At 39.5% G+C, this 288,358-nt stretch overlaps 5 protein-coding genes and 2 pseudogenes across 22 annotated transcripts; 3 read left to right on the forward strand and 4 right to left on the reverse strand.

The window, feature by feature from the left end:
• Nucleotides 1–2,406: 2,406 nt before the first annotated feature.
• Nucleotides 2,407–68,049, forward strand: FAM3C (FAM3 metabolism regulating signaling molecule C). 10 transcript variants are annotated; one of them, XM_060777724.2, is made up of 10 exons: nt 2,407–2,526; nt 39,514–39,576; nt 43,553–43,660; nt 52,146–52,175; nt 53,671–53,794; nt 59,602–59,660; nt 60,146–60,196; nt 61,829–61,913; nt 62,446–62,572; nt 65,130–68,049. In XM_060777724.2, exons 2-10 carry the CDS (start codon nt 39,564–39,566, stop codon nt 65,217–65,219), a joined length of 687 nt encoding a protein of 228 aa, XP_060633707.1. In that variant the 5' UTR covers nt 2,407–2,526; nt 39,514–39,563; the 3' UTR covers nt 65,220–68,049. The 10 variants fall into 10 exon arrangements, with proteins under 10 accessions (XP_060633707.1, XP_067325143.1, XP_060633710.1 ...); XM_067469042.1 differs by having other exon boundaries at nt 39,518–39,576; XM_060777727.2 differs by having other exon boundaries at nt 2,408–2,526; nt 43,556–43,660.
• Nucleotides 68,050–73,383: 5,334 nt separating this feature from the next.
• On the reverse strand, nt 73,384–84,325 carry WNT16 (Wnt family member 16). 2 transcript variants are annotated; one of them, XM_060777721.2, is made up of 4 exons: nt 84,063–84,325; nt 76,698–76,975; nt 75,503–75,789; nt 73,384–74,904 (listed from the first exon to the last, which is right to left on the reverse strand). In XM_060777721.2, the coding sequence occupies exons 1-4, from the start codon at nt 84,308–84,310 to the stop codon at nt 74,440–74,442; spliced, it is 1,278 nt and encodes a 425-aa protein (XP_060633704.2). In that variant the 5' UTR covers nt 84,311–84,325; the 3' UTR covers nt 73,384–74,439. The 2 variants fall into 2 exon arrangements, with proteins under 2 accessions (XP_060633704.2, XP_060633703.2); XM_060777720.2 differs by having other exon boundaries at nt 76,698–76,990.
• Nucleotides 84,326–99,117: 14,792 nt separating this feature from the next.
• On the reverse strand, nt 99,118–229,749 carry CPED1 (cadherin like and PC-esterase domain containing 1). Of its 6 annotated transcripts, none has more exons than XM_060777716.2 (24): nt 229,437–229,746; nt 228,543–229,002; nt 208,695–208,872; nt 197,810–197,913; nt 193,652–193,727; nt 174,717–174,849; nt 174,194–174,362; nt 169,766–169,908; nt 168,555–168,627; nt 166,954–167,121; nt 164,789–164,893; nt 164,497–164,666; nt 163,141–163,197; nt 162,220–162,287; nt 161,758–161,802; nt 160,351–160,537; nt 154,995–155,145; nt 120,085–120,202; nt 118,281–118,417; nt 113,067–113,287; nt 111,668–111,769; nt 109,583–109,670; nt 107,452–107,598; nt 99,118–102,294 (listed from the first exon to the last, which is right to left on the reverse strand). In XM_060777716.2, exons 2-24 carry the CDS (start codon nt 228,801–228,803, stop codon nt 102,067–102,069), a joined length of 3,129 nt encoding a protein of 1,042 aa, XP_060633699.2. In that variant the 5' UTR covers nt 228,804–229,002; nt 229,437–229,746; the 3' UTR covers nt 99,118–102,066. The 6 variants fall into 6 exon arrangements, 5 of the variants coding, with proteins under 5 accessions (XP_060633699.2, XP_060633697.2, XP_060633698.2 ...); XM_060777714.2 differs by having other exon boundaries at nt 154,977–155,145; nt 229,437–229,745; XM_060777715.2 differs by lacking the exon at nt 229,437–229,746 and adding an exon at nt 229,132–229,397 and having other exon boundaries at nt 154,977–155,145.
• Nucleotides 229,750–237,155: 7,406 nt separating this feature from the next.
• Nucleotides 237,156–257,515, reverse strand: ING3 (inhibitor of growth family member 3). Of its 3 annotated transcripts, none has more exons than XM_060777712.2 (12): nt 257,296–257,515; nt 257,062–257,133; nt 253,191–253,291; nt 250,651–250,716; nt 249,597–249,693; nt 248,063–248,134; nt 247,688–247,807; nt 245,640–245,698; nt 244,030–244,220; nt 242,003–242,195; nt 239,093–239,131; nt 237,156–238,191 (listed from the first exon to the last, which is right to left on the reverse strand). In XM_060777712.2, exons 1-12 carry the CDS (start codon nt 257,321–257,323, stop codon nt 238,075–238,077), a joined length of 1,155 nt encoding a protein of 384 aa, XP_060633695.2. In that variant the 5' UTR covers nt 257,324–257,515; the 3' UTR covers nt 237,156–238,074. The 3 variants fall into 3 exon arrangements, with proteins under 3 accessions (XP_060633695.2, XP_060633694.2, XP_060633696.2); XM_060777711.2 differs by having other exon boundaries at nt 245,640–245,797; XM_060777713.2 differs by lacking the exon at nt 257,296–257,515 and having other exon boundaries at nt 245,640–245,797; nt 257,069–257,133.
• A 2,449-nt stretch (nt 257,516–259,964) lies between these two features.
• On the forward strand, nt 259,965–262,510 carry LOC137094765 (tigger transposable element-derived protein 1-like; annotated as a pseudogene).
• Nucleotides 262,511–262,921: 411 nt separating this feature from the next.
• Nucleotides 262,922–263,731, forward strand: LOC132775391 (tigger transposable element-derived protein 1-like; annotated as a pseudogene).
• A 7,331-nt stretch (nt 263,732–271,062) lies between these two features.
• FKBP6 (FKBP prolyl isomerase family member 6 (inactive)) lies at nt 271,063–287,328 on the reverse strand. Its single transcript, XM_067468391.1, has 9 exons — nt 287,228–287,328; nt 284,872–284,955; nt 282,660–282,862; nt 279,189–279,308; nt 277,501–277,695; nt 275,993–276,102; nt 274,295–274,385; nt 271,982–272,041; nt 271,063–271,352 (listed from the first exon to the last, which is right to left on the reverse strand). The coding sequence occupies exons 1-9, from the start codon at nt 287,316–287,318 to the stop codon at nt 271,317–271,319; spliced, it is 990 nt and encodes a 329-aa protein (XP_067324492.1). The 5' UTR covers nt 287,319–287,328; the 3' UTR covers nt 271,063–271,316.
• Between the last annotated feature and the right edge of the window lie 1,030 nt (nt 287,329–288,358).

The following is a 288,358-nucleotide window of genomic DNA, read 5'->3' on the forward strand; positions in this document are numbered from 1 at the left end:
TTCATGCTGGTTACATTGGTGCACAGGATGGCAAGGAGCTTGCATGGAGCTCCATGCCTGGCTACGAATAGATGCAGCAGCAAATGCATTCTCCAGCTATTTGCACAATAGACTCATATTAAACTCGAACAGGGTGGATCCAGGGCTGCTCCTTGGCATATTTACACCAGACTAAACTGCCTGGCATTGACATGCCATCTTTTTTTGTTTCCCCAACCACCTGCTCTGAAAACAGAACCTCACAAAGGGGGAAAGAAAGAAGCAAAACAGTGGCTCCATCTGAAGTGGTCAACCACATGGCAAGGTTTTTACTGAATCTCGGTCCACCTCAGCCAACCTCTTTGATAACCTGTTTAATTTCTCCACAAAGAATTTCCTTCTATTTTACTTCATGCCATTGTCTTCTTCCTACCATGAATTTGTGTTTCTGCTGTTCAGAGAAAATGATATGATGTTTTTGTGCATGTATTATTGCTCTTGGGTCCTATGACACTAGCTTAAATATTTCATACACATCGAGCCAGATGGAGAGCTCATAACACGCTACGTTTGCATCCTGAAGCTATTTCTTCTCCTTGTCATAGTGCGTCCTCTCATCAGAATGCATCAAGGATAAAAATAAAAACAATACAGGTGTTATTGGTCAAATAAACACTTTTGAAAATTATTTCCTTTCCTCCTGGAGAGTTAAATATAATTTGGTTGGTTGTCACACACAGCTTTAAGGCCACATTATCCTAAGGCAAGAAATGGAGAGAGGGAAAAGGACAAGGGAGCAAAATATATAGAAGATGTCTTTAAACAATGCTATTTTCAGACCATGCAGCAAATCTTCTCACAAGGATTTCAGCTTTTGGACAAATTTTGGTGACGCAGAGTTCTTTGCGTGATAGTCCCATTCATATCACATGTACTGAGAAGTCAGTCCCAACTGACTTCTAGTGCATTTAGGACTCATATACTTGTCAGCTGCATACCTGATCATGTTTTAAAATCAGAAGTGACAAACCTTCACTTCTTCCTATAGTGTTGGTTGTTGTTGTTGTGTGCCTTCAAATAATTTCCAACTTATGGCTACCCTGAGGTGAACCTATCACATGTTTTTCCTAGGGATGAGAGTCAGTGACTCATCCAAATCACCCAATGGGTCGAACATTCACACCTCTAACCATATTGGCTCTAACATATATTTGAGCCTATCAGTTTAGCCCAATGGTGAAGGATGATAGGAACTGAAGTCCAACATATGCACATCCCACATTTTAAGACTAGGGAGGAGTACAACATCAGTTTCCAACATCTATTTCCACATGTTCAGATATGATCTTGAAGAGTTGTAATAATTATTGCCCAGTGAGAAATGCAGTGATGGTTGGTGGGTCCTATGCAGGCATGTAGCCGGGGGTGGGGGTGGGGGGCTTGAGGGGCTTCAGCCCCCCCTGAAATTCTCATGGTGGTTCGCGAAAAGGCCTTACTGGTGCATTATTTAAACTGTTATGTTTATTCATATCATGATCTGATCACCATGCTCAATATATCCCATATGCATGGGGGTATTGGGGTAATGATACAAAAGGTTTGCTAGGCTAGACCCTCTTTCACTCAGACTCAGCCCCCCCCCCCAAAAAAACTCAGTCCCCCCGAAACCCCCCTGAAAAAAATTCAGCCCCCCCCCCCCCAAACAAAATTCTGGCTACGGGCCTGGTCCTATGTAATAGCTCCAGGTTTGGATAGCTCTTAAGGGTGTCAAATCTGTTTAGAATAGTGTTTGTTTGTTTGTTTACAGCATTTATATTCCACCCTTCTCACCCTGAAGGGGACTCAGGGTGGATCAGAGAACACATACACAGCAAACATTCAATGCTGTTAAACAGGCAGGACAGTTGTGCTGTTATGAAGTCTAATAATTTATAATACAGAGGCATTTTTGTAGTGTCTTATCACTTTAGTTTTATTTATTGTAAACTGCAATTGGATATTTAAAATGAGAAGTGATATATTATCATTTTAATAAATAATGTTCTGTAATCAAACTCCTAGCTTTTGGTGTTCAAAATTCTCTTTGTTTTTCGATCTAGACAAATGGCAGTGATAAAAACTTGTTGTTGCATTTATCTATGAAACATGAAATGTCCTCCCTCTTTTGTTTTGTTAAATTCTGTTGTAGTGCCTAGTACATGTCATTATAAGATGAAAGAAGTTTACCATCTTAAAAAATCATTGTTATATTCTGAAACAATTGCTATTTGAAGTTGTTTCTGACAATTTTGCCGAATCTGGACACAAGCCAAATTTTCATTGGCTGCCTCCCAGACTCAGGAACAAAGATTGTGTTTACACAGTGATTTGGTCCATGTAAATAGAAGCAAAGTTAATGACTTGAATATCTCAGCTTTCCTGTCTCACTAGTTTTCTTTTTATTCTTTCAGAAGGAATGTCTTGAAAAGCTCCCATCAGCTACCACATACCTGCATCTGTCTTCTTCATAACGCAGTTCCTAGAAAACCTGGTATCAACTACACACAGGTCTGTGTCTATCTTCTTTTTCTTCTTCTTAATGATGATGATAATGATGATGATGATGGCTGGACAGAGTTGGCAATTTATGGATTGACAAGAGGTTACATATTATGGAGAAAGGCAAAGGGTGTAATATGTTTCCATGGTCAAGAATATTGGCATTCAGAGAGAAACCTCTTAAGCTACTTTAGGTATAATATTGGGAAGAAGTTGAAATATAAATTAAATAATGAAATAAATAAGAAATAATTTAAAGCAAGAGAACTGGTGATACCGAAGACGGCCTTTTAAATATCAAAAGCTTCCACACACACATTAAGAACTTCTGGTTGGTTAGAAATGTTTGACAGTAGAAAATGCTGCCTCAGAGTGTGGTGAAGTTTCCTACTCTTAAACAGTAGGATGACCATCCTTCATGGCAGGTGACTGGATTAGATGGCCTTTGGATCTCTTCCAGTTCTATGATCCCATAACTCTAATTATGTCGAGCATAATTTCTAGGGAGGCAGATCTATTCAGCCAAGAACCTCCTTTGATGGTTCAAGGACCAGAGACAACAGGTGCCTCTCAGTGCCCTTGCAGGAGGCCTGTAGCAAATCAACAGAGGCTCTTAATGTTCCTTCTTTTAGAGCAGTGGTTCTCAACCTGGGGTTCACAGATGTTTTTGGCCTATAACTCCCAGAAATCCCAGCCAGTTTACCACCTGTTAGGATTTCTGCGAGTTGAAGGCCAAAAACATCTGAGGACCTCTGGGTGAGAACCACTGTGTTAGAGGATAAAAAGTTACTTGTTTGAACAACTCAGAATCCCAGAAAAAAGTGCCGGTCACATAGCAATCCCCTTTCAGATGGTGTTTCCCAGCATATATAACCCAACACATAAGAACACTTCTCTATCTATGGCTAGGTCCAGCCTTCAGAGAAGAAAAGCTCTGCACTCTTTTGTCTATCAAATCTGGTAGATGCTTAAACAGTTTGTTGTTGTGTGCTTTTTCAACAGAGGCTGAATGGTCATCTGTCGGGGGGATACTTTGTGCTTTTCCTGCATGGCAGGGGATTGGACTAGATTTATTTATTTTGTGTCAAAAGCATTGCATACATAAGTATAAAACTGATAAAAATAGGAGCACAAGTGGCTAAATAATTTTTGACCAAAACCAGGTGACAGCGACCTCATTGTCTATTTTTCTTTTGTACATGAGGCAGGGCATTGTGGCCAAGTATACAGATATGGAGTTGTTTGTTCTGCTCCACAGTCACACAAGTTTGAGGATACTTTTAGATAGTTCCACCTTCCACGTTGTCTTTCAATCTGCCTGCTACACTTCTGAGTCTGTTCAAGGACTTCCAAGTTCCCCATTCTTGGTTTGCCCCTGGAGGAACCACATTGGGGGGGGGGGGGCATCCATTTGGGATTTAGTGGTTTAGGTGCCCAGAGGGATACACTTGCTGTTGCTGGGGGAGAGTTAAGAGGAGTGGTGGTTCTCATAAAACTTTTCTTTGATTTGAGTCTTTTGGGAGGAGGCCTACAAGCCATGCAGCAGATGGCTTTTACACTGTTCAACCATATTTCTCTCACAGTTAACAGCAACTCCCCATTGCACATCGGGGGGCAAGGCCAGCTAGCTTATAGAGTCTATCAACAGGTGTAGGTTGGAGACATCCTGTGATTATTCTGCATGTTTTGTTCAGTGCCATGTTCATCTGCTTTGCATGAACAGACTTATGCCAAACAGGGCAGACATACTCAGCAATTGAGTAAGAAAAGGCCAGGACTGGACTGTCTCTTCCAACTGTTTGATTCTATGATTTCTGACTTACAGCAACCCTAAGGGGAATCAGTCACCAGATTTTCTGGGATGGAGGGTTTGTGACTAGCACATTTTCATGGCTAAATTGGGATTTTAATCCTGGTCTTCAGAGTTGTAGGCCAACACTCAAACCATTACACCAGCAACAAAAATATGTGGAATGCAAAATATGGGCAATTAGAATAAGCCAAAGAGTGCCCTAGCATTAAAAATATGCTGACAACTGAATTTCTGTGTACAGCTTATAAGGAAAGTGATGTGTGTGTTATTTATAGTTCCAAAAAGAGATACTTGTGATTCACCTCCAGATTCAAAGCAGGCTATGCTTCACTAAGTTCACTGGACACAATTAGTCACTTGAAAGAAATATGTTAAAAGGGCTGCTGTGCTGGCATTTTTTGTGTGTGGTTATTTATTAATTTCAAAGTCAGTTATTGAATTTCACAGTTAAATAGAGAAAAGCAGTTAACAAACCCCTTCCATCCCATTTTTGATAATGCTATGTCCTATTAAGAAAATAATCTAAAATGTCATGCCCAACAAAGATTTCCAGATGTAATTCCTCTGATTAAAAAATGTGTGAAAAATCATGATTTGGTTGGTTGAGCACTTGGGTCCAATCCTATGCCAATTTCAAAAACATGTTCCAAAAAAGCCAGCTGGTCAGTTGGAGATTTGCAACACAGCCCCGTAGAAAGAGCCAATACTTTTTTCTAAGTTCTCTAAATTCATAGATATAGCCAAATGCCAGTCTTTTTTACTATAAATAGCACTTTTGTAGGAAGGGCATCAGGGGCTATGACATTGTTTGGAGCACAAATGTCATAAACATTCAACAAGATTCTGCATTGCTTCGGGAGTGAGCGCAATAGCGGTCATAGCGTTTTTACACAAAAATCCATCAGCCTTGCTACTACGAAATGCCTTAATTTTGGTTGTAGGACAGTGAGGGCTTGTGTGTCATTCTGAGCCTTTTTAATAGAGAAAATGCAAGAAATAATAATAATAATAATAATAATAATAATAATGTTATGCTTGTTAAACAAATACATGTTACAAGTTCTATATATTTCTAACCCTCAAGATTTCAGTGGCACATATGACCTATATCCAAATAGTGAACATTTTGTAAGTGCCACTCTTATTTCAAATTTATACTGATAATGTGGGTCCTTCTTATGACATGCAAAGCACACTTTCTAAATGTTACTTTCTGATTCTCAAACTTTATACACTCACAAAAAAATTATTTGCTTTTCACTGTGTTCTGCCAACTGTGAAGTTAAATAAGTGACCATGACCAAGCCCTTCCCCAATGCTCAAAGAAAGGGAAGGTTATGTTCTGGGAAGAAGGTTAAAGATGGTTGTTTTTACTTCACTTTCCTATCATTAATGATTCATTAGGGCAAACACTGTAACACTGCTACGCCCTTTCACGTTCTCCAAACAAGGTAAGACTGCCAGGCCTACTTTCTTTTGAACAAGAGACATTATAGATGTATGACATCTTTGCAATATTTGCTTTATTTAATATTCGATTTACGCAACTCCTGAACGGACAAAGGAAAATAAGCATTCCTAAAACAGAGAGCAGTTTAGGCAAGGCCAGATTTGGCCTGCATGCCCAGATCCAGCAAATTCCAGACATAGTGTCATTTCTCCATGATGATTTTATTTATTTATCGTGTCAGAAGCGAATTGAGGGTACAGTTATAATGTATTTTAAAACACAATGTTAAAAACTTGGCATTATGTTAAACGTCCTTTGATCAGAAGCTAGTCACTTGGAGTGCCTCTGGTGTCGCTGTGAGAAGGTCCTCCATTGTGCATGTGGCAGGGCTCAGGTTGCATTGTAGTAGGTGGTCTGTGGTTTGCTCTTCTCTGCACTTGCATGTCATGAACTCCATTTTGTAGCCCCATTTCTTAAGGTTAGTTCTGCATCTTGTGGTGCCAGAGCATATTCTCTTCAGCACCTTCCAGGTTGCTCAAAAGGAAGTCTGGTATCAGCCACTGATAGAGGTTCAAGGTTTTCGCCTGCCACTTTTGGACTCTCACTTGCTGCGAGTGTTCATGCGAGTGTCTCTGTAAATCTTAGGAAGCTATTTCTTGATTTAAGACGTTGGCATGCTGGCTGATATCTGAACAGAGGATGGCCTGGAGATGTCACTGCCTTGGTCCTTTCATTTTAGGCTGCTACAGATGGTGGTGAAATATATGCTAAACAGTATTATTTCTCCAGTGGTATAGGCCGTAGGCATCCTGTGATAATGCAGCATGTCTCATTAAGGGCCACATCCACTGTATTAATGTGCTGGGATGCATTCCACACTGGGCATGCGTATTCAGCTGTAGCAAAGCACAAGGGCAAATGTCTTCACTGTCTGAAGTCCATGCTGATCTCTCCATCTCTTTCTAAAACTGTCAATATGATGGGTACACACTATAGTATCCACCAATAAAGTCTCCTGGGGCGTTTGATACACTTTAATTGCCATGGTTTCGTTCTTTAGGATGCTAGGATGTTTGGTGCACTATATCTCACTTTCTCTGACAAACAATTTTAAATACTGTACTTCATGAAACCCCACTTTTCCCTCTCATCAGCCTAGAGATCCTACAGAGCCTTGCAACAAAATTTTATGTAGCATGGTTTTTTCCTATAGAATCTTGAGACTGGCTGTTTGGAAATGTTAGAATTCTCCATCAGGGAGCTCTAATATCTCCCCCCAAGCACAAACCCATGGTCTTTAAAGGGGCAACAATTGCACAGTATGAATGGACTCTAAGAGAGGCTTGCTGTCCAATAGTAAGTAGCCTTTGGAAGCCACTTTATCTGAAAAAAAGTAATACAGGATAAATGTGTGAAGTACAATAAGCCTTGTTCCCAGTTCAAACAATTATATACTAGTATTGAGGCATCGTTTCTTTTCCAAGCTAAAAAAACACTGACAGAACTAAGTCAGGGTCTAGTATAAATTATTATAAGCTGCTCTGAGTCCCCTTTGAAGTGAGAAGGGAGGGGTATAAATATAGTATGTAAGTAAATAAGTTAGCATGCAACTTATTTTCAGGTTCTTATTTGGAATATCTCAGTAGTATGAGTCTTGTGTGCCTTCAAATCGTTTCAAGTTTATGGTCTATGGTCTATTGCCTCCTTGAGGCCGATACAGTGTGACCTGCCCAGGATCATCCAGTGGGTTTGCATCTCCAGATGGGGATTTTAAACCCTGGCCTCCTGAGTCCTAGTCCTACACTCAAACTACTATGCCGCGCTGGATTTTTTAGTTACTTAAGATCACACTGCCTTCATAGTCTACATAACACTGCCACCGCCCTTTGCACGAACTGTAAAATAAATTGGCTCATTCTGTTGTTTGCACAATCGCAGCAAACTCTGTCCGTTGGAAAAATTCTCTCCTCAAAATCAATATTTAATCAGAAGTTTATCTCCTACAGTATCAGCCTCTATAAATATGTACTTTAGAACTCATCCAAAGTTAACGTTGGCCACCTTGGAAGGGCAACAGATTTTTAAAATCTGGTAACAGTGTAAATGTGTAAACTATGGGTGAACTGTTAATTCACTGTGTGTGTACATGCATGTGTGTGCATGCCTTCAAATCAACTTGGTGACTCCATTAATTCACTGGTTTTTCGTAGACAAGGGATGCTCAAATGTGGCTTTGCCAGGTCCTTCATTTGAAATATAGCCTACAGTGCTTGGTATTCATTGACAGCTTGTTATTCAAGCACTAACCAGCACAGACCCTGTTCAGCTTCCATGTTCAGACAGGATCTTTCAAGATCCCAATGTTGCACATTCCAAATGTTTTTTATTATAACTGCCCCTAATGTTCATGGGTGACAGAACTAGAAGGTATTTGTTGCTGTTTTTCTGTGCCTTCAAGGCATTCCCCAGCAATGGCAACTCTGAGGCAAACTGGGTTTTCTGTTTCAAGGGAATGTGACTCACCCAAGGGCACAGGGATTTAGACTCTGCCCTCCTGGGTCACGGGATGCATCCGGCAGTTGAATTATTGCAGCTGGAAACACTATTATCTGCCATCACTCAATGCTGTGGAATCATGGGGATTGTAGATTTTGGGGTCTTCAGCCTTCTCTGCCAAACAGGACTAATGCCATGCCAGGCTACAAATCTCAGTATTCCCTAGCAATGGTCTGTGACAGTTAAAGTGGTGTTGGCTTTAACTCTACAGTGTTGATGCACCCAAGTCAACTCACTGAGCTGGCAGCAGGGCCATACCGTTTTCTATCAAGAGGAGACAACATGGTAACAACAACAACAACAACAGAAGAAGAAGAAGAGGGAAAAGAGGAAGAAGAGCATAGATGCACCCAAAGCCCAGCCCTCAAACATCTGTGCTGACATGGAAATAATAATAATAATAATAATAATAATAATAATAATAATAATAATAGAAGAGGAGGAAGAAGAGCATAGATGCATCCATAGAGCAGCCCTCAAACCACTGCATTGGCATGGTAATAATAAAAGGAGGAGGAAGAGCATAAGTGCACCCAAAGCCACAGCCCTCAAACCACTGCACTAGCATGGTAATAATAACAATAATAATAAAAATAGAAGAAGAGTAAAAAGGACATAGACGCACCCAAAGCCCAGCTCACTGTGCTGGCATGGTAATAATAAAAGAAAAAGAGAAGAAAAAAGAACATAGATGCACCCAAAGCGCAGCCCTCAAACCACTGCAATGGCTTGGTGGTAACAATAATAACAAGAACAACAAGAACAATAGAAGAAGAGCATAGGTGCCCTTGTAGCCCAGCTCTCAAACCATTGCACTGGAATGGTAATAATGCCACAAATACCTGCGACAAAGAACTGCTGGGATCACAAACCTGAAAAACCAGAAAATGAACATGTCAAACTACTCTGGGACTTCCGAATTCAGATTGACAGTGCTTTGGAGCACAATACTCCTGATCTCATGATTGTGTTAAAAAACGAAGTATGGATTGTCGATGTTGCAATCCCAGGCGACAGCAAGACTGAAGAGAAACAACTGGAAAAGCTGACATGATATGAGAATTTAAAGACTGAACCGCATAGACTTTGGCACAAGCCAGTAAAGGAGGTCCCAGTGGTGATTGGCACATTGGGTGCAGTGTCTAAAGACCTTGGCCTGTACTTAAACACACTCAGTGCTGACAAAATTACCATCTGTCAGCTGCAAAAGACCACCTTACTGGGATCTGCATGCATTATTCGCCGATACATCACACAGTCCTAGACACTTGGGAAGTGTCCAACGTGTGATCCAATACAACAGTCAGCAGAGTGATCTTTTTTGCTGTGGACTTACCTTGTTGTGTTTCAAATAACAGAAAAAGAGCATAGTGGTAACCAAAGCCCAGCCCTCAAACCACTGCATTGGCATGGTGGTAATAATAATAATAATAAGACGCTGACAAAATTACCATCTGCCAGCTGCAGAAGGCCACCTTACTGGGATCTGCATGTATTATTCACTGATACATTACACAGTCCTAGATACTTGCGAAGTGTCAGACGTGTGTGATCCAATTCAACAGCCAGCATAGTGTCTGCTGTGGACTCATCTTGTTGTGTTTCAAATAATAATAGAAGAAGAACATAGATGCAACCAAAGCCCAGTCCTCAAACCACTGCATTGGCATGGTGGCAATAATAATGATAATAATAATAATAATAGAAGAAGAAGAAAAGCACAGATGCAAGCATAGCACAGTCCTAAAAACCACTGCATTGGCATGGTGATAATAATAATAGAAGAAGAGGAAGAAGAGCATAGATGCAAGCAAAGCCCAGCCATCAAACCACTGCATTGGCATGGTAATAATAATAATAATAATAATAATAATAATAATGGAAGAGGAAGAAGAAAAGGAAGAAGAGCATAGATGCAAGCAAAGCCCAGCTCTCAAATCACTGCATTGACATGGTAATAATAATAATAATGGAAGAGGAAGAAGAAAAGGAAGAAGAGCATAGATGCAAGCAAAGTCCAGCCCTCAAATCACTGCACTGGCATGTAATAATAATAGTAATAATAATAATAATAATAATAATAGAAGAAGAAGAGCATAGCTGCAGAGCCCAGTCCTCAAACCACTGTACTGGCAGTAAGGCCATACAGTTTTCTATCAAGAGACAACAGCAGGGTAATACAAGGAGGAGGAGGAGGAGGAGGAGGAGGAGGAGGAGATCCTAGATGCCCCCAAAGTCCAGCACTCCAGCCGCTGCCCTGCCAGTAAGGACATACAGTTTTCTACCCATTAGAGCAAAACACCACTCAAGCCGCGAAGAACTTTTAATCAAACGAGGCCAAGAGCCAAGGAAGTGCCGGATAGCCGAGGAGCGTCTTCTCTTTGTGACGCAGCTGCACTCCAGGGGTCGCCCACTCTGCACGTGGGCGGAAGCGGCTTCCTTCGGCCTGGCTGCGTGCGTGCACGCCTGCGCGCCCGAGGGGTTTCGCCCGGACTCTTGCTCTGTGCCTCCCTCTCTCTCTCTGGCGCGCGCGCTCCCTCCCGGGCGAAGGGAGTCCGGGTCCTCCACCGCTAGGAGGCGCGCGAGCCAGTGAGGGAGGGACTGGGCGGACTCTCCCTTCCTGGGCTCCAGAGTTGCAGCCGGACCGAGCGCCTCCTCCGCCGCCAGAGCCGGGCGAGGGCCAGGCCGACGAGAAGGAGCCGAGCGAGGCAGGAGGGCGCCAGAGAGAGCCGGTAAGCGAGGCAGCCCTTCCCTTTCCCCTCGCCATCTCAAGTGCAGCCACACTGTAGCGTTAATGCGGTTCGACATTACCCCAGTACTATGGCATCCTAGGAGTGGTCGTCTTACAAGCCTTCTCGGCCAAAGAGTGCGCAAAAGGTACACTCTGGGATCCTAGAGCATTGAGCACTTCAAGTGGTATTGAATTGCATTAAGTCTAGAACGCAGATGCACCCCTGACAGCTGTAGTGATCTCCCCTTTCTTTCCTTTCCTCCCTCTCTTTTTCCCTCCTTCCTTCCCTCATAGAATCAAAGAGTTGGAAGAGACCTCATGGGCCATCCAGTCCAACGCCCTGCCAAGAAGCAGGAATATTGCATTCAAATCACCCCTGACAGATGGCCATCCAGCCTCTGTTTAAAAGCTTCCAAAGAAGGAAGCTTGCTCTCTCTTTCCTTCCTTCCTTCCTTCCTTCCTTCCTTCTCTCTCTCTCTCTCCTTCCTTCTTTCCCCCTCTTCCTTTCCTTCCTTCCCTCTTGCTCTCTCTCTCCCCTTCCCTCTCTTTCTTTCCTTCTCGCTCTCTTTCCCTTTTTTTCCTTCTTTCCTTCCTTCATTCCTTCCTCTCTCCCTCTCTCTTTCCTTCTTCCCTTCCCTCTTTCTCTTTCTCTTTTTCCTTCCCCTTCCCTTTTTCCTTCCTTCTCGCTCTCTTTCCTTCCTTCCTTTTTCCCTTCCCCCCTCTCTCTCCTTCCTTCCCTCCTTCCTTCCTTCCCCCTCTCTTTCTTTCCTTCCTTCTCACGCTCTCTCTTTCCTTCCTTCTTTCCTTCCTTCTCTCCCTCTCTCTCTTCCTTTTCTTCCTTCTCACTCTCTCTCTTTCCTTCCTTCCTTCTTCCTTTCCTCTTTCTCTCTCCTCTCTCTTTCCTTCCTTCCTCCCTTCCCTATCTAATCTATCTGTCTCATCTGTTCTATTTATATATGTATACACACATGCTGTACACATCTGCCCACTCTGCCTCTTTGCATATACAAACTGGGCCCATCACTTTGAAACACCCTATATATGTATGTACAGTATCTATCTATTCTATCTGTCTTTCCACATCTGCCCACTCTCCTTCAGTCTCTGGCGCCCTTCTCCAAGTGCAGCAGTTCAGAAGGAGTTCACAGTCCTTAGTTCAGGTCAAGTCTTAAGCCCTGCACTTAGGTAACATCTCCACTGTGGAATGACTGCAGTTTGGCATCACTGGAACTGCCCTGGCTCAATGCTGTGGGAGTTGTAGATTTACAAAGCTTTCTCTGCCAAAGAGTCCCGGGGACCTTGCCAAACTACAACACCCATGATATACTGAAGTTTTCAGAAAGTCCTTGTTCAATGCAGTAGGACCCCTGTATCATTATTTTATCTATACCCCCATTTTTTGGGGGGGGGCATGACTTTTTAGAGACCATAGCCTTTTGGAAGTGTGACCCTTTTGGAGATTAGTTGGTATTCACACTATTTGGAGTAAGCAACCTTTTGTAAGTATGATCTTCCTGAGAAAAGTTTAATACTGGTTTGGGTGAATCTTCTCCTTAGTTGTAAGCATCCATGCAGGGCAAATTACGCTTCTCAGTTGTTAGACTGATATACCTGGTTATCTCGCTGAACTGTTAGGAACAAAGATTTGCCAATGTACAGAATATATAGCAGACATTCAGAAGTGTTATTTCAGTTGCCCAGAAACATCTACTCTCCCATAAAATATATTTGGTTGTAAATCATGCTCTCAAGAGACCAAAAATAGGTAGTCTTTGTTAAAAGTAACATAGTTGATTTACTTACAGACTTCATGTATTCAACATACAGGTACATTTCTTATTGTTTGATAGTTTAAACTAGGAGTCCTCAAACTATGCGGCCCTCCAAGGTAATTTACCTTGGAGGCCCTCGCTCACGGTCAGCCTAAGTCTGAAGCGACTTGAAAGCAAACAACAACAATTCTATTTCATCAGCCAACAGCAGGCCCACACTTCTCATTGAAATACTAATTTTTTATTTGTTAAAATTGTTCTTCATTTTAATTGTATTGTTTTAAAGTGGTTTTTTGCACTACAGATAAGATGTGTGCAGTGTGCATAGGAATTCATTCATTTTTTTCAAATTATAATCCGGCCCTCCAACAGTCTGAGGGACTGTGACCTGGCCCTCTGTTTAAAAGGTTTGAGGACCCCTGGTTTAAACAATCTATTCTCTAACCTTCCTAATGCCACAGCCCCTTAATACAGTTCCTCATGTTTTGGTGACCCCCAACCATAAAATTATTTTTGTTGCTACTTCATAACTGTGATTTTTCTACTGTTATGAATTGTAATGTAGATATGCAGGATGCATTGATATGCAGGATGTATTCTCATTCATTGAACCAAATTTGGCACAAATACCCAATATGCCCAAATTTGAATACTGATGGAGTTGGGCGGATTGAGTTTGTCATTTGGAAGTTGTAGTTGCTGGAATTTAGAGTTCATCTAGAATCAAAGAGCATTCTGAACTCCACCAACGATGGAATTGAACTAAACTTGGCAGACAGAACTCCCATGACCAACAGAAAATGCTGGAAGGGTTTGGTGGACATTGACCTTGAGTTTTAGAGCTGTAGTTCACCTACATCCAGAGAGCACTGTGGACTCAAACAATGATGGAGCTGGACCAAACTTGACACAAATACTCAATATGCCCAAATGTGAACACTGGTCGAATTTAGGGAAAATAGACTTGACATTGGGGACTTGTAGTTGCTGAGATTTTTAGTTTACCTACAGTCAAAGAGCATTCTGAACCCCACCAGTGATAGAATGGGGCCAAACTTCTCACACAGAACCCCCATGACCAGCAGAAAATATCATGTTTTCTGATAGTCTTTGGCAACTCCTCTAACACACCCTCAGAACACCCCCTCCAGGGGTCCCGACCCCCAGATTGAGAAACACTGAACATTACTGAACATTGACTCAATAGACTGACTACACACTGCAGCATACTGACTAACTTCTAAACTGTACTGCTTCTGATGCAAACTGTACTGACTTCTGATGCAAAATCTAACACTCACTGTACTGTACTGTACTGTCTTCTGAAATGGAATCTCAGTCTGAATAGTCCCAGATGTGGTCACGCGGTCTGCAGTCCCTCCCACAACCTCAAACGACATAGAGTTAAGGGGAAACTGCATATCAATATATACATGCAATATAGTAAGCAATTACAATTATATACATAACAAATAACTGGTATAGGAGGGTTGTAGATAGTTGCTATTTCCAACAGCTTTATCTCTCCTGAAGGAAACTCGGAACAGATACATTCCAAAACACGCACACATCCCCTGTGGATCCTTGAAACTGTGGGCAATGACAAAACCTTATATTTTGGCTATACTTGGGTGTGAAGCATACCACGGAATCACACTGGAGGGTTTAGAGAGGCTCAAAATACTTCAGGGAGTGTGAATAAGTGAAACCGTGGATGTCGAATATAATTTCTCTCTTTCTCTCCAATATACAGGCAGTCTCCAAGTTACGAACAAGATGGGTTCTGTAGGCTTGTTCTTAACTTAAGTTTGTAAGTTGGAACAGGTACATTTTTGAAGTTCAATTCCAGTCACACACACCTACAGACACACACACATATATGGCTTTGGATAGCATTAGGAATGGTTAACATCTCCATAGCATTTGTTTTGCTGTCTGCCCTGTTCAGAATTTTGAAAAAAATGGCTTGTTGTGGAAACAAGGATTGGTGATAAAGCTTCAGTGGAGACACCTTTGCCCCATGGTAATAACTCTTTCAGGGGTGAATTTCCCTTCCTAGGGATAGATTTCTCTCACTTCCTGCTGTCTCACCCCGTTCTTAACTATGAGTCATTTGTAAGTTGGATGTTTGTAACTCTGAGACCTATAGTTTACATTTAATTTTTCTCTGACCCTCACAGTCAGAAATGTGAACTCTGCTCACATATGTGTAAATTACGTGTATGCTTTAAATTGTGTTAATACTTGATATAACAGACTGTAGTTTGCCAAAGTTTCTTCATTGATAAACTACTGTAGTCCTTAATGGATAACAGGAGTCTGTGTTTTTTGTTGCAGCAGTCCAGTGCAGCCACCCCTCTGGAAACCCAATACAGAAGCCTCATTTACGCAGACCATTTAATGCACTTTGAAGCTAACTTCAAATTGTGTTGGCCAGACAAGAAGCTCTCACAAAAGCGGGCAAAAGAAAGTCCTTAATGTACATCAGTTCTATGTGGTTTGTGTAATGACCATCTTGGTGCCAAACTGGTTCCAGGATTTCCTATGTAATCATCTACACTGCACAACCGCTTTCTTCAATACCGGTTAGAAATTGCATTAAATGGTCAGTGTAGATGGGGCAAGAGAGACCTTTGGTATGCTTAAAAATGCTGTATTAGTGTACCCATGTACAGAACATGGGTAAGTGAGACCATGGATATCTAATCCATAGATGAGGGTTAACTTTCCACTCTCCTTCTGAAATTATATTTATATCCAATGCAGTGGGGTGTAGTTTGCAAAGCTTCTTCCATAATAAATTGGTTTTTACTGCAACTATCTAAAACAGTCCCCTCTCCGGTAAAACAGAGAGGCCTTTGAAGGCGTGAAAATGCCTTCTTTTTTAAGAGCGAAAAAGTGGGATATAAATAAATATAATACATAATACTAAAATGCTGTATAAATGTAAAGCATTTTAAAGTGCTTCTTGTTCTTCATGAGAAAATAGTATCTTTATATCCCACAGTATTTCCATAGCTTGGAAAACTAAGATTGGTTTATGTGACATGTGCCTGGTAGGAAGTATGGATACGGTAGCTTTTTGTCACTGTGCCCAAAGAGCATTGTGTTTGTGTGCAGAAGACATGTTTGGACAGAAAATATCACTGTGGCTGAAGTATTGAGACGCCTCATACTAGTGCTCAGCCCTAAAATGTCAAATATATTAATAGTGGTTCTTTTTCTTCATGTACAAGAATGCATTTCCTACATCTCAAGTAGCCACAACCGGTTTTCTATGTGTCTAAAAGGAGTTGCTGGGTGTTGCAATTCAAAGGATGTTGCCTCTAGGAAGTTTCTACTGTAGAAAGTTTAAATGCTACTTAAAGCATTTTAATCTACGTGTCCACTGTCACACGGCTGATAGAGTGGGATCTTTTTTTTTCTTCCTAAGCGCCTGTTTAGTACTTACTGATGGGTTGAAGTGGAGCCTCTGATTCACCTCCATGATTATAAGTGGAATGAGTGCAGCAGCAATGACAATTTGAGCTAAATTACGCGTGGGTTTAGAGCTTGCTTCCTTTTGTTTTTGCTACTGTATTGTTGCAGCTACATGCTATATAACTTAGTTCGATTTCTGGTTCATTTCTGGTGATTTTTTTAAATAATAGTGAATTCAGGACTCTTGATTGTTGTAAGTAAAGGTACAGTATTTTGTGTTAAAAGCATGAACAGGTGCAAGTGAGTTCTTGTGAATGGTTTGGTCTGAATCCAACTTTTCAACCATTATTGCCCTTTTTCCTTCTCTTCCCGGACGAAGTCTCTTTTCTTTAACTTCCTAAAATCTGTGGTTTATCATCTCTACCCTTGCTTTCTTATCAATCTTGGACTATTCATTGGGAGGCGTGTTTTGTACACGTTGCAAGGTTACTGGGCAGCTCTATCACACATCACTGTTGCATCTGTCATCATAGGAAAAGGCGACTAGGCTGGGTGGCGTGGAAGGTAGTAAGGAAAAAGTTAGTCCAAAGTTCAGAAAGAATGATTAAGTCAAGGGAATCATATTCCTCAGCTGATAAGGTTTGTTCAAGGCAGGACATGACTAGGACTCTTGAAGGTCCCTCATTCAAAGTGTCATAATTAGATGAAGCTAACCTGGCAGTAAGCAATAATAATAACAAATTGTCATTAAAATTTAAAGACTTGCCAAAGTAGAAGTACTCCTGGTATTCAATTGGCTCTTCATGTTTGTGTGTTTTAACTTTTTCAGACTTGAATAATGTGATCTCGTTGGGACTCTCTTAGACTATCTGATTAATATAGTCCTCCAGTGTGACTTCATGGTCAACTTCCACCAAAGGTTGACCATAACATTGTGTTGGGAAACTGAAAGATTTTTAAGGCCCTTTCATCAGGCCTATATCCCAAGAGAAACCAGCATTTTGAGTTAGGGGCCAGATTGCGATTTTATTGGAAAGGAGCGAGATACCCTCCTGGGTCAATCCCAAATTGATCCGAGGGGGATTGCCCCCAGCCTTCCATTTATATTTAGTTAGAGGCCAGGCTACCTCCCAAACCCCTATAATTTGCTGGAGAGGTAGCAAGAAACCATCCCAGATCAAGTTCAGATCAACCCAAGGGGTATCACCCCCAAACTTCAGGTTTTTTTTCTAAGAAATTACTAGAAAGGTCTGCAAGTGGAGGCAGGCCTCTTCTGCAGAGCTGCTGTTGGATCAAAAATTGGAGTTTCAGAGAGGTGAGGGGGAAATCCTTCTCTTCTCTCCAAAGCTGTTGTTTTTTTGGCACTACATATAAGATATGTGCATAGGAATTTGTTCATGTATTTTTTTTTAAAAAAAACTATCATCCTGTCCCCCAACAGTCTGGGTATCATGAACTGCCCTCGTCTTTAAAAGTTTGAGGACCCCTATATTAGACAAACACTTTTCTGTAGTATATGTGTGTTTACCTGAATATCTAATTGTTGTGTGTCTTCAAGGAATAACCAAGTAATCTCCAACTTATAGTGATTCTAAAGCAAATTTGTTGTGTATTTCTATGGGGTGGGGATTTGCTGGGGGGGGGGGCGTACATTAGCTTTCACCTGACGTTGAGAAACTGTGACTTATCCAAGGTCATCCAATGAGTTTCCATGGCTGAGCAAGGATTCTTCACACCCTGGTTTCGAGAATTAATAGCCCAGCACTCAAATCACTGCATGACACTGGTTCCATCTATCCAACATTGTCAACTCAAAGTTTGGAGGGTTTCATTATTTCCATCTCTGCTCCAAGCCCTTCTTGACTTTATGGTACAAAAATGGATCTCTCCCACACTTTAGTGCTTATTGTGATATGTCTAGGACTAGATTTTCTGATATCACTTCTATATATTTTTTTTATTCTTAACTTGCTTTTTATTCTTGACCTGAGCTGTCATTAGGATTAGATCTTTTCTGAAGTTGCCTGGTATATGTAAATTTATATTGGGTCCACCAGTTCCTTGGTCCACCAGTTCTTTTGTTTCTTCAAGCAGCTTTCTTCACATCCTTGGCGTAATGGTAAAGAACTCAACTGAACATATGGGTGTGTGTCGTTCTGCAGGATTGCTTTGTGTGATCTGGCATTGGAAAAGAACAAAAGTAGTAGAGTTGAGCCCAAATCACTGTTAAGGAAAAGATTTGTAGTTTTCAGAGGGCCATTTTCTTGTAATTTCCAAAAACAGAAAGGGAAAGAGAGAGACAAAAAGACCAGTGAAACAAATTCAGAGAGACAATATTTTCGGAAAGAGTTAAGTCCATAAAATATCTGAGGCAGGGGATCTGTGGTGTTTTTTTTTTCTCCCTGGAAGAAGACTCCTACATTATTATTATTTTTTAAGTTACCACCTCCTCCAGAGAGGGCTCTTAGGACTCACTTTCCCAGTGGCACTAGCATAGGGTGACCATTGAAAGTTCCCATAATGGGAGTTGAAGTTTTTCTCTCTGTGTATCTCTCAGCCAATAAAAAGCCTGGTGGTGTCCAATCTCTGACTGATTGAGAATGGACATAACCGGCAACTACAATTCCCAGAACCCTCTCTTGCGGGTTGTCTTATTTTTTTAAAATGTTATGTTTAAAACTTCAAATAATTCTTTAAAAAGTCAGTGGATTCGTGAATTGTTTTGAAACTTGGCAAGCCTGCAGTTGTAAATGGATTTCATGCAGATGGGCCTTAAAATGGTTGAGGATTGAGCCTTCAAAGTTTCCCATTGTAGCCAACGGGCCGAACCTCTGCCAAATGAAATGGAAAACACCCCTCCCCTTTTGGGTAACTTTCTGGTAAACAAAATGAGGGATCAGACGAAAACTGTATGCCTTTTGGCCCGGATGCACATGACTCAAAAGCAGTGCTCAAGGGAAAGCACATGTTTGAATTTAGACTATATCGGGCCATCATAATGGCAAGTAATTTTGTGAGCGAGCAAATTTACAAACTTGCTAGCCTGCACATTTCTTTAGTAGCCATGGGAGAAAAATAGCCATTTTGGGCAGAATAGGTAATTGGATTGTTAGGAAACACATTTCTTTAAAAACCCAGTGGTTCTGCAATTATGAAACGGCAAAGCAGAAGTAAGAATGAACAGATATATTTGAAGATATAAATAAATTTGTAATTATGTAACTTTCACACACAGGAAAATTACAGATATAGTTGGTATGATCTTTTTAGTGCTAGTTTTCTTACACAGAATTTAACTGACAGAGGACACCTCCCAAAAAAACCTGCCAGCTATTGGCAAAGTCATATGGAGTACTTTGCAGTAATGTCTATAATTTTTCCATCTGTCGCTGCAGACTATCATTTTCATGCTGGTTTAGTCCTGTCACATTTTTAAGAAATAGGCACTAAAATTACTTTTCTCCAAACACTAGGAACCTTACTAGATTTGTTAATAAAAATGAAGAGAACTGAGATCAGAGGGTAACCAACAATCAGGCTGAAATTTAAACATATCAGGTGCTATAGAATTTGGACCAGGAGTCTACAGAAGGTGTGTCTGTACTGTAGAATTAATGCAGTTTGATAACACTTGAACTGCCATGGTTCAATGTTATGGGTTCCTGGGAATTGTAGTTTTACAAGGTCTTTAGCCTTATTTCCCAAAGAATACTCATTCCTCACCAAACTACATGATTTCATAGCATTGAGCCATGGCAGTTCAAGTGGTGTCAAACTGCATTAACTCTACAGTGTAGATGCACCCCAAGTTTAAGCTGAACTACTATGTCAATAGTAATTACTCCCAAGAGTTATAGGCTCCTATTCTGAAGTGTCAGGAGGCAGTTGAATGGTGAATTGAAGACTTGTTGAGATCTTGAAGAACATCCAAAAAAATATCTTCCCATTCTATGTAGAAATATAATAAATGGGATTATAATCATTAGACAGAACCTCTGTTACATTCCACCAAAGAATTTTACCATTCTTTCTTCCCGGGACAGAGATAAATAAATGCCTTTCCTTTCAGCGCAGCTCTTATCTTTTGCTTGATAAGTGTTTAAGTGTTTAATATATTTCCACTTAAGCACATAATAAAATATACCTTCCATGTTTCTTGAGTGTGACACAATTGCAATCAAACCATTTTGTGTTCCTAGGATGAGTATAGCTATCTGATGAATTAACCCCACCAAAATACCTTTGAATTTGAGAAATGAATATAGTATAATAATACATCTCGCCTTTATCAGGAGAAACCAGAAGCTTCTGAGATATTATAAAACGGGATAAATTTGACCTCAGTCCTATGAGCATTGTACATTTAATTCTGTCCCCGAGGAGGAATCCAGTAATGGAAATCCAATAGCAAGACAGTTTTAATGCCAAGGCTATGTTTATAAATATGCGACAAAAGTCATTTCTGAATATGAGTGAAATGCTCTTTCTGATCATGAAGTTAAAACCCAATACAGTCTTGTGGATTCCTAATAAAGCCTATATTAAAAGCATTTTCAGAGTGTTTTCTCTTGAAGCAAGTGTGGTGTCTACAGTAAATGGAAATAAATAGCTAGAATTCACTCCAAGCTGCTTTCTTTGAAGATAAGACCTCCTTCCAAAGATGGACCATATTTTATCTTGATCTGTGTTTTACAAAAAGGATGACAGCAAAGGATAGTTTGGGTGGAAACTTATTATTTTGGTCATTGGTAGAGTTCAGCTGAACTGAACATGTCTACTGGGTGTGTTTTGATAAGATTATTTTTAGAAAGAAGGTGCTGCAAATAAGGGACTCTTGAGTCACTATCTTAGTACATGTTCTTGGTGACTAGATGACAGGATGACAAATGTAAGAAAAAAATCACATAGAAATTCTATCAGAGACTATTGAAAAACAAGCTGCAATAAGAGGTTTAATTGTGAAGGATTTGCGTATTTTTGTCTAATGCGTTTCAGAATGATTTGTCACTTGAACTTGTCTGTGGGGAATGTGACGCTTGCTCAACCTGCACATAAAAATAAAGGATCGTGAAGGAATGTTGCAAATCTGCTAAACTAAATAAATGCCCTATAGTTGAACCATAGGCTATTTTTCTTTCTATAAACCTTGTTAATGTGTCCCTCTTCTACATGGGGCAATGACTATTAATGTTGTAGTTTTAAACAAACCTATTAGGAGTAGTGTCACACTTAACTTTTGAATATGTTGGCTTAGAGCAGTGGTTCTCAACCTGTGGATCCCCAGGTGTTTTGGCCTACAACTCCCAGAAATCCCAGTCAGTTTACCATTTCATGGAGTTGAAGACCAAAAAAATCTGGGGACCCACAGGTTGGGAACCACTGGCTTAGACTGAAGCCTGATGTACAAAACATATACTAATCTTATATAGGTAATCTTAATTCAACTGTTCATAAGTCTACCTAGAACGCAAGAGATTATAGCTCGATTTATAGCTCAGTAATATATTTTCATCAGCCTATTAGTTCTGTTATTTTACATGAAAAGTGAGCCCATGTTGTCTGTAGTTCACTTCCAGGACTGCTGATCAATGCTAAAAACCATGCATAGTGTCCCATATAAATTGAGGGTGAGGAATAAAAGTTTGTTTTTGGAATGGAGGGATGGCTGGTGTATGTGTATCCTATACAAAGAAGAAGAAGAAGAAAGAATTAACCTGAGTAGTGAGAAGCTGGGTACTATTTATTTATTGTGTCAGGCAACCAAACAGTTGTATTACATTTTTGACAGAACAAACAAACAAACATACAAAAGACACAGAGTTCGCAAGCTTGGTAGTTGATTAAATGTCCTTTGACCAGTATCTGGCTACTTGGAGTGCTTCTGGTGTTGCCGCAAGAAGGTCCTCCATTGTGCATGTAGCAGGGCTCAGGTTGCATTGTAGCAGGTGATCTGTAGTTTGCTCTTCTTCACACTCGCATGTCGTGGATTCCACTTCGTAGCCCTATTTCTGAAGGTTGGCTCTGCATCTTGTGGTGCCAGAGCGCAGTCTGTTCAGCACCTTCCATGTCGCCCAGTCTTCTTAAACTTAACTTAAAAATACAAGTTTCAGTACCCATTTTCAAATGGGAATTTCCATAAAATCGTAAAGCTAACAATTAGTATTTCTAATAGATAGCATTACAAAATGCATAACCCGGGCAGCACTAGATTTATATGCCCATTTAAAATATTTTATTTCCTTGTGGGCAGTTTACAAAATAGGATTTAATGAAACATAAAATGTGACGGACAATTAATTTTCTTCCTACCTTCTTCCCATTATTTCCATCCTTCACATTTGGCCAGCTATTCTGTTCATTTGCAGTCCATTTTCTTACTTCCCTTTTCTTTGTCCCATGAAACTTTTTATGCTGCAACCTCAGTCTTTAACCTGTTCCTTTTCATTATGAACACAGGATGCTACCGTTAGCTCCAATCTGGCCAAAAGACAACCGTAGCACTTATTGAACCTCTGTTCATTTCAGCAGTATAACTTAGAGGACATTTTGTTGGCAATGCTGTTGTTAAGAAAGTATATCCGTACCAACTTATTTGCAAATTACCTAGAGATCTAATAATACACCCAGTTCTATCTTCTGCTCACTGTTGCTGCAAAGCATGGTTTTAAAAACAGTTTTGTGAAAGTTTCAGTGGGATCAGTAAAGATGCTGATTCCAAGTAAATGTACTTTATCTTGGTATTGAAGAATTAGTGTATTCCAGAGAGAAGAACAAAAGTAATGATATACATGGATTTAAAAATTTACTACTCTTGTGGGGAGAGGTTTTTGTCTGCTCCTCCCCACGTTCTTTTCCAAGAAGTTGGCTCTAAAATATTAGACCTTCCACTGTGTATGAATTAAGATTCCCTGCTGAATAATTTCTCTGTGCCCAGGAGGGTAATTCTCAAGGCATATATCAAGGCAAAAAGTGAATGGTAAATCCTCTTAACATTAAAGGTTGTTGGAGTTTGGCATAATTCCTTCCCTTTGAAATATTTAATTGGGAGCAAATGTGTTTTGCGGTGTTGCTTGGTTGTAATGGTTGCTTATTACTAAATAAAGAATGAATAAGTGTGGCTGATATTATTTAATAATTGTACACCTGCTGCAGTAATTGTCAACTACTGTATGTAAGAGTTCTCCATAAAGGTTTGGTGAATTATTTTTCACCTCATAGCTAACAGTGTTTGGACAAGTTCATGTTATGCAGACTCAAATGCGCCTAACCCCAAGGTATTTTAAAGCATTCTCCTGTTGACTGCGCAAAAGAGCTACGCCAGAAACTACCCTTGATTTTTTAAATCGACCTCCATTAACAGTATTAAAAAGACCGAATGTGAAGTGGTTATCCTCTATTTTTAGCCTGTGCTCATTGGCAGGTTTGGGAAGCTGAAGGTACGATATAAAACTTGTCTAAGTTCTGGCCATTGAGCCAGAAAACATAATGAATGACCTCAGGCCAGACTTGCTTCCTCCCTGCATGACTTACCTCACTACGATGCTATGAGGAAAAAGTGAGAGGAAAGACTTTAAGTTTGTTAAACTGGTGGTGTAATAGGAGTACAATTGATAAAATTGAAAATAGGTACATTAGAGTTTACAAGTGAGGCCCTAGGCACACATACTTGTCTCTGTTTATTGCTCTGTGCTCTGAAGTCATTTCTGACTTACGGCAATCTAAGGTGAGCCTATTATGAGTTTTCTTTGCAGAATCAGATGGATCTACCATTGGCTTCTTCTGAGGTGGAGAGGCTGATTTCTTTATGAGCAGGAATTAAAATTCTGGTCTTCCAGAGTCCTAATCCAACACTCAAACTATTATACTACATAGGTTCTGTGAAGCTCAGTAAACTGTGGCTATGATCAATCTTTAAAATTTTTTCTTAATAAGGGCTTTTTAAAAAGTTGGTTCCCCGGTTTTGGAATAGTGCATTAAATGGCAAAAAATGATTTTTGATTGATAAGACTATCATCGGGTTCTGGACATTTCACATCAAGGCAGCTATCAGTCCCTTCCATCCTGAAACTGAAGAAGAATATGTTTCTGGAAGATTAGAATGTCAATTCAATGCCGTACTGTCTAAAAACCGTTTTGCCCAGTATCGGTTAGAATTTGTTAGCCTTGCAAAATATTTTTTTTTTCCATCAAAAAGAGTTTTCCACTTCAATATTTATTATTGCTCCAAATCTGTTTCCTCTATAAAAGTAGTACACTTTGTGATGTGTCCCAGGCCAAGATAACATCTTACCAGAATTTCTTAGCGGTGCTTCTGTTTCACAACCAAAGCCAGTTTGTCCAGTTTTCAGAAAGTGAACAACCCTCGCTGAATGTTGGTTTACGTCACTGCTGCTTCAATTGTCAGATTAAAATTATGAAGACTTAGGTTGAAACTGGGCTGAATCCGAAAATGTTAGGTTAAAATTATGGAGACTTAGGTTCAAACTGGGCCGAATCCAAAGGTGTCAGGTTAAAATTATGGAGATTTACGTTCATATCCCCTTCAGTGAGGGGATGTGAAACATCGCAGGTTGCTGTGACAATATATGGGCTTGGGGACTACCACAAATGCTGTCTTGAACTTTGCATCCTATAAATAATCCATGTACTTCCTTTTCTTAGAGGTATCGGGAGCAGTAATTCCCAATACAGTGACTTATATGACATTCAAGTATTGAGTGTTGCAGATGTAACAGAATGAACATGTGCAGTATGACTCCAATTTCTGCTGAAGAGACATTCCAAGTAACAACCCCCCCCCCCCCATGGATACCTGAAACTGTGGATACTAGTGAACCCTGTATTTTGACTACCAAGTTACAAACATTCAACTTACAAACAACTCATAGTTAAGAATGGGAGTGAAACAACAGGAAGTGAGAAAAATCTCCTCTTTGGAAGGGACATTCATTTCTAGAAGAGTAATCATGGCTGGGTAAGGTGTCTCCACTGAAGTGTTATTACCAATCCTTGTTTCCACAACAGCCCAACATTTTCATAATCCAGTTATCACAGAAAGAAGCAAAATCGTCTGAACAGGGGTACAGACAGCAAAACAAACACCACAGGGGTATTAACTCTTCCCTATGCTATCCCAAGCTAAAAGATATATATTTTTGTCTGGAGTTACATTTAAAAATTTACCTCTTCATATAAATTCAGCTTAAGAGCAAACCTACAGAACCTATCTTGTTCATAACTTGGGGACTGCCTATACTTGTACCAGAGGTATACCATAGAATATCACTGGATGATCTAGAGAGGCTGTCATGACTATAAAATGAGTCCTTTTTGGTCATGTCATGGGGGGCATTATTATTCATGATTAATCATTAATGATTCTGGGGACAATTGATATGTAAGCCTTTATATAGGTAAATCATAGGGAGACCTTGTAGTCTTGACAAAATTGTCTTGCAGTGGTATCACTTCTGTTTGTTAGTGATACAGTACTCTGGAAATAATGTGACTCTTCATGGAATGACAATTAGTAAACCAGGAATCCTGACATAGATCCACAAACATTTCCCAGAAGATTTTTTTTTTTTTTTTTTTTGTGGAACATGGGTAAGTGAAACTAGATATTGAGTCCCTGGATAAGGGGGTCATACTTTCTGTATAATAGCAATGTGCAAATTTTTTTTCCTATATAGTAGTTACTTGGAACTCTGGAAAATTCAAATGGTCATCTATATACAATGAACTGTGGCATATCAGCATGTAGACCAGTGGTTCTCAACCTGTGGGTCTCCAGATGATTTTGCCTTTAACTCCCAGAAATCTGAACAGCTGGTAAACTGGCTGGGATTTCTGGGAGTTGTGAGCCCAAAACCTGGGGACCCACAGATGGAGAACCACTGATATAGACAACTGATTTTAAGAACTGATGGACTATGTGGCATCCTCTGATCATAAGTTCTTCTCTTTCTGTGCTGCTACTTGAAATGTATCAGCCAGGTATGAAACTGTGTGCCATCCATGCCTTCATATCCACTATCTCTCTGTTCAGAGGTCGTTGGAATGGTATAAAAATGGGATGATGATGCCACTGAGATTGTGTTAATAATAAGAGGTTTCATGATTCCCTACATGGAAGTATCTGATAAATGGATCTGCCAGTAGAGGAGAGAAATATGTGTTTTGGTGATGTAATGGTCTAAACTCTGTGTTAGAAATTTAGTTCAGTGGTTTCTGTGGTGCTATACAGTAGAGTAACGTGTTTGTAAATACTTTCCAATCTATTTAAAATGGTAATACAATGAATAGAAAAACTGAAAGTTAGATGACCTGTTTCTTTGTTTATTCATTCATTCTATATCCTACCTTTCCCCAGGGATGTGACTTGTATGTTCCTCTCCTTTTCTCAATTATGGATGTACATCAGTAGGTATTGTGTGTGATAAAAGTAGTCTTGGTGTGAGAGCTCAATTTGACGTGCTTCTTCTCCTTCAACAAAAGGAGGAGGAGAATGTATGAATTGACCATCTGCTTAATTTAATTCTGTCTCCGATTCTTATGCTATTCATGTGGCCTAGCTGTGTTCTGATTCCTAGGATCTTCCCACACATATCTAATTATAAACTGGAACCTTTCTTCTCCATATTGCCTAATCCTGTTAAATTCTACTTTTCAATTTAATTTCTCATTTCATGTTCTCTGTGGCTAATGGGAAATTAAATGAGTTTATCCATAGGGCAGTAGAGCTGCAGGCTAATGTTTTAAGAACAACAATGGTTTGCGAATGGGAAATAATGCTACCAAAGGAGCAAAGGGGGATCTGTTTGGTTATGAGTTGTGGGTCAATTTGCTGAAGACTGCAGGATGGAATGTATCATTTATATGATGGCAAGCAGAACTACCTATAAGCAGGATTCATTTTGGCCACATATCGCAGCCACGACACAAAGCATTGCTCCCTTTCCTCAACAATATGAATGCGCTGCCACATGCAGGTTTAATTATTAAGGGAGCACATTCTCTAGAGGTGCCCCTATTAAGTAGTAGGGAACCTTTCCTTTCCAGATCTTTTATCTTACAATCCCCAAAAGGCTGTGCAAGGTCAGCTCTAATGAATTTATAGTTTAAAATCAGGAAAATGAAAAGTTCCGCACTCCCAATCTAGGAGTTCAGTTGAAAGAAAAAAAACCCTGCTGTTTAAGATTGCCTAATGAAAATTGCTGTACTTGTTTGTTTTTAGATTATAAGTTTAGCCATTGTGCCAAACCATAACTCATTCCAACCCAGCAACAGTTTGAGTATTCAGTTGTGCATAATTGGTAAACTACAGTTTAGAGATGGATGCTTGCTTTCATTTTCAATATTAGTATTGAACATTCAATTGTTCACTGATATTGCCATGAAGTATAGTCTCTGGAGCTAGAGTGGTAGCAAACTGTCTATTCGGATATTATATCAAACTGCAACTAAGCTAGTTTAGTCAACGGTCACATTCACCCACTCTTACAATAAACCATTGTTTGTTACAAGATCACACTGAATTGGGATTTGAGTTTGTGAGGGAGGGAAGAAATGTGGAGCTTCCTTTCATCACTTGAAAGATTCTGCTCTTTCTCACTTGTCTGGATTGAGAGAGTAGATTGTGGAGCCTCCAGGTGTTGACTCCCAGAAGGGCTGTGGGAACGCTTGGATACTCATCCTTATTTTGATCAATTAATTTGTGTGTCCTTCTCTCAAGATGTGCAAATTGCCTGCGTACTTCCTTCTACCTGCACCTTTAATTAAGCTATCTGTTTTCCTGGGGGAGAGACCAAGTTGTATGATGTAATTGATCCTATATAGTACTTATTAGTGTGATCCCAAACTAGAGAAAAGCTAGCTATAAGTATTTGTGCCTAATAAACTACATATCTGATTGCTGCAGCACACTGTACATGAGGCTGATCATGAAGGCTTTTCAGAGTTCCCGACTAAATACTATTTGCCTTTCCGTTTTCCCTAACTGGATACATTTGCATTTATGTTTTTTTCCAGTGGTTATTATTTACTATAGAGGATTTGTCTTCTTACTGTAATGGTTCAGTCTTCTACTAGTCGGGTGCCCAAGTCACTGGCCATAAGGCATAAATCACCAACTCAATTTCACAGTGCTTTGATGAACAAGCATCTCATGTTCACCTAATTCCATAAGAACATTTTGAATCAATTTAACCAACCTAGCATTTTCTGTTTTGTTTTTCTCTATCCTCTATAATCCCTAGCATTTTTGCGCGAATCATATTGTTCTACTGAATCAGCATGCTATAAGTACCTAATACCGCATTTGAGCCAGTTGGATAGCTAACTAAAAAGAATTAACTTTTGTTTCCTGGTCAGAAGATAGTAATTGTATTGCTGCATAAACCATTGTCATTAATGATGGCATTTAGTAATCCCACCATCTCTTGCAGAGTCCAGTCCTGCATTAATCAATACCATTGTATTTTAATGACTGCCTTCTTTCACCTGTGGCTACCTCTCTGCTGTGACATTCTTTAAAATCCTGATTTTTATATTTCACTTTTACGTTTGGGAGTTCTGGTATGCTGGGGCATAAGGCAAGGCTTTTTCCATTGCAGCCCCAAGATTGTGAAACTCCTACTTCCAAAGGACAAGATATTTTCTTCATTGACATGGTAGAATATTGCAGCATTATAGTTGGACTGGAAATTCAGATTGGAGTCTCTACAGTCCTGTGATTCACTGTGTGGTATTGGGTCAGTTTCAGCCAGATGTGTCATTAGGGTGGTTCTGTTCATTGCTATTCTCTCATTAGAGGAAAGGATATATTCGCTAGTGTTAAAAAACTATACTTCCCCAACCTTGTGTCCCAACCCCGACAATTCTAATTGGATTTGCCCCTGCCTTCTCCCATCCGCTACTGTGAGTTCGGTGTGGAGCTACTAATTTCATTGTTGTTCTTTAGGGTTTACATACCGAATGGCAGATGTTAGAGGGTCAGTGTGGAAGGCCTGTGTGAGTTAATCCAGTGTAGATCTTCAAATTTTATTTTTGGGACTAAATTTTCTACAGTGGTAACACTGTGTAACACTATTTTTGTTCTTGGGTTATAAATGTCATTTCCTAATTGGTTATATTATAAAAAAACATAGAAAACATTTATTAACTGCAAAAATTTAGTTTTTGCAGGACACCTTGCATCACATTTTGCTATAGTTTTTCAATGAATATCACATCGAGTCTCAAGCAATTCAACATAATTTGTGGCAGCCACAAAAACAAAGTTTCTGGAGTATAACAACTATTTTCAAAGTAAGTACCGCACACTGAAACAGGAAATAATATTTCAAACCAGGAACAGAACATTTTCAAATTTTGTTACATGGTGTAATGATAGGCAGGCTTCCTTATATGTGGTTGAATTGCATAACTTCTGTTGAAGGCAGCAATTTTAGATATAAATCAAGATAATGACAGAAAGATTGTTGTTGGTTAAGCTCAAATAATCTCCATATGGCTGGAAGAAACCAGGAGATCAGATCAAAGTTTGTTCTCTGAACTAAATCATGATTATTTTCAATCCTATAAGAGCTTTGAAAAGTTTCTTTTTGGACTACAGAGCAACCCCTATATCCGCAGAACATACTGTACATTCCTGAACGTACTCCGGATACAGGAAATGGTGGATAATAAGGAAAACTTTGGAAATGAATGAATTCTACTGGAAACGATTGTATAGCCATCCTAGAGGATCTAGAAAGTTCCAACATGGGAATCCTCTCTAGGAATTTGCTAGATCCTTCAGTGTGACATTGTGGTAACTTTTGGCAGAAATGTGCCATAGAATTGCCTGGAGAAGCAGAAGAGGTCATAGTTTGCTGGATGTTGCTAAGTGAAACTACAAATACTGGTGCCACAGGTATAAGAAGGTCAGTCCACTAAATTCTGCAAACTACAGATAAAAAAGTAACATTTCTACTCTCTGGTGCCATCCTGGATAGGCTGTGGATACCACAAATGATCCCATAATCCTTGCTTCCCAGGTTAAAGGGCTCCCATGTGGATGGGAACATACCTTGAAGTAGACATATCTGCAAAAAAACAATAGTAGGAAGCTGTGAGTTGTCTACTGTGCCAAGAGAACAAATGGGCTATAGTTTATAGAAGCTTTTTAATATATTGTTTATGAATACATGTCAGATTAACAGCATCAGTCATTTGGGCTCCAAGGCAGGAGATGAGTGTAAACCCCAGAAGCTTCTGTTGTTGCAAAATAAAGCAGTGTGACTCTTTAGAATGGTACTTTAGCAACGTTATTGGATTTCTGCCCCCCCCCCCCCCAATTGCAAAGCAAGGCAGTCTCAGAGATTAGACTTATTTGGTGTCAGTTGAACCTCTGCTCTGTTCACCTGTGTCTTCCTTCCTTCACTCTTGTTTTAATATTAGGGCCAGATGCAACAACTTCCTGTGTTATTTCCTTTCTCAAGGGGGGGGGGGGGGGGTTAAATGTTACCAGTAGTTTTGGCCTCAGCAGAAAATTGTTTTGGTGACTGAAGCCAGGTCATAGTGTGGGAAACATTTACGTTATGTGTCCCCCGGTTTCTGCAGCTCTTAATCCTTCTTACTTTCCCCCCATTTTTTTTCAAAGTTTTCTTTTGAGTCAGAGCATTCTTTGCATCCGGAAGTGGCAAAGTGGGTTAAACCCTTGTGCTGGCAGGACTGAAGACCGACAGGTCATAGGTTTGAATCCAGGGAGACTGTTGATGAGCTCCCTCTGTCAGCTCTGTCTCCCCATGTGGGGGACATGAGAGAACCCTCCCACAGGATGGTCAAACGTCAAAAACATCAGGGCGTTCCCTGGGCAATGTCTTTGCAGATGGACAATTCTCCCAAACAACAAGCTACTTGCAGTTTCCCAAGTTGCTCCTGACATGGAAAAAAAATCCCAAAGTGGATGAGTGAAGGCAAACTTTGCCATTTTGTCCCTCTGGATTGTGTAAGGTCTTGGGGGGGGGGTCTTAATTCCAGTTAAATAAAGGCCTTTTGGGGTTTATGACATCATAGAAGCAGTCCAAAACATAGTGAAGCTACTTATGTGGTATATGCAACTGCCATAATAGCATGTGCTTGGTATTTGCTATTTATCTATAAGAAGTGCTGTTCTTCCAAGTCAATCAGTGAGACATCCTTGGATCTTTCCCTTCTCCATCCCCAATTTTATGTTCATATTAACTTTGTGGGGTAGCTTAAAACATGAGAGTTATGTCTGTTCCTCGGTCTTTTTAGTCTTTACGCAATACTGTAACCACTTTATATGTATTTATGTAATTTCAAGTCTCCAGTTGACCTATGGCAAACCCAAATATAAGCTTGTTGCCTATATTTAATCACTTTCCCTGTATTCAGTGCCTTTCTCAGTAAGAGAAATATGGGAATGCAGTCTCTGTGGCCAGTCCACAGAGTTGGATCATCTGTTTTTGGAAATAGAGTTAAGTATAGGTTTGCAATTCAAGTTAAACAGGAGAGGCTGAGATTGTAACAGCATAATAGCAAATTCTTTTCAAGTATTAATATTTCCAGAGTGGCTTTTGCATGAAGACGAGCATGAAATTTACCCTCCTTCCCCACTTTCTTTATATGCATACATATGGAACAACAATAACATATTTCATTTTCTGTTTATTGTTTCTGTTTTTTATTAAAAAAAAAAAAAGAAACCCTCCAGCTTTTTAAACTAACGCTAAGGGATATCAAGTTTATAATCTTTCCCTTCCTTTACTGAGTCCAGAAAAAAAATACTTTTGGAACTTGGAATTAAATTCTTCTTAAAAAGCGAACTGTTTGATGAAAAGAAATATCCCCCTCCCCTTCTAGTGGGTGTTATCTATGAAGTGTATATCCTTTTAACAGATGAAAGAACATTGCTTGTGTGGGTGTAGTGATCTATTAGGGTTGTTTTTTTTTTTTTTAAGGAAACATATCTCAAAAGAAAGTGGAGAAATTGTATTATTATTATTATTATTATTAACTTTATTTGTACCCCGCGAGCATCTCCCGAAGGACTCGATGCGGCTTACACAGGCCGAAGCCACAACACAATACAATAGAAACAAACAAAGCAAATTAAAAACAAAAACAAATCAAATCAAAATTAGCAATACAACAGAACTATACATCGGGACAATATAAAAACTGGTTCGGCCGGTGAGAGGTACAAGGTTAAAAGTGCTGAAAATGGTAGGAGGGGCGTCGGGATTAAAGTACGGTGTGCAGCAATATTAACTGTGCTAAAGTGCTATTAGGACTTGGGATGGGGGTTCCTAATCCGGGAAGGCACAGCGGAACAGCCAAGTTTTCAGGTTCCTTCTGAAAGCTGTTAGTGTAGGGGCCTGTCGGAGATCTTTTGGGAGGGCGTTCCAGAGTCGGGGGGCCGCTACGGAGAAGGCCCTGTCCCGCGTCCCCACCAAACGCGCTTGCGACGCAGGCGGGATCACGAGCAGGGCCTCCCCAGATGATCGAAGCGAGCGTGTAGGTTCGTAGATGGAGATACGGTCACGCAGGTAGGGTGGTCCCAAACCGTTTAGGGCTTTATAGGTAAGCACCTGCACCTTGAATAGTATTGTCAGCTATTATAAGGATTCTGGGTGTCTCTAGGGTTGAGAAGTTTTAGTGAGAAAGGGGGATAGATAATTTTACAAAAATGAACAAGTTTGTTTGTTTTTCTTTTAAAATTTTTAAAAGATTTTAGTAATAGGACCCCCGGTGGCGCAATGGGTTAAATTCTTGTGCCATCAGGAATGAAGTCCAACAGGTTCGGGGAGAGCGCGGATGAGAGAAGCCTCCCACAAGGATGGCAAACCATCAAAACAGCTGGGCATCGTCTGGGTAATGTCCTTGCAGATGGCCAATTCTCTCACACTAGAAGCGACTTGCAGTTTCTCAAGTCGCTCCTGACACGAAAAAAACAAACAAATCAAAATGTAGAATTAGAATATCAAAGACATCATATAAGTCTTGTCCCATACAGACAGAAGAGCTATAAATAGCACAGGATGTTTTCTGTTTGGAGGGTGGTAGCATTTACATAGTATTAATGAGACTTGCTTGACTTAAAGAATATAATTTCTCCTTTTAGCATAAAAAAATACCACAGACAGCTATTCCCCCTTTTATCTTTTTTTAGTAACGGATAAATCAGCCTCTACCACTCAATCACCCCAAATTAACAATATAATAGAACAGTTTATGAAGTTCAGTGAAGTACGTACATTATCAAGAGACTGATAAATTACCCCTTTATGATCTAGAATGCATAATGTCTGTCATTATTATTTTTGCAATATAATGTAATATAATGTCTTCTATGCCAAAAAGCCAATTAATTTGTAAGCTTCTACATTTGAGTTTTTGAAAGTGCATTAAATGGTAGCTGAGTTGTATTTCTTGGCCAATTTTTTAAAATTAATGAACAATTGGGAATGCTGCAAATCCCACTCGGTAGCTGATTTATTTTAATTTTATTAAAATAGTATTATGCTTCCTTTCACCTACCAAATGCATAATGTAATAATACTTTGAGGGAATTCTCCTTGCAGGGATCGAGTCATACTACTTTTTCTAGGAGCACACTTTGCTGGTGGTATATTTTAGAGAACTCTAGATGTTCAAATCCAAGTCAATGGGCAGCAAAACAGTTTGCCTGAAGCTTTGTTACAGAGAGCAGATTCACAGTCTTTAGCTTGAAGAAAATCTGTCTTTGGTCCAGTTTCTGTGTTACGTTACTTTCATTGTAGATGGTATCTCACATGCCACATTATCACAGGATACCTATGCCCAACAGCACTGGAGAAATTATACTGTTTAGCCAGTATTGCACCACCTGACATCCGCCAGGAAGTAGCAGCCTGTAAGGAAAGGACCAAGGTATTGATATCTCTGACCCATCCTCTGTTTAGATATCAGCCAGTATGCCAAGGCCTTAAATCAAGAAAGCTTCCTAAAATCTATAGAGACACTTGCAAGAATACCTCAGCAAGCAAGAGTCCAAAAGTGGCAGATTAAAACTCAGAACCTCAATCAGTAGCTGATACCAGATTAGAGACTCCCTTCTGGACACACAGAGGATTGGGTGACCTGGAAGGCACTGAACAGGGTGTGCTCCTGCACCACAATTCAGAGCTAACCTTAAGAAATGGTGCTACAAAGTGGAGTCCACAACATGCAAGTGCAGAGAAGAGCAAACCACGACCACCTACTACAATGCAACCTGAGCCCTGCCAAATTCAACAATGGAGAACCTTCGCACAGTGACACCAGAGGCACTCCCAAGTAGCCAGCTTCTGGTCAAAGGACATTTAGCATAATGCCAAGTTTTAAAACTTTATTTGTGTTTTTAAATACATTATAATTGCATCCTCAATTCGCTTCTGACACGATAAATAGAAAAAAATCTCACTTCCTGTAAAATTTTGTACTGACGACAATTCATTTCTAACTCCCAACTAAATTTTCACTTACCAATATATGTATTATACTCAGAGTTTGGAAATGTTACTTTTTGGATTACACTTGCTAAAATCCCCTAGATTAGTTTGTGGGAGTTGCATCCAAAAAAGGAATTTATCGAAATCTTGATGTTAACAACAAGAACATATCCGGTCGTAAGGCAAGATACAGCAATTTTAAAAGTTTGAAGTGCTGGGACATGCTGTTGGTGACTCTTAAAATACACGTGCATATTGCCTCTTAGCCAGTATCTGTCAAAAGTGTTCTGTAATGCAAGCAGACTTTAACATGGTGACCTTAAAAACGAGTTCCACTTCAGCAATTCTGAACAACATGGGTATGCTGCCAGAGAGAAGGCGCTGTTCATGTTCCCACCAGTCTACCTTGTCTTGATAGTTGGATATACTTCAAACAGGACCTTAAATATTTTTTTGCCAACAGATATTTGTTCTATGCAACAATGATGTGAGATGTAAGCCAGGGTTGGAGAACCGGTGGCCATTTGTCTGGCAATCTTCCATGAGCCCCCGGCAGTAAACTGGTAATAGTCAAGGATATGAAATGTAGTTCAACAACAGGGGAAGGGATTCTAGTTCTTTGGTTCTTAATGACTGGAAGTGTGAATCCATATTGTTGAGACACTCCATTGTGCCCCTTTGAAAGGCAACCCCAAAACCTTAGGGTCTCTATCCAGTTAGACACTATGAGGAGAGGTGATCCGTTACAGATTTATTTGATCACATCCTTTTGTTGGGTAGGCAAGGAGAAAGTGCCACACCAAAACTAAGGTGCAACCTTGAGTATCTTGAGCCTGCGCATGTAAGCTATTTCATTCACACTTCTCTTTCCCTTTGTTCTCTTCTGGTGCCTCCTTACCAGCAATTTACATCAGCAATTCATAACAACAGCTTCCTCTCTTCCCGGCTTGGAGATCATCAAAGTACTTTGAACTTTCTCCCCTTTTATCTAACTGGTTCCCTTGTTGCTTTGACTAGAGTTTTTTTTTGTCTGAACCTTTTGCTGGCTTGGTAATTTTCCATCTTTTTTCATTTTCATTCCCCAGTCCCATCAATATGTGAGTACATCGTAAATGATGATAATATGGAGACCTTGTAGAAATTGGGTGGATGAAGTATATTCCTTAGACTACATGCTTTTTTGTTTTGTTTTTGTAAACCTTGACCCCTCCAGGGACTTTCAAGACCACCTTTTTGCAAAACATAATGAGTGGTAGATCCTCATCAGAGGCTCTTTTTGAACACAAAAAAATTGCTTTTCAAAATTAGAAGTGAACTTTCAGCTACTTCTGCGGGATATTTGTGGGAATTTGGGGTAGTGCGTAGCCTCTGGATATCTGGGGGGGATGAAGGAATTTGCAAAAATCTTAATTCATCTGTTTAAATGGAATTATTCAGATAGTGTTGCTGGTATGATTTTCAAAATGACTGAGATTATTTGGTAAAATGAACTAACTATACTGTAATGCAAGTTCTGAACATAGTTTTAGTTTCCAGGTATGACTAAGCTAATGAAGTAGATGTGTCCCTGAGCATTATTTATTTAATAGAAAATTGGGTATGTGATACAGACATAATACAAAAATCATAGGAACAAGTTTCTATACCACACACAAAAAATAGCAATTTAACATGTTTCAGAAAATTTCATTCAAATTAACAATATGCACAAATAAAAACCAGATCAGGTAATCCTTGCAGAAATAACTAAAACATCTTCAAGAGATGACTTGAAAGCTTCTTCTGTATGTATCCAAGAATGGTTTAAAAACATTATTCAGCCTTCACTTGTCTAGCTTCATAAATTTATACGTCTTTAATAGGGGGAAGGGGGTAGTGGGTGAGGCAGCTTATCTGTTTTCTCCTTTCCTCTATTTTTACTTGTTCACACATGCTCAATAGTGGAGTACAGAAGCAGCTGTTCATTTTGCGTGTTATAAGCAGCCACACTCAACAACGATAAGATTGGCTAGAGCAGAATCCCATTCTTCCCAACTCATGCATTGCATTGTTTGCTGTAGGTACACTCTTGCTGACTGTACAGAAAGTCTTGTGTTTCTCCACTCTTCCTTTATCATTCTCCAAGTAGTGATGTTGCTTTAAAAAACATTCAAGCTACAAAGATGTAGGAGGAAAACACGATCTGAGAGCATAAAATAATTTTGTATAAAGAGCTCTTTATCTTTTTTACAAAGTTATCTTTATGAAAAGATCCTCTTGGTGATGGTTGCCAGTCAGGTTCAGGCTGGTTGGAATAAGAGGAAGTGTTCAGAGTCCTAAGGAACAGATTGTGTGGAAGAAGGCGATCCTGTAGGTAATCGGACCCAAACCACTTAGAGCGGTGGTTCTCAACCTGTGGTGTTTTGGCCTACAACTCCCAGAAATCCCAGCCAGTTTACCAGCTGTTAGGGTTTCTGGGAGTTGAAAGCCAAAACATCTGGGAACCTGCAAGTTGAGAACCACTGACTGAGGGCTTTAAAGGTCAAAACCATCACTTCGTACTTTGCCTGAAAACTAGTAGCCAGCAGAGTTACTTGAATTGAAGGTAATATGCTCACTCCTTGATGTTCCTGTGACCAATCTGGCTGCCATATTTTGAATCAACTGGAGTTTCTGTACTTGGTACAAAGGTAGCCCAATGTACATAGCATTGCAGAAGTCCAACCTTGAGGTTACCAGTGCGTGCACTGTATTTCTTTTAATTTAATTAGCAAACCACCTTTGCTTATTGTGTGCTGAAGAAAACTTTGACATTTGTGTTAGAGAAAGAGAATATGAAAATCTCTTGAAAGGTTCCTTGGACACCAAAATTGTATGTATTTGCAGGAATGTATTTTGCCCGAAGCTGAGTTACTGTTGGCAGGTCCTGTTGAGCCAGGTCTCTTATCTCAGAAGTTATCTGCATAATATGTTGCACCTTTCCATATTTATTTGGACGATATCTTTAGGAAATAATGAGGAGGGATCTGTGTCTTTGCAGATAAGCTGTGTTTCAGTTTAGAGAATTTGGAAGAATCCTGAAACTGTCTTTTCCAAAATACATATGAATTAATGCTTATCCAGCTGTGCTGTAGTGCTGACTTGGAAACTAGTGTCCTGCATTCAAGGGCAGGAAAGAAACGTCTGTCTTCTCCATCCCCAGCACTGTTTATTTTGGGATATTAATTTAGAAGCACGAGCATCTAGTAATAGGTAGTAATTGAATAGCGATCAAAATGAGATAGATGTGAAATTGGGTCTATTGCTTTAAATTGTGTACCTCTCATCTTAGGGGATATTCACCAATGTTGCATCCGAGTGGTTGCTGTGGGTTCATTCAGAAATTTCATTCTGCTTTGAAATGGTGAAAAAGTTGCAAAATAATGAAAGCTGCAAAATAATGAAATAATATTGTGCCTTGTCACAATATTCTTTCAGAACATTCTAAAGATTTCAGATGCATATAAGGCAAGTTGTTTAAGTATGAATTTTCTTGGCTTGGGCACTGTTAGGAATCTTGTTGTTATCCTTCCTGTGCCAAATTTTACCCTAGTGTAACTCTCTCAGTCTCAGAGGAAGGTCACGGCAAACCTCTTCTAAACAATTTTTTCTAAATTAAACTTGCAAGAAAAGCCTGTGATAGATCAGTCTTAGGTTGAAAATGATTTGAAGGTACATAATGACAACAAAAGCAGAAAGAGCACAAGCAGGTTTCTTTCTACTGTTTTTAATGCTTATTAACACACACACCTGTTGATACCCATTGTTTTCATCCCATTTTCTTTCTTTTCTTCCCTCCCCACACACATTTCCCTCCTCCCTCCCCTCCCCTCCCCTCTCCTCCCCTCTCCTCTCTTCTCCTTTCCTTCCTTCCCCTTCCCCTTCCCTCCACCTCTTTCCTGTCCTCCTCCTTCCTTCTCCACCTCTGCTTCCATGGGAACATGTGTCTCTTTGTGGTTCTTTCCTCCCTTTCTCTCTTACACATGTCACCTTTCATTCTTAGCGATGTCACAGAGGGCCACCTCACCTAGCCTTTGTGGGACAGATGGACTTTGACTTTTACATAGATTTTTAATACATTAAATATATGTTCAACACTCATACGTACAGATGGCTGACAAAATGTGCTTCATATTTTTTTGTCCACTGGGATAGAAAAGATAGTGCATAAAATATACTGCTTCCAATGAACAACATTTTCTGGCATGTTTACTAAACCATGAATCCTGATTTGTTGTATGTGTAATAAAGATGTGCAGCAAAATTATTCTGGGCCAGTGGGATGATGTCACATGTGGACACTAAAGCCCCCAGTGGCACAATTGGTTAAATCCTTGTGCCAGCAGGACTGCTGACCAATAGTTCAGAGGTTTGAATCCAGGGAGAATGGGTTGAGCTCCCGTCTGTCAACTCCACCTCCCCATGCAGGGACGTGAGAGAAGTCTCCTACAAGGATGGTAAAACATCAAAATATCCGGGCGTCCCCTGGGCAACGTCCTTGCAGACGGCCAATTCTCTCACCAGAAGCGACATGTAGTTTCTCAAGTTGCTCCTGACATAGAAAAAAATGTGGACACTAATCCATGCAAGAATGATGGCTTGCTGAATTATATATTGGTTTGGGATCGTGATGTCATTGTCTTCATGACTGTTGCTTGGAGGAATGTGAAGCTTAGAGTGAGATAGGTGTTTTTGTTTGTTCCGTTGCAACTGGATATGCTTTCTCATACTCTGGCTTTCTTCTCCTTTTCTCCTAGGCAGCTGGTTAAATGCAATTAATTGTATCAGTAACAGAAGAAAACTAAACATGAGAATAGCAGGTAAGAATGACAACAACAGTAAGTTCTGACTTGTAAAACAAATAGTTTATTTTAGTAATAGCAGGCAATTCAAATTTTCCAGCAGTATTGTAATCTTAAATAATCACATAGAAAGCTATGGCAAGAAGTCACTAAATCAAAGGTGGATGTAAGAAATTAAAATGATTCTACTTTTAAAAAAAGCATAGCTATTATTGCAATTAGTATGTAAAGCTGTATAAATTGGGATAAAATGAAAGATGCATATTCTTGCTAATACTGAAGGTTTCCTTCCAAACACAGAGTCCTTTGAACATTTATCCCACTTGCTATTAAATGTCGGGGGTGCTTTGAATGCGATTTTCCTGCTTCTTGGCAGGGTGTTGGACTTGATGGTCTCTTCCAACTCTATGATTCTGTGATTTTGTGATCCTATAAGTCCCAATATTCTACTTCAGTATTTACATATTAAACCCTCATGTCAGTAAAGGTGTATCACATCAGAATTCTGCTCGAACCAATAGCATGTAAATACAATTCTCCATGAATAAAGAATAAGCTCATTTTGAAAACATTTAACACGGTTTAGTGGGATAGTTTAATTTCTGTTCCTTCTTAAAATTCCAATTAAAATAGTTTATGAAGGGAAAATTAAAAATGTGAAATGTATCTCAATATGTTTACATTTAATTGGCAAATTATTGCATAGATAAACGGTAAACTTATATTTCATTTTTATTAGAAAAGCAATAATGTGAACTCCTGAAGAAGACCTTAAGATTATCCACACACCAAAGAAGTTCAGGTTTTGCAGCTAATAAAAGACCATGCTTCTGGCATCTTCAGATGTACCTTGTTTTTCTCTTGTACTTGGGACTCTCAGATTTGTACATCTCTGGTATAAATCAACTTAAAATACTAACAAAGGTGTAGGAACTGTAACATGGAAAAGGACATCCAAAAATATCTAGAGGACCAAAGGTTCCTAATTATTATCCAAGTGGAGGCTCCTTCTTTGGAAGCTTTTAAACAGAGGCTGGATGGCCATCTGTCGGGGGTTATTTGAATGCGATGTTCCTGCTTCTTGGCAGGGGGTTGGACTGGATGGCCCATGAGGTCTCTTCCAACTCTTTGATTCTATGATTCTATGATTCTATAAGCTGGGTTGATCAGTAAATATTGTAGTGACCACCTTAATAATGTTCAGTTCATAATAAAGGGGTCTCTGGTGGTGCAATGGGTTAAACCCTTGTGCCGGCAGGACAGAAGATCAACAGGTCAGAGGTTTGAATCCGAGGAGAGCGTGAATGAGCTCCCTCTCTGAGTTCCAGCTTCCCATGCGGGGACATGAGAGACACCTCCCACAAGGATGGTAAAAAACATCAAAACATTCTGGCGTCCCCTGGGCAACATCCTTGCAGACAGCCAATTCTCTCACACCAGAAGCGTTTCTCGGGAATGGTGAGGTTGTGATAGTGGCATACACGGTTGTAATAAAAGCAGCAAAAATTATTTATATCTACAGGTTCATATATATGTGTATGTAGGGTGCTTTCTCATCTAGTGCATATTGCTTCAGGGGCTATTAAGATTTTTCAGATTTAATAATATCTATGCATTTTGAATTACAAACGACAACCATGATATTCAATATGTAGCAAAAACATTAATCCTGTGTTATTCCAAAATGTGTCTAAATGCTGATAGACATTTCTCAGTGGTAGATGGGAATCTATTACCCACTTGCTGATTGTAACTTCTACAGGACTTCTTTGTGCTTTTCAAAATCATGTTGAGCTCCTGATAACTTTTCAAGAAATGAAATTCTCGTCCTAGTGATGGAGAAGTGCTTTTGTAAATGTACAGTCAGAAAAATGAAAGGACTAGGTAAAATATTCTAACCTTCCCCTTGCTCTGGTAGTTTCAAGGATTAACTCAGATTTTTTTTACACTGAATTTGCACAGAGCTTAGGCCATGTTCTACTGGGCACAGTAAGACTTGATTCTGAGTAGACACACATAAAATAACAGTATCACAAAGAGATGGCATTGTGTCATTTGGGCATCGGCTATATTCAGAAAGATAGAAAAAGATAGCAATCTGCGACTCTGATAGACAAAGTAGTAGGAGATGCTGCTAATTATAATTAACTAGCATATATATCTACCCAGCATTGCCCATGTGTAGGAGGGGCTACTACCCCCCATGTTTTCATCCCCCCCATACCTTTACCCCTTTCCTTTCCCTACTTCCCTCCATCCCCTCCTTTTTCTTTTCTTTCTTCCCCACTTCCCCCTTTCCTCCCTTCTTCTTTTCCCTCTTTTTCTTTCTTTCCTTCTTTTCAATCCCCTCCCCTTTCTGCCTTCTCCAATTCTGCAAGGACTTAATTTGAGAGTGTGGTTAGCACAATTGGTTAAACCCTTGCGCTGCTGAACTGCTGACCATAAGGTCGGCATTTCGAAGCCTCGAGTTGGAGTGAACTCCCATTGTTAGTCCTAGCTCCTGCCAACCTAGCCGTTCGAAAACATGCAAATGTGAATAGATCAATAGGTACCACTTCAGCAGGAAGGTAATAAAAGTGCCTATGCAGCCATGCCAGCAAACGGACAACAGACTCCTCGGCTTGGAAATGGAAAAAGAGCACCTCCCTATAGCCAGAGTTGAGCACCACTCCAGAAGCCAGAGATGAAAGGGGGAGCCTTTACCTTTGTTCTGTGTATCTGTGTGTAATTGTTATTCCACTGTATTAAAGGCATTGAATATTTGCCTATCTGTGTATGTTGTAGTCTGCTCTTAAGTCCCCTTGAGGAGATAGATAAAGTGTTATTTATCTATCTCCTCAAGGGGACTTAGGGAATATAAATAAAGTGTTATGTTGTTGTTGTTATTATTATTATTATTATTATTAGTAGTAGTAGTATATTACTTTGCAGTTTCTCCATGGCCACATGGTTCTCTTTGCGACTCTTTACTTCTTTCTTTCCTTCCCCTCATTCATAGTTCACCTTTCTTTCCCAATGACATCACAGAGAGGACCACTTCACCTTACATCAACCTTTTATATAGCCTCTTATTCATAAAATAGTTGTAAAGAATCTCATCTAGCTGTAACTACCAGTAGTTTTCTCAATTTTGTGACATATGCAAGCATCATTTCTTTAGAAGCTGTGGGATGCTATATTTTTAAGATAATGATAGATAACAAGAGGAGATTAACTGATGTGATGTCTTTATCTTTACTGTTTTTCTCTCTCTCTCACTTTCTTCCTTTCCTATTACCTGGTTTCCAATGTGTGTTTTTATCCCAGGCAAAGTGTATCCACAAAAATAATTTTACAGGCCCAAGGTAGCAGGTAGATTGTGCTCAGAATAGGTGATAGGCTATTTTTTATACCCCACTATCAGGGTTAGGAAAGTTAGTAGAAAAACTGCCTCTATGCTACATTTCTATTAGAAAGTAGAGAAAACTAAACTTTAATATTAATTATGCTTGTTGAAAAGGGCACTAATTCTTTTGACTCAGAGATTATATTTACATTTTCAATATTTTCTGCATTAAATGGAATTCAGGTGAAAAATCCTATCCATTTCCTGTTTTGAGCTTGGCAGAGGAGGAAATGGGTGCATGAATTGTAGCAGGGGAAAACATTTCTCACCCATCAAATGAAAGGGAATGAGCAAGAAAGAAAGACACAGGTAGAGGAATGATGTGGAAGAAAAAAATTGAAACACAACGTGAAGTAAAAGCATACACTATAAGAAACATGATAAGACATTACAATAAAAATCTGAATTTCACATCCATGCCTGATGGAATGGCTTCAATAAAATCATTTTACAACCAGCAAGAAGAATTCTGTTATATGAAAACATAACCATCATGATTTGTATGACCTGGATTCCAGTGCCTAGTTTTAATCAGATAGTGCAGAAATTTTTTTGCTACATTGAAATTTCAACAATTGGTGAGAGACTTTTTATTTCTGTATTCCGGAGTAGGAGCTGCAAAATTGGTGGTAGCAGTTGCTGTGTTCTTGCTGACGTTTTATGTCATCTCTCAAGTATTTGAAATAAAAATGGATGCTAACCTAGGAAGCCTATTTGGTAAGTTTTCCTTATACAATTTTGGTCAGAATTATGTCACTTACCTGGGAAGTTCTGTACACATCTACACAGAATAAAGTCCTATTGACACCAGTGCCCTTATTTACATTTCTTTAATGACAGCACAATGAGTGAGCTATACGTGTAAATAGCTATGCTTTGGGAGAATTATCTGAGGCTCCATACTTTCTTACATACAGTGATGTCATAGTTATCAAAACAAATAGAATTCTCCCTCCATAGCCACAGGACCTCCAAAAAAAGTGGAAGAATCTCTAGGCTTTTCAAACTGTATCTAGCATACACAAAAAAGTACAGCCTATGGATTCTGCCATCATGGATTTAAATGTATGGTACACAATATACCATATTCATTGGTTGTAAGAAACCACTGATTGTAAGACACAGTCCAATTTTTGAGATCCACTTTTGGGGAAAATGTATTTTTGATTCTAAGAAGCACCCCTTTTATTTGAGCCTTCATTTTTGTAAAATAAATAAATAAGTTCCCACCCTAACTTGTTTGTCTCGCTGTCCAACTGTCCAGCCCAAACTCTTAGAAAGCTTCCCTGACCCCATGCCTGATGCTGCAGCCACCTCCTAACCTTTTGTGCCACTACCTCTTTTCTGTTTGCTGCCATTTGTGAGTCTTGCCTGGTTGGCCTTGAAGGGAGATGGTTTTGAAGAGAGCTTGAAACAATTTTCCTCTCTCCCTTCCTCTATCTCCAGCTGCCTCCACTCCTGATGGCACCAAGCACCAGAGAGAGGGGGGGGGGGGGGGAGAGAGAGAGAGAGAGAGAAGTCCAGGTCCATCGGGAGGTGGTAACACACAGGAGAGGGGAAGAAGAAGTTTCCTGTCGTAGTCACTGTGAATCTGCACCAATGGTATTCCTGCGCCTGCGCAGTAAAGCTTCGGAACCTTCCAGAATAAAATAAATATTTCAAAGTCAAAGCCTGGCCCCGCCCTCCCTCCCCCCTCCCCTCTCGAGTATATATAGCCCAACGCGGGGCCAGGCCACTCAGTTCTCTTAATCCGCCTTGCGCTGGCTAGAGAACCTTCCTCGTGCTCTGACTCGTTGGCTTACTGCTCACTTGACTTTAAAAATTTTTTGACTCGGACTGGCTCACTATTCTCCTCTCCGGACTCCTGACACTGGACTGCACCCCGACTACGCTTTGCTCAATCCCTCGGCCTGACGATTTTGATTATCGTGCACTGAGAGCTTAAGTCGTCTTCCACGATCGAGTTTATGGCGACCACATCTTTTAAAAAATGCTCTCAATGCCCGAATACCCTTCCGGACACGGACGGGCATTCGCTATGTCTTACTTGCCTGGGAGAGGCCCACCTTTCTCAACCCTGCAAGGTCTGTCAGGCCTTTACGCCCCAGACCCGCAAGAATAGGGTATCCAGGTTGAAAGCCGCTCTCTATGAGAAGGCCCTTCTCCCGCCAGTCGGGGCGACCAAGTCCGTGAAAACGGCTGACTTACCTGGGTCCAAATCGGCTCAACATGGCGTGCCCTCCAAAAAGAAGGCCAAAAAGCCCAAAGAAGTTGTGCTCCAAGATGGCCGCCGGGTCCCCGCACGACCAGTTAGCCCTGCTAAAAGGGCGGGAAGCTCGTCGGCGATTCTCTCTCCTCCTACGCGCCTTCCAGCGGCGCAACAGCTTGGAGAACGTGCGGCACCGCTGGCGACGATGGAGCTTCAGCCTCTACCTGCGGGCCCTATGCTGACTCCTCCTCCGACGCTTACGGCTCTGCCAAATGCGACGCGGGGCTGCGAGGCTCCTCCCCCGATGTCGACGCAGGCGCTCCCGGCCGTGGGAACGCAGGTGTCGGCGCCCTCGCTTTCGGTGCACGCCGTGGACGCGCAGGGCGAGTCGCTGCTGTCCCTAATGCCGTCCCTCACTCCTCCCATGCCGGGAGAACTGATAGAGCAGGCGGCGGAAGTGACCCATCGGGACCTTGATGCTACTGAACAGCTGTCCCTGCCGGCATCGGGCTCACCTCCTGCCGAGGGCGGAGCCTCGGCCCCTCAACAGATGGCGGGCCCCGCCTCTTCGGTTTTTGGAGAGGCGTCCCTTCAGCCTGTAGCCCCTTCATCGACACCGGGGCTTGGATATGCTCCCATTCCTAGGGAGGCATCTCATCTCTCGATACCGGAGCAGCGCGGTTCGGGGAGAGCCAGGCACGCACGGTCCCCGTCTCGATCTTCTAGGAGCTCCAGACGCCGCCGTCGTCGCTCATCTTCATCATCATCCTCTTCTTCCTCGTCGGGTTCCTCCAGGAGGCGGCGCAGATCGAGATGGTCCCGATCCTCCTCCCGTCGGGGTCCACGCAGGCCCGTTCCACCCCCCGCAGCCATGCCATATCAAGGATTTTGGCAGGTTTCTCCAGCGGGGCAGTATATGTTTGTGCCCACACCTGGGCCCCTTCAACCCTCCTTCCCGATATCTTCCACTCCGATGGGGCCTCCTCCGATGCAGGTGAACAGTCTACCGATGGCCCCTCACCCTTCCCAGGGGCATCTCCCAACTCATCCGGTGGACCGTTCTCTGTCTCAACCTGTGGCAGGGCCGACTACACTGCAAGGTATGGGAGGTGTTAACTTACCTCTACCTTCTGCCCAGATCTCCTCACTGATACCTACAAGACCCAATGGAGAGTTGCAACACCTCACCGACCCCGACCCTGTTGATGCTGATGAGCATGGGGAGACTGATCAAAGGGTCATAGAGGCCGAGGCCTCTGATTCCGCCTCTGATTTACCTGACTCTGCCCAGGCGGCGGGAACAACTGATGAGCCCATAGAAAGGTCCCCTGATTTTAATAAGTTTGCCTCGCTTGTAGGCAGGATGGTTAAAGCGCTGGAGTTACCTGACCCTAAACCATCCGAGCATGTGGAGGACCCGATGTTCCCTTCGGATGAACAGAATGTCGTGTCCTCCACATCTCTACCCCCCCTACCATATTTGCTCAAATTGGCTAGAATCTCTGATGTCCCTCCCCCTATGGTACCTGCAGTGCCTAGGAGAGTGGATATTATGTACAAGATTGACCTGTCCACTGCAAAATGGGTGGCCAATCCCCCTAGGCCTAACACGGTGGTAGCCGAAGTGGCTAAGACCAAGCGCCAAAAAGGGTCCCTGACGACACCCCCTGATAGGGAGGGAAGGAAGATTGATTCGCTCGGTAGGAAAGCCCATCTCTCTGCAGGTTTGATCACAAGGATGGCCCACTTTGCAACATACTTGAGCGGGTATCAGAATTTTTTGTGGTCAAAGATTCGCCCTTACCTCGATTTGTTGCCAGCTGAAGAGCAACGTTGGCCTAAGGCACTGCAGGAAGAGGCCATTATCTTGTCTAGGCTTCAGAAAGATTTTGCCAAGCATTTGGCAGAAACAGCCGGTAATCTTTTTGCCACCGCTACTTCGGTAAGGCGGCATGCGTGGCTCCGGGCTGCTAATCTTTCAGATGAGGGCAAAGCCTTGGCCGAAGACCTCCCACTTCACGTGGAAGGTCTCTTCAATCCAGAGACCGATGAAAAATTGAAAAGCAAACAGGAAGTTCGCCAAGCGGCGAGTAAGTTTGGCTATACCTGGCAGTCCAACTACCAGGCAAAACCTAGATGGCAACAGCAGTCGCCCGGTTTCCGCAGAAATTATTCCAACAGTTTTGCTGGGCCTTATAGAAATCGTAATTCAACCTCTTCTAGATTCCAGACGGGAAGAAAATCCCCCTATGTTCCAAAATCTAGATACCAAGCTTTTCAGAACAAGCCCAGGTCGCAACCTGCCTCTAAGAAGCGTGTTTGACATTTGTTTTGATGCTTCTGATAATCGGTCTGCCACTGTTGATCCATTGGGGTCGTCGTTGTGTGGTCTGGCAGCCGAGGTTCCTAGTGCTCCTTGCACATTATCGTTTTATGAGAGGCTGTCCCCATATTATGAGGCCTGGGCTCGCATCACGTCTGATACGTGGGTCCTATCTATAGTAGGGAACGGCTATAGGATTGAGTTCGAAGACACCCCTCCCACGGGTCGGACAGTATCCACACCACTATCATTACCATTGTTGCAAGAAGTTCAAACTCTATTGTGTAAAGGGGCCATTTCTGTTGTTAGCCCCACGATGTTTAGCTACTGTTTCTTCTCTCGCTACTTTCTCGTTAATAAAAGAGGTGGAGGTTTTCGGGCTATCATGGATCTCAGAGCCCTCAATAAATACATTTCTCCAAAAAGATTTCGCATGGTCACTTTGTCCACCATCATGCCACTGTTATTCCACGGCGCTTGGTTCGCCACGGTAGATTTGAAAGACGCTTACTTTCATATCTCTATTGTCCCACACCACCGTAGGTTTCTGACCTTCATGGTGGGACAGCTAGCCTATTGCTATAATGTCTTACCTTTTGGTCTATCAACGGCCCCCAGGGTCTTCACCAAATGTATGTCGGTGGTTGCGGCGCACCTCCGCACTATGGGAATAACGGTCTATCCTTATATAGACGACTGGCTTATTGTCGCCAATTCGCCCGATCTCCTTAAAAGGCACGTCTCTGTCATTCTCTCTTTACTCCAGTCTCTAGGTCTAGTCGTCAACCTGGAGAAGTCCTCCCTCACCCCTTCTCGTCGGATCCAGTTTATCGGGGCGCTACTGGACTCCATTGCCCAGAAGGCCTACCTACCTCCAGATTGATTCGCCAAGCTGTCGGACCTGGTCAACCAAGTTATTTCGGCTCCCAAGATCCCGGCGAGGCAAATCCAAGTTCTGTTGGGGCATATGGCGTCAACCACGGCGGTTACCCCCTATGCCAGACTGAGAATGCGGCCCCTTCAATTTTGGTTTCTCTCAGTGTTCAATCCCCTCAGGGACAGACCCACCATCAAATTAATTGTCCCTGCAGACATCAGGCATTCCCTTTCGGGATGGAGGGACGAACACTGGGTTTGTGCGGGCCTTCCATTCCAATCTCCGTCCCCTGTCAGGTCTATAACCACGGATTCCTCTCTTACGGGATGGGGGGCACACTCTCAGGGTCTGCTGATCCAGGGCGTGTGGACAGAAAGAGAAGCCGCCATGCACATAAACATGCTCGAACTTCTGGCGGTAGACAGGGCCCTAAAGGCTTTCGAAAGAGTGGTGTCCGGAAAGGTCATTCAAGTACTCACCGACAACACCACGGTGATGTACTACTTGAACAAGCAGGGAGGCACTCACTCGGGGCCCCTGCTAGACTTGTGTCTGCAGATATGGGATTGGTGCATCTCCAGGGGAATCCACCTCCTAGTCACTCACCTTCCAGGGATCGACAACGGTCTCGCAGACACGCTCAGCAGGAACCCCATGGCCCACCACGAGTGGTCGTTGAATTGGGAAGTAGTCCACGAGTTGTTCAATCATTGGGGGGTTCCGGAAGTGGACCTATTTGCAACGCACCTGAACAACAAGTGCAGGATCTATTGTGCCCGTTGCCATCCGAACCCATCGATAGGCTGTCTGGGGGACGCATTTCTGCACAGCTGGGGAGGCAGATTAGTTTATGCCTTCCCTCCATTTCCGTTGTTAGTGAGGGTGATCGCAAAAATCAGGAGGGACAACGCATGTTGTATACTAATAGCCCCGTGGTGGCCCCGCCAACCTTGGTTTGCCCCCCTCCTACAAATGGTGGGGGACAGGTTCTTTCATCTTCCACACAGACCCGACCTATTACTGTCCCAACGGGACCAAGTGGTGTATCCGGAGGTCAGGTTACTGAACCTCACGGCGTGGTACATTCTACCTGCCCTGTAAATGCATTATCGGAGCTATCGCGGCCGGTCTTAGCTATCATCGAGGCCGCGCATAGACCGTCTACCAAGAGGTCCTACTTGTATAAATGGGGAAAATTTAGTAAATTTGTGGCATCGAAGGGTGTCACCCCAGAATTAGCCCCCATTTCTTTGGTGTTAGACTTCTTAGTTTCGTTGTTAGATGCAGGACTCTCAAGCTCCTCGGTGAAATGTTATTTAGCCGCTATTTCGTGGTTTAAAAGAAAAGCCGGGTTACCGTCTTGTTTTTTGGATCCCTTGGTGAAGTCTTTTCTGCGGGGCCTCGCAAACACTAAACCTTGTGTAGCTCCTGTTGCCCCTTCCTGGAGCCTCGAACTTGTGTTGACGGCTCTAATGAGACCTCCATTTGAACCTATGGCAACAGTAGATCTTCCTTATCTATCATGGAAGGTGGCATTTTTGATGGCCATAACATCTGCACGGCGGGCCAGTGAATTATGTGCACTCAGGGTGGATCCTCCTTACCTGAGGTTTCATAAAGACAAAGTTGTATTGCGTACAGATGTTGCTTTCTTACCTAAAGTTTCCACCAAGTTCCACATGTCTCAGGAAATTGTTCTTCCTGCGTTTTTTCAGAACCCGACTTCCCAGTTAGAAAAGAGTTTACACCTTTTGGACGTAAGGAGAGCTGTAGCGTTTTATATAGATAGGACGGCTGGGATTAGGAAAACCCCTAGGTTTTTTATTAAGTATCGTAGTGACTCCAGGGGCTTGCCGTTGTCCTCGCAACGTTTTTCTTCTTGGGTGGTGTCCCTCATTCGTTTGTGTTATCAGTTATCGGGCAAGGACTTGCCTTTACAAGTCAAGGGTCATTCGACCAGGTCAGTTTCCACGTCTGTCGCCTTCTTACGTGGCGTTCCTCTGGATGTCATCTGTAAAGCTGCAATATGGTCAACCCCACTTACCTTTGTCTCACACTATAAGTTGGATGTCGTTTCCAGAAGGGCAGCTGATTTTGGGAGAGCAGTTTTGTTTTCGGCGGTGGCATGATCCCCGCCAGCCAGGGTCAGAAGCTTGTTAGTCTACCATTGGTGCAGATTCACAGTGACTACGACAGGAAATTATAAGTTGCTTACCTGTAACTGTAGTTTCCTGAGTAGTCACCTGTGAATCTGCACAGCCCCGCCCGTCCTCCCCTCGAGTATCATGCCCCGCCTTCTTGCTGCTGTGCGGCGGAAGAGAACTGAGTGGCCTGGCCCCGCGTTGGGCTATATATACTCGAGAGGGGAGGGGGGAGGGAGGGCGGGGCCAGGCTTTGACTTTGAAATATTTATTTTATTCTGGAAGGTTCCGAAGCTTTACTGCGCAGGCGCAGGAATACCATTGGTGCAGATTCACAGGTGACTACTCAGGAAACTACAGTTACAGGTAAGCAACTTATAATTCTGTGTGCCATAGACCCACTGCTGCCTCACACTCCTGGCACAAAGGGTTTCTTCCTCCAATCTCCTACCCTCTCACCAGTGATACCTCAATGGGAAGGGGCTTCCACTTTCTTCACCCTCCAGACGTTCTCCCAGCCAGGCAACACCGTGGGACAGTAGTGACCTAGGCCAGCAGCAGGTTGGAGGCAGTGGCATGAAAGCTGTAGATTGGGAGTCAGTAGCAGCATTGGACATGTGGTTGGGGAGGCTTTCTGGGGGTGGCTAGACATCTGGCTTCCCTCCTGCTCTCACAGCCATCACTCCTGGTCATCTTTTATTTTCATTTATTTTTTAAAAAACAATGTGATTCTAAGACACCATCAATTTTAAGGTGCATTCCTTTTTCAACCTCAGTTTTTGGAAAATAACTGTGTCTTAGACCTGATGGAATATGATATTTGAATCTGCCACAGAGAGCATGCCAGCCCCACAGCTCTGCCTTTTAGGCAGAGTGATTCTTTTGCAAATACAGAAGTGGACACCTGGCAGGTCTTGGCAGAACCCCAGCTGCTGCCCAGCATCATTTTTAATAGGAAATTGCTATGTGTTTGCATTCTCTCTATGAGACTCATCAGGTTTGCAGAGACTGGCAATGTGAGGCAAGGCTTTTAAGTCCCTATAAAAATAGTGTTGGGCAGCAGTGGAAGGGGTGACAAATTACGTGTAAACAAATGCATGGAAGTTAGGCTCATGAAGGTTTAGGGCTGACTGTATAGCCCCCCCCCCCCCCCCCCGGCTCCAAAAGATATATGGCTTTTGAATTGGTTTGTAACTAAATATTTACATTTCTTTATCTTGTTATTTTTTAAAAAAATGATTTCTCTGTTTGTTGGTCTTTACTTATACTCCATGCAACCTGTAGACCTTAATCCTGTTGTTAGTTGCCACTTGACTAATGGAACTCAACTCGAGTCGAATCAGTGGAACATTCAGAAGAGTTGACTGACCAAGCTAAAAAGCTGACACCAACAACTACAATGACTCATACTTGAGTGGGCCAATAACTATATCACACTTTGAAATAGGATCATAGTAATTTCTGAGCAGTTATTTCATGCAGCAAAAATACCAGCCTAAAACACTGTGTTTTGCACACTATATTTTATTTTACGGCTCTTAGGTGCCAGGATTGTGCGATCTCAGAGAAAAACTATAATTTGAAAATTAGGGTTTGACATTTTATAAATTATATGAGGAACCTAATGAAAGAATAATAATTATCTCTTTCAGCACGATCACCGCTAGACCTACCTGCACGTTGTAAGTAATATATGACAAGTTTTACTTGTTTTATCCATATTTATTATTTGTATAAACCAAGGGTAGCCACCAAGGATTTATTGCCTTCTTCATGCATATAATATTTTCCCATAAACACTAGCCCAGTGATGAGTTGCTTCACCTGAGCAGTCCAGAGCTGACTAGTATTTCTAAAATCTCTTGTTGAATGGTTCAGAATTGTGATCCTCAGAGTGCATATACTTCCAAGAAATCCTTCAAACTAATAGTAAGAAAAGCACTGAGTCCATCATCTGAAGTGTAAGGAGATAGAGATAGGGATTTTATAAGTCCCTGCCATTTTTTCTCTCTTTTTTAAAATAAAGATGCCCATTAAATCAAATTGGAATGAAATAATTTAATCTTTCTATGGATTTTTTTTAAAATATGTTTTCCCAAGAGTTAGAGAGAAGGCAGACCTGAAGCAGCACTATTCCTCCAATCTGATATTTTTAAATAATGTGGCCATTGAGAATCAAATCTCCAATGTCTCCTGCTTGAGTAGTTTGAGTAGTTTGTTTAAAATTAAAGTTTGAGTAGTTTGTTTAAAATTTACAGTCTGCTCTGCCTTTCTCCTTTTTCTTTATTTTTTTTCCTTCTTAATACCCTTGAATCTTGCTTAGGTCCTTGTTCGCATGTTGTCAAATGCTCAGGTTTATATAGTCTGAAATGAAGCGGTTAAACTCCAATAAAAATTATTGTAGTTTATTGTTATGCATTGATGATAGCAAGCAAGACAGTCCTGGAATCAGAATAGTCATCAAAAGGATTATGACACAAATGGAATATCAAAAATGGGGAGGGAGGAAAAGAAAAAAGGCAAATTTGAACATGTTGCTTAACCTCAGTTAAGTCTTGGTTTTCTGCTGCTTGTTTTCCCTTGGAGAACACTTCTTCAGAAGATATTTAATATTTTTTCTCATATTACCAGCCAATGTGTTTTATCTTGCTTTCATTTATATCTATAAATGTATAAATGTTGATTTGATGGCATTGAATGTTTGCCAGTTTTATGTTTTATGTTTGGAAGCCACCCTTAGTCCCTTCGATTAAAAATAAATTATTATTATTATTATTATTATTAGGCAATCTGCATATCACATGAAATTAAAAATGGCTATAGAAGAAATGTGTAAGCTCATCAATGCTTACAGGGGGGCACAATGGGTTAAAAAACCCTTTTGCCGGCAGGACTGCTGACTGAAAGGTTGGTGGTCTGAATCCAGGGAGCAGGTTGAGCACCTGTCTGTCAGCTCCAGCTTCTCATGTGGGGACATGAAAGAAGCCTCCCACAGGATCATGAAACATCCGGGTGTCCCCTGGGCAACATCCTTGCAGACAGCCAATTCTCTCACACTAGAACCGACTTACAATTTCTCAAGTTGCTCATGACATGAAAAAAGTGCTTATATTTTTCTTTTAAATATCTTATAAAATGATTTTTTAAAAATTAATGAAAATTATTTTCCCTCCAAAGCTACAAAACCTCCAAGATATAAGTGCGGAACTTCAAAAGCCTGTCCAGAGAATCACTTCGCTTTCAAAATGGCAAGTGGAGCCGCCAACGTTGTCGGACCCAAAATTTGTGTAGAAGATAATGTGTACGTATGAGCTGATTTCTTTTGTATTCATTCTGTTGGGGTTTTTTTTCATTCAGTATTGTTTTAACATGAAAACAAAGGCTGCATTCTTCCAGTGCTAGTAATTGCTCTTGTTGCTAGTGCTCTACGTCAAGCTAATTGTGGAGAATATATTACCAAACAATATGTTACGTTAAACATGGAAGTCATTCTTTACTCTTTAGTATTTTTGCATCACTCTTTTTGTGAATGTTAGGACTATGCAAATTGACTATAATTAAACCTGTAACTAGTTTAGCTTCTCTGCACATAGAAAGGTTCCAACCACTCATGGAAAGGATTGAGATGCAGTGGAATTTTCCACTTGAGAAAAGTTGGGTTTTGCATCAATTTCCCTTACAGACTTCCCACACTACTTTGGAAGTCCCCTAAATCCTCTGGAACACTTTTTCAAGGAGCTACTAGGGTCATGCGGAATACTTTTAAAACCACATCTTCTCCTGGCTTCACATCTTCCAGTTGAAACAGTCCACTACTAATACTCTTTATCCAATCAAGAAGTGATTAATAAGCATTTTTAAAGTTTCATATAAACATAAATGCCAAGATCTAGAGATGTACTTCAGTGGTTTGCCCATCCCTTCTGCAGAACTCTGTGCACTATGAGAAATCTGCTCTGGAAATTGTATTTTCTCCTTTTAGAGTTAGATTTGCAGCTTGAAGGTTCTTTTATGGACAGGTATATTTGTGGAGTTTGTTTCCAAAAAAACTCAAATCTGAAAGAAAAGAAAAAAAAGAAAAAAATGAGTCATGGGTGGCAGCACATTGTTGGCTAGGTGTAGATCAAAACTATCAAAATCTATCAAATCACATCTGTAGAAGATTTGGAAAATCACATTTTATAGCAAAGGAATGCACATCCTCACATCCACATTTTTTCCATTCCTGACAATTTTTTTCAGATGGATTTGGTAACTTTTGGAAACAAACTCCACATTTGCGTCACAAAGAGAATCGTTATTCTGTGCGTCAGTTGTTGAGCCACCTGCTTTCAGAGAAAAGACCTCATCATAGTTATTTAAGGATAAAATGTTGACAATATTCAGAAGCCTTTGAATGAAATTTTACTGTTTGTTAAATTGGACTGTGTAGTCTGCACAGAGACTGTTTTGTCCTCTGCTGACCAACGGAGGAACAAGAAACCTAAAAATAATGTGCTGCTACCTCCTTGTGGCAAACCATAAACATTGCTTTAGCCTCCATAAGAGTAGTGACAAGGAATGTCTGTTTTCACAAAAGCAGAATGCTTATTCATATTGTCCTTCTACCAAAACATTATGGCAATTAATGATGTGTGATTGACACCATGTTGGGTCCAAACTTTGTTTGGTAATGGTGTCTGCTCATAATCAGTTTGAACCCTGATTTAGTTACTTTAAAAATGATTCGGTTTGGATGAGTTCAGAGGCCACTGGCTTGGGTTGATTTGTGGTGGTTTTATTGACTATAATTGGAAATAAGAAGAAAACCTATACTACGTCCTTGTTTATTGGACTTGCTTGAAAATTGTAGACATCATCGCCTCTTGCAAGGACATTTTACATGCCATATTTCAGATCGATGGGTATGTGCTGCACATGTTTGGAAATTGTCTACGGAGATATTGTTATTTGCTGTAGAGAAATGCTGCTGATAATTTTTAATTTCTTGTCACAGCAATATAATTCTTTTTTTTTAAGAAATGATTTTATCTAAACACAGGAAAAACTTACTGATAAAATATAACAACAGCACAAAACAAAATTAAGAGTATAAAGAAAAATGAAGCAAAACCACTGCCATAGAAAACAAAGACATTTTTTCTCTATATACAAAAGTAACCATAAATAGGAGATGAGTACGGAATTATATGGAAAAGTAACCAACACACCAATATATGCAACATATAATTTATATACATTCTAAACCAGGGGTGTCATACTCATTTTCGCTGATGCTATATCAACCTTATGATTGTCTTCGAAGAGCCATTTGTAATCCTAAGACTTTATACATGTAACTGTGTTGCCTTGGCGTTGAAAGCCTCGTGGGCTACATAAAATGCTGTGGCCCAAGGACCTTGTGTTTAACATGTATGTTCTCGAATTTAGTCAAGGATTTCTCCTTAATCAACATTGTCAATTTGTGTATCTCATCTAATTCACTCAAATAGACATGATAATAGAATATACTGTAGTTGAGGGAGAGAGACAAATGGTTTGAAAATTCTATAATAAGAAATCAGCAAAAATGGGCAAGTTATTTGGGGGGAATGATAAGTGTATAGAATTTGTGGAGGTGTGGTTTACTTCCCTTTTCCTTCTTGATTTTTTGGGGTGTGTGGCTGGGGCAATTTGTATCAGGATAGTGTATGGCATGATGTTTCAGAATGGTATGTGCAGAGACTGCTGTGATGTTTTGACTGCTGTGATTGCTGTTAGAAATGTTTTTAATTGGACATTTTATAACTTATTTTTTAATTAATGTCAAATTTGTGCTATGTTGTTCGTTGTATATATTGGCATCAAATTGCTGCCGGATGTAAGCCGCCCTGAGTCCCCCCTCGGGGATTGAGAAGGACGGGATACAAATGTTTGAAATAAGTAAATAAATGATGTAACATAAGCTACGAATCAGAATAATGTGGATTTGTATCTATGCTGTCATGGAGTGTGGTGGAGTCTGCTTTTCTAGAGGTTTTTAATCAGAGACTGAGTGCCATCTGTTGTGAGTGCTTTGATTGTATTTCCCCACATGGCAGGAGGTTGGAATGGATGGCCCAGCAACTGTGGTCTCTTCCAGTCCTAGGATTCTATTAATAAGGCAAATAGTTCGTGGTTGATCAATGTTAGAATGATAGTATGCGTGTGTTTGCAAGTGCATAGAGATTGATTGAGAAAAAGAAGAGTAGAAAATACAGTTCGGAATTGTGTCTTGTGGTGTGATGTGAGGGCCATATAGAACTGCTGGATTGGAGAACAAGACCAAAAGATGACGGAAAGGTTATGTCATGAGTTGAAAGAAAAGCCTGTCTGAGCGTGATAGCAGTGAATGATAGGATTAGATTATTTTGCATGCAGTAGACTATTGTTTACCTAGTATAGTCTGGTATTTACATGTTGGAGAGTGGTGATGAGTTAGGGCATTAATTATATAGCAACCTGAGATTCTAAGTAATGAAATATTTTTTGTTTCCTTTGATAACCTAGCCCTACTGTTTGGTAACTATGGCAAGGTATGTGGGTATGGCCTAAGAGTCAATTGAACCACAATGTTACACATTCCTAGCTGTTGGTTCTGTTGAAAAATCCAGTGGCAGCAAAATGCAAACAAGACTTGATGTTGTTCATTTGCCTGAGCTAGTTACTTGAAACTTATTTGCTTTCTCTGAAGGGAAAGGGGAATTGGTAGGCATAGTAGCTGATGGAAAGGGCAAGGGAACACTACAAGTAGGGAGTTAGATGAACAGGAAACAGTTATGCCTTCTCTGCTCAGTTAGCACCAAAGTGATAGAAACTGTAGTAGAACAATGATGGTTGTGGAATATGCAGTGGCAGAGACAGAAGATCCTCTTTATTCAACATTTTTTTTCTTCAAATAATTTGTATTAATTATACAATACATAGATTTATGAGTAAACAATCTACACCCAATCAATATAAACACATCATACATAGTAAGTACTGATATTCTTCCAACATCTTCAACTTAGTCTTCTCAGTTCACTCCATCTTCATTGTCTACTCATATTATTCTTAGCCACATATATTTAAATTACTTTCAACATGAAATAAGTACACATTCTATATTTGTCTGAATGTCCTATATCCTTCAGTATTATCTGCTTGTATACAACTACTGGTAAATGTATTTGATTGCTTCTAGACTCTGTCCCAGGTTAACAAATAATAAGTTGCATTTCCATCAAATTTCCCAATTCATATTTCTCTCTCATATATTCACACACACACACACACACACACACACACACACGAAACATATCCACCTAATAGTTCTATTCAATGTTGTTTGTCTCATAATGTTCATCTTTCTGCTATTCCTAATCATATATAGCAGTGTGGACTCAGATAGCCCAGTTCATAAAGATATTGTGGAATTATCTGCCTTGATTTTCTGGTTTATATGGCTGCAAAGAAGAGCCCTAATAAGGATTTCACTCTGTTTTTAATGATATATGTTTAATGTTTACACACCCTAGTTTATTGTCTAATTGATAATATTAGACAATTAATATTAACTCAATGTTTAATTTTTTCCATTATAGGCTTATTGCTATTATTTTGTATTATTCCTGATGTTGTTAGTTACTTTGTAAGGCATTGAATGTTTGCCTGTTTTTGTACTGTAAACCTCCCTGAGTCCCTTTTGGGGCTAGAAATAAAGTTTTATATTATTATTACTAATCATAAAAATTGTTAATGGCCAATCTTCCCAAACTTTCTTTAAATATTTTTAATTGACATTTTTGAAATATCCAGTGTTTTCCATGCAAGCATCCAAACTATATAGGCATCCAATACAGGCTTGTCCAGGTCCCACAAATTCCTACAAAACATGTGTGCTTTGTGGGGGGAGAGACATCAAAGTGCACTGAACGTTGGATCAGACCCATCTTGTATTATTTCATCCTTTTCCTAAAAGCACTGAGATTGGTCTCAGTTAAAATAAGTAAAAAAGAAACTAAACAAACCCCAAAACCTTTTCCTTGTATGCAAAACTAGAACAGAAATACTTCAGTGTTGTTGAAGGTACGCTGACCTCCAGGTTCTTATGCTGTTTTTAGGACCATCACAATTTGTGTCTGTTCTTCTCCAGAGTAGACTTCTTTTGGTTTTCACATCCCCTAAATGTGTTTGAATTCAATCTATTTCAGTTCTAGATTTTACCTAATTCCAAACACACCCTAGAACAGCGGTTCTCATCCTGTGGGTCCCCAAGTGTTTTGGCCTACAACTCCTAGAAATCCCAGCCTGTTTAGCAGCTGTTAGGATTTCTGGGAGTTGAAGGTCAAAACATCTGGGGACCCACAGGTTGAGAATCACTGCCATAGAGCAACTTTTCTGAACCCATTGCCCTTAAAATGTTTTGAATTAACTCTTATAGTTGCCATTGACCATGTTGCTGTCGAATACACCTGGAGGGCCCCATGTTGGGAAACACTTGTTGCAGTATTGACTGTGCCTATTCAGTTGAAAATTGATCAATGAAATGTGACTTACTTTAATAATAGTATCCTAGATTCTGATCAGTGGGCATGGGCTCAGTTAATAAACCAGGCGGCGCCTATTTGTAATTCATGTTGTAATAGGTCTGTTTTCAATTGATTAGACCCATCTAGGGTAGTAAACCTATTGATCCAACTTTTGAATAGTGTGTCAGTGTCTAGGTAGAACCCAAATTAGGTTTCTGCTCTGGCTTTGACTGACAGTAGAATTCAGGTCAATTGACAGCAGCAAGAAAAGTCTTACTGGTCTCCGAACTAGCTTGTCTGCATAGATTCTCGCTTTGCAGAGCTCTTTCTATCACAGTCAATTACTCTAATATGTTGAGTTGCTTTCACATGCTTGCCAACTGACAATTAAAAGTGACAGTGATGGAAGCAATTGACATGTCCTGTCACTTACGTTACGTGATTAGCCAAATCAAAATAGCTAAAGAGGATCTGGCCAGGTTTCCTCTAAAATATGGTTGGCCTCACTTTGGCTTCCTATCAGGGAAGGGAATGAAGTGTGGGAGGAAACCTGGCAAAATTTTCTGTCTCGTTCCAGGTTGATGAGTGGAGTTAAAAACAATGTTGGGAGAGGCATCAATATAGCTTTGGTAAATGGTAAGTGATTTTCTTTATTAAATGAATGCTGTAACACTAAATGTAGATTTGAGGTTTTCCCCTGCAGTTCAGTAATAAAACCTCGATATTGAAGAGGGGAATAATTAACACAGGACCAGTTTGTATCTGAAATATCTTTGTTTATCCAGAAAAAGACAAATAATGTGGGTTCTGCATGAAGTTGTTGCCAGCTGGACTATGACTCTTTGGTGTTTTCTCAAGATATTTTTCTTCATCCTACACCCATCTCTTCTATTTTGTTTTGTGTTTTCAGCTCTGAACAGTCTCTCCTGTTGTGTCTTCAATGGGCAATGTTCACATTGCTTGTTTGTGAATGATGACATTAGTTAAGGCTGCAACCCTAATTGCTAAAGTCTGTTATGTTGCATATTCTTCAGCAATATTATAGCAAGTCACCGAATTTTTACATCTGAGTAAACACCCGCAGTATTATAGTGCATATCATGTGTTTATCCCTTTTCTAGGCAAAACCGGTGAAACTGTGGACACAAAGTACTTTGATATGTGGGGCGGAGGTAAGCACAGAAACATTAAGTTTTGAATGTGAATCCTTTTGACCTCAAAAGCTGAATGTTTTAGATATCTCTGGGTTGTTTGCAAACCCCATCTATGACATTTTCATAAGCTGTCAGATATCAAGTACCTCTCAGAGAATATGTTTTTCTTTATGCTTTAAAATGTATGCCGTTGTACTGCATTTCATTAAGCTTTGTTTTCATTGGCATATTTTAAAATGATCTAAATTTGAGGTGGTCCTATAATTTGATACTGAATATTGTTTTCTAGTGTAAGGCTCCTTTGAAATATTAGTCTTGAAAAGCAACTAAGGCCCAACCTACACTTTAAAATTTACTTAAACTGCACATGAGTCTACATTGATCATATAATGCAGTTCAATCTGTATTATAATGGCAGTGTAGATGGGGCCAAAGAAGTATATTATTTTAAGTGTATTCTTTTATGTTGTTACATGCTTCCTTTCCGTTAGCAAAAACAATTCTGCAATGCAGAAATAGTGGTAACGTTGGGTTCCTTATGGCTGCAGACTTGCCATAAAATTGTCACTAAAAGACATAGCAACATCTTCATTTAATGTATACATGCTCCAGTACACAAACAACTTGTAATAGACGTAGTCTGTGCATTTGAAAAGCATTCCTTTTGATGGAAAGATGCTTGTAAACATTAAGAGCTTACTGCTGGGACTTGACTACCAATATTGTCAAATATACCGTAAGTGTTTTACATGTCACAGCTCAAATGTCAAATGTCACGTACGACAGATTTTAATGTTTTCCAGCATTCATTTTAGAGATCATCTTGGGATATTTGATAAATGGAATTTAAGAAATGATTTTAAAATACTTTTTGAAAATCAATCATTTTGGCTGCCAACCTAAACAAATAGTATTGCAAAGTGTTCTTTATTTTTTTTAAAAAAGTTTATTATTAGGTTGCTGTGATTTTTCTGGGCTGTATGGCAATGTTATAGAAGCATTCTCTCCTGGTGTTTCACCTACATCTATGGCAGGCATCCCCAAAGGTTGTTAGGTCTGTTGAAAGCTAGGCAAGTGAAGTTTATATATCTGCGGGATGTCCAGGGTAGGAGAAAGAACTCTTGTCTGTTTGAGGCAAATGTGAATGTTGCAATTGGCCACCTTGATTAGAATTGAATGGCCTTGTAGCTTCAAAGCCTGGCTCCAACAGACAAGAGTTCTTTCCCCCACTCTGGACATTCCACAGATATATAACCTCCCTTGTCTAGTTTCTAATATACCTCACAATCTTTGAGGATGCCTTCCATAGATGTGGGCAAAAAGTCAGGAGAGAATGCTTCTGGAACAAATGGCCATAAAGCCTGAAAAACTCACAACAATCCAGCTATTCCGGCCTTCGCCAACACCTTTGCCAACACAAAGTTTATTATGTTCAGTTTACTAAGAGAATTGGGTGTGGTTTTAAAGGAACAAGAATTCCTATTTTGAGACTGAGATAAAGAATTCATTTCAAAGGTGCTTTGGGAGTCCTTTATGTCTTTGTGCTGGAATGGATCAACTCAGCCATGCCTGTATATGCATAATGCTGTATATCCATAATGATGTCTGTCTGTGTACTGCTATAGTAACGCATATTTCTGTTTGGTTTAGATGTAGCCCCATTTATTGACTTCCTGAAGACAATTCAAGATGGGACTATTGTATTAATGGCAACCTATGATGATGGTGCCACTAAGTAAGTCTGTAGGAAATGTATTTTTACTTGATATGGCTTCTGGATTTCTTCTTGTGTATGATTAGTGCAGGGTATTGAGCCAAATTGGGACCACAGCATCCCAAACTCTCACTATAAAGTCTTAGTTCAGTTCCTGTTATATATTATAATAAGCTGCTCTCAATCACAAAGGCAGAATATAAAGCAGGATTTACATTATAGTTAATTTTAAACAATTTTTCAGGATACAGAATTCCATAAAGTCTAGGAAAATGTCTGGTAAGTTTGATGCATTTGTCTTTAGTGCATTCAAAAATAGACTGATTTGAAGAGCTCATAACCATAGGAAAGATGTCTGGGAGCAAGGATAGTTGTATTATTAGGAACAAAAATGCCTTTTTACTTTCAAGGGTGTGGAAATTCTTCTAAGAAATTGGCATCAAATAGGGGAACTCAAAGGATAACAAGATACAAAATGTAACAGAATTGTCATTTTGATCAGTTAAAAAAAGTAATTACAATATTATATTAACTTGCCTGAATTTCTTTCAAGGCTTAATGAAGAGTCACGGAAACTAGTAGCTGAGTTGGGCAGCTCCTCCATCACAAACCTTGGCTTCAGAGACAATTGGGTTTTCTGTGGTGGGAAAGGGATCAAGACTAAAAGCCCATTTGAACAGGTTTGTATTCAGGATAATATATACTTACTTACTTAAGTGATCCCTCTTTGTCTGAGTATGATAGCCTTCCAAGTGTAGTGTCTTGGCGGTGGATACATAGGTGACTGTAGAGCTCTATTCTTGACCTGCATGTTCTTCCGCAGTGAGGACATTGGTTTCCAGGTGGAAGGCGGTCCTGGTCAGCGTTGGCTTGATGTACCTTCCTCTTGGCATATTTCTCCCTTACATCCTCCATTCGTGCCTCTTCAAATTCCATAGCATTGCTGATCACAGCTGACCTCCAGTTAGGGTGCTCAAGGGCTAGGGCTTCCCAGTTCTCGGTGTCTATGCCCCAGTTTTTAAGGTTGGTTTTAAGCCCATCCTTAAATCTCTTTTCCTGTTCAACAGCATTCCATTTTCCATTCTTGAGTTGAGAGTAGAGTAAATCCTTTAGGATACGTTGATCGGACATTTGGACAACGTAGCCAGTTCAGCAGAGTTGATGGCATAGGAGCATCGCTTCAGTGCTGGTGGTCTTTGCTTCTTCCAGTACGCTGACATTCCCAAGAGATTTTCAGGATTTTTCGGAAGCGACACTGATGGAATCATTCCAGGAGTTGATTGTGACATATGTAGACAGTCCATGTTTTGCAGACATATAACAGGGTTGGGAGGACAATAGCTTTATAAACAACCACCTTGGTATCCCTACGGATGTCCCGATCCTCAAACACTCTCTGCTTTATTCAGAAAAATGCTGCACTTGCAGAGCTCAGGCAGTGTTGTATTTCAGTGTTAATGTTGACTTTTGTGGAGAGGTGGCTGCCCCACAGTAGAGGAAATGGTCAACTTTTTCTAACATTACACCATTAAGCTGTTTTTCTAGCATTGCAGAGGGATTGGCTGGTGACTGCTAAAAGAGCACTTTGGTTTTCTCTATGTTCAATGAGGGGCCGAGCTTCTCATATGCTTGTGCAAAGGTGTTTAGAGTGGCTTGTAGGTCTTCTTCTGAATGCGCACAAACTACTTTGTCATCGGCACAGTGGAGTTCTATAACAGATGTTGTTGTGACCTTGGTTTTGGCTTTCAGTCTGCTGAGGTTGATGTTTAGAGATGGCTGCTTTAACCTAGTCTACAAGTCCAACAAGATGAAATGTAAATACGGTGGCTGAATCGTAAGATGGCAGAATGATCTGAGATTGTTAAGTAGGACATATCTTCACATAAAAAGTATCAACCACTTTCCTGCAGGTTGAAAACTAGGACACCAAGAAGAAAAGTTCTGACTGCTCTTTCTTTGCTGGACCAGTGTTCTACTTGCAGGGCGATTCTAACATAGTGAAGCATTAATAAATGGTGTCTCCCACCTTTGTTCTCATGGGTTTTTTTAGTCCATTGTGCCATCTCAGCATTCATTCTACTTTATGAGATCCAAGTTTAATATGTATTGCTGAGAAATAATCAAAGCTATTCAGGCTCTTTGGTTTTACATTGCTCACTCTAGGAGGGAAGTTTAGCTCTCTTTTTATGACAGACCCTTGAATTTTATGTGATATTCTCAGTTTGCTTGACTGGATCATAACCAGATTGTTGAAGAGGTTAATATTTCTCTTGTTTTTTATCAACTTGTACCAAACGTCTTAAGTTAAAATTTAAATTAAGCATGCATGAAGGAGGCAGTGTCAGTTGATTTTGTTTTCCACAATCTGTTTGGTGGAAAATTTGTTTCCTTTGGTGACCTATTCCAGGATATGACAGAAGGTGTACATATCTGTTCATTCTTCTGGAGCTCTCAATAGCTATTAATATTACACTGTGTAACAATATTTGAAAGAAACTCTGTTCCTGGTTTGAAAGTGTTTCCTGTTTAAGTGTAATACTTACTTCAGAAGTAGTTGTTATACTCTAGAAACCTTGTTTTTGTGGCTGCCTACATTGAATAGGTTGAGACTCACAGAGATATTCATTGAAAAACTTTAGCAAAATGTGTTGCAGGATTTCCTGAAAAAAATGTTTTTGCAATTTAATAATTTTTTTCCATGTTTTTATGATAGAACCAATTAGGAAATATCATTTATAACCAGGAACAAAAATTGTGTTACATAATGTTATCTGTCATGGTATCATGAAATGGGGTGAGGACTTGAAAATGAAAACTCGTGTACTCCTTAGTACTAAAAGTGCCGAATTCCCCAAAACCAAAAACAGACTATTGGTCAGTTCTGTTTGGTATGGTCAGTTTTGGCAGCCTACGAGTCCCAGGGTTGGAAAAGTAGCCCAGACCTGCTGTATTTCCCTATTTGTGCTTCAGATGGTGCTTAAGAACCCGTGTTCAAGAATTTCTCCATTTTACTCTGGTTGTCTTGTTTACGCACCATTTCTTATGTATTTAAATATTTGATAGATGCACAATTGTTTTTAGTTTTCTCTTCGCAAAAAGCACGAGCTGCCTTGAACCCTCAGGAGTAAAAGCTAAGGAATCATGTAGCCAATTTATTTTCAAAGGTCTGAGTAAACATTTATATTCAATTGTCATTGATATTGCTGTATCACAACTGCTATTTTTTCTGCTTTATAGCATATTAGAAACAACAAGGACACAAACAAGTATGAAGGATGGCCAGAAGTTGTGGAGATGGAGGGCTGCATCCCACAGAAACTTGACTGAAGGAGTCTACAAATGGACATGTACAACGCAAAGAACAATGGAGGGGAAAATGCACTTTCTGCTGCTGCTCGGTAGACAGCTCTGAAGGGAGAATACATTGGGTGGGCATGTCCATCCAGGATGGATTCTTGCTCAGGGCCCATAAAAATGAATGGGATCTGTACAAGAGCACCATGATTGCACCAGTTTATTTAAATGGAGTGTGAGCAGGAACGTGTCCTGCTGGATGAGCCCCCATGTAAATATTTTTTTCAAGCATGTTTCCACCTTAGAATGTGCATGAACATTGACTTAACACAAAATCTGGCTTATTTATTGCTAAAACAGAGATCCACACCCTTTTTTGTAAATAGATTCCCCTGAAAAGAAAAAAGACTATTTGTAAACATCTTACTCCTTTTTCTTTATTCCCCACTTTTTCTTCTTTGTTTCTGAAGGACAGAGTTCAGGTAATTTTACGATAGATGTCTTTTGTAGCTACCACCATAGGCAAATAAATATATCCGACGAATAGCTGAGTTGATCCTGAGCTACTTTGTATTCTGCTCAAACAATGACGATATTGCTGTGAGTCCATATCTTTAGAGAGATTTGCAAATTTTAACACTCCAGAATAGATAATGAATTGTTTTTACACTCTGTCACTTTGAAAGCAGCATTCTGTGACCCCCTTCAAACTCTGAACTAGGTAAAGGTTGCGTGTTTGATACAAAAATGTAGTCCTATTATAAAAAAGCACAAATTAAATCCTTTTCCTTAAAAACAAATGTATAACATTGTGTTTGTTGCTATAGCTAGATTCTCTGTACTCTCCGCTTCTCACTAGCCATGCAGACTGTTAATAGAGTAGGATAATGTGATTGCTTCTTGTGTGTTTATATGTTCAACTTAGATGTCTTTCAAGTTCTGTAACTCACCAGCCACATAAGATGGTTTAGTAGTATTGGAGTCAGGGAAAGGGTCTATTTTGACCATTAGTGTGCTTTCCTGGAAGTCATCACTCATTTAGAAGTTGGCTGCTTACTAATAGAAAACAATTTGGCATGTGCCACTCAGTTTGAGCAGGTTTGAATTTAGTGGGTTAGAGAGGAAGTTCTCAGAAGCTCCAGATTATGTCTAAGAGTAGAAATATTGCTAATGAAGTAGTCTACTTTATAGATTCTTTTAAGCAGCCCAAGGTAAAATACATTTCCATTGGTGTCTAGTGTTTCCATGTAATGCACCCCATCTCTTCACATTCGTCCTACATGCATTTCATCTCACATCGGTCCCACAGTGATGTACAATACAGAACCATGGGTTGCTTTCCATTGGTATCAATGCTATGGAAAATCAGTGAGTCCCATTTTGTGGTCAGTAGGGCTGATGTAAGATTTTGGGAAGAGTGGGATGTCTGGACTGTGTTGTCAGGTTTCCCTAGAAGCAGGTCTATATTGTGCAATGGTGAGCCATCTGCCCTTGTAATTACCAGCAGGACCCATAGCAAGATTACATCAGGGCCACCATGGGTGATGAAAACTAGTTGCTTTGCAGACCTAGCTACCTACTTTGGGCGACCAAGGTTTGGAGACAGCAGTCAGTCCTAACAGAATTCAGTAAGACTCAGTAGCAGGAATGATGAAACCTGTAGTACTCCACATCTTTTGCCGCAGGTCCCATTATCCCTAAATCCTAGCCAAACTTAACTGTTGTAGTGAAAATTGAAATCTAATTAACAGTGAGTGTCTTCTGCACCTTCAGTACCAATGGTCTTTATTCACAATTCTGTATTGCCTACAAATGTGACTCTCTTTCTCTCCATTTCTGGAAGCAAACTGACTAGCGCCACCCACAAATACAACTTTGTGAGATTAATGGTGCATAAAAAGTATTTAAATTTGACTCAGGCTCTTTGAGCTATGATTAGTAGGGGTTCTTCCCCTTCTTGTAAGAAGGAAATATTAATTTCCAGTGATATAGGTCGGCTATAATCTTCAGAAATACCTCCGCTCTTCAGCTTTCATGACAGCATTCCTCCATGATATCGTCCTGAGTCTTATTTTTCAGAGGCAATGGGGAATATGGAAATAGGAAGGAAAGGACGGATGGGATGGAAGGCTGCTCCAGTCATGCCACACTAACTGATTTACATCATTTAGTTTTATCTCTTTTAGTTATTTTTCTCTCTTTTTTCTGTTTTTGGAAACAACTTTGAGGAAAATAAGTTGTTAAAACTTTGTATAGTAAAACTAGAGGATGTCGACTGTCAGTGTGTAGAGCAGTGGTTCTCAACGTGTGGGTCCCCAGATGTTTTGGCCTTCGACTCCCTAATAGCTGGTAAACTGGCTGGGATTTCTGAGAGTTGTAGGCCAAAACACCTGGGGGCCCACAGGTTGAGAAACACTGGGAACCTCTATCTTTGATGAGAAGTTTTGGAGGCCTATACACATGGAGGTGCTGTTAAAGAAAACTTAACAAGGAGTGAAAGTGTTTTCTATATATTGCTGCAGGGGATCAAGCCAAGAATTCTTTTTTGATCTGCACTCTGTTGAATTATAGGGATGCCCATTTTTTTTTAAAAAAAGGACAATTTAAAACCAAGAGTTTGGCTTCGCTGCAAAGACTGTTGGATTGAAGAAATGCTGTTTGCACTAAAGCTATAAAGCAATACCAGGAACAATGACTTAAATAGTTCAGAAGAACCATCCAACTTTCACATACCAAGAACTGATGACCGGAATCAAAGTTCTTTTACTGTGTTAACCTTTTAGTGTCATTTTTTTTCTTCCCATGATACTGTAGCATAGCAATAAATACACCTTTAACGATTAAACCAATTATCTGTAAAATACCATATGGTGTCATCATTCATGTTTGGAAGGGAAAAAATACATTTCCATGTATTATATTTTTTCATTAAATAAAGTTTTTTAAAACCAGTCAAACAAACCTGTATTTGCTCAAATAGAACCCATACTTGTACATGTGTGAGATTTAAAGCCACTTTACATATGTCAGTTATAAACCTAGATGCCAGTCCTCCAATCCCTTCCTTATAGGAGGCTTTTATTTCCTTTCATCCTTGATCATGTTGGGAATGGGTTTGATGTGCAATACATTGGAAGGGTATTGCTTTTGGAAAAGTGATTACTTAAACCTGTGGGTTTGGGGTTTTTGTTTGTTTGCTTTTTGGGATTTTTTGTTTTGGTTTTGTTTTGACTTTTTTTGCCTAATGTGGATGCTAGCATTGTTTTATTATTTGTAAAAACCATGGGAAGTTAATATTGATTTAATAGGCTGGATCCAGATTTATACTTAATGAGCAGATAAAAGTGAATTTTCCTGCATTTTCCTCCCTAGCCTTTTGAAAATGCTACACAGAGCTTAGGCATCCAGTTGAATAAGCTGGGGGAAAGATACTTTCTGTGAACTAAGTCTTCCCTTCCATGGAAGGCAGATCCTAGTTGTAATCCCGCTTAATGTTACAACACCATGTCTCAAACAGAAACAGCTTGACAGGTACTTGACTCAGCAGTCCACCTCTCAAATGGTGATTGATGTCAGCAAACTCTGAAGGTTAAATCCAGTGTTATTAGGATGCATAACAAGCACAGTAACAGAAATGAACAGGCCATGAGTTGCTGTCTCTCTCCCCAATCCGTAGCTTCTGTCTAGAAAACCTGTGTATCTCTTAAAATGTATTCACTAAGTCTGCAAATGTCTAGTGCCAGTTCAGCTCTGCAAAAGGGATATGGGCTTTCTATTACATAAGAGGAGAAAGTTTTCCTCGACTTAGTGGACCAGCAAATTTCAGTGATCCTTTGTCAAACAGTAGGACCCTCCATTAATATCTAGTGAATAAAAAGCTCACATAATTACACAATTGAGATTATGCCAAAGGTTCTTATCAGTGTATTAACTGAGTACATTGCAAATGCTTATTTTTCTTTTCGTTCACAATATATTCTTGTCTAGTGGTTTGAACATTGAACTATGACTATGGAAACTTGGCCTAGACCAGGTATCCTCAAACTGTGGCCCTCCAGCTGTTTGGGCCTTCAACTCCCAGAATGCCTGACAATTGAACAAGTTCGTTAGGGCTTCTGGGAATTGGAGGCCCAAACAGCTGGAAGACTGCAGTTTGAGGATGTCTAGCTTAGACTATCCCTCTCTCCCCTTGGCCTTGCATCACTTGGGTCAATATGCCAAATATGCTGTAATGCCATGAAAAATCAACATAATTTCCTTCCTGGGGATTCAATAGTAATAATCAAAATATGGATTTGCTGTGCACAACTTAAATACATCACCCCTCTCCATTTGTGTGTTTCACTTTTGCAGATTTGATTAATAGGTCCTCTCTAGGAATCTCTAGGTTGCCTAGCCTGACTTTATAATTTCTTCCATTGAGTTGCACTGGAGGACCCAGAGATTCTTAAACACTTTTGTAGGCATTTGTAGGTCCTCCAGCTTTTTCCACTCTTGCAGGAGTTCTGTACTCCTAACGTACAGTCTTTGTGCTTAGACACTTTCTTTAAACATCTCCTGCAATAGATTTTGTATGTATAAACTGTCATCAGCTCAAAGGGGCAGGAGCTCCCGATGGCGCAAGGGGTTAAACTCTTGTGTCAGCAGGACTGGTCGACCGAAAGGTAGATGGTTCTTGTCCTGGGAGCGGGGTAAGCTCCTGTCTGTCGAGCTCTAGCTTCTCATGCGGGGACATGACAGAAGCCTCCCACAAGATGGTAAAACATCAATCATCTGGGTGTCCCCTAGGCAATGTCCTTGCAGACTGCCAATTCTCTCACACCAGAAGAGACTTGCAGTTTCTCAAGTTACTTCTGACATGAAAAAAAGCTCAAAGGGGCAAGGAACTTAATCTGCAGCTTATGAACACTTAAGAATAACAAAGGAGCCATCTGCATAAGCAACAGCTCTTATGCATATGTTGTTTTTCAACGCTTGCAGGCAGCCAACCCACATGCACATTGCAGTTGAGGTTTTATGTACAACAGTGGCTGGAACGTGAGATCTGTTGGAAGCCAATAAAAGTTCTGTTTTTTAGCTGAAACCTGAAGCTTTTCTAATTTCACCACAGTTCATTCCCATAAAGAGTGCTGATGTCAAGAAAATCCTTAATAAGTAGCTATAAGCCGAGCTGTTAGGAAAAAGCATATGTACCAATATGGCACAATCACAACCAGATGGAAATTGGTTCCGTGAAAAGCACTGGGATGCTACTGTGAAAGAGCCACAATTCAACTTATCAGTCTTATGTGTAAAGGTATAAAATTATTTCTGTGGGGTACAAAACAGGAGACTCTTGCACAGAGTGTTTCTACACTGTGGAACCAATGCAGTTTGTCACCACTTTTATTGCCATAGCACAGTGCTATGGCATCCTGGGAGTTGTCTTTAGGCTTTTTCGTCAAAGACTGCTGGTGTTTCATCAAACTACGCCAGCACTCTTTGACAAAAGAATGACGCAATGGGTTAAACCCTTCTGCCAACTGGACTGCTGAGCTGAAGGTTGGGTTGCTGACCTTAAGGTCACCAGTTTGAATCTAAGAAGACGGAGTGAGCTCCTGTCTGTTAGCTCTAGCTTGTGGAGACATGAGAGAAGCCTCCCAGCAGGATGGTAACACAGCCACGCGTCCCCTAAACAATGTCTCTGTAGACAGCCAATTCTCTCACACCAGAAGCAACTTGCACAAGTCGTTTCTGCCACGATTAAAAAAAATTAAACTACAACTCCATGGTAGTTAAAGTCAGTTTCAAGCATCTCATGTTTTGCTGTTGCCTCCACCAAAATTGAAGGCTGGTAGAGAGTTTCTTCTCTGTGCAATGTAATCTATTCTATCTCTCAAATCTTTGGATTGCAAACAATTGGCTAACCAGTAAAATGTGAATATTGTCTTTGGCCGAAGAAAGTTGAGGATGATAGTCCAACATCTGGATAGCTGTTTGATTCTCACCCAGTTTAGATCATTCCCCAAAATGTCTCATTTAAATGAAAGCATTAACAGTGCAAGCCCATTCACTCAGAAGCACTCCTTCACCAAGTTCAGTGGGACTTGCTGTGAGCCAACTATGAGCATAAGACTGGTGTTTTATTTCATTTTAACAAACATTTCTGTGGTTGCCTTTGCAAGTTTAGAACATATTCAGAGCCTTAGTTCTGAACTCTTTTGGGTTTATGGTAAATATATGAATAAACCTGCTTGCAAACTAAACTATAATTTGATGTTGCAAAACAGCATGGAGTTTATTTTGCTTACCATATTTATGTCACTCTATTGTTAGTAAAATGAAACCAATACAAAACAAAAAGAAACAGAGAACATGTGGATCGCTAGAAATTGCTGAGCAATGATTCCCATGCTTCCTCATCTTTGGCTATACTGGCTAGGCCTGGAAAAATGTGTGTCCTATGCCAGTGCAGACTCATTTCCCAGTGCAGATGTAGAGCAGGTAAGGTAAAGATTTTCCCTTGACATTAAGTCCAGTCGAGTCAGACTCGGGGTTGGTGCTCATCTCCATTTCTAAGTCAAAGAGCCAGCGTTGTCCGTAGACACCTCCAAGGTCATGTGGCCAGCATGACTTCATGGAGCACTGTTACCTTGCCGCAGAAGTAGTACTTATTGATCTACTCACATTTGCATGTTTTCGAACTGCTAGGTTGGCAGAAGTTGGGGCTAACAGTGGGAGTTCACGCTGCTCCCCGGATTCAAACCTGCAACCTTTTGGTCAGCAAGTTCAGCAGCTCATCGCTTTAACCCACTGCTTCACCGGGGGCTTCTTGATGTAGAGTAGTAATGTCAATTAACCCAATTGGAATCCATACATCTCAGGGGTGTATACCATGTGGCCCACCAGACACTACTGGAATGCAGGTCCTGTTGTTTTGTTGTTTTTTTTTACCACTGGATATGTTAGTCAACACCATTTGGAGATTCATATGATTTCTACCCCAACTTATAGACTATTTGGGGAGGGGAATTGGAAAAGACTGCAAGGACCATCCAGTCCAACTCCCTGCCATATAGGAATCAAAGCACTCCCAAAAGGTGGTCACCCAATCTCTGTTTTAAAACCTTCAGAGAAGGAGACTTCACCACACTCTGAGACAGTATACTTTACTATCAAACAGCTCTTACCATTAGGAAGTTGTTCCAAATGTTGGAATCCATTGTTTTATGTCCTTGTCTCTGGAACGACAGAAAGCATGCTTGCTCCATCTTCAGTATGACACCCTTTCAAATATTTAAAGACGGCTATCAGGTCCACTCTTAACCTTTTCTTCTCAATGTTAAACATATCCAGATTCCTGGGGCTCCTTCCACACAGCTAAATAAAATCTCACATTTTCTGCTTTGAAATGGAATATATGACAGTGTGGACTCGGAGAACCCAGTTCAAAGCAGATATTGTGCAATTTTCTGCCTTGATATTCTGGGTTATATGGCTGTGTGGAAGGACCCTGAGTCATTCCTCACAGGCTGTGGTTTCCAGAACTTTTACTATATATGTCCCAGCTTGTCAATATATTTATGGAGTTGCCATGCTCAGAATTGGACACACTACTCCAGACAAAGTCTGACCAAAGCAGAATAGAATGGCACTATTACATCTCTCGATCTGGATATTATGCTCCTATTGATGCAGCATTGGCTTTTTAAAGCTAATATACTCTTGATTCATGTTCAGTTTGTGGTCTACTATGAGCCCTTCCACACAGCCATATAACCCAGAATACCAAGGCTGATGATCCACAATATCTGCTTTGAATGGGATTATCTGAGTCCACACTGCTATATAATCCAGTTCAATGTGGATTTTGTACAGCTGTGTGGAAGGGGCCTAAGACTCCTAGATCCGTTTCTCATGTGCAGTGCTTGTATCAGGGCCCTTCCACACAGCCATATAACTCAGAATATCAAGGCAGATAATCCATAACTGGATTATCTGAGTCCGCACTGCCATATAATCCAGTTCGATGTGGATTTTATGCAGCTGTGTGGAAGGAGCCTAAGTTTCATCTAGCACACTGCAGGAGGTGGCTCTGCAGCAATGGCCATTTTACATAGATAAATTGTTTCACAAAAATCTACTCATGGATCTCTGCCCCAGATATTTACATCCCAGTTCACATGGGACGTGCTGTGTTACATTCCAAAAAAGAAAATATTAGCAATAGCATATTTATTCTTAAAAATAAAGAATATGGAGACATTGTCAGTTGAACATGACAAAATCATAAAATAAAATAAATAAAATCAGCACACCTCCATAGGAAAAAATGAGCTTGTCTCAGGTAATGATTGCTCTGAAGGATACTATGGCATACAGGTCCATCTTTGTCCTAAATGAGGCATGTGGAATATTTTGTGCTCCAGATTGTCAGCTCCCACATTTCTTTACCACTGGACATGCTGCTGCAAAGGAAGTTGCAGACCAAAGTATCTGGAGGGCCAAACATTTCATCCCTGTCCAAAATGAACTCTTAGAGAAAACTGGAACAGGGGTACATGGAAGAAAGAAGACACTACTAAACTATACATCATATACACCCAAAGTTTAGCCCTTTATCTCTTTAACTTCCAGTCTTCCACATCATTGTCTAGGCTGGCTAGAGTTTCTAAGAGCTCCAGCTCAACATTTGTAGAAGCACACTTCACTCACTCTAGCTGTAGACCATTTGCTTTAACTTATATGTATTCCAACACAATTTTGTTAAATGACTTATAATTCCCACATTAAAATGTCCATTGGAATTATCTATGCCTTTCCTTCTTTAACCATAGCTGAGGTGTGCTGCCAAGCTTAGTTTTTTTTTCCTCCAAATTCCAGCTGCTGGTCAAATAGCTGTAAACCCACTGGCAGTGTTTTGCTTACATAGGTCTCCCTAAACAGAGTCTCCTAAATACAGAAGAGTGATGAATTTCATATGGCGCATCATTTCAGCATCTGAACTATTACACCAGGCCTTTCCAGCTTTGCTCTGCCATTGTGTTGATTAAGGCAACTTATCAAAACAATGACAATCTCCAGCCATGCTAGACAGAGTTATTTAAAGATATCATCTCATGATACAATGTCCTCAAGCAATCCAGATCTCCACTTGTGATCAAGATTGCCCTCTCCATAAGAACCAATCTTTGTCTTGGCACATTGCTCCAGTGTACTCCTAGGAAGAGTACTACAGAGGGTGTTTTGTCATTTATTTTTGGAGCAGGAAGTTTCATTTGCAAGTGTGAACATCAGTCAAGGTCTCACATCTTCGGCAACGGACGTAGCAACACCAGATAAACTTGCACTCGCATCTTTCCACATGTCTGACGACATGCGTATTGTATCCACGGCCACAGCAGAGGAGGTTGCAGCCATCTGGTCCTTCTGAAGTACGATTGCACACCCTGCCTTGGGTTCCAGGTATTCCCAGCTTACGATCTTCTACACAGTAGTTGGGTGACTTGTAGACATACAACAGATCTTCTTTGTGGATGGGGATCTTCCGCTGGCTTTTTTCTTTCCTGCGTATCTTCTTTTTCAGTTTATCTGAAATCTGGACACTGTTTTCATACTTCTCTTTTAGAAAACTGCCAACCTTTGTAAAGGACGACATTGTCTTCCAGCATGTTTTCAGGGCACATGAGCCAGATACTCCATGACAACGACAATCCACTGACATCAGTTTTGCTACAGCCTGGGGAAAAATTAAATAAGCCAATCCAAAATCAGACAACAGCCATTTCTTCCTTGATCTTCCATTAACAACAGTACTTTGTGTGTGCATCTTCAAGCTGCCTGTTAACTTATGGCAACCTATGGATTTCATAGGATGTTCTTAGGCAAGGAATACTCAGAGGTGGTACTGCTATTTCCACTTAGTTGTTGTTGTGAAGGCACAGAACAATAACAATTGCCTACAACTGTGATGGGCATCTAATATGGTGGATTGGTGGACTTGCTGGGCTGCTATGAGACTTGGAGAGTATCAACCTTCCCATGTTCTCCTCCCCTGCCCACATCTCTTAGGGCAGTGGTTCTCAATCTGTGGGTCCCCAGGTGGTGTGGCCTACAACTCCCAGAAATCCCAGCCTGTTTACCAGTTGGTGGGATTTCTGGGAGTTGAAGGCCAAAACATCTGTGGACCTACAAAATTCCAATGAATACTGAGGCTTCTATAGGATAGTCAAATGATGCCTGAAACCATGTAAAAAAGCTGGAGTATTTCTCTACCTTGGTGGAATTCAAAATAAATAGAAGGAAAAGAAAATTCAGGGGGAAATTCAGCTCCTTACCAGTCTTCCTGCTTCGTTATTGTGTAGGTTCATTGCTATCAATCCACGCCCAGCTTTTCCAGTGATGTTTCCAGTGGGACCATCTAAGAACTTTCTACTCAACCACATACCATAGTGGATGTCATCTGAGCAACCACCCCAGTGCCACCCCTCACTGGCAGAGCCACCACTCTGCAGCTTGAGGTCACAGGAGCATTCTGTAATATTCCCTGCACTGCAAGACTGAGTCACTGAGTGCACCAGGCCAGCTGCAGTCACTGCATAGATAAATGCGGTTTCTTTGGTACCTGCAAGAGAATGGAAGAAATATTGCTCAGAAGATCTGTAGCACATGTCTCTGGCCAGATAAAAGTTAAGAATGCTTATTTATCAGAGCATGGAAAGTGTTATGTTTGTTTGGAATACAAAGGCAATATCCATTGGGGATTCTAGAATTTGCTGTTTTCATCCAGCCCCCCAACACTAACTTTTCTAACTTCTGCAATTTACAGCTGTCAGGATGGTTCTCTAAAAGTATATTTGCCCTTTTCAAATGAAGTCCACTTAAAATCATTGGGATAATTGAGTTACAACTGTTTCCAAATGAGACTGAAATTGGGCCAAATTGATTTGGGTTGGGTTCAAAATGCTAAAATCTCGTATATCCAGGACTGCAGCACATAGTGAAATTTCCAAAGGGCTCTAATGAATTCACCCAGCCTTCTTCCAAAATTAACAAATTAACTACTAAAGCATTTCTAAAATGGTTGGACCAGGTTCAGAAATAGAATCACTATTTTCTTTGGGCAGTTGCTACATCTTGCCCACTTGCCAGCCATTTTGCAGGATTTCAACAACACTGGAAGATTTTTTCAACATTGTGTCTAGAAATCCCTGAAATGGAAATGTTGAACACTGATTTTAATCCAGGAGTTGTGAGCTGTTGTCTATCCAGATGTTTCAGACTTCAAGGGTCTAAGGACTGTGCCCCAAAATATTTGGTGGGGCAATGATTACCCACCATTGCTAATATAATGGGCACCACTGTGGCTATTCATATATTTTCAGACTGCAGTTCCCAATATATTGGCTAGGGCTGATGGGAAAATGAGCTGCTTTTCATTAATGCAAACTGTTTGCTTCTTCATACCCCTCAGAGGTAGGAAAATTGTGGATTAAAATTTCCAGCATGATTAAATTATTTTTGAATACCTACCACTGCTCAGCTCATAGCCAAAGATGGGGGAACGAGGCTCTCCCGTGATGGCTGAAGGGTTGGTAGAAAGTGAACTAGTTGACTCTGGGGAGAAGACGCAGTTCCACCGCTCATGTTTGAATTGGCTCTGGCATTCCTGTATGCCTAGTCGGGCTCCTTCCTGGATGGTGGGCAAGAGGTATGGTTTCTTCTTGCATAGGTCTTTCTGGCGGCCATTCAGAGGCAGGCTGGTGCAACCCAGTTTCTCTGGGACACCAAAGGAAACAATGCCTAGCCACCTGCAAAAGCAGTCCCTGGGGTGAGACCCAAAGCACCAAACATTTCATTTTACATAGATGAATGTCACACAACGTAGGCACGACAGATAAGCAGATGGGGTGGGGACTAGGTCAAAAGACTGGATTCCTGGAAAGCATAAACAAGTATATCATGCACAGAATCCTGTTAGTGGCATTCTCATATTCATGTGTAAGTGTGACTTATGTATTTTCTAACCCTTTGCATAACCCTCCACAAATTATCCAGTTCCAGGAGGGGCCTATTGCTTAACAGTGGTGAGGAGAGAAAGACAATTGAGACAATGCACTTTTCTGGGCTCTATGGAGAAGAAAGAGGAGGACACCTTCGGGGAGGAGGAAGGATTTTAGGTAATGTGCATATGGCAGTTCCGTTCCCCCCTTTCCAATTCCTCTGCACCAGCAGAAGCCCAACCTGGAATATGATAGCTGCCTGGGTGGTGGCGGGAGAACTCAAAATAGCCCAGGTGGGGCTTTATGTTAGGACATTGAGATCATCTGGGGAGGCCCTGCTCTCGATCCCACTGGCTTCACAAGCACGCCTGGCGGGGACGAGAGACAGGGCCTTCTCAGTGGTGGCCCCTCGGCTGTGGAACGCCCTTCCTGCAGATATTAGATCGGCCCCCTCCTTGCTGACATTCCGGAGAAAAGTAAAGACCTGGATGTTTGAACAGGCATTTGACTAAGCAGTGTGATTGATTGACTAATTATTGGAAAACGGAATAATGGATAACGAGTTTTGGATTCTGATTTCACTGACAAGACCAGATGGATTTGTTATATTGGTGTATTGATGTTTTTGATGCTGATGTTAGTGATGTTAATGATGTTAATGACTTGTGATGCTTTTGTTTTTAAATGCATAATGATTTTGTATCCTGTATATCTAAACTGTTGTAAACCGCTCTGAGTCGCCCAAGGGCTGAGAAGAGCGGTATACAAATAAAGGAAATAAATAAATAAATAAATAAATTTATGTACTACCCGTTCTATGTAGAATCTTTGCCATTAGAAGACCCTGCCAGCCATTGACCAAGCCATTGTAGAAGGGGTGAAGAACCTTTGGTCCTCCATATGTTTTGAATCACAACTCCCATTGGATTCAGAGGCAACTGGAGGTTTCCTTGTCAGAGGGATGTTAATCCACTCTAAGTTTTAGGAGCTATCCAATGTGCTGAATGCTACCTCCAAAATAGGTTCAGCCCCTTGGACAACTGTTTCAAAGCCTAGACTAATACACAGGGTGGATTCTCCACCTCACTGACATGGAATCCACCAACTGCTGCCCATTAGTCTGCCAAGCATGGCTAATGATATAGGACAATGGGAGTTTTAATCCAAAATACCTGGAGGACAAAAGGTTTCCCAGTCTTGAAATACAAGCCAATAAATAGCACATTCCGGGAGCTGGGAGTATCCCATAAACAATCCTTTCTCATTTTCACTGGATTACGTCCGGAGTTTGTTAGTGAAAACAGAGTGCTTCCAAAATGCTGCTTCCCCAGCAAGCAGCAGTTTGTCCACAAGAGATCTGGAATGATAAGTACTTGAAATAAGACAAATCAGCAAGGATTGAAATTTTGTGGCTGAATCACTGCTGTGCTGTGCTTGCTTTGTGGCAGAGCAGGTCAGCTATCAAAGCTGACTCAGTGAGTCAGCCTCAATTAACCACAGCCAAAAAAAAAAAAGAGGGACTGATACAATCATCATGAGGATTGCTGCTACCAAGCTTTGCAGCGGATGTGCCTGACAACTTCAAAGCCCTTTTTGGTGGGAACTGCCCATTGTCAGCGGAAGATGGTTTTAAAAAGTAATTGTGGATTCAAAACAGTGTCACTTTCCATTTGATCGACAGATGTGGGAAAGTCAAACACTGACACTAGATAGGTTGACCCAGTTTTTAGTGTTGATTTTCTTGACCAACATTTCAAGACTTAGACATGTGTATGAGGGTAGACCAGGCCTGGACAAACTTTGGCCTTCTAGGTGTTTTGGACTTTGACTTCCACAATTCCTAGCAGCTGGGAGGCTGTTAGATATTGTGGGAGCTGAAATCCAAAAACACCTTGAGGGCCAAAGTTTGCCCAGGCCTGGGGTAGATACTTTGATTTGGAGGGTGTGAGATATCATTTTATGATTCTCCCTGAACAGTAAATTGTCTTGGATCAATTCTGAACCATCTGGTGTTAAGGTTTGTCTTTTTTTTTTTTTAATGATCCCCATATATTCATAGAATTATAGACATGGAAGAGAGCACATGGGCCATCCAGTCCAACCCCCTGCCAGGCAGGAAAAGGACAATCAAAGTAACCCCAACAAATGGCCATCCAGCTAACGTTTAAAAGCTTCCAAGGATGAAGCTTCCACGACACTTCAAGGCAGGGAGTTCCACCATTGAACAGCTATCACAGTCAGGAGGTTTTTCCTAATGGCCAATTGGAATTTCCTTCCCTGTAATTTGAATCCATTGCTCTGGGTCCTAGGACATGCAGAAAAAAGCCTGCTTCCTCTTCCTTATGGCATCCTTTCACATGCCTATCATATCTCCACTCAACCTTCTCTTCTGCAGGCTAAATATCCCCAGCTCTTTAAGATGCTCCTCATGGGGAATGATTTCCAGACTTCAATCCTTTTAGTTGCCTCCTCTGGACATGTTCCAGCTTGTCAATATCTCTGTTAATTCTTAAATAATTTCTAGGAAGGATTCTCTGAGCTGGATTGTAAGTACTGGACCATGATCACAGAATTCCTTCTGGAAATACTGCAAGGAACAGTATTCTCAAATTCTTGTCAAAACATATTCTGTAGCCACCAAATATTAAAAAGACCAGCCTGCTGTATCATTACAGACAGAACTCCCTTCATTGCATGATAATCTTGAAATCAAAAGCAGAGTTTGGAAAACCTACTTTTAGTAAACTACAATACCCCAAATCACCCTGCCAGCATGGCTGAGCTCCAGGCCAAAGAGGTCAGGGACAGATTGTTCAGTTCTTGATAAAAGGAGTGTGGGTCAGGCAGCTGTTCTGACATTAAGAATTTGGAATCCACATATGCCCCCATCTACATTGACCATTTGATGCTGAATAAAATGGTTTCACTATGCAGACGATTATATAGAAAATCCTGGAACTAGTTGAGGCCCAGATGGTAATTAAATAAATCACAGAGCACATTAAGGGCTTTCTTCTGCATGGTTTTCTGCGTATTTGAGGTCTGGCAAATACAGATAGCTTTGAACTTCATTAAATAGTCACTGTAGGTGGGGACACAGTTGATGTTGAAAAGGACTGTATCTACACAAGAAACATTCCTTCCTCTAAGAAAAGCATGTTGATTTCACTTTCCTTCATCCAGAAGATTGTACAATAATAGTTATATGATTCCATTTAAACTGCATTGGCCATATCCTATGAGATACTTGAATTCTCAGCCAGAAAGTACTAGAGCAATGGTTCTCAACCTGTGGGTCCCCAGGTGTTTTGGCCTACAATTCCCAGAAATCCCAGCCAATTTACCAGGGGAGTTGAAGGCCAAAACATCTGGGGACCTACAGATTGAGAATCTGTAGTGCTCCATCATCATTACAAATCCCAGAATTCCACAGTATGCAGCTATGATAGTTAAAGTGTAATCATAATACTACAATATACTATGATTTATTTATTTGTTTCATGTCAAATTCATTCACGGTTTATGGGGACAAGGGAGAGGGCTGTATTTTCATTCACTGGATGAAATTTGGCACAAATACCCGATATGCCCAAATTTGAACACTGCTGGGGTTGGGGAGGTTGATTTTGTCATTTGGGAGCTGTAGTTGCTGGGATTCATAGTTCACCCACAATGAAAGAGCATTCTGAACTGCACCAATGATGGAATTGAACTAAACTTGGCACACAGAACCCACATGACTATCAGAAAATACTGGAAGCGTTTGGTGGGCATTGACCTTGAGTTTGGAAGTTGTAGTTTACCTCCATCCAGAGAGCATTGTGGACTCAAACAATGATGGATCTGGACCAAACTTGGCACAGATACTCAATATGCCCAAATATGAACACTGGTGGAGTTTAGGGAATATAGATGTAGAATTTGGGAGTTGTAATTGCTGAGATTTATAGTTCACCTACAGTCAAAAAGCATTCTGAATCTCACCAATGATAGAATTGGGCCAAACTTTCCACACATAACACCCATCACCAACAGAAAATACTGTGTTTTCTGATGGTCTTCGGTGACCCCTCTTTTTTCTATTTTAAAAGATGCAAAGTAGAATTAACCCCTGGTGAAAAATATGAATCTAGGACAGTAAAGAGGTATGAAAGTTTTACAGTTTTTCAGCATTTTGACATGTGCATTTTCAGATGGTCTTCTATCTCTGGAATAGAAAAGTCCCTTGGACTTTCAGAAGAATTCTTTTCTTCTGACTTAAAAAATGATTCTTCTTCTTTCAAAAAAGCTTGTTTTCGAAGGAAGTGACCTGGGTTTTAAATCATCCCATAATCCAGAGATTCACACTTGCCTCAAAAAGCCAAGAGTTATTTCTCCCACCCTGGACATTCCACAGATATATAAACCTCACCTGTCTAGTTTCCAACAGACCTCACAACCTCTTAAGAAACCTGCCATAGGTGTGGGCAAAACATCAGGAGATAATGCTTCTGGAACATGGCCATACAAAAATCACAGCAACCCAGTGATTCTGGCCATAAAAGCCTTTAACAACACAAATCTAGAAAGTGTTGCTAACGGGTCAACATGAGAACACCTCACCTCCAAATGAAAATTCTGTATTTGGATTAAAATTTCCTTCAGTACCCAAATACCTAACATTGTAGAGACGGGCACTGAAAATAGTTCACTCCCTAAAGTCTTTTGCTTTGTTTGCATTCCCTTGGCGACTGTGCCAGCCCCTTTTTCTTTGGATGCCTAAACTACATTTCTCCATGTTCAAGTGAAGAGAGTGCAATGCTTGAGATCTGGGAACAGAAGGGAAATGTTATGGGGAAGGCAACATTCTAATTTAAGGCAGGGGAATGGCACAACATTTGGTGCCACCTGTAAGCTACACCCCAAATGTGATCGTGTGGCAAAAAACAATGTTTGCAACCCACTCCTCACTTCACCATGAAAATAAAGTAAAATCAATCTGTGGGCAGCATCCATTCTGTAAACTACTTTGGATCCTACTCCTGGGGAAAAGCTGAAATAGAAATAAAGGGATTTATGCAAAAAGGAATGGTTCCTACTATGGGCAAAACATCCCTTAGCCAAAAAGAATGGGGCCACCAGTACTTTGAGTTTAGAATTTTTCTACATAACAGAATATTTGCATATACATAATAGCATAATAGCATAATAGCATATCTTGGAGATTCATTTATATTTCATATCACCTGAAGGTAATTCTACATTGTCAGCCCTCCATATCCACAGATTCTGTATCCATGGCTTGAAAGCATTTGCAGCACCCTATGCTTATAATGGTACTTGAGCATCCACGGAATTTGGTTAAAAAAAAAAAGCAGGTTGTCAGGAGACTTAAACATATTAGATACCAAGGCACCAGTAGACAAGTTTTGTAATAATATTGCTTAAGAAATAAAGTGTAGTATACATAAATGCACCAGGAAGTTTAAGGTGTCACTCATCCACCCATGTGGACCATTTTAAGTTTGGGAATGTTGCGGATTTTCAGATTAGAGTTTTCCAGTGGGATGTCGGTTCCTGCTGGGGTTTGCTTCCAGGGCCCCTGTGGATACCAAAATCCATGGATACTCCAGTCCCATTATATATAGAAAACAGTGTCCCTTTTATATGAAATGGCAAGTGCAAGGTTTGCTTTTGGTAAGTTGAGGGGAGAATGTTTTAAAGCTGTGGATGGTTGAATGCATGGATGACAGGATCTGTGCATAGAGAGGGTTGACTCTGTATTGTAGACCAGGGAGATTTTTTTTAATCCTGCACACATGAAAAGACCCCTTGCTCATCTCCAATGCTATAACTTCTGGGTGCAAGGTGCTAGGCACTTACTGAAGGGAAGGAAGGAAGGAAGGAAGGAAGAGGGAGGGAAAGAAGGAAGGAAAGGGGGAATGAAAAGGAGAAGGGAAAAAGGGAGGGAAGGAAGGAGGTTGGGTAAGAAGGAAGGAAGGAAGGAAGGCAGGAAGGAAGGAAGGAAGGAAGGAAGGAAGGAAGGCAGGCAGGCAGGCAGGAAAAGGAACGAGGGAGGGAAGTTAGGAAGGAAGAATAGAAGAGGAAGGAGAGAAGGTAAGAAAAAAGGGAAAAGGGAAAGAAGGAGGGAGGAAAGGAAGGAAGAAAAGGAAGGAGGGGAGGGATGGAGGGAGGGAGAGTAAGAAGAAAGGAAAAAGACAGGAAGGCAGGAAGGAAGGAAGGAAGGAAGGAAGGAAGGAAGGAAGGGAAGGGAGAGAAAGAAGGAAGGAAACGAGAGAATGAAAAAGGGAAAGATGTAGGGAGGGAAGGAAAGAATAAAAGGAAGGAGGAGGGGGGAGAGAAGAAAGAAATGAAGGAAGGAAAGAAAGAGGGAGGGAGGAAGAAGGGCAGGTAAGAAGGCAGGAGAGAAGGAAGGAAGAAAAGAAGGAAGGAGGGAGAGAAGGTAAGAAAGATGGAAAGGAGGGAGGGAGGGAGGGAGGGAGGGAGGGAGGGGAGGAAGGAAGGAAGGAAGGAAGGAAGGAAGGAAGGGATATTGAGGGAGAGAAGGTAAGAAAGAAGGGAAGGAAGGAAAGAAGGAGAAAGGCATGAAAGAAAGAGGAAGGGGTGAGAGAGAGTCAAGGAAGGGGGAGGCAAAGAAACAAGGATAAAAAGAAGGAGAGAGGGAGGGAAAGGATGGAAAGGAAGGGAGGGAAGGAAAGAAAGAAGGAAACAGAGGGAAGAAGGGAGGGAAAGAAGGAAAGAAGAAGGGAGGGAGGAGAGAAAATAAGGGAGGGAGAGAGAAAAGGAGGGAAGGTAGTAGGGAGGAAGGGAGGGAGGGAGGAAAGGAAGGAGGGAAGGTAGACGGGCTGACCCCCTGCGCGGCTCTGGGCTTCTTTCCTGGGCTGCTCCTACTCACCTCCAGTGTCCTCGGGCGCCTCCGGGGCAGAGCTCGAGGAGCAGGAGCACCGCCGCCCAGAGGAGGCCCAGCCTGGCCGCTCCCCGGGGCGCCCCTTCCTTTCCCCAGAGGCCACGCATGGAGAGGGACGAGGGAGAGGCAGCCTCCACCTGCTGCCCGGCGGAGAGGCAGCGCTCCTGGGCGGCCCGAGGAAACTTCTGCCCACTTTCGCCCCGACTTCTTTCAACTTCTTTGGCCCGCCGCTTCATTGGCTCAGGTTGGCTCATAAATAGGAACGATGGCTCTTATTGGCGGGGGCGGGGCCTCGGGGATCTCCAAGGGACCCGGCGCTCCTGCCTCTCCTCCAGGCGTTCAGAGCCATCAAAAAAGGAATCCAGGGGATGGATTGGGTGGATAGATACTTAGATTCACACGGTTATTCTCCAGAGTCTTTGGAAACGTCAAAGGGACTTAGCCTTGTTCTCTTTCTTTTGATTTTTATTTATCGTATCAGGATGCAATTCTTTTCTTGTATTGTCGAAGGCTTTCATGGCTGGAATCACTGGGTTTTTTCGGGCTATAGGGCCATGTTCTAGCGGCATTTCTCCTGACGTTTCGCCTGCATCTATGGCAAGCATCCTCAGAGGTAGTGAGGTCTGTTGGAATTAGGACAATGGGTTTATATATCTGTGGAATGGCTGGGGTGGGGCAAAGAGCTCTTCTCTGCTAGAGCTAGGTGTGAATGTTTCAACTGACCACCTTCATTAGCATTTGAAGGCCTGCCTGAGCCTGGGAAAATCTTTTGTTGAGAAAAGGGAAATTCTTTTCTTGTTTATTCGTTCAGTCTCTTCCGACTTTTCATGACCTCATGGACCAGCCCACCCCAGAGCTCCCTGTCAACCGTCCCCACCCCCAGCTCCTTCAGAGTCAAGCCAGTCAATTCAAGGATACCATCCATCCATCTTGCCCTTGGTCAGCCCTCTTCCATTTTCCTTCAATTTTCCCAAGCATCATTGTGATTTCCAAGCTTTCCTGTCTTCTCATGATGTGGCCAAAGTACTTCAACTTTGTCTCTACTATCCTTCCCTCCAATGAGCAGTCAGGCTTTATTTCCTGAAGTATGGATTGGTTGGATCTTCTTGCGGTCCAAGGCACTCTCAGAATTTTCCTTCAACAGGATACAGTTGCAATGTATTTAAAAGAAAACTCAAAGTTTAAAAAACTTGGCAATTATATTAAATGTCCTTTGACCAGTAAAGCAAAGCAAAGTTTATTGAATAGTCTATTGACCGCATCAACATTAAAAACAAAAACAGACATGTGCACAAACAGACAACAATCACCATCCCAAGACCCCCACAACAGTGAACAAACACACATTAGGTTAAAAGATGACTAAAAATATTATCATTAAAATGTCAAGATAAAATTTCATACCACAGAAATTAAAAACGAAGATTAAAATGAAGGTTAAAATAGGCCAGCTATTACAAAATCCCAAGCCACTTCAGATATCTGCGTCACCCCTACAGTTGACCCCAATCGCCTCCAGATACGCAGTTCTCAGCTGCGTTGCTTTATAAAGGAAAAGGGCTGTTTGGTGTGCTATCTTAGCATTCTGGCCAGCCATCCTTTGACCAGTGGCTGGCCACCTGGAGTGCCTCTGGGGTTGCTATAAGAAGATCCTCCACTGTGCATGTGGCAGGGCTCCGGCTGCATTGTAATATTTGGTCTGTGGTTTGCTCTTGTCCACACTCGCATGTCGTGGACTCCACTTTGTGGCCCCATTTCTTAAGCTTGGCTCTGCATCTCGTGGTGCCAGAACACAGTCTGTGCAGCGCCTTCCAAGTCACCCAGTTTTCTGTGTGCCCAGGAGGGAGTCTCTCATCTGATATCAGCCATAGATTGAGGTTCTGGGTTTTAGCCTGCCACTTTTGGACTCTCACTTACTGAGGTGTTCATGCAAGTATCTCTGTAAATCTTAGGAAGCTCTTTCTTGATTTAAGGCAGGATGGGCCAGAGATATCACTACCTTGGTCCTTTCATTATTGGCTGCTACTTCCCGGAGGATGTCAGGTGGTGCAATACTGGCTAAACAGTGTAATTCCTCCAGTGGTGTGGGGCATAGACATCCTGTGATAATATGTAATGTCTCATTAAGAGCCACATCCACTGTTTTAGCATGGTGAGATGTGTTCCACACTGGGCATGCGTACTCCGCAAACTGCATTAGCAGATGTCTTCACTGTGTCTGGTTGTGATCCCCAGGTTTTGCCAGTCAGCCTTTGTATGATAATTGTTTCTAGCGCCACTTTTGCTTGATATTCAAGCAGTGCTTCTTGTAGGTCTTCTTCCTGGAGATGACGCCATGAGTTACCACACTGGGGTGACTAACCCTAGTGACACCATTGTCTAAATTAAGTAGGGCATAAACCTTGAACCAGCTCCAGCCTTCACTCCACACCAGGCATGGGCAAACTTGGGCCCTCCAGGTGTTTTGAACCTCAACTCCCATTATTCCTAATAGCCTCAGGCCCCTTCCTTTCCCCCCTTAGCTGTTTAAGCCCATGCCTGCTCCACACCATTGTGTCATTGTCTAAACCTTATTGTGGCAATTTTATCTAGTTCTCTCATTCTGATCTTTTTTTTGCAGCCAAAACAAAAAGAGACACTTTATATGTTGCATAATTATTGGAGTCAACTCAGCACATAATTAGAATCACCAAATTAACAAGCAGGACTAATGATGCAGCAATGTTCTTCAGGATTACAGCCACTCCTGGTTCGGCATGGAAATGCACTGCATGACTTTGGATGAATCCCACACTCGCAACTCTGGAAAGGGTGAAGGGTTGCCTTAGGTTACCATAAAGTGAATGTTGGAAATAACAACTTTCTACATGTATATAATTTGGATTGCTTATTATATTGTATAAGTGTGTATTGGTATACAGTTTTCCTTAACTCTATGTTGTGGGAGGGACTGCAGACCATGTGACCAGATCTGGAACTTTTCAGATCTCAGACTCCATTTTAGAAAGACAGGTGCTATCAGACTATTCAGACTGTACAGACTCTATTCGACTCCCAGAACACAGAGATACTTTAGACTTTGGACAGTTGATCACAAGAAAGCTGGCCTGTGTTATCTGTACAGAGAAGCTACTTCAAATGCTGGTCTTGAAACTCTGCTTTTTTGTGCATTGGCATATCTTTGTTCCTGACAGTTCAAAGAGATATCCAGGGATTTCAATCTTAATGGCTGAGAAACCTAAATTGCCTTGCATGAATGGATATTTAGGTGAAGGCTAACTCAAGTGAGTTTTTAACTCTTCTCAGGAAGATCATACTTTACAAAAGGTTACGATCTCTAACAAGGTCATGCCTTTCCAATAGGTTATGATTATTCCAAATAGTGTGAATGCCAACTAATCTCCAAAAGGGCCACACTTCCAAAAGCTTGTGGAGATTCCTGGTTTTCCCAAAATGTCATTTGTAAATGCCATTTTCCAAAAAAGTGGAAACATGTTGAAGGCACACAATGACAACAATGTGTTTAAAGTTGCCTATTTAAATTTGATAACGGCCGACAGGGAGCTCTGGCGTGGGCTGGTCCATGAGGTCACGAAGAGTCGGAGACGACTGAACGAATGAACAACAATTTAAATTTGAACGTAAATTATCCCATTTATTTCAGTTGACTTGTTTGATGTATTACACCAGGGGTCCTCAAACTTTTTAAACAGAGGGCCAGGTCACAGTCCCTCAAACTGTTGGAAGGCCGGATTATAATTTGAAAAAAAAAAACATGAATGAATGCACACTGCACATATCTTATTTGTAGTACAAATAACACTTTAAAACAATACAATAATTGAAATGAAGAACAATTTTAACAAATATGAACTTAATAGTATTTCATTGGGAAGTGTGGGCCTCCTTTTGGCTGATGAGATAGGGTTGTTGTTGTTGTTGTGTGCTTTTAAGTAGTTTCAGACTTAGGCTGACCCTGAGCAAGTGCTGGGTAAATGACCTTGGAGGGCCGTATCTGGCCCCCGGGCCTTAGTTTGAGGACCCCTGTATTACACTATGTAACCCAATTTTTGTTCCTGAGTTATAAATGTCATTTTGTAATTGGTTCTATCATTTAAAAATAACATTGACAATGTATTAAACTACAAAAACTTTTGTTTTTGCAGGACATCCTGCAGCACATTTTGCTATAGTTTTTCAATGAATCTCGCATTGAGTCTCAGCCAATTCAACATATTTTGTGCCAGCCATACAAATGAAGTTTTGGGAATATAACAACTACTTTCAAAGTAAGGATTGCACATTTAAACAGGAATAACACTTTCAAACCAGGGACAGATTTTTTCCAGATCTTGTTACATAGTATTATTGAGTTTAGATCCATTTGTGTTGAGTAAATGGGACATGTTTTCATTAATCCGAGACCAGTTTTGTTGGATCATTCCAAGTCTATTAGTAGTGGTGGGGATTTTTCCCCAATCTCTCTCTTTCTACTATATACCCAATTTTATAAACCTTGGAAATGTGCAACAGCTTGATTTCTTCCTACCATGTTGGCACTTATGGCTGTTCTGTCATGCATATGTACTCCAAGATGTGTACACCTTGAGGATCTCCGTGTCTTCCATGCAGTGAAATTACAGAATGTTCTTCAGGATTCCTGACAGGCAGTATTTTCATCAACTCGCAGTAAGCAACATCTGGCTTTGCAGAACACCAAGCAATTCCTGTAGGTCATGGTAATGTCCTTGGATTATGTGGTCAGGAGAAATGCCAGGTATTTGAGGTCTTGGTTCTGATATCTGACACTTTCTTTTTATACACATACAATGATATCACAACCAAACACAGAGCTAACTCCATGTAGGACTTTCAAATGTTTTTTCTCTCTCTCACTTCCACCTCCCTCCCTCCCTTGGATTTTAACTATTTGTGTCTCATGCTTCCTTTAATAGTCTCTTTTAATGTGGTGATGGCCATTGGCTTTTTTTTTAAAGGAAAGATGTTTGCTTGTCAACAACTAGTCATACTTACTGGACATTCTGGGCATTGTTCTCCAAAGAAGAGCAATTTTCCAGAGCTCTGCTATGATCTATAATGTGTCAATGGGTCCTTTGTGCACTTCCGTTGTCCACTGTTGGATGCAGGATGGCAACAAAATCACTTTGTGTGATCCAGCGAGACTCTTTTTGTGGTCCTGTGTTCTTAATCAAGAGATGAATCAATAATAAGGAAGACTGCCTGTGCTGTCACACCCTAGCCGCTTTAAATGTCTTTAGTGTTAATGTGTCCTAAATTTCTATCAGCTTGGAGGATGCTGGATTGCCTTCCTGTTTGAGCAAGGAACCCCACAGAATCAATGTCCACGCTATTGCTTTCAAGAAATGATAACTATTTATTAATTGGTCTTGGGCCTATCTCCACTCAGGCACTATCTTAAGTCCATACTTAAAGTTTGAAGGTAAGTGGTTGTTCTAGAAGTCACTGATCGTGAATGATTCCTGAGACAAAGGACAGATGAAAGTTTCCCTTGCTCACTTTCTCTGGTGGAGGGGCCTCTATCCTTTTAGGTAGTTTCCACAGTGGTTCTCACATGAACAATTTATTTATGTTAATTGTAGGAAACCCCACCTGTATTGCATGTATGGAGTCATGGTCTTGTTCTTCCTAACTGCTATTAAATCTAGTTTGGTTTTTAGTGTAACATATATGTTCATTCCACTTAAGGTATACTATTTAATTTTGAGTGACGTTGTTAATGAGGTGCAGATGTTTATTTGAACCTACAGCCTGCAGGAGTGAGACAAACTATCAACAAAAATTAGCTTGTGGCAACATTATAATGACATGACTAATGCAATTCTGTAACTAAATTTTCCTTTGCCTTCAACGTTTTCCTGTGTTTTTACCTGCTAATATATATGTGAAAGGAAAAAAAGGCAGTTTTAGGATGTGCCAAATATGAGGGGGAAACGAATATTTTTTTTCCTGAACTGTTTCAAGTGATGTTAGTTTATATTTCTGTTGAAATAGTTTTGTGAAGTTAATTATTCAGATCAAAACATATGGATGGGAGAATTTTAGCATATTTTCATTTTAAGAGAATGACACTTCCAAGGTTTTAAATCAGCTTCCTTTCTGTCACGGAGTGAAAGCAATGCAATGCCATGAATTACACACTGAAGTTATAGCAAGCTTTTCTGTTCTTTCTTTTTTCTTTTTTGCTGCTCTGGAGACTAGAACATGGAGCAATGGATCCATATTATAGGATGAAAGATTCCACCTAAACAAAAGGCACAATACATGGCACAATCTGGTTAAACTGGGTATCCTTTCTAGAGGAAGATTTCCTCTCACATTCTGTTGCATCACACCCTTTTGGTAAGTCATATATGTGTAACTCAGGAACTGGCAGTATCAATCTCTCTATATCCCACTGTGATAGATGCTCTATCCAAATTGACTCCACAGTCCTAAGCCTTGGTGTTCTGGGTTGTTGTAGGTTTTTCAGGCTGTATGGCCATGTTCTAGAAGCATTCTCTCCTGATGTTTCACCTGTGGCAAGCATCCTCAGAGGTTGTGAGGTCAGCTGGAAACTAGGAAAATGGGCTTTATATATCTGTGGAGAGTCCAGAATGGGAGAAGGAACTCTTGTCTGTTGGGTCAAAGCAGAAAATCTGGATTTTATATGGCAGTGCAGAAGGGCCAGAGGAAGGGGCAAGGAGTGATTTCGACACATCATTTCTATGCACCAGGAAAATGGAAGAACCATTGTAATGGTGGCCTGGTAAGTTTTTAAAGATTTTGGGAATTCTTTGGGGGGGGGGGGTTGGTGGCTGGATCCTATCCTGGTAGTTACCAAGATGGCATCTAGACAACCCACTGGGAAAGCCTGGGTTTTTTTGGGGGGTAGGGGTGGGGAGAACAGGCTTAAACTTTTGCAGAAACGGGGGTTTTTCAGCCCACTTTGACATGGGTTTAACTTATGTCTAGAAGTGCCCTGAGTCCTAGCAAGGATTTAACTGAGCAAGGATTCTTCAGAAAATACAACAATTTTATTTTTATACCCTACCTCCATCTCCCCAAAGGGACTTGGGGCGGCTTACAAAGGGAAGTGCCCAACAAGTTCAGGATAAAACATGCACAGAAAATACAAACAACAACAAAAATCAATAAAACATCACTGATTTTCTGTAATTTAGAAAAGATGGAGAAATTAACCCTCTTAAAGTGTTCCTAAAAGAAGTATTCAGACCTGGGCATAAATGTCTGTCAGATCACTTGTTCTAATTCGTTGTCACATTTTAAGGACACTCAATTATCAAAGATTTCAATAAGCTAACACTTTCTTTTAATGGAAGCCCTGGAAGAACAAACCCTTCTGTTATTTTAAAAGCAGTTGAGTAATAATTTAGCTTTCCACTTTTGCCCAACAAATAGTTTTCCCAGTAATATTCTGAAAACTCTTATAAGTGGCTTTGTGTAAATTCAGTAGTTTTGTGGTTTAAAATGCTAACAGTAATTTCAGATTCAGGAGTATAACTTTTCTCTTTACTGCCTCGTGATTCACTATAGCCATTTCAGGGAACTTGGCCTCCAAGGGAGTTCTTCTCAGGTCTCTTCTTGAGATGGTATGAGCTTCTTGTAAAATTTGAACTAGATATGCTGCAGTAACTATCCTGAGGCTTCTTTAGGTTGCTCCGTTTGGCAACAGATTCGATGTGGTGAGCTGCTTGTGTGCAACACTCTACCACAGGATCTGTCTAAATTTTAGCCTATAATCACCACAAACACCCCGAATGGAAATCCACAGCCTGCATGTGATAAGTTCCTCATCTGGTAACGATCATACGGAGCAATTGCTGTCAGTTGGCATGATCATGTTGGTAAGGAGATCTTATGAAGCACTACTAGCTGCTCTGTCTTCATATAATGTTCAAAAAACAAATTACAATAAATATATTTCACTTTGAAGAGACTGGGGGTGCCCCTACACCCTGATGCAGTTTGATATCACCTTAACTGTCATGACTTATTATAGTTTTACTTATAGTTTTACTGAACTCAAAAGCAATCATGTCCAAGGACAAGGTGGGCAATAGAACACCAAGGCTTAGGACTGTGGAGTTATAGTTTTACAAGATTGTTAGTCTTCTCTGCCAAAGAATCTTAAGTATCCCAATGTGATAAGGTCCTAATACTACAATGTAGTTCCACCTTTGTACAGTGCCAGCTTTCTCCTTTGAATGTTCCGGTGATTCCTTTGGCTCACAGATCTAAGTAACTATCCTTAAAATGTAATAGAGTTTAATGTATTGTCAAAGGCTTTCATGGCCGGAATCACTGGGTTGTTGTAGGTTTTTTTGGGCTATATGGCCATGTTCTAGAGGCATTCTCTCCTGACATTTCGCCTGCATCTAGAAGGCGAAACGTCAGGAGAGAATGCCTCTAGAACATGGCCATATAGCCCGAAAAAACCTACAACAACCCTATAATAGAGTTGTCTCCAAATCCTAGACCACAAGAATCACCCAGTCCAATTTACTCATTTTGACCTTCTTTTACATCACCAACTAATATGGCTGCTATTTGCAAAATAGACAGATGTTCTGGCTATGATCTTACATTGCCAACCATAGAGGAAGATTTCTGCATGTGGAACACATTCCCTAACACCACCCTGAGGAATCACCATTGTATTGCAGCTTGACTCCTCACAGCCAGTCCTGGTTAAAAGGACATTTAATATAATGCCAAGTTTTTCAACGTTGTGTTTTGTAAATACATTACAACTGTACCCTTGGTTTGCTTCTGATTCGATAAATAAAAAGCCAATCTATTGCTGTTGGAGAGCAGGGGAAGTCGGAGATGTATACAGCTATGCCCCATAAAAGGACAGAGGCAAAGGTATCTTCTATCAAGATCCACTGGGGTTCCTCATCAGCAAATAATGTTTTCAGATGATGTCACCCATGATCAGGGTGAAGTCTATTGCAGTTCAGTGGTGAATTCTTAGGAGGGAGGGAGGCAGAAAATAGCAGCCTATTAAAGGACCAGAAAATACATACTCAAGCATAAAGTGGACTTATGCTTGTGTATTTCAGTAACAGAATACTAGTCTCCACCTGAAGAAGTCAAACAGATGAGCAGTTGATATGTACTTCAGCACCATAACAAGAAAGCATTCCTATCACAGTGTTTTTCAACTTGGGGGTAAAAACCCCTGGGGGAAGCCACCAGGGAGTGTCAGAGGGGTCACCAAAGACCATCAGAAAACACAATATTTTCTGTTGGTCATGGGGGTTCTGTGTGGGAAGTTTGGACCAATTCTATCATTGGTAGGGTTCAGAATGCTCTTTGATTGTAGGTGAACGATATATCCTGGCAACTCCAACTCAAATGTCAAGGTCTATTTTCTCCAAACTCCACCAGTGTTCACATTTGGGTGTATTGGGTATTTGTGCCAAATTTGGTCCAGTGAATGAAAATAAATCCTGCATATCAGATATTTACATTACGATTCATAACAGTAGCAAAATTACAGTTATGAAGTAGCAACAAAAATAATTTTATGGTTGGAGGTCACCACAACATGAGTAACTATATTAAGGGGTTGCGGCATTAGGAAGGTTGAGTACCACAGTCCTATCATATCTGTGGGCAGTTGGCAACCTTGGGGACCACTAGGTAGATTATAGGATGCACACAGCTTTTGTGTCTTCTTCCCCTCCGTCAACATCTGCTGTTTCATTCTAGATAATTACAGTACAAAATCTGCCAACAAAATGAACAATATGTGTTTCAAAAATAACTCCTAAATCATGTCCTGTAGTGACTTTGCAATATTATCACAGTTTTGAATGCAGATGAATTTTAATATCTGCATATATTCAGTCCATGTGCTTGGTAAGGCTTAGAACTGACATCCTGTTGAGCTTCTGGTTCTTTATAGTGAGAATAATTTTTGACATTTTCCTGCTTAAGAATGTAAATGTGGAAGTGGAAAAATGCTTCAATCTATCATGGGTTTATTTCTTAGGCACTCCAAAACATATGTATTTTATGATGAGGCTTATCAATGATGCAATGTTACAATGCCCTGCTGTTATAGATTTGTTGTGCTTATTATTGTATTTTGCAACTGTTAGGTTCAGCAGTTATTTCTGTTTTGCACTGCCTCATACTTTTCAACAAATGCTATGTGTGTGTGTGTGTGTGTATACACACACAAACACACACACACATACAGGAAACCTAGGGAGAAGTCTCTATGATGGTTTTAATACATTGAATTTTCCAGTTTTGTAAATGCTACAACTGTGTAAGCTCAGACAGTGATTGGCTGAATGAGAAAAGGATTAATCAGAGTCTTTAGAAAAAAATTAAACCAAGGAGCTTCTTTAACTGTCAGAAATCTGAATTTACATAACAACAAGTAGTGGTTATTGTAGAAGGATCAGTTATATTGATATCAAAAATAGTGATAATCTTTATGTCTATGCTTCCTGAAAGAACACTTGGTCTTGAGCAAGTAGTTATACCAATAACGAGAAAACCAAAGTACTCCTCCAGCAGTCACCAGCCAATCCCTCTGCAATGCCAGAAATACAGCTTAATGGTGCAACGTTAGAAAATGTTGACAATTTCCACTACCTTGGCAGCCACTTGTCCACAAAAGTCAACATTGACACTGAAAAACAACACCGCCTGAGTTCTGCAAGTGCAGCATTTTCCCGAATGAAGCAGAGAATGTTTGAGAATTGGGACATCCAGAGGGAGACACCAAGATGCTTGCTTATAAAGCTATTGTCCTCCCAACCCTGCTATATGCCTGCAAAACGTGGACTGTCTCCAGACGTCACACTCAACTCCTGGAATGATTCCATCAGTGTTGCCTCCAAAAAAAATCTTGCAAATCTCTTGGGAAGACTGGTGGACAAATGTCAATGTACTGAAAGAAGCAAAGACCACCAGCATTGAAGCAATGCTCCTATGCCATCAACTCGGCTGAACTGGCCACATTGTCCAAATGCCCAATTACTATCTCCCGAAGCAGTGACTATGCTCCCAATTCATGCACAGAAAACAGAATATTGGTGGATAGGAAGGGAGATTTAAAGATAGGCTTAAAGCTAATCTTAAAAACTGTGGCATAGATATCAAAAACAGGGAAGCCTTGACCCTTGAGGGATCTAACTGGAGGTCAGCTGTGACCAACAGTGCTGTGGAAATTGAAGAGTCTCGAATGGAGGGCAAAAGGGAGAAATATGCCAAGAGGAAGGTGCATCAAACCAATCCAAGAATAGGGCTCCACAGTCACCTACGTATTCACCACCAAGGCACTACACTTGGAAAGCCATCATATTCGGTCAATGAGATATAATCTAAGAAAAAGAAGGATAATCTTTGGTGGCAGACAAAATCAAGTTACACACATGTGAAGTCTAAGCACATTATTAAAAAGGGGGAAATTATAATCACAACTAATCATGGCAACAAATAATTTCTATATAATAACTTTCAATGGAATAACCCTGTAAACTCTACATCAAAAACAGGTAATATTTTGTCCATCGCATCAGCCTCGGGGCATATATGTTTTGAAGGGTAAACAATTTCTCATACCTGGTCCACAAATAAATTTATTAAATCAATAGCTTGCATATTTTTTCAATATCAAAAGGAATTACCTCCTTGCCTTTTCATTTTTATTTCTGAGCTGAGTTTAGTGTTCGAAATACAAACTAGGGCTTGACCTTGAAATCAAGGGCAATAGAGGCTATAATATTATATTAAAAGTACTTAATGGAGCCTCAAACATTGGCAGTATCTCCCAAAAATATATATATTTCTGAAAATGTGGATGACATTTGATCAACTGTGATCTTTTCAGAGTGACTTCTGCTTTGCCAAAACACTTCAAAATGGGGTTCCTGATATTTCATGTATTTCATAGCACACTATAATATATGGGGCAAACATTTCCATTAAGGATAACACCAGCAGCATTAGTGGGCTTTAAAATACTATTATCATTTCAAAACCAGATGTGTTCCAAGATAATCTGGGAGAATCACTAAGAGGATAATACAGTGGTATCATCTAATTAAATTCAAAGAAAGAGTTATCACTTGTCAATGAATCATCTTTCCATTACTATCTACCAACAATAATCTGTAGCCTTTGAGTTATTGGCCATATTGTAATATCTACTACAAGACAGTTTCTATTTTAACATTCAAGGAAATTCCTGTCCTCTATAAACTGTCAATCAAGGGTTTTTTGTGGTCATATCAGGAAAATGCAGTTTTGCACAAGGAAATGTACTCGGGAGAAGACATTCCACACACAGCTATTTTGAGCTAAAGCTTATATTATAAGCAAAGTGATCATTCATTTGAGAGAACATGGTGAAATAAAGTGAGAAACGCTTCCTTTTCCTCAGATAGATTAATCAAATTAAATCCTTGGTGGGTTGTTAAAATTGTTGTACATTATATATCGCAAAAAACTTCCCCAAAACCCATAGATAGTACACCTTTATTAGCAGGTTCAAGATGTTTTTCTCTCTACCGTGTTCTACACTAATAGTAAATCTCACTTTTTCTGTGCACATATAAAAATGGAATGAGGCAGAAAATGAGGTCATTGAAAGTATTACTCGGAAGCCATAACACAAATAAATGCGTGGAATAGCAGCTAGGATAAACAACTCGCTGCAGGATATGGTTGTGGCGTTAATTTCTCTGTGCTTTCTTGGACTTGTCTAAGACATGAATTCATGTACCTGAGGGACTGCCTCACCCCCTACCAACCCCAGAGATCCCTCCGTTCTGAGGACCAAGATCTATTGGAAATTCCCAGTGTCAAGACCTTGCGTCTAACAGCAACCAGACGCAGAGCCTTTACAGCAGTGGCACCATCACTGGAATACTCTGCCACCTGAAGTCCGTGCCTTGCGGGACTTATCAGCTTTCCGCAGGGCATGTAAGACATATCTGTTTCAACGGGACTTTGATCTCTGATATTGCTGTTTTTAAATTGTTTTAAATTGTTTTTAAATTGTGTTCGATTTGAACCTGTTCTTGTAAGCTGCTCCGAGCCCCAGGGGAGTGGCGGTATAGAGGTTGGAATAATAAATAAATAAATAAATAAACACTTTCCTGTCACCTTCAATACTGCTCTCCTGTCTTCAATGACATAGAACAACAGTCGTGAACCACTAGTGTTTGGAGATTAAAAATAATGAATGCCAAGGATAAATTTGCTTTAATAACAATGCAGAGAATATTATTGCACTAGTTCATAGTGTGGAATGCATGGCTCATTTGGACCCATTTCCATTTTATATGATAGATAGTTCAATATGCCAACAATAGGCCTTGTGCAGAGATAGATTATCTCATATTTCCACTTTCTTTGCAGAATGTCTTTAAAGCCTACCTCACAGCAGTTTGCCAGGCTTAGCTGACTAGTGCCTTCCACAGCAAGGTACTGATGAATCCTCTCTGGGTTTTAGCTCAAACTGTAAAGGGCTACTGAGAACCATTATGGTGTGGTGACATAACTGATCTAGGGTTCTAGGAGACCAAGCTTTAAACCAGTACTTGGCCACGGAGACCCACTAGGTGACCTTGAACAAGTTATATTCTCTCAGGACCCTTCCATACAGCCCTATGTCCCAGACTATAAAAGCAGAAAATCCCACATTATCTGAGTGTGGACTCAGATAACCCAGTTCAAAGCAGATATTGTGGGATTTCTTTGTGTCAGGAATGACTTGAGAAACTGCAAGTCACTTCTGATGTGAGAGAACTGGCTGGCTGCAAGGACTTTGCCCAGGAGATGCCACGATGTTTAGATGTTTTACCTTTCTTGTGGGAGGTTTCTCTCATATCCCCACATGGGGAGCTGAAGCTGACAGAGGGAGCGCATCCGTGCTTACCCTAGATTCGAATCTCTGACCTGCTGGTCTCCATTCCTGCCGGCACAAGGGTTTAACCCATTGCCGGGGGCTCTATTGTGGGATATTCCGCCTTGATTTAACAAGGAGGTGCTGATGAGAGTGATGTTGGTTTTTGTTATTTTTATTGCTTCTATTGTGGTTTTATACTGTTTTAATGTTTAATTTGTATTTTGTTATGTGTACTAACTTGTTGTAAACCACCTTGAGTCACTGATAAGGCTGAGAAAGGCGGTGTACAAGTATAGTAAATAAATAAATAAACAAACAAACAAACAAATAAATGATATTTTGAGATATAGGGCTGTGTGGAAGGGCCCTCAGCCTCAAAGGAAGTGTTATGGTTTCCTAGAGAAGGGCAAACATGTCCTGAACAAATCTTGGAGTCATCATAAATTGGAGACAACTTGAAGGATCAGAACTAAAATCATAGGATCTATCCAAGATGCTGAAGTTTATCCTCAAAATAGGTTTGGGATCTTGGGTACCACTTATGAAGTTCAGATTAAAACTCCACTAACATAGTTGACTGCGCAAGAAAATGTCCAAGGCTGGATCTACACTATCATATAATTCAGGTTATCAAATCAGATCACCCATATTATCTGCTTTGAACTGAATTATATGAGCCTACACTACAGTACAATCCAGATTTTATGTGGCAGTGTAGATAGGGTCCTAGTGGAACATATGAATGACTTTGCAGAGCTGTTGAGTTTATGTTATATCTTCTCTGGGACTCTTATAATATCACACCCCCGTTGCAATGTTGGTTCCATTGTAATCAATGGATTCTACTACCCATATGTAAGAAATAATTCTAAAATTTTAAAATGAAACAAGACTATTACAGTGTTTTTTAACTGATACTGAAGAAAACCTCCTCTGAAAAATGAAATATATACCATAAAATGATTTTCAACAGATCAGTCCCAAATTGTTCACATACCAGTGTGTGAAAGAAATAATAACCATCTTAAGTTCTGGAAATGTTCTTTTCCTTCCCTATAAATTTACCCGAAGATCCTCTCACTCTGAGACTCTATTGATGGAAGTCTTATTAAATTAAACAGATACTGCTTTACATGTTCCAATGATAACTTTATATAAAAATATATATGTGTAAGATATAGCATTGGAAGATTGCTTTCAGAATAGCAACATCTGAAAAATATTATACACAGTGAACAACAGCAAAAGAAAACCATGTTGTGGTGAATACGCAGAAAATGCAATAAACATTTGCCAGCATGAAGTTTAACTTGACCAGAATTCCTTCTACATTTCTTAGTTTTTGATTTCCTTTCTTAAACGTAGGAATCAAATTTTAAACCAACTTTCAGTATAAACATATTTATACAGCCACCCTTCTTTTCCATTTCTGCCGCTGTTGCAAGAAAATTTGGCACAAAAAAGTAAATGACACATAAACTGTACAGTCAAAATTAAAACAGAATTATAACAACACAAGAAAAGCTAGTGATTTTTAAGACTGTGCAATAAAGCAGGCATGCCTTCCTTTCAAGCATTTCCTCTGCACCATTACTGGATCTGTTTGGAATTTATTTCTGGGATGATCACATACAATCAGTTTGGTACAGTCACTTTAAACATATTAGGACACAGGCAGAAACTTGCCTTCTAGTTTAGTAACCATATGAAGGGTGTTAGGGACATACACATTATTCATATGGTGTCACTTAGCACCCGTAGCACAAGAGATGTATTCAATTGACAGTGATGGAAGTGGAGTTGGCATGTAGATGTGTTGTTCACTGTGGCTGTGCATTGTGGTTGTACATAGCACGACACCCAACTATTTTCATGTGTTATACAATAGTGCAATTCTGCCTGAGAACTTTGTAATGCTGTTGTAGTGTATCTATATATGATGTATTGCATGTGCTGGTATTTCTAAGCACTTGTGTAAAATTTGAGGCAAGGATATGAAGAAATAGCTTCATTTTTGTGGACACAATTGATAGTTGTACACATTTATTATTATTATTATTATTATTATTATTATTATTATTATTATTATTAATGCCTTACTTTATCTCCCCATGAGAAACTCTCCATTTAGCCCCTTAGTCGCTGCTGAGACATGAGGGCATCTCAGTAAGTTCTCCCTATGCCTTCTAGATTTCCATTATATGCTTCATTATGCTTCTTTGATCTTTGTTTGTGGCATCTTTCTAAAGTTTGGAAAAGTTACATTTTGAGCCACAGTTTTTATGTCAGTGGGCTGGTAAATTCATTGCAGACTTTAGCCTGAATGTTAAGGGAGATATCCAAAATGTTGGTCATGACTTTGGAGAGCTTCTTTTAAGTTCAGATGAAAACCAGGACTAGCTGTGTTTATAATATTCCATGTAGTATGCGGGATTCTGAGTGTTGTAGTACTTACCCAGCAAACTTTTCCAACCTCTACTCCTCACATAGCATTAGATGCCATTGTCAGAAAGGAAAAAAGAGCTGACTAATTCTAATAGGTAAGTGCATAACCTGACTAGTCTCCATTTCAAACCATGCTCTAGCCACAAGCTCAGATAACTTTTTAATTGACCACTATCTGCAAATACAAAAACATCTCATTCCCTTAGATATTTCTTGATGTTGTTGGTCTGTCTTTAAGTAGTTTCTGGGTTACGGTGGCCCTAAGATGAGCCTATCATGGGGTTTTCTAGGAGTGAGATAGTGACTTGCCTAAGGTCACCCTGTGAGTTGGAGCCATGGTGTGGCAATGTGTTAAACCCTTGTGCTGGCTGAACTTCTGGCCTGAAGGTCAGCAGTTTGAATCCATGAGATGGGGTGAGCTCTCATCTGTCAGCCCAACTTCCCATTCAGGGACATGCAAGAAGTCTTCCACAAGATGGTAACACATCCAGGTGTCCCTTGGGCAACATCTCTGTAGATGGCTGATTCTCTCACAGCAGAAACGACTTGCAGTATATTCTCAATTTCACTTCTGTCACAATTTTAAAAAATCCCTGTGAGTTTCTATGACTAAGTGGAGAATTGTACCCTGGCCTCCAGAGTTTTTTTTTTTTACTGCACACTACAAAATATTGTTTCATGTACAAAATCATAACCTGATTTCCAAAGGTCCAAGGATAGTTCTAGAACTAGTAGTAGGAAGTTTGCAAACAGGGCCAATAATGCCTCATATGAAATACAAAGAACAACAAAGTAAGGAAACATTTTAAGAGCTGAATTACATATTGCAGGATTGGAGCTACTAGTGCAGGCATGGGCAAACTTCAGCCCTCCAGGTGTTTTGGGCATCAACTCCCACAATTCCTAACAGCCTACCGGCTGTTAGGAATTGTGGGAGTTGAAGTCCAAACATCTGGAGGGCCAAAGTTTGCCCGTGCCTGCACTAGTCCCTTTTTTCATGTTCATGACGAAATCATGATGATTAAGTCAAGTAGGGATGTTGTGCAGAGAAAAGGGATTAACCTGAAATCCAAATTTATCTATTCAGAAAGTTGTCACTGTAGAACTCTAGAGTGAAGGATATCTGGCACCATCATTCTCTAAGTGCAAATGTAAGAAATACAAATCTGGTACTGTCGGTAAAAATGTGATACTTGCTTTTAAGTGCACATTCGTATATTGCTGATTTGTTATGCCATAAAACCTTTTGAAATGGAATGGTTCTTTCACTGTACCTATATTTAAGCAGTCTTTAAAAAATATATAAAATATATCTCTATATAGATATAAAAGTTCTTTCTTTTCCATCATATGATATTGTATTTACTTAGCTCAAAACCAATTCCATTTTTTGGGCAAGATTTCAAGTAATTCCTCCCCTTCTCATCTTCTCTGTCTCTTATTCTGAAACCACAGATGCATAGGGATGCATCTTGATTTTATAAGACTTTGTGGAAATGTGTCACATGTCTTGTGTTACGCTGGTGGTCTGTTCAGCTACGCAGAGAAGTGTGTAATAAGTCTGGTATGGCTTGTGGAACACCACATGGGCAAAGCACCGAGTCTGGAGCTTGACAGTTCAGCCATACAAAATTACAATCCAGCAACCTTCCCGTCATTTGCACAGATCCTGCTGAGGAGTATTTCTGAATAAACTTGGTTGATTGGACCTCTCACATGATAAGGGGATTGAGAATTGGATGCATAGGCTTGGAGTTTCACCAGGTTGCTTTGCTTGTTGAAATATTTGCCCAGAGTATAGGGCTTTGAAAATGGCATTGCCATGGGAAAGCTTCCCTCAGATGTTTTGGATTTCACCACCTGAAAATGAAAAAAAAACAAAAAAAACAAATGCTTGTGATGCTTTTATGTTGATGCTACAAGGTAAAAGGCTGAACAGCCCATTTAAGCTACAGGTACATAACAAAAGGATGATTTAATACAATTGCTGTTATGTTCTTTAGGCCATGGTGGCACAATGTGTTAAATCCTTGTGCTGCTGAACTGCTGACCTGAAGGTTGGCAGTTCAAATTCGCAAGACAGGGTGAGTTCCTGTCCAGCTCCTGTCAACCTCGCAGTTCGAAAACATGCAAATTCTGTTATTTATTTATTTTTAAAAAAGAAAACAGACTTATCCTGGAAAATAAATGAAAATCTGTTACAAGACTCACAAATAGTTAAGAAAGCAAAATAAATTCTAACACTGTATTTTTCAGAAAACAAACCAGGAGAAGTAAAAAAGGAGACCATCTGGGACGCAAGCAAAACTGTCATAATAAGGTACTTTATATAACAAAACACAATTAGCAACAAAATAAATAGGGAAAGAAGCCTCTACCTTTGTTTGTGTTTGTGTGTCTCATTGTATTGTAACAAGGCATTGAATGTTTGCCGGTATCTGTTTACATTGTAATCTGCTCTGAGTCCCCACAGGGAGAAGGGCAGAATACCGTATAAATATATTATTATTATTATTATTATTAGGGGAGTAAGTGTGACATGCAAGTCACATGTGGCCTCCAGCTCCTCTACAATACTTTCATCCTTAACACACAATTTTGTCCCCCCAAGTTGCAAATACCACTTACAGAAGCCTCACAGTATAAAATATATCATTTAAAAATAATTTCTTCCCACACTAAGGCTAGTCTAGACATTAAAGACCTTGAAAGGAACAAGAAGTGACTGACTTCATCTAAGGCCCTTTCTACACTGCCATATAATCCAGATTATTAAAGCAGATAATCTACATGATCTGGTTTGAACTGGATTATATGAGTCTATGCTGTCATATAATCCAGTTCAAAATGTATATCTGAATTTTATATGCCAGTGTAGAAGGGGCCTGTGTGTGTGATTTCCAATTATGGGACAAAATACGTGATCCATCAGTGGAGGTGTAATCTTTCAAATTCTAGGGAAGGGTAAAAGTCTACCCAGGCGCTTAAATGCTGCCAAATCCAGTTTCAAACTCATGAAGAACATTCTCAAGTTAGACTGGCTTGCTAAGGATTGTTTTGCAGCTACAGTGAGGTGGCTGTAAGCTCACAGGCAGTTTAACTTGGTGCTTTAAAGCAGAAAATGGACAGCATTGAGTGTAGGATATTGGAAAACCGTAAAAGTTCAATTCCTTACTTCATCTCCTGTTCCCTTCCAGGTTCAGATCTCATCTCCCAAAGCAATCTAAGGCCAGATCCAGACAGGTCTTTATCCCAGAAGCATCCACGTTAAAAAAAATACTGATGTTTCTGGGGGCCTGTCCACACTCACTCCAGAAAGCGTGCACTTTCTGGGGTGGGTGTCCAGATGTTTTCTCAGGACTAGCCCAAAAGAATGTGTGGAGGCCCTCCCCCCTCCCCCCAAGCCCCCAGACCCCTTAGAAAAATAATAAAAACTTGCGTGGCTTCCATTAGAAGCCTCAGCAGGCTCTCCCGGAATGTAGAAATGATGCACCAGGAGAGCAGGGGGCAAGGGGTGATTTTCCTCCTCCACCCTCCCTGCTCTCCTGCCACATAATTTCTACATGCCAGAAGAGCCTGCCAAGGCTTCTAATGGAGGTCACATAAGTTTTTATTACTTTTCTAAGGGGTCTGAGGGTTTGGGGGAGGGGGTGGTTATTCCCACCATTTAGCGGGCTTATTTAGCTCAGTAAACTGTGGGAATATTGTACTCTGCAGTCCAGACCCAGAAATAGTGGATTAATCCCATGCCTTCCAAGAAAGCACAGAATAAATCCATTATCACATTAATTCTCTACAAACCAGGTTGTAGCAAATTAATTCAGGACTGTCCAGAATGTTGTCTGGATAGCCCCTCCTTTATTGTGGGAGTTCCCACAACAAAGGTCCTGTCTTGACGGGCCCTCAGGTATATACACATGAATGCCTATAGCTTCAGAGAGTAATCCAAATATAAATACCAAGTGCCTTTTCCTTTGACAGCTGCTGAATGCTGGCAAGCAAATTAGCTTTGACTTGACAAACTGGCCACTATCACATTCTCCCCTATTTGAATCTATGTGCTGCTCTGGGGTGTTGGAAGTCAAGAGGTTCATCTGGAGCATACCTAGGAATAATAGACTTCCTTTTCAAGTCTTATTAGAAATGAATTCAAAACCACAAATGTGGTTTTTGTTATTGATGGGTTTGATTAAAAATGTTCTCTCTAGGACTCTCTTGGTCCTTCAGTGTGATTTTATTGTCAGTTTCCTCCAGTCATGCTGGAATCTTTAGGAATCTCTAGTTTCTCCATATGCAGTTCTATGGTCAGCTTCTAGTGGAAATTTACTATATAGAGTCATGTTACAAGACCTAAACTTTCCTGGAGAGGTATTTTTTCAGATTAAAAATTAGTAATTTCTTTATTTACATTTTTCCAGGAATTACTAGGTCTTTCATGTGGGATTTGTGCCCCTAACACCAGCAGATATGGAAGATTGACTGTACACAATTTGCTATCTTTCTCACTGAGAAATGTCTCTAAGAGGACTCATGGGGATTTTGTGTCAACAAACATCACTCTTGTCAAGTAGCTTCCCAGCCTCAAGGTACAGAGGCCTGTGGTTACGATGAGTCCTTTTCACTTGTGAAGAACTCAAGCATTTTGACATAGTTGCAGACTGACCTGTCTCCTCTAATTCTGTGCGGGTTTTCATTTTGAAATGGCTCACAACTGATCATCCCTGAGTGCACCATTCTGCTTATCACAGTAGGGCTCGTGCTGGTTTCAGAGTCAGACACCTGAAACCAAACCAGCTGCTGCAGCTGCCTTTCCTCTTCATTTCATTGCCTCGCATCAGGCTGGAGTCAAAACAATGTGTTGAAATACTTTGAAGTCCCTCCGCCCCATGTTTTATTGGGGCTCCTTGAGATGCATAGTGTTCCTACAAAGTGGTCATTACAAATGTAAAAAGCATATTCATTTATCCAATGTTGTGATTTAAATTAAGTGACTGGGTTGAATTTATGGACTGGGTTAAAGGCCCTATCACACTACAGATTTATAGCACTATAATTCGCCTTTGATTACCATGGCATTTTGGGGTGTGCAGTCTGCTGAGGTACTAAAAATTCTAAATAGCTCTCCTTAAACTGTAAATTCCGGGACTCCATGAGATTGAACTACCACAGTTACAGTAGAAGTAGAGCCCCCACCAGAGAGGATTGTATTGTATTTAGGGATTGGATTAAGAGATTGGGAAAGAACAGAAAGTAAAGTTGCTTTTAACTCAAGGAAGTTATGACCAATCACTATCTCATTTAATAGAGAACTTAGTGGGATTTTACTCTTTCTTGTTTGATGATGATGATAATGGCTCTGGAATATGATTTGGATTTTGTGATTTTAACTGATGTTTTAATGTTTATGTTTTTAATGGGGTTGATTTTAATGCAGTTGTTTATTTACCGATATGTATATGTTTACAGGCATTGAATTTTGCCTTTGTGAGGCTACACTGAGTCTCCTTCAGAGTGAGAACAGAGGGGTTCAAGTGTGGTAAATAAATAAATTAATGATAATGATGAAAATGATCATCATTATGATCATCATCCCAAAATAATAACAACAACAACAACAACAACAACAACAAAATACCATCTGCCTGCGACAAAGAACTGGTGGGATCACAAGCCTGAAAAAGTTACAGAAAATGAACATGTCAAACTACTCAGGGACTTCCGAATTCAGACAGACAGAGTTTTGGAGCACAATACTCCTGACCTCACAATTGTGTTAAAAAAGAAAGTATGGATTGTCAATGTGCAGTACCAGGCGATAGCAGGATTGAAGAGAAACAACTGGAAAAGCTGACACAATAGGAGGATTTAAAGATCAAACTGCAAAGGTGGTCCCAGTGGTGATCGGCATACTGGGTGCAGTACCTAAAGACCTTGGCCTGCACTCCACAGTTACAGTTACAAGTGTCAGCACACAATCAGTGCTGACAAAATTACCATCTGCCAGCTGCAGAAGGCCACCTTACTGGGATCTGCACACATTATTCGCTGATACATCACACAGTCCTAGACACTTGGGAAGTGCCTGGTGTGTGATCCAATACAACAGCCAGCAGAGTGATCTTGTCTGCTGTGGACTCATCTTGTTGTGTTTCAAATAATAATAATAATAACAATAATAAAAAAAATTCATCCGGGCATCCCCTGGGCAACGTCCTTGCAGACGGCCAATTCTCTCACACCAGAAGCAATAATAATAATAATAATAATAATAATAATAATAATAATGATTCACTGGAACTTATGTCACAAGTACCACCTACAAGCAGTAAAGAATTGATGGGATCATAAACCAGCAAAGGTAGTGGAAAATGAACATGCAAAAATACTGTGGGACTTTCGAATCCACACTGACAAAGTTTTGGAACACAATATACCAGACATCACAATGAAAATAGTTTGGATTATTGATGCTGCCATACCAAGTGACAGTCACATTGAGGAAAAACAACAGGAAAATAAATCAGCCATTATCAGGACCTCAAAATCGAATTGCAAAGGCTCTGGCATAACTCAGTACAGGTGGTCCTAGTGGTTATTGGCACACTGGGTGCCATGCCAAAAGATCCCAGCTGGCATTTGGAAACAATAAGCATTGACAAAATCATGATCTGTCAACTGCAAAAGGCCACCTTACTTGGATCTGCACGCATCATTTGAAAGTACAAATGCATTACAACTGAAACATACAAATGTTAACATTGAAATATAATTAAACTGTCAAGACCATTAATAACAGTTGAAAAGATACAGTCAAAAAGATTAAAAGTAGTTTAAAACCAGTAGAGATGAAAAAATTTTCTTCAAAAACATTCAGTTTCTCATAGTCTAGGCAGTACAATGGTTAGCCACAACTAATCAACTGCTGAATGCTGTTTAGTGCAAATATCCCCATTAAAATGTGACAACATAAAGTATCAACATTGTTCATCAAAATGAGAATTCGAACCACATAGTTACCTCATGGAAATGGCATCCACATTTCCCTTGCAAAAATTCCTTGTACCGTCCCATAGTAATAATAAAAGTATCAACCACTTCATAGCCATATTGTTTGGCTGTGGTCAAAATAGCTTGATTTTCCTTCCACAAATTCTGCACTTCCATCTGTAATTGAAATTGAAATTATTCTTATCAATTTCATGCATATGCAGATGTCAGCTATATTCAAGGCCCTTCCATACTGCCCTTTATCACAGGATCTGATCCCAGATTATCTGCTTTTAACTGGAATGTATGAGTCCCCACTGCCAGGTAATCTGGGATAAACAGATAATCTGGGATCAGATCCTGGCATAAAGGGGCAGTGTGGAAGGGCCTCCAGATATGTTGGATATTGGTGGTGTCCCACTTCATATTAACAGGACTAACCCTACTGAGCTTCCAAGATCAGATGGGATCTGGTATCTTTAGGGTCCTTCGGCCCACATCTAGTCTTAATCACATTTGAAATCACAAATTTCAATACAAATCCCATGATCTCAATTAGCCTACTCTAAGTATGGTTCGCCTAGATCCAAACCGGCTGATCAAACAAGCTTTTGAAAATGCCTAGTCCCTAGTTGTTGTATACAATAGTTATGCAGCCTTGCACTTCATCCCATGCCCTCATCCCATGATTACAGCTCTGCACTTATCCTATTCCCTTGTCCTGTTGTTTACAGCCTGGTCATGTTTACAGTAGCTTAATACCAGTGGTTGATAAGCACTGTTTTAATTGAGTCTTAAGTTGTTGTTTTATATGCCTATATGTTTCATTCAATTTTATATTGCGTTTTATTTTATGTTCTGTTTTTAGGCACCTTGTGCCATGTGTAAACTGCCCTAAGTCCCTTTGTGGTGAGATACAAGAATAAAGTTGCTGCTGCTGTTGTTATTTTCTTCTCTGGTCTCCTCTCTCTTCATTCTTCCTCCTCTTCCTCTTCTTCTGTTCCTTTCTCTGTCTCCAACTTTGGTCTGTAAACCTCTGGAGGCAGAGATGTGTCCTTTTGTGGTTGCTTTGGCAAGTCCCAACCATATTGTTGGCATTATATCAACAATCATAATTCTGTGCTACTTGCTTTTAATGTAGTAGTTCATGGAACAAACAGCACGGTTTTATTTATACCAGGACTCAGTCCTGGCATATGGTTTTAATCTCATGCCTCAGGCCTGGAACATATGAACTAAGAACAGATGAAAAGACCCCCGGGTGGGGGCAGCATATATTTCATCCATCACCAAATTGGAGAGAATTCTCTACATAAAGAATCCGGAAAAGGGGCTTCTGAAACAAAGGAAGGTGTTTCCAGATTATTCTTAGTCTCACAGGTAGAAAGATTAAGATACAACACAGCCTCTCTGGGAACTCCCAGTAAAACTTTGGATGATTTACAGCAGACCAGCAGGGTTTTCTGACCATTAGTGGATTCACAATATAGTGCTTGAGAACATGGTCTGTCTGTCCCCCCCCCCCCCCCCCGGCCCCCTTTCCTCTGGCTGAGATTCTTTGTCAGCAGCAATAACTTTACAATGGTGGAGCTGTTGCTGATATAGTCTTTATTATTTATGTATTTATTTACTGTATTTTAGTGTATTTCTACCCTGCTCTATATCACCCTGGAGGGGACTCAGAGCAACTTCCTGTTTTGACAATTATTCAATGCTACACTGAACGTAAAAGTATACAAATACACAACACATTAAACTTAAAATCAAAATAAAGCATATAGATATGATTTTAAAAACTGTTAAAAACATTGCACCTAATATTTCAACATGATAATGATAGTATAGCAGTAAAGGAAGTTTATTCATCTCTTTGTGCTCCTTTAAGAAGTGCCAAAGTCCTTTTTTGAGAAGCATCAAGGTGCAGTACTTACATTGACCTGTGAATAGGTGATATTGTTTTTTGGGTTGATTTTTTTACTCAATGTTTTTGACTCATACATGCATATATACACAGTAATATTGGGATAAATATAGCAGAAGTATTCCATTCAGATACATACCATATTATTTATTTATTTATTACATGCTGCCAAATAAAATGAAGCTTCAGTTTAAAGGCAAAAGAGTGTGTTTACTGGAAGAGAGACAAAAGGTGACTTACTGGAGATAGATAATGCACTCCATCGACTGGCAGATGGAAGCCCATTCCCAACGATTTTATCACTACCTGGATATTTGATAGATTTGCTCTATGGATGAAATGAATTAAAATAGGCATACTTTATTTGTAGTTATCCAAGGCTGACATACTATAAATATTTCTTATTGGTGTTTTTATCTTATACAATCTCCTAAGTAAGCATATAAAAATTACTTATTCCAAATTAAATATTGTATCTTTTCTGAACAATTACTTTAAATCACCACAAGAATCTGTGGTATTAGAGGTTGTAACTTTCCCACATGGATCACATGGGTATTAATTGACCATGCAAAACCAAGGCACCTTCGATTGCTTTGTTCTACAATAGGGAAAGTTCATTACAATGTATTATTGGTGGGAAAAATCATCCTCCCCAACTACTGAGAAGGAAGGACATAATTACTGAATGTCTATAGAAGCTCCAGAAACTAAATAGTGAGTCTGGCATGATGGTGAGAGGAGAGATATAGGACTTCATCATATGGGCTTTCAGACCCATTGTAGGACACTGAGAACACAGTTCCTGGACAGAGCCCGCAGGATCACTACATATGACACAAAGCTACTTCTGGTAGGACTCCGTCCAGGAATTGTGTTCTCAGCACCCTATGAAGGAGCATCGAGAGCATGGGAAGCTTCTCATGTTCTTGTTGCCAGCAATGGGGACAGTGTGGTGGGAAGCTTTCACATGCGATGAGGAAGGTGGTACTGCGGGCACTGCAGGGTGAGGGATTCCCCTGCTGCCCCACAGATTTGCCACAAAACCCAGTGAATCCCCCCACTGTTGCCCACATTATCAAACTAAATGTGGTGAGGTCCATAGTGCAGTTCCTACTGTGGGACAATTACAAAACATTGTAACATACAAGACCTCAGCCAAAGAATATCTGCCAGTTTTCTCATCTTCAGTGAGAAAAGATATCTTGAACTATTACAAGTGTTCTTGTGTTTCTTTCAATGCATTTGGGACTTTCAATGCATTTTTGGAGGTTTTTTTGGCTAAAATTTCTCATATATACATACATACATACACACACATATATATATAGAGAGAGAGAGAGATCGCAAAATACAATGTTCTGGTGCAAAACCCTCATAGTTTCAAGAAATAGGTTTCCCCTGCATATGAAATTGACTACAAAGTCCCCAAGCTGAAAACATTCACTCAATGGGGGAAAAAATTGTAAGAACATCTGGTATGGACCAGCCAGTACACCAGTAGCATGCCTGGTCTGTTTCTTGAACTCTGCTGGAAGTATGAAACATCAAAACCGGGGCCAGATACTTGTACGTATTATGGAATTCTTCTGGATGATGAGTTTATTGTACTCATTTCATTCACCCAGGTCTCAGTGATACCTAATAGATTAGCACCTTCATAAATAAATGAAGTAATAGATACAGAATTATGATTGAGTATTGTCATGGCATAATCAGTGACAGAATTCATAAACTGGAAACCAAGCTGGTAAGGCAACACAAGGAAAAAACAGCTTTCCAATATCTATATCATCCTTCCATCATCTAGTAGCCACCATCGTCCTTTTTTCTGCTCTCAAAAGAATAGAGATCACTCACAGTGATATGTAGATTGGCTGAAGAAGGAATGGGAAAGTAGGAAGAAATAGCATTATCTTTGGCATTGCATTGCATATTGGCAGGAAGGGCTGGTCACATCGTCCTGTGGTGCTCCGCTTGGCTGCAGGACAAACCTCCATTGCTCCAGATGGCTAATTGGCTTTTAAGGTGGGTTTCAGGGTCATTTGCAGTCATGGCAAGAGTGCTGCCATGATCACAGATGGGAATCGCAAACACTTAGAATTCCTATGTCTAATTAACAGCATCATAACCAACTAATAGAATGAGAGTCTATATTTAATTTATAGGTGCTGAAAGTACCCTATAAAAGAAGGAATATACTGTGCAAACATTTTTGTAGGCATTGAATAAATGAAAACTAAAGATTCTGAGAATGATATTGGAAATTAATTTTAGCACCATTAGTGTTTATTTCATACAAAAGAAAAGAAAAATAGCACATACCGCTTCAGTACTCTTTGAATAATATGTAAGTGATTGAAATTAAGCCATTGGACACCACCAACAACTAATATAGTCTGGCCTGTGTTCCGTAGTGGTTGCGATCTGTAATAAAACAAACAAAACAGAACCACAAAAGCACACTATGGCTCAGAATTCAGAACATATGGCAATGTTTTTAGCAGCTTTGCATTAAACTTTAGCCAAGCGTACTGGCCACCCCTGACCATGAAAAACTGATGTCATTATGGGTTATATAAGAGAGTTCTGCATATTTTAAGATTAAGTCACTATTTTATCTCATTTTCATTGGACAAATCTGTCAGAATAATTGGAAAAGAGCAAATTCTTTTCCAATGAATTATATATTGCTTGTTAATTGGCTTTGACAATTGCAGACGGTGAGATATCTATATGACTTAAAGAACTTCTACACAGACAATGCAATGTACACTCAGAGAGAGTTATTCCAATTTTGGATTGAATGATAGAATCATAGAGTTGGAAGAGACTGCAAGAGCCATCAAATTCAATTGTAGTAGTTCTTCTTCAGGATATGGAAAAATAGCATTTTTGGATTATAATTCCCACAATCTCCAAACAGTATGGTCATTGTGACCTGTTGTCTTAGAGCAGACATGGGTAAACTAAGGCCCGGGACCCATATGTGGCCCCTGGGCACTTACTTGAGGCCCTCCTCATTTTCCCTGTCCCCTTGGCATAAGGACATGGTGGCCTGCTGCATCCTTTTGCCAAAAATATGGAGGAGGAGGGCACATAGCAGCTGAGAGCCTTCTGGCGTGCTTTCGGCCACTGTGTGTCTCACCCTCCTCGCATAAGGTTGGTATGAGCAACCCCTATCCTTGTGCCAAGAGGACGGCTCGAGGAAAGCATGTGTCTCACCCTTTTCCCAGCATAATGCCAAGAAGACAGCCTGAGAATTGGGGGAGGAGGATGGGAAAGAGGATCGGGGAAGTTGCCGCATGTCCCACTTTCCTCCCAGCATAAGGATGGGATGAGCAGCCTTGTCCTTATGCTGGGAGGACAACGTGAGGATGACCCGTGCCCTGAACTGCCCCCTCCTGGCCCTGTCCTTTCCCAGGCCCTCTCCACCTAGCATGTTCCCAGCCTCCCTCCCTCTTGGCTTAGCCCTCCCAGCTGGGCCCACAATGCGGCCTCGAGAGATTTAGGAAGCTGTAATCCATAAAGTAAGTTTTCCAAGGTCTGTTTCTACTTTTTCTAAACATTACAATGCACATGTAAAATGTCTCCCAGAGACTCTGAGTCATACAAAATCCTTTCCATTTTAACTGAAACACTAGGACATTGACAGATAGGACTAGGGAAATCAGCAAAGATTAGTAAAAGTGCCAGTTCCTTAGCATCCTGAGCTCTAACTTACCTGAGCAGCAGCTCCTCCAGAGCTTTTTCAAATGTTGGTCTTTGAGTTACACTGATCCAAAACTGGGGATAATATGAGTAACTAATAAAAGTCCTCCGATCATTTACATTGTCATAGAACTTCACGTCATGAGCTTTTTGCCACTCTTGCAGGGTCTTGTTCATTCTCTCTATCAGATAATACATCATTCCTCTGTTGGTTGAATCACCAATAAAAAGGACCTTCAAAGGGAAAAGATAACCACAGAGCACTGAGAACTGTTTGATAACTGTTCTGTTAAACTAGAGTAAACCTATTTGCACTTGGGTACTCTGGTTGTGGAATGAGATTCTCCCTCCCTTCCACTATCTCTCTCTATAATTTATATCCTGCTGTCCCCCAAAATGTGACCAAAGCATCTTAATTTCCACAATTATATTGACTACTTAGTAGAGGCATAACTATGTAACTTATCCTGACCCCATGACTTAAACTACTAGCCAACCTAAACTACTAGCACTTGCATCCAGCAAAAGAGAGCAAGCTGCCAATTGAGCACAAGGAGAGGGATGTTTCTCGCTTTCTCCTACCAGTGAGAAGAGCCACAACAAGGAACTGTGTAGAATTGTGGGTTCCTGCTTCTGGTTGTTGCAGCCTTGCTTCCTGGTCAGAGAAGGGCTGATAATAACATAGAATCATAGGATCATAGAGTTGGAAGAAACCCCAAAGGCCATCTAGCTGAACTGCCTGTCATGCAGAAACATATAATCAAAGACTCGTGATAGATAGCTATCCAATTTCTGTTTGAAAACTTCTCAAGAAGGAAACTCAATTACATTACAAGGCAGCGTATCCCCCTGCTGAACAGCCCCTTATGTCAGCAAGTACTTAACATTTCAGTGGAATCTCTTCTGCTGCAGTCTGAATGTGTTGCAACACATCCTAGTTTCTGGAACAGCAGAAAAGTGCTTGCTCCATCTTCATGACATCCTTTCAAACATGTTATAATGAAGATAGAACAAGCCTTTCAAATATTTAAACTTGACTATCAAGATATTCTTATTTGGACATGTTCAAGTGTGTCAGTATCCTTGAACTACACTGCCCAGAATTTGACACAGTAGTCCAGGTGAAGTTTGGCCAAAATGGAATTCAGCAGTACTATTATTTTTCCTTTTAACATTATCCTCATATTTATGCAGCCTAGAATTACATTGGTTTTTATACTTGATGCATCACATGGATTCATCTTCAGCTTATGGTGTACTGAGATCTCCTAGATTTCTGTCGCATGTACAGTTTTCAATCCAGGTGTCAACCATCCAATATTTGGGCATTTAATTTTTTCTGCCTAAGTGTAGCAGTGTACATTTTCCCCTGTTGAAATGCATTTTCTTAGTTTTAGCCAAATCTCAAATCTGTGAAGGTAATTTTGAATTCTGATCCTGTCCTTTGGGCAATTAGCATCCCTACCTAATTTTGTCTCATCTGCAAATTTGACAAGCATGTCCTCTATTATCTTGACAAAGGCCTGATGGAAATCAAGATATTATACAAGCACATCATTCCCTTCATCTATCAAGCTTGTAACTTTATCAAAAAGGACTAAGATTTGTCTGGCATGGTTTGTTTTTGGGGAACCCATATTGACCTTTAATAATCATACAATTCATTCCTAAGTACCTGACCTGAGTCAGCAGATTAAACTGCTGAGCTGCTGAATTTCCCGACTGAAAGATCAGTATTTCGAATCTGGGGAGCGGGGTGAGCTCCCGCTGTTAGACCCAGCTTCTGCCAACCTAACAGTTCAAAAACCTGCAAATGTGAGTAGATCAATAAGTATCACTTCAGCAGGAAGGTAATGGCACTCCATGCATTCATGCCGGCCACATGACCTTGGAGGTGTCTACAGGCAACGCTGGCTCCTTGGTTTAGAAATGGAGATGAGGACCACCCCTCAGAGTTGGACACGACTAGACTTAATGTCAAGGAGAAACCTTTACCTTTTATATATACACAGAGAGAGAGAGAGAGAGACACATAGGTATGTATATGTGTGTGTGTTCCTATTTAAACAAGTGGATTTTAAGTACTTCAACAAATATTGTCTTTTCATATTTCCATCTCTTAATGATACATTGCTGAGAGCATTTTCTTACAAAATTTAAATTTAAATTGCTTTTTTAGCGAGATAAATAAAATATATGCTTCATCACCGATCACTTACAATTTAAGTATACAATTATGTATACCTAGTTATTTGAATAACTTCTTATTATTCATGAGCTATTTTAACTTTTATCTGAGAGGTGACCATGTACCCTAATTAGAGTGTTATGCTTCGGCAGATCATAGAACTATAACAGTAAAAGTTAATCAACTGTAAATTTATATGGTTTTTGTCACACTGGTGTAAAAGAAATTCAAGCATTTTTCTGTTTGGATTTCACTCCCCAACCCCAGTCCTTAAAACCCATGTCAGTTCCCAAGTGGATACATCTAACAGATGGAATATAGCCTTCATACAGTTTGCATTAATAGGGAGTTCAAAGAAAAATACTGACATACAATATGAAACAAAATGAGTTTTTTATAAACCCGAAACCCACCTTCCCGAGCACAAATCTCTTTCATTCTTTGCAAATGACTGATTAACTTGGCTAACACCCCATTAATCTACATAGGTTCTCTTATAAAATTGCTTATGGGAATTTATAGCCTCTTTTCATGTCCCAGCCAATCTGTGTCTATTCTGTCTCCACAGGTGGTCCTGAGTTAGTGCTGACAGAAAGAACTCGAGCGCAATGTCACATGCAGGAAAAGTGAAAAAGCAGTCCAGATAAAGGCAATTACAGCTATTAGTAGAAAATGATGCGACAGTGAGCTAACAGTCAATTCCTTTATACACTGGTTCCTTCCTACAGAAACTGTACTCATTGGTAGCCACATCTACATGCTCCTCAGTAAGTGCAGCAAATGTATTACTTTTCCAAGCATCAGTATATTTCTTCTTGACTTCACGGAAATAATTTGCTGACATAACTTTGAGGTGGTTTTTGTTTGTTTTGGCCAAGTCAGATATTTCAAAATGGTCAGAATGCTTGGGATGAATTACTTGCTGATAGTTTAGCTGTTTGTCTCTTCCCAAACATTTATTATGATTCCACTATGCAACCATTTATAATACGCACACTACACAGAGAATTGGGGCTTTTAGTCCGAAAACTGGAAAGAGTTCCTGTAACTTTAATAGTTGTGTGTGTTATTTATCCATTTAGTTGCTTCCGACTCTTTGTGACCTCATAGACGAGCCCACACCAGAGTTTCTTGTCGACTGTAGTCACCCCCAGCTCCTTCAAGGTCAAGCCAGTCTCTTCAAGGATAGCATACATTCACCTTGCCCTTAGTTGGCCCCTCTTCCTTTTTCCTTCCATTTTCCCCAATATCATTATCTTCTCCAATGGTTGTGTAGAAATGAAAAATTCAGTAGTATTACTTGTCAAACAATCAATTAACAAGCAACGCCTGCTGAAATTCTCTCTTTTACACAGCCATTAAAAGCTCCTCCAGTTTGACATCCTAAAGAATATACACATCCATATGAACAAGATGAAGATCCTTCAACTAGAATTCCAAAATCCAAAATATTACAGAATCCAAAATCGTTCATCTTGGTGACTGAGGCCATATTATCCAGTTATAGAATTCATATTAAAAGCTTTGAACTGGATTATATGGCAGTGTAGACTCAAATAATTCAGTTCAATGCAGTTAATCTACATTCTGAAACTGGATTACATGGCAGCAGAGATCCAGCCTATGATAATGATGATATACACGTTTTGTTTCATGCATAAAATGATTAAAAATACTATGTATAAGATTACCTTTCAATTATATATAGATGAAACATACATGCATTTTGTGTTTAGACTTGGATCCCATCTCCAAGGTACCTTATTATGTACAAATATGTGAATAAAAGTATCCCAATTTAAAAAGATATCTGAAATCCAAAGCTATTTTGGTCCCAAAATTTTCTGATCAGGGATAATCAACCTTTATCTAATTAGTGCAGAATTTGTATAGTCCACATATTTGCAATATTTTCAGCATCTCGCAGTGGTACTGGTGAGGGAAGGCATATAAAAGCTGTCAATTCTGAGCAACTAATTTGTCTTATACTTCTCATGGCCATTTCCTTCTGCTATTTGCACTGGCGTATAGTGCCAACAGAATTCCAGCCATGTGTAGTTCTTTACCACCTCAAAAGACTTGCTCTTAAGTGTACTTCCATTAATAATTTCTTAATTTAGATAACATATAGTGTTTTTCTTACTTACATCACCAGATAATTGTACCTGAGCCACAGATTGCTTTCAAATGTTAGACAGTCACACCATGCTTATTAAGACGACACTGCATTTCCAAGCAACCATCACAGAATCTTCACTATAAGAAAAGTCAGCCTAGTGCGGTCCCCATCTGAGACCTACACAGGAATGTGAAAAAAGATTAGTAGCCAGAGACAATGCCATGCATTAGGTAACTGGCAAAGGATACAGTGTCCATGCAAGGGTATTCATCCTGAATGAAAACACATAGCACTGGTTCATCTGGAAAATGTCATCCTATACAGAAATGACAACTGGGCTAATTGTATTTGTTGTTTAGATGCTGCCAATGAAAGGTTATTAAAAATTGTAATGCTATATAATCGCTTTGCATACACACAAAAATACAAAAAAATCTCCAGTTTTGTTCCTGCATTAACGTTTTATTTTGAAGATGAACATGATGGTTTCTCTGAGCTCCGTCCCTCTGTGCTGCCAGCATGCTGCCGATATGGAGCCTAATGGAGCCCTGCCAGAAGTAGCCCTGCATCATTTGAGGGGCTCTGGTGGACTCCTATTCAAAAGAATAGGCAAACCTTCCATGTGATGAGGTCATGGATATAACACATAAGGGAAGAAGGAAGAACGTAAGTAAGGGAGGGACAAGCGAAACCAAAGGATAATAGAAAGAAGTGGGAGGTCTCCATACCTCCAGGGACTTCTCTTCTTTCTGGAAAATCTCATAGTTAAAAGGGGTAGGATTTAGGTATTTCCACTGTACTATAAATCTTATACAAATATAGCATGTGTCCATATAGATATATGTAAGGCAATTATGTCAGTGAAAAGTTGGATGTTTTTCATAAAGCCAGCCTATTCCATATTTATGACATAGACATACCTTTTTGTTCTCTACACATTGTTGCAGTTCTGGTTTGCTGAGAACAGGATATTGACAATTGTGTGGCTGCCATGTTATTTGTCTCCAGTCACAGGTTCTGTTGTCAGAACAACTAAGACAAGGCACAATCCATTGCCCTAGAAAACAAATTGTCATTTGGATTTTGAGTATTTTTTTCTTGTTAAGAAGAGGGCATGGCAAGCAGTGGATATATTACTAATTGTTGATTATGATGGTTATGTTTTAATGATGTTTTTATATGCATTTTATTGTTTTATTGTGTCATGTTTTTAATTGTGCTTGACTGGGCTTGGTCCCCATGTAAGTCCCTTCAGGGGGATGGTGGCAGGATATAAAAATAAAGTTATTAATATTATTTATTTGGGAAGCAAATCTACTTTATGGATCCAAGTTGAATAGGAGATCTCTTTGTGCTGTACCATTTTATAGAAAAGGTTCTGCAGGATGAAAATCACATTAGACACAGAATAGCTGAAGGAGGCAAAGAAAAAAAGTAATACTCTGAGTTAATTTGTCACCCTGATGGCTATGGATTTACCAGATATCCTAGGAGAAGGGAGGCCCAGGTAGCTGCAGTGCGCCAACCACACCCATGACTTTCACTGACATTTTTACGAGACCCCCAAATGCCACCCTTCTCCATGTCAAAAGGTTTGCCTCAAAATGTTCCCAAACACCCTGTAGGGACATTACAACCATATTTTACACCTAAAAAATAAGGAAGTGTTTTCAAGATATTATGTGCCTAGAATGGCCCAGGGAGGCAAAAATGCTTTCATGTCAACTGCAGGGCCTTAGAGGGATATGGAAGCAAAATAATTTTGATTATTGTTTTTCTTCTGCAAGAGGTCCAGAAATCGTATGGCTCTCCAGGTTCTCCCTGGGAGTATCTCAAAGCTTTCCAAACTGTGTGTCATGAGATGTGGGTGTGCAAACTGTAGTATATAGGCTTGTCATATAAATGTAACAAAAAACTTCTGCATCTATTTAAAATAAGCAATAAATCAAATATTTTTAAATATATAAAAGAAAGATTTTCATGAGATATGTTATGTCTCCATACATTTCATTATTACAATTTATTTTTGTCTGTTATCTCTTAGAAAGATTCAGTTTAACCTCCGATTTGCTAGAAAATTAGGGCTGGATCTACACTCCCCTATATCCCAGGATCTGATCCCAAATTATATGAAGTTACACTGCCAAATAATCTGGAATATAGGGCAGCGCAGAAAGCGGTCTTAATTACTGTGTTGCAAAATGATGCATGTCTAAAACATGTATCACCATCATGAAAATGTTTGGCAAGCTCAGCCCTAGCTTCTGACAATTATTGATGTCTTACATATGTATGAAAAATAAACAAGCAAAACCCTTAAAGCCAATTAAAATTTATTCATAGCTGAAACCACAGAACTCCCTGACTTGATCTTAAAAACCTTAAACATCCCAGACAAGGTGGGGAAGGGGCAGAAATATATCTTGTTATCTTTCTTCATGCTGATTAAGGCTCAGATCCAATTTTTCAGGCACCATTCATGCATTTCTGATAAAGTCATTAACTGTTGAATAGCCAAATGAGATACTAGTATGTGTGATACTTTCCTTTAAGTGTCCCTCAGCAGTAAGTTGTAAGCATTTATGTAAATTTATGTTCAACCAGGGGTGCCTCAGCTTTTCTCTCTCTCTCATTTGGCTTCCTGTGAGAGACTAAAAAGACCATCTATTCCGATGGGACTATGGATTTATTTCTGTACAGGTAGAAAATATATTAGAAACCCACCTTTTATGTCTCCCGCTTCACATGCTTTTAACTGTGGCTGTGAAATGGTTGATAGATAATCAGCAGAGATAGGCTTCAAACCACAGGGTTCCTCAGGATGGATTATCAAACCACAATCCTGAATTAAAATATGAACACATGGTTGGTTAATGTATGGAAATAACTCAGTTGTGTGACATCTGAATTACAATACAAGGATGGGTTCTTCTCTTCTAGTTTTTCCCATTCAACACCCATTTGTTAGAGTCAGGACAGATTTACACTGGTGTATATCCTAATGGAGCCAGCACACTTCTATGCCAGTCAGGCAACGCTTCCCCCATGTGATTACAAAAGAAAATTTTGAAAAGTTTGATATATATTAACTGAGATATATGAATTTGCAATTATGTTTGGAACTATATCTGTATTTGTAATCGAAACCAAACAAGAAAAAACATGAAGAAATAGCACAACTGGTTTTGTAACTGTAATGATTTAGAAAATGTAAATGTTGCAATCATTTGCAAGCAAAACTAAGTATGTCTCATTTGATTGTAATTGTTAGCAAATGTGTTTGTAGTACATATTTATAATAATATATTTGCTTATATAAAAATTACTTATACCCATGTGATGAGGGAAGCATTGCTGTGTGCACGGGGGGGGGGGGGGGGTCCCCATATGATAAGGTCATGAATGCAAATCTATGGATTTTGTAGGATGGTATCAAACGAATTATTGTTGTAGATAAACATGGAGCAAACAGTCCTGTCATTGTACTTTTGAAACATATTAACTAATGGACTAGAACTATTCCAGACAAAACAAATAAATCTACTGAAACTATATACAGAAATGATAACAAGCAGCAGAAGAAGAGTGGCCTTTTAGAGGACAGACAGATAATTTTGAAGTTTTCACTATAGCAAAAAAAGAATATTTGTAAAGGAATGTAGATAATTTTGAATTATGGAATAGAACTTCAAGGACTTCAACAAGCATTATCTTGTGTTGTTGCTCCAAATGGAATAAGCCCTGAGTTTTAAAAAAATCCCTGTATTATGATATGAAAATTTTCTGATACACAGAAGATATTGTGGTCACCACTGGAGTCTCAAACCAGTTCCTGGGGTATTTGTGTAAGTGCTCTACATTAGAATCGGTTCAGTTTAATTTACTTATTTAAATTGAATTTAGTGTCTGGGTAGAACTGCCCAGATCATTGGCAAGTTAAAATTTGTATAGGTTCCAATATTGCAAATTTGTTTTATTGGAAACTTATAATAAAAATACTACAAAAATTATGTTGGTTCCATTAATCAGTGGGTTTACTCTATCTAGGTCTATTCTGCCTAGATTAGCAGTTACATTTAGCTCCTTTTTGTGATAAAGATTGGGGGGCTCTGAGCAACCCATACGTCCAGAATTAAGTCAAGGCTAGAACAGCACCACCAACACTCCCATCAAAGGTTTTATTCATCTTTGGAAAAGTCTTCATGGGGAAATTCTAAATTCCTGAACAAACTGTGACTGTTGTCAACAAGGTGTCATGAGAAAACTGTACAAGGATTTTCTTGTTGCTTTTGAACATTTCAGATGTTGAGCTAATGTACAATAATCTTTGCTTTCAACTGCTTCATGGGTTGATTAAGAGCATATTTATCATGAAGTTTTCAGCTCAGCTGGTTTTAAAAATTACAAAACTTATATTTAAAGGAATATCTAACTCCTAATCTCTTACAGAAGTCTTGGGCAGGAAGTATGCAATGTGCAAAGGGGAGCCTATGCATTATGATCAAAGGCAGTTTTAATATTTTCTTGTAAAATGGATGGGCCAAAGGTCAGACATTCACATTCACTTTAGCTTCATATTCTGTTACCCTAAGGATTTTATTAAGAGTATGTGGGTAGGTCAAGTTCCTTACAAGTACTGTAACATCGCTAATGCTTTATCCCAAGATGAAAGTTGACAAAACCTTCAAGACTGTCAAACATATGAGTCACTGCAAGGATGAGAGGCAAGCAAAGGAAAGATTATCTTTTTCTAGACACTTTCATTTTTAAAAGGTAGGCAGGCAGAAGGACTACCATTAAAATGTCTGGGCTGATTTCAAAGAAAGCTAGGCTGACATAGTGTGATTATATGGTCATAACTCAGAAGGGTTGATATAGGACAGGAAACGAGCATCTAGTTAAACGGACATAGTAGGATTTGGGCTCACTTACAGTGTATTCATAGCTGTATCTTCTCAGGAATAAACTCTGCTTTGTCCACTGGTTTTATTCATAGGTAAATGGATATAGAATTGAAGTCTGAATCACATTGGCAGTACTCGAAAAGACCAAACACTTTAAAGGTTTCCCCAAAGGTTTTCCCTCGATGATTCCACATTAAAGCATTTTGTAGACTGACTGTCATAAAAGGTTTTAAAAGGTAATTTTTAAAAAGGAATACTCTCAATTAGATTATTATAAATTCTTTTAGCCAGGTCGTATTAGATCAAATCCATGTAATCTATTGAAGAAAGCCAGTGTGTTGGATTAGAGCTCTGGAAACCAGGGTCTACATCCCCACTCAGTCATGGAATCCCACTGGGCGACTTGGGCAAATCACACTCTCTCAGGAAAGCAATGGAAACTCTCGCTGAACAAATGTTGTCAGGAAAATCCCATGGAATGTTTGCTGAAGGACTGTGATATGTGAGAAATTACTTGAAGTCGAACAAGCTAATTTAATAAGGATTGAGAAGAATCATAATTTAAATGTCTTTAAAAGCCATATTCATGGATATATGGAAGAAGGATATCTGGCCATGTTGATCAATTTCTAATGGCATCATTCCACTAGAACAAACATGTTACACTTCTGGACACCTAATTCTAGATTATGCCAAAGGAATACCTCTGATGGAGTTTGTGCCTGGGAACCACAAGAACAAGAAAGCCAACACTTGTTCAACTAGAAAAACAACAGAACTCCTCTAGCATTCTCCATCAACAATGGCCAGAATCCTGTATGGGTATTACATCTTCATAATTAGACTTAGGTAGAAATTAAAACTGGCCAGTTTTGTAACATCCATATACGGTAGAAGGCACGGAGCCCCCAGTGACGCAGTAGGTTAAACCGCTGAGCTGCTGAATTTGATGATCAAAAGGTCACAGGTTTGAATCCAAGGAGCTGTGTGAGCTCCCGGTGTTAGCCCCAGCTTCTGCCAACCTAGCAGTTCAAAAAAAATGTAAATGTGAGTAGATCAGTACGTACCACTCTGGCAGGAAGGTAAAGGCACTCCATGTAGTCATGCCAGCCACATGACCTTGGAGGTGTCTATGGACAACGCCAGCTCTTCAGCTTAGAAATGGAGATGAGCACCAACCTCCAGAGTCGGACATGACTGGACTTAATGTCACGGGACTGGACTTAATGTCTTACTACACTAGAAGGCTGCTGTATCTTTCTATGTAGCAGAGCTGGCAAAGTGTTCAATGCAAATCACACACCAATGCACATCTGCACAGATGTTCATTCATCCGAATGTACATCAGATATTCTTGCTGGTGTCCTAATACTCACTCTCACAATTCAGTAACAAAATTTCTTAGTGCCTCTGCTATTTAGCTAGTTATACATAAAGATACATGAAATAAATTTTGAGATGGGGTTCTGGTAAATGATGGTCTCTATCTGTTGCCTGTCAAACGAGCTGCCTAGCTTTCCATCCATTCACCCATAACAGTGACATAGTTCAATATATTAAAGTGGTTTACATTTCAATATCATGTTTCCACAGTCAGTATTTATCTGAGTCCAATTTCTAAGTGAAATAATGGGATCATGTTATCCAGAGAAACTATGGTATGCAGAAGCGTGCCAATATATTTTGGGTGCTTAATAACGATATGCTGACATAATTAAAACCACATTTTCTAACATGTAATTTAAAATGGGAAATATTCAGATGTACTCATTTTGGTGCCAACAGTCTTCATAATACTGCTCTGAAGCTACGTAGTCTCTGAATGACATGAGTTCCTTGGGATGTATCCAGTGCAACTTCTGTATTCATCAACCTTAGTAGCATCATTTAAAGAAGGTACCATGAGAATGCACTTAAACAATTTGCATATTTATATGTTACCTTTGGCCTTATTTTTCTGTAAGACAGCCATTAAAAATATACACACACGTGTTCATACAAACATGTACACTATTCAATCCAAAAGAGTTAAAAAGTGTTTTTGTGTGCCTGCCATGCCATTCTCTCTAATTCAGACTATTGCCAACTATTATTAGCATTCATTGATGGCAAGGCTGAATATCTACAAGTACAATCTGAAAAAAATATGAAACAGAAAAAATATGTGTATATCACACATGAAACATATACTCTGTAGTTACCTTATATAACATTCACTTCTCTAAGGCAAAAAATCTATATGCAACTTCAAAGTGATGGTGGTCCATCTCAAGGGAAAGTCATGCCAAGCCTCAGTTGAATCTGGTAACATGGCAGTCATATTTGAAGATTAGAGGAACTGTAATATTTTTGCTATATTCATTTGCGAGTGTACCGTGCTATCTCATTTTAATCAGGTCACAATGAAATTATCTTCTGAAACCAATTGTATTATTTCAAAAAGAGAAAGAGATGAATTCCTCATAAAGTCATTTCAACTCTGTTTAGTCAGTTTATGTCCATTTTCCTTCAAGACCAAGGTATGATGAAAAATGATTAAAATTCACCATGAAAAGTATACTAATAAGATTAGACAGAGTGAGCCATAAAAAGTGAAATAGGATCTCGTTACAAAGAAATAAATTGTGAGCAGATGGATTAACTCCAATATATTGAAATGATTAATGTAACAAAGCAAATGAGAAGTAGATGCCACCATAATTTGTATGGTAGTTTATAACTCTATTGAGTTAGGCTGTCTCCAGTTTTATCGGAATGCCTTACACGGGTACATTTTGGCCTTTCTTCAATAACATTACAAATCCACCCAATGACAGCAGAATGAGATCCTTCCCTCTCCTTTACTGCACCACTATTTTGAAAAACATTCAATGTTGACACTGGAGCCATGTACACATGCCACAGTTAGTATAATAGGTCATAAATGGTATAATCATGTACCCTTAGTTTTTATCTTGGTCTTTTCATGTAACTGTTCTATACTGAAACAATTGTGTACAAATTTACAATGTAAAAAGTTGAAACAGGAATGTAATTCTTTGCTAATTTTCTTCTCAATGAACCAATGAATACCATAATTTTAGTAATTTTTTTCCAAAACTAAACTTTTCAAAGTCTACTCCCATTTTGGCATCTATTCTGTGAAAAACAAATTTCACATGGTTGTTTTGCAAATAAAAAAATCTACACAGAGAAGCTATTTGTGAATAGACAATAATGTGTCTGTGGAGAAATATATATTTTTTGTGTGTAAAGAAAAAGCTTTATCCTGTACCCCACAAAGAAAAAGATATGCTAGTTTCCATACGAATCAACCATGTGTAAACTTTGTACACGGTAAGTCTCCAATTATAGCATTTTTAAAATTATTTTTAGAAAGCAATATTTCTACATAGAAATAGAACTTCCTGTACAGAAAATGAGGTTTTCTGTGCAAAGCAACCACATGCCAATTTTGTGCAAAATTAGTCTTAAACTGTGTTGATTGCCAACAATCCAGAATTCTTCCCTTCAGGATTTCTCAGCAGAGAGGGAAAATGTTTGATCATTTTTGAACATTTTCCAATATTATTTCCATCCCTAGTTTGTACATGTTTTTGATCGGTCAAGTAGCTGGTCCCAATAACATACCATGAATACAAGGTTATAAAAATGGAAAAAGAACAGTTGTCGTTTTAATTTTCTAATTATTTCTATTTTTCATGACTTTATTTTAAGAAATAACCTTGTTTTTGATCAAAGACCAAATGGTTAACTACAAAAAGTCTTGTTCCCTACTGTTGTACCTCAGAGTAGATTCATCTTGCTGAAGACACCAAACTACACATAGCCAGAAGTCTTTATAGTTTATTGAAAATAAAAGGTTAAAAGTTCATCAAAGCAAAGGCTAATGTTCCAACAGATCAATATCCTAAAGCATTTGAAGCTTAATCCAAAAAGGCATCAGCAAAGCAAAAACCCAAGAGAACATGACAAGGCCCTGAAATCATGAACAGAAAACTGCAAGCTAAATCCAGACAAGCATAGGCAAACTTCTTAGTAGAATGCAAAGTTGCTTTGACAAAGATTTGGTCTCTCACACATGCCTTAATATCCTTTGCAAAACATGAAGGCATTTCTTTGGCCCCTGGCCTCCCTGGCCTCCCTCTTGTTAGCTATCCTTTCACTCCTTCGGACTTGGAATTCTAAATGGTCAGCCCGATCTAAGGTTCCCATTTCGTCAAGGTCAGTCTGGTTGTTAGTGTCAGCCTGCTTGCTCATTATCAGGCTGAGAATTATCTTCCTTCTCTGAATCAATCTGCACCTGGATATTTTCATTGTCAACACTCTCATGCCTTGCTGTGGGAAACTGTACTTCTTCATCATCTATAACAGGGACATCTTGAACCAAACTGTGAACCTGAGTCCCATCATCCTCATCAGAGACAGTCTGTGATTCCAGCTGAGTCACAATACCTACTGTACATCTTATTTGCTTACTGAACAAAATGTGACATATTTCACATTAGAATAATGCTTATTGTACAGCGCTATTTGCCCTCTTTGGGGAAGCAAGCAGACACAGGTTGAGCATACCTTATCCAGAATTTGGAATTCCAAACTGTTCCAAAATTGTCCATATGGGTACCAAAAACACTTTGGCTTTCTGATGGTTGAATAAACACAACCTTTGTCTGATGCACAGAATTAATAAAAATGTTGCATATAAAATTACCTTCAGCCAATGTGTTTAAAGTGTGTATGAAACACTGAATTTCATGTTTAGACTTGAATCCTGTCTCCAAAATATCTTGTTATGTACATATAATCAAACGCAGATATTCCAAAATTTAAAAAGCTCTGATATTCCAATCACCCCAGGTGCCAAGCATTTTGGATAAGGGGTACTCAACCTGTATTTGCTTCACCACTGGAAAATGTTAGAACATATCTCCAAATCAAAGATAGCCTAATGTGGCCTTCCAGATGTTAGACTGCAACTCCCCGTTTTCCTAAGGTAAAGGTTTTCTCTTGATATTAAGTCTAGTCATATCCATTTCTAAGCCGAAGAACTGGCATTGTCTGCAGATGCCTCCAAATTCATGTGGCCGGCATAACTGCATGAAGTGCCAGTGTTCCTAGCATTAGCTATACTGAGTATTTCTGGGAAGAGCAATCCACCAACCTCTTGAGGCCAAATTTTCTTAGGCCTTTCACTACAAGAATTTTTTTTTTTGAAGTGACATAAATGTGAAGATGCATTCCAAATAGATGAGAGAAGCAGTAGTTTTACTCACATTTTACCACAATGTACTTTCCCATAGCCAAATATATTATTGTAAGATTATTTCTTACACTATTTTCTTTGTCAATGATCTCTATTAAATCAACCCAGTCTAATAGGATCAACAAGTATAGAATATAATTGCAAACCAAACTGATCTCTGTTGGGTGTGTACATGTGCGTTCTTAAATGACTACTGCAAATCATTAAAAATATTGTGTAAATCAGTTCCTGTTGAGCTAGTTCTCTGGATCTTTGAATTAGTCCTCTGGGTGTGTAAGCATCTGGAAGAGTCCTTTGAACTAAATATATTCTGATAAAAGTTGGAAAGGAGGCAGAGACAGCATCAGGCACACGAATAGCATTAGCCTACTCCGGGAGGTTGTTCTCCCACATAATGCCATGGGCCCAATTAGTTCCTGCCCTCCACGGAAATGTAGCAGGGGTTTACATATGTGTTGTGGGAGAAGGCTAATGAAAAGCATACTTGACTCGTTAGTCAATAGCAGGCATTTCTCTTTGTTCATGTTTACAGTCTATTCTCAAATATGCTTCAAGCAAATCTAAGCCAGAATGCTTTGAAGTTTTACATTTTATTTATATTATAAAAGTCCCGCATCACTCATAACAGTTATACTTGAAAAAAAGTTAAGATGCATGCTTTGGCAAATTAAGAAGGCACATATTGATAGCTGGTTGAGGAGGAGAAGATCTCTGTTGGATTGTTGCAAATGGAGACCTCTCACCAAGAGATGTCCAAAATAAAGTAAGGAAGTATCCTCCTCAATCTATTTCCTCCCCTCCTTTCTTCTTCCTACTCTCTGTCTCCATCTTCTCTCTTCAAGGAGAGAAAATACATAAGCATGTATGCACAAATTTGGCATGGAGGAATTGTGGCCCATTTCCAGATTTTATTATACTGAAATTCCCATCACTTCTTACTATAGGAGCCAGAGAACCAGAGCATTGGGTAGAGGCATGGTGCCTCACAGGCTGCCACATAGATTTTTTTTTAAAAAAAATCTTTCAAGGCAGGATTGATATAGTCTAATGAAACTTCTGTTTGATTCTAGTAACTCACAGAATCAGGGCAGTGCAAGTAAATGAAAGCACTGGCAACTATTTAAGGACTATATGAACTTAGAGAAAAGAATGATAATACTATAACTTTATTAGATAAGTACAAGGAATATACTCCCAATGAAGAAGTAAGAAAAGGAGAAGCACATGTTGAAAAGAAAAAAGAGGTTAGAGTTTATTAGACAACCATGAAGAATAAGATTGGAAGACTACAAACTTTTACCTCCCTTATCTTCTCCTCCCCTTCTCTACTTTTCCGAGATTCAAACCTAGTAATCTCCAATCCCAACCCTATCTACTCTACCCTACTCAAAACCTACCAAAACCCATTTCCTATCATACTGCTTCCCTTTTCTTAATTTTATCTTTATGTATACAAAGAAAAACCCTATGTCTGTGTGTGTGTGTAGAATAAAAAGCATTTCCTGAAATTCAGTATGATATTTTACATCACATAATTTTGCATAATGACTACAGATTATTTACATGACCTTAACCTAGATGATAAAGGATTTCATATAGTTTAAGATTTTCCATATTACTCAATGTGTAGACTGCTGTAAAAAAATATCAGATGACTAGTACTTAGAAGGGCAGCTCTGGATACGATCCTGAAGTATGATTATATGTTTTAATATATGTATTTTAAAGAATGTTTTTAGGTGATTTAGCAATGTTGTAACCTACCTCAAGCTGTGAGGAGAGGTGGCCAAGAAATAAAAAATATTATTAATATTATTATTTTCCTGAATACCAAAGTTAGGATGGCACATACCCAAACTCTCTATTTCTATTTATGGTTATGAAAGCTGGACAGTAAAAGAAGTTGATAGGAAGAAATATAGTGCTAGAGAAGAATTCCATAGATAGTGCAGACTGCTGAAAAGACAAATAAATGGGTTATACAATAAATCAGATCTGAAATCTCTCCAGAAGCCAAGATGACTAAACTGAGTTTGATGTACGGTATTTTGGCTATGGCATAAGACACTCACCAGAAATATTTTAATGTTTGGTAAAGTGGACCACAGTAGGAAAAGAAGAAGACTACATTTTAGACTGAATTAGAGAAGCAACAGTATTGTGTCTGAAAGAGCTTAGCCGGGCAGTGGGGGATGGGGTGAATTGAAGGTCTCTCATTCCTAGAGTCACATCTATTCATTTATCATAAGCACAGCAGCTCAAAACCACTGAAAAACGTTCCATCAAGTTCTCCATATACCCTAGAACATGTCAACCCCCCCCCTCCCCAAATCAGCTGGAAATCAGCTAAAATCAATAGTTAAGATGTTATCACTCCAGATGTTTCCTTATGATGTTGAGAAAGTAGTGAATGATGGAGGAAGTGGTGAAGGATCATGAAAGCTATGGAACTGGATCATCACTTGATTTACCTCCATAATGACTCTGATCCCCACCCCACCCCCCCTCGACCTGCTACTTTTTTTGAAAGACATTCAAAAAATATCTAAAAGGGCTGAGTATCTGAAGTTGGGTTCCCCCCACCCCCTCCAAAGTAGAAGCTGCATCTCCAGAATCAGAAGGGGAGATAAATTGTTGTCTCATTGTTTGATAACTGACCAGAAAAATAAGCACTCAGTTTCAATATTAGGTTCAAAGTTGATGATAAATTATTTCTAGGGTATATGTTAGGACATTAAGATCATCCGGGGAGGCCTTGCTCTCGATCCCGCCTGCGTCACAAACACGTTTGGTGGGGATGTGAGACAGGGCCTTCTCAGTGGTGGCCCCTTGGCTATGGAAGGCCCTTCCTGGAGACATTAGATCAGTCCCCTCCCTCTTGACATTTCAGAAAAGAGTCAAGACTTGGTTGTTTGAGCAAGCGTTTGAAAATGCAAGGTAAAAGACATAGGAATTGGAACGACTGGATGATGAGATGGGACAATGTTTTTTATTAAGAGACGCAAATGATCTATGTTTTAATAATCTTGTTATGGTTTTATATTATGTGTTAATGTTTTAAAATGTTTTATGGTGTTTTTGGGCATCAAATCATTGCCAATGTAAACCACCCTGAGGGCTGAGAAGGGTGGTATACAAATAAATACAGTAAATAAATAAATAAATGTTGTCAAATGATAGTTATTAACATAATCAGAAAGCAAGGAGAGGTGAATCAACCCCACAAAAGAAGACTGGCAAAGGATGTTTGGCTTTTGAAAACCAATTAAGTACTGCTGTTTTAAGGTTAGAATTCCTGATAATTTACTTAGTTAAATATTTTTCCACACTTATATTTAATGCACATTTGGGGGGGGGGGGGGGTTGAGGGACAAAAGGAAAGGAAGGTAAATTTGCTTTTTTTAAACTACTTAACAATCCAGTCTCTCTGAAAATCCTAAGGGAAGCTAAATTGACTTCAATATAATTTCAGCACATTTGTTGCTCTAATTTCAGAAGTGAATTTAATGTTGGGTCTCCTTTTCTTATTAATCACTACATCTTTCAAAAGCTGATTAAGGGATGCCTTCTGGCAGATGGCAGATAGAAAACATAATTTTCTGGTAGTTTGATGGTTGATGGCATAGAGGTAGCTTTCACATATAAACTGAAAATCAGTTGGGAGCTGGTAAAGCCAAATGAGTAGATTCCAGATCGAACTGGTCCCAGCAGATTATCCAAAGCAATCTATTACACCATTTCCTTTCCCACAATGAGTAACAATTAAGAAACAGTAGTGAAAAGTCACTCAACATATCACAGGGGCAATGAACTAATCCTGAGTATTGAATAAATCACTTTGCTCAAACACTTCCTTCTACAGCACATGACTATGATAAATGAGGTAACACAGAAGCTTGGCAGGTCAGTAAAACATTAGGAAAGATTACCCCTGAAGAAAGGGGAATGATGGAAAACACAATTATCAAAGCTAGCACCTGCACACCATAAGAGAAAGAAAGAGGGAAATGTGGCATGACAGCTGATGATGGAAAGGACTGTTCTATAATAAAAATGGTCTCTGTAATCAAAGGGAACAAGACTTTGTGACCTCCTAACTACTTTTCTGCTTACTTCCTCTATTTCAGGAATATAGAGTCTTCTGAATGTTGTTGGACCCCAACTCTCCAAAAAAACCTAGATAGCAAGGCCAATCATGGCCAATGAATATCAAGAAAGTTATTAGTTCCCTAACCGTCACATGTTGTTATATACCGTTGATTCCATGGCATGGGTTTTTATGAGGCACAACAATTGAACAGTTGCTGGCATCTTGTTTGTGGCATATGCTAAAGCTGACATTTCCCCCCTTTTGCTAATACAAAGAGAGGAATTTCTATGTGAAATGACCCCCAACCTCTTCAAAAGTCACTTTGCTTCTATGCGTTCCTTTCACGGACATTTAGTGGTTGGCAGGGAATGGAAGTTGGAGAGAAGCATCCTGCGATGTGCCTATAATTGGGCAAACAATGACAATGACATACTGTGTGACCTCCATCAAAGTTACTGGAAAATCACCTTTTGGGGGTGTCTAGGTGCATTGCTGGACACTTCTTTGCCACCTCCTGCCCGCCATGATGTGGGGTTGTGAGTAAACAAGATGACACCAAACAAGAGAGTTGAGGGGCAATGGTGCATATCACCATGTGGGCTTTTTATGTTATGCTTCTTCAGCTGTGATCCTGACTATTGTTTTTGTGTTCCAAAAAGTATCCTCTTTTATGTTAATAAAATCTATCTTTTGATATACAGACCATAGAACAGGCAGAACTTGTGAATAAATCTCTTTGAACACAATAAAATCTATATAAATAAAATGTAATGTTCATTTGTGGGATTAACATAACTCAAAAGCCACTGAGCGGATTGACACCAAATTCGGACACAATGCACCTATCAGGCCAAGGAGTGACCATCACACCTAAAAACACTGAAAAATACAATGGAAGAGACTTAAAAAGCAATATATATATATATATATATATATATATACACACACACACACACACACACACACACACATTACAACGCATGCACAAGACCACATATACACAAATATATGCACACACATGTATACACACATAAAACACATATACACAGACTGGGCCACAGCAACATATGGCAGGGGATGGCTAGTATGTAATAAAGGCAAATAAAATGTACCAGTTTCACTGTCAATAAAGCATTTGAAGTTTTTTGTGTGTACAAAATATAAAATTTATTCTAAGATAGAAACCAGTGGCCTATTAGAGCACTTTATTAGAAGGAGCACTTTATTCGATGGATAACACAATTTTGCAAAACTAGTAGAAGAAAGTTGGCTTAAGCTCACAACCGAAAACATAATATTTTAAAATTTCATTCATAAAAGGATAATCAGATTCATCTGTGATTCCAGACTTTATTTTATTGTTGAGCAAAGTCAAATAGCCACAAAATCATGCTCTCACATAATGCAGTCAAAAAATTCTTCTGCTTCCATATTCTCTTTCTTAAACTATTTTAACCACTATCAGTGAGAAGGCATCACTCTGAAACTATGTACTCTTGGTGACCATAATGAAAACAAAACTGGCTTGCTTAATGACACATGATATTAAATATGTGATGGCCACCATGCTGTTAGCTTTAAAAAATAAATCACATACTAGAAGTAAGAAATGGGTTGTCATTGCCACTCATTGTCAAGTCTTATGTCCCCTACTTGACCAAGATCTTCATCTTTATAAACAGATGAGAATATCCTCTTTGTGTATAGAGGGATCTCTCTTTTGAATGTTACACTCACCAGCCACACTTTGAGAACAATGGAAATGTGAAATGAATGAGCAGAACTACAGGGGACTCTCCCAACTCATAAATTTGATTGTAGCTTATGGTACTTCTACCATATATATTTTCTTATTATGTACATTCTAGCTGACTTCAGCTTATGGCAACCTTATCATAGAGTTTTCTTGACCAGATGTATTCATGGGAGGCTTATCAATTACATCTTTGGTTGAGATAGTGTGATGCCCATGGTTATCCAATTAGTTCTTTATGGCCAAGCAAGGATTTAAACTGGTCTCCCAGAATCCTAGTCCATGGTTCCTCCTAGATATTATAAGCTATGCATGCCCACTGAAATATCAATTTATATCTTATGTGCCTCCTAGACAAGGCCTTTCCCTATGTATATTTAAGACATACATTCACGTGCAAACAGGAGGAATTCCAAAACAGAACAGGCAAACCTTTACCAGAATGATTGGCCTATCTGGATAGCCAACTTTTCTCTGTTCTTTTCAGGTTCTTCTCCACTGGAAAAAAATAGTGTATATCTTGGGATGAAATATCTAACTGTTGCTATGACCATCCTACAAGGATGAGGAGGTTTTTGTGCCAGGGGATGTCACCGTTTAAAAAGCTAGATTTTTTTTTTGAGCCATGATCATTTCCTTTAGGGTTTATAAGGTACAAACATTATGTATTACAGCAGATCCTAACTATGTCAACATATGGCACAGCTGATTCTGTTAAACAAAAATACCTGTATAATAGCATTGACTCAAACTTTCAGGAAAATACATATTCCTTATGATTAATTTGCTTTTCCTTCATCAAGGGGGTTTCCTTAGAACAATGTGTATCAGAAATGTTGTTGGAAAATTAAATATTTCCAGTGATCAATCACAAAAAACATACTACACGCAAAACACATAGATGAGGAAAAAATTTCATGACAAAGAGGTATCTTTCAATGGGAGGAGAGATTCTCCTCTGCAAAATGAACGGATAAATATATAATCTAGGGCCCCTTCCACGCAGCTGCAGAAAAACCACATTGAACTGGATTATATGGCACTGTGGACTCAGATAATCCAGGGCCCTTCCACACAGCCTATAACCCAGAATATCAAAACAAGAAGTCCCACAATATCTTCTTTGAACTGGGCTATCTGAGTCCACACTGACATATATTCCAGTTCAAAGCAGAAATGTGGATTTTATTCAGCTGTGTGGAAAGGGGCCCCAGTTCAAAGCAGATACTGTGGATTATCCGCCTTGATATTCTGGGTTATATGGATGTATGGAAAGACCCTAGTTTGACCAGATCTTCATTTTTTATAGTTCAGAACTAAATTCCATCTCGAGTATCTGGACACAAGCCACCTCCTTAGGAATCCATCCTAAAACTGTAACAAGTGAATAGCTTAAGTATATTTTGTTTTTATAATAAAAATATTTCTTATTGGCAAGTCCTGCCATTCAAAACATTTTGTTTGAAACAGTGTTTCAAATCTATAAGCATAATTCAGAAAAGAAATATGCTCAATGTTAAACATTTCCAATAAAAAAACAATGACATTTGCACTGAGCAAACTATACTACTCAACAATGGCACTGCCTTTTTGTGATAGTGGGATTAATCACAACCAGAAGCAGACCTAAGGTTACTTCTATTTTTGAAGAAGCACTATTTTGGTAGCTTGAGGTCCCAAAGGTAGAAAATTGACCCCAGGAACTATAAGAGCTTTGCACCCATTTCACATCCTACCTAAAGAAGACCTCCTCAGATGATGCAGAAGACAAACAAAATAACAAGCTCCGTTTGGAGTCAGGGAAAGCTAGCCGTCCTGTCATGGCACTGGGAGAAACAGTCTCGCACTATCCCATGCCGCTCCTGCAGGTCATGAGGAAGATTCACAGGCACTTCATCAGGTAAACACATCACAGATCCAAAACATCAATTGCAAAGGGGCAAGAAAGATCATGAACCACTTTGAAAGGAAAATATTGAGTGAAGAGCCGATTTACCATTGGTTATAAATTATCTCAGCCATTTCATTACTGTAAACAATTCCCAGGACTTGCTTTGCAACCAAGTTTGATGTGAAGGATCTCTAAAGCTGAAAATCTATCTTGGATTATTCATGGTGATAATTTCCTTATGGGCACTGAACTCTGCTCAGGACTATGCTTTCCTTTTTGGACTTCAGATGCTGGACCACTCTTCTATTTTCTCTGATATTTGCGTTAGTTTCTCCACTCTCTATCCTAAAGGATAATAGGTACAGTTTCCTGGGTGCTTGTCTGCACTAACAAAGATGACTTGGTGTCGGAAAATGAAGCTTTTTCATAACACCTATATTCCCAAATAGAAATACATATTTTAAAGAATAGTACATCAAGGCAAATGGTGACTCAGTAGCTTTATGTGCTTTTATGAAATATAGTACACATTTCTTTCAGAAATAATCCTTTTCCTGAGAGTCATATGGCAAAAAACACATTTCAAGTCACTACTTAAGATTATACCTGCCTTTTTGACTTGAATCAAAGCATAGCAGTAATATCTTTTCACTGATTTGCTAATCAACTGTTGAAGCATTTATACTCAAGCTTTTTCTACTTCTACTTAACTTACATCATTGTTACAGGTTAAGAAATGTTCCTATCATTGGTAGCCTATCACCTTCTGAGTGTTTTGATACCTTTTCCCTATGTATGAAGATGGATATTTTGAGGCATAAAACGTTCTTTTCTGATCCAATCTAACATTTATTACCATGTTGGCCAAAGAAGCATTGCTTATATATCCTAAGGCAAATGTGATAGTAGGCTATGAGTATTTGAGAATGGAGATCTTTGAGATACTGATATGACGTGGTGTAGGGAGTAGACACCCCGTGATAATGCAGCATGTCTCATTAAGAGCCACATCCACTGTTTTAGTGTGGTGAGATGTGTTCCACACTGGGCATGCATACTCAGCAGCAGAGTAGCACAGCGCAAGGGCAGATGTCTTCACTGTATCTGGTTGTGATCCCCAGGTTGTGCCAGTCAGCTTTCGTATGATATTGTTTCTAGCACCCACTTTTTGCTTAATGTTCAGGCAGTGCTTCTTGTAGGTAAGAGCACGGTTCAGAGTGACTCCCAGGTATTTGGGTGTGCTGCAATGCTCCAGTGGGATTCCTTCCCAGGTGATCTTCAGAGCTCAGGATGCTTCTCTGTTCTTGAGATGAAAGGCACATGTCTGTGTTTTAGATGGGTTGGGGATCAGCTGGTTTTCCCTGTAATAGGCAGTAAGAGCACCTAGAGCTTCGGAAAGCTTCTGTTCTACCATCTCAAAGCTCCCTGCTTGAGCAGTGATGGCACGATCATCAGCATAGATGAAACTCTCTGTCCCTTCTGGCAGTAGCTGGTCATTTGTATAGATGTTGAACATGGATGGAGCAAGCACGCAGGTAGTTCTTCTGTTTCCGCCATCTGCTTCTCTGGCCCTGGAACTCAACAAAAAAGCTCCTGTTTTGTAGCAGGTTTCCTATGAGGCGGGTGAGGTGGTAGTCCTTTGTGATATTATACATTTTTCTCAGGAGGAGGCAGTGGTTCACAGTATCATAGGCTGCTGACATCTCTATGAAGACAGCTCCTGTGATCTGCTGCCTTTCGAAGCCATCTTCTATGTGCTGAGTCAGGTTCAACACTTGCGATGTGCAGCTTTTGCCTTTTCTGAAGCCAGCTTGCTGTGGGAATCACAGCAATAATTGAGTGCTGAATCCTTTAGCCCTTGGAATTAAATTTGCATGAGTGGAAAGAAACTAAGGACAAAGGAGGAGGGGGAGAGAAAATGGGAACATTTTAAAAGCTACTGAAAAAGTTAGATTGTGAAAGAGAAACCATGAGTCATGTGCCAAATTTGGATAGTTGTGGTGCGTGAGAGAGTGTCCCAGTGGGTTTTTATAGCTCAGTAGGCATTTGAACTCTGGTCTCCCATAGTCCAAAGACTTCAATTCCAGAGTGGGGGGAAGCATTATGTCCCACGGTGTTATAAAGGACATCCTTCTATTTTGTATTCCTCTTTGCACACTGTCTTTTCTTGCCAGCTTTACAGAAATTCAGTTTTCAGATTTACCCCATGAGCCCGTGTAGTCCCCGCCTATTCCAGTTTAAAAGAAAAGACCTCTGGGGAAAAAGCTTATGGGATACTTGAGTTTCCCTTCAGATTTTGCTACTCTAGAGTAGACCCAAGCAGTTGAGGGAAACCTGAAATTACCATGCCAGGCTCATGAAGCAGGAATTTGGGAGATAAATATCAATGTTTGGTCGCAGACTGCCCATAGGCAAGCCCTTTACTCAACATCACTGAAGCAATTCAGGCAAATTTGACAGCTCCTATCCTATGTGTTTTTGGGTGTTTTCTCCAGTTATATCCCGGTTCCTGAGTCCAGAAGACGGTCTCTGATTGTCTTTTCCCTGCTCCCTTTCCTGGGACTGTTTCAGACCTATTCCTAATGAAGAATGACGGATACTGTCAGTATGGCTTGAATTCTAATGGGCCACTATACTGACAGAAATATAGTTGCAGAAGTTGTACCCTTCCAGAGTTGTGTAAATGTGGTCTCTAATGCAACAAGACATTTCACAAGCAGAGCTCACCCCCTATTTCACATGTTTGGCTTGGTAGGTGAGGAGTCAACCTCTAGAGAAGATCCCTGGTACCTCAGAAAGCTGGAGCAGGAAGGAGAGAGGAATAAAATTCCACTGGCATTGGTTATTGAAAAATGTTATGGGATTTTGCTGAAAGTATCTTTACTGTGGCACTAAAGTTTGGAGACAGACAATTTCATACAGGTCTAAGAGATGTGATAGGGAAAAGATGATTGCCAGGAATTTATTGGCTGAATTGGAAAGAGTCTTGATCTGGTCCAACACATTTTACTGCCTGAGGAGAAGAAGAAGATAGCACACGTTCTTGATACAGCAGGAGACCAGACTGGCAGCAGAATCTTATTTCAAAACCAGTAATGAGAGAACAGCATTTTCTACCACAACTGACATAGCAGGGTAGGACACGGGACAGACCGTGTGACACACTGAGATCTGGTTTCAGTAAAAACTGGAATGAATTTAGCAAGGTATATGCTCCAGGAAAATTCATTCAGTGTGCTTCCATAAACTTATATCACAAAGTTCTTAGTTGATGGTCTGATTTAATGTTAAGAGCCGTATCCAGAGATTGGAAAGTAACATTTTAAAAAAGTAATCAGTTAGAAGAGGCTTGGAACTATAATTCTAGGTAAAGGTAAAGATTTCCCCCTGACATTAAGTCCAGTCATGTCTGACTCTGTGGGTTGGTGCTCATCTCAATTTCTAAGCCAAAGAGCTGGTGTTGTTCATAGACACCTCCAAGATCATGTGGCTGGCATGACTGCATGGAGTGTCGTTACCTTTCTGTCGGAGAGGTACCTATTGATCTACTCACATTTGCATGTTTTTGAACTGCTAGATTGGTGGAAGCTGGGGCTAACAGTGGGAGCTCACCCCGCTGCCTGTATTTGAACCAGCAACCTTTTGATCAGCAAGTTCAGCAGCTTAGTGCTTTAACCCACTGTGCCACCGGGGGCAGTTGATAGAGTTCTATGAACTAATTATGTCTGTCATAGTTACAATGCTTTAGAAGGGAATTCCTTCCGTTCCCATTTACTAAACATAACAACTGTGATTCCAATTTTACTCATTAAAAATTAAGAATGTTACAAGACATTTCCCCATGTCCTCAAAGACACTTTCCTCTTCCCATCCATCTCATTCTCTCTGGAATGGATGTGAAGTAAGAGTGTGAGCAAACTCATGAACTATGTGACATCGATCCAATATCAATGAGTGTGAAGCCACAGCCTCAAAACTCTAAAAACAACTAAACAGTATCTGCAGAATAGCTATACTGACTGTAAAACAAAATACAAAATACCCATTGCAGCGATATCATTAAGTCAAGCAGAAGGTGCAAAAATAATTATGGCTTTTTAATGAGGGAAAGAAGATTTTTATAAAATATATGTGGAAAGAAAAAGATAACCTTCAGACCAAGAAAGATTTAAACCTGGGCTCCAACACCATCATTTTTCTTCCCCTTACACGATTTTGTACCATCTTGATCATATAAAAAGCTTGCATGCTTTGAAAACTAGCACAATAAACGTTGTGCTTTTAATTGGGTAATTAAAAATCCCCACAAACTGTATCTGGATTTTAATTTTTTTCATCACTTTTGCCATCTGAAGTGAAATTATTTCTTTATGTTGAAAGCATAATGCTGTACACTACAGGCAGTCCCTGAGTTACAAAAATCCGACTTACAAATGATGCATAGTTAAGAATTGGGGTGAGATGAGAAAACAGGAAGTGAGAGAAATCTGCCTCTTGGAAGGGAAATTCACTCCTGAAAGAGTTATCATGGGGGAAAGGTGTCTCCAGGGAAGCTTTATCACCAATCCTTGCTTTCACAACAAGCCATTTTTTTTTCAAAATCCAATTATCACAGGAACTGAAAGTGAGGTGAAATTTTCTGAAAAAGGGGCACGAAAAGCAAAACAAACACCACAGATGTGTTAACCTTTCCCAATGCTATCCAAAGCATTAAAATATAATTTTTTGGTTGGAGTAACACTTCAGGAATGTACCTGCTCCAATTTGCATACAAATTCAGCTTAAGAACAAACCTACAGAACTTATCTTGTTCATAACTTAGGGACTGCCTGTATAAACCTTATTTATTGGGCGTGGGAGGAGGATTAAATACAAGTACCTTGGTATTTGTAATAAATCACTTCCAAGTTTTGGCTGCATCGGATTGCCTGATATCTCTATCAATGTACAGGTTTTCATCTTGTCATTCCATTCATACTGAGCATGATTATATCACAGTCTCTGGAGTAAGTGTAAATTTCCTTCAAAGACTGTTAGCCCTCACAAGTCTGTCAGTCTCAAGGTTACAGAAAGATAAAAGCATTTTTCTAATGATATCCTTGCATATTGCTGCACAATGCAATCTATATGCAGAGCAATTTCTGCGTAAATATGCCTCTGTTCATGGCCTCTGGCTTAACATTGCATTCAGTTAACAAAGAAAAAATTCAACACATGATTCAAGGAAGATAAAACAGTCTCTGTCAGCAACATATTTTTATTTCTGCCCTTCTACCCAAAGGGGTTTAATGTAAAATTCAAGCTAGAGCTTCGTGATATGCAAAAGCATGCCTACTGCATTGTGGTTTTTAATTAGTTTTGAAAATTGTCCACCCAAATTGCTGATGAATGCTGCTTTAAAAGAGCTTAGTAACATTATAGGGAGTTTCAAAATGATGAACCCAATTTCAAAGCAGTATATTTCATGATAGCAGTGTGTTACAATTACACAAAACTTACAAATTGTTCAGTGAGTTATCCAGTTTTACTAGCCATTCTGAGACAGAAACAAGTATATAAAATAACCCCACAAATGGAGAAATATCTCATCAGGTCTTACGTTGTGGATGTGCCATCTTTTGAATGACTGAGACTGGGGGATGTTTGTGCACTGGGAGAAGCATCTAATGGCAATCCTTTGAAACTTTATGCCTCACCCTTTCAAGTGGTAAGAGTTTCATTTATGGTTGAAGAGATATAGCGATTTCAAATTGGGTTCATCCTTTTAAAACGCCCTATGTTTTAAACCCCGCAAATTCTTCAACTACCACAGTTGTCAACTATGCTGACAGAGGGATTATGGAATACTCAAAAAAGAATCTTTTCCAAGTTGAATACAATAACAAAAATCTTTGCTGTTAACTGCCTTCAAATTGACTGTCTTCAAGTCAACAAGAGACCTCCAGTCACTCTATCCTCAATAACACTGTTCAGGTCTTACACACTCAAAGTCGAGGCTTCCTTCATTGAGTCTATCCATCTGGAATGCAGTCTTCTTCTTTTCCTACTGCCTTTCACTTTACTAAGCTTTATTGTCATCTCTTCTCATGATAGTTATCCTGGGGCCCTTCCACACAGTCATATAATTCAGAATATCAACACAAACAGCCCACAATATCTTCTTTGAACTGGGTTATCTGAGTTCACACTGCCATATATTCCAGTTCAAAGCAGAAAATGGGTTTTTTTTATTTAGCTGTGTGGAAGGAGCCTTGATTTCTAGGGAACTTTGAGGGTTGATTTGTTCTAGGACCCTCTTATTTCCATTTTAACAGTCTACTGTATCTACAGAACTCTAAGATCTTCCGGGGAGGCCCTTCTCTTGCTCCCACTATTGTCACAAGTGCGGTTTGGTGGGGACGAGAGAGAAGGCCTTCTCGGTGGTGCCCCCCCCCCCCCGCCTCTGGAACGCCCTTCCAAGGTAAATAAGAAAGGCTCCATCCCTCACCCCTTTTTGCAAGAGCTTGAAGACTTGGTGGTTTCACCAGGCCTTTGAGAACGACTAGTACTACTCCTAGCTCCTAGTCACTGTTACAATCTGGCCAGCCCCCCTCCCCCCATGACCCCAGATAGTTTCTCAATAGGCCCTGGAAATCACCAGCCACAGGCCCCATTTGCACTTTACCCATTCCCTTGGCCTTCCCATGCCCCACCTTGCACTAGCCTTAGTCCGGCCTTTTTAATTAGTTCAGGTCCTTCCTGAAACATTGGCCCTAACAGCAACTTATACATGAAGAATAGGGAAGAACTGCTTTTTAACGTATATGTCTTGTTTGATAATTTTATGTTTCTGTTTCTTTGCTCACTTTGTATAGTTTGGTGTTTTGTTATATGGAAACCGCCTCGAATCCTTTAGGGGAGATAGAGCAGTATATAAATAAAGTTTTATTTGATTATAACTCTTCTCCAGCACCATATGTCAAAATATTTGATTTTCTTTCTATTAGTTTTCTTCACTGTCCAAACTTTCACAAGCACAATCATACATAGAAATGGGGAATATGACGGCCTGGAGTATCCCAATTTTACTATTCAGTGATATATGTGTACACTTCAGGATTTGGTCTAGTTCGTTTACAGATGTCCTTCCAAATCCTATTCCTCTTTCGTAGATCTACAGTGCCTCAATACAAAACCATAGATTTACTGTTATTAATTTCATTTTGTCAATGACAAATAATTACATTGATTTGAAGGAAAAAAACAGGATCTTTAACAAAAGGTTCAGTGTTATATCTTTATATGTTTTCACATATTCTCTGCATGCTTCCTTTATCTCTCAGATTCCCAGAAACTTTTTTATTGTAACATTTATTACTCTTAAGTATCAGATGGGTTCCTAATAAGAATGCATCTATTCATGAATCATTATAATGTGAGAACCAATCAAGGATATATTATGGGAATTTAGCTGTGTGAGCTGAATTAAGTTGGCCTGACCCAGTTTAATCCACCTCACTATTCAATGTAGTACCAAGATAAGCCAAAGGGTGGAAAAGAGATCACCATGAGTCACCATGGTTCATGGATCTTCCCTCTCCTTCAGATAGAGATGTCTTGAGGCTGATTTCAAGGGTTATCATCTGGGGCTGGACCAGTAAAGGATTCATTATAGCTCCAAATATTGCTGTTACCTGACAAGCAAAGTGTGGCCATGACATTTCAGTGCAGCTAGCTGCTTTGGTACCAAGTGTGTTGAATATGCTTCACATTATAAGCAAACAAGAGTTATTCTATAATATTAGTTCTGAACACACTGTTCTTTTCATCCTTTTAAAGCCATGTCACTGTGAGGTGAAAATTAAAAGCTTGTTATGGAACTCTAAAATACACTTATACCAAAGATATCGAACTTAAGCTGTGCTGAATGGCACATTAAGCCTCAGTAGCTTTTCAAATCTCTGTTGCCTTGTACATCACTGTGTGCATGAGGTTTTCCGTTTCTCCAAAATGGTCTGTGTACATAGATAATGTAGAATATGGATTAGTGCTGGGCCCAATAAAATCTGTTTCACAGCTTGCACATTTGGACTACTGAATTCTAGAAGCTGTGGTCCATAAAATTACTTGTCCAAATTCTGATCCATGGCATATGTATTTTTCAGGAAGAAGAGGTATTAGGGAAAGGAGACAAAATGGAGCCACAGAACTTGAAGTGAAAAAAGAATAAGGAATAAGAAAAGAAAAGACAATCTACTGTAAAAACTGTGCAAAACTGTGCAAAGAAACCACTGGTTTGTTGCTTAGATACAGAAGCTTCTACACAAATTGTATCCCCCACAATATAGTCCACTTTACATGCTATGAGTGTTGGTATGGGACTTCCATTTCAGTGAGGCAGGGAACCTGCTTTAGGTTATAGTCAAAACTTTAAATGAATTATCCAAGATGTTGAGCCTTAGCCACGAAACAGCTTAAGCACCTTAGATTTTTCCTTTCATAATGGAAGTAAAATTCATTGACCACCTCCACACCTTGATATGGAAATCACCATTATTACTAACCAATAAACACATAAAGTATTATTTTCTGCCTGTACAGAAAAAAAACAACAACAACATTGTGCCTATGTTACAATGCTTGACAGTTTGGTAGCATGGTAGAAAAAAAAGCTCTGAGACATACAATTAATTAATGAAAATCTTATTTAAAATGTCCTAGGTCTGTTCTAGCAACAGCTATGAAATATCAGAATGGGAAAAATAATAAATCAGAGGCACAAGTATTACATGTGGCAAATATATATCCCAAGGAAATGAAACAATTGTGGCAATGTTGTTCATTGCCATGCTGTCATCACTCCCGTAGATTTATTTTACTCCAGGTAACCTATGGGTCTCATACAGGAAAAGCATTTCCACATGAAAAACATATGGTGCTAGAAGAACAAAATGTATGTGTATTTTAATGATAATTAACACAATGTCAGGAAAGTCATGGCAAAATGATTTGAGGTGTATGCCTTCTTTATTGCAGGTCTACAGTTGGTGACCTATACATTTAAATCCTGTTTTTTAAGCTTCACCAGTCTTTGAAGGAGGTAGAGAGATGACTAGGAAATAATTCAATTCAATTCAATTCAGGCTTGTAACTGTGGGTTGGAAAGCTACATGAATCTATACAACTGAAAATCCTTGAAGAGATCAAGCTGCTTTCTGTCCTGTGGTGCTTTGCATATGTCTAGATTTATGCATTCCTTCCCATTAATTTTTGTTGTTTGTCAATGTTTTAACCCTCTCATGATAAATATAATTAAAATTGGTAACTTCAGGCACAAGTTACAAACATCCAGCACTTTATTAGAACTAAGATTGCTGCACACCGCACACTGCACTTACCCTATAATCCTTACACATCACCTGTCACATCAGCACTTTTAATCCTGTACCCATTACTCTGGCCCGGCCCAGTTTTATAGTGCCTTGATGTATTGCTTATTGCTTGTTGTTTAATATTGCTTTAATTGTTTTTAATTTGCTTTAGGTGTTGTATTGTTATGTTGTGTTTTGAGGCTTGGCCTTTGTAAGCCGCATCAAGTCCTTCGGGAGATGCTAGCAGGGTACAAATAAAGATAATAATAATAATAATAATAATAATAATAATAATAATCCAACTTACAAACAACTCATAGCTACAAATGGGAGTGAGAGAACAGGAAGTGAGAAAAATCGACCTTTAGGAAGGGAAATTCAGTCCTGAAAGAGTGATCATGGATCACAACTGAACTTGCATCACCAATCCTTGTTTCCACAACAAGCCAATTTTTTTCAAAATCCAATTATCACAGGGACAGAAAAAGAAGTGAAACCTTCTGAACAGGGGCAAAGACAGCAAAACAACCGCCACAGGGATGTTAACCCTTTCCTATCCTATTCAAAGCGTGTGTGTGTGTGTGTGGTTGGAGTTAAACTTCAAAAATGTACCTGTTCTGACTAACAAACAAATTCAACTGAAGAACAAATCTACATAATCTATCTTGCTCATAACTTGGGGATTGTTTGTACTTGGTAGAAATATTTTAGAATAAATTTACATGGATTTATAAATCATGATCCTAATAGCTTCTTGACTTATATTCTCTATATCTAGGTCTTCAATGTAAAGATCATGAACATAAGCCATAGCCTGTTAAGTATGTGTTTTTGATTTTGACAGATCCCAGTTCGAAAGAGCCAGTGTAACACAGTGGTTTTACATGTAAGCTAGGACTATGGATAACCGGTGCTCAAGTTCTTGCACAACCATGAAACCCAATGGGTGAATTTGGTCAAATTACACTCTCTCAGTCTAAGAGGACAGCAATGGAAATCCTCCTTGGACTAAAGCTTGCCAAGAAAATGCTATGATGGGGTTGCCATATGTTGAAGGCATAATCAATTACAAATTACAACATATAATCAATTACAAATTATAAATGGACTTGCAGGCATGCAATAACTACAATTTCAGAATAAAAATACAATTGGACTGATTGAGGCATAGTCAGGAGATGTCTTGATGTATTATTATTATTATTATTATTATTATTATTATTACTACTACTACTATCATGATAATGATGCTTAGTTATATCCCTTTTTTCTCTCCACAAGGAGACTAAGGACTTCAACACATTCAGTCGACCAATGTGGTTAACAGCAGGAGGATTCACCAGACAGCGTGGCGAATCTGTTGCCTTGTGCCCCACATCACCTGGAGAGATGCCTTTTCCACCTCACGTGGAAAAGCATTGCTGCCCGGCTTCCTCCCAAGCTCATCCTGTTGTGGGCAACGAGAACACGGGACGCTTCCCATGTCCTCATTGTTCCCTCTTACAATGCTTTTACCACAATTAGGGGATGGAGTCTCACCAGAAATAGCTTTACGTCATTTGATGGGATCTCTTAGGATCCACCCCCTAACTGTGGTGAAAGAGTCATACAATAGGTAAATTTACCAATATGATGAAGTCCTTAAAGCGTCTTACATTAAAAACATGTAATTATGGTTCCGCTGAACTAAAAACTGAACTATCCTAAAAATATTGTTAGATGATTTGGGTTTGGAGGGAAATGGAGACACGGACTATATGTCTCCAAAGATCTATATATTTTCCAAGTTCTCAAAGTAGATGGCCTCCTGCTTGACCTGGCCTGTTTTCAAATCAACAAATTATGGCGCAAACAACTGTTGTGGTCGGTACACTCAATCTATCTATCTATGTAACATGGGTCTCTGAGATCAAATAGTACTTTGCTTGTCACACACTTGGGAAAACGTTCAATTGTCACAAAGCATTTGGCGCCTACTTTTCCATAACTGAAAAAAAGAAAACTCAGTGGTGGTCTTGACCTTGTTTCTATTCATGCTAGTATGACATCCATTTTATTTCCATTTCCATTTAAAGCATTCCCTGCTGCTTTAGAGCAGCCTAAGCACAACCTGGCCTCCTATGGCTTCCTGCAAACTTTAAAGAGACATTTATAATACAGCTATGCTGAACAAAAATGTCAGATGATTTGCCAGACTGGTAGAAACCACTATGCTAGTCCAAAACATATCTGGCTTTAAAATCCAATTTATTTCACTTGAAGTTGTATGCAAGTAAGCAAGCTCAGGATTTCACTCCAAGCATTCTTTAGGAACTGTCCCAAGAAAGACTGAAATAAATTAGAATAATGTCTTGGTTGACTTCTACTCAAAAATAGGAAAATTTTAGGATTGTTAAAATGGATCTGTAATGGTTCAATGGTATACTCTTTCTTTCTTGCATTACAGTTACGTCAGGGCCTATTGTGTTTTAGTTATCTAGTGTTTTTAGAGGAGTTGTATTGTGTTGTATTCACTATATTTTTTTCTGTTTTCTCTTTGCTCTTTTTTGCCTTTTAAAAATGTATACTACTCTGATTTGGGATTAGATTGTATGTGTAAAGAAAACAATACATTATATATTTTTAAAGAACTCAGGTAAGTTTTTACACAGCCAACAGCTCCTGGAATCACCAGATCTCAGTATCTTCCAGAAATGCATGCTGGAGGATTCTGGGAATTAGAGTCCTAGTTTGTTTTTCATGTCAGGAGCAACGAGACACTGCAAGTGACTTACTTGCAGTATTAGAGTCTTAAGAAGCAAGTGGTTTGAGCTCTAGTTCTAATAGCTAGTTCTAATAGCCCATTCCCTTTCCCACTTCCAAAGAATTTGGTCAATAACTCAGTATCAGGGTGATTTAAGTTATGATCTGAATAAAATGTAACATCTTAAAATAAAGAAGGGGGACACATAAGCAATAAGATAAATGAACAAATAAATAATAAACCCTCCCCTTTCAGTACTCCTGCCTGACACTGGACTAGAAAGTTTCCTTCCATTCCTTTCGTCATCTTCTTTACTTCTTTTCTTTTTTTGTGGGGCTGCTCTCTTATTTCACAACCCCTGAGCTAATCCTGCTATTGTTCCTATTAGCAAGTTTAAGCAGGCAAGCTTCAAACAGACCAGCAGTGGGTCACAAGGTTTAATGGGCATGCAGATAATCATCCAAATTACATTTCTAGGACTGATGGACCAGACAGGCTTAGAGGGTAACTTTACCAGCTTTCACTGTTAATCAGAAAGGATTGTGTGTCTCAGTGTGTATCTGTCTTTGCCGGCCTCCTGGAGAGGCTGGCCCATAGGCCTGATTAACAAAGGCAGCTGCATTAGCTTTTCTTCTCTCCTGAAGTTCGTTGGAGAGGCCCAAATGACATGAAAGGCAAATGTGACCACGGCTCAAGCACCAAGCGCTCATCACTGTGAAATTATCCACTCTCAGCTTGCAGATTACTATACTCAACAAAACAGTTGTTGCCAATTTTCATGATCCGTTAACACTTAGGAAGCTTCCATACCGACGGATCCTTTTTCACCTTTATTGTGCACATCATCAAGGGCTAAGTGCAGCAGGCCACTTCGCATTGTCTGCAGAGTTCAAGAGTGATGAATTGGGACAGGCTCTAAAGGTTTCAATGACTTCATGTTCTAATTAATAGACTGGGCTTCGTTTTGAGAGAGGACGAATTAACTGAAAGGGATGGGATGGGTGAAATTAATACTCACCCAAAGGATGACATCTGCTTCTTGAAAACAGTAGTTTTAAAAGTGGAAAGGAAAAAAGAAAACCACAGGCAGAAAGAAATTACATACGCAAAGTCCAAAAATCTAGGCTTACATCTTGAATAAATGGGGTTCTAACGTCTAACCAGAGTATTTAGATGGGCCTCTTTATAGATGTGCAATAAACAATAATATACACTTAATTTTTTGAACTACAGATATCAGAATTTCCCAACCAGCATGTTGCCAGTGACCATGGTAGCTGGGGAATGAAGAGGGTTGTAGTCCAAAAAAATTAACTTTCACATATTGTTTTAATCACTGTTTTGCATGGAACAAGATGGAAGCAATATCCTTGCCACACTTTTTCTTAGCCTGTATTAAAGGTAAAAATGTTTAGCTGAGTTAATAACCAAGAATATAACTTTTTAATATAACTTCAATCTCATGTCAAAATTTGAACCCAAGGCATTGGTTTGCTGTAAGTTTTATCGGACTGTATGGCCATGTTCCAGAAGGATTCTCTCCTGGCGTTTGCCTGCATCTATGGCAGGCACCCTCAGAGGTTGTGATATCTGTTGGAAACTAGGCAAGTGGGGTTTATATAACTGTGGAATGTCCAGGGTGGGAGAATGAAGTCATGTCTGTTTGAGGTAGGTGTGAATGTTTCAATCACACCTACCTCCAACATTGAAACATTCACACCTACCTCCAACAGACAAGTGTTCTTTCTCCCACCCTAGACATTCCACAGATATAAAAACCCATTTTTTCTAGTTTCCAACAGACCTCACAACCTCTGAGGATGCCTGCCATAGATGCAGGCAAAACATCAGGAGAGAATGCTTCTAGAACATGACTATACAGCCCGAAAAACTTACAGCAGCCCTGTGATTCTGGCCATAAAAGCCTTTGACAACAAACACAAGGCATATTTTGTAACTAGGTATCTTCTTCATTATTATCATCAAGGGGTTGGACTGGATGGTCCACGAGATCTCTTCCAATTCTATGATTCTATTATTCTACTAGCCGTCCCCTGCCACGCGTTGCTGAGGCCCACATGGGGGTTCTGTTTGGGAGTTTTGGCCCAATTCTATCATTGGTGGGGTTCAGAATGCTCTGTGATTGTAGGTGAACTATAAATCCCAGCAACTACAACTCCCAAATGTCAAGATTTTATTTTCCCCAAACTCCACCAATGTTCGCATTTGGGCATATTGAGAATTCGTGTAGAGTTTGGTCCAGATCCATCATTGTTTGAGTCCACAGTGATCTCTGGATGTAGGTGAACTACAACTCCAAAACCAAAGGACACTGCCCACCAAACCCTTCCAGTATTTTCTGTTGGTCATGGGAGAACTGTGTGCCAAGTTTGGTTAAATTCCATCATTGGTGGGGTTCAGAATGCTCTTTGATTGTTGGTGAACTATAAATCCCAGCAACTACAACTCCCAAATGTTGTTAGGTGTCTTGTGTCCAAATTTGGTGTCAATTCGTCCAGTGGTTTTTGAGTTCTGTTAATCCCACAAACAAACATTACATTTTTATTTATATAGATCAGTGATCTATTGTTATTAAGCAGAGAAAAATATGTTCTTAACTGATAATGTCCAAGGCTAGTTCCAAGCATGCACAGCCTTCATGAATCCATCACACATGATGGGTGAGGAGTTAAGAAGCCTATTGAAAGCTTAGTCAAATCCTTTTAATCTGGATCATTATTGTCAGTTCAAGGATCAAATATTTCTATTTTCTTAGCTCTCATTAATCTTGCTAGAATTGGATGTCTGATAGTGTATTGATCATGAAAGAAAGTGCACAAAGGAAAGGAGCAAGAAAGAAGGCGGGAAGATAAGGAGATATTCATGAAAAATATCTGAAGTACTGTATACAGACCATTTCTCTGACATGAGAAACAAAGAAGAATGAGATCATAGGTAATTGTAAGTGTCTCAGCCACATAAGAACAGAGAAGGAAAAGCTAAACGTCATATAAAGGGAGGGGGGGGGGGGCTTAAAGTGAATTTAAATGAGTTAAGTGACAAATGGAGTTAGATCTTCCTCAGCATGCAGGTTGGTAACGAAACTAGTCTGTTGATGCCATTTCATTCAGCTGTGATCATTTGTAGAAAAACATTCAGCATTCTCAAGTATAGGGAGGTTTCAGGGTGCTTGGAGACAGGGGCAGAAAATCTACATTGGCAACCAAGTACATAAACACACACACTTATTTTTGCATGTGTAACAAGTGAGTGAAAACAAGGAAACCTTTCTACTAACATTTCACCTTAAATATTTGATCCTTTTATTTCTCAGTTCACCAGTGAATTTGGACATTTATGCTTTTGCTCTTGTTGGACTTCTGTTCTTTCTCATTTCTGAGCACAGGCAGTCCTTGGGTTACAAATATCCCACTTACAAACAATTCATAGTGAAGAACTGGGGTGATACAACAGGAAGAAAGAGAAACCTATCTCTCAGAAGGGAAAATCACTCCTGAAAGAGTTATCATGGGGAAAAGGTGTCTTCACTGAAGCTTTATCACCAATTCTTGCTTCCACAACAAGCTAAATTTTTGAAATCCAGTTATCACAGGGACAGAAAGTGAGGTGAAATCTTCTGAACAGGGTATATTGGCTGGAGTTACTTTAAAATGTGCCTGTTCCAACTTGCATACAAATTTAGCTAAAGAACAAACCTACAGAACCTGTTTTGTTCATAACATGGGGACTGCCTGTTGTTGTTGTTTATTCGTTCAGTCGTTTCCGACTCTTCGTGACTTCATGGACCAGCCCACACCAGAGCTCCCTGTAGGCCATAGCCACACCCAGCTCTTTCAAGGTCAAGCCAGTCACTTCAAGGATAACATCCATCCATCTTGCCCATGTTCAGCCCCTCTTCCTTTTGCCTTCCATTTTCTCTGCCATCATTATCTTCTCCAAGCTTTCCGGTCTTCTCATTATGTGGCCAAAGTACTTCTTTGCCTCTAATATCCTTCCCTCCAGTGAGCAGTCAGGCATTATTTCCTGGAGTATGGACTGGTTTGAACTTCTTGTGGTCCAAGGGGACGCCTGTGTTGTATTGTAATGCAGTTGTGTTCCAAGGACTAGCAAATGGCACAGGTATGGAAAAGAACTTTGGACCAATTTTCATCTTGTTACCAAAGTTAAGAGATGGAGAGGAGGAATGGCACAATTAAAAGACAAAGTGGAGAAAGAGAAAGGAAGAGAGGGAGAGAACACAATGGGGGCACCTCTTGTAAAATATTATTTGATTAATTATCTGGGAAAAGCTATCTTAAAATCATTTGGAAGGATTTTCATCAGTATATAAATAAAATTAATCAGTTCAATATTCTTAAACACACTTTCCAGAAGTCTTCAAGATTAAGGCCTGTAACACTCTAGCATCTTTTAAATGTTTTAAATTGACATCTACTTTACATGTATATCAGATTCTAGATAGAGGAGGACTATCTCTCCAACAGTGACATAGAATCTTTTATTCTTTTTTTACTTTGCCCTACTCTTTTGTAATAGTAACTATTTACAGAAAAAATAATTTTAGCTGAGCTTAAAAACAGCAATTGCATTTAAAAACAGCAACTAGGCAACCCATATTTTCCCAGTGTCTCAGAATTCAGAGTCATTTTCTGGTTTGGAGGCACATGCTGAGAATAAATTTCATGTTCTCACATCCAAAACCTCTAAAGAACATTGCATGATAGCTACATTCCTCACTGTCTTCAATCCATGGATCCCAGTCCTGCATTTTAGGGGTCACTGATACAGCAACAACATTCTTTGAAACATGATGCTAGATCCATTGGCCCTAAGTAATAATTTCAATTTGTCTTCCTTCCTGAAACAAATCCATTTTAAATACAGCCCTTTCAACCTGACACAAACGAAAGCTCGGAACCTTTTCGTTTACAGAAAATGCAGCCCTACGAAATGGCACAATGCAAACAAAGGGAAACCCCAGCCCTTTAAGATGCCATCATGGCTCAACAGTTTATCTCCTGACTAATTTGCTTTTAATGAGGATATTATAGGCACTATAAAAAAGAGATAATAATAATAATATGGTACTCTTAGGGGCCGCACGGCTTTGGAAGTGCACACTTCTTTGCTGAATAGCCTTGAACTTAATCCAGGATTACTCAAATGCATGAGAATTGTCGGCAGACTGGAAACAACATCCCAGGGTCTCCCTTTGTATTGTAACCTTCATCACGGTATCGGCTTGCAGTGAAACTTGAATATCCTAACAGGATTAGAGTTGAAAGAAAAGAGTCTCAGGACTGGACTTTCAACTGAAACCCCGCTGTGAGAAAGACCACGCCACTGTCTTTGACCTTTTTCCTTCCTCTGCCTGAGTCCAGTTGTGCCTAGTCAAGTGTCTAAAGAAGACCCCATCCGTTTGCTCTCCGTTTATCCTTTTACTCCTAGAACAGGTGTCTGGTTACTTAAAAGAAAAAGCACGGAAGTCTCTGATCTTTGGCACAGGCAAACTCAGCCAGTGTGAGCAATGTACTTCCCAAGCAGAAAATTACCCCGTCTCTGCAATATTCACGCAATAGAGAATTTCTCATCTGAAATATCTCAGATTCGAGACAACATATTTTAAAATGATATTTACATCTCTTTATCTACATATAGGGCACTACAATGGTGTGCCTCCATTTGCATTAATACAAAATATTGTTCTGATGAATACTTAGGCACTGAGAGAGGTCTTTTGAAAAATCTTTTCTTTCAACAGCAGGCCCCTATCCAGATGACAATCTGCTTTTGGAAGTTGTTCATTTTCAAAATACTTTGCAATACAGAACGGACTCCTGTTCGAGAAACACAATCCCCAAGACCCCCTGTGTCCAAGGGAATAATGGCACATTTAAAGATCCTGACAAATGCTCCAAATCCACACAGAGGATCTTGTTTGTATTTCCCTTTTGAAAAGTCTTCCTAAGTGATCACATTTGCAATTAATGAATTCCAAGAGAAAGAAATGCTGTCAGTGAAGTGCATTGTAAACAAAAGTCACAAACTATTAAAAATGCAATTTAATCAAGTTACCTACCCAATTCATACAACTAAGAGCCATTTCTATTCAAGGACAGATTAGGCAAATGAGAAACTGCCTTATACAGCATTAGACAACTGGTCTGCCTAGTAAGTAAGTATAGTGCTCTCAATGGGTTTCATAGAATTTCATACCAGAGTCCTCGATCATATTATCTGGAACTCCCAGAGAGCACTAAAGAACTGCCAGGGAGCACTACAGACTAACCTGATAATGTACTGATTTCCATATTACATTATTATTATTATTATTATTATTATTATTATTATTATTATTATTATTCGTGCCAGAAGTGACTTGAGAGCATACTGCAAGTTGCTTCTGGTGTGAGAGATTTGGCCATCTACAAAGACATAGTCCAGGGGATGCCTAGATGTGTTTCCATCCTGTGGGAGACTTCTCTGCTGTCCCTGCAAGCTAGAGCTGACAGATGAGAACTCACCCCATCTCACAAATTCAAACCGGCAACCTTCAACCCAATCTTTGAATCAGCTGGCACAAGGGTTTAATATTTTATTATTAAAATATAGCTAAAAAGTCAGAAAGAGCAAAAAAAAATACCCCTCAACAATGTTATGGAGGAATGAGTTTTCTGCAAAGATGAAAATAATGGTTTATAAGTTATTTTATTGTTTTGAAGCAGATACTAGCACAAACATATTTTAGTTGGCAAGACTCTGAGAAAGAAGCTTTTTAGTTGCTTTGAGTCTCGTTGTGAAGAGAAAAAGTGGAACAATAATAATAATAATTACAAAGTATTTTTATGCCTGCTCAGCCCCCTTTTCCTTGCACTTTGTCTACTTTGCCATTTCAAAAAAGCAACAATAGCATTGTGAGGATAGTGACAGTGGACTGGAGACAGCATAGATTTACACCTTTCGCTACCAAAAGAGACATTATTAGACCAGTTGAAGCTAGTGAAAGAAACTGCAATCCCTAGATCCAGTTTTGGAAGAACTCTTGGTTTCTAGACAATCCCATATTTTAAATAAATCATGCAAAGCTCACCTGACCTCATTGTTCCATTCCACCTGTGCTTAGCTTTAGACTGGAATAAAATGTTTGCTCAAACATGTTAAAGCTGTAACTCTTTTTTGTGTGTTACATTAACCTATCTCTATTCTTTCCATGTTATTTCTGCCTTTGGCACCAAAGTGCCTGTACAAAAAGCTGTGCCTAAGAATGCACCTATGTCATTAAAGGTGTATACTTGCATTGCCCCCTCAATATCCTAAAAAAATTATATGTTCTGAGTAACAACAAAACTTGTTCCACATTACTTTCAAGTTGAGCTGGAGTTTCAACAGCAGTCATACATATGTGCATGGAGGTGCATTTGCAAAAGATTGGGAATGAAAAATGCAGACAGCAAGAAAGAAAAAGTTTTGCAGATAGCATTGTACCTACTGAAGAAAGATATAGAGAAAAATACTGATATACAAAGGAACATCAGAATTGTTATGCATCCATTGGTATGTATTTCATTCTTTTTTAAATATAAAAGATGAAAAAGTACCTGTACAAAACCACACACCATAAAGTCATCAAATAGTGGCAAACTGGGACGGTCTTCTCGAAAAACGATGATTCGGTAGATGCTGACAACTTCATGAACGGACTGAGACACATCTGTTACCAGAATATTTACTCTGTTTATTCCAAGCCCAAGTGGATAATTTGCAGCACTGTTAGAAATAGGGAGGAGTGGAGGTGACAAGAAAAACAAAATATAAGTGAAAATATACCTAACGTATCTATGTATGTATACATTCCAGTGCATTTTAAAGGTATCGCAGAACATAAAATCTTTGGTTTCAAAATCTTTCATATTTTCTTTATAAATAGTGATATGTGACATATACATGAAGTCTTGACATCCTTCTTTTTGCCCCTTTGTTCTTAGTAATATTTTCAGTTGTACTATAGTTCAATTGGTCAGGCTGTGAGAACAGTATCTTGGGTATAATATAAGAAGAATGAATTGCTTTCAAGATCCTGAAATGTGAAGATAATATCACTTAATATTAGAGATGGTCCATGCAATCATATTTTCTATTTCTATGTATGTATTTTTGTGAGTGTTGGAAAAAGAAGAAAACTGATAGAAAGAAAATCAATTGTGGTGCTAGAGAAGAATTCTACATATATGGTGGACTGCTTAAAAAAAAACTCCAAAAAGTGGGTTCAAGAGCAAATCAAGCCTGAAGTGACTCTAGAAGCCAAGATGCCTAAACTGAGATGTATTTTGAACATGAGAAGGTATGACCCACTAGAAAATAAAACAATACTTGGTAAGGTAGAAGGCAGCAGGAAAAGGAATGAGACCACAGGTGGATAGACTCAGATCAGGGAAGTCACAGTCCTGAGTCTGGAAGACCAGGGTTATTGATGGTGATATTATTATATTTATGTTTATTATATTAGTTCTCCCCCCTTATCTCACCTGGAGTTTTTAAATCATTTTATGTACATGCAGCTCGCTCTTTGTTTGTCTGCCATTATGCTTAGTTCTTATGTTTTGTGTATATTGTTTTATATGCTTTGATGTTTTATATTTTACTGTTATGTTGTTTATTTGATTGTAATTTGTATTGTTATATTGTAATTTTTGTTCAGGCTTGGCCCCATGTAAGCCACTCCAAGTCCCCTTTGGGGAGATGGTGGCGGGGTACAAATAAAGTTTATTATTATATTATTATACCCCACTTTTTCTCTCCACAAGGATAGGGTGACTTGGAGATCTCTCATTCACTCCATAAGTCCAAGTCAACTTGACTCCCCATGGGGTGAGAAAGGTAGGGTATAAGTGAAGCAAATAAATAAATGATAGTTAACAACAACACATTTGGAATTTTCAACCAGGTTGCTGTAGTAGCTCATCAAACTACAAATTCCAGGATTCCATAGGAAGTTGATAAGGCAGTTAAAGTATATTCATAATGCTATAATTGTGTAGTGTGTCAAAGCAATAGGAAGTGTTTGGATAGCTCAATCCTGGCACTTAAGCAATTGAAAAGAAGCCCTGTGTAGGATGACTGAAAGACTCTAATGTAGGCGTAGGCAAACTTTGTAACATGGGGCCACATTGTGTGGTAGGGGGGGGGGGGAAGGAGCCCGGGGGCATCTGGAGGGAGGATTTGAGACACAGCTGTCCTGGCCCTCCTCTCAGCCTGGGGGCATAGCTTCCCTAGGCTGAGAGGAATGCCGAGGCAGATGAGGGCCAGAGGAAAGAGTCCAAGGGGCCTCATCTGGCCTGTATGGCTGGATTTTCCCATACCTCCTCAAATGGGTGAAAAAATTCTCAAACATTTGAAAAGCAGAATTTCCTATTGCTAATGGAAATCTTTGAGGGAGCAATGAACATTTTCACCCTGTCCCCAAGGATGGAGGATTGTGGGAATGCAGGGAAATACACATAAATGGCTTTAGGCGTTGCCTACTTATTTGTCAAACTGTGGGCCCTTCTACATTATACTGTACTACGCAGGCCCGTGGCCAGGATTTTGATTCGGGGGGGGGGGGGCTGAGTTTGATTCGGGGGGGGGGTGAGTCTGAGTGAAAGAGGGTCTACCCTAGCAAACCTTTTGTATCGTTACCCCAATACCCCCATGCATATGGGATATATTGAGCATGGTGATCAGATCATGATATGAATAAACATAACAGTTTAAATAATGTACCAGTAAGGCCTACTCGCAGACCACCCTGAGAATTTCGGGTACCGGCTACATGCCTGGTACTATGCTATACTATTTTAACCACTTCCTTCTGGATTTGAGTCCCCACTCTCTCCTGCAACCCCGGGCTTTCTCTTGGTGAGTGGCTACAGGAACAGCTTGAATGTGTTTTAGCAAACATTTTATTCCAACCTAAAGATATGCACAGATAGCATGGAAAAACACAGTCCAGAAATGCAATTCCCACAGGCCCAACACCTTTCAGTAAGGCCCGGAATTGTTGATGCATTTAATTAATCTGAAGTAAACTGGGAAAACCCAGTTTAGTTTGGATTAATCCAGGTTTACCTGCTGTGTCATTAGGATGCTTCAGGTAAACCCATTCCTATCATGGATTTGGGGCCTGTGAAGAAGGGCCCTGAGATATAGAACTTCCCTTTTCAGTGGTGCAACTGAATGGTGGTTACTTGGTAGTGGCAACAGGAAAAAGTCTTATATTTTCACAACTTCTATCTAGCCGGCCACTGTGGTAAACAAGATCCATGAGAAGAGATAGTAGAGTTTGTCTTCTATTCCTTCTTGTCTATGGTATCTCTATTGCTCTCTCCTTATTCAGATGCTTAGGATGTTTCTGACATGATATATGCCTTAGGGCACCTTTTTTCTGTTGCCACCTTGCATGGAACTTTCAATCAGATTCCCTAAGACTTCTGCTGTTGGCAACACATGCACTCACCAAGCTGTCAAAATTCAACAGCAAAACACATCACTGAATTTCAGCAGCAAAAATGCAAAAAGCCACTGAAGCAAAAACAAAATGCTTGTTTGAAAGGAATTTTAGTAATTTGCCATGGCAATATGAAATCAGGATGGTATGGTGGTTTGAATGCTGAGCAAGGACTCTGGAAGACACAGCCATCTAAACTCAGTGGATGATCTTGACAGGTCATACACTTTCAGCCTTAGAGGAAGGGAATTACAAACTCCCTCTGAATAAATATTGCCATAAAAAAAATCTGATAGGTCACTTTAGGATTGTGAAAGTCAGAAAGGCATTGAAGGCACATCACTAAAATCACCAAAACAACTTCATGGGAATTCAGGAGTGCTTTGCCACTGAATGGCAAATGAAATCCTAGCCATTTATGAGTCATACTTAAAGTGGCAACTTCAAAGTTGGACTTCTGCAATGCACTTTACACTGGTAATATACATTCTGTACCAAGTTCAGAAACTTCAATTAGTTCAAAACACAGCACCCAGACTAGTTATAGGAACACCCAGGAGGGAGAATATTATACCTATACTACAGTCACTCCACTAGTTGCCAATTAGTCTCCAGGCAAATTACAAATTAAAGCCCTACATGGTTTGGGTCCAGATTACATAAAGGATTGCCTTCTTCCACAGAATCTGCCCTGCATACTTTGGTCCTCTGCAGGACAGCTACTCCAGTTTTTCAATGTAACTTCAGCCATTTTTGTTCTTAGTTTTGGATTGCTACCTGTGCCCCTGTTCAGAAGATTTCAGTTCACTTTCTGTCTCTGGATTTTGAAAATTTGGGGTTGTCATGGAAACAAGGATTGGTGATAAAGCTTCAGTGGAGAAACTTTTTCCTCATGATAACTTTGCAAGAGTGAATGTACCCTCCTAGGGATAGATTTCCTGCTGTACCACCTCTGTTTGTAACTAGGGGCCTGATGACGTTAGCATATGAATTCGCCACATGTTGTGGTGAATCCATGAGGTCGTGGTGGGGGGCATGGAAAACCCATTGTCCCATGCCCCATATTGCCTAACTTAGTGCTGATCCCACCCCAGGGAGGAAAGTGTCTGCCGTCTGGCTTCCTCCCATTTTTGCTAATGCAACCCAGGAAGCCTCTCGTGTTGCTGCCACTTCCTCTCCCCTTTTACAACGGAGCCCCGCCGAAAGTAGATGTATGTTATGCAATGGGCTCTGTGGCAAAAGGGAGAGGAACCAGCATATGACTGGCAAATTAGCCCGTATGATGAGGTCACAAGAGTTATATGTAAGTTGGATGTCTGTAACTCAATGACTGCCTGTATGTTATTTAATTTGTCGTTGTCTATCTTTAAAAAATCATTGCATTGTTTTACTTTTCTACATTTAATAGTTTCCTTTCCCCATCAAAACAATCTTTAATAAGCTCGCATACATTTTAATATTAAATTACTGGCACTGCCAAACATATGCCATTAATGAAAACCATTTATAATTTAATATAAATTTGTTTTCACTCAAGATAAGCTCAGCGAAGTGTTCAATGCTGGGAGGTTAAACCACACAGGAAAATAACACAGCAGCAGAAATCATAGGAAAGCTGACCCAATTTTAGTTGATAGAGGTATCAGATGATCTGAAATTTTGATGACACACAATACTGTTAAATATAGGTTTCAGTCTTAGTCTGGGCAAGACAGCTGACAATATGATGGCATATGCTGCCACAAGATGTTGAAGTCAAATGACATTATATATGTCAACTAGCCCTAGAAATTGGTTACCACCCAAGCATGAAGGACCACTGAGCCTATCACTGGTAGTGATTGTTTTGCTCCAGAAAGAGAGAGAGTTGAGTGAATAAGACTTGAAAGAATTGTAAAGTATCTCTCATACAAATCCATGAAGCATTTACTGACTTTTATTCTGGCATTCTGTATCTATTTTGATTTCAGATCTCTGGTGTATCAAAATTTTGCAATTTCTTGTTCCAGAATAATTATCACAAATCAATAACAACAAAAGTTAATAGATTAGATATTGGTTAGACTCGGGGATCATGTTTTAAGCAAAGACAGTGGGACCATCAATATGGCTCTGGGAATGGTAAGGAATGGATTAACTGAATATCATGAAGAATTGTTGTGCTCAGAGTATTTGTTAAAATCTGCTTCCTGCAGTTTCTTAGAATGATTGATATTTTCTGTTTCACTACAGACTAAATTAATCACACTTATTTTATTTATGCTAACAGCCATTCGATAGACTAGTCATAATTAACATTGTTGTAGGCTTTAGCTGTTTTATCCCATACTGTTAGAATAATGGTTCCCAACCTTTGATCTTCCAGCTGTTTTGGACTTCAGCCTCCACAATTCCTAACAGCTGGTAAGCTGGCTGGGATTTCTGGGAGTTGAAGTCCAAAACAACTGAAGGACCAAAGATTTGAATAACAACAATATCTCAAGTACCTTGGTCCATTCTTTTCATCCAAGTGAACTTCACACTGACAATTTGCAGCTTCTGCTTTAATCATGATTGTCACCACATCAAATGGGACTTCAGAGTAGTATTCTTTGATCTTTGGATCAAAAATAGGATTTAAGTCCAAATGTGGAGCAGTAAAGATTTGCTTGATATGAGGTAGGGTATCTTTATCTGTTAATAAAAAAAAACATTTCTAATAGTTAGATCAGAGCGTTCCAAACATTTCACATTGGTAACACACTTTTCAGACATGCATCATTTCGGAACACAGTAATTCAATTTCACCTGCAAACTGGAGCGTAAACCACCCCTTTTTGAGAGATACGAACACATAGATACATTGTAATAATGATATGGGGATGCAACATATCTAAGGCAAACATTTCATTTATATTTTGAAAAAGATACTATCTGTTGTTTACTTCACATAGACTCAGAGGTGTCTCATTATGTTCATGTGACACAACAGCAAAATGCAACAGACACACTAAGGTGTCATCACACATAGTTTGGAAAACTCTGAGTTAAATGTTGTGAATGGTTCTACTCTTTATTCTTAGCCATACTGAATTTATTATTACTTCTCTCAGACATTTATTGTTTTCTTGCCTACGCTATTTTTCTAGGTTTAAATACATCAATCAGCAACAGATGACATGTATAGTTCCACATCCCCCCCCTTCACACACAGACACACACCACACGCACACTTCCAACATTTATTGTAATAAGGTTTAGCCAGAACAACAAGAACAATTAGCATGGATTAAAATAAAAGATATTTCTCCATTGATAAAGTTTAAATTATGTGAAGTTTGTAAAAATGTGTTGTCAAAGGCTGAAATCATTGGGATGCTGTGAGTTTTCCGAACTATATGGCCATGCTTCCAAAGCATTCTCTCCTAATGTTTCAAGGCGGCTAATTGCAACATTCACACTTGCCTCAGTCAAGTGTTATTTTTCCTACACTGGACATTCCACAGATATATAAACCTCACTTGCCCAGTTTCAAACAAACCTCACAACCTCTGAGGATGCCTGCCATAGATGTGGGCAAAACGTCAGGAGAGAATGCTTCTAGAAAATGACAATATAGCCCAGAAAACTCACACCAACCCAGACTGTAAAAACTTATAATAGTGATACAGTTGTATGTAATGTCAGTTATCCTATTACAAGATTATTGAAGCATATCTGTTATCTCTGAGATCTACAAATCTATTGCTCAAATATATGTTTTGCTTAAACTACAATTTACCAACAGTAATGGAACAGGCAGAAGTGACATCCTTTCAGAAAGGGAGAGATATAAATATTGGATGGATACTTGTTGAATTAGTGCCATCTACTGCCACAATCCTAGACTTTGCACCTATATATATATGACTTACCATGGCTGCAATGTATTTCTTTAGCCAAATTTAAAGAGTGCAAACCTAGAAAACAAAAGAACACAATGTAGAATTGCTCATATAGCATTCATTGCATGCATCAACGATTGAAATAATAAAATTGGAACAGCAGATAAAAATAATAGTAACAATTCATGTGACAAAGTGGCTACACTCCTGGAAAACTAGCTGTATGAAGTATCTCCAAGTAGGAGACTCATTCATATGTAACAGCTTGAGAAATTTCTCACACAAATTCAACTCAGAAGTCTTGATGGTTTACAACGGTATAGTGAAAAATCAAGACTCTTTCTCATGATAAGCAGCTATATCATATGGCACGGCCATCATATGGATTGGATTTATACCTTGGTTTACAAACAGATCCTAAATCAGTGCTCTTTTTTTCAAGCAGACAACAATTTTCTGAAAATAATAGTGAAAAACGTGAAGCCATCTTACCTTCATGCTTTTCACTGATTGGAGAATAAACTTTTGTTTTGATGCTACCTTTTTCTGAATAAGACGATCTACAAATTAAAAAAAGAGCACAGAAAAAAACATTTGCAGAGGATATTGTATTTTTTGCATGTCACATAGAGATGTGGGGTTTCTTACACATTTTAAAATGTATTTATCCTGTTCATAAAAATGGACAAGCTCCTACATCTTGAATAGCTATATAGAAAAGAAATGTAGCTCATATGACAAGCTACATCAGTTGAAATTTCCTCTCTTGAACAACAGGTAGAGGTTCAGGTAGCATGCTCTCTTTAGTTATATCTACTGACCATCAGATCAATGGAAGATAAATTATGGGTAATCGGGGGGTGGGGGGTTAATGGTACAGCACTAAGTATATCAGTTCAAAAGAAAATCCTACTAAATGTAGTGGAATTTCCTCCTAGATGCATATGTGCACATAGGACTGTGGCCTAAAGCCTAAATCCAATTGCTAGTCCCAACTGGAGTGGATCAACTGAATTAATGAGAACTGAGGAAAGCAGCATTAACATAAATTCAATGTGTGTAATCTGGTGGGAACTGGCAATCCCAAGCATTTTGATTTTGAAGGACTAATTTAATCAAAATCCCTGCCGTGTTCTTGCCAGCTGGATGGAAAGGTAAGTGGGATACAAAGAACCAAATATGGGCTCTTTCCACCCCACAATATGGTGTTTTTATGTTTTCTTTGATCATTGTTTCATTTTGTTTGGTTTTGCTTTCTGTTGCATCCCTTCCATTGCAAGCAAAGTGTTTTTTTTTTCTTTTTGTGGTTTGTGGTCAGTAGCATTGGGAGGCTCATTTGGCAATGGTTCTCTAATGGTGACTGTATACTGCTTGAACTATCAATTTCCAAGTCATCATCTTCTTAATTCTTACCTAAGTCTTGACCATCTAGCTTTTATCCAAGATGCATTCCCCAAATTCTTGTTTGGCCTATGGAAAAATGGTAAAATTCTTTATTGTGATCAGTTGGCAGTCAAAGAACAAAATAGGAGCGTTTATATGTAGATCTGCCCAACTGTAATAAATATTTGTCTGATGTCAATTTTGATATTCAGTTAGTCAGGATCACTTATAATCTTATTATCAAATGTGTGCACATAGAGAAGTCACCAAGAATATTGAACTAAAGCAACAAGTATTCTATGTGCCAACTATTGATGGCTAAAGAACTAAAGATGCATGTAGATACATCAGAAGAGTGGCAGAATGTGTGCAAATATGTTCTTGCTACTCTTCTGATGCATGTAGTTCTTTGCCATGAATAGTGGTGGAAGTGTGGTGGAAGCTCCTTCCTAGGAAGCTTTTAAATAGAGGCTGGATGGCCATATGTCATGGTACTTTGATTGTGCTTTTCTTGCATGGCAAGGGGTTAGACTAGATGACCCTTGTGGTCTGTTCCAATACTATTACTCTGTTATTCTAAAGACATATAAAGTGACTTTTACAGCCGTGAGCCATAATAATCTTAGAGGATCCTGCAATGAAACAAGCATATATCAGTTTAAAAGTTGCATCTGAAATGTGGTTGGTTCATTGATTATCTGAATTCATTTGATACATGTCTGTTTCCAGAAACAAAAAAGTCAGGCAGAATTTGATTTTATCAAAGCAATCTTATTCTTTGGAGAAAATATACTCTGACCCTATTCTTTGAAATCTTCAAAAAGATTCTAAAAACACAATTAGATTTATTACAAGGCTTTTCTGATTAGCAAATATCATATGGAGTGATGGAGGAAATTTAAACAATCATAGCTCAAGTGCAGGCAAATGCACTTGTATGGTCCCAAATTTCTTGATTCTGACCTGCTGCTCGGTATTTTATTTTATTTTTATTTATTTTTTAAAAAAACAGTTCTGATTCTCTTCATTCTCTTTTCCCCAGTTTTCTGTTCATGCAATTTAATCTTTTACTTTTATATAGCATACATAACAGCTGGGAAAGCTGGTAAAATTAGAGATCAGAATGGCATATTTATTACAGACTGAGCCACATACAATATTTGACAGTATACAGTAATGCACCTTATGGCAGATGATAAGGCCAGACTATCGCTCTAATGGAAACTCAGCTGTGGCCTTCACTTGTGAATGCCTGTTGATATAAAGCTGATGGTGCTAAAAACGTATCTTTGTAGGAGGCCCTACGACTCACCATGTGCCAGTTAAATCAAGCTTGTAACCTATTGGAACTGCAAACCCACAAATATTAGCAAATTGTCATCCTACCTTCCTAGTTGATTTGTGTGTGCTACTCTGTTGATGACTTGCAACTGTTCAAGTAAATTTGTGAGGAGCCAGTGAACAGTCAGGACTGAGTGAAGGTTTTCCCCTACATTCGCCATCCGATAAAGGTCATGCAGCAAGAAATGGCTCTTGGGAGCAGTAGAGGGGAAAAGCTGAAAGAAAAGTAAATGTGGATCACATTAGTAAAGTCATGTTGAGAATTGTGATACGTGTTTCTATCTCTTCTTTAATAAACCAGTGTACCTCCCATTGACAAAAGCACATGTTGACTTACCACTTCAAATTGTCCTAGATTCTGAAACTCTTGGACAAAACTGATCAATGGATTGAGTTCTTCTAAAGTTAAGCAATGGTCCAGTTCCTTCTGATGAAGTTCATTCTGCAAAGAGGAGGTGAGAAGAAAAGCATGTGGCCTGTTAAGAGGTTTTCCTATCCTTTTCAATTTTTGAAAAAAAAAACAAAAACATTGACTTAGGAAGGTTACTATGAGGAGGACAAGTCTTAGAATCCATCAGCTGCTCAGAAGATTCTTGGAGATGTAATCCAAAGAAATCACTGTCCCAAACTCTAGAAAGATGTAGATCATTTGGACTGTATGAAGTGTTATCACTTATACTACAAAAAATGACAAACCAGTCATTCAAGTATATGGATGGAGGGAAGAATTCATTATTGAGGGAAAGTGCTTGAGGAACGAGGGAGAAAGGATATGATCTCATGGTCTTGTAAACATAGTTATATGATGGTGAAGAATTTTAAATCTTCAAGGGCTAAAAATTATGGACAAAAAGAATGTCATGGGGGTGGGAACCCACATAAAATATCAAAACGTATCTGAATGTTGCTTCTAGGTAAACAAATTACAAGACTTAATGCCATTTTACCAGCATGTGTGACATTCTAATTAGGCATATAAAAATCCAAGTCAGCATTAGGGCAAAACTCAGCTATGGGCTTTTGTGATTGTTTTGAAGTTGTAATTTTTTAAAAAAAAATCTAACTGAATAAAACTAGCATAGGAAACATGACATCATAGACTGTTGTATGTTATTATACTATAATATTGAAACTACTGACTCGGGAATTTGTGTGAAGAAGATTCATTGAAGAGAATACAAAGAGGGACATCCTAACTATCACTCCCCAGTTATGTTCATCCCTGTAACCACATATTTAACTGTACACATATGGTTTCACATTTATCCATTTCCAGAATCCCCAGTTTTGCAAGGTTTTTAGCCTCTGCCAGAGTGCTGGTGCCTCACCAAACTATAACTCCCATGATTCCATAGCATTAAGTCATGTCAGTTAGGGTGGTGTCAAACTGCATTAATTTAATAGTGCAGATTTGGCCCTCTGTTTCTATAGAGTCATTGTCGTTGTCATTATCACTTCTGTATGTGCATGAGGGAGTGACAGAGAAAGGTGATGATAATGAAAACAACAACGACTCCATGGGAACACACCCTCCAAGTGGGACAGATAAATGTTTACTATACATCATTTAATGACCATAAACATGTACCATTTTGTAACCATATTTTATAGTGGTTGGCATCAATAAAATATATTTTTTGGAAATACGGTCATTTTATATATATCACTAGCTTTCATTTATATTAGACTTGTGAGTGAATCTGTTTTAGCTGTTTTCCTTCAACCAATCCTGCTTGTTCAGCTTGGTCAGATGGCCAGACTGACAAGGACCCAGCTGTCACATTTTTTTCATCCATTACAGGACCATGTGGCAGCTGATCATGGCTCCTCCTCCCCTATTTGGTACAATGCGGCACACAAAGATGATGTGTCTTACGCAAGCTGTGTCTGCTTCCTTAACCCCATTGCTGAAACTCAGGTGCCCCTGAAATAAAGCTTGTGGGAAGAAGGGAAGAAAGGAAAAGGTCCCAGGAAGGGTGCTTCCTTAACTCTGTTGCTGAAACCCAGGCTCCCTTGAAGGGAAGAAAGGAAAGGGTCCCAGGAATGGAAAGAGGAGCCTTGTAAATTTCCCATTGCCGCCAATGGGCTTGGTCTAGCCACATTTTTCAGCTGCGGACCGAAAATGGCTATCCAGCTACTCGCCCGTTTTTGGGAGGTGCCTAAAAATGGATACAGGGGTCTATCGGAATCCTGCCAGCAGAAACGAATCGAAGTTCAGCTGAAATGCACAAGCCTCATCTATATCCTATTTCCTCGCCCCCTTTTCTGTCTGTTTTTCTTTCCTCCTTTCTATATATTTTTGTCATATTTCTCTGTTTTTTTCTTTGTAATCATACTTGTAAATTCAATAACAAATTTTATATATGCTCACTCTCAGAATTTGAATCTGGCTGTTTGCAAAGGGCACTTGCATCAGCCCCTGAGAAATCCATGGTTCTCGGTGCTATCATGGATCAGAGCTTCTTGGACTACATTTGATATTCATTTGATATTCATACATACCTTAATCTCTGCTGTTCGGTACACATTCCATAAAGCCTTGAAGAAAGCAGTTGAAGAGGATTGGTTGGATAAGATAATTCTAAAAGTGTCTCTGAGAAGAGTTTCTTTAACAGTTAGGTCCTGAAAAGTTGGATCTTCATCAATTGGAACGTCAAAGTGCTCATGTACCTAGAAAATTTATAAATATATTAAAGTGTTTATGGATGTATTCAAATATAAATATTTAACTACGAGACTTAGTATATCATAAAGGACTATTAATAAAATAAATCTCAAGAATTTCAGAGAAGAATCTTTCAGAAGCCAAAGTCTGCAGGAGTTCTCAAATGCAATGAGTTGAAGAGCTTTACTTTTCTATCCACCCACCACACTTTACTTGTAAGAGGCAGAAAACCCAGAGTCGGTAATCACAGTAAGAAACTTTATATTTGTGGCATTCTTATCATTACTCCATTTCCCCCACCCAAACTGGGATTCAAGACAACCTGCAAATTAAAATCAGCATGACTTAGCTAAAAGCACACAAAAACACCCATTAAAATTGAACAAAAGGATGTTCTGTAAAAAAAAAAAAGCTTTAAAAATGATCTAAACAGTACAGTGAACTCCTAAAAGATCTTCTTTTACCTGGTTATGGAAAGACAGAAAGAAGGTGGCAATTCTAGCCTCTTTGGGAAGTAAATTTTTGAGCCTTGGGGCAGCTATCAAGAAGCACTTGTATTGTGTCCCTTGCAGGTGGTAGGACTAAGAGAAGAGTTTCTCCCGAGGATCTCGGGGCCTGGACAGACTCATGGAGGGAGATGTAACACTATGTAACAAAATTTGATTTTATGTTCCTGGTTTGAAAGTGTTGTTTCCTGTTTAATTGTGTGGTACTTCCTTTGAAAGTAGTTATTATACCCCAGAAACTTTGTTTTTGTGGCTGCCACAAACTATGTTGAATTAGTTGAGACTTGATGAGATATTCATTGAAAAACTATAGCAACATGTGCTGCCGGATGTCCCACAAAAACAAGGTTTTTGCAATTTAATAAATATTTTCCATGTTTTTATGATAGAACCAATTAGGAAATGGCATTTATAGCCCAAGAACATAAAGTGTGTTACATAGTAAAATATTTCAGTCTCAGGATCCAAACTATAAAAGGACTTTTTAGGCTGTGGCTACTACTTTGAATTGTGCCCAGAAACACAATTCATGCTTTACCTGGCACAATGAAGATGAAAACTGCACCTGAAGATATTTTGCGTCAACTTCAGCTGAGTGACAGTCAGAACTTCAATTAAGTTCAATACCTACCCTCTTATATTAGTAGAAACTCCTACTCAGTTGTCAGATACAGAGTTGTTAGACACAAGCTGAGTAGGTGGAGTTTCCTCTGGTACTCAGAACTGTACCCATTCTAGCTCATGCTGTCTATACAAGGTGTCAGAAACATGTAATTATTAACTCCATGAACCTTCTTTGGTACAAGCAATTCATCTTTTGATGTAAGGTGGGGTCCTCCCTATCTGCTAATTCAGTAAAGAATCCCCTCTCATGCAATTATACAGGTTCCATCTCCTAATGAGTTGCTTGTGTATCATTGACATTTGCTTACCTCAAGAACAACTGGATGCATAGAAGAGCTGAACCCAATGTCAAAGGTTAGCATCTGAAAGCATGAACTGCATCTAAAATAAGATGACCAAAACTAAAATGTAGCTGTTTCATTTTCACACATTGGTTTCTAAATACATAATTTCAAGTTGGAGTAGCATTGCTTCACAGCCCTGCATCATCTTGGATGATGAAGCAGAGGAACTTCCTCCATAGGACAAGAGCTGGTGAAGAGATAATAAATGTTCTATTTTTGCTCTGAGCATGAAAATATAATCAGTAGTTTAACAAATCCATGAGAAGTTTGGATATGTAACCCTCATGGATCTGGGAGTCATGCTGCATCTCAATATATATTTAGCTATATACTCTTGCTTTGTGTATGGGCAAAGCAAAGAAATAGCTTTACATTAATAGCAACAGAAAATCTGCCTCCCCTTACAAACTTATTCCAACTCACTGTCCTTACATCTTCATGAATCATATAGGCTGGATGGACACTGTCATATAATGCAGTTCAGAACTGCACTGCATGGTAAGTATAGACCCATAAAGTCCTCCCAGTACTCTCAAATCAAGGAAAAGCTTCATGAGAACCACCACTCATCTAAATGTTCCCCCAGCAACAGCAAGAGTATCCCTCTGGGTAGCTAAACCAGGAAATCCCAAATGGATGGCCCTCCATGAGGGTCTGTTTTCAAGGGCAAACCAGGAATGGACAACTTAGAAGTCCCTGAACAGACTCAGAAGCTGAGTGGGCAGATCAAAAGTCAACCTGGCAAAACGTGGAGCAGAACAAACAACTCTGCATATGTATGCTTGTCCAGAATGCCCTGCCTCATACACAGAGGAAGAATTGTTTAAAGCTACAGTCAATGCAGTTGCAATTGCCAGGTTTTGGTCAAAAATTATTAGACCTCTTGTGTTCCTTCTTTTTTATCAGTTTTATATTTATTTGTGCAATGCTTTTGACATAAAATAAATAAATAACCCATAAAATGTAGTTCAACACAGCAGCAAACTGCATAATATGGCAGTGCAGATCCAGCCAGAGCTGTGTCTGCATTTTAGAGCTCTCAAACCAGCCCATCTGGGCAAGGTTGCTAAGCTTCTACTACGCGCTAAACTTTGGAAATCAAATCCATTCTCCTCTCAAAGCCAAAGCATTTTTTCCTAATAAAAGTTGGCATTTCTTTATTTCCATCTACTCACTGGCTGGAAGCCTTTGGTCCAGATGAAGGCGCTTCGCTGAAAACCTCAGTTATTAATAAGAGTTTGCTTATTGCGTCTTTCATGTCATCCAAAGCCTGCTGAGGGGAGCTGGTGGTGAAGAAGTTCTCAAAAAAAGCTTGCAGCTGTAAACAAAAAAAGGAAGGATATAAACCATATCATCAAATCCTCTGGGCTGGAATTCATGATTGCCGTTACAAATGCATTATGTAGAGTAACATACTATTTAGCTATGTAAGTAATGTACATAAGTATCTGATCTAGAATACCAGCCCTGCTGTTTTGTAATCTCCTTACAAGTTACAGTGGATTCCCTTCGGAGAGAATTGTGAGAGAAATAGAACAAAAAATCAAAATAAATACATAAATACACAAACATATTTCTTTACCATCATCAAATTCTGAGAATTGAAGATTTACATCCCAGTACTGTTAACTTTCACAGTAACAAACAATAGATGAGAACCCACTCAAAATGCCTACAATGAAGTCTCATTCACAGGGCCGTTTGGGTGGGTTTTGAGTGGGAGGTGTAATTTTGTTGTTAAAATGAATCCTTCCTGCTGTAAGAAAGTGTTTGAAACTACACAGGACTTGTGCTCTGTGTGAATTTTCACAAAAATGTCCCAGACTACAAATATTCTCGCCTTGTCAGGACTCCCTTACATTCTAGAAACACAATTACCTTGGAGATTATTTGAATATTTCCAGATATTATTTCCATCTTCAATATTCAGTCATTTATACATTTGTCATCAGGAACAAAACAGTAATTGGAAAATGTGGCAGGAATGTGCAATTTGTTGCACAGCCACATTGCTGATGTATAAATAATGTATAACTTGAAAGTATTAATTTCTGTGCTTATAGTAAACTGGAGGATTCTGGATCCTTTACTCATAAAAACTTATATTTCTAAGTTGTGTTTTAACTAAAGCTCACATAATGCCCCCCCCCCCACTCCTGTATCTGTCAACATAATAATGGTTTGTTTGGGAAATATTAGAATGCAAATATTAGTTAGATTCAACCCACCGCAGATTGAAAATAATTCTAAAAATCAAAATATTATCTTCTGCATTATTTCCCTGCTGGGGATGAAGAAACCATTGAGGTCGGGTGAGAAAGAGAGCATGAGGGAGGAAGAAGGGGAAGTGATTCTTGGAGTGGTTGTCAGAGTGAGGACAGGAGACTGGGATTAGTATTTGGGGAAGAAAGTAAGATTAGAAAGTGCTTGTCTGGCTGCTTAGGCATATGCAAGGCATTGGCTGCCACCTTCAGGACTAGGCTGAAAGGATCAGGTGGCCCTCAAGCTCCCTTATAATCCCTTTATATAAAATACTTGAGCATCTGCATTTCTTGGTATTTGTGTGGTATCCTGGAACCAATCCCCCACAAATACAGAGGTCCCACCGTATTCACATATTTCCCACCATGCACCTTGACCATAGGTGGGAGAGTGAGAACCATTTTCTGTTTCATCTTATGCAGCGCAATGCTGTGGGACCATGCTGGAGACAGAGGCCGGGGGTGAATGACCCCACAAATAAGAATTCTGTGCCCTATAAAATTTCTCTCCTGTCCCTAAATTTTAGCACTGCAGAGAATAACATACTAAAAATTAGTCACACCTCAAAATGATAATATTTGCTGTGCCCACATTCTTTTCATCACATTTCTTGCCCCTTTGTTTTGATTGTCTCAATTTTATTTTGAAATGCTCAATGAACATTTGAAATTGCTACAATAATAGAATTTTGGAGTCTCATGGAAAATTTCACTGAGATTGCAATATTGTAATTCGTACCTTCATTTTGCCTTTTCTACCCAGCTATACCTCTGGTTGATATCCATTTTCTACATCAGGATGAAACTCTGGCCCCATTTACACTGCCATATAAAATCCAGATTATCTGCTTTGAACTGGATTACATGCAGTGTATGATCATATAATCCAGTTCAAAGCAGACAACCTGGAATCAGATCCTGGAATATAAGACAGTGTAGAAGGGGCCTTAGTAGACATAAGAGCTATAAACAAATGCACATTTCATAATACAGGCAGTATTGTTTTTCTCCTCTTCCGTTTAGTGAACTTCCGTTCTGTCACTGCAACTAACATCTTTTTTCAAAAACGTACTCCTAAAAATAGCAAACAATCTTCTCTCCGATTACTGAGTACAGTCATTCTTTCACTCCTGTGTGGACATCCAACTATTAAGAATCTATTAAAAGTACACTATTTGTAGATAGAATATGATGCATTGCCTGCCTGAAATAGTAGTTCTAATTAACACACCATCGCCATCTACTGGACAACAATGGAATTGGATGCAATAGTCAATGGCAACCCCTCTCAAAAATATTGGTGTAAATGTTCAGAAAACTAGAAAAAATAATTCCAGTGCATTTCAAAAAGATGAAGTCATGCTGAATGCATGTAATAAATAGTTCTCTGGTGTTGATTGTTGATGCTCTGAATGCAAGTTTCCTGCTTTTTGGTAGGGGGTTGGACTGGATGACCCATGAGGTCTCTTCCAACTCTATGATTCTATGATTCTATCTACCTGAGTATCTAAATCATGAAGGTGGTTCAATCAGTCACAGTTACCACCCACATAAGCATTCTTAAGATTGGAAATTCAAGATATATGCATGAGAAATATGAGTCTGCTCTTTGACAATTTTTAATCTGTGAATAATAATAATAATAATAATAATAATAATAATAATAATAGTTTTATTTCCTGCCCGCCTCTTGTCACAGCTCAAGGTGGGTTACAGCATCACTAAAACATAAACAAACACACAATCATTTTAAAACACTCCATAGAATATCTAAAGACATTTCCATAAAATATACATCAAAATATACAAAGCAAAAAACAGGCAAACAGTGGAAGTTTAAAATTAACCATTAAAACTGTCTGTATATAGAGAGTTATTTATAGGTGTATAGATATATAAACATAAGGATCTCCTTAGGGAAAAACACATGGCAATGTTTGGGTGCTCAATTTCATTACATTGCATTGCATTGCATCTTGTCGTCAGTGCATTACGTCATATCGCCATCAAGATGTTACCTTTTCATTGAAATATTTAATGGGGACTTCATTTTATATCTCCTTGTATAGGCTACGTGCTAGAAAACACATGTAAGAACCTGACCCTTCTAGACCATTTAACGTTGCCTTTTATTCCTCAGCATCATCATGGACTTTGCACAGTATCTGCTAAGGCATTATACAAATATTTCATGATGATTTTCTTTGTATCTATAGCCATCTTAACATTGCAAACTTAGCCATTCACTCATTTAACTACTGTATATATTCTCATCTGTTTGTGGAACTTTACATCTCTACCACACTTCTGTGAATATACAGGTATTCAAGGACTGTTCTCCTTGAGCATTGTTAAATCTTAACAACATCCATTACTATAAACATGTAAATTGTCATCCATTTCAAGAAGAGTAGGACATGTATTTCTGTTTTATATCTGTTTATACACAATCCATCTGTATCAGCATGTTTGACTAGCATTGGATACACACAAACAGGTGGTCTCATTTGCCAGCAGTATCTAGTCTCTCTTTGTGCCTACTCAGCTAACCAGTTGTTTAATCTATGTATATGTCAACTACACTAGAGGTCTTTATCTCATGATCACTTAGAAGTCTTTTGCTGCCTGTCATCTAGCGTCATATAGCATTCTCCTAGCAGAGTTCATTCCTGGTGGTCAACTTCTACTCTTTCATCTTTATTTACATTCCACTAAGAATCTGGCATTTTTCCTAGACTGAAGCTAGTTCTTAATGATATGGACACTTTCATGGATTTATCTGTTTGTATTAGTCCCTATGCTCATATCTTCTATAGCAGTGGTTCTCAACCTGTGGTCCCCAGATGTTTTGGCCTTCAATTCCCAGAAATCCCAACAGCTGGTAAACTGGCTGGGATTTCGGGGAATTGTAGACCAAAACACCTGGGGACTCACAGGTTGAGAACCACTGTTCTATAGCCTATACTAGGTTAATTCTGTTCTTTATAAGTATATGACCAACTAAAAAGTTGGCAACTGAATAATCTGGCCTATAAAACCTCCGTTGGTTGAGTTTATTTGAATATTGCACATCTTCACTATTAATCAGTGGTTGTCTTTTATATGCAACTTCTGAATACAATTCATTTCCTGCATAAAGTTCAAAGGAAGTTCATGTATAATGAATTCTGTTACTCAGGAAGAGATGGTCAACTATTAAAGGCATCTTTTACTTGCATATCTTTCCTAGACTCACACTGGGCTCCCACCATGACAAGAAATCAGATCATTTCCAGTTTCACAGATTCCCCCCCTCCCTCCTTAAACCAAAAGCTAAAATGAAAGGGGGAAATGCCATCTTACCTTGACCGAAAAGTGCTTCTTTTTGGGTGCATACAAGACAACACCAGTTGAATGGATGAATGCTCTCAGAGGTGTTAGAGAGGTCACTAGGACATATACTTTGATGATGACTGAAAGGTCTTGGATTTTAAAGGCTCCTTTATTGTCAACTTCAATTGGTATTTGATGCCTGGACAATGACAACAAAAATGATATAACACTGTTGATTCATCTAAAAGGAAACATTTTCTTTATTTTGTTAACATGGGGAACTCAAAGAAGATGCTCGATTTGTCTTTCAGGGCCAAATACATCAAATATTCTAGCTAACCTCCATGGGGCAGGAGATCTTAAAAATGAAAAATGGGGGAGAACTGGTAGACAAGGAAAGCATTCCCAGCAATAAGTGTTTATCTCTGAAAATGTCCCCCACAATCTCACCATGAGCATCACAAGGGAATGAAAATATCCCTGTGCAGGAAATATAACATCTAATTTCACCTACAGCACTTATATTATTAAGCAGATAAAATCATTCTCTTACTGCTGAACCTTCTTGATGGGCTGATAAAACATTTGGGTCAAACGTGTCCCTTCATAGTTGTCCTGGGGCTTCACAGTATGAAGAGGTACATTTGATTCCTGGCAAGCAGAGAGAGCAAATGGAAGGCGCAAACCTGAAAATACATCAAGACAAAGAGGGAAAAGTAAAATTAAAAGATTACAAAGTAGTGGGTGCCTTTTTCTATAGAATTGCAATGGAACTGTTGTTCCTCTTTTTCCTACTCATCTTCCCCTTTTCTTTTGTCTCTTCTACCTCATTTCATAGGCTGACACAATGGGATCCTATTCAGGCAGTTATTGGATCCAAACCTGTTTATTTTATTTTAAATCAGGAAGGAGCTAGGTATTCTGAAGTCCTTCACTCTGGCTGGATCGACACTACTATATAATTCAGTTTGGAATTGTAGGTTCATATTTTATTTTTATTCATTGTGTCAGAAGTGAATTGAGGGTACAGTTATAATGCATTTTTTAAAAAAAAAACATGCACAAATAAAGTTTAAAAACTTGGCATTATACTAAATGTCCTTTGACCAGAAGCTGGCCACTTGGAGTGCCTCTGGTGTCGCTGTGTGAAGGCCTTCCATTGTGCATGTGGCAAAGCTCAGGCTGCATTGTAGTAGGTAGTAGGTGCTCTGTGGTTTGCTCTCCTCCACACTCACATGTTGTGGATTTCACTTTGTAGCCTCATTTCTTAAGGTTGGCTCTGCATCTCATGGTGCCAGAGTGCAATCTGTTAAGTGCCTTCCAAGTCGCACAGCCATGGATTGAGGTTCTGGGTTTTTGCCTGTCACTTTTGGACTCTGACTTGCTGAGGTGTTGCTGTGAGTATCTCTGTAGATCTCAGGAAGCTGTTTCTTGATTTAAGACATTGGCCATGAAGAGAAGTGTTGGGGTCTTTTATAAGCAATAGTATCTCTGTGATTTGCCGTCAGCTAAGAAAGTAAAGTTAAACGGTGCTGCGAGGACAAGCTTTTCAATATGGTTTTAACAGCTTGCTTCTCAGAAGTTCAAGTTATGCGTAGTAATACAAAAGCAATTCTATGATGAAACTGGCCGGCAGGGGGTGTTGTTTTCCTTCTTTTTCTCACTGTTTTGTCACAAAGCCTTTTTTGTTCATATGTGGCATAGCCTTTATTAACTACAGCAAAGGCCATTTTTAGATATGTCCAAATGCTTATTGCAAAGGAGAAGTCAAGCTGTTCCTATTGTTCCCAGATCTCATTACTTAGCATGAGACTACACAGTGCTGGAGCTTATTAAGTGAACAGTAAACTTGTCTTCTTTTAAACAGATTTTTGCTGTTTAATATGGCAAGGTAAAATCATAACTGTAACATTTCATTCTCTATATGTCATTTGCTGCATCTGAAGATGTGGGCTTGTATCCTCAAGAGCTCGTGCTAAAATAAAAACCAGCTAAAGGTGCCTTTTTTCACCTCCTTCCTCCTTTTCATGCAGGATTTTTAAGGACAAGACAAGAATCGGTGGTGCAGTGGATTAAACCACTGAGCTGCTGGACTTGTTGACTGAAAGGTCGGCAGTTCGAATCTGGGGAGCAGGGTGGGCTTCCGCTGTTAGCCCAGCTCCTGCCAACCAAGTAGTTCAAAAACATGCAAATATGAGTCGATCAATAGGTGCTACTTCTGCAGGAAGGTAACAGCGCTTCATGCAATCATGCTGGCCACATGACATAGGAGGTGTCTATGGACAGCGCCGGCTCTTCAGCTTAGAAATGGAGATGAGTACCACCTCCCAGAGTGGGACACGGCTAGACTTAATGTCAAGGGGAAACGATTATCTTTACCTTTACTAGAATAATCCCTTTATGACAAAATGAAATATGGTTCATAAGGAAAACATGTACAAATGTACAGACTATAGTTTATGCTAGTTTGATACCACTTTAGCCATCATGCTCCATTCTGCAGAATTATGTGGGTGAATCTACACTGTAGAATTAATTCAGTTTGACACCAGTTTAACTTCCATGGCTCATGAAATGGGGTCATAAGTATTGTAGTTTTACAAGTCTGTAGCCTTTTCTATTAAATAATGCTAGTGCCTTATCAAACTACAAATCCCAGAATTCTATAATATTGAGCTGCGGCAGTTAAAGTGTTGTTGAACTAGATTAATTTTACAGTGTAGATAGTATACCTTTGGGGGGGGGGGGACAGGAACTGTTCTGAGTGTGAACAGAACAAAAAGTCGACTGCATTAACCTTACAGCATAGTGTTTTAATATGTAGATCACCGAATTACGCATAGCTATGTAATGTAAACACACTTGTCACAATAGTCTGATCATAGTTTAGTCTGATTACATTCTTTCTGAGATTAAATTATATCACATCTTGTCCCAACCATCAGCTTTTATGCAGATTCAGAAGTAAGATCCATTGATACGTTCCAGCAAGTATAATTAGGACTGGATTGCAGCTTCAGTCATCATAATAATTTGCTGTTGATAGTATCCAAGATTACGTTTTAAAGTATGAGTAAAAATTACTAGAGATTGAAAACATTTTTTTAAGATAAACTGAGGCTATGACAATAAAGACAAGTAAATGACACTGGGTGTGTTACTTATTAATAAAATCATACTGAATCTTACATGATGAAAATGATCTATACTTTGCAATTTGGCTAGCAGACGAAGCTCATTTAGTCAAAAGCCATGGGAGGCACATTGTTCAGTAAGTGAATTGAATGGGAATCGCTGCAAAACGACATTCCACACACAGCAAATATGTTACCTCCATCAAGTTCAATAAAAGAAGTGCAATAAAACCAAGTGAAATAAATACAACAATCAAATGACTGCAAGGAAGACAGTAGAGATCAGGTACAAATATCAGCAATCTTTGGATCTGTGACAGAGAAACTGTATGATTTCTGGAAGAGCAGAAATCTCAGTGTTTCCATGTGCAATTCCAGTTGATGGTAATGCAGTGGCTGGGATGGTAATGGAGGGCCCATCCAGTCATATAAACCAGAATATCAAGGCAGAAAATATCACGATATCTGCTTTGAACTGGGTTATCTGAATCCACATTGCCATATATTGCAGTTCAAATGAGAAAATGTGGGATTTTATTCAGCTATGTGGAAATATTTATAACTGGTAAAAAGAAAGAGCTGTTGTGCTCCAGGCCCCATCTACACTGCCATATATTCCAGCATAGACTCATATAATCCAGTTCAAAGCAGCATGGAATCAGCATGGCCCCAGTTTTCCAGTGAGTACATCTGATAGGTTTGTGCACATGATGGGAATGGTGAATGTTGAAAAAAGGAGGTACTAGATACCTTCTTTCCACACGACCTTGAAAGTACATAACATGGCATAGCATAATATTATGTTAACAACAGGATTCAAGACATGATTATATAATATTGGAATATGAAAAGGAACTCTTACTAAAGATTTCTGATTTAATAACTCTGTACCAGAGAAGTAGACTGTGTTGTCCATGGGCTCCATGCAGTCTCTACACCAGAGTTGTCAAACTTGTGGCCCTCCAGATGTTTGGGACTCCAGCTCCCAGAATCCCTTGCCAGTTTGTCCAATGGCTAGGAATTCTGGAAGCTGAAGTCCAAAACCCCTGGAAAATTACAAGTTTGACACCACAGTGCTACACCTTTTCCTTGGTATCCAGATTTGGACATCAACTCCAAACTGATACTGAGATTGTCCAGTTGCTCAAATTCACCAAGGTCAATCATGAAAGAAATGATATTACCATAACTCTAATATTGTCTATCAATATCTTATTCAGTATTATCATCAATTCTGCATTATATACTATATTCAATTGTTGATAAGAAAATTAAATTATTATTAAAGTCAAATTATAAAGTTTGCATATAAATGTTGTAATAGCTAATTAAAAATAAATAGACAGTTTAAAAATTTATAAAGAAATTTTAGTATGAAAACAAAAAAATGAATGGAATTGTCATTAATTTTTAATCTATGTTTCATTTTCAAAACTTTACCAAGCTCCACCTCTTTACTTTTTGCCGTACTCCTTGGGTGTGTGATCATAGTCAACTTACCCAGTCTCCAGCCCAAGGAGATGTTGCCCACCCTTGCTCTTTATGGAAAAAAGCATGTGAGAAGCTACTAATGCACCATTGATAGAAATCAACATGCAGAAGATAAAATAGTCCCATGATGCCTGTACTGGCTGCTTTCCACCACCAATGTGGGCACAGATACAACTTTTAAGCACAAATTGAGTAAAGATTTGACTGCCTTTGTTTTATGTATCAGGTCTGCTATAAATAGTTCAAGATGTTTATCTGGATCTGCCAACTGAGAATAATGCTTCATGCATCTGATAAAGCATTTTCAGCCTCCAGCCCAGTGAAGCTTATGATACATTAATTAGGTTCATCTTTAAGGAATCACAAGATTCTTTGTTTTTCATACTATTGCATATCTTCTGCTTTCTGTTTGGATGATCCTGATAAAATGTGGGTGGAACATAAGACTGCAGTGGAGAGACAAGATATAAAATTGGAAACATCTGAAACACCCCAACCCCCCTCCACTCCCCCACATGCCTTGTGCACTGTGTATATGCTTGAACGTCTATGGACCACCTCATCACACAGGTCCATGGATTCGCCATGCATCATGGCAAATCCATTAGGTCCTGGAGGAGGGCATGGAAAACCCATTGCTCCACACACAGCTTATTAATGATCTCATCACATGGGGGATGTGTTGCCACCCAATTTCCTCCCATTGTTCTGAAGGCAACATGGGAAGGTTCCCATGTTGCTGTGGTGGCAGCATACACGGCTTTCTCTCCCTTTTCCTGATGGAGTCCAGCTGGAAGTACGTGTGTGTCGTGTAATGGGCTCCATCAGAAAAGAAGAGAGCAACTGGTGTATGCTGGGGAAAGGAGCCCTTTAATAGGGTCTTAAGATTACCCTATATACTCATATACATAAGTCCAGAAATTTAAGGCAAAAAATTAACTCAAAAAACTGGGTTAAATTACTAGGCCTGGGTAACAACGGAAAAATTTGTTTCTAAAATCGATTTGTATTTGGGGGTTTTTTTTGTTTCGATATTTAAAATAATTACAAAATTTTCCTTTTAAAAAGTTCGATATTTACGAAATTTCGTAAATGGTAAAAAATTAACGAATCGATTTCCGAAACAATAACGAATCGATTCGTTAATGGCGGACGCGACCGCGAAATATGCTAAAAAACCTCCAAAACCTTCTGAAGCTTCCCTCTCCCTCTGTTGTTGACTGTTGGTGTGATATTATAATTTTTTTTCACTAATTAAACCATAAAACTGGCCCAGACATGCGGAAATAATAACGAAACGACTTCAAAACAATAACGAAATGAATACAATATCGAAATACGAAGCATTTACAAAACGTTTTTGAAAATTCATTTTTTTAATAATTGCTCCAGAATGGTTCGTTATCGTTTTGTAATTGAAAAAATTAACGAATTATTAACGAATTACGAATTAACGAAACGAAACCGCCCAGCCCTATAAATTACCCATTGGTCAATGTGAGTACAGTATTAATTCTTTTCGACAAAGAACCATAATATCCTTTGAGTAGAGTGGCAAAGGAAAGATCTTACTTCATCTCAGGAGAACATAAAAGCAATACCAACCCTTCAGCTGTTTCCACCATTCTGGTGCTTTTGGCCTTTTTGAAAGCCTACATGGAGAAATGGTGGCAACAATCATGAGTGGTTGGCTACCACTCATGGTTGTTGCCACCATTGGTGCTTTCCCTGCTCTGTGGAATGAGTCACCTTTCCTGTCACCACAACTCAGTCTTCATGTAGCAGCAGTGTCCACCTGCAACATAGGTCCTACCTGTTGACCATCACCTGCAGTGATGTTGACCAGGGCGATGGGGGCTGAGGGGAGAGAAAAGAAAGAATCTCTCTTCTTCTTCCCCTCACTTCTCAGAGCCTGCTCTCACCCCAGCCCATGTCAGTGTATGTGACAGCTGACAGGTAGGACCCATGTCATGACCAGAGATCACCGGGACACAAAGGACAATGGAGGGGGCAGTGACTACCATCACATATCCCCAGGCTGCACACATATCGCCAGGACCCTCAGATCTTCTGGGGAGGCCCTGCTCTCTATCCCGCCTGCTTCACAGGTGCGGCTGGCGGGGACGGGAGACAGGGCCTTTTCTGTGGTGGCCCCCCGGCTGTGGAACGCCCTTCCCATGGAGGTAAGATCTGCCCCCTCGCTGATGGTGTTCCGAAGAAGATTAAAAACCTGGATGTTTGAACGGACATTCAGTTCAACAGTGCAACCAATGTGATGATTACAGGAATGGGAAAATTGGACGACGAACTGGATCATGATTTTAGTTATGAGATGCATTGTGTTGTTTATTGTTGGATTAATATTGTATCTTATGCCTTTGTGGTTTTACATTGTATATTGTTGTTGATTTTATCCTTGTTGTAAACCGCGTTGAGTCGCCGGTCAGGCTGAGAAACGGCGGTATACAAGTATAAGAAATAAATAAATAATAAATAAATAAACATGAGATGGCAGTGGGGAACGTTGTAGCAGGTTCCATTCTAGAAGTGGTCCAACTGTTCCAACAGGCCTAAAATCAGGGACTAGTCAAAATTTTGTGCCAGCATTCAGACTTTCCCCCAACTTTAGCTAACGAGGTGCAAGGTCAGGTTAAGATGGTCTTGTCCTGCATTACTTCGGATGGCCTCCATGAAACATTTGGCTGCCATGAAGCTGATCCAGTTCTATCCCAACTTAAGTGGGATAGAATTGCTTTTGTATTACTACGGATAACTTGAACTTCTGAGAAGCAAGCTGTTAAAACCATATTGAAAAGCTTGTCCTCGCAGAATCATTTAACTTTGCTTTCTTAGCTGACGGCAAATCACAGAGATACTATTGCTTATAAAAGACCCCAACACTTCTCTTCATGACCAATGTCTTAAATCAAGAAACAGCTTCCTGAGATCTACAGAGATACTCACAGCAACACCTCAGCAAGTCAGAGTCCAAAAGATAAAGCCCTCATAAAATTACAGTTGACATGACTCCATAATATTGAGCCATGGCAGTTAAAGTGGTGTAAAGCTGCATCAATTCAACACCACTTTAACTGCTGTGTAGATGCACTCTAACAATTGTTTGTGACAAGATACCAAGGTAAATGTAATTGTAGCCCCCTTGTAGTTTTTACTTGTAGTTCAAATCAGAATTTTAAGACTCTGCAGAGGCTTACAAAAATCAGGCTGTCCAAATAACAAAGGAGTGGGTGGAAATACAAAAATGAAGAGGATAAAAGTAATTTGTGCTATCTTATTTCGAATTTTCTTCCAGCAACCGTTTCCCTTTAGGAAGCTAAGTGACTTCCTTTGATAACAGTTTGTGTTCTTATGCTTGCCAAAAATAATCATAGTTACAATAAGGCATATTCTTCTGCATTTCTGGACATTTCTTATTCTCTGTTAACAAAAGGGTTCTGATATATCTGTTAAATTCCTAGAGGTTAAAAACCCATCAGTAAATTTGAGAGAGTGAGAAGCTTGCACATGATACAGGCAGTCCTTGAGTTACATACGACTCATAGCTAAGACAACAGGAATTGAGAGAAATCTACCCCTCGAAAGGAAAAATCACTTCTAAAAGAGTTATGATGAAAAGGTGTCCCAACTGAAGCTTTATCACCAATCCTTGTTTACACAACAAGCTAATTTTTTCAAAACCAATTATCACAGGGACAGAAAGTTAAGTGAAATATTCTGAACAGGAGGTACAGATAGCAAAACTAACACCTCAGGTGTGTTAACCTTTCCCTATGTTATCCAAAGTTGATGATAGATAGATAGATAGATAGATAGATAGATAGATAGATAGATAGGCAGGAGTCACACCTAAAATTACCTATTTCAGCTTACATGCCAATTCAACTTAAGAAAAAAAAACCCTGCAGAACCTATCTTGTTCGTAACTTGAGGACTACCTGTATTCATGATCCACGATACATATTCTGAACAACTAGTAGAAGCCAGACTTGCTATTTCAGAACAAATTTCTGGAAGCAGTATTGAAGGAGAGAAGATATTTACGATATTCTCCCAATGCTATTTCCCTGATCCAAATTGTGACTGGTGCACTATATAATCCATTATAATTCATCATAATTCTTTCAAATACTAATTAGACATGAATTTTATGAAATAATGGTGGAGGATAGAGCAGGGAAGAAAAAGGAGAAAGAAAAATATTCATATATAAGTTAACATTAAACTTCATGCCCCAACTAAATAATTTAGCTGTGTGTTGAGTGAACCAAATTCATAATCTTCACTGGGACCCTCTGGCAAGGAACAGCACAAAGTAAGGTGAAATCAGTTTTATGGAGCATATCATTTAGAGAAAACTCTTCCAGCTAGTTATAAACTACTGAACCTCCCAGAAATATTCTTAATTTCAGCAACTGTTTTCTAGATGATGACTGCATATTTTATCAATTGAAAAAGACAATTCCAAAAAAGAGAGAAAAATTGAAGGAGAGGTATAAAGACATGCACTTTTTTTTTCAAGAGTACATGCATGTGTCAATATAACAATATATATTCTATTTTACAATATCAGTGGGACCACATATTCATTTAGGACCATGTGGCTGTTATACTATTCCATGGTAAAAATAACAGCTCATCATCCAGTGCAGCTGACCTCTGCAATGACATCTGTTCTCTGCAACATTTGACTTACTAGACTTTTAAAGAAAAAGGCCATGTTTCTAGGGTCCTCAGAGAAATTAAAATTCTCTTCCCTTTATATAGCTTGGCTTATCAATTATCAAGAAAAAAAATCATAATTTTACCCATTGCTTTTTAAAAGCACCCAAATCAAGGTTGGACCACATGCAATATTATTAACATAGTTGAGACAACTGTCCAGTTTGACAGAAGATAATATTTCAGTATGATTCAGTGTCCTAAAGGCAAGTGTTAACCACATTATGAGTCATATCAGGAAAAAAAATATGTTCTTGTCTTTAGGTTTGTTTTTGAGTTTTTATACAATAAATTCATCCAACTTAGCCCAATATTTCAGGGGGAACTACACTGTAGTCATTAAGTTATAGAGGACTGGTGGGTAGAAACCTGTATGCATCAGCATTGTAGTTCTGGTGTTATGCAGTGAATCTTGGCCTGATCTCTCCAGTCCTTATGTATTGTAAGCAGCCATTATGTTCAATGGAGGACCTGTCCCCCTGCTGCTCAGGAAGCAGCTGACAGCTGTTTCCACCTCCCATGATTGACTTCTGTTGTGGGAGGTAGAAGCAAGATTTATTTACTTATTTATTTATTTAACACATTTGTACCCCACCCTTCTCACTCTGAAGGGGACTCAAGGCAACCTTACAAAAGATCCCTGTTGCAGTTTTCCCTAGTGCGAGAGATCATTCACATGAGAGGTGGACATCAGCCGGCTACTTCCCAATCAACAGGGAAACTGATCCCCATTGTTTGCAGCAGCTGCTACCCAATACATTGGGATCGTGAATATTTAACAGTCATGAGTACATAACTCTAGGAGCACATCTACATTGACCACCTAATGTGGATTGAAGGCAGCTTGAAAATGTGCTGTTTAAATGATGCAAGGCACAAACACACGTAGCAATATGAACTAAAGCTTTTAAACTGTGATAACCACAATCTGGAGATACACCAAAATAAAGTCCATAATGTACATCAGCATGTGTAGGTGAAACCACATTGCATGGCGAAACCTATTAAGAGACTAGCGCTCAGGATTTCTTCACATGCTCATGGGGAGGAGGATTTTAAAAGTCGCAACTCTTCCAAGGCTATGAAACAATGGATTCTAGAACCAAGTCGGAGTTGACCTGTCCAGAGTATATAAGCACAATCCAGGTCTTGGCCCAGTTTCTGGCCTTAATCTGTGATCAGTTCCAGATTCAAATAACTTCCTGCCATCTTACGTGGTCAGTGTAAATGTGTCCTAGGGTTACACATTCATAACTGCTATAGAGAATTATCTTTTTTTAAAAAAAATCCTTCTCATTACTGAGATGATGTTTTACTGTATTTTAGAGAAGAAATTGCATTTTTCTGGTATCTGTGAGAATTAATGGAGAGTGGAATAGAATATTTCAAAATGAACTAAAATTAAATATTGAATCTCAGCAAGAGCTAAGCCAATATCTACTCATGTAAACTAACAACACATTTAGAGTATTAACACCTATATGATATTTAATTGTGCATTTTATGTTTGTTCATTCTGATAGGTTTTTCCAATTAAGTAATTTTCATTGAGCACGAGAAGTATTGTTATATAGCATTAGCCATACATTTTGGAATAGTGGAAGGACAACAAAAATGGGGTTCACTTTTGTTTTTTAAAGAAGTGACAGAGTAAGCACATAAAAATAAATGGAGAAAATATTTATTTCTCCAGGCATAATTCTAATAAGCTTACGCATACCATTCAAATTATTGACTGAATAAGCTGATTGTTCTGAAGCAGAGCTTTATAATTTTCCACGGTTTTCAAAGTGGTTGGTATAGAAAACCAGAAAAACCTCCAGCAAGGGATAAAACACACAGTCCCTCAGACACTGATAGGACATAAGCTTCCAAAAACTCAAAAAAAAAGTATTGGCTTCTCTGGACCTCAAAAAAGAGCACTGTAAAATGGAGATACTGAAATAAGCCATTTCCTAGCTTCTTCTTATAGAAAATGCATGACCTCACTGTTAGCATCTCCTCCCCCAATGTTTAGCATAATAAGATTGTATAGTCCCTAAACCAATTTTCTGGGACCTAAACTTATTCTGAGTAAATATATTTAGAACCAGGTTATAAAGAGCATTAGAAAAGCAATGCATTTCCTATATATTGTGCAGAAGACAGAATGCATATTACACAGATTTCCATTTTCTTTGGGAGATTGCTTTTCAGATAGGAAATTTGATGGATCTGATAAGACGAAGTAAGAAACATCTACTTTAATATGACCAGAACCAAGTCTATGAATTGTTATGACTGATAATTGTTCCACCTGTATGTGTATTCTCAGAGGATGGGTGTTTATGTAATCCCAATACTACTTTCTGTGTACCAGTAGGCTTGCAGGAATCTGGGTGTATCTTGACAGGGCAGAAAAGGCAACGCTGATCCACAGTGGAGTGCTCTGGATCAGCATTGCTGAAGGCTACACTTCACACTCCTGACCTGGCTTAGGGCTAGTGGGAACTGCAATACACATCACAGGAGCTTGATGGTGGCTGCATAGCTGAGCGGCACTAGAAATCGTCAGGTGCCCTTTGATTACAAACCTTACCTCATCCCCCTTGATTTGTCCTCCAGGCACAAAAAAAAATGGTGTTCATTACTTGGTGCCTAGAGTGATAATACCAGAGTGAGAAAGAAAGGGGAGAAAGGGGAGGTAAAACAGGAGGCACAATTGATTAAACCAGTGTTTCTCAACCTTCCTAATGACATGACCCCTTAATACAGTTCCTCATGTTGTGGTGACCCCCAACCATAAAATTATTTTGTTGCTATTTTGTAACTGTAACTTTGTTGCTGTTATGGATCGTAATGTAAGTGTATGATATTCAGGGTGTATTTTCGTTCACTGGACTAAATTTGGCACAGATATCTGATACACTAAACTTTGAATATTGGTGGGGTTGGGGGGATTGATTTTGTCATTTGGAGTTGTAGTTTCTGGGATTTATAGTTCACCTATAATGAAAGAGCATTCTGAACTCCACTAATGATGGAATTGAACCAAACTGTCACACAGAACTCCCATGATCAACAGAAAAATCTGGAAGGGTTTGGTGGGCATTGACCTTGAGTTTTGGAGTTGTAGTTCACCTACATCCAGAGAACACTGTGGACTCAGACAATGATGGATCTAGACCAAACTTGGCATGAATACTCAATATGCCCAAATGTGAACACTGGTGGAGTTTGGGGAAAATAGACTTTGGCATTTGGGAGTTGTAGTTGCTGGGATTTATAGTTCACCAACAATCAAAGAGCATTCTGAATCCCACCTACAATAGAATTGGGCCAAACTTCCCACAGAGAAGTTTGGCCCATGACCAACAGAAAATACTGTGTTTTCTGATGGTTTTTGACAACCCTTCTGACACCTCTTGAGCTCCCCTTCCCTCAGGAGTCCCAACCCCCAGGTTGAGAAATGCTGGGTTAAACCCTTGTGTCGGCAGGACTGCTGACTGACAGATCAGCGGTTTGAATTTAGGGAGAGTGGGTTGACCTCCCTCTGCCAGTTCTGGCTTCCCACGTGGGGACATGAGGGAAGCCTCCCACAAGGATGGTAAAACATCAAACATCCAGGCATCCCCTGGGTAATGTCCTTACAGCTGGCCAATTCTCTCACACCAGAAGTGACTTGTAGTTTCTCAAGTTGCTGAAATGGGGGAAAAATCCCTTCTTTCCCCCCTTCTTTCTTGGTGCTTGGTACCCGAACCCAGAGAAAATGGGATGGCGATATAACCAACCACAACCACTTCCCAAATAGGAAGCACAACAGTTGATTACCTATTCCAGAAGTAACTAGTTATTTTGGAGTTTGGGGAAACCTCCAGAATGTCCCAGCAACTTTTATTATCACTACTCAAGACTGTTCAAGGCCTTGTCTCACATTATGATAATCCTCTCCATGCAACATGTAACCGCCACAGCATGATCCAGTCCCCCTTCAACATAAAGTGACAAGGTAGATGCACCTGGCATTTTTTTAAAAAATCTGGGCAGGAAGGGAGTTTTTAAAAGGGAGTCTTTAAAAGCCAAAATGTTCAATGAATGTTTATGACTGACAATTGGGAGCAGGGACAGAAAAGTAAAAAAGGGAGAATGGAATGTAGCATTCCTGGGAAAAATATATCTGCTGGCTGAAATTATAAAGAAGAGCACTTAATGCTGAAACATGCTGGTCCCATCTGAAATTTTCCAAAGATCCAATGTAAATCACTGTTGGTGGACTTTCAAAACTATATAATGTGCACCAGATTTGGCTCTGCAGAATTAGTTAAGAGGCTGCATGGGGTCTAGCCATTGGTCTGAATAAAATATTATTTATTCTATGATTGTTGGAGGATTTTTTATCCAAAAACTATCTTCTGGTGTTAGTGTTGGGTAAAACATTCACTGTTGTTTATTTCCTGATAGAGAAATGATCTCCCAGCATTTGAGAAACCTGATGGAAAGAATAATACATCGGTGAAAATTTTGCATAGTTTTCACCTGGTATTTATCTCAGAGTGCTTTAGGAAGTTGGTCTGTTCAGAAATACAAGTAAACTTTTGCAGGATAATTTAAAGTGTGTGTGTGTGTGTGTGTGTACAGAATTAAATGCTAATTCTAGATAGTTGTTTTCTGTGTATGAATGGATGATCTTCTGTGATGAAAACTACCTTGCACAAAACTCAGTAATCTTGCACAATATAAATTCTCACACACAAAAATTGAGCAAAAATGAGCAATCATGTGCACCAAAAAGCTTGGATTAAAAACTTGCATGACTCCTTCACATTGCAATTTTGCACAAAAGATTGCTGCATGCTTTTGTTGTGCAAAATTGCTGTAAGAAGTTTTTGTTACCATTTTGCTTTCGTATTTTGTATGTTTGTTTGACATAAAAACATAATATTGCATCAAAAACCATGCAAGGCTGTCTGCTTTCTGCAAAGCATAGAAAAACTTTGGGATGTATGAATATGGCAAAGGACTGCATTATTTCTTTTCTCCACAGTGGGGAGAAAACAGCATTATTTTTTTTTGGAATTGTAGGAACAAAATATAAAATATTAACATCTAGCTAGTCTTCAGGCTTGTAACTAGGTGCTCTAGTCGTACAGTCTAAAGATTGAAAAGTACGCATTGTAATACAGTTCTGTGTGGTCTATTAACACATAACATTGTCTGAGTTTATCAAATTGCATTCTTTCAGCAGAGATATCCACACCATGCCAGCACACAAATAAAAAGAAAATAGGAGACTCCTCTCAGAAAAGAATCAAGAGTCTCCGCGTGAAAATTGTCTGCACAAAATCCAAAGTTTCTACATATAGCACTAACTCTAACTCCAACTGTTGATGGTGGGAGTTTCACTAATATTGGTGAACCTCAGGCAAGCCTATATGTTATGGGACTGTATCAAATCGTAGGAGAAGGAGACAGCTGAGTTGTGTTTTATCAACTCAGCTGTTAGTACTTTACTGCTCTATTTCTGGGAGTATTACAGGACAACCAGCAAAATACTGGTTGTATATATAGCCAGCTTCCGTACTAAGAATATTTACAACAGAATAAGTTGGGGCCACTTTCATTTTCTTTAGTTTTTCTTTGAGTTTCAGAGTATTTTCCTTCTCAAGGCCTGTCTAGACAGTTCCTTTATCCCAGGAACTTCCACAGCAAACAGGAGGATGGCCAAACACAGTTCCCTGTAAACATGGAAGCAATCACTACAAAAGGCAAAAACCACGAAATTTCCAGGTGCAGAAATATCATGGTTTTGAGCTGAATATGCGGATCTTCACATGTCTGTATGTCTCTGCAACCCTGCAATCATACTATTTTTTTGTCTGGGTTTGTTCCCGGGTATTAGATATTTGTTCCTAATTAGTCCATTCCTAAAAAGAAGGCGACACTGAATAGAAGGCAAAAACTTTGTTTGTGTGACAGAAACATCATGAAATGTGTGGAGGGCACATTTTCTCTGGCCAGGACAAAGTTGTGGCCCCCTAGTCAATGTTTTCCCAAGAAGAACAATTTGGAACAGCCATGTATAACCCAGAAGCAGCACCCTGTTGTTTGATGCCATAAGTACACAACCAAATCTGTCTGGATGGATGGCCAGGCAGCCAGGCTCTAAAACGTGTCAATAATGTCAAAGTTCTGTTCCTGGGTTGAAAGTCTGTGTTCCTGTTTGATTGTGCAGTGCTGACTTGGGCAGAAGTGGTCCCATCCCATACTTTGTTTGCGTAGCAAATGCTTCATAGTACATTCCTGAGGTGAAGTGACATATGTGTTACTATGGCAGAATGAGGAAGACTTAAAGATGATGCAAAGGCCAGAATCCGTTTCGCACCTCTATTACCACATGATAATTAATTCTGAGAATTTTGGACCAGCTCTACAATTAGGCAAAAAGAAAAAGCAGCTTCAGGTACTTGGTTCTGAAACAAATGACAATAAATAGTTACTTTATTCACATTGCATTTTTTACAGACAGAGATGGAGGAGAGGGTTTATGGGATTTTCTTTCCCATGTGCCAAAATAGCATGCTGACTTTTGGCCTTATGTAACTTGATTTGGATGGGTGGGCATCTGCCATTTGCTGCTCTGCCTGAGGCAGCAAAATGCCTCAGGTCAGCTCTGCTTAAAGGATTTCTGAGGACGTTTTGTTACATTTAAGCAAAAGAAAAAACTGAGCTCAAACTGTGTGTCAGTTACATTAATTCAAAGAATGAATACAAGCACCAGGGAGTTGCAGGTTTAACAGTTACGTAGTTACAGCTGTTTGTAAAAAGCTACAGTACAACCCCCATATTTGTGGGGATACATTCCAGGACTTCTCACGAATTTGTGAAGCCATGGATAATAGGAACCCTATTGAATAAATACCATAAAGTTTTGCCAGAAGACATCAGAAATGCTTAGAAAGGACACATCTCTAGGCATCATTAGGCTTGGCCAGCATCTAGTACAGTGATTGTCAACCTGTGGGTCCACAGGTGTTTTGGCCTACAACTCCCAGAAATCCCAGCCAGTTTACCAGCTGTTATAATTTCTGAGAGTTGAAGGCCAAAACATCTGGGGATCCACAGATTGAGAACCACTGGTCTAGTAGAAGCATACCTTAGAATAACCTGAAGGACCTAGAAAATACCTAAAGAAGATATATATTGTTGGATGTGGGTAAATGAAACTCCAAGTACAGGTCCCAGAGGTATGAGGGTCGTGCTATACTATTTTGGGTGAGGAAAGCAGAATGGGGCTGACTTCGAGGAACAATGTAATAAGTGTGAGTTGTCAGGTTGTTGGAAGAACAAGCCATTTTTGTCATTATTTCAAAAACTTTCTTTTAAATGTCATTTTATGTGGTATTTTGAAAGGACATATTCAAACGTTTTGCCAATTCCCAATTAATCCTGAATAATGGAAATCAGCAAAATACAAATGATGATAATAAGTGAAAGCAACAAGTTAGCTTCATACTCTGTAATGAGAAGACATTACTTTAAAAGAGCTTTCCATGGGGCCATTGGAGTCATGCAAAGAGTTAAATGACCTACAATATCATCAAGTTTAAGTCAGCTGTTGACCAGCAAACCCACAGAAGGAATGTAATAGGAGATGACACACCTCAAAACTGGCCAACCAGCTGCTGTTATAAAGCCAACTGGGAAGAGCAGAAAACAATGTGACTTCATGAAGCATAAGATCTTCCAAAAGAAAGAATGAGGGAAAATCAGAAAGAACTGCCTCTGAAATGGTTCTTCTTTTCTCTTTCTCCCTCCTCCAGTAAAATGGCCTTCAGTGGGACAGCCAACATCTGCAACATTGACCTCTGTGTCTTGTCAAGATGCTATATTTTAGCTACTGAAGAAGAGGTCATGAAGATGAAGAGAGAGGGAGACAGTCTCCATGGCAGTGTTCCAAGCTGTAGAGAGGCCCTGCCTCATAATGCAACATGAGGTTGCTGGACACAGAGCCAGATTTCTGTGGGCAGGGACAGAGAGCATGCTGTGGCTAGCAGCCAAAGGAGCAGGCTAACCACATGATGCTATGTGGCCAGCACACTGGGATTTGGGGAGGAAGGGAGGGAGGAAGAGATCATGTCCATGGTTAAACTGCTATTTCAAATGCACATTCTTCCCCCTTTTTCCTCTTAAAAAGCAACTAAACAACGTGGAAATCGATATGGGAAAGCAGTGAAGAGAAGATTAGGCTTATTAAATGCAGACAGTCATACTGTATCTCTATTATTTAATCAAAGACAACCTACTGAAGGAATGACAACTTGAAAAGTTATGTTTTAGACTACAACATCCAGAATCTCCCAACCTGCACTGTCAGTGCTGCTCCAGTTTTGGGGATTATGAGGGTCGAAGAGCAAAAGTAACTTTTCTGAGTTCTGGGGAATAATCCAGCCAAAACTATGGGTGCCATTGATTGCTGTGTGAAAGACTGATATTGATCGCCATGTAGGAATTAAATACCATAAAGTACAGTTAATTTACCAAAGTTCATAGATTTGGTTGGCTCATATTCTAAATCTCTCTGGCACCTAATCCCCAGTTCAAGGAAATAAGAACTTGACTTCTCTTTTGTTCTTTCATCTGATTCATTTTAGCGAAGCATAGTTTCATTTTGGTGATAAAATGTCCTTTTGGGAACCCAACACTGGAAATGAAAAAAAGGACAGTTCTGAATTCACCTCTGTCACGTAAGTTGCCCTGTGCATTAAGTACAATAGAAGTCAAAGAAGCATCTGAAGGACTTTGTTCCTGTTCATTTCATAACTCCACATTATAATACATTTTAATTTGAAAGGTGCTGCCAGGAAAAACACAAAACAAGACTCAAATTAGCAGAATGAACAATGGGGAGGCTATCCTGATGGGAGTGCCAAGAGAAAATGAAACAATTGCAAAATCATTTTATTTATATTTCAAAATTAGTCAGCGTGAACAACCATACAGGATATATCCTTGATATGTGGTGGGGCCTCTTTTAAAATATTTTCCATGTGTTAGAGTCAATTGTCTATGAGAGGAATCTCTAATCTGCAAAAATCTATCTTTGCTCCCCATAGGGCTTTATGATTTGCCTGGAAGCTATAATAGGGGGCTGACTGCTCCAAATTCAGTGCCGTTCTGCCATCTGGTTCAAAAGAAACCACATTGTTTCAAAAGAAAGTGTTCAGAAAAGTTTTCTCTTTGTATTATTTTATTTATTTATGCAATTGTATCCTATTATTTATTTACTTTTGATGTTTCCCCAGTTTAACAACATAATTTATGAGGGCAACTAAGCCAAGCTGGCTTCTGCGTAGAATTAAAGGAAACAATAACACCAGGATATTTTGAAAGTTGAGTGATTAAAAAAACCAAAACATGTGCTGATGTATATATGTCCTAATGTACAGTCAGCCTTTTGTGTCCATGGGTTCTGTATCCATGGGTTCTGTATCCATTAGATTCAACCATTCACAACTTGAATATATATATATATATTAAAAAGTAATTACCAAAAGCAAACCTTGAGTTTGACATTTTACATAAGGGACATCATTTTACTATGCTTCCGCAGCATCCACAGATTTTGGTATCTACAGGGAGTCCTGGCACTGAACCCCAAGTCATATGCAATTCTTCTTACAAAAGCTTGATTGAAACCTATACCATCTCATTTGAAACAGTACGTAATAGTTTACATAATCAAATGTTCCTACTGAATGATTTCCTATACATAGAAAACTAACATAATATCTAGGTTTCATGATTCCTAGTTTTGTAATATTAAGACTGAGATTTGGCTTTATGTTCTGTGGCACTAGAGCATTTCTCTTGCATGCCATCTACATTGATGCACACAATCCCAGTGGTTCATAGTTCATTGTAAACCTATGGCAACAACACTGTTTTATCAGAATAGCTTAATTTAACAAAACCGATGTTTAAAATGATGTTTGACTGAAAATGTACTGGGGCTGGTAACCTCAATTTATTTGTGATGCAAGGTGAACCAAGAAGCACTCACATTCCAGCATTCTCGGTCTGTTGAACAAGAGAACCCAAAGATAACCAAATGAAGCAATCTCTTGATGGTAATTCAGACTATTACCTGGAAATGTTCTCTTTATCTGGCACACTCCTTCCTTCCTGCAAAGCAGATGCTGTATCGAGGGGAGAACGTTTCTCTGAAAAGAAAGAGAGGGCTTCTAATCAGAATTTTTTTAAATTTTGGATAATCTAGCTTTTTTTACAAGCCAATACAAGAAATGAGCTATAGCCATGCTCTGTGTGTTTACCTGGGATGTCAAGAGGGGAACTATTACTTTATAAGGGACATGAAACAGCAGCAAGTCAACCATGCACTCAAGGCAGGGTGACCTATGAGTTCCATGTAATAGGTGCAGTGAATTCATTCTAGGTTTTATTTTTGACTCTATAGAACAGTGGTCCACAACCTTTTTTTTTACCAAGGACTACTTGATCAGGGACCACTTTGACCAAGGAACACTCTCCAACATAAGTACCAAAAGGGTTACAAATCAGTTTTTGATCAACTTTAGATTCAGTTGGTTATTTGGGATGCTGATTCAGAAAATTGCATTGGATAGGCCACATCAGCTCTAGTTTCTGATACAGAACAAATGGCATCAAGTAGTTGCAATCTGCTTGTCCACAGAAAACCATATTTAATAATCTAGAGTTGATGTGGTAGTAGTAATCTTTCATGGGTAGCCAACCTCTCCCCTCCTGACATCCCCGTTGCCTTGGCACTATAAGAGGGTTTTGCGAGACCAGTCACTCTCGTTGCTGCATGGTTTCAAGGCAACAGTTTAGTAATGGTGAGATTGCAGACCATATTTTCGTTCTTGCGGACCACTGGTGGTCCATAGACCACAGGTTGGGAATCAACATTATAGAAGCTATCCAAAGTACCGACTCTATCACCAGTAAAGTTCTAGCACCTTGGAATGGTTCCCTGAGAGTGAGGAATAAAACCCAGATTTCCGCTGAATCTACATTGTCATTTAATGCAGTTTGAAACTATATTCTATGTGTAATTTAACAGCACTGTGTCTACACTAACCATATAATGCGGTTTCATTATACGGTCAGTGGAGATGTGTCCTACAAAACCTCCAAACTGCCCTTGTGCGGGATGAAATCTATGTGGATGATTTCAGTCAGCCTGACCTTTATTCTTTTTTTTTAGTGAGTCTGTTTGATGCATGTCCCACCCTCACAAATATTTGCAATATTTGTTATTAAGCAAATTAGCATTAAGCAAGCAGATAATGCAAAATCCACTTAGAAGTAAAGAAAAAACATTTTGTTGACATTGGACAGCATTCTTAAATTACCAGCCACTCGCTATTTACTCTAATACTCTACAGTCTCTTAGTTTTCTATGTGTGGGCATAGTTCTGCAGTTGCCTAGGAGAGTTGTTTATGCTAGCAATTTGTTGAAGTACAGTACATTTTTTACATGTTAAAGTCAAGTCTACCCTGACAAGTAAAGTTGTGACTTCCATTGATCCCCAGAAAAATGGGTACCCAATGCTTTAAAAAATGCTCAGCATATGTTCCTCGTTTTGCTTTCCTTTGTTCCTTAGCCTTTCTCTACCAATGGGATATTTGTGTATTTCCAATGGAATTCTATATTTTCCAACAATGCACCACAGCTGAATTCTGGAGGTGGGGGAAGTAAACTATAAAAAATGCATGTTATGCAACAGCAAAGCAGGTCATTAAGGGTACATAGTAATTTCAAGGATCTCTTTCTGCACATTGAAATCTATGTCAAAACACATGCTATACCTAACACACACTAAACAAATACAGATTGCTTTTTTTACTCTTGAGGAAGGATACATGTCCCTCATTTGAACTAAAATCAGTGTGCTTGGTTGGAGAAGGATTTAAACCTTCCAATCATCTGGTTTTAATCTAACAATTTCTCCCTCTTCCCAGATGGAAGTTTAAAAATGGGCAGGGACCTCAACTGAGCATTTTCTTCTTTTTCTTAAAAGAACAAAGAGGGGGATTTTTCAAAAAAGGAACAAGGAAAAGTTTTAAACCTTCTTTATTTGAATTTGGGGCCCCATGTGTTTATTACAGAATTTTAAAAAAAGGATTTCAGGCAGCAGAACATGGCTTTAATGTGTTATATGGTCTGACTCACAGGCATCGAGATCTTTCTCATCTTCTTATTTGAAAATCTTTAGCTCAGAGACATTAAAATGCCAACCAGCATCTTCTTAGGAGGCATTTTTTTTAACTCCAAAGAGATTTTTTATTATTATTATTTTGAAAAATCTATCATGACTTCCAGGAAAGTCATTCTGCCTTGGCCAGACCACACCTGGAATACTGTGTCCAATTTAAGGGAGATGTTGACAAGCTGGAATGTGTCCAGAGGAGGGCAACTGAAATGATCAAGGGTCTTGAGAACAAGCTGAATGAGGGGCAGCTTAAAGAGCTGCGCACATTTAGCCTGCAGCAGAGAAGGCTGAGAGGAGACATGATGGCCATATATAAAGAGGTGGTGGGAAGTCATAGGGAGGAGGGAGCAAGTTTGTTTTCTGCTGCCCTGGAGACTAGGACACAGAGCATTTTATTTATTTATTTATTTGCAGTATTTCTATCCTGCCTTTCTCAGCCCAAAGGCGACTCAAGGCAGCTTACAAATTGGCAGCAATTTGATGCCACAACAGTCATAAAATACAATTAAAGACATTTATCACAACATTATAAAATCCATACAAAAACCCATTAAAAACATATAATCATCAGTGTCCTCCTGTTAAACTCATTTTTCCAGTAGCATAGTTTAGCCATTATTCCATGTTCACTCTTTCATAGTTCCATGGCTTCAAACTACAGGAGATTCCACCTGAACTTTATGAAGAACTTCCTAACTGTGAGAGCTGTTCAGCAGTGGGACTCCCTGTCCTGAAGTGTGGTGGAAGCTCCTTCTTTGGGGGCTTTTAAACAGAGGCTGGATGGTCATCTATCAGGGTACTTTGAATGCGATTTTCCTGCTTTTTGGTGGAGGGTTGGACTGGATGGCCCACAAGCTCTCTTCCAACTCTAAGATTCTATGTTTTACCCTCAGTCAGGCATGTAGCTGGGGGGGGGGGTTTGAGGGGCTTCAGCCCCCCCCCCCCCAATTCTGAAAGGTCAGTGATTCAAATCTGGGGAGCATGGTGAGCTCCTGCTGTTAGCCCCAGCTTCTGCCAATTTAGCAGTTTGAAAACATGTAAGTGTGAGTAGATCAATAGGTACTACTTCTGCGGAAGGTAACAGTGCTCCATGAAGTCATTTTGGCCACATGACCTTGGAGGTGTCTATGGACAACACTGGCTCTTCGACTTAGAAATGGAGATGAGCACCACCCCTCAAAGTTGGACATGACTAGACTTAATGTCAGGGAAACCTTTACCTTTTATTGATATTAGTTATGCTGGGATTGAACCAGAAATCTTCTGTGTCCTTTAAACCACTTTAAAAAGAATTGTCACATCATGTGATCTTTCCCAAAAGGAAGTAGATTCATTCACAAATCAATTTTAAATTTGCTCCATACGCACACGCGCACACACAAACACATACAGTGGAATGTGTATTTAGATACTAGCATGTCAATTTTAGTGGACCAGTATGCATAACTGGATGGCTAAAAATGACATAGATGGTAATACGTAAATTTGCATGCCTGATGGGAAGATGAAAAAAGAGAAGTGGCCACTGCCATGTTGCTGTAAATAGTGTGAATAAGAAGAGTCTTCTGAAAGCAAGTTCACATTGAGGTGAGTTTGCTGCCAGGGTACATGTGGCCATTTAAGACAAACTCACTGTGATGTGATTGCTGCACATGGCATTAATATGACAGTTTTTGTGGACTGGGAAATTACAGTGCAAATAAATTGGGGGGTTTTAGGTGCAGACAAACTCAACGATCTTAGTTGAACATTTGCTTTCGCTATATACATGTTCCCCCTCCAGGTCCAAGTATTGCAGATATTTTAAATCCAGACCTTGAGTTTTGCACTTGATACTTTGTTCATGCAAAGATTCAATTCTAATAAAAGCAAATTCCAGTGAAAGTTGGGTAGCTGTTAGAATGAAAGGGAAGGTACCAGAACTGTGATCTGATTAAGTATTAGGTAGTTAAATAAGTTCTGAAATGAAAAGGGTAATTTTTTCTGTTTGTTTAAAAATAATTACTTGAAGATGGGAAAATTAGTAAGACAGAAGTTTGAAGATGTACCTTCTGCAATAACGTTGGTCGATGAGATTCCATTATGTTTAAGCAATTTTCATGGTCAGCTTTTCTGGAAGACAGGCAAATCAAAAGATCCCAAGAGCTTAATTCTATTTTAAAAAAAGAAAGAAAGAGAAACACAATGAAAAAGAAGTATGATGACCATGAGCGAGTAAAACTAATCTAAAATAAAAGTGCACAAATGCCACTTCTTGAATTCTTTATTGTTCTGAATTAAATGCTATCAGAAAGTGATGCTTGTATCACCCCATTAAAAAACAATGTCCTTTCATTAAATGTTCATGCTCACAAAGACTTCAAGACTATCTTCAAGTGAAAAATATAGGCTGACACCCTGTTGGTGAATTACAATGTTGTAAATCAGATCTATCTATCTTTTCTGGCTCAGTGCACTACTGAATGACCGTTCCTCCACACCCATTTTACCATTAAGGTACCACCAGACTACAAAGCAATAAATACATTCCAGTTTTTCTGTTTATAGAGTGGTCCTTTAAAGAAGCGTACTGGCAGTGTAGACTCATATAATCCAGTTCAAAGTAGATAATCTGGGATCAAAACCTGGGATATATGGCAGAGTAGAAGGGGCCTGAATCTCCCCTAGGCATGGATCAAGAGTTCCACAATAACCAGTCAGAGAGAATTTCAAGAATTCTAGCAGTGCTTTACCACCACACCTATCTACTTCACTAGACCTTCCTTCCTTCCTTCCTTCCTTCCTTCCTTCCTTCCTTCCTTCCTCCCTCCCCCCCCCCCCCATCTATCGACATACATGCAAAACACATACACACATGCAAGACCACCTCCATATCAATCAATGTCCTCTCTAGGAATTAGAAGGATTGCTTTCACCCTGAAACCAAGGCTGTGTTCAAACAGAGCTGGAATTGAGGTAAAGATGAATTATTTTGCAAAAGAGGATTACGTCATAAAAACTTCATGATGCTTGGGATAAACTTGAACCCAGGTTCTTCCCTGATATAATTTGTCCTTCTCTCTTGCTGCCAATGAGTTCTATATTATCTGGGCAGAGCTAAGGGGGATGGGGGAGAGAGCTTTTAATGTGTCCCTCACTATCATGTTTGATGGTGAATCATTTCTTCCCTGTTGGCCTTCCAATTGAGTGTGTAAATACAGTAAGGTCTTTGGAGAATTTAGAGATTTTCTAGGGACCTTATATTAACCAGAAAAAGTGTCTGTTTCACCACCAAAATGAGGGGAAGCTCAGGCTAATCCATCACTTCACATGCCCCTCCCTCACAATAACCCCCCAGCACATGGGTAAATCACCTGGGCAGCATGGAAGCCTTCCATATTGAGAAGGAAGAGTTGTACAATGCCTTCCCTCCAGTTGGAGAAGGGGCTTCCACAGGAAGTCCCATTATGTTGTGTGATGGGCAATGGGCCCATCTGTCCTCCAGCTGGAGTGGAAGCATCGTAGGACGCTTCCAAAGGTAAATGTGATGAGTTCGTAGATATGGTTTCTGCAATCTGATTACTGTAATCTATTTTCTGATCACATCTTGTATGACTTAAGCAGCACACAAGTAAAGTCTCATTGTTACTAGGCTTAGAGTTGGCAGATGGCAGTAACATAGCACATTCTTCAGAATGCTGCCCTCTCAATGGACCAGTTGGAATGCCTAAGATGGCCAAAAATTTACAAATAGACAAAGAATTAATTAGGAGTAGAAAGACAAACATTATTTTATCTGAAAAACCTTAGGAGTGGGAGATATGATTTGGCAAGTGGAGGGCAGAAAAGCAAGACAGAAAATAAGACTAGATACTTCAAAATACCATAGAGACAGGCCAAATAAACAAATACAGTGAATATTGCATATTTTGGTCCTTGGCCATGAATTTATACACAGATTCTTTTGAGTTTGAGCTCAGAAAGAATGGGATAACCTTCAACCGATCCTATTCTAGTTGTACTTTATGTTCCTACAACACCAGCTTCCTGTAGAACAGTGGTTCTCAACCTGGGGGTCCCCAGGTGTTTTGGCTTACAGCTCCCAGAAATCCCAGCCAGTTTACCAGCTGTTAGGATTTCTGGAAGTTGAAGGTCAAAACATTTGGGGACCCACAGATTGAGAACCATTGCTCTAGAATCTCTTACTAAGCATGAAGATTAGTAAGAGCAAAATGGAAAGAAAAGGAAGAAAGCAAATAAGCTTGCCCCATCTGCTACAAATCAGCACGTTAGAAAGCCATAATGAAAATCATAACAAAAGGAAAGGCCAATGAAGGAAAAACAATAACCTCCGGATGCATTTTGGAATACATTTTCATGTGTGTGTAGAAGGTTCAAAATGGTTTTGTCTGATTATGCAATAGTTACCCATTGTTGTTGTGTCATTATGTGTATGCATACTGTTTTGAATGCTTTGTTGGCAATTCTTTCCATCTTATTGCTACCTCTGCACCAAATTTTCTATTAAAGAAGTAATGCCCAAGAGCACATCTGCTTGGTGAACTATAGTTCCAAATTTTGTATAAAATGGTTTATTTATTCATTTATTTGGAATCAGTGGCTTATCCTTTCTAATGAAGTCAATACACTAATATGTGACTGAGAGCTCCCAGTGCACCCGATCACATTTTCTTTTAGTGTGAACAGACTACATGAAAACCTGATCATATCCACAGATTGAGGTTCTACTCCTCACCACAGCATTTTCATCTGTGTTTGTGTGCTGGATCCAGCAGCTATTCCAACAATGTTATTGCTAGCTTATCATGTAATTCCCGGATCAACGAGAGTCTATTTATGCTAGGAAGTGCCACAGGGCTCCAACACATCCACAGATTCCAAAACTAGCTCACCAGGGTGGTGATGGTCTATTCTTAGCAAATTGTATTCAACAGCTAATATTTTATTTCATTTTAAATGAAGTTGCCATTATCAGATGTTTTTACCCTTTAAAATTTTGTGTTATGCCTAAATGCATTCTACATGCTACAGGCATTCTTGATAGAATTCCATCTATCTCACAATTTCACATGGTATCATCTGCTTGCCTTATGATCTCAATCAGCTCTGGGTTATATTTATTTCCTCCCTTTTAAAGAATAAGAGTCTGTATTTCTAGCATAATAAACTCCACAAAAGTACTAAATCTCAAAAATCTACATTGAATATGCAAGTTTAAATCTTTTTTTTTAAGAAAAAGTCTTTGCAGTTACAGAAGTGTAATCTATCTATAGGCTTCGTCTGGGGGGAAAGCAAGGATGAAAAAATGTTATTGATTATTTTTTTTGGTTTGTATTTTATTTATTCAAAGGCCAACATTGCTTGCACTAAGTGGCTTCTGCTTGCATCTTGAGTTGAAGAGAAGATATGGCAGGACTCATTTTCTTTTAATTGTACCATTCCTTTAATGTCTACCATTAGTATGAATATGTTTCCCTGGTGGTTATTAAAGATGGATTTATTAGTGACACAGGAACATTTGTGCTTTCATAAGCATCGGTTGGGTCCCCAGTCATGTTTATTTAACCTTCACTCTGTTGGATTGTTTACATGACGGGAACATGAGTTAAATTCCCTTTAAATTTCACAGACTTTCTTATTTATAAAAGCTGAGCTTCTTGTGACCCCTGTATTCATGATGTTTCTTTTACTCCTCTCCCAGCAATGAAAGAACAAAATACCCAGTGTCTTGTTTTAAAAAACTTTTTTTTAGCTGCCCAGGAAGGTGGGTCCTTGAATAATGATGGAAAATGGCAACCAGATGTTTAGAGAACATGCTAGTATTTTTCCTTGCAGCCACTGGTTTCTCCTTCTGTTTTGTAATAATCTGTTTTGTTTTTAATTAAATAACTTGTTAAGCACAGTTTGCATTTTTAAAATGTTTTAGACACATATATGATTGCCATCAAAAAAGTTTTCCATAGCCTTCTCCCTCATGTTCAACATTTCTTTGAGATCGCACCTCCTTCTATTAACCAGTGTGGGTTCTAAGATCTTCCAGGGAGGCCCTTCTGTTGGTCCCACCTCTGTGTCTGCTCAAGTAGGGAGCTTTGAGATGGTAGAACAGAAGCTTTCCGAAGCTCTAGGTGCTCTTACTGTCTATTACAGGGAAAAACAGCTGATCCCCAACCCATCTGAAACACAGACATGTGCCTTTCATCTCAAGAACAGAGAAGCATCCTGAGCTCTGAAGATCACCTGGGAAGGAATCCCACTGGAGCATTGCAGCACATCCAAATACCTGGGAGTCACTCTGGACCGTGCTCTTACCTACAAGAAGCACTGCCTGAACATCAAGCAAAAGGTGGGTGCTAGAAACAATATCATAAGAAAGCTGACTGGCACAACCTGGGGATCACAACCAGATACAGTGAAGACATCTGCCCTTGCACTGTGCTACTCTGCTGCTGAGTATGCATGCCCAGTGTGGAACACATCTCACCACATTAAAACAGTGGATGTGGCTCTTAATGAGACATGCCACATTATCTCGGGGTATCTGCGCCCTATACCACTGAAGAAATTACACTGCTTAGCCGGTATTGCACCACCTGACATCCGCCGGGAAGTAGCAGCCAATAGTGAAAGGACCAAGGCAGAGACATCCCCAGCTTATCCCCTGTTTGGGTATCAGCCAGCATGTCAACGACTTAAATCTAGACATAGTTTTCTAAGATCTACAGAGACACTCGCTGGAATACCTCAGCAAGCGAGAGTCCAAAAGTGGCAGGCTCAAACCCAGAACCTCAACCAATGGCTGATACCAAATGAGAGATTCCCCCCTGGGCACACAGAAGACTGGGTGACTTGGAAGGCGCTGAACAGACTGCGCTCTGGCACCACAAGATGCAGAGCCAACCTTCAGAAATGGGGCTTCAAAGTGGAATCCTCGATGTGCGAGTGTGGAGAGGAGCAAACCACTGACCACCTGCTGCAATGCAACCTGAGCCCTGCCACATGCACAATGGAGGACCTTCTTGCAGCAACACCAGAGGCACTCCAAGTGGCCAGATACTGGTCAAAGGACATTTAATCAACTACCAAACTCACAAATTTTGTATTTTGTCTGTTTGTTTGCTTTGTTCTGTTAGAAATGTAATATAATTGACTGGTTGCCCTGACATGAATAAATAAATAAATACCTCTGTCTCAAGCATGGTTGGTGGGGATGAGAGAAAGGGCCTTCTCGTTGGTGGCCCCCTGGCTCTGGAATATCCTCTTAGGGAGATTAAACTAGTCCCCACTCTTCAAGTTTTCAGAACAAATCGGAAAACATGGCTATTCAAACAGGCCTTCAACCATGTTTGAAACCCTATCTATTATATTTAAGGACTTAGCACTTTACAGGACTGTTATTAACTACAGTTTATTTTTATATCTACAGCTTCTGCTGTGTTTTATTGTTTCTTTTAAGTCAGTAGAGGTTTTATATTATGTTTTTCTATCATTTGTTTATGACCTTAATGCTGTTGTGTTATTTTGCTTATGTACTTTGCTGCATTTGTTAAATAAAACCATACTAAATTCAAAGGCTATATGGAAAAGTACTGTTATGAACAGTACTATTTGCACTATTGAGTGCTTTTGTGAGCCACCCTGAGTCCCTTCAGGGAGATGGTGACGGGATATAAATTAAGTATCATCATCATCATCATCATCATCATCCTATTTTATATATGTACCAGTGTGTGTGTGTGTGTGTCTGTGTGTGTGTGTTGTCTGCTGAATTCTGTCCAGAGCCTGAAATGTCCAGAAAGTTTTATCCCTAAGTTCTTTTGACTGAGTGAATTTCCCCGTAGTACAATCATAAAGAAGTATTTTTATTGCATTTGTTTCAGTGCAACAAAAGATGGAAAGTAAAGGGTCGCTCTGATAGACACTAGCTACAAGCAACTCTTGCTGAGTGATTGTGAATTCCTACAAAATATTCACCACATAAACTCATGTAGTAAAATCTTCTTTGGGTTATGTTACCATATCAAAAGGCATCTTGACAGCTGGGTATTCTAAAAGCAGAAACAAGAAAACAAAGTATTGTAACAACATGTATTCTAGACAACATAATGAGACTTCTGTGAGATATCTTTAGTGAGTAGTTCCACACTGATCCTTTATCCTGAGGCCCATCTGGAGTGGTGAATGCTGAAATGCCACTAGGAGGGTTTAGATTGTCCTCCTCGTTTGGCTTGGTGCAGAGGAGTCCAGATCATCCAGCAGCACCAAACCCAGTTCAGACTGCCGGATGGCCACCCTTACTGTTCTTCTCCCATTCTTGTCGTTGTGGCAGTCAGTGAATACGACATGATTAGTGTGTATTACTCATCACCTGTAACGATGTTGACCAGGGCAGCAGAATGATATGGTCTGGGGAGGAAGAATCAACCTTCCTTTCCACCCCTTCCTTTCTCTGACCACCTTGTTGCTTCAGCTGATATCACTCCAGGCAACAAACAAAGAATATTTGCCATGCCATGCCCAATGATTGCCATTATAAAGAAAATGGGAGTGGGGGGTGGTGGGTGGTAAGTGCTATCTTATGTCTTTAAACTACCTGAGCCCAGGGCATATAGAGTGGCCATGTTCCATCTTAGAATTGGTTTACACGGGCCAAAGTCATAGTCTGCTTTGGATCCTGGGGGAAACTAGTAATAATCCATGCCTTTTAATAGCACAATACATTAACCCAAATCAGCTCTGTGCATCATTTAGCCACCATGAAACTGACTCCCCACCCCTCAGGATAACTGGTCAGCGTAGATGTGCCAGTTGAAGACAAGTGAAGACAGTTGCACTAGGCAACTTGTTTTGTCTACTCTAATCCAACTCTTTTTATACCCTGAATGCTCAACTGTCCATGGATTTAGATTAGTTTTCCTTAGCACTAGTATGCACTCAGTTTGTCTTTTTTTTCTTTCCTTAATGGTCAGGGTGAATAATTGTTTATATATATATATATATATATATATATATATATGGAAGCGTAAAGGATTATCCATGAAATTAATGGGGTTGCCATAAGTCAAAAGGTGACTTGAACATGTATACATGCAAAGGATAATCAATCATGTCCTTATTAAACATGGTTTCCCTCTAGTCTGCATTTTACATTCTTTTCTTATCTGTGTATCTCCTCTGAATCGTCTTCAGGCAAACCATGTCATTCTGGAAAGATTTCAGCCGAAACAGACTGCAGCAAAAGATCTAATCCTTGCCAAAGTCAGTTAAAAATAAACCAAGTAAGGTAGTAAGTGAAGTCAGTAACAGTGTCTTGAGTAACTGCAACTCAGAGTGGCAGCTGTGTTGTTTTACAAAGTAGTTGCTTTATGGATACTTTAGTTTGTGACCCATTGCAATTTTGTAGTCTTTTTTGTTCATACCAAAAGGGCCAGCTTTGCTTCATCCTTGGCAACTACGTAGCACTGTTGTGCAAGGAATGATGCAGGGAATGTAGACTACTATTTGAACCCTTTGATATGCATAACATATACACACATGTGGTTGTTCAGGAAGGCTGACTTGCGATTGTTTACTCTGTCTACAAGAATATGAAAAGACAAAAATCCAATGATTATATACACAGAAACAAGAGAAACTTCAGTATATGTGGAAATAGCTAGAAATTTCAGAAGACTGACCTATTGAATTGCTTTCTATACAATGTATCCTGTAATATCATGGTGACTTCATAATATGTTGACATGTCAGTTGGAATACCAGTTTGTAATACAGTCAGGCTTCACATTGACTAGGGTTAGGGGCACAAGACTCCCATAAAATGAATAAATAACCATGAATAACAAAATTGCTTTTTTGCAAATCTAAGAGAATACCACTCAAAGAATATCTGGGACTTCCAGCACTTTCCACTGGAAGTTGACTAGAATTGCACTGGAGAACATGGATAAGTATTTTCTCTAGAAATCTTTGGGTCCTCCAGCATAGGTGAATGAACTTGACTGTAAAGTCACACTAGATAGCCTAAAGAATTCTAGAGATAACATTTTAATAAAATCCATCAATAATCAAATCTGCAAAAGTGAAAACCTCAAATATGGAGGTACAACTTATCACTATAACATGCTAATAGACTATTTTGCTTTTACTTTGGACTACTTTCTTTATTTGCAAGCCAGCATGATGCTGCAGTTTGAGTTTTGGACTGGAACTGTGGGAGACCAGGATTTTAATCCCATCTCAACCATGGATAGTTTTTGGGTGACCTTGGCTAAGTCACATGCTCAGCCTCAGACAAAGGCAAGAGCAAACCTCACAACCTCTGAGGATGCCTGCCAAAGATGCAGGCAAAACGTCAGGAGAGAATGCTTCTAGAACATGGCCATACAGGCAGAAAAACCTACAACAACCCAGTGATTCTGGCCATAAAAGCCTTCAACAATACAAGAGCAAAACTCTTCTGAACAAATTCTGCCAAGAAACCCCAGTGATAGGATCACCATAAGTGAGAAAGGACTTCAATATACCCTACAACAACATCATCAAGTTTATTTCTTTATAAGCCTTCTGACTTGCATCATATGATCCTATCCATCCAACCTCATCAATCTCAATATCACAGAAATTTCCATGGAAGAGTTTTAAAGAAACACGATAGTCTTCCTTCCTGTCTCATTCCGTGGATGAAGATAGAACACAGTAGCAGCTTTATTCATAGTCAAGATCATTTGTTCATACAACGAAGTACTATCTATTCTAATTGGCAATAGATCTCAGAGATCTCAAGTATACCTCTTTCACAATATTAGCTACTTGAACCTGGATCCTTCAGCACTGACAGTAGAAAATCTGCTATTGATCTGTGGTCATCAGACTGTTCTTCATCCCACAAATGGTTCAAATAAGCAAGTAGCTCCTAAAACTAGATTATCAATCACTACATGTGGCATTTACATAGGAATGTGTTTGTTTGTTTTCAAAACTAAGAAGAGTTTATATACCAGTTACAGCTTAGGGCCTCAGGTGGTGAAAGGCTCAAAAAACTTCAGTCTGATCAGATAATCTAAGCTTCTGCATAGAAGAAATGTTGCAGTTTCTTTCATCCATGTTTTCAAACTGTTCTATAGGTCCAGAGCCAGATTTTTAAAAAGAAAAACCTGAAGAGGGAAACAAAAACCAGACAGGCCTCTGAAATTGAAACAAAATTGGGAAAGTACTGGATAAGGCTGCTAAACTATATCAGACAAGAAGAAGTGATTCTTGTCTGCTTACCTTGCCATTTTCAGCCCATATGTTTCAATATATGCTATTTTAATTTTTTAAGTAGTGCCTCCAAGGAGTATATTTTTATAAATTAAAACATCTCTACTTTAAAAAATATGTTACAATGCAACATAATCTATGTGCCTTCAAAAATAAATGCAAACCTAGCATGAAAATGTTAGACAAAAATGATTTCCCATCTGTTTTAGAGGAGATCATCAGTTCAGTATGTAAGCAAATTAAATTTATGTGAAAAGTTTATTCTTAAATCTGGGAACATCAAGAACTACAAAACACCTTGAACACATGGAATAGAATTAACAATAGGTTTTCCCCATTAAAATGACATCTGTTTGATGTTTACTACAAAGTTCCATATAGGAAAGTTGCAGGTACATCTGGATATTGACAGGAAACACTTAGAAGTAAATCTTTTGTTACTGCTGGAGAAAAATGTAAGGAATTACTGTTCCTGATCTCAAAACATGAATTATATAAAATGCAGTAGTGGCTTACATAATTCACCAGTGTATTTGGTAGAAATTCTTCACTAAACTGTGGATCATGAATACCTTCATTTAATAAAATAGTTTTAGCAACTCCACTGGTTGCCTATTAATGACTGGCTTTAGCCTATAAAGCCTTAAATGGATCCCCATATCAAAACTACATTCTTAATGTCTGGCAAGAATGCTAAGATAACACACCAAATGGCCCTTTTTCTTCATAAAGCTACACAGCTGAGAACTGCATATTTGGAGGCGATTGGGGTAAACTGTAGGGGTGATGCAGATATTTGAACTGGATTAGGATTGTGTAATAGCTAGTCTATTTTAACCTTTGTTTTAACCTTCATTTTAAACTTTTGTGGTGTGAAATTTTACCTTGGCATTTTAATGATGATATTTTGAATTACTCGTAACTTTTAACTTAATCAAGTTCTAATGTATGTTAGTTCACTATTACAGGAGTCTTAGGATAGTGATTAGTATCTATTTGTGTAGTTTTTCATTTTGTCTTTACTGTTGATATGGTCAGTGGACTAATCAATAAACTTCGTTGACATACAAATGTGTAGAGTTGACTGTAGGATGTAGGAACTCTAGATTTTGATATAATTTAACTCTTAAACCAGCAGATTTACAAACTCAGAATTTAAAATATTTAAAATATGACAATATAATCGTGTTACAGTTAGGAAATACATTGCTCATTTTTTCTGCAGGCTAAACTGCTGTGCTGTAGAAAAATCTTTCCCATCAGAAAGTCAACAGTTCAATCCCAGGCCAGGGTGAGTACCCGCCATTAGCCCCAGCTAAGCTGTCCACCTAGCAGGCCAAAGGCAGAAATGCGAGTAGATAAAATAGGTACCACTTTTTGCAGGGAGATAATAAAGGTACCCTTAAGGACATCAATTGGAGGAAAGCTCCTAAGCATGAAAATGGAGCTACAGCACCCCCCACCCTCCCCACCATGGCAAGAGTTGAGTACAGCCTTCAAGATGCCGGAAATAAGATGGGGGAAAAACTGCCTTTACCTCTGATTATGTTGTCTGTTCTTGTTAATTGTATAATCGTCATTGAATGTTGCCATATATGTGTTCTGTAAGCCACTCTGAATTCCCTTCGAGGTGAGAAGGGTGGGGTATAAATACTGTAAATAAATACATATTCTCACCTGGATTGGGGATTTCATATCTGCTCTGTTTCGAATCTTCAAGGACTGTAACTTCATATTGGTGTTGTGCAAGGATATGTTGATATAATTGTAAGTCTTGTTTACTACTGGACGGGAGGATGTAAAGTATTCCTGTTCTTGTCTGGCTTCTAAAATATTTAAAAATGGCATCCTCAGTCTAAAAGAAGAAACAAGAAGAGAGATTCATGTGTTACATAAGAAAATGTAGACATCAGATTTTATGAGACAGAATATAATATTCATTTCCCCCGTAGAATGGTTTCAGATAGCTATACACCTCAAATAATATAATTAGCTACAAAAAATCACATAATGAAATGTGCCATACTCGATCTGACCCAAAGTTTATCAGTCCAGAATTCTGTTCCAACCAGGACATAAGAGAAATAATATTGTCTAACTTCTATTACTCAGTAGCGAATATGACTGGCATGCCACCCTGACACTGAATTTAATATTTAGCCATCATAGCTATCAGTAATTAATGTCCTTCCATGTATATATCTGTTGAATCCTTTTTTAAACTTGAGCAAGTTCGTGGCCATCACTGTCTCTTAATAGCAAATCCCACGGTGTCTCGATGCATTGCATGAAGATATATTTCCTTTTAATTGTTGTCCTATATTGCCAATCAACTAGTGGATGATCAGAATTGCAATATTATATTATCATTCAACTTCAATGGATATTAGCATTCAATTTTAGTGCTGCTGTATTATAAGAGAAGGAGAAAATTTTCTATTTATCCACTTTAGTATACTTTCCTTTTTACTGAGAAAGATCATCCAAAATTGTTACCTTCCCACCTAAGCAGTTTCTTTGATCATCAGTTATGCATTCTGGTTCTCCTTTTGCTTCATTTTTTCCAATTATAGAATATCCATTTTAGGTGTGGTGACTAAGGACCTCATCACATTGGAAAGCAGCAGGGGCAGCTCAACCCATTACTCAAAGTAAGCATTTGCAGTATAGTTGATTTTGCCCAGGGGCGCTCTTGATGCACTCTTGGGGGGAAATAGACCTTGACATATGCGAGTTGTAGTTACTGGGATGTATAGTTCACCTAAAATCAAAGAGCATTCTGAACTCCACCAATGATGGAATTGAACCAAATATAGCACACAGAACTCCCATGATGAACAGAAAATATATATCAATGATTGGTTGGGGGTGGGTGGGTGCCAAAATACTGTACTGTTTGCTTACCATTGAACATTACCTAGGGCCACCTCTGGAAAGCAGGGTAAGTGGGGAAAAGCAGAAGGAACCAATTTAATTTGTTCTTGACTGTCTTTCCCAGTCTTCTGGGATGGCCGGCCATACCACGTCCTTTACTTTGCTTTCCCACATTTTCCTCATTTTATTGAGTCAGGAGTTGGGTAGCACCCGTCTCTTTAAAACACGATCTTCTCCCTGTTTTAACATGCTGGCAACATGGATTCCCATGGGCAGAGAATGGAAATGGCCGTGCGTCATGGGATGGCCTCTATGGAATTCTATTTTGCCAGTGCATTCAAATGGAAAGAAGACTGCAAGGGATGAAGTTATAGAACTGTACACAGTTTCCAGATTGGTTACACTACAGGCTTTAATAAGATCAGTATGATTTGGCAGTTTTATTTCAAGTCTTTTTCTAATTATGTCCAAAATCAGTTTTGGTTTCTAAAAAACAGCAGCTGCACACAGGGTCAGCCTTTTCATAAGTGTTGGCATCTATCACACAAAAAAAATTAATTGGAAAATAGAAAGGTGACCAGTCCGGTCTTCATATTTGCTAAATATATTCCTGGACCGCTAACCGGAAGCAACTTGAAAACAAGCAATTACAAGCCTTGACATAAGTGCTGGCTAAAAGGAGAAAGGCAGATGTTTTAGTGTAAACGAGTTGTCATTCAAAAGGGCTCCAATTGTTTATGGGCCTGGTAGCCAGCTATAAACTGACACCCACAGCATGTAAAGGAAGTAGCTTTATGTTACACTTGGCTCAAATGTAGGATTCCTTGCAGAAGGGAGACACATCACAGTGTCTAGTCTGATGAATGAGCCATGCCTCTCTGTTTTAAGACAGAACATGTATCTTCCTGAGCTACAATCAATAGCATTGACAGCTGTTAAAATAATTCATCCACATTTCATCAAATATGTTGAACTAATGCATAAACCAAGAATATCTATGTTGTGTTCATAAGCAAAAGTAACAGGAGTAAATAGGAAATGATGAGCTCATGGGAGTTACGTTACAGTCTTGTAATTCATCCTCTCCCTGTCCTTGGCATATTTATAACCCATTTGTCCTGTAGTGAGAAATTAAATGCCATTTTACCTCCAAACACACCCCTTATTCTATAGCTTAATCCTCTGTTCTGCTTCTATCTTTTGCCACCTTTATTCAATTAATTTTGAGCCTACTAAAACCTAACGCTTTCCATTTCAGGCTTCTTCTACACATGCAATGTGCTGGATTTGAAATCTGGTAAGGAAATTCAGTTTAGAAACAAGGAGAGCAGAGACAAGGATTTGTTTGCATTCAGATTTCTAGGGAAAATGCCAATAGTCAGCTTTCCACATCCACAGATTCTAAATCCATGGATCCCACCTGCCACAGCTCAAAAATATTTTTAAATAATTTCAAAAAACAAACCCTTTTAATCAATTTTTTAAAGGACAATATTTTATTATGCCATTATATGTCAGGGGACATTCACAGATTTTGGTATCCACAATAAAGATGGGGGTCGTGAAACTAAACCAAGGAAAATTGTAGGATTTGGTAACTTGGTTGTTTCAGTATTCTTGGTATTCTGGTTTACTAGAAAGTACATTTTGAGTAGGGTTGCCGGATCTCAGCACCTGGTTCCAAGTCTTCCATTTTTGTGGAATATCTTCCAGGAGAATTCGGAGTGCAAATCTCCAGCTCAGTTAATACAGCCTCAGCTTGCTACAATTTGTTGTTGCAATTTAAAGCTGGATATACACTGCCATATAAAATCCAGATTATCTGCTTTGAACTGGATTATATGGCAGTGTAGACTCATATAATCCAGTTCAAAGCAGATAATCTGGGTAGATCCAGCCTAAAAAAATATTCAGAAAGTCTATGTATTTGCTTACAGCCTTGTCCCTCATGCAGCCAGAGTTACCATGGATCGTCACAGATTGTGCCTGTCTCAGAGGCACCCATCCAGGGGGCATAGGCACTTGTCAGTCCACGTACCCACATCATCCTGGCTTCTCCTCACCTTATCACATGGGGGGATGTGTCCACTAGCCAGCTTGCCCCATTGAGGGCAATGCAACACAAGAAACTTCCCATGTTGCTGCTGGTGGCTTTTTTTTTTTTTGGTGGTGTCTCAGGTTCCACATAGTTTTGCCAGAGAGCTGCCCTGGAAATACTTCTGTGGTGTGTGGTGGGAATTGGTGAATTTTGTAGCAAAGCTGCTGTGGAAATGGAGTCACTACCGAAACCTGCCCTGTGTGAAGAGGTCCTTAGCTAGTTTCTCTGTTCATAGACATCAGAAGAGCTGCAAGACCGAGAACAAGCCAGGAGAGTCAAGGCAAAGATCCACTCAGAGGAAAAGTGTTCTTGCCATACATCAAGGGAACCACTGACCGCATTGGGAAGCTGATGAGGAAACACAACATACAAACTATCTACAGACCCACCAAGAAAATCCAACAAATGCTACGTTCAGCAAAGGACAAGAGGGATCCTCTCACTTTTCCAGAAGTCTACCGTATAACATGCAGCTGTGGACAAGTCTACATAGGGACCACCAAACGCAGCACCCAAAAACGAATAAAGGAACATGAAAGGTACTACAGACTACTTCAACCAGAGAAATCAGCCATAGCAGAGCACCTGATGAACCAACCTGGACACAGCATATTATTTGAGAACACAGAAATGCTGGACCACTCTAACAACCACCATGTCAGACTACACAGAGAAGCCACTGAAATCCATAACCATGTGAACAATTTCAACAGAAAGGAGGAAACCATGAAAATGAACAAAATCTGGCTACCAGTATTAAAAACTCTAAAATTACAACAGCAAAACAACAGAGAGGAAACAATCAGGGATAGCTAATCACCTCTCAACAAAAGATTCCCCCAGGCACTGCCAGGCCATCAAATGCTAATCAAGGTGGTCAGTTGAAACATTCATACCTAGCTCCAACAGACAAGAGTCCTTTGTCCCACCCTGGTCATTCCACAGATATATAAACCCAATTTTCCTAGTTCCAACAGACCTCACAACCTCTGAGGATGCTTGCCATAGATGCAGGCGAAACATCAGGAGAGAATGTCTCTAGAATATGGCCATACAGCCCAAAAAAACCTACAACAACCCAGTTTCTCTTTTGCCTCAGTTGTTGTGCCAGGTCTCACAATTCATTATTAGTCTACCTTTTGCTGAAAGTAAGCAGACTAGATTAAATTGCTTCACCCATCTTTCCAAGTAAGAGAAAAAGATTACAGGAATCCCCATTTTACTTTATCTAGGAACAGATTCTTTAGCTAAAATGTTTCTTTAATTTAGAAATTGGAAAATGTGTGTGATTGTATTACGAGTTCTAAGCAAAGCTGTTGGCTTTAAATGCCTGTCTCTTAATAGCCTTACCATCCCTAAGTAGGGTTTCTCCTGGAAATCATAAAACCTGGAATAATTGTGAACCAGCAACCGTAATTTTTAGCCAATTTTTTCATTTAATAGGATTTAGCAACCAGACCTCTGTACCACTTGAATCCAACATATCTATGAGTCATTTTCTATTTTCCAATTGAAATTGTAAGCTATAGAGATGATGTGCCAGGTAAGGACAGCCAGCAAAAGAACAGAGTGAGACGCTTTTAATGACCGGGCTGCAGCTGTGGAATTCCCTTCCGCTGGAAGCCTGCCAATGCCTAGTTAAATTTCACAACTGTTCCAGAACCTTTTGATCTGGAATGACTTGTGGCCATTAAGGTTAAATGAAAGAATATTTTTTTCGCTTGTTTATGTTTATCTCATCTTCATTTCCTTCCTTTCACTAGCAGCCTATAATGCAATTTCAGTGATATCATCTAGACATGTAGTTGAACAGTTGTCTTTTTTCAGTCTGTCACCTGACCCTTTCAATCCCCTTTAAAGTCCTCAACTGAACCTCCAAAAGCAGGATTTTTTTCTTGCATATGAGAACTTTTGTACTGCGTGTTGTTTCTCCATGCCGTTGAGATTGCAGATTAGTGTCCCCCAGCAAGGCTTTATGTGGAATGGCAGAAAAATGGGGAACATGGAGAAGGAGGGGGGAAATGAAAGAGGGGGTAGATAGATATATAATTATGCAGCAGTCTGTCTCCACTTTAGGATATGGCTCCACCCATGATGATATATGGCTCTATCCACCATCAGCTGCAGCTTTCTGCTAACTTTCTCTCATGGATCAACTGTCCCTCATAGGAAAAACAGTCCCCACCCTGGGTTGATTCATTTGGATGCTTCACCACAGGATCCCCAATGGGAAAGAGAATTTCACCAGAGGAAAAAAAATAGTCCATTAAGTTTGCAGATGTTTCACATGCAGACACATCTTTTCTTCCTGGTGAAAATATATAACCCTCAAATATTTAACTATTCTGTTTTTCCTTTCAAGGCTCCTCAGAAGTTGACTTGTATTCCATTGTTCCATGTACTATTCCCAGCACACAGCCCCACACATAAACAATTCTGGATCTGGAAAGATGGCTTCTTATTACTATTATATATTGTGTTCACACTCCCATCTTGAATACAGTCCAATATAACAGAGTGCAATGCAACTGAAACATTGGTTAAACTGTCTTTCTGTTCCATCTCTAATTTCTACCATACACTATGTGGATTGTTAAGCTATTGCAGGGTTAAGTAAAATGATCAAGAGAAAATTGGGGAAAAAATGTTTCCACGAGCATAGAAAAAGGGTTTTACTATTCTCTAAGAATCTGCAAACACAAGAAACCCCTGGCCAAGAGGTTAAGTTAGTATGCTTACAATATAAATATCTTCTCAAAGTATGAGGAAGTTATTGCATGACGCTGTTATACCGCATGAATCCCAACTTTGCTGGAGTTTATTATACAATAACAATAGCTCTCCTAATGCCTTACAGTGCTAAACCGCCATTGGGTCATTTGAAAAGAAATCCCTTTTCCAACTGAAACCATCCACTAATAATTCCACATCCTGCTATGATTTAGTAATCAGTTTGGATATGAATATCTTGTTCTGCTGAATTACAATTTGGGGAATGTAATGAACACTAGATATGTGCATTCAGAGTAAACCTTGTCCCGTTTCATGTCCCGGCTTTCGTTGGTGGCCCTAATCTTTTTTTTGTAAGCCTCCTGAAACTGGGAGGGTTGTTTTTGGTTCTTTCTTTTCGGGGCCCAAAAAATGGACCATGGGGCGGGCTTCACACCAGGAACTCTTAGCAGAGAAACTCCAGACTATTTGCATTGATTGCACTGGAAAGGCACCATGATTTCCAAGAGTTTACATTGTATATTCATTCTCTCTCCCCCCCCCCCCCCCAGCATTTGGGGTGTGTGTGTGTGTGTGCATTTTTTGCTTTCAGAAAGGAGAGTCATGTGATACTGCAATTCTGATGTTTAGAATGTTTAACATGTGGGCTAATACCTAGAAAAAGTTAAAATAACAGATGAAAAATCAAATACAGTGTGATCCTAGTAACTGTGGAACCAGTACCCATGGTTTCACCTACCCACTTGCAACAAAATATATAATCTCTAGGACTTTTTTTAAGTCTGTGAAATGATTCCATGATAGGCTTCCATCAAATGTTACCATCGAATCACATTGGAGTACCTAGTAAATTTGTAAACATCCTGCGGCTCCTCCATGATGACATGATGGCAACAGTCTTGGACAGCAATGGCTCCCAAAGTGACCCATTTAAGGTGGAATCAGGTATCAAACAGGGATGTAATACTGCCCCATCTTAATTTTCCATCTTCATTGCTATGATACTTCACCTTGTTGATGGGAAGCTTCCCACCGGAGTGGAAATAATCTATCGGACATTTGGCAAGCTATTTAACCTCAGCAGACTGAAAGCCAAAACCAAGGTTACAACATCTGTTAAAGAACTCCAGTATGCTGATGACAACGTTGTCTGTGCGTATTCAGAAGAAGACCTACAAGTCACTCTAAACACCTTCACAGAAGCATACGAGAAGCTTGGCCTGTCATTAAACATTGAGAAAACCAAAGTGCTCTTCCAGCAGTCACCAGCCAATCACTCTCCAATGCCAGAAATACAGCTTAATGGTGTAACACTAGAAAATGTTGAACATTTCCGCTACAGAGGCAGCCACCTCTCCATAAAAGTTAACATTGACACTGAAATTCAACACCGCCTGAGCCCTGCAAGTGCAGCATTTTTCTGAATGAAGCAGAGTGTTTGAGGACCGGGACAACCGTAGGGATACCAAGGTGCTTGTTTATAAAGCTATTGTCCACCCAACCCTACTATATGCCTGCCGGACATGGACTGTCTACAGACGTCACATGCAACTCTTGGAACAATTCCATCAGCGCTGCCTCTGAAAAATCCTGCAAATCTCTTGGGAAGACAAGTGGACAAATGTCAGCGTGCTGGAAGAATCAAAGACCACCAGCATCAAAGCAATGGTCCTCTGCCATCAACGCCATGTTGTCCAGGTGCCCGACCACCATCTCCCAAAGCAGTTGCTCTATTCCAAACTCAAGAACAGAAAACGGAATGTTGGTGGGCAGGAAAATAGACTTAAAGATGGGCTCAAAGCCAACCTTAAAAACTCTGGCATAGACACTGAGAACTGGGAACCCTGGCCCTTGAGCGCTCCAATTGGAGGTCAGCTATGACCAGCAGTGCTGTAGAATTTGAAGAGGCACGAATGGAGGACAAAGGAGAGAAACATGCCAAGAGGAAGGCACGTCAAGCCAACCTTGACCGGGACCGCCTTCTACCTGGAAACTGATGCCCTCACTGCGGGAGACAATGCAGATCAAGAATAGGGCCCCACAGTCACCTACAGACCCACCACCAGAACACTGACCTTGGAGGATTATCATCCTTGGACTACGAGGGATCGCCTAAGTAAGTAAGTAAGTAAGTAAGTACCTAGCAAATTCCTAAGTTGTCCAGCACAACTTAATTGTATCTTCTTGTGAAAGTTGTTCACATCATAGGGTTGCTATTATCCATAGCTTCCTCTTTCCATCGTGAGTTCAGGAACATATGCCCTGCAGATGCATGGACTGTGTTATCAAAATATACAAAAGTAGAACCAGGGAGGTGATATATCATAGGGAAAGCATAAGAAGAATGCTATTGGAAGAGACATGAAGTAGGACCAGGTGAGGGTGTCTTTACTCTCCATACAAAGCCTCCATCTCCAGATGAATTTGTGGACTGTTTGCAGAAATTTAAACATGGACATGAAATATGTTTATCTTCCTAATTGGGGTGGGAATTATGTGGAAAGGTTGTTATATAATTGTGAAATTGCACAATTGCACAATTCTGGAATTACAACTTCGCTTTGAAAGTTTGAAGCAGAAGATGGGACCAATAGGATAGTGTAAATGGTATTGTAGTTTAAGTGTGAGAAAGTAAATGCAGGAACTAACACTACTGGGATGCAAATGTAGTAATGGTGCAAGAGAATGCATTGCTATTTTACTACCTTTCCAAGCATTGAAGTGTTTTTCAAACAGAATAACTCAAAACAACTGACTAGTATGGTAAGCACATAGTCTTTTTAACAGCTTTTCTTTTTACCAAGAATGAGAGCAAAAACTTTCTAAAAGATGGATCACAAACATTCAAGCCTGCCATCACTGACACTTCAAAATAAATAATGTATTTTCATTTCTACGCTTACAGTGATCAAAAAAATATTTTTGATGGAATAAATGACATGACTGGAATATATCCAATCCAAACAAGTTATTTTCCATCATGTCCAGTGTTCATGGTTAAAAATAGTTCTTGAAAAAAAAAAACCAAATCATTACACAAGCCAGTTTGGGGAAAGAGTACAATAGATCATCCAGCCTTCATCCAAGAAGTCTAGACAAAAAGCATTTGCACTAGATCCTTCAGTTTCTGGAAGCAATTGGCGCAAACATTTTCTTAAGAAATGTCTTCAAAACAAAACCCACTATAGTCTTGGTTGCTTGGAGCTTAAAATATAAAACTGGGTTCATTTGGTTTTTCTGGCATGACTATTTCCTACCTCAGAAACACACAAGTTGTGCTAATGGAGTAAATATGTTTTTCGTGCATCACAAAGAATTCAGGTTTCTTTAGTGGCAACTTCCATTCACTTTGGCACTACCTTCAGCATTTCACAGATGAAAACAAATGTGGCCAAGCAAAATTAGAGTATGGCCAAGAAGGTTAAATTTGTTAATAAGGGTAATGGCACAAGCTGGGAGAGACTACGACAGTTTGCTTTTACCTGAGTCTACTGAAAAGGGCAAAATTCTCCCTCCTTGCCATCTCTTCCTTCCCAATGAGTTGAACACAAACTTTTTTGCTTTAACCTATTTTCAGCAGTTAGATTGAGGGCAAAGGGGGAAGGAAGACTCTATTTTGACAATGTGATCTCAACTCAAATCTAAAATTCAGTCTAGGAAAACTGATTTCAGATTTCAAAGCATTTACATCCCAGGAAATCTAGGGAAAATTCTGAATTTGTGTTCTGTATTGGACCATGGTATAGGTTGCGTGATAAGGAAAACAAAATTACCCATAAACGATAGGATTGCAACTTCCATTAACCTTCCAGGCGTCCCTGGTGGTGCAATGAGTTAAACCCTTGTGCTGGCCAGACTGAAGACCAACAGGCTGGAGGTTCAAAGCCTCCCACAAGGATGGCAAAACATCAAAACATCCAGGCATCCCCTGGGCAACGTCCTTGCAGATGGCAAATTCTCTCACATGAGAAGCTATTAGCCTTCCACCAACATGGAGTGCATCTACACTGTAGAATTAATGCAGTTTGGCACCACTTTAATTGCCAAAGGTCAATGCTATGGGAGGTTGGAAGTCATAGTTTTACAAAGTATTTCACCTTCTCTACCAGGGAGTGCTGGGGCTTCACTAGACCATACATTCTTGGAGCTCATAGCATGGAGCCATTGCAGTTAAAGTGGGATGAAAGTGTATTAAATCTACAGTATACACCCATGATGTCAGGTATTATGGGAGCTGAAGTCCAGAAACATCTGGAGGTCAACATCTGCAGAAGCCTGCTGTAAACAAACAGTAGTAGACTTTTTATTTTATTTTATACTGAAGAGGTCTGTCTAACAGCCTACAATGTTTTCTTTCCCTTTCTTTGGGGCTATGTTTTATATACTTTAAACTGTGCTTTAATTAAAAAGTCTGTCCGCCTTAATTGGGTTTCCCCTCTTCTGAACGAGCGCTATTAAATTGCTAGCCATTCTGTACATAAAATGTCACCATCACTTTTCATGCTGTTCTAAGTATTGGTTGCAGTCTGCAAGAATTTCCAGTGTTATGGAAACAAGGTCCCAATTTAAGGCAAAGGTTTGCCAGTCTTGCTTTTTCAGCCACACACCTCCCTTTAAAAAAGCTATAAAAATGTACCTCGGAGTCTTGGCACAAAAAGGCTCTGTATTGAGAGATGAAAAGTGTCTGTTCAAATAATTTATGCTTTTGCTAGCCTTTACACTTCTTACACTCTCTTCTCCAAAGTGTGGGATGATATTTTTACTTTTTCTAAAGGAGAATGATTTGCCACACTCAAGAGAATTTTTCAAACTGATAAGGGTACATGATACTTTAAAGGAATAAGTTTGACTGGTTAGAAATGCCAAGCAATAGAAACAGTAGATTACTTACACATGCAGAGTTATGGAATCTATTAATGACAAAAGAGCATATATGGCAGAAACAAAATAGTGTATGTGAAAGGGGGAGGCGCGAAATCTGTGATCTAAATTCAGCATATTGCTAGTGGGAGAAAACAAAGTACTAATGGAGTTGTCTTGGGTCTCAATGTTACACAAATAGTAGTGTAGTCAGGCACTGGCAGAGCACTTTCAATCTCAACACCAGATATAAAACACCATCTACTTGAATAACCTTTGCTGTTTCCTCTTGGAAGAGGATTCCAATTACAAGGCTGTATTTGTGGCCCTCAACCTTTTCAGATTTCCTGCACATAGGGGAATAGGAGGAATAATTGCCTTTCTTGTCCAGGGCTGTATTGAGACTACACAGTTACAGGATTCTGATAGAACTGTAAATGCTGTAGTCTGTGGATTCCTGGGATGTGAAGTTCTATGAAGTTATTGGAATCCACCACCAGAAAGCCCTAGTGATTATGTTGTTCATAAGAAAAAACTGAAGCAGGGATTCTTAATTTTTTTCGCTTGAGAAATTTTGACATGACCCTGGGTATATAGATATATTTACTAGTATTTGCTCAACAGGCTGATTTTGTTTGTGGAGTACAGCCAAAGCATTGTCTGCAGAGTTCACTGTAAACACTGTAGGTTGTTACTAATGGATTTGTGTAAATGGATGGCATTCAGAAACCTTTTACTGTTGCCAAGTTTTTCATGACCCCAACATAGAGCTAAAGGGGTCAAGTTTAACAGTTTAAGAAGCAGCAGTCTAATGAATTCTAACACACTGCCATATAAAATCCAGATTATCTGTTTTGAACTGAATTATATGGCAGTGCAAATTCATATAATCTATTTCAAAGCAGATAATTTGGATTATATGGCAGTAACCCCATTCCCTGGATACAATTTTATTTATTTATTTATTTATTTATTTATTTATTTATTTACTGTATTTGTATACCGCCCTTCTCAGCCCTCAGACGACTCAGGGTGGTTTACAATGGCAATGATTCGATGCCCAAAAACAATTGTGTTGCAAAACTGGAAGTGGAGTTCTGGTCAAATCTGGTTTTGTTATCTTTGTGTCAGATCTTTGCAAGTCCATGCAGCATCCATAGGGCCTCAGTGTAGAAAATTGGTCACCAGGCCCTTCATAGCTGGGGAATAACAATAAACACACATTCATATTTTTTTTTAAAAAACCCCCAACAACTGTACCCAACTCCCACCCATCTATTTAGTTCATTCTTTATTTATGTTTTCCTTGAGATTCATCAGCCTTGCTGTCATGTCTTCTTCCAAAAATTAGCTACCACAAGAATCTTTTGCTACTATGGGCAAATTTCATAACCTACTAGCTAAATCCGATCACACTTTGCTGTGGCTCAGTCTGATATGAAATGAATGAGATAGGAAATAAAAGTATTGTTGCGAACATAGATTCACTGAGAAAACACATCATTCAATTCAGTACCCTGCCTTGCGTTGCTGTGTCTATGTGGAATGATAGGAAAGGAAAGGAAAAGAGGTTTTTAACATAAATTATTTTTTATTGTAAAGTTAGTGGATTGACTATATTTTTGGTTTGTCCATTTTCTGCATAAACATAAAGAGCTGATGGTTTACTGACTCCTAAATTCAAACTGCATACTTGTACTTTATTGATAGTCATAGCGAACATAAGGCATATTGGAAATTGAAGTTATTAGTACTCAAAGACCATGTCGGTCAATATGAGTGGTATGGCAATAGCAACCAATCACAGTTCAGCTTTAATTTCTTTTACTGCTGAGATGAAATAACAACTACTCTGCGATTGCTTGGTTTTTCTTATACTGCTAAGATAAAAGGAAAGCTTCGCCGTGATTGGTTGTTATTTCTTTTACTACTGAGGTAATTGAAAAGCTGCGCAGGGATTGATTGCTTGAGCTCAGTTTTCATTTTTTATACTGCTGAGGTAAAATGAAAGCTAGGCTGTGAGTGGTTGCTTTGGGCATCACAAATTCCACTTTGTCTATTCCCGGGCTGTTTGTTTTACTCTAAATACACGTGTGTATTGGAATGCAATGTTGTGTCAAAATGTCAAGTCAATCGACCAACTACTTTTCAAGTTTTGCATGCACAAACATACACAGGCTGAGATTTTTTTACATAAAGAGCAAAAAGACACACACACACACACACACACACACACACACACACATATATATATATATATATATATATATATATATATGAGAGAGACAGAGAGATTATTAATCCTAACACTACACAATGGGGTATCCATACCCTCTGACATTTTGCAGAGAAAGAACAGGACATATATGGCCAAGCAACCTTAGAGGATGGTGAAAATGGTCAAAATTATTCCTGGGGAAGAATACCGAAATTAGGAGAGACTGAAGCACTTTGCTTTTGCCCAAGCCTACTGGGAAGGGCAAGATTGCATCTCTCTTCTCTCCCTCTGAGCTCAATGAATACAAACTACTTTTGCATTTTAATTCTGGAGCTATTGGTGGAAGCTGAGGACAAGGGGGGAAAGTAGATGAGTTGAAAGAAACTAGGATAATTTGAAAGCAGTTGACAAACTGGGGTGACAGAGAATTAATCATGACTGTCCCTGCCAAATCAGGATATAAAATACTTCATGCTTATCAAAGGATAGGCACACAAATTTTCAATTATGAAATTGTAAGATTCACAGAAGTACTAAATTGAAACCACAGTAATACTGTTACTCATGGCAAAACAAGCAGCAGTTTACAATTTTAAGTATGCACGAAAAGAAACACTTTTTCATTCGATTTTTAATGCAAAGCATTTTAATGTCTTTTAGTTCTTTCTGTAACTTCTATCATTTCAGAGCAGTTTCTGAGTAAATATAACATTGGCTCAAGAACTTGCTGATGAAGACATCATTATTGTTCTATTGGCCAAAAATAGGGGTGGGAGTTGTTTTTCTGAAACGCCTGAAGCTTTCCAAACTAGAGCAGGGAGGAGATAGAATTTCTTTAAAAGTCTTCTGGCAAAAAATGTAATTTCAGCAATCCAGCCTCATTTGTGTCTGACTTTGATTGGAAACATAACCCACAAAGGAAAACCACACTGGCACACTGGAAGAGGGTGTCCGGAAGCAAGCCCTGTCTGCCTGGATTTGCTCAACCCACCCACACTCTAAACACAGCCGCTTGGTTAGGTTAATTAACTGCTAGGAGTGACCTTTTTGCCCAAAGCTATCATAAACTACTTTTGGGACTACAGTTCCCAGAATTTACCAACCTGCAGGAACAGTGGGCAGAAAGTCTATGAGGTTAAAGAAGCAGTCTCCCTGCAAATCCTAGAGTCTTCTGTGTATGTATCATATTTTTTGGGCTGAATTTGCATCCCCATTCCCACACACACATATTGCTAGAACACAGGTAGGAAAATATGAGCCTTCAAAAGCAGTTGGACTTCTGCTGCTTCAACCGAGCCAGCATTGGTAGTAGTGAAGGATTATGGGAGTGGCATATGCTCCAACTATCCCAGTTTGGCAGTGGTAGTCCCAATCAATCTTCCATCAACCCACCTTTCCAGCCAAATTTAAAATGCCCCGTTTTTTCTACTACTCTTACTTTCTGCCTTTGTTCTCAGCTCACTCCAAGTGCTGCAAACTGAGTTCAAACACAGGAGTTAATTCAACAAGGGCAAGAGAAGGGATGGGGTGGGGTTGTACATTTCCCAGGAGGTTCTGGAATATTGATGCAGCCTCTAGTAGCTGTGTTCTTCCTCATTACCACACTGAGGTATTCCCTTGGCCACATGTGTGTCACATCCTCCTTCATTTTACAAATGAAAACTAGGACACATGTGGCCAAACAAAGGCTCTGTTTTTGTCATCTGTGAAATATTGAAGAACATGGAGTGGCTGCAATTCAAAATATTTGATGAACTACAGTTACATACTCTTAAGACAGAGAACTATCCTCTGACAACTTCAGATATTAGACTATTCTCAACAAAGAACCATATAAGGTACCCTATGTGAGTGCAGCATTCTTCCAAATGAAGCAGAGAGTGTTTGAGGACCGGGACATCTGTAGGGATACCAAGGTGCTTGTTTATAAAACTATTGTCATCCCAGCCCTGCTATATGCCTGCGAAACCTGGACTATCAACAAATGTCACATGCAACTCTTGGAACAATTCCATCAGCATTGCCTCCGAAAAATCCTGAAAATCTCTTGGGAAGAAAGGCAGACAAACGTCAGCGTGCTGGAAGAAGCAAAAGCCACCTACATTGAAGCAATGATCCTCCACTATCAACTCCACTGGACCGGCCACGTTATCCAAATGCCTGATCACTGTCTCCCAAAGCAGTTACTCTACTCCGAACTCAAAAATGGGAAATTGAATGTTTGGGGACAGGAAAAGAGATTCAAAGATGGGCTCAAAGCCAATCTCAAAAACTGTGGCATAGACACCGAGAACTGGAAAGCCCTGGCCCTTGAGCTCTCTAGCTGGAGATCAGCTGTGACCAGTAGTGCTGTAGAATTCGAAGAGGCACGAATGGAGAGCGAGATAAATGTGCCAAGAAGAAGACGCGTCAAGCCAAGCCTGACCGGGAACCCCTTCCACCTGGAAACCCTCACTGCAGGAGAACATGCAGGTCAAGAATGGGGCTCTACAGCCACCTACGTATCCACCACCAAGACACATCACTTGGAGGACTATCATTCTTGGACTATGAGAGATCGCCTAAGTAAGTAACCCTTGTGCTATTCTATGGGATGCTTCCATCACTAGACATTTTCTCGGTACTTCACCAGAATCCTATGGATTACTGGAAGTGGTTCATTTCAACAGGGTTCATTACTATCTAGGCTTCCATGTTTTCACAGTAAGTCCAGGAACTTATCCTCAATGGATATAGGATCATACTAAGTTTGCCCATTTAGGATTCAAAAAAGATATTCTTAACCAAAATTGAGTGTTACAGATGAATGAACACAATGACAGAAAACAGCTCACACCAGCTATTCCAGCTGTGCACCACCCAGACTTTATGTGAGTGGCTAGGGAATTTCTAGAGAGAGACCACCAAAAGTAATGAGGAACTATAGTAGGTTCTCACTACCTTATTTCTGTTGGTGCCAAAATAATCAATTGGAAATTGGCTAAAAGCCACACAATCCAGAGAAAGATATCTACTTAAGTAAAACCCCGGTTAGTTGCTAGTAACATTAGCTGCTAGCAACATTGCAAGTATGTATTTTCGAGAACACACGTACTGGCATTATGACATAGACCTTCACTACAGTTGTACATAGCCACACAATGTGTTTTTCTAGGATCTGATTCATTTGATACTAATGCTGAGATGTTTCCTACATTGCAAAGGGAAAAAAATATTTCCTGTTTTGTTTTTCTGGAAGCAACTTCAGATTTGTCAGCTTTTTATGTTACTTGTATTTTTGTTCAGGAAAGAGTGGGATTTGGCTTGAAATGACTGGAATGTTATTCTTTTCTCCTTGCTTTCTGCCTAAACATAGTGTCAGCCTTGAGAGCAAATAGATGCTTTGATTGTTGACATGGTGGACTGAATAACTCATGTTGTCGTTAATTGTATTTTCACTTAGGAGGCAGGATAATGCTAAAACTCAAAATTATTTTGCTCATTATCATATAGGCTTTACACAATATAGAGAGAACCTATGTATCAAATAAATGAGGCATAGCAGTGAGTGCCTGGATTGAGACTTTGGATATTTGGAAAACTCGCAGGGTGACTGTGAGCCAGTTGTTCACTCTACCTTTCCCCATGTGGTTGTTATGAAGAGTGGAGCCACATATGAAGCCTTAACCTCGCTTGAACCTAAATTGTGTTTATCATACTTTACTAATATCATGAGATTACAAGACTCGCTAGAAAAGATTATAATACTTGGATCTGAATAAATTGTAGTTTGTAAGTTTGTAGGAAAAGAGGAAGAGCATATTCCAGATGAATAGACTGTATAAAGGAAGTCATGGCTCTGAGTTTGCAAGACCTGAATAGATGATGGAAAGACTTGGAGGTCCCTCATTCGTAGGGATGCCATATGTTGGGGCTGACCTGGTGACAGTTTACACACACAATAAAGCAGAAAAAGAAATGTTCAGATTAAAGATAATATCCACAGTTCACTGGATTGCTTTATGTAGCTTGGATGTTGGCCAACGAGACAGACTAGCCTCTGTTGTTCTTGAAGACTGCAGAGTTGCCCTGTCCCTCTCCTAAAGGTCTGCCAGAAAAGTCAAGCAGCACTGGGACAGATCCCCTCTCCAGATTTACTTTGCAATTCTAGATCTTGGGCTCCATTAATTTCCCCTTAAGGCCCCTTCTACACTGCCCTTTATTCCAGATTACCAAAGCAGATAATCCACATTATCTCTTTTATTTATTTATTTATTTATTTATTTATTTATTTCATTTACTTATACCCCGCCCTTCTCACCCCGGAGGAGACTCAGGGCGGCTTACAGAGGAGGCACATTAGATGCCTAAATCAATTGACAACAATACAAAATACAAAAAAGCAATTCAACAATTAAATTAAAACATCAGTGCATAATAAAATATTAAGACAATCTCATGCTCGGGTTCAGAGTCCATATATCCATTCCATTCCATTTGTCCTTGTCTATCGTCAGATCCTTCATTTAGTTGCCAGTGTGTCCAAAGGCTTGATCCCAAACCCAGGTCTTCAGTTTTTTCCTGAATGCCAGAAGGGAGGTCGCCGATCTAATCTCCCCGGGGAGTGAGTTCCACAGGTGGGGAGCCACCACTGAGAAGGCCCTGCTCCTCGTCCCCGCCAACCTCACTTGTGAGAGTGGCGGGGTCAAGAGCAGGGCCTCCCCAGAAGATCTTAAGCTTCGAGGTGGGATGTAGAGGGAGATCCGTTCGGACAAATACACTGTGCCGGAACCGTATAGGGTTTTGTAGGTCAAAACCAGCACTTTGAATTGTGCTCGGAATTGGATCAGCAGCCAGTGGAGCTGACGCAACAGGGGGGTGGTATGCTCCCTGTACGCCGCAGCCAGTGGAGCTGAAGCCAGTGGAGCAGTGGAGACTCATATAATCCAGTTCTTTTGAACTTGATTATATGAGTCTACACTGGCATATAACCCAGGTCAAAGAAGGTCAAAGAAGATTTTATATGGCAGTGTAGAAGGGGCCTAAGACTCCTCCTTGAATCTGGTTTTGTGGCCTCAAGATATTTAGTGATGAATTCAGCTTGGTGAGGCATGAGCAATTGCCCTCCTAAATTGCTAAATGTATGCAGATCCAGATGGAGATGTAGAAAATAAAATGGAAAAGCTGTACTATATTACAAGCAAGTTAAATTTTTATCCATGGCTAGCATAATAATTTTCTCTGTTCCTACACAGTCCTGTCTCTAGCTGCCCCTCCCAAGGTTTAATGCATTCCTATCTGCCCTCTGCTTTTTCAAAGTGGCTAAAGCAGTGGTTCTCAACCTGTGAGTCCCCAGATGTTTTGTACTTCAACTCCCAGAAATCCTAACAGCTGGTAAACTGGCTGGAATTTCTGAGAGTTGTAGGCCAAAACACCTGGGGACTCACAGGTTGAGAACCACAGGCCTAAAGGAACCAAAGTTGTATGAGGATGCAGCCCTGGCTCTATTTGCATGGCAAGTGCGTATGTGCGCACAGAGTTTGGTCATTTGTAGTGTTTGTATTTCTGGATGTATGCATACATGTGAGTAAATAGGCTGAAGGTGCCCTTAATAGTCACTGGCCCTTCCTTTCTCCGGAGTCTACTGAGCTGGCCAAAACATTACCCTCAACTCATTTTCAAAAAGTTATCCAGCTAAAATTCAGCTAAAACTGCATCTTGTGTAATTGCATAGTACTGTATTATTATATCCACAATGTAAATTTACTGAGAGAAGGCAAGCTCTTTGGCCAGTTGGTACAGTGCAGAATCCTTTTCTTCATGGTCATGAAGAAAACCATGAAAATGTGTGAATTGTGGTTGACAAAGAGTTGAGGAATGTTTTGAATGGTACTCAAATTGATGGTCATGGGCTGGGCTGCCAGCTTCAGGAAAAAAAACAAACAATGCTGTCCCTGGGCCTAAATATAGTGCCTGTCCCTGGCACATGGGATGAAACGCAATCGGCCAATCTTTCTCATCAGATAATTTGAGAAGTGCGGATATAGTGCACTTCCTGTGGCCAGAGGAGAGGACCATAGTCTGCATAATTTGCTCTTCGGGAGCTACTGAGTCCTGTTTCCTACACTCTATTTTTCCGATTTGTATTATTCTTGCCTTTATCAATCTGTCTGAAACATTCCAAATAATATGAAGCCTCAAATCCTGCCATCAATAAATACATGCACTTGATCAAATGTTCAGAAGGGGGCTATTTTCCATCACATCACCTTGGAATTGGAGGGCAACAGAATTACAGTTGGTCTCAGATGAAGTTGGAGAGTTATCATTCTTGTCAGGACATTGCACTTTCTTTCTTTTTGCTCTTCCACGTGTGTGTATTTCTTTGTATATGCTTCCCATGCACAACCCACTCCTGCCCCATTTTCCTGGAATAAACTCATCTCGGTGGCATCATCAAGGCAAATAACTCAATCTAAACTTCTCCCTGACACATGTTAGTTAGAAAACAGATCCCTCATAGCTTATTTGAAAGGTTAATTTTAGCAGTGCCTGCCAGGCATGTTCCTCCTAGCTTCTAAGACCCCTTCCACACAGCTGCATAAAATCCCATATTATTTGCTTTGAACTGGTGGTGTGGACTCATATAACCCAGTTCATAGGAGATATTGTGGGATTTTCTGCCTTGATATTCTGGGTTTTATGGTTGTGTGGAAGGGCCCTCAGTCAGTATTTTTTTTAATTTTATACTAGCAGACTCTCTTACCTCCTTCTGTGCTTGTAGGTCATTTGAAGGAAGGAAGCAATGGACCTGCCTTTTAGAGACCTCCTTATACGTCCCTTGCTGAACTTCAACCGCTTTGTTTGTCAGAACTCCATTGCCAGTTGATGAAAGATATCTCCTCGTTTTTAAAGGTGTCAGAGTTTGATAAAAAAGGCAGGCACCCAACACAAGCACCACCAGGAATGGGCGAAGCCGACACCATCTCCTTCCAGGCAAGATTTGCCGGCAAAACATGGCCACCATAAGTTTCTAATTTCGTCCCATTTCCTCATTGTAAGGGTAGTCCGTACAGCTACTTGTCTTCAGCATGAAATAAAGAATAAAGTGTGTTTTTTTCCAGAGATCATTCAAATCATCTCCATGGTTTCTGGACCTAAGTTTTTCCATGGCAAAAAGTCACAGGTCTCTGGGATGAACAGTTCTTCCAGAAGCAGTGTCCAGCCTGTACAAAACAGAACGGGTGGAAGAGTGAAAGAAGTGACAACGTGGATTGTGAACAGACAGAATTAAGCATTCTGCAGTGTTGGTCAGAGAAATCTTATCATCTGGAAAAGTAAAAAATTAAACTTACCCACACTATAGGTTTCAAAATGAAAGCTATAGGTTAAAAATTATCATGTGCTGTGCACAGAGTTGAACACTGTCAAGGATTTCTTCCCCGTCTTGTGAGTCGAATTCATGTTCTGATTTATTTAAATATACCATTTCCTTCATTCCAGATTTTTTAAATTGCCTTTTTCCTGTCAGCAAGCCTTCCCAGCCATTCCTCACTGAAAATGCAAGCTCAGTCTTTAAAAGCTTAAAAGCTAGTTTTCTTTCCCCCTCTCTGTCTCTTTCTCTCTCCAACTTTTTGAGTTCAAAGTTATGTTTACTTACTCCGTTCCTCGCCCTGTCAAACGTTTTCCATCCTCTCCTGAAGAGGGGCTGATTAAAAACACTTGGAGCAGCCCAGCCTCATGACTCCGGCTCATCTTCGCACACGCACACAGCACTCCATCTGAACTCAGTTGGACCACAGACATACAAATAAAAAGCAGGACAGCCCGGAGGGGTGGGGTTAAGTTTACCAAGTTCTGAAAAGGCTCACAGGCTGGAAGCTGGGCTGAATCACAGAAACAATGTCCTTTCCCCTTCCCATGCTCTACTCTTCCAAACTACACAGGAACTAAATATGGGATCGGGTTACAGAGAACTCAAACATAGGTCTGCAACTGCAAAGCTAATGCAGAATTAAACTAGGAAACAAAATTACTCTGCACTTAAAAAAACCCACTTCAAGCAAGTCTCAGATTGTGTGCCGGACATAGCAATGTGGTATGAGAAATACACAGGCTCATTTGAAGGCTGTTTTCGATTTAGAACACCCACCTGTTAAGGAGGAAGACTATAATCCTATAAAGTCCACGTACTTCTCTTACTAAAGGCTTATTTGCTTCTTAAGTAAGCTTGGAAAAGGGTGCATCTACACTGTACAATTAATTCAGTTTGGTACCCTTTAACTCCTATGGCTCAATGCTATCAAAGAATGTGAGTTGTAGTTTGGTGAGGCACCAACACTCTTTAGCAGAGAAGGTTAAAGATTTATAAAACTGCAGCTTATTGGATTCCATAGCATTGAGTCATGGCAGTGAAAGTGGTGTCAAACTGCATCACTTCTACAGTGTAGATCCTTGTGTATATCCTAGACAGCAACTCCTTGAGTCTTTTAGGTAACACAGGAATCTATCCACAGAGGCACTGAAATATTGTTGTTCCTGTGTTTGCTGTGCTGAAGAGTGCCCCAGTAAGGGCTCTTGAGATTCTTACAAGAAATCTTTCGGTGAAGAATGATATATGGCAACTTTCGTGAGCAGTTGTCTTTTTCACCAAGAAGGCAGATACAAGAGAAATGAGAAGTGAATGTGTAAATTGAGCAAATCAGATCTTGGTAATCATTTGAATGATCTCATAGCACTCTTTACAAATGAAGTTTTAAGTCACTGCAAAACTAGACATTTGGGAACTTAATTAAAAATGCCATTTTTAGGCACAGAATTCTTATGGGGGGCAATAACCACCCCCAATAGTTATACACTTGCAATTTGAAAAGCACTGTATTGGTATTACAAAATTGCCCGATTTTGGTTCCTCCAGAAGTATTTCCTCATGGAAGTGTTTGTGAGCCTGTGTAGATTCTCCAAGGTTACAGTCAAAAAGGATACAGGAGTTGTGCTGTATTACGAGGGTTATCCAGAAAGTAGGGTTACAGGGCACGTAGCTCTCGCAGGAATTTTTTGCAGAGGAAGTTGCTATCACTGCTGTGTAGTGGGAAGCCAGCCGAAGTGAACTAACAGTGCCAGTCATCAGTAGCTCATCGACTGATGTTGTGGTGAAGGTTAGAGATGAGTGTCTTCATTCTGTTTCCCTCCAAGGGTGAAGTTCATGCTGTAATAGGCTATCTAAATGCTAAGGGCATGAATGCTCCTGTGATTCATTGCGAAATCATTTCAGTTTATGGAGAGGACGTAATGTCAAGAAAGTGTGTGACAAAATAGGTATGGAATATAATGTGAGACCATGAAGAAACTTCACAGAGCCATCCAAAACAAATGTTGTGGGATGCTGATGGTGGGAGTCTGTCTCCTTCATGACAATGCACATCCGCACACTGCTCATGCAGCCCAAGAGTTCCTGACTTCATTTGGTCGGGATGTTTAAGCCACCCCTCTCACAGCCCTGATCGCATACCCAGTGATTGTCATCTGTTCACTAAATTGAAAGAACACCTCAGTGGAAAACACTTTTCCAATGACAACGAGGTGAAAATCAAAGAAACGAACTGGCTGAAAAAGGTGGAGGGAAACTTCTATGACACAGGCATCAAAAACTCATCTCACGGATGACAAAATGTATTGAATTGAATGATGATTATGTGGAAAAATAATATCATACCTATGCTACAATCCATGCAAGTTTTATTAAAATATATTCATTCTCAGTATTTTTAAAAAAATCTTATATACTTACTTTCCGGATAACCCTCGTATTAAATGCTTAATTTTTAACATGATCAATGGTCCTAGGTTGCTTGCCTTTAATTACTGGAAAATGCTAGGTCTGGAATGGTATAAGGAAGTGCTACTCAAACTAGTTGTCCATGGACTGGTGCTGCACCATGAGACATTGGCTGTTAGTGCATGGTATCTTTGCTGATATGATAATAATATGGAACAGATATTGTATTTTATCCATGGCATATTGAAAACACAATTAGATTGAAGTCACCTCATGCATTACAAGGTTTATTTTTTTTTTTTTAAAAAAGGTTGTTACATTAGCTGGTAAAAATTGTGTCTTTAGCTTTTTTAACCAAAATAAATAAAGGCAACCAGTTTTGTGGCAGTAAGTTGTAAGATTCTACATTTAACATCTTTCCTTTTTCATGTGAAAGTATTTGAACACTTAAAATACTTTCCCCCTGAAGCAAAAATTAATTAAGGAAAGGGGGAACAATGCAGAATATTTAAAGCATAATCACAATAAATAGAAGATAATCTGGGAGATAATCTAAGAAACAGGTAGGTTTTTTTTTAAAAGCACATGAATATTTGCATGGCTACTGAAAGAAAGAAAGAAAGAAAGAAAGAAAGAAAGAAAGAAAGAAAGGAGTTAGGATTTTTAAAAAGCTCTACAGTAGAGTCTCGCTTATTTAACATAAATGGGCCAGCAGAATGTAGGATAAGCAAAAATCTTGGATAATAAGGAGGGATTAAGGAAAGGCCTATTAAACATCAAATTACGTTATGATTTTACAAATTAAGCACCAAAACATCATGTTATGTAGTAATCAGTGTATTTACGAATTTAGCACCCAAACAGACAAGGGCTCTTTCTTTCTCCCACCCTGGACATTATTCCAGGTGGGAGGAAGACTGTGTTGGATAATAGAGAACGTTGGATGAGCGAAGGTTGGATAAGCGAGACTGTACTGTATTTGAATATAGCCAGATCATGTGCTTAAAATTCATTTGGGCATATTACAATGCTTTTGCATTACTTAACACAAATCTTTACACAAAAAGGATTGTGGTGCCCAATATATTTGAATCATATATACTGGGCAAGTTACAATTTAAAAAAATGAGAGTATAATACATGCCAAGGCCTCAGTTCATAAGCTTACATGTCATATTTATTGACAAGGAAATATTTTGAAACAAACATTGTGGAAGGGTTGTTGTTTTCTGTTCAGATTCAGTGTGTGTTTGCAATTCAAATGTTTCTTCATCCCAATTGTACTAATAAGGCTGGACAACATCTTTCTCAGAATGTTTAAATTGGCTTCAAGTTAAAGCTATAAATAACATTGCCGAAAGCTTATGTGAATGCAGCTGGAAATCTGTATGCAACATTACTAAATACAAAATGTTTTCCAACCAGAACACTTTGTTCCACAGGAAAAAGATGCATCTTTAGAAATCAAATCGGATTAGCCTTGACTTTAGACCTTTTTCCATATATGAACACTCTTTGTTTAAATAGCATTTTGTGAATGATCTAAGGCTAGCTGGCTCGGTATATCAGTTTGCAGTAATGAAACAGCACTTCCCACACACACACACACACACACACACACACACACACACACACACACACACTTTTATTCCATGTTACTGGAAATGCATTTTAAATGATGATTGGTGTTCTTTTTTTTACAGAATTACTGCATATATTTTTCACGTATTATAACAGTTAACATATGTTTACTTTTTGTGATGGATCAAGATGTAAACACTACAAATAGAATTCCAATTAAGCCCAGCAGGACTTAATTCTATGCAGATAAACACAAGAACAGGGTCTCTATACAAACCTGTACTGGATCAGATTGTAAACTCCACTCTTACCAAAATATGGGATTTTTGAACAGCCAGGATTGTCAAGACTAACCTCTAGTGGTTTTGTCAGGAACTCCGTCAATACTTTATTCGTGGTAATTTTTTTTATCTTGTCAGAAGTGACTTGTGAGAGAATTGGCTGTCTGCAGAGACGTTGCCCAGAGGACGCCTGGATGTGTTACCATCCTGTGGGAGACTTCGAGGTAATAAGCTTCCATCCCTAGAACTGCTAGAAAATTTTAAACATACCTGGGGTTGTGTTGTCGAAGGCTTTCATGGCTGAATCACTAGGTTCTTGTGGGTTTTTTCGGGCTATAGAGCCATGTTCTAGAGGCATTTCTCCTGACGTTTCGCCTGCATCTATGGCAAGCATCCTCAGAGGTAGTGAGGTACCTGGGGTTCTTTACATTTTCTTTTAAAAAGTAAAGGTGTAGGAATTATTTGGCAGAAGGACTTCCGATACAATATAAGTGTAATGGCTGTTCACGTAATGGAAACATGTTACAAGTATGTTAAGGCAAATTTTTAAAACCCTAGCATTGCCACATGACCACTTTGTGGTCTATGACTGAACATTGTACACTTTGTAGTCTACGATTTAAATATATTGGATTCAAAGCAGGAAAGGTGGCAATGATTTCAGCAATGCGGAGTACATTTAGTTGCATCTATCTGTAATAATAAGAATAAGAATAATAATAAGAATAATAATAAATAATTTATTTATAACCCACACTATCACTCCGAAGGGACACTTAGGCCGGTTTCAGCAATACAGTATTATTATATTGTTTTGTTTACTATAAAATATCTATGGAATCTGAAAACACATGGATTTATTCTAGTATGCAGCATGGTAACTAGTGATCACCTCTAATTCTTGATTATATGAAGAAAGGGTAGGACATCTGTGATTCTCTTGATGATGATAGATTGAAAATCTCGTAATCCTTCACCACTGGTCACTCTGGCTTGAATGAATGAAAATAAGGCCAACATCCACGGGATGACAAAATCTCTACAAGAATGTGGCCTTTACTTCTTGACTTCAAAGTAATATAGAACCACATTTAAGTATCACGTTCAAGAAAAGAGTTGGAACGATCTTCACAAACTTTATTTCAAGCTCATGGAGCCATTCATGAACTAGACAGAAGCGATCTAAATCCAATTTTGGGTTACAGAATAAAGATGTGGCCTGGTAAGATCATTTTCTAGAAGAAGCTGTAATAAACTTGTGGGAAAACAACAGATGGAAAACCTTAACAACTAGAAGCATTTTGTGTTTATTTCAATGCTACCACTTAGATGAAGGTAAAAATTAAATTGCATGACTTTCCGCAAAATCTTTTAGTAAGGGCCAAAATCCGCTTCCTTTTTCTAAATGCAAAATAGACAAAACTGTCCAAAATGAAGACCTATGAGTTTGGTTTCTAACTATAACTTTTTTGAATGACAGGATGCATTACTTCCAGTGGAAAGGGCACCTTTTGATGAGAAACTGTTGCAAGTGAACCACCAAAGAAAGAATAAACATGCTTAGGAAAAAGGGAGCACATTAGCAAGTAGGGGTTGTTAAGAGATATTATAGGACTTTCTGCTCTTATGGTATCAAATCACCATTCAGTATATTCTTCTGAATGGTCAATAGATAATCACTTCAAATTCACTGCAAGTGGTGTTGCAACCCAAAACAATTTTGTTTGTCTGTATGTATACAGCTTCAAAAACTAAATCACTAGCACTTACATCTCTCCTACCCTTTGTTCATGTGATGTTAACACTGGATTCTTATCACAGTTGGAAATCTATGAATAGCTTTAGGGCACTTTTGAAACCTCGGCTGTTCTTTGTATCCTTTATGATAGGCTTCATTTCATTTATTACATATATAATACCCCCTAGAAACATGGCTTTTTATCCACCATGACTACACGGCAGTTCAGGCTGTGATATTCAGTTGCCTGAAGTACTGAGTGGTTCTCATCGGTGACTAAATTCACCAATAAATATGTTCATGAAAACAGGATCATTCGTTGTGAGAAAATGATTGTCCACAGAGAAATCTATCTTCATGTGTACTGCTATTTGCTGGATTTGGGTGCCAATACTGCAATACTTGGTATTTTAAGGACATATCACAATATACTGAACCCTGGCTAGAATCCAGACTTTTTGTCTCACAACTTGAAATGTTCTTTCCTTCATGGGAGTTTTGTAATACTATGGACAAATCCTGCAAGGAAACCAGTGAAAGTGGCTATTTTCATTGATTCCCTCCCAAATCTCATACTTTCCAACCAATCTGCTTTGGAGAACTGAGAGAATGTGACACTGGTGATGGAAAATGGGTAAATATCACATTCAACTTCCTTCTGTCAGTAGACATGTCTGAGACTGAAGTCCATTCAGAGATGCTTCTACTGACAAAAACAAAGTCTGCATCCAATTTCCTAATTTTGCGAAGTGCTGATTGTGAATTTAGTTTAATGAAAAGGAAAATGGGTTTCCTTAGAATTAAAAAGACCAGTATCCACTAATTGCAGTGATGAAAATGTATCTAAACACATAGAAGTTAAATGTATACATAATACAAATACAAGTGTCAGTAAAACAGGATTGTTACATTCACATTTAACAGAAATAATTTGTTCTTTTCTTGAAAGATGAAAAAATTCTTCTTCACATGTGTGGAAAAAGTTCTTGTGTCTTTACTACAGGGGAGTAGATTCCAAATCCTTGCACAATAAATGTCCTATTTATTTATTACACAAGAGTAGACTCTAACATTAAACCAGTTTTGACTCACAGGAGTCTTCATCAGGTAGTTGGGTCTATAAACAAGACATATAATTAATATTTAACATTTTATCTTGCACATTTGGCCTGCCCTTTTTGTTTGATTTTTATTATGTTTTGCACTTTTTATTTTATTTTGTTACTTCATGTATTTTGTTGTGATGCAATTTTTCTGTTATTTTGTGTTTAACTTTTCTGTATTATTTTTGGGCTTGGCCTCATGTTAGCTGCCCGAGTCCCCTTTGGGGAGATAGTGGCTGGGTATAAATAAAGATGATGATGATGATGGTTATTATATATATATACAGTTTGTCAGCTGGAAACATCAAGCCTGTACATATATAACCAAACTAAGCGCTATCAAACGCATTTGCAAAATATACTGGTTAACAAGGACTTGTGAGTATTATTAATCACTTTTGTTGTACATATTATATATCTTTGTTATGAATGGTATATGTTTCATGTAACTATGGAGTACTACCTTCAGGATCCACTTTTCAATAGCACTGTCTCAAATATTGAGCTTTTTGATAAATGAGTAAGTACCGCACACACGCATGTACACACACACACATATATCAAGCTTGATGTTTCCAGTTGACAAACTATATGTATGTATTAATAACATGTATTGTTTATAGACCCTACCTGATGAAGACTCCTGTGAGTCGAAACCAGTTGAATGTTGGAGTCTACTCTTGTGTAATAAAGAAAATAGGATATTTACTGTGCAAGAATTCAGTTTAATCCCATGTTCTCTTTTGTATGCAATACCTAACATTAACATTTATTTAATTTCAGATTAAACTGCCTTTGTTTTAAAGGTTCTTCTTAAATGTTATTATATTAATTAAAATGAGAATGGGAAAAATACTCACAGGAAAGCAAACAATGACACAAGACGCATAGCACTTAGTTTGTTAGAGATGGAAACTTTTTATTTATATATTTTTTTATAAAAAAATAAAAGCTATTTAAAATCCTCCAGTTAGACAGCATATTATGAAAGCGTCCATGAAATGTTTACCGTACTTATCTTTTTGATAAAGTATGCAAAGCATTAATGCTAGCATTTGATTTTTTTAAAAAAATTGAACACCTAATACAGTTTCAATCTAAAGGATCACTTGCACACAAAAATAAAAAATAATAATAAACACATTCGGTATAAAAGGCTTGTCACTTTAACACAATTTTAATGATTTGTGCCCTCAATGGCCACCAAACACACAAGACTAGTGGTACATTATTATCATTTTTTGCTTGTTTCAAGTGGACAAGAAGTTGTTTTCACATACTTAAGTACTCCAAAGGCCATGAGCCCAGGGTATACAAGAACATTTTTTCAGCCTGCTGAATTCAGTTTCAACAAGGAACAAAGCTATAAAGGCATCTTAAAAAATCATTATCTTTACATTTTGACTTTCTGTACCACTTAAAGACACACAATTCCACACAACAGCTCTTGAGTACAGGACATGCAGCAGAATGCCAGTTGAATGCAGAACCAATCAAATTCTCCATTCGCTCACATTATTTGAAGACTGAATGCTTGAAGAATGCCCACTGCTTAAGAGACAATATTTTTGAGCAAAATTTTCAGCATATGTCTGCTCTGGACCAATCCATGGCTAACTGGGAAACATTATTTATAGCACAATAGTGCATAAATAATGTAGGTACAATATTAAAACACAGCTAGCAAAATTAAGAAAAACCTTTTATGACAGTCATTATTACTCCTCCTTTGACTGGTTGCAAAAAAAGCATTCCCGCTTGCCCCTCTCCCCAAATGTAGCGTGACTTCATTCACTGACACGATGCAGACAATACACTTATTTATGCCTATTGCCTCTTCTCTTCATTGCAGCGGTACATTGCGGACAATACCATTTCCCCTTCGGCGCTTCTGTCAAACCGACACAGCCATAATGGAACCACTCTATAGGACACTGCAAAACAAGTTTTTTTTTTTAAAAAAGGAAGAAATACCACATTAGTTTCTGTAACTCGGATTATAACAGAACACTGCAGTAGTCTCTTTTAACATCACATCGATTTCAGAATGTGGTCATAGCTCCACTTTTACTGCATGAATGAAAAAATGGCAACGCAAAAATGAAGTAGTAATAAAGACTCTTCTGTTCTAAAAGTTTCATTGGTTTAATACTACACAATGTAATTTGTTGTAGTACCTAAAAAACCAAAGTTACTCTTACTTAGAATGGTCTATTTGTGCAATGTGCTTGAAAGATATCACCTTCCAATAGTGCTGCCAACAAAGAGATTTGGCAACTCAAAACAATGTTGAAAACATTGGACTGCATCTAGACTTAGGGGTTGCCTACATGCCAGATTTCCCCTACTCTCCATTAGTGCCACACCTACACTGGCATTGTATTGATGGTCATTCATTTCCCCTGCTCTGAAATGGAACTTAAAAAATAAAGTAAACAAAAGCATTGAAACCTAAAAAAATACAGATACACCACCAAAATAGTAGTATGTTATGTTCTCACAGCACCAGATTCAAGGTGGGCATGAATAGTTTTTTTTCCCCTCAAGTGTAGACAACCAGCTGGTCACACATCAAGTTGTGAGTGAAAATCTATTATGGCTAAACTGTCTTAGTGATTTCAACAAATCTACTTTCAGTTTAACGACGTCTAGATTCAACGGTGTACCTGGCAGGTACATAGTGAGAAGTTACTGTTGACAATAAATGGAATCCTGGTGTACATGCACAAGCTTTTTCAGATGACTAGTCACTCATTAAAATATGGTTTATAATCCTGCTTTTGAACGTAAAACTTGAATTTAACAGTATAATTTTGTTCCTTTTTTAATACTTACATCCTGGTTATCACAGCCCACCATTTCACCATAGGAAACCTAGGGAAAGACACAATAAGCATCCATTATCAAGTAATTAAACATTTTCCACTCACAACAAATTGGCCTCAAAGAGTTAAAACATGACATAAACAGAAAGCATACTCTAAGTCTGTGGTTCTCAATCTGTGGGTCCTCAGGTGTTTTGGCCTACAACTCTCAGAAATCCCAACCAGTTTACCAGCTGTTAGGATTTCTGGGAGTTGAATGCCAAAACATCTGGGGACCCACAGCATGACAATGTTAGACATAAGAAACATAAGAAAGCTATCATATGAAGACAGTAAATTCTTTTTATAATAATTAAGAGGGAATTGTGTGCGAAATCTGATCTCACTGAAGTATTAGCCATTTTGAGGTCCCTTCTACATGGCCATATAAAATCCAGATTATCTGCTTTGAACTGGATTATATGGCAGTGTAGACTCGGATAATGGAACTGAGTCTACAGAGTTCAAAGCAGATAATGTGGATTATCTGTTTTGATAATCTTGACTATATGGCAATATAGAAAGGGCCTGAATCTCCCTATGGAAAGAAAAAATGGGGTACAAATAAACATAACAACAACAACAACAACAACAACGGAACTTTCTTCTCCTCCCTCCTCTATGGTGCCCAAAACTACTCTTGTAAAATTGCGATACCCTCTGGAGCAGGTTTTTAGGTCATCTTTCTCCTTTTACAATTATAACCATTGTAAGACAACACACATTTCATTTTCCATTTAAACACCTTTTCTCCTCCCAACATTTCTAGTCTTAAACGTTTTCCTGTTAATATAAGACTGTTTAACTGAAAGTTCCTATCATGCCCACATGTCCTAAAATACCCAATTTTCTAGATTCAATTGTACACATCTATATTGGGTGTAATTAACACTGATCTTGGGTATGTACAGATCTGTTTTGCCAATCTGTTTCTCAATCAAGAACCCTTGTATGGGGTGATACCAGCTAGATCACTGTGTTTTTACAGGGTGGATCTGGCTTTCAAAAATAGAGAAGAAAACCGCTAGGGAGTTATATAGCTAGGAAGAGCTATATTAAAGTCAAGGGTGTAGATAAAGAAATGAAAATGTAATGAAGCAACAGTAATACTAAAAAAAGAGGTTTAGAACGATTGACTCCATTACCCCACTCATTTCCTGAATAAGTTCTGGATCACTATCCTTCTGATGAAACAATTCTCAAAGCATTAAAACTCTCAAAGTCAATTTAGATTTTAAAAGGGGTATGCAAATAGCTATTGTTGTATATGTGTGCTTGCAGTATGCCATCTCGAAAAAGCCCTGCTGCAAGATATTTTAGACCCCCTTCTCACTGGGCATTGCAATGCAATGCCTGAAGACTTATTTGCTTATTTAAGTCTTTGTCATCTAATCCTCTCTTCCTCTTTACATTTTATTTCCTTTCTCCCTTACATTCAGCTCATGTCTGCAGTAAAACCTCTCCTCTGCTTTAAATGTTTCTGCAATGCCAACACTTTAAAAGTATTATGATTGCACAGGAAACATGAAGATTCCTCATAAATACTGTCCTACTTTATATGCTAGTGTGGGAAAGTAAATGCTCTGTATCTTCACCAAACTCTGCAAATTCTACATTTATAAGAAAAAAGAAAAGGAATGAAAAAAATGATGTATGAGTACTATACAAGCTAAAGATGAAAATAATACAAAAAGGGTCTGGAGATTCCGAGGATTAACAAAAACCTACAGGAAACAGGAATTTGTAAATGATGGCCCTGATATTCCTTATCACAGTGGTTCTCAACCTTCCTAATGCCACGACCCCTTAAAACAGTTCCTCATGTTGTGGTGATTTCTGTTGCTACTTCATAACCGTAATTTTGGTGCTATTATGAATCATAATATAAATATCTGATATGCAGGACGTATTTTCATTCACTGGACCAAATTTGGCACAAATACCCAATATGCCCAAATTTGAATTCTGGTGGGGTTGGGATTGATTTTGTCATTTGGGAGTTATAGTTGTTGTGATTTAGTTAACCTACAATGAAGAAGCATTCTCAACTCCACCAATGATGAAACTGAACCAAACTTGGCACACAGAACTCCCATGATCAACAGAAAATACTGGAAGGGTTTGGTAGGCACTGACCATGAGTTTTGGATTTGTAGTTCACCAACTTGCAGAGAGCATTGCGGACTCAAACAATGATTGATCTGAATCAAACTTGGCACAAATACTCAATGTGCCCATATGTGAACACTGGTGGAGTTTGGGGGAAATAGACTTGACATTTTAGAGTTGTAGTTGCTGGGATTTATAGTTCACCTACAATCACAGCAGGAGTAGGGCTTTTTGGTGGGAGGATTCGCCATCTGTTTCCAAAAAGAAGAGAAGGATAGGCGGAGAGATCTTCAGTCTTCTCTGCCAAACGGGTTCCTAAGTCCATCAGAAATATGTATTTTCTGATGGCCTTTGGCGACCCCTATGAAACCCTCTCGTGATACTCCCCAAGGGCCCTGACTCCCAGGTTGAGAAACGCAGCCTTATAGCATTGTACCTAGATTAGAAAGATTTTATTTAAAGGCATAAAATGGTTCACTTTGGGGGTTTTTTTTTTTAAAAAAGCACATTCTGCATGTATTAATACATCCTGATTACAGCTGCTTTATAAACCATTCCTTATTCTGTGTGGACTCAAGCATTTTATAGCATTTTAAATAGTAAAAATTCAAACTGAATAGTTTATTATATAATCTCTACTAGGTGAAGTGGTCATTTGTCAGCAAATGAGACAAAAACCAATGAACCAATTAATATATTCTATTAAAGATTTAAACCAGCTATACAATTACAATATATTGTACTTGATGAGACATTCCTTCACAGAATATACCTGATTGCAGATGCAGTAACGTGGCTCATTCGGATCATAAGTCCAATCGACTTGGCTATTAGATTCTGACTCTGGTATAACTGCTGCCTGTTGAGACAGTTCCTGTGCTAGAGCCGAGGATGAGGAACAGGAGGATAAAGAGGAAGACGAAGAAGACGAGGAAGACTGCTGACTAGAAGACTTGTTGTTGCTTCTGAAAAATAAACATATATCCAGGGTGTTCCCCTTTACTAACCATAAAACAGTACAAATGAAAAGGACGGAAAAACCATTATAGAATTTTACAGTACAGTTGTTGAACAGTAACTCTGCTATTTCACTTACAGCCTAGAGGATTTATAAACTACAAGGATTTACAAAACAGTTATATGTCTAAACAATAATATGCCCACACTCCTACACTGTAGGCATACATTTTTATCTGCACTACATAAGATTCTGACAGTCTAAGAAACAATGTACCTCAAGAGCAGTCTGGTACCTTAAGTGAAGTTCTATATAACCACACTATATTTCATTGTTAAGAGAGTGAAAGTATCCAGCATTTCCTATTCTTTATAAAGACTGTCCTACTGCTGTTTCAACAGTAGTATCTAAATTTTAAGGTACCATGATGCCTCAGCTCCAGTCAATTTTCTCCCTTATCTGGATCTTCTGATGACCTACATTACAACTCATATTTTTCTAGAAGGTATTTACTCATCTTCTGTGGAGGTGTCACACAAGGTTACGAAGCTCTATAAACCAACTAGTGGAGGGCCATGCTTAGAAAAGTAATGTTTTCTTTGTGGGACTTCACAAAAGAAAGCATACTTTATTGCTCTATTGCATTGTTATTGATGCAACAATCCTAGGCATTCAATCATCCTGACTTTCCTATTCTGCAGCTTTATAAAAAAATACGCCTTTCGCGTTATCTAGTTCTTAGGTTTATTATTTATAGCCTTTGACCAACAGAAGAAATGATATTCATTCAGATCAGGCAGCTAAGCTCCGAGTTGAACAAAGTCAAATTGTGGAAAGTGGAGAATGACTTATTTTCTTTTAAAACTGAAGAGTTAGACTGCTTAAATGCTACTAAAGGGACCTCTGGGGAAACAAATGGCTAACATAGTGAGGGGTGGTTGAAAAAAAGCAAGAGATAGCCAGTTGAATAATCATGTCAATCTATCTATCTGCCTGCCTGCCTGCCTACCTACCTACCTACCGTTTCCAACAACCTGTTGGAATTGCATTGACATCTTCGGCCCATCCTCTGTTCAGATATTAGCCAGCATGTCAATGCCCAAATCAAGAAACAGCTTCCTAAGATCTATAGAGATACTCGCAGGAACACCTTAGAAAGCAAGAGTCCAAAAGTGGCAGAATAAAATCAGCACCTCAATTAGTGGCTGAGACCGGATGAGAAACGCCCTCCTGGGTACACAGAAGAGTGGACGACCTGGAAGGCGCTGAACAAGCTGTGCTCTGGCACCAGAAGATGCAGAGCTAACCTTAAGAAATGGGGCTACAAAGTGGAGTCCACGACATGCAAGTGCGGAGAAGAACAATCCATACTACCTACTACAATGCAACTTGAGCCCTGCCACATTTACAATGGAGGACCTTCTCACAGGGACACCAAAGGCACTCTAAGTGGCCAGCTTCTGGTCAAAGGACATTTAGCATAATCACAAGTTTTTAAAACTTTGTTTGTGTTTTTAAATGCATTTTAACTATACCCTAAGCTTGCTTCTGACACGATAAATAACAGCCTGTCCATCCTATCTACACAAGCATCTGTATGGATGTTTATTGTAACCACAAATAGCTGGTGGACAAACGTCTAACAATATGATCTCCCTTGCCCATTTAAAAAATGTAACTTACTTCTTCTCAAGGCATTATGGCAGGTAAAGACTAAGTACAGCAATGCAAAAGAGTGAGTTTCATTTCAATTTCACTCTGCTTGAAGTTACTGATTATAAGTTGATGGTTTTTCCTGATTCCTTAGAAGTGAAAACAAGAAATTGTCTATATGAACCTACTTGCTTTTTCGACCACTTCGTGAATCTGTGGTTGTTGAGCTCAATGTCTGTGACAACGTTGATGCCAAAGCTGATGAGGAGTATCCAGCGGTGTCCCTGGATAATGAGAATTCTCTTCCAAGTTGGAAGTCGTTGTTCTTAAAAGCTTCATAACTTGCTTTTAGGCTAGATGTTCGTCTTCCTTCTTTCATCTAAAACGAAAACACTGATATTAATACAGACAGTGACTCTGTCACACTTCAAATAGGCCCAGTGAATCAAGAGGTGTAAGTCATAATTAACTATGTGCACAGTATATTCTAACACAGTGGTTCTCAACCTTCCTGATGCTGCGACCCCTTAATACAGTTCCTCATGTTGCGGTGATCCCCAACCATAAAATTATTTTTGTTGCTACTTTCATAACTGTAATTTTACTACTCTTATGAATTGTAATGTAAATATCTGATATGCAGGAAGTATTTCCATTCATTGGACCAAATTTGGCACATATACCTGATACTCCCATATTTGAATATTGTTGTTTTGATTTTGTCATTTGGGAGTTGTAGTTGCTGGGGTTTATAGTTCAGCTACAATCAAAGAGCATTCTGAACCCCACCAACAACAGAATTGGGCCGAACTTCCCACACAGAATCCCCAAGACCAACAGAAAATATTGGAGGGATTTGGGAGAAATTCACAGTGATTTAGGGGAGAGCATGCCTGCTCTCCCCTCCCCACTTGGAATCTCAGAAACAAGCTTCCCCTTGGCTGAGAGGACAGCCAATCACAGCGGAGAAAGGCTTTTGGTGGGAGGATTTGCCATCTGTTTCCAAAAAGGAAGAGAAGGATAGATCTTCAGCCTTCTCTGCCAAAGGGATTCCTAAGACCATCAGAAATATGTGTTTCTGATGGTCTTTGGTGACACCTCTGAAACCCCTCTCTTGACCCCTAGATTGAGAAACGCTGTTCAAACATGACTAAATCTGGATGCAACATATAATGCGTTATTGCTTAGAAGCATTTTAAATTTGCTTTGAATACAAGTATAACAGCACTAGTTAAAGGGTACAAATATGTGCTATGTTGCTAGATCATTCCTATATAAGATGTATCACATGTCACTGCAGCATATGTTCCCTTTATGGTCTTCTTAGGTTGGAAATTATTTGAAGTCACAACAAAACTTGTGTGGCTAAGTGAGCACAAAACTGCTGCTTAAGATACCTGGGTCCCTTCCACGCAGCCCAGAATATCAAGGCAGAAAATACAACAATATCTGCTTTGAACTGGGTTATCTGGATCCACACTGCCATATTTTCCAGTTAAAGCAGATATTGTGGGATTTTCTGCCTTGATATTCTGGAATAGAAGGCTGTGTGGAAGGGGCTCCTGGTTACCTTAAACATTTCAAGTTTACAATTGAATTTAGCAAAACAAACAAACGAACAAACAAAAAAACCAAAACACCCCTTTTATATTTCTTGTATAAAAACCATTGTTCTTTTCTAGTAAAGCTGAACATCACTGAAAGTTCTTAAATTCTCAACAGAAACAAAGACACACAACAAGAAGAATTTACACTAACTAAAATATAACCCCCTTTAGTCGTATTTTGAATGCCTTACCTGTGCGGTGGCTTGCACTGCTTGAGCTGCTGCCATGGTAATAGCACCAGCTCCAGCTCCTGAAGATAATGAGCCCAGGTTATACGATGCCAATGGCTGGGAAGAATTTGCATTATATGCACTGTTGGATGAGGATGATGAATTACTGTTTCGACACCCTTGATGAACAAAGGGAACATATTTATATAGTCTAAAGTGAAAACTTAAAATTAGATTAAAATTTCAGACAGCTGAAAATCAGCTGTGTATATTAGTGAAAACTGTAGGGAGAGTTCTCATTAAGTAAAAGAGGTGGGTGATCTAATGATATTTTAAAAGCCTTGTCACTGCTTTTTTTCATCAGATTTTCCAATTTGTTTATTATCTCACCCCAGGACTAAAGTGCAAAAACACTATGGGAAAAGTGTGCTCTTCGATTTGCACATCAATAAATCATTTAATATGATTAAATGAGCGGAGGTGTTGGTATTCAATTTTGATTACAGGATGAATCTTATAATGAAGATGGTAACAGTAGAATACAGTAAAGACTTTTCAAAGTGCGTGCCTTTGGGAAACAATAAAATTACTAATTAACGAATTGGTGTTTCTGAACTTGGTTCAACAAGATACTAGCTATACAAAATAATGAACAGCACAAGTCTTCTAAGTCCAGTTCTCTGCCCTGGAAAGAGATGTGTAGAAAATACAGGCAGTCCCCTAGTTACAAACATCCAATTGCCATCTGACTGCGACAAATATGGGCAACAGGAAGCGAGACAAAATTTAGCCCTAAGAAGAAAAATTCACTCCTCAAAGAATTATCATGGGGAAAAGGTGCCCCCACTGAAGCTTTATCACCAATCCTTGTTTCCAGGACAAGCCAAGATTTTCCAAATCCAATTGTCTCAGGGACGTAAAGTGAGGTGACATCTTCTGAACAGGGGCACAGACAACTAATCAAAAACTATAGAGGTGTTCACCCTTCTCCGTGCTATCCAAAGCTAAAAGATATATGTACATTTTTGGCTGGAATTACACTTTAAAAATGTACCTTTTCCGACTTACATACAAAGTCAGCTTTGAACAAATCTTGTTCATAACTCTGTGAGCTCCTGTACTGTGCTATTATTCAACAACTTAATTATTGTTTAGTAAGAATAACGTGGAAAAAAGGGAGTTAATCAATAGAAGGCTGGGAGAAGACAGCATATAAGATAAGAGCATAAATGGTAGAAAACAGCATTAAATTTCATATTTGGTGGCAAAGAGCACCCTGCAAATTTAATAAAGAAATAAATAAAGGGCTGAGAAAGAGAAGGTAAGTGGGATTGCTGGATGAAGCAGGAAAGAGCTCAATGATTTATTTGCTTGTCTCTAGTGGCAAAAAACTCATATTTTCCTCCTGCTCTTCATTGTCTGCATGTACTACTTGCTGAATGGATACACATGCCCTGTCCAGAGAAGAGTATAGAGGAGGTTATTTCTTGAAACCAGGAGCTGGCTGCATCTCACGGTTTTTCACAGGCTGAGCCTGTAACAAACTGCCTTTGATGGTATTAAAGGGAAAAGACCCCCCCCCCCCTTCCCTTTGGCCCTTATAAACATTTCAAGGGATTGGAAAGCTACTATTGCCATCCCCCTGCTCAAGGGGTCTGTTTCTCACAGCCAGGTCTATGGGCTTTAGGTGAGTGGCAGCTAGATTTGAAAAGGATAAGGAGTGTTTTCTTGACCCTACTCTTCATCAATCACAATTCTGCCAGGGATGCAGATCTGCACTTAAAAGCAGCTTCAGTACAGCTTACTTGAGTAACTAAATACAGTTAATGATTTTTGTTCAATTAGCAGTCTTATATTTATATTTTGTTTTTGTACCAGATTTATTAAACAACTATTATCTGTAAGTGTTAAAACTGGAAAACTTAGATGTAAAAATCTGTATTACTGGCTTTCTACCAACAGCTAGGTTTTTTCCCCCAATGCTATTTCTGAATATGGGGTAGCAAAGAGAACAATGTCAATTTGATTCATATGGTTAAAAATTCCATTGCTTTTGAAATTATAATTACCTGATGCATTTTCTTTAGAGGCATCTGACGTAAGAGTAGACAGAAGAGCTTCAGACTTAAATTTCTTTTCAGGGACATGATCTGTTGCTGAATGGTGAGAGGATGGGTTATGCTTTCTTTCTGTATGAGGAAGAAAGAAAAAGCTCAATTAATCCTGAAGTTAAACTTGAGGCTGTTAAGTACTAAGTACATAAATCTCAAACCCAAGTGTACATTACTTGGATTCCCCCAAGGGAAGAATCACATTTCAGCTCAATACTGATATTTTGGTACCACTTTTAGGAGACAGACACATCTTATTAAATATTAAAGTATAATAATTCCATGTTTATACCCCTATCAAATCACAAACAAAAGTTGAAATAAGGAACTTACTCTCTACTGGAGTGTGTGAATGTGCATGATGATTATTCAGTGGTTGAGATGGTGTATCCAATTCTAAAGAACCTATCAACAAAAAGACATATACAAGTAAACACTGCTCTCAAAATACACTCCTAGAACTAATGGAATTTGCGTAAATATTGAGTTACTTTTCAGCAATTGATTGAATAAGTCAATTGGTGTTTGAATTATCAATATCTATGCACTGTATATATAAGGTTACTACCAACGTTTATTTTCAATTTTTCTGATATTCTCTGAGAAACTTTTCTTGGTTTCCCTGACCACTATTCAAATCCAGCCAGCAACAGCAACAACACACATAACATTAAAAAAATTCAATTAAATTTTTAAAAATCTTAGATTATTGTCATTGTTTTGTCACAATGGTAACTTCAATATGAACTTATTTGAAAACTGTTAACAGAAGAAACATATCTTTTTCAATTTCACTAAAAATTACACTTTGGAAATTAAAATTGTCAGTGAAGTAAGTAAACAGAAATGTTAAAGTTTTGATTTCATTTTGCAGAATTAGAAAACAGTGGTCTCTATGTGCTGTGGAATTCAAAGAGGCACAAATGGAAGGGAAAAGGGAGAAATATGCCAAGAGGAGGTGCATCAAGCCAACCCTAACCGGGACCGTCTTCCACCTGGAAACCAATATCTTTACTGCAGATCAAGAACAGGTCTTCACAGCTACCTATGTATCCACCACCAAGACACTACACTTTGAGGGCCATCATCCTCAGACTATGAGGGATCACCTAAGTAAGTAAGTAATTCACATTTTCAAATAAATAAAAACCAATTCCAGTTTATTTGAATGTACAAATTACCTAACTGCAAGAAGTCAAACAACATCTCCCCAACGAAAGAATGCTACCTCATAAATTGAATTGTTGCCTTATGTATGTAAGCCTGTTTGAGTCCCCTACGGGGTTGAGAAAGACAGGGTATAAATAGGGTAAATAAATAAATAAATAAAGTATTTATTTATTGTCAACAATTTAATATTACATGATTTTTAAAATGAACAATATCAAATTATGGGATATGTGTCCATCAAGGCATTGAACATGTGTTCTTCAGTTTTCCTCATATAGATGTTATATTCTATTTCCGTAGCGATATCACAAAAATAAATTTCATATATCTATTTGAATTTTCATGACTTTCCCCTACCAAATTTTAATTCCTAATGGAAAGCTGCTACATTAGATACCTACAGAAACTACACTTAATGGCTTCAGAGCCAAACAGGTACCAACAAAATTCCTCATTTTGGAAGAATTAACTGTCGTTTTTTCAGTTCAGTCTAACAGGAAGTCATAATGAACTGTAACTTCTGGTACTGTACACTTAAACTAGAAATGAAGTAAAACCAAAAAGACTGTATACGAGTGAGGTACTCATATCCGAATATGCATCATAGTATTTTAATGCAGGATGTGATCTTAACTTGACCAGTGTAATCATATACACTAACAACAATGTATCTGCCAAGATCATCACACATACTTACGTCTTTCCAATATTTCTGTAATGCCAGCATTATCTGCTTCAAGTTCCATTTTAAATTTAGCTAACTCCTGATCCAATTTTCTTAGGTGACGATCAACCTGATTAAAAAAAAAGTACTATTTTTCAGGCAGTTTTATAATGTGAGAGAATCATAAATAAGAAACTTAACTAACACCAATTATATAATATAGAATCCACTGTTGGTGGGAGGCACTGGCTCTCTGCATGCGAGGTGAACTATAACTCCCGAAATCCACAGTAAATACCCTCAAATCCCTCCAGTACTTTCTGTTTATCATGGGGAGTCTGTGTGACAAGTTTGGTCCAGATCCTTCATTGGTGGGAGTCATCGCTCTCTCTGGAAGTGGGAACTGTCTTGGAAATCACTCACAAACATACAAACCCACAAATACACATACCAACATTGACTTTTATGAGATAGGTAGGTAGGTCGTTTGATAGAGATTGCATAAGAAGAATCATCAGGCTATGTGTGGTAAGGTGTATATGAAACATAATGAATTTGGATCCCAAGATAGCTCATTATTTACGTATATAAAAATACAGGCAGTCCAAATTCTGAAAAAAATCAACATCCAAAACACTTTTGAGTCCAAGCATTTTGGGTAAGGGATATTCAGCCTGAACTAAGAATAATACTGTAGTGTCTACATGCTAAGTGAATACATTAGAGTGATTGTTTACCAACTGAAACAGAGCTCAAAGGGGTATATTAAGAAAAAATACGGAATGTATTATAGAGCTTTATAAATACTATCTGTTTGATGATCTTTCAATGTAGGTACAACATATAACCATTATCAAGTGCACCTAGACCTGTTTGTCTAAAAAGACAGAATTTGTTTCACAAATTGTTGATATCCCATCCCTGCTAGCTATGACAATCTACTTTTGAAATGAAGTTGAGAATCTCTCAAAAGTGACAAACTGAATCAATGGCAGTCTGCTACACAGAAGTGTTCTAAAAATAAGTATTAATGTTTTGAAAATATTGAAGTTCTGTATGTCATTTCTAAATTATCTATCTTACTTACTAAATCATAAATCTGATTAGCCAGCTGTACTTTTTCATCTGCATCTTCCAGGGCTTTATAATAATCCTGTATGGGAAAATAACAATAAAATATATCTTAATACTTTTTAGTTATTGTTACACATTAATAATGATCAACTGATCCTGATTAAAACTGTCTAATCATCCACAGCCATTTGGTGTTTTGTTTACTTACAATGAGGTAAAGTCACCAAACAACATTGAAACATCGCTACTTTTACACTGAACTATAATCTCCATTCCTTCCTATTCTTTTCAAAAACACAGGGGGCTCTATTTATGGGGCTTATTTCACTAGAAACTGTAGTGTTAGAATAAACATTGAGGTATATATTTAGAATATTCTGAGACCATTATCTTTTTTTTTTAAAGGTGTATACAAAGAAACAATTAATTAAAGCATTATTTTTAAAAACCGAAATTCTGGCATGAATGTTGTGCATTCATTCAAGACTTTTCATATTGTTGATCAGCACATTTATGTTCGGTTCAACATCTGCTAATCCACTGGCATCTGAGGATTCATTCAAATCTTTAAATTGTGGTGAAGGTACAACTATGAACTTGTTAGATGCTTGCCCTATTAATATTCCCTATTTATAGCAAGGACACATCAGCCTATGATATGAAGATATGGCCTATTACAATCAAAATGTATTTTTATTATATTTCTTTAACTATACTTATAGCTTGTTTTTCTACTGCCCTGGAGACTAGGATGTGGAACAATGGCTTCAAAAACAGGAAAGGAGATTCTACCTTAACATTAGGAAGAACTTCCTAACTATGAGAACTATTCAGCAGTGGAACTCTCTGCCCCTGTGTGTGGTGGAGGCTCCTCCTTTGGATGGCCATCTGTTGGGGTTGCTTTGAATGCAACTTTCCTGCTTCTTGGCAGGGGATTGGGCTGGATGGCCCACGAGGTTTCTTCCAACTCTATGATTCTATGATCATTTGAAAATTTTCAGGCAAATAATTGCAAGGTCTAGATTTAAAAATCACAAATTGTGTTCTTTTTACAGCAAAGAGTTATAGTCTTCCATACATTTTGGGTCCCGTGTTAAATTGCTCACACAAACTGACTGTCAAAGGTTCTTTCAAGAGTCTGCTACGAATGAAAATGCAACTGGATGTTCTATGAATTCCCTTTTGAAATAGAGCCCACAGGTAAGTCTTAACACTTTCCTTTGAGAGAACAGTCAAGTGAAATTATTCTGGATTTGGCTGAAGAGAAAGAAAACCCACCAGCTGCTGAAACTGGCATCAGCAGTAAAACCAATTAAAGCTTCAGTAGGACAGTGAGAACAGCCTAGGTATTAACCATAATCAGGGGTTTAGTGGGGGGAAAGCAAGGGCAGCCTAAATAATTGGAGTCACCATGCCAATGTGAAAAGCTAATAACCCTTCATATCTATAGTCAAATAAACTCACCAAATTTTGGGATGGCTGAGTCCACTTTTTCTGATCACAATGAAATGCCTGTTGTGTTCAGCATTCCATTCCTGACCAGGAGAGTTCTAATTGCTATGATTCAGGCCTCATGCATGTGGTGCCCCCGCGCCCCCTTTCCACAGGTCTGGAAGGCATTCACTCTGCTAATTAAGGAGAGAGCACCGAGCCTCTTAGCTACAGCAAAGCTAACTTATAACTGTCTGGTTCTTGCTAGTCACAGTAGCAAAACTGGAAAGACCTGTGGGAAGGGCATAATCTCATACAGGACTTCAGTGTTGTTTTCCTGCAGGGGCCTCAAGACCTGTTCAGTGTTCCAGTCATTCTAACATGGCAACCCTAAAGCAAACCTGTCAAGAGGGTTTTCTTAGCAGGATGGGTTCAGATTGGAAATGTTACTGCTTTTCTCGAATGCTGAGAGACTGTAATATTGCCAAGGTCACCAAGTGGGTTTCCATGGCCAAGAGGGGAATCAAAGCCTAGTCTCTCAGAGTCCTAGTCAAAACACTACATCATACTGACCATTAGTACCTGCATGAAATTAATCTATTTTTTATTATCGTTAATGTCATGATGAGACCACAAAGCCTGATGAGAATATCCTTATAACCACTTAGGGCAGAGATCATTTTCAAAAGCAAGTTAGAGTTGTCTTCATGGGTGACATGAGGAACATCTGATTTGAAAAAGTCAAACACGGTAGGTTCTTGGCATCAACAATCTTAGCAACAACTATGGAAAGCTGGCTGTGTGGTCAGAGACACAGGTCCTGCCCGTGAAAATACCTCTTATGGTTACTGCTTTTGTCAAAATCAGAACCATGGACAAGCATGAGAGGAGGGAAGTTGAGCAATAATTGCTTCAGTTTTTGCTTTGGAGCAAACAAAAAAAGAGCCTAAGAAAAAGAACAGGGAATAGGAAAGTCGTCTTGCTTTACAGCCATATCCAAAACCTCTCACTCAACTGTACCTTCTGACGGAAGGAATAATTTCTCATTAGGTTCACACCTCCAATTTAAAAATATGACTCCAGGGCCTTCTTTATTTTGATCAGAATTTTCCTTACTCTTACCTTTTTAATTGAAGTCATTTGTTCTTCTCTCCATTCCTGTTTGTTTTTCTTTGCATTCATAAAAAATTCATTGACTCTTTGCTCCAGTTGATCCATTGCATCTTAAAACACACAAACATTAAAGTTGCAGTCATTCATCTTCTTATAAATATATAATGGATTGTAAAAGGAGAACAGAAGTATGAGAAATAAATATACTATGGGGCAAACTATTGAAAAATGTGTACGAGGTTAAATTTAGTTTTTTAAAAAAATTAATCTCAATGTAAGATTTATGACATGTACATCAAAAGTCCTAAGTGACTTTTTACAGAAAAGGCATACGGAGTTAAGTGAGACTTTAGTGCAAACTTACATGGTTAAGATTACACCTGGTAACGAATTCTATTACAACTCCTGCAAAAGTGGAGGGTCAACTGAAAGTGGTGGCAACCTCCATTCATATTACTATGCCATTGCATATAATGTGTCTTCAGCATCCACGGATTTTTGTATTTCAGTGGGATGCTGGAACCAATCCATAGTGGATACTGAGGGCCCGATAAATTTAAGCCAATTTGCCATATGAGAAGAAAGAAAGTCAGCTGTGCTTGCAACACAGAGCATTTGGTATGCCCTCACAATCCAAAGTGACAGGAACAAAAAAAGGGCAAAGTTCAATTTGGAAAGGAGAAAAATAAAAAAAATATAGGTTTTTCTCCTCTCAAAAAATCACATAAAGTCATTTTATATTACTTCAATTCCATTGAAGTAATATAAATATATAAATGGACCAATTCCATTAAGCAGTTTATGTCTAGGCAGTGCAATATATATAGGGAGTGCAGTTTATGTATAGGCAGTGCAATATATATAGGGATGGGTCAGGGATTGTAAATGCTATTTCAACTTTGTAAATGCTTTGTAAATGCTATTTCGCCTGTCAAGGGCTGAAAAAATGCGGTATAGAAATAAAGCAAATAAATAAATAAATAAATATATAGGGATGGGTCAGGGATTGTAAATGCTATTTCAACTTTGACTGAAGGAAAATGATATATTTCATGTACTTTAAAAATGCACTTTCAAAGAGCTTTTACCAACTCATTATTTAGTCCACATGGAGACCCACTGAAATTACTTGGAAGAGAAATAATAACCATGGAAACACATATCTTTTGACTTGCATATATTCCAGAGAGGCATTTAAATTCTTTAAGTTTAAAAGTAACCCTATCTATTACCAGTTAGTTGTCCTACACACTTGGTTATCTGTACCCCTAATTATTTGAAACTAAAGAATACAGGCTTTTGCAGCTGAAGTTACATACTTGTAAGTGCTAAGACTCATGATTTGTATTTGGTAATAATATAACCTAGACAATGCCCACTTTCTAAATGAATTAAAAAAGGAAAAGGGGGGAAATGGAAAAACCTAGTAGTATTTACAAGACTTTTATTTTAGCATGACTGTTCATGGATATCAATCAACTCTTCAGATGTAAAACTGAAAAGATGTGAGATATCTACAAAAGCTACGGTAATATTAAAATAAAAACCAGTTCACCTTAAAGGTGCTGTTAATTTTTCTATTCCCCTCCCTGTCTACATGAATAGCTGAGATTCTGAGCTGTACACACATTTTATTTAATTATTTAAAATTTAAAATGTTATAAATAAATGAATTTTGTGTTTAGACTTCAGTTCCATATCTAAGATATCTCATTAGGTACACACAGGTGTTCCAAAATAATCTGAAATCCGAGACACTTCTGGTTTTGAGGGATAAGTTCAAAATTGTCCACCTGGGTGGCTGAGATAGTGATACTTGTGCTTTCGAACATAAATGTACATACATTTCAATGTACATAAATTTGGTTTCAGCACAAAATATTTTAAACACTGTGCATAAAATTATCTTCAGGCTATGTGGGTATAATGTCTAAAAAAATTCAGTGTTTATTTAGACTTGAGTCCTATTTCCAAAATTTCTCATTACATATACATATGTATACAGGGATTCCAAAATAATCCAAATCCCAGGACATTTGCTTGTCCCAAGCATTTCGGATAAGGAATACTCAAGATATATTAACAGAGAGAACAACTTGCCTCAGGGGAGTGTGCTTACTCCATCAATGTTTAACATTTACACTAATCATCAGCGACTGCAGAAGGGACAGAGAATTTCATCTATGCTGACGATCATGCCACTGCTCAAGCAGGGCACTTTGAAATGGTTGAACAGCTCTTCAAAGCTTTAGGTGCTCTTACTGCTTATTACAGGGAAAACCATCTGATTCCTAATTCATCCAAAATGCAGACATGTACTTTTCATCTTAAGAACAGACAAGCATCTCGAGCTCTGAGAACTGTCTGAAAAGGAATCCCATTGGAGCACTGCAGCATACAAAAATACCAGGGAGTCATTCTGGACTGTGTTCTGACTTATAAGAAGCACTGCCAGACTATCAAGCAAAAAGTGGGTGCTAGAAATAATATCATACGAAATCTGGCACAACTTGAGGATCACAATTAGATACAGTGAAGACATCTGCTCTTGCGCTTTGCTACTCTGCTGCTGAATACGCATGCCCAGTGTGGAATACATCTCACCAAGTTAAAATAGTGGAGGTGGCTCTTAATGAGACATGCCACATTATCACAGGAAGTTTATGCCCAATACCGCTGGATAAATTATACCGCTGGATAAATTATACTGCACCACTGCACCACTTGATATCCGTTGGGAAGCAGCAGCCATCAATGAAAGGACCAAGGCCCATTCTCTGCTTGGATATTAGCCAGCATGCCAACGAATTAAATAAAGAAATATTTATTTATTTATTTATGAAATTTCTATCCTGCCTTTCTCGAACCTGAAGGTGACTCAAAACAGCTTACAACTAGGCAGCTAATTGATGCCTAACAATCGTTTTCTAAGATCTATAGAGATACTCTCTCGGTGTGCTTTGAATGCAATTTTTTCTGCTTCTTGGCAGGGAGATGGACTGGATGGCCCATGAGGTCTCTTCCAACTCTGATTCTATAACACTTCAGCATGTGAGAGTCCAAAAGTGGCAGGTTAAAACTGAGAACTTCAATCAGTGGCTGGAATTGAGTAAGAAACTCCCTCCTGAGCACACAGAAGACTGGGTGACTTGGAAGGCACTGAACGGATCCTGCTCTGGCACCATGAGATGCAGAGCCAACCTTAGGAAATGGGGCTAAGTACTGTTTCCTGGAGGTGGGGGAAGGAGGTGAGGGGTGTAAAATCATTAGACACAAGGGAGAGGTAAAGATGGGATTGATAAGATCACTATGAAACAATATGTGATATGTATTCATTATGTATTTCAATATTTAAAAATGTTGGTGGATTGTGATGTTATTCTACCTGTTTCGGCAATAAAAAAAAGACATGGGGGAAAAAGAAATGGGGCTATGAAGTGGAGTCCACAACATGCAAGGATGGAGAAGAAATCACCTACTACAATGCAGTCTGAGTGCTGCCAAATGCACACTGGAGGATCCCTTAACAGAGACACCAGAGGCACTCCAAGTGGCCAGGGAAATTTTGTATAATGCCAAGCTTTTGTGTTTATTTTAAATTCTGTGTTTAACTATGTTGCGGTTTTTTAAAACTTTGTTTGTGTTTTTTTTTATATACATTATAACTGTGTTTTCAATTCACTTCTGACAAGATAAACAATAAATACACAGAGACTCCAATAGAGCTGACTTAATGGTTACTCTGGAAAACACTCGCTCCAGGCTCAGCTTTCCCTTTTGCATAAGAGAAGGGCGGGGGGAGAGGAACTAGGATTAAGCGCCGCCCACACCACGTCAATCAACACGCATGGCGGACAGTGGGCGGAGCCCGCTCACGTACTCTGCACCTGCAGGTCCATCTCGCGCATCTCGGTGAACCTGTCGCGGAGATCCATGGGAAGTTGTTCAATCACTGCGGGGAGGGAGGGGAGAAAGAGCGAGTCAGTCAAGGCAGGGAAGAATAGAGGGGGCGGAGCGAGGGGCGGAGCCTACGCTCCCTCCGCGCTCTCTCTCTCTCGCCCCTCCCTTCTTCGGGCCTAGCGCCCCCCTCCCTCCCTCGCTTCCAACGACTCACTTTCGAGGTAGTCCTCCAAGTACAGCATGGTGGCGGCGGCGGCGGAGAGGCCCGTGGCTTAAGAGGGTCTCGGTTGTTTCAGCGGCGAGCGAAGAGGGGAGTTTTGGGTGGGGTGAAAGGGAAAAAAAAACGCCAACCACCGCCTCGTCCCTTCCAATATGGCGCCGGCACCGCCAACGACACCAGCGGCTCGACTCAGCGAAAACAACATTGGCGGATGACGCTCCGGCTTCGGCCGCCACGCGATTGGCTCCTGGCGCCTCTGACGTAGGCCGGGCGGCTCGCGCCTCTCCCGTTGCTCTCTGGGAAACGTAGTTTCGGCAGAGTCCTGCATCCCGCTAAAGAAGAAAGAAGGAGGAAACTCGCCTTTTGGATTCGAGTTACAAGGGAAAGTTGTTCGTGTGTGAGCTGAGCCGAGGAAACTTCTCAAAATAATACCGTGCATGCTCATTTAGAAGTACTGTGTGACTCTCTGAACTCCTGTGAGGTTGTACTGAGGTAAACCAAGGCAGCTGCAGGTTTCAAAACTTAAGGAGCTCTTAGGCCCCTTCTTCACTGCCAGGTAATTCACGTTAGCAAAACAAAAAATCCACATTATTTATTTATTTATTTGCGACATTTATATGCCGCCCTTCTCACCCTGAAGGGAACTCAAAGCGGCTTACAAGGTATATATACATGCAATATATCATACTAGCTGTCCCCAGCCACGCGTTGCTGTGGCCCAGTCTGGTGATCTGGAAAATAAAGTAATGAGAAAGTTGGTTTCTAATATATGTAATTTCGTTATGCTTGTGGGTAAACAGTGTTGATGTGGAGAGTGTCTGATTTGCCTACTCTGGAACATGCAACATATAATTGTCCTTCTTTAAGGATCCCTTTCGAATCTATTATACTATATCTGTGTGAGAGAGAGTCATATATCTATTATTTATTTATTTACATTGTTTCTATCCCGCCTATATCAGCCCAGAGGCGACTCAGGGCGGTATACACAGTCGGCACACTTTGATGCCATAAATACATACATTAATAAAGCAAAAACATTAAAGTGCATTTAAACATAAAGGCAGTGCAAAATAAAAATTTTAAAAGAACTATGTCCTATCTATGGCTGGATGGGTCTTTGTCAGGAGGGCTTTGATTACGTTTTCTTGCCCTGGTGAAAGGAGTTGGACTGGATGGCCTTAAGTATTTTCTGTTGGTCGTGGGGGTTCTGTGTGGGAGGTTTGTCCCAATTCTGTCGTTAGTGGGGTTCAGAATGCTCTTTGATTGTAGGTGAACTATAAATCCCAGTAACTACAACTCCCAAAGGTCAAGGTCTATTTCCCTCAAACTCCATCTGTGTTTATATTTGGGCATATTGCGTATTCGTGCCAAGTTTGGTCCAGATCCATCACAGTTTGAGTCCACAGTGCTCTCTAGATGTAGGTGAACTACAACTCTCAAACTCTTCTGGTGTTTTCTGTTGGTCAGGGGAGTCCTGTGTGCCAAGTTTGGTTCAATTTCATCGTTAGTGGAGTTCAGAATGCTCTATGATTATAGGTGAACTATAAATCCCAGCAACTACAACTCTCAAATGACAAAATCATAATGTTTTGAGTGATGGTCACTCCTTGTGTTGTAAGACATTTTGTTGCCAAATTTGGTGTGATTTTGTTCATTAGTTCTTTTGTTTTTAAGGTACTCATTATGCACAGAGCATATATATTGTTGTTGTTCATTCGTTCATTCATTTCCGACTCCTCGTGACCTCATGGACCAGCCCACGCCAGAGCTCCCTGTTGGCCATCACCACCCCCAGCTCCTTCAAAGTCAAGCCAGTCACTTCAAGGATACCATCCATCCATCTTGCCCTTGGTTGGCCCCTCTTCCTTTTTCCTTCCATTTTCCCAACATAATTGTCTTCTCTAAGCTTTCCTGTCTTCTCATTATGTGGCCAAAGTACTTCATCTTTGCCTCTAATATCTTTCCCTCCAATGAGCAGTCAGGCTTTATTTCCTGAAGTATGGACTGGTTGGATCTTCTGGTGGTCCAAGACACTCTCAGAACTTTCCTCCAACATCACAGTTCAAAAGCATCTATCTTCCTTCGCTCAGCCTTCCCTAAAGTCCAGCTCTCACATCCGTAGGTGACTATGGGGAATGCCATTGCTTTAACTATGTGGATCTTTGTTGCCAGTGTGATGTCTCTACTCTTCATTATTTTATTGAGATTGGTCATTGCGCTCCTCCCAAGAAGTAAGCATCTCCTGATTTCCTGGCTGCAGTCTGCATCTGCAGTCAGCTTTGCACCTAGAAATACAAAGTCTGTCACGGCCTCCACGTTTTCTCCCTCTATTTCTCAGTTATCAATCATTCTTGTTGCTGCAATCTTGGTTTTTTTTAATGTTTAGCCGCAACCCAGCTTTTGCGCTTTCTTTCACCTTGGTTAGAAGGCTCCTCAGCTCCTCCTCGCAGTACAATATCAGTATTAAATATTACTATATTGTACTATACCATTATATTGTAATATCATTTGTAATATTACATGTCATATAAATATATAATTATAATATCATATTATTATCATATATTGCATTGCATTACATTATAATATAAATATTATATGTATATACAATATATTATATTACATTATATTACATTATATTATAAGCATAGTACAGGAGACAAGGTGGAGCTGGCCCCTGGCCCCCTCTCTCTGGCCCAGAGCAGCAGTTGGTGTTGGGAGGAGGGGTTCCCAACTGATGACATATGCAGGAGACAAGATGGAACTGTCCCCTGGTCCCCTCTCTCTTCATTCTGGCCCAGAGCAGCAGTTGATGCTTTGAGCTGGATTATCGTAGGCCCCTTCCACACAACTGTATAAAATCCACATTGAACTGGATTATGTGGCAGTGTAAACTCAGATAACCCAGGGCATATATTGTGGATTATCTGCAATATCTGCTTTGAACTGGGTTATCTGAGTCCACACTCTGATAATGTGGGATTTTCTGTCTTGATATCCTGGGATAAAGGGCTGTGTGGAAAAGCCCACAGACTTTTGCAAGAAGAAATACAGAAGAAGGAGTAGAAGTGGAAAAACATGGGGAATTTACAAGTGGAAAGTCTCACAAAACACTCAAGTATATTTACCTTCAAGTTGTCTGTCGACTTACGACCACATCATGAATTTCATGGGGTTTTTTCTTAAGCAAGGAATACTCACACCCACAAGGAGATTCAGACCCCTTCTACATTGCCATATAATCCAGATTATTACAGCACTTAATCCACAATATCTGCTTTGAACTGGGTATCAGAATCCACACTGTTCAATTGGGATTTTATACAGCTGTATGGAAGGGACCTCACAGGTGCTTTTGCCAGTTCCTTCCTGAGAAATATAGCCCAAGGGACCTGGTATATGTTAGCAGTCTAAAGGGAGGTATAGCTGTACATACAATACCCCACTTTTTGATGTGTAGGTTATATATCTGTGGAATAAAAAGCCGGAATGAACCAAAAAGGGATGAGCGAGTGCAGACGCATTTGTTTACTGTAATTCTGAACAAGTTTGTGAGAGGCCAAGCAGCAAAGAGGTTGGACCAGGAAAGGAGTTGGCTGGAAGCCTCAGCAGGACACACTACTTTTGCAAGCATTCTTTTCCCTCTTGCACTTTGGTGGCCACTGGAGTTTAGCCATTAGCTGGACTTTGGCTTGTTCCACTCCTTGCATCCTGAAGCCGCTGCAGTGCAATGCCACACACTTCCCAAATGTTTCTGTGGTGCCGCTGGCTTCTTGATGCTCCATGGCCAACCATTTGGCATTTCCTGAAGTGCTCAGAGCTTCATTTCCCCCCAACAACTAAAGGATCCATGCCTCTTCTACGCATTTGCAATCAGCACTTGCAAGGCTTTCTAAACAAGCTGAAGCGTTTTCTGCAGCCTGCTGCAAACACTATACATTGATGCTAACAGATTTGTCTAAATGGTATTCAGGAACGTTTTCCGGTTGCCATTTTTTGTGACCTCAACATTGAACTCAAGGGTTCTCATTTGGGGTTGGGACCCACAGTTTAAAAAGCAGTGTTCTCACAAACAGTTCAATGCAACTATGGAGGTTGCTTTGAACTATTTGTATGTATAAGCATCAGCTGTTTGCATGAGTTACTTACAAAATAAGCTAAAAGAGGGAGAAAGGTGTTTAAGCGAGACTTGCTTACAACAGATCAAGTGCTGTTTGATACTATTTCCCTCTATGCCATTTTTGCTCATTCAATCAGTGCCTATGAGGTGGGTAGTATTCCTTCACTCTCTATTCAGCCTGTGCTGCTTTTGACATCATGGCCAGTGAGTCTCTTACAGTATTAGAATACATCATGGCAGCTAAGGGCAGTGATAAAGCTAAAAGATCCCATAGAGTTCTCAATTTGCAAGAAAAGCTAGACCTAATCAAACTTGGTGAGGGAAGCATGTCCATGAGTGACATGGGCCGCAAACTAGGCGTACCTCGCTCCACAGTTAATACAATTGTTAAGAATAAAGCCAGGGTGATAGATAAAATAGGAAAGCTACACCGGTGAATACTAAAGTTATTAGAAAAGGGGGTGGATTATTTGCTGACATGGAAAAGTTTTAAATGAGTGGATTCAAGACCAAACCAGTCACAATATTCATTTCAGCATAGCCATTTTCCGCATCAAAGCCTTAAGTCTGTTTAATATGATGAAGGCTGAAAGAGGAAAGGCATCTGCTGAAGAAACTTTTGAGCCTAGCAAAGGCTGGTTCAATAGATTCAAAGCAAGGTCCAATTTGCATAAAATAAAAGTGCAAGAAGCATCTAGCACAGAAACTGCAATGGTAGAAACCTATCCCACAGAATTTGCAAAAATTATAGAAGATGATGGCTACACAAAGGAACAGATTTTCAGTGTTGATGAAACAGTCCTATATTGGAAGAAAATGCCAGCAAGAACTTTTATTGCAAAAGAAGAGAAATCTATGCCTGGATTCAAACCTGCAAAAGATAGGTTGACATTGCTGCTAGAGGCTAATGCAGCTGATGACTGTAAACTCAAGCCTATGCTTATATATCATCCTGAGAATCCTAGAGCCCTTTAAAACTATTTAAAGTTTACCCTTTCAGTTTATTACAATATTTATTATATTATTTATTTAAAATGTTTGTATCCCAATCTTCTCTACTTCCGTAGAGGGACTCAGACCGGCTAACAGCAAGTATTCAATGCTCACAAACAACCTTTGAAACATCATATATAAACAATAAATTAAAAATACATATCAGATAAAAAGCATACTAAAACATTCGCCAGGATAAAAACGTCCAACTCAGCCCGCATATTGTGGTCAATACCTTAGTCAATTACCGATCTCAGCCATCACTCTGCAAATGCTTTGCAAGGTCAGGAGGGAGGGGGCAGATCTAATTTCATTTGGGAGAGTGTTCCATAGCTGGGGAGCCACCACAGAAAAGGCCTTGTCTATTGTCCACACCAAACACTACTGCAAAGGTAGCGGGACCAAGAACAGGGCCTCTCCTCTTAACACCCTTGACGGTTGGTAGGGGGGAATACGTTTGGACAGGTAAACTGGGCTGAAACAATAGTATTGTAAAAGCTTGGATGACTTAATTTATTTGCAACTTGGTTTTCTGATTATTTCAAGCCTACATTTGAGGCTTACTGGAAGGAAAAGAAGATTTCCTTTAAGATTCTACTTCTTGTTGATAGTGTTCCAGGCCACCCTAAAGATTTAACTGGTTTCTTCAGAGAAATTCAAGTTGTCTTCATACCTGCAAACACGGCTTTGCTGCTGCAGCCAATGGATCATGGTGTGAATTCTTCATTCAAATCTTACTCCCTAAGGAGGACGTTTGCAAAGGCTGAAGGTGCCTTAAATGATGATTTTTCTGAGGAATCCAAGCAAAATAAATTAAAAGCTTTTTGGAAGGGCTTGGCATTAAAACAATTAGAGATGCGTGAGATGAAGTTAAAAAAAAACAACTTTGAGCAGTGTTTGGAACAATCTCATTCCCACATTCATGGATTATTTTGAAGGTATTAAGGATCCAATGGAGGAGATCACTGCAAATGTTTTGCTGACATGACAAGAGAATTAGAATTGGATGTCTAGCTTGAAGATGTTGCAGAATTGCTTGGGTCACATGATGAGGCACTAACCGATGAGGATCTCCTGTTACTTGAAGAACAGAAGGCTCTTCAGGGAACAGGAAGCCCTGCCTGATCATATGGTTCAGCCTAGGGTGCTAACAAATAAAGAACTGGAAGAAAGGATTGCCAAAGTAGAGGATGTAATTTCGTTTTGGAAAAGAGTGGATCCCAATTTTGAAAATAAAGTTCAAAACAGGTGTAAACAGTGGTCTACAGGCATGTAGCCGGGGGAGGGGGGAGCTTGGGTGGGCTTCAGCCTCCCCCTCCCCGAAATTCTTGTGGTGGTCCGCGAGAAGGCCTTACTGGTACATTATTTAAACTGTTACGTTTATTCCTATCATGATCTGATCACCATGCTCAATATATCCCATATACATGGGGGTATTGGGGTAACGATACAAAAGGTTTGCTAGGGTAGACCCTCTTTCACTCAGACTCAGCCCCCCCCCCCCCCGAATCAAACTCAGCTCCCCCTGAAACAAAAATCCTGGCAAGGGCCTGGCCTGTTACAAAGAACTTCTTCAAAAAAGGTGAAAGACATCAATGCAGCAAACTTTATTACATACCTGTTTCAAGGCTTTGCTTCCACAACCATTGCCAGTCACGCCTAACCCCTCAGATCCAGAGTCGTCAACATCAGCAGCATTAATCCCTGTAAGATCTCCATCATAGTCCCTTTCTGGAAAAGAGAGATTGAAAATAGAAATACCACTTGCTTCCACATCTTTTGACTTGGGAAACCTGGATTTTGTTTGAAGTTGAGAAGAGGACATTAAAAGTAAACCTTTGATCATTTTAATTTGCTTGAGTGTGTGTGTGTGTGTGTGTGTGTGTGTGTGTGTATGTATAGTATGCCACTTTGAGTTTGCATGCACTGAAACATGATGCATAGTATGTTGTTTTTGTTTTTCAATGGTCAAAATGTATTTGCAAGATTTAAAAAAAACCCAGGGTCACACTTTTCAACAAATTTCACTTTCTGACAGTGCTCTGGCCCCTTAGCTTCCAAGATCATCATCATCATCTCTTCATGGCTTGAGGTGGGTTACAACATAGCTAAAAACACATAATCATTGTAAACATTTTATAAAATACACATATTAAAATGTATTTCTACACTATATATATTGAAACACACAGAACAAAGATTAAAATACATTATGTGAGTTTAAAATTGATTAAAACTGGCTGAGTAGGCCTGCTGGAAGATGTAGGTCTACATATGCTCTTCCGGCAGGTCATTCCACAGTCTTGGGGCAGCCAGTGAAAAGGTCCTCTAGGTGACGGTGGCCAGTCAGGTTCTGGCTGGTTGGTGTAGATGCCCCCAACCCCCAAGAGCACCTAAGTGTGTGGGGCAGATTGTATGGGAGTAGGTGATACGGTACGTAACCTGGACTCAAACCATGTAGGGCTTTAAAGGTCAAAACCATAACTTTGTGCTTTGCCCGGAAACTAAGATCAAGTGGGATCTGGTGCCTTTGGGACACAAGTATTTTATTGTAAATTCAGAGCACCTCATAAAGGAGAGTTACAGGAAGACCAGGGATTGTCATTAACTTTTAGCAGCTATTTTGCTATTTTCATCTTTCTCCATCCCAGGAAAAAAGGGTTAAAAGAAAATGGGGGCAATAAACCTGCACAATGTCATTTCATTGTGAGCTGTAGGACAGGACCGCTATATGAAATTAAGCTTACACCAAGTAAGCAGTAACAGGATTAAATAAGTTTAAACACTTTAAAACGGATTTAATTTGCTAGATACCTAAGGGTAATTGATTCCATAAGACCTAGCATTGCAGCTTTCATCTTTCTAGCTCCATATCCAACATAAGTAATGATAGGAGTTACATGCCACAAGTTCCTCTGATCTCTACTATTTTAAAGATATATTTTCACTGGTGATGTAGTGATGTATTGTTTGGGGGGGGGGGGGGCAAACAAACACAAAATATTAATGTAATGCAGCCTTCAAATGTTGGTGTAGAAGTCTCCCCATCCCTAACCAGCATGGCCATCAGGTAGTGATGCTAAAAGTAAGCAAGTACTCTCTTTTGTCCTCTTGCAATATTTATATTTACTATTCCTAGACTGTCAGTATCTATAATGGTATAATGCCCTAAGCCAGGCACGGGCAAACTTTGGCCCTCCAGGTGTTTTGGACAACATTTTCTGAGTCACACATCTGAAGACAATTCAGAAATCTGATTTTTGTCCTTGTTTTAATTCCTTTGCCTCAAATTTTGAGTATTGACACCAAGGACCAGCATGGTATAGTGATTTTTGCACTGGACTACAACTCTGGAAACCAGAGTTCTAATCCTGCACTTGGTCATGGAATCCCACTGAGTGACCCGGGACAAATGATATTCTCTTGGCCTCAGAGGAAGGCAAATGCAAACCAAGTCTAAACAAACTTGAAAATAACTTGAAGGTGTACAACACCACTGCATCTAGAGACCTGTTGTATGGGTCTACATTGTTTTTTGTCAGTCTGTGGTCCCTGTTAGCTTTCCGCTCATTTAGGTATTGGCTCCACCCCCCACCTCAGCATTTCAATTCCTTCTTCCCTTGCAGGATTATCAAATATTCTTTGTTCCAGTCTAAATCCTGTCTGTATAATTAGTTTTTATTATTCACAATCTTTGTTTAATTGCTGATAGCTTTCCCCATACAATGTCATTTAAGTACTTTTTTAAACCTCCTAAAAGTGTTCATTCAGATTTGTATGCATAAAGTGGCATATGTAAACAGGGAGGTAGCAACAGAAGTATATGAAGGATGGGCTGTACGAACAAAAACCGTTGAGCAGGAATGGAGAACTTGGGACCTCCAGATGTGAGACCTCCAAATGTTGGACCTCAGCATGCAGTGCTGTCATCATCATGATGCCTAGGATTGAGAAGAGCTGCAGCCCAACAATATTTGGAGAACCACACATTGCTGGCGTTGAAGTAGTACAGGCATGTTCCCACATCCCTTGAATGTGCCTGGGATCCTTAGTGGTCAAGTTCCCATTTGAATTTCATGTCTATTTCTTTTCCCAGGGCCCTTCCACACAGCCATATAACCCAAAATAACAAGGCAGAATAAGCCACAATATTTGCTTTGACTGAGGTTAACTGAGTCCACACTGTCATATATCCCAGTTCAAAGCAGATAATGTGGGGTTTTATTCAGTTGTGTGGAAAGGCTCTCTGTTACACGGGATAAATGTAAATAGCAAAATAAGCAAATAGAAATATCAAAAAAACAAAAGCTTTAAGAGACATGTGCATATCTGATCTAAATCAAATTGCTAGTTTGAAGTAGAATCCCATCGAATGAATAGGTTTTGTATAGCTGATGACTTGCCATCTAACAATTTAGTTAGTCTACTTTAGTTAGGACCAGCAATTGGATTTCAGCAATTATCCTTAACTGAGTTATTTTCACCTTCTATGTCTTTTCCTCTCACATTTACGGAGTCGTCATCTCCCTAGTTGCTTTTAAAGAGAGCCATAAAGAATAATGGAGCACTTAACGTATTTCTCAGTTACAGCAGGCTCGCATAAGACAAAATCCCTATGTGGATTTCACGTTCTGCTGAGAGAAGACGTGCTGGCAACCTGAGATCAAAATCTTCACTTTCTAGGGAATGCATATGCAATTTCTATGTATTCATAAGTAGTTGCCACCTAAGTGATGTTGTTCAAGAATGTCTTGTCTTGTGTAAAGCTAGGGTTAGAAAAGGGTATAATATGTGAACTTGTTTTACTGTGTACATATACATGTATATTTTCTATTTCTTGTTGCTTTTTCATGTCATGTTTGGTCGACCTAATAAAGGTATTATCACAGTATGAATTTTGGCTTCACTTAAGAGACAGGCTGTGGAAAGCAGAGTGCTGATCCAGGCCGAAACATTCCTGCCTTTCAACATGACCCTTCTAGCATTCCCTGTTGTGCACCTCAGCAATGAACCTGAAACATAGTGTGTTTGAAGGGGAATGATTTAAAGTTGGTTGCATTGAATGTATATAGCGAAACACTTCATATCCTCAAAATGGCCTCCTGTGTGATGCTACAGTGCTGCCTAATTTCACTTGTGCTAATGTTAAAGCTTGTTGGGTTGGGGTCGGCTCTCAACACAAAAACTAAGCGATCTAAGTACTGAGGGATATGTAACCTAGCAATATGCAGGAGAATAGTACTTTTAGATGAAGCCAAGATGCATTGGTCTGCAACGAGCATTTAAAAGAGAATAGTCCGCTCACAGAGGTACTTCGAAAACCATTTTCAAGTTGCAGGCACTTATCTACGAAATGACAATCTTATTCTAATCCAAGGAATGCCATCAAAATGGGGAAATGAGCTGGAGTGTCAGATCATCGCTTGTTTCAGACAGTTTCCTTTTTTGATATATTACAAAATAAGGTAATGTATTTCAAATGATTTAGTTGAGGAATGGGAAATGCTATTTGTCTTCAGCCTTGAAATACCATCTTATTCAAGCAATTATATCTTTATCTCTTGTGTTAACCTTCAGCTGCTATCTGGTCTGTTGAAATTACATGACTTCACAGCTGTGTTGTACAGGCTCCAGGAAGTGAATAGCTATTGTTGATCTCCTAGTCAGGAAGGATGGGAATTTTAATGATTGTCAAAGTGGGAAGCGAAACAGCAAGGAAATTTAAAACTTTGCTTAGATAAGTTTCCCTATTTGTGTGTATGTGCGTGTGTGTCACGAGCAACTTGAGAAATTGCAAGTCACTTCTGGTGTGAGAGAATTGGCCATCTGCAAGGACATTGACCAGGGGATGCCCAGATGTTTGATGTTTAACCATCTTTGTGGGAGACTTCTCTCATGTCCCTGCATGGGGAGCTGGAGCTAATAGGGGGAACTCAACCCACTTTCCCCGGATTTGAATCGCTGACCTTTTGGTCAGCGGTCCTGCCGGTACAAGGGTTTAACATATTGTGCTACTGGGGGCTCCAGTTTCCCTACTGAGCTGCATCCAAAAATTGCCACATGGATGGCTGTGGCAATATTACGATACATTGAAAATGGAACCTGTTAGAACAAATGTCAGTATGACAAGGGCTAGAATGCCAATTAATTGTTTACATCATTATCAACTTATATTTTCAAGTGTAAGGAATGATTCATGTTATTTTATTTGAACACAGACCAACAGGAAGATGGTTAACTGGAGACTTGGGGGAGAGAAAAGAATATATAATTTGAATGCTAGAAGAGTAATACGCCTTTGCTTTTCTCCCTCCATCTCAGCAATCCTTTGGAGAGTTTCAGGTGTAAAGATGAAATTATTTAAGCACCCATTTGAATGGCTGCACCTTATTCCCCATGCTTAGATTCCATAATCAAATGTCATTGACGGTCCTCTTTCCTAGCATGTGGGCAACCAGCACTCCTTAGGTATTGCACTGCAACTCCCATCAGCTCTAGCCTATGGGCCAAAGCTTGGAACATGTGTTTTTATAATACTCAAGGAAACCTCCCCAGGTATGGTCAATGAAATAATGCAAAACTCCCTAAATGACACATATACAGGCAGTCTCCAAGTTATGAACAAGATAGGTTCTGTAGGTTTGTTCTCGAGCTGAATTTGTATACAAGTCAGAACAGGTACATTTTTAAGAGTCAATCCATCCAAAGATATAAAAGCTTTGGGTAGGATAGGGAAGGGTTAACACCCCTGCCATGTTTGTTTTGCTGTCTGAGCTCCTGTTCAGAAGATATCATCTCTCTTTCTGTCCCTGTGATAACTGGATTTTCAAAAAATTGGCTTGTAGAAACAAGGATTGGCGATAAAGCTTTAGTGGAGAAACCTTTTCCCCGTGATAACTCTTCAAGGAGTGAATTTCCCTTCCAAGGGGTAGATTTCTCTCACTTCCTGTTTTCTCACCCCGTGTTAACAAGTTGTTTGTAAGTCAGATGTCTGTAACACAGGGACTTGCTGTAGCCGTAAACTTTTCCATGAATATAATACAGTAGAATTCTTTTTTCCACTAGGTTAAAGATAGTATATTTCCAGTTAAGTGCTATTTCGAACCAACAGGAAAAATGGTCAGTTGTTTATGTAATAAAGTCATATTAGTTAGTTAACAGAGAGGTCTCCCAGCTGTGAGAATTCTTCACTTTGTTGTTGATTTTTTTAATTTCAGAGAACACTTCCCCCCACAATCCTTGCACCTGGAGGCAAGATCACATGCGGACAAAAAATACTCCCACATAAGCATTGCCTCCAGCATTTTTCTGAGATTTTTTTATCTATATTGACAAATAGGACCAAGAAACCAGTGCTTTATGAGTTTACAGCCATGTGCTTTCATGAGGATCAGCTATTGAGATCTTAAGGTTTTTTTTCTCGTGTTGATAAACTGCAAGTGTGAGAGAACTGGCCATCTGCAAGGACGTTGCCCAGGGGATGCCCAGATGTTTTACTGTCCTTGTGGGAGTCTTTTCTTTGCCCCGCATGGGAAGCTGGAGTTAAGAGAGCTCAACCTGCTCTCCCCGGATTTGAACCCATTGTGCCACCAGAAGCTCTGAGGGCTCACAGACAACCATATAATGCCCAATTTGTACTTCCACAAAAAGAAAGTCAGTCTATTTTGGGCCAAAATTTGTCATTGGTGTGTGCCTTCAAATAATTTCTGGTTTATAGTAACCTTATCACTGGGCTTTCTGGATCTGAGTGTGTGTGACTTATCCAAGTGGCTTCCATGAACTGGGTCTCCAGTGCACAAACCATTACACCACACTGGCTCTTGTGTGCTGCCTTACCTAGTGGGAATGTGTCCCATGTTTCTAGAGGGAATTTTGGAGCAACAGATTTATGGTTTTCTGACGCCTGAGAGCCTTTGGGGGTTGAGTCTGTAGACTATTTTGCCCACCTGTTTTAAAGCCCACATTGGAGTTGGAAATTCCTACTGTTCATAATCGTATTTCAACAAATCAAAAGAAGGGGAAGGTAAGCCGTAATTTTGCATGAATGATTTTGAGACAAAAAAGAAGAAAAGATACTGGAGTCCCCAGTGGTGCAGTGGGTTAAAGCGCTGAGCTGTTGAGTTTGTTGACCAAAAGGTCGCAGGTTCAAATCTGGGGAGCAGAGTGAGCTTCCGCTGTCAGCCCCAGCTTCTGTCAACCTAGCAGTTCGAAAACATGCAAATGTGAATAGATCAATAGGTACTGCTCCAGCGGGAAGGTATCGGAGCTCCATGCAGTCATTCCGGCCACATGACTTTTGAGGTGTCTACAGATAACGCTGGCTCTTTGGCTTAGAAATGAAGATGAGCACCACACCTGAGTCAGACACGACAGTACTTCATTTCAGGGGAAAACCTTTACCTTACCTAGAAAAGATATGAAGCTCAGGTGGAAAACATTAGGCTACTCATACCCAGATTGACTCTACTATTAAGACAAACAAGAAACAGTGCATTACTGCTTCTACATCATTCATGAAGATTCACTGTCTGCACAATGGAAGAATGCCAAACCTGAGGACATCTTGTCAGAAGTACATTTATTTTGCATAACAAGGAACACAAGAACATTCTTGGAAAAACACAAAACATTGCAACTTTCTACTTACATCCTTTTGAATATCAGAGCAAAAAGAAAAATAGTCTCATATTAAACTTACCATTTACCAGAATTTTCTTCACAGTGAGAACAAAACAGTAGAGATATAACTTCTTCTCAACAAATGTCTCTGAGTGCCAGTAACAATGAGCAATCCCTGGAGAAATGCATCATCATGTGTATTTAAACTGCATATTTTTATCCGTTCGGTACTCCGCATAAAACAATATGGTGTTCCAAACAGAAGTGGAGATCCATCATATTATAGATCAGTCTCTTTCTTCTGGTCATCCAGATTCTGAAAGAGCCAACACACACAGAGTCAAAACCTGTACGTATTTGTGAAGTCACTAGCAGAAAAAGATTGACAGTAATATCAACCTTACAATAATTGACCTAACTACATATTTTAAAGAATTTTGAGTGGTGCTAAATACAGGCAGTCCACAAGTTACAAACAAGGTAGGTTATGTAGGTTTGTTCTTAAGCTGAATTTGTATGTAAGTTGGAACAGGTATATTTTTAAAGTGTAATTCCAGTCAAAATATAGGTATTAGCTTTGGATAGCATAGGGAAGAGTTAAGGGTTAGGGTAGATGAGCTATTGAAGGAATAGCCTATACTGAATTGGGATCAAGACTGAATGGCACAAACTTCACACTGGGAAGGCATGCAAGCAAAGGAGGAGCAGGAGTTAATAAAGTGCAGCAATATTTCACTTGCCTCCTACTTGTTAAGGGAAGTAGTGATGAGGAATGTGAGAAGTGGATTCACTCCTTTTGTTTGTCAGACAGCACAGGACAAATACATTTCATGGTGTAGCTTCCTCAACAGTTAATTCCTCTGTACTTCACAATTACAAGGGTGAGAAAAGCAAGTACAAACATGACAGAAAATGAATGAAGGTGCAGACAGCTCATGTTCTCACCTGAGCAACAGGACTGGGGGCTTCCTGGTCAGTGGATTCCTCTACATTGTTATTTTCTAACTGGAAGGCAGAGGAAGGAAGAGTTTGTCATTTAATGCTGTGTGCCTCCCTTCATCAACTGGCAGCTTTCCCCTTCCAAGTAAAAAGTGGTATTCAGCTTTATAATGGGGCAACTGGGCTACAGTTGCAGATGGAGATGCGCAACATGTTGCTTGGCTCCTAAGCCCATGTTCCTCCATCCATCTCTGGTCTGTTCGGCTCCCAGCTGGCTTAGCACTCCAGGATTTCCTATATTTGAATGCCAACTCTGCCTGAAAAAGCACAGGCCAAACTGTGTTGCTTCATGTGTAATGTGCAAAAACAGATTATGAAGCATTTGGTCCCTCACTAAAGGAAATGGCTGAGGTTTCACTGCTCGGCAGCACGGCAGCGTCACACCTCCTCTCACCAGCCATGTGTTGAGTGAGACTCGGATACAGAACAACACACAGTTACAAAGGAATCTAGTTCAGCTGCAAACAAGAGCCAAAACCTATCCACCCAAGCTCTTTAAATACATAATATTAAAATTCCTAACATGAAGGTAATTAAAACAAGAGAAATATGACAGCTGAAGCCTTGCAGCCATTCTGAGGAGCATATGGCCAGTTCATCGCTTTCATTCCTACTTGGGGCTATGCAACCAAAATGGAGATTTCAAATTGTACTGATGAAATGAATGCAGTATAACAGGCTACAGGATTTGGGAGATAAGTTTATAAGAGAGATCAGCCTTTCTGTCATCTGTTGGAATAATAAAGGTCTGAAACCAATGGCTAATCTCAGTCACAGTAGATGCACAGAATGAATGGGACTTACGCAAGTGTTCTACCATTCAGCAAGTAAGTCAATGTGTTTATCTTGACTGAGATTAACAACTAGATTTGGGTTGGAGTGGCAAGAGCATGGCTCTCCAAGCCAGCCAATGGAGAGGAATGATGAAGGGCTACACAATTCTCAAGCCTGATTTGGGTCATCCTCCACAGTGAAGTTAACCTCACATGGTTAGTTATTTAGCTATATTTTTAAAGTGTCTAATGTTCACACTCAATACTTTTGCTTTTTATAGAAACTTGCCTGTAATTTTCAATTGCTATTATATTCTGATTTTGAAGCATTTAGTATACTTAATTCTATGACTAAAATAAAAATGTTTGTTTTTTTTTTTTTTTAAAAAGGAAAATAAATCGGTTGGATTCAAAAGAAGCTGTGCCTTCAGGTGTGAGAAGAACATATGCTGGCTGAGATGCTCTGCAAAAACTACTTTCTTCCTTTCAGAAAGAAATCCGGGAAGAGCTAACCAAGTTTATCCTTGCACCCATTTCTCCCAAATTTTTTGTTCTTACAGAACCAGTGGGAAACGTGATGTCAAAGGCTTTCACAGCTTGGCTTGACCTTGAAGAAGCTGGGGGTGGCCACGGCCGACAGGGAGCTCTGGCGCGAGCTGGTCTATTAAGTCATGAAGAGTCGGAAGCGACTGAATGAATAAATAACAAAAAGCATTTATCCTATCACATGCCGACAGGCATCTCCAAAACCCTACTGGGCAGTTACAATGCATCTCATGCAAAGTCAGCCTTTGTATCTTTTTACACTGTGTATGTGTTTTTATATCCTCCTTTGATTGTGTTCGTGGGATGGTTGATGCTGCAGTACACAAACTGTTGGTCCTCAAGGGTTGGATCCAGTCTATATGGAAAAGAGAACAAGGGCTACAGATGTGTGTGCATTCACTTGTATGCACTGTGCTCCGCTGGGCTCAGAAGAAACGGAGGGAGATTTACAATTCCCATTCATGCTCACTGAGATCTAGGGAATTTAGTACATGTGTATAGCAGTGCTTTTAGAAGCCAGAGAAGCAATCTTTCCAACTCTCATACTATGGCAGAGGTGCCCATGTGTGCATCTCTTCATTAAATATAGTACGTCCCCTGAATTTGCAAGGGATACATTCCTGGACGTTGCATGGATATGCGAAACCACGGATAATAGTGAATCTTATTGAAAGTAAGAACTTCTGCCCCCAAAATAACTATAATGGTGTGCTGGAAGACCTAGAAAATTCTTAGAAATATGTTGTTTTATGGATAAATGAAAGCACATACTAGTCTCACGGATATGGGGAGCATACTGTACTATACATTTGGTGTACTTCTGCTGGAATATTCAGGCTGAGTGCAGGGGGTGTTATCCTCAAGAGGAAAAGCTCAACTGACACAAATTTCAGTCCTTGCAGCCCTCCACCCCTCGTCCCAAACCTCCCCCCCCCATTACCTTTGAGCCTTCTTCTACTGAAAGAGAATTGAGAGATGCAAACATCTTGCAGTACATTTCCTTCTGCTTCAGGTTGTAATCTCCATAACAGCTGTAATACATAGCAGTGTCGTCATTGATTTGGTCTCTGATTCTGGTTTAAAAAGCTCAGATATGTGAAACAATGGCCCCTTCCACACAGCTGAATAAAATCCCACATTTTCTGGATAAAATCCCACATTTTCTGCTTTGAACTGGAATATATGGCAGTGTGGACTCAGAAAACCCAGTTCAAAGCAGATATTGTGGGATTTTCTGCCTTGATAGTTTGGTTATATGGCTGTGTGGAAGGGCCCAAAGACGAAATATACAAGAATGGAAGAGGAACTGTTCCAAGGCAGGTGACAGCACCACAATTAATACACATCTTGCCCCTTCCTGCTCCAGTTTAAAAACTCAGTGTGGTTTTTAATGTTGCATTAAAAACCATACTACTTTTAATGCAACATTCAGGAATAGGCACCACAACAATTACACAAGTCAAACATATGACTTTAAGTTGTCAAAGCAACAAGACATGGAAAATATCACTTTAATTTTCTTTGTAACACATGAAGAGCAACAAAAAGAGCTGTGGAGATATCTCCCCTCAACAACAACAACAACAACAACAACAACAACATTTATTTATAGGCCGCCCTATCTCCCTGAAGGGACTTTAGTCACAGAATTCCGAATTACTTCCAAAAGCCTATTAGCACAGATTGTGTTGAATATGAAAAACACAACAGGTTTTGCCAAATGACAGCTAAAACCTCATCAGCATAGAATGGAGATTATTTCCTCAAACATATTCAGAGAGGCGGCTTTAAGGACTTTCCTCCCTCTTTTTTAAAAGACCAAGAGAGATAGCACCATGTTTCTCTTTCTGGTATCAGGAAAGAAGGTACGCAAATAGATAAGAAAGGCAGACAGCAGTGTTTTACCAGTTCTATGCCTTCAAGCAAAAGCCTCAAGGCATATCCCCACATTCACACGCGGAAAGATTGTCAAGCTTTGGGAAAAATTAGGAAACTAATTTTTAGGAAACAATGAGAAAGGCTGATTGAATGCCTTAAAGAATATTAGGGTGTTGCTCCCTTAAGGAAAAAATCCACATTTTCCTTATCCTTGCACCTCTTATTAGTCAGCCCTCCACATTCATTGGGATATGGGTACAGGGACCACCAGAAAGTGAAAAACTGTGAAACTTTTTTTTTATAAACAGAGAGAATCTCTTTGGGAAGTTCTAGCACAACTCCCACTGGAGATCCAGAGATTCCCAGAGAAGTGTTCTCTACAGGCATAGAGCAGGCTTCCTTGGCTGTTCCCACAAACTATCATGCATTCTAACTCCCATATACACACTGGCGTGCAATATCATTAATATGCTGCAACAGTACGTTTGCATTATATTTGCTCTATGATAGATGACATAAGCAATCCCTCCTCACTCCCTTTTTATGGCAGGATCTCTAAACAGGTCCTGACAAGCAGGATGGACAATTTACCAATAATAATAATAATCATCATCATCATCATCATCATCAGCAGCAGCAGCAGCAGCAGCAGCAGCAGCAGCATCTTCAATGGCCACAAAGAATAAGTGTTAACCAATGTACCATGAGAGTAAGTGTAGAGAGGATTCAAGCAAGCTAAAACATCCTTATGACTTCTCACCTGGCCAGCTTCTTCAACTCATTGTTAATATCACGGTTGAAGGGCTGCACCTTCTGAGCTTGGATCAGAAAGTCCCGAGCCCTGTCATATTCTGCCAGAGAGCGGCATGCCTAGAAATTAAGAGATTAACAGCATGTCATTCAGCTAAAATTATAAAACAGTTTGCTCACTTTTCTTGAAATGCAAAGTTTCATTGGTCATGTTTCTAAGTAATGATAAACCCAAATCTGTAGCAAATTCTGGTTTATTCTCACAAACAGTATGCACAATGGACAGTTCTTCCTTTTTGGCTACTCTTACACTTAAACTAGGAACTAGCAAGAAAGCAAAAGGTTAGAAGATCTTTCCAACCCAGAATTCCTAGTTTGTTGTTTTCAAACCAGAAATAGAGATCAGAACCTTGCTTCTGACTCTTGAATTGTGAAGGGAACAACAATCCAAGGGTCCTGGACAGCAAGCTTTTGTTCACTTCATAGTTTCTGCTTAGTTTAGCTATTATGACTAGTGGAAGTAGTTGGGCAGAAGAAAGACTGCATGACGGCTTCAGACACTGCTCATAAACATAAGCCAGAACTCCCTGCAATTCTGACCTTTTATGATATGCAAATGCTGCTTTTAATTCATCCAACCTCACCTTTTCTCACAAGCATAGCCTTACCAATGTAGACAACAGCCTATTTCTATAGATGCATCAATATAGGAAAATTACCTTTCTGTCTTTTAGAGCTTGGCAATCTCTGATTACCATGTTTCATTGAATGGCCACCCCTTTTAATCCTAATTTTTGTTGGAAAAAGGGCCCGCGACTATTATACAATGAAATAGAATTGGTGCCTTCTGTTTGCTAGGTTCTGAGTTCTCTCCCCTCCCCCCCCCCCAAATTGTCTTAACCCCCAAGATGAGGGGAGAGGGAGAACTCAGAGTCTACTTTAACTGTCTTTAAGGGGGAAACAGAAAAGGGAGACTTTGCTTTTCATTTAAACTGTCTTTGAGGGGGAAAACGATTTCTCAGTTTTATAAACACCTGCGACAATTATGTGAGGAAAGGGGGAAAATCCTATTTTGGGATTCTCAAAATGAGGATGCGACTATTATATGATGAGATGTGGTGTTCAGTTTGGGCTATAACTTTGTCTTTTGCTCTTCCATTTGCTATGCTGTATGGGATTCTGGGAGTTGAAATCCAAAAAACATCTAGATGGTTTAGGTTCCCCAGCGTCCTAGATTTAAAACTGAGTGTGAGTCCTGAATTATGGTCATCTCACTGAGTTCATCAGTCTGTAGCAAACAAACAAAATAAAATAAAAAAACCCAAAACAACAAAAACCCAAGCCCTCACTATACACTGATGACATGAGCATTAGAAAATGGCTCAAATACACAAGTATACCATATCATTACAATCTTAGCACAAGGATTACAACATTCTTTGCAAACTTAAGGCCTATAAGCCATTATTTGTACTACCATTTGGCTAATCATATTCAAAACAAGGGCAATTTCCTTACCTGACCACACCTGAAGAGGGCTTTGACATTCTTCGTATCTAGCTTTAAAGCCATCTCTCCAAAGGTGAGGGCCCGGGCTGGACAATCCAGTTTTAAGTAAGTGACTGATAAATTCAGGAAGACCAGGAGCTTGGCATCATTCACTTTGTTTAGTTCGTCCTCCTCTGCACTCACATGTTTTAAAATTGAGTAGGCCTAAAAAGGAATGGGAGCAGGGAGGATCTATGACTATTAACAAAATAATAGTATCTCAACAAAAAGAAAGAACCTTACATAGAGGAAGACATTGTTTTTATGTGAAAGCCAACTTTTTAATGGGATGTACAGATTTAGCATTCTTTATCTAGAATCCTGCAAAACCATCCACTTGAGAAGCTGAGTCAGCAACACAAACTTGGCTTAATGCAGAAAATGATGGGAAGAGGAGCCTGTGGGAAGTGTCCCCCCTCCCCATTGCCACCAATGGGCTGGATAGAAAATGAATCTTTCAGCTTCCCTGTTCAAAAATGGATTTCTGTCCTCCCGAATTCAGGAGGCTCCTGAAAAATGGATCAGGACTCTCATCGAAATCCAGGACAATGAAACGGATCGCAGTTTACCCAGATTGCATAAGCCTAGTGGAAATCTAAGACCCCCAGATGGGAAAATGTTAATGTTAATGTGAGAAAGTAACAATATGCCCAATAAACTCATGTATAAGTCTATAAATGTTAGGGTTTTTTTTAAAAAAAAATCAACTCAAAAAACTTGAAAAAACGTATCCACAGGTCAATGTAAGTACTATATCTTCTTAAAAAGAGAGGATCACCCCCTTTTCTGAATAGAGTGATACAACTTGAGAGCTGAGCTCATTCAAGAACTTTCTCCTTTCTGTGGAATGACCTTTGACTTATCCAGGGGTCATATCAGAATCCATAATTTTGCCCCCCCCCCCCCCCAAAGCTGTCCTCAACTTATACACAAGATCAACTTATACATGAGTATATACGGTAGTGCATTTTAACTGTCCAAATTCTCAGAAGTTATTCTCTCTACCCTCACTGTACACTATTTCAAGGATACGATGAACCTCACATCTCTGAATGTGGGGAAGAGAGCACAGCACTGACACAAAGTTCCCCCTTCAACTGTTTCAACGTGCCTTGAGCTATACAAGAAGATGGCACCTATGTAGTGGCCTTTACTTAGACCAGTCATTCCCATTCCTTGGTCCTCCAGGTTTTTGGAATTCAGCTTCCAGAATTCCTGACCATTGGAAAAGGAATCTTTGGGTGTTGAATAAATGGGAATGGGAACCACTGACTTATTGGAAGACCAAATATTTTTCCTGAAGAATGTCCTATGCAAATCAGAGTCATCACCAGTAAAAAGAATTGGAAAAGGGATGCTGCCAAAAGAGAAACTGGGGTCTGATTGCCTATGAGCCAGATATGTATATACGTATACATTACATATGTATTACAATTTAAGTTAGCACACATAAAGTGTAAGAACGTATTTCCAAACCGCCTCTCTACATTCTGGAGGCTGTTCATTTCCAGATATATCTTTTGAATGTACCAACAGGACTAAAAAAGTAAAAATATGGATGAATACTAAGCAAAGAGTGTAATTTATCATGGGCTAGATTTTCATACTTGGTTTGTAACTTATAACTTACTCTCCTCAACAAAGCACCTCTATGTTACCTGCTTGTATCTTTCCTTAGCATCTACAAAATGTCCCTGGCGAAAGAGGTAATTTCCCAATCCGCGTGCTGTTTCTGCTATCTTCAGCACTTTCTCAAGTGGAAGACTGTCTTGTTGCTCCTGTGTAGAGAAGCAGCAATCCAGTTAGAAACTGGTTATAGATGTAGTCAATAAGTAGAAAAATCACAATGATTACAGTTGTATGTCAGCCTCTTCAGCCTGTAATTGTGTCTAATGATCAGGTTGCTAAGGATGATGGGAATGACAACGTTGTTCATGTTCAAGTTGATTCCTTTGATGGGAATGGGGATGCTTTCCATGAAGGTGTTCCTGAAGGGAATGGGGATGATGGTCTATTTCCTGGGCCTGGTTTTAGAGATGTGGGGCCTGAATGCAGTTCAAATGATGAGTTAGAGAAGCCTGTATTGCTGCAAGGGGATTCTCAAGGTCTTGAGCTTGAGAAAGGCTCTGTGCCGCAGTCCCCTGGTGCAGATTTTAATGAAGCCTTGAACAGAAGAAGTCAAAGACAAACAAACCAGCAATTACGGCACTCAGCCAGATTACAGCAAAAGTTAAAAGTGAAACCAAAGTTAAGGAAAAATCAGTTCTTAGCTGCTTGGGAAATAGGGCAGGGATCTAAATGCCAAGTACAGAATCTAGCTTCAGATGAAGCAATGTTGGATTCATGTTAAGCTCTTCACACCAAGTTCCTGGACCTTTGACTTTGTTTGATTCCTGTTTTAAGTGCCTTTGCTGTTTGGAGTTACCTTTTATTGTGGATTACTTTTTATTTCTTTTGCTTTTATTACCTTCAATAAACTTCTTGCTACTTTAACTTAACTGTGTGGTGTTTAAAGTCAGAAGAGAATTCTGCTCTGGAATGCAACATACACTATGTAACAAAATTTGGGAAAAAATCTGTTCCTGGTTTGAAAGTGTTATTATTCCCGTTTGTGGTTGCTACAAACTATATTGAATTGGTTGAGACTCAGTGAGATATTCACTGAAAAACTATAGCAAACTGCTGCAGGATGTACCGCAAAAACAAAGTTTTTACAGTTTCATAAACTTTTTTCCATGTTTTTATGATAGAACTCATTAGGAAACAGCATTTATTAGAACTAGTCCAGTCTCCTTGTATATGGAAAATTCCTATTATATAGCAGCATACTAGAGATGCAGACTGGGATTGGAAAAGTTAACTTTTTCAAACTACAAATTCCTGGCAGGGGGATTTGGAGTGCAAAAGAGTAACTTTTCCAGACAGAAACTGTTATCAGCTGGATCCATGTTTCTCAGGCCTTCTAAAATTGTTGCCGTTGCCCCACTACTTACTTCATTTTTGAGGAAACTTCCCCATCTTTGGGTTGTGCTGTGAGCACACAGAGATCTTCTGTTCAACTGCATGACTACGCATGTTCATGCGACACTTAATGCCTGTGCATTGCAACATGTGCAAGAAATCCTTTGAATGCTCACCACAGATGAAACTGTGCTGCATTCAGCAGAACCGAGTAAGCAACAATTGGACAGGGCTATAACATTTCAGAAACTATATCTCCCTTCTTTGGGAGTGGCTCCAGTCCAGATTTAGAGGACCGGGGAGAAAGAGCAACAAACTTGCTTTCATCTTTGTGCTGTTTTTAAAAAGTGGAAGTTACACACCCTCCCAATTGCATTCCAACCAGAGCACAGCAAAGGGGATCCTAGTGATGAGAGAGGAGTCTATTTTTGTGCGGTAGACATAGCCACAAGTGGATGGGGAATAAAAGGAGGCCGGGACTTGGCCATACACTTCCACGATCCATGTGACAGCTGCGCGTGAAGGAGTCTCCCTCCTGCAGACTAGTGTCTTATCTTTCTTGGTTTGTTAATCCCCCAGCCCTAGAGAACTCCAAATTTCCTTTACAGAGATTCTTCTCCAGCTCTCGACTTTCACCCAAGGCTGATCCATTTCCACGGATCATCTGTAGAAAGGTGTGAGCTCTGTTGCAGCTGAGTGCATGAACCCAAAGGCTGGCCCGAAATCCTCCTAGTTTCCAATTCAGAAGCATAACTCCTCCATGGAGAGAGGAACCAAAGATAAGCAACACATGAAAGGCTGCTTAGCATTTGTCTTGGTCAAGAAGAGAGCCAGTGAAATGTGGTTTGTTTCACTATGCTGTCTGCTTCAGGAGCTCCTTTGCCCTTTTCTCTCTCTGCATTCTTTGGCTGGCACAGTGGGCTGGAAACCATAATTGCAACAGCAGTCCTTTTGTTTTAGAAAGAACGTAGAACATTTCTCAGATGTTCTATTACAGTCTTATAATGTGGGCTCTTAGAACAGCAGAAATGGACTATCTGAGTTCCTGTGAGTTTTTTTGGGCTGTATGTCCATGTTCCAGAGGCATTCTCTCCTGGCATTTTGCCCACATCTTTGGCAAACATCCTCAGAGGTTGTGAGATTTGTTGGAGACTAGACAAGTGAGGTTTATATATCTGTGGAATGTCCAGGGTGGGAGAAAGAACTCTTATCTGCTTGAAGCAAGTATGAATGTTGCAACTGGCCACCTTGATTAGCATTCAATGGCCTTGTAGCTTCAAAGCCTGGGTGGTTGCTGCATGGGAGTGTCGGGTAACACTCAAAAAAACAAGGGAATTCCAGACAAGAATCAGGGCCAGCTAACATCTCCCAACAAAGGACACCCCAGGCAGCAACCAGCCAGGCTTTGAAGCTGCAAGGCCATTCAATGCTAAACAAGCCGTCCAATTGCTACATTCACTCTTGTCTCAAGCAGACAAGTGTTCTTTCTCCCACCCTGGAGATCATTCCACAGATATATAAACCTCCCTTGCCTAGTTTCCAATAGACCTCAGAACCTCTGAGGATGCCTGCCATAAATGTTGGTGAAACATCAGGAGAGAATGCCCCTGGGACATGGCCATACAGCCTGAGTGATTCCCACCATGAAAGCCTTTGACAACACAATGGACTATCAGCTGGAACCCAACCACATCCTGCCCAAGCTTATAGTCCTCATCAAGTAAATAGATAGGTCAATGAGTTACGTAACTGGCAGGAAAAGCCCTTCCCACACTGTTCTCTTTTGCCTCACTATTCTCTCCTCCCATTTCTTTGTTAAACTGATATTTCTAAGGAATACGCCTCTTTTTGTACAAAGTTTCTGAGCACATGGCAAGCCCCTGAATCCTCCATTTTGTTCTTCTCCTGTGAGCCTGGAGCAAGACAAGATACATGCAGAGAGACAGCTAGTTAGATAGCTAGGCTCTATCTTTCCTATATAGAAATGTAGATCTTTCAGTAAAGTCTTCTATAACTTTCAAAGCTTGACTCTGCTCCTGTTTGCTCTGGAGCTTCTGATCTGCTAAAACGGTTGCTACTGCTATTGTTGGTGATTTAATACTAAAAATACTTGGAAGGTCAGACATTCCTCATCTGTGAACAGAGAAGATTTCTACATAGGAACTCACAGGGGTCAGGTCAACATACTGGTCCCATTCTGAACAGTCCACAAAGTCCAAAAGCTCAATCTCAAACATCACTGTGGCATCGGGCGGGATTAGAGGAGGACAGCCCAGTCTTCCATAAGCATAATCTGGCCTGAAGAGGAACCGCGCCACCTCCTCTTTCTTCATGGTCAGAAGCCCAAGCTCCATACCCCAGAGAGTAATGTCTGAGAAGGCAGAAGGGAAAAAGGTTGGTTTTTAACATTTATACATTGCACCAGAAATCCTAGAGCAAGCATGGGCAAACTTTGGACCTCCAGGTGTTTTGGACTTCAACTCCAATTGTGGGAGTTAAAGTCCAAAACACCTGGAGGGCTGAAGTTTGCCCATGCCTGTCCTAGAGGCTCTTGAAGTGCCTGCATCAGGACATAGTAGAAGACTCAGTGAAGAGAAATAATAATAATAATAATAATAATAATAATAATAATAATAATATACTTGCCTCTCCTTATTGTTCAAGGTGGGATACAACATAAATGTTAATATACATTTATAGCAGCACATATTAAAACACAGACATGTTAAAATATATGGAACAAAAATTAAAACATAACTTAGAATGTGATTGTAAAATTCATCATTAATCCTGACTGATACACCACATAAGATACAGCAGGATGATCAAAAAGGAACTTGTTACAGTTAAGATAGGCTGCACAATGCTTTATGGAGCAAACCAAATTTACTAAAATGTAGACAAGCTTTTGAGATATCTGGATCTTTTCATCATGTAACACACTTCATAAAGCGAAAGGTAAAGGACACAAACATAAAATCAACATAAAAGGCCAATTTGATGTTGTAAAGGTAAAGGTTTCCCTTGACATTAAGTCTAGATGTGTCCAACTCTGGGGGGTGGTGCTCATCACCATTTCTAAGCTGAAGAGCTGGCATTGTCCCTAGACACCTCCAAGGTCATGTGGCCAGCATGACTGCATGGAGCACCATGACCTTCCTGCAGAAGCTGTACCTATTGATCTACTCACATTTGCATGTTTTCGAACTGCTAAGTTGGCAGGAGCTGAGGCGAATGACGGGAGCTCACTGCACTCCCTAAATTTGAACCATGAATCTTTCGGTCAGCAAGTTCAGCAGCTCAGCGGTTTAACCTACTGGGTGAACAGGGGACCCCCATTTGATGCTGAGGTCATGGCATTTGAATGACCAATCTTTAGACAAAATAGGGGAAGTGGTTGCAGTTCTTGTAGCTGTCTGCCTTCAAGTCATTTCTGACTTATGACAAGCCTAAGGTAAATTGATCATGGGATTTTGGTCCCTTCTACACTGCCATATAATCCAGATTATATGAGTTCTCCCCCAGATACACATTAATCAGTTTATCTCATCTCACCCAGGGTTTTATCAATTTTATCTTGTGCATTTGGCCTGTCCACTGTTTTTTTTATTCTTCTACTATTTTATTTTGCGTTGTTTGTGTATTTGCTATTGTTTGTATTTTACTTTGTTATTATTATTTGCTGTTGTATTTTACTTTGCTACATTGTAATCTTTGGGCTTGGCCTCATGTTAGCAGCTCCAGTCCCTTTGGGGAGATGATAGTGGGGTATAAATAAAGATTATTATTATTATCATCATTATTATCATCAAATTATCTGTTTTGAACTGGATTATATGAGTCTACAGTTCAAAGCAGATAGTCTGGATCCAGTTCAAAGCAGACAATCTGGATTTTATATGGCAGGGGAGAAGGGGCCTTTGTTTGCAAGTATTGTTCAGTGCATGTTTGCCTTTTCCTTCCTCTAAGGATGAGAGTGTGATTTGCCTAAAGTCATCTGCTGAGTTTGCATGGCTTAGCAGAGATTTGAACTTTGGTCTCTGGAGTCATAGTCCAACACTCAATGCTGGAAGGTGTGTGTAGATATTCAGATCAGGTTGCATTATGTCAGTCAACATCAACTCAATTTCCTTTACCCTCTTCCTAATGACAACTTTCCTGATTGCAAAGTTGATCTCAAAAGATGTATTCATTCATCCCAATCTATTAAAGTCAACACAGGTACCTTGATTTTTTTTTGCATTACAAAGAGAGTTTTGCAGCGCAGAGGATCAGAGAAGTCTACCTGAGTTAAGGAGCACCCATGCATATAAGAGGATGATTCAAATCACATTTAGACCTCCACCCTTTTTAGAGATCACATTGCCATTGTAGCCTTACCTTGGCCAAGTTTCATGAGTTTGGGATCCTTCCAAGAATAGTCGAAGGGTCTGTCCATGTGTTCTAAATAGCCTGAAAACTTAACTAAGAAAGTTCAAAGTTAGAGAGGAGAAAGGCAGTTGAAGATAGGAACACCAAACACATTTGTTATTATTACACCGGTAGGGAAGTGTTCTCTTCCCATAGCTTTGCTGTAAAGTAAAGGTAAAGGTTTCCCTTGACATTAAGTCGAGCCATGACCAACTCTGGGGTGTGGTGCTCATCTCCATTTCCAAGCCGAAGAGACGGCGTTGTCCATAGACACCTCCAAGGTCATGTGGCCAACATGACTGCATGGAGTGCTGTTACCTTCTCGCCGGAGCAGTACCTTTTGATCTATTCACATTTGCATGTTTTTGAACTGCTAGGTTTGCAGAAGCTGGATCGAACTGCTAACCTTTTGGTCAACAAGTTCAGCAGCTCAGCAGTTTAACCCGCTGTGCCACCAATGCAGACATACTAAAATATATGAAACAAAAATTGAAATACAACATAGAATGTGGTTTTAAAATTCATAATTAATACTGACTGATATACCACATAAGATATAGCAGGATGACAGAGAAAATATCCCTTTTATTTATTAAACAACATTTTTTTAAAAATTCAAATTATGATAGAACCTTTTTTCAGGTAAGTGCTTTCAGTTTCCAAATATAAAATCAAGCACATACGTTTTTGGAGCAATTCCCCTTTACAGTTTAAAGGAGCAGGGGAATTTGAATGATAAAGCCCAGAAATAGGTTTGCTATTCTAATTTTGATTATCCCCTCCCACAGTTATGTCATTTCATTGCGAATCTGCTCCCCCCACCTTCATATTAACCATGTTCATGCACAAATGGCACAACTCTACAGTGAAGTCACCTGTTGACTTATGGTGCTCCCATTAATTTCATAGGTTTTCTTAGACAATGTGGTTTTGTCAGTTCCTTCCTCCAGAAAATAAAGGCCACAGCGCCAAGTAATATGCAGGGTTGATCTTGCTTAGCTTTCAAAATTAAATGGGATATTTATACAGTATTTGTAGGAAAGCTTGAATCTTTGCCTGCACAGCCTGCAAGTGGGTTTTGACCTGGATGCCTTATCCTGCTCTGATAAAAGATATGTACTCCCCACCTCTTCCATGCAGCTCAATAAAATCTCATATTTTCTGCTTTGAACTGGAATAAATGGCAGTATGGATTTAGATAATCCAGTTCAAAGCAGATTTTCTGCCTCGATATTCTGGGTTATATGGCTGTGTGAAACGGCCCTGGGTAATAAAGGAGCAAGAAATGTATAGCATCAACAGATCAAGATAGGACTGGGATCCAAAGCATTCCCAGTCTCCAGCGAAAGTTCATTCCATTCCTGGGGTTGGTAAAATTAAAATTCCTTGCTCTACAAGCAAAGGCTAGGGAAACAACTGCAAAACACAGGTGTGGAAGATTATTTCACTTCACTCTGCTTTCCCCAGAGATTGAATTCTGGATTCTGTTCCAATCTCAGAACACTAAATTTTTGCCATAATTTCCCTGCCCACACTGTGCCTGGCCTTGCGCTCAGTTGCTGGAGTAACAGGAGGAGAAGAAGGAGAAAATAATAATAATAATAATAATAATAATAATAATTTATTTTTATACCCTGCCTCCATCTCTCCAAAAGAGGAGGAGGAGGAGGAGGAGGAGGAGGAGGAGGAGGAGGAGGAGGAAGAGGAAGAGGAAGAGGAAGAGGAAGAGGAAGAGGAAGAGGAGGAGGAAGAGGAGAAAGAAGATGTTTATTTGTACCCTGCCACCATCTCCCAGAAAGGACTCAGGGCAGCTTATAGCAGCATATGATATTGCCATAAAACACAGGTAAAATTACATAAACATATTAAACAATATCAATTAACAAAAAACAACACATTACAAAAAAAGACCAATCAGAATTTAAAATAATTAATAAAATACAGCAATAACTATTATTAAAATGAGTAGTAATAATAATACAGTAGTTATGCAAATCTATGAATCTGGAACCTTTAGTATAGCCTAAGGAACCCCCAGTGGTGCAGTGGTTTAAACCCTTGTACCAGCAGGACTGAAAACCGACAGGTCAGAAGTCTGAATCTGGGGATAGTGCGGATGAGCTCCCTTTGTCAGCCCCAGCTCCCCATGCAGGGACATGAGAGAAGCCTCCCACAAGGATTGTAAAACTTCAATCATCCAGGTGTCTCCTGGGCAACATGCATGCAGCCAACCAATTCTCTTACTAGAAGCAACTTGCAGTTTCTCAAGTCGCTCCTGACACACAAAAAAGTATAGCATGGACTTCTTAACAGAATACTGTCTTACTTAGCACAGCTGCACCAGGAGGAACTCTTTCACCGGAGCCATCGTGGAGAATCTCCTTCAACACTCCACCATCACCTGTGATGTCCGACATCCGTTGTGGATGAAACTTGAACAGAAGAAAGAAGAGTGTTATGAAGCATGTCACATTACTGAGAAGGTGTTTCTTCAACTGTCTCCTTACAATTGATGCATGTAACCAAACCAGATATCAGCTAGTTTTACTCCTCATGTCTTATAACCTTGATGGCAACAGTCAAAACTGCCAACGCTAAAAAAGATCTTTTGATAAACACTTCACTCCTCCAAGTATTTTATAAACAAGTACATTGCAGTTAGGCTGTTCTAAGGATAAGTGTCAGGGAAGAAGGAGGCCAATAAATACCCTCTGCATATGTTCAGACCCATCACACTTTTAGTTCTTCATTCCAAAATGTATCAGTCAAAATGAAGGAGAAGCATCTTGAAGATTATCACACCACAGGAACCTTCTCTGATCTATCCAGAATGGACTAGCTGGATCAAACAAGGCCTTGACTAGTTCAGTGTTTTATTCACGCAGTGGACAAGAAGCTCGCAATTACCCTATATACAGGCAGTCTCCAAGTTATGAACAAAATAGCTTCTGGGAGGAAGGGCCACTCACAAAACAAACGATAGAGGAAATAAAGAAGGGGGTTAAGAAAATTAAGATGGAAATTATAAAGAATTAGAAAGGAAATTTATCTGGAAATGGTATAGGACACCAGCTCAACTAGCAAATATGACTAAGCACAATGTGTTGGCATTGTAAAGTAGAAAAAGGCTCGTGATAATAATAAATTTTATTTATACCCCACCACCATCTCCCCAACAGGTAACTTGAGGCCAAGCCCAACAATTACAACAAATCAAAATAAAATATATACAGCAAATAATAACATCAAATGAAATATAAACAAAGCAAATTAATACAAAATCAAATAGAGGAAATGAAATAAAATAATAAAAATATTCACAGTGGGCTGGGCCAAGTTAAAAGCATAGAATTAAAATATAAAAGCCCTGGGTGAGATGGATGAATAGGGTAGTGTGCCTGGTGGGAACAGAAATGGGATATCATTGAAGAATGAAATTCTCCTCAAATGAAAACAT

The sequence above is a fragment of the Anolis sagrei genome, chromosome 5 (assembly GCF_037176765.1).
Source record: "Anolis sagrei isolate rAnoSag1 chromosome 5, rAnoSag1.mat, whole genome shotgun sequence".
NCBI classification, from domain to species: Eukaryota; Metazoa; Chordata; class Lepidosauria; order Squamata; family Dactyloidae; genus Anolis; species Anolis sagrei.

Bases quoted from the DNA above. Each gene is read 5' to 3' on its own strand.
- CPED1 (XM_060777714.2), bottom strand. From the start codon at position 228,803: ATGGTGGCCATGTTTTGCCGGCAAATCTTGCCTGGAAGGAGATGGTGT. The intron at 164,894-166,953 runs GTATGTATGAAT...TCCTCTTTGCAG, and splicing joins ACCGAACAGCAGAGATTAAG to AATGAACTTCATCAGAAGGA. The intron at 162,288-163,140 runs GTAAGAATTAAG...TTTAATTTGTAG, and splicing joins GCTAGATGGTCAAGACTTAG to ATCGTCTTATTCAGAAAAAG.
- FAM3C (XM_060777724.2), top strand. The intron at 59,661-60,145 runs GTAAGTGATTTT...TCCCTTTTCTAG, and splicing joins CAATATAGCTTTGGTAAATG to GCAAAACCGGTGAAACTGTG. The intron at 60,197-61,828 runs GTAAGCACAGAA...TGTTTGGTTTAG, and splicing joins CTTTGATATGTGGGGCGGAG to ATGTAGCCCCATTTATTGAC.
- WNT16 (XM_060777720.2), bottom strand. From the start codon at position 84,310: ATGAAGCGGCGGGCCAAAGAAGTTGAAAGAAGTCGGGGCGAAAGTGGG. The intron at 76,991-84,062 runs GTGAGTAGGAGC...GTCTCACCCCAG, and splicing joins GGCGCCCGAGGACACTGGAG to GGACTGCTTTTGCAGGTGGC. The intron at 75,790-76,697 runs GTAGGTATTCAA...ATTCTCTTGCAG, and splicing joins TGGCTATGAGCTGAGCAGTG to GTACCAAAGAAACCGCATTT.
- FKBP6 (XM_067468391.1), bottom strand. From the start codon at position 287,318: ATGTCGGACATCACAGGTGATGGTGGAGTGTTGAAGGAGATTCTCCAC. The intron at 282,863-284,871 runs GTAAGGCTACAA...CTGCCTTCTCAG, and splicing joins ACTCATGAAACTTGGCCAAG to ACATTACTCTCTGGGGTATG. The intron at 279,309-282,659 runs GTGAGTTCCTAT...TTCTCTACACAG, and splicing joins AGTATGTTGACCTGACCCCT to GAGCAACAAGACAGTCTTCC.
- ING3 (XM_060777711.2), bottom strand. From the start codon at position 257,323: ATGCTGTACTTGGAGGACTACCTCGAAA. The intron at 247,808-248,062 runs GTAAGTTCCTTA...TTCCTCATACAG, and splicing joins TTCACACACTCCAGTAGAGA to AAAGAAAGCATAACCCATCC. The intron at 239,132-242,002 runs GTATATTCTGTG...GTCTTTCCCTAG, and splicing joins GTTACTGCATCTGCAATCAG to GTTTCCTATGGTGAAATGGT.